The sequence below is a fragment of the Meriones unguiculatus genome, chromosome 1 (genome assembly GCF_030254825.1).
Source record: "Meriones unguiculatus strain TT.TT164.6M chromosome 1, Bangor_MerUng_6.1, whole genome shotgun sequence".
Taxonomy (NCBI): Eukaryota; Metazoa; Chordata; class Mammalia; order Rodentia; family Muridae; genus Meriones; species Meriones unguiculatus.
In genome coordinates, this window is record NC_083349.1 from 18,266,195 (window position 1) to 18,505,905 (window position 239,711).

Below are 239,711 nucleotides of genomic sequence, written 5' to 3' on the forward strand. Positions count from 1 at the left end.
ATAAGTTTTAGCGAATGAAATAAACTATGTTTACTCAAAATTTTTCCAGTTATTGAAAAATCTAGATGGCTTAAAATTTTGGATACAAAAGACCTATCTCCATAGACACCTGTATTGTTTTGAATTTTCGTCTCAGAACAGTTATAGGAAGCAAGGTTAGTGGGCACCACCAGGAACAGGGGTGAGGCTGGTGGCCAGTCTTGGGGATGTATGAAATCCAGGCTTAAGTTCTCTCCAGGTGGGGGTGCTAAAACCAGCCCTGGTTGTGCTCCCTTTCCTGACAGGGAACACTTGCATGAGCTAGGCAAGGCTGAGTGAGATCCTGTCTTTAAAACAAAATAACCAAAACTATGCTTTGGGGCATAAATTATTTTATTAGCATTTCATGCTCTAGTATGACAAACCTATTTTCCCAGACTTGCTCTACTCTTTGGCCTCTGCTCTCAGTGCAGCTGAGGTGGAAGTAGCATAGTCGTGGATGAGGCCTAGCCTCCCTCCTTTCTGTGCTGTGCTGCCCTGCCTTTCTAAGCAGAGAACTTTGGCCCACGCCACATGGGGCTCCGGCTGTTCCCTGTGGACAATGGACCTTTCCACTCCTTCCTTATTTCTCCAGTTACAAATCTTGGCAACTTCCAAGGGCCAAAGTGCATGAGAGGCAGCTGTTGCTAACTAGGGCCCAGGGGCCTCACTGTGGATCAGGATGATAAAGCCAACAACGGCTCCAGGAGCCAGTGAAACTCCACAGGCGGGAGTGACCACTACCTGCTCTTGCCCTAGGACCTCCAACCCTTCAGGAATGTGTCTCTCAATCCTGATGGCTTGGATATAATATACTCAGATGCTTTGACCAAGATGTCTCTGAGTGAGTGGAAGTGGGTGCCTCCGAGAACCTGCTTCCTACCTTCTCTCTGAGCTGGTTCTCAACCTTGTTCTATGCAGGAGGAGACCCAGCCATCTCTCAGGTTGCTTGCTATCAGGTCTCTCTTTCAGAAGCTGGCTGTGTATTTTTTGCACATGGGGTGGGGCCTCCCTACAGGGACTGCTTGGTTTTTCCGCTTTGCTCTCAGGTTGTCCAGCAGTGGTGGCTCTTACCTTTATTTCCAGCATTTGGGACTACAGAGCAAGTTCCAGACCAGCCCAGGTTACATAGAGAGACCCTGTCTCAAAAAAACAAAATAACAACAAAACAAAACAAATTTCCTAGCAGGTGTTTTAGGAATGAGCTTTCTATGATCTATTCAGCTTTATAGATTTGCCACACCAGCAGGAAAAAGTCATAGGTTCTCTACAGAGGCTTTCTCTCCTTTCCTTGCAGGTGTATTTTTAGAAAGCATTTCCGCCATTATTTCCCTCCATGAATGTGATTCCTTGTGCCTAAGAAAACCTTAGGCTCTGAAGCCAGGCCAGGCCAAGGCCTTGTGATCTTTAGCGCCCTCCTTCCCAGGGTAAGGCCGGAACTGGCCATTTCCTTTAAGCCTTGCCTGGCTCCTGAGCCTTGGGTCTCTGACAAGAGGCTTCACAGCTGAGAAAAGGCCACTCTGTGTCCCCACTCCCTAGGGAATGGGGTGAGAGCTTTTGCAGCCTGCAGACAAGATGGAGGTGAGACACAGGTGCGAACCTACAAGCAGAGGGAGCGCCTGTAGGGTCCTGAAGTCCAGGTAGAAGCTTCGAGAACCTGTGTAAGTGTTGGGAGTGGAGGTCATCAAACTTCCCGTGGCTCAGCAGCACCTCTGTTCCTAAACAACGTGCAAAAAAAATAAAACTCAAGAGTTGTGAAACTAAAAGCACTTGTAACGCGTTGGAAATCTGGGAGAACTCTCCACTTCAGTTGGCCAGGCCTCGGTAAAACAGACTTTAAACGTTTGAAGCTCAAAGCCTGACTCTCCCTCCTAGACCACGCCCTTGCCGAGGACTGCTCCACCTAAAGCTCACTGGCTCAGCTCCGCCCCCACCAGGCGCTCCTGGCCCGACTTTTTAGATTGTCCCCGCCCTCGAGCCGCCCACAACCAGTCGCCCAGAGCCTGGCCAGCTAGTGACCCCGCCTAAGAGCCTCAGTCCCGCCTTATCCGCCTCGCCCACAAGCCCGCAAGTCAGCCCACCCGAAACCACGCCTCTTGGCCCTAGTCGGGTCCCAAAGTGCCCTTCCAGAGTCCCGGGCCCTTAGGCCCGCCCCAGATCACAACTCCCCGAGTCGGCCAGTCTTTAGCTCCGCCCCTCGCCGATGCAGTCTCAGGTCAATGCTGCGCGTTTGCTCTCTGAAAAGGCTACCTACCGCACTCAACTATCTTTGGGAAGGAGGTGCCTTGTCTCCGCTAGGGAGGAACACCCAAATTTAGGGAAGCTACGTCATTCACCAAGGGAGCTCGGAAGGGAGTACAAGAAGGGAACACAAAGGATGGATGGCTAGGAGGCCGCCCTTGGGCGCTGCTACTGGATAAGCCGGTAGCCAGCCGACCAGCGCTGGAGTCTGCCTCTCCGCGTGCAATCACCTCGCCACGTGTTAGTACAGGCCGTCGTCTCGGCCCCAGACAATGCCAACCCCATCACGCTCGCAGCTGCTTCAAGGTCCCCTAGAGGGTGGAAACTGAGGCTCAGCCCTGCCCTCCTTTCTAGCCCTGTCCTGTCCAGTTAACTTAAGGCCAACAGGACGTGTGGGGCTATACCGGACCAGGGCAATGGGCGGCCGGGGGCCCAGAGGCCAGCGCTCAGCTTACCAGAAGACTCCCGCATTTGTGCATAGAGCAAGGTTCAGTATTCAGGTGTTGAGTAGTGTAACAAACTGTAAACGTTGCGGATTTTGAGGCAGGCTAGAAAGACAGGAAGGGAAAGGAGCCCCTCCTCAGCTGAAAGTCAAGAATTCCAGGCCAACTGACATTTGCTGTGAAGACTGGCTACAGAGAGGCAGTCTTTTCTTTTATACAGAAACACTTTCAAATAACAATGTTAAAATTGCAAGGAACCATGCTTAAGCCCCGAGTGTATATGACCTTAGAATATGGGCTTGCTTCTTTCCCAGGTGCATACCTGAAAATTTCTGAGAGTTTCACAAACAACAGTTTACAGTAAAACCTCCATGTGTAACTCTTGTGACCTCGGGTTTTACTTTATCAATTTCAGTCCTATCCAGTTGGCACCAGAAACGGTTCTATGACCACATTTAAATTCCTATTCAACCCTTTGAGCTGTAACTTCAGATGACACCAACATCTTGGCCTCAAACTCACAGAGATCCACTATCTCTGCCTCCCAAGTGCGGGGATTAAAAATGTGAGCCACCCCTGCCAGGCCTCCAACCTCTTTTTTTTTTTTTTTTTTTTTTTTTTTTCAGTTTTCCGAGAGAGAGTTTCTCTGCATAGGCTTTGCTGTCCTGGACTCAATTTGTAGATCAGGCTAGCCCAGAACTCAGAAGATTCGCCTGCCTCTGCTTTCCCAAATGCTGGGATTAAAGGCATGCAATCCCACACCCAACTGCCATCCAACATCTTCTACGATGATTACTGTAAGTCTTTAAGGGACACTCTCTTGAGAAACCCACATTCCCAGTTGGGTGTGTGCTACTGTATTCCTTATATGCTATTACCCAACCCCACCACGTATAATGCTGTGCTCAATTCTCCTCTTAATTAATTCCAACTTTATTTCATACTGACTCATCCAGAAATTTCCCCGGGTGAGGTCAAGAAGCCCAGTATGAAAAGCCTCAGCATGGAGCCGTGTCTTCAGCTGACATGCCACCACTGCTGACAGAACCCAAATAGAATCACTCTGTCAAAACCCCAATCAAATGAAGCCGAGTGTGATGATACATGCCGGGAATCTTAACATGTGGGAGCCTGAGGCTGGATGGCTGTAGGTTTCAGGCCATCCTGGTCTGCGTAGTGAATTGCAGGCCAGCTGGAAATACATAAAGAGACCCTGTCACAATGAAAACCTCCCCGTGACTGGGTGGCAGTGCTGTGCATTTTTAATCCCAGCACTTGGGAAGTAGAGGCAGGTGGATCTCTGTGAGTTCAAGGCTAGCCTGGTCTACAGAGCAGAGAGCAGTTCCAGGATAGCCAAGGCTACACACACACCACACACACACCAACCCTCTCTTAAAAACACAAAACAAAACAAAAATGCCAAACCTTTCCAGAGCCAGGGAGAAAGACCTTAGAATATGGGCTTGCTTCTACAGAAGGTAGAAGCACTAGCTGCACAAACCTGAAAACCCAACTTTTATACCTGGAACCCGTGTAAGATGCTGCATTCTGGGGGCTGGAGAGACAGCTCAGCAGTTAAGAGCACTGGCTGATCTTCCAAATAGACCTGGGTTCAAATCCCAGCACCCACATGGCAGTTCACAATCATCTGTAATTCCAGTTCCAGGGGATTTGACACCCTCACACAACATACATGAAGGCAGAACACCAATGTAGATGAAATGAAAATTATTTTGAAGAAGAAGCAGCAGCTGCAGAGACAGGAGAATGCTCCATCTGGAGAGCCAGCTTCTTTTCAAGAGCGAGGATAGCCTATAGTATGCAGTACAAAAGCAGTAATGAGAGATCTTGCCTCAACAATAAGTCAAAATAACAATAACCACCACTCCACATGAAATGTCTCTATAGGGGTAAACTTGAACCTCATTTGTGCTAGAAGGTAAACAACCAGAAATGCAAGTGGTAACTGTACTTTTTTACCTTATTGGCTGGAGTCTGACCTCTCAGTCTTTCAGATTATTTTCTCTCCCCCCACTTTATAAAAACCTTTATGTGAAGATTTTAATCCCCAACTCAGTAAAACTTTCCTTTACTAAAAGGCTTTATGCATCCCAGGAACTTGATAGCCTGAAACAGTGACGCTTTTCTCCTTTCCTTCCTTTATTTCCTTTGAAGCAGATGTTTTTTGTTTGTTTTGTTTTGTTTTGAGATAAGGTTTCTCCATGTAGCCTTGGCTGTCCTGGACTTGATTTGTAGACCAGGCTGTCCTCAAACTCACAGAGATGTGCCTGCCTCTGCCTCCTGAGTGCTGGGATTAAAGGTGTGGACCACCACTGCCCAACCCAGCTGAAGTTTGCCATCTTTAATATCTAATTCAGTAGGCTCTCTCTCCCTATCTATCTGCCTATCAGGGACTCTGTCTAACTCCTAGTCTCACACAAGGATGACCATCAACTTCCTGATCTAACCACCCCCCACCCCAAAGTTCTGGCATTTCAGGCCTGAGACACCGCATGCCAACACAACTGATAAAATGGAAAAAGAACCCACACCCTTATACAAGTTTAGATATCCCATTCTCTACCCTATGGCAAAAATGTTAGTACCTTCAGCAACTATCCATACTACTCTCAACTATCCAACTTGACTCGTCCAGTTAATTTAAAGTAGTAATTAATTAATTAATTAATTAAAAAAAATTGAGACACACTATCACTGTGTATGTTGCCTTAGGTGATCCGGAGCTTGCAATGTAGACCAGGCTGGCTTGGAACACATACAGAACTTCCTGCCTCTGCCTCCTGAGTTCTAGGATTAAAGGTCTATGGCATCACATCTGGTTAAAATTTATTTATTTTTATGTGTATAGGTGTTTTTGCCTGCATGTATATATCTGTGCTCCACCAGTGTGCAGTGCCCGAGAACCCAAAAGAGGGAGCTGGAGTGAAGTTAGAATAGATTGTGAGCTGCCATGTGCGTGTGGGAACTGAACTTGGTCCTCTAGAAGAGCAGCCAGTGATCTTAACTGCTAACCCCTTCTCTCTAGCACACCCTAGCACCGTAATAGCCCCCCTCTCCCTACTCTCTTGCTTTTTTTTTTTTTTTTAAGACAAGGTTTGTCTGCATAATTCAGGCTGTCCTAGAATTCATTCAATCCTCCTGCCTCAGCCCCCCGAGTGCTTAGTTTGCATGCTAGGACCACCACAACGGTTTGGCTGATTCTCTGCGTCTCCAGAGACCTGTGTTCGGAACTCTATCAACACCAGCCACTGCCAGCAGCTAGAACAGTCTCCCTGCTAGAAGGAGCGCAGGGCGGTTTCCTAGCAACCGGACCGCGTCCCTCCCAGCTGGCAGCTTAGGGCCTGGGCCGCCCGCGCCCAGCATGCCCTGCGGCCCGGCGCGCACTACGCATCCCACAATGCCTCACGGCCCCGCCCCACTCACTCGGAGACCCTGCCGGGCGGCACCAAGACCCCTGCCCGCCGCCCGCAGCCTGGGGGGCTGCGCAGGCCGGGCGCCATGCGGAGGGGTGAGCGCAGAGTCGCCGGGGGCTCAGGGTCCGGATCTCCGCTGTTCGAGGGCCGCCGCAGCACCGAGTCCGAGGTCTACGACGATGGCACCAACACCTTCTTTTGGTGAGGGTCTCCCCGCGTCGGGGTCCGTCCGGGCTTGGGACAGGCGGTTTAGGTTGGATCGGGGACCGTCAGGCCCCATATCAGTCGGGGGAGCGCCTCACCAGGGCTCAGCGGTCATGGAATCCCCCGTCTGCGTATGAGATGGCGAGTGTTTTTCGGGTCGGGGGAGCCCCGGGATGAGCTCTGGAAGGCCTTGTCACTACACATCAGTGACATTCAGGTTTCCTCTTCACTGGACATCTGGTGTACCCTGCTCCTCACCAGTGCCATTGCCCTGAATTGGCCTGGTGGGTATGGCATATCTGGGTGCTAGGTTTTGCTCATGCTCGTTGCTACCCTTTTCAGTGACCCTGGCCTGCACAACTCAACCCCTGACAAGTTCTGGGCAGGCTGTCCCCTCTGCCTTTCGAGTGGGTGCCTAAGAATTGCAGGTGTTTTGCTCCTTTGAAGGACCATGCCACTGCCCTGACTGACCAGTCGAAGATCTGACTCCATGACCTTGGGCAAAGCCTTCACCTTTTCTTCGTCTGTGAGAAAGACGAAACTCATGTACTAAAGAGCACACTTCATGGAAGAATCGGCTTTGCCTTTCTTTACTTCAGACGGCAGTTTCCACCCACATATGCCACCCTGGAGTCCCAGGGTGGGTCCTGCAGACATGAGGGACTCAAGTGCACAGAGACAAATGCATACCCAGTGGAGGCGATGCTAAAAAGTAGCTCTGAGAGAACAGAGCAGTGGCAGTGCTGAGAGCCCCCATCTAATGAGAGAACCCTGGGCTGGGAGTGATTGGCCAGTTCAGAAGGTGCTGTCACACAGATAGGATCCTTTGAGGGACTCTGTTGAATGCTGGCTTGTATCTCCGGCTTGCAGGTGGGAGTGGCAGCTGCGGCTCTGTTGAGATACAGTTGAAATAGCGGGAAAGTGGGTTGGGTGTGGGGGATTGCTTTGCCTCCGGACCTTAGATTATTAGCACCTTCCCCACGTTATGGACAGCTTCTGCAAGGGATCCAACCAGCACTGCTTTTCAGTAAGATACCTTCAGGTGACTGTGGAAACACTAGAAGGAAAGGAAGCAATCCCAGCACTCAGGAGGCAGAGGCAGGTGGATCTCTGTGAATTTGAAGCCAGGCTGGTCGACATAGTGAGTTCTGAAATGAGACTGTGGGAAAATTGAAAATGTGGGTTGGTTATGGTACCAGAGCTAGTGCCAATGGACTTGTCGGACCTTTGAGGTCTTTGGACATTGAAAAGGCCTAGAAAAAGTCAGGCTTTTGCTACCTGAACCCATAACTGCGCTCAAGACTAACCCCATAACTGACCTCACACCATCCCAATCACATCCTGCCTGACAAGACAAAGGGTACCTTTACCCTTGTAGGAAAATGATGCTTATAAAATCCTTGGTCCTTACCTAGTTTTTGTTTTTTATAAACCCTGTATTACCTTACTTCAGGGCCAAGAGTTCTTGGTGGCAGGAAGCTGCTCTTGGTCCTCTGCTTAAATAAAGGGCTGTAACTGGCCTCATATTCATGGTGGTCTGTAAATTACCCAAGTGGATATTCAACATCATTTTCTATCAGGCAGCCTCCACCAGGCCTCTTGGACAGGAGGGAGGTACCACCCCCTAATAACATTTCATGGCCGCTGGAGAGACAAGGTAGCTGGCTTACCTTTCTTGTTCTGTATTCATTTATTCATTCAGTCCCTCAGTGTATATTTTGGAGGCCTCTACTGAGTGCCATTACTATCTTAGGGGATATATCAGGAACTGAGCAGACTCCAGAACAGACTCCAGAACAATCCTGGAACTTTCATTTATTTAAACTTTATTTTGTGTGTGTTGAGGGTCTGCCTGTGTGTGTGTGTGTGTGTGTGTGTGTGTGTATGTAACATGTATGAAATGCCCCTGGAAGCCAGGAGAGGGTGTTGGGTACCTTGGCACTATAGTTTCAGACTGCTGAGCTGCAGTGTGGGCGCTAGGGTTCCAATTTGGGTCCTCTGGAAGAGAGGGCTGTATTCTTAACCTCTGAGCCATCTCTTCAGCCCCTCTCTCCCCTCAAGTATTACTTTCTAACTTATTCCCACAAGCATGGATTCTGTGACAATTTGAGAACTAATAGTCTGTGCTTAAAGCTTGGCGTCTCTGATGAGCCTTCTAAGTGAGTTGGGGCAGACGTCAGCATTAGATCCTCAGTAGTTCTTTATTTCTGCGGCGTCAGATTTAAGCAATCGGTCACTGTGGGCCATGACTTGTCTAGATTTGCCCACATCTAGCAAGCATGATTTGACAATTCATGCCTTTTTGACTATCAGATTAGCAGGCCAAGAAGGCCAATGTAACAACAGGCTAGGAGCCTCTTGAAGACCTGGGGCAGGCCTTGTTCCTTTCTTGGCAAATGCCTTCATGTTTCCCTGATTGGTTCTGGCAGGGTTCCTTCCTACCCACTCAGCATGAGGAGCATGGTCATCTCTAGGGAGGAACAACAACTGGTATTTTCCACTCACAGCAAGGAACCAGTTTGTCCCCATGCCTGTTCCAAAGCAGTGATTGAAGTCCCAAGGTTTACATAGGTCAGCTCTCATCCTGGGCCAGATCATGAGACCCAGACCATCCCAGTGTCTGTCCACAGTGTTGAGGAGTAGGAGGCACCAGTACACAAACCTGACTTTATGAGAGGGGAAAGATGACCTGCCTTTGGAATCTGGTGCGTGTGTGTGTGTGTGTGTGTGTGTGTGTGTATGTGTGTGTGTGTGTGTTTTGAGCTAGACAGGGAGCAATAAGGTAGAGCTCCCTTTTCATCAATCACTGACTGAAACACTATGAAGACTGCCTGCTGTACATTTGTTTGGCTGATGCCTTCTTCCTGGATCCTCCTTCCTGCTTCACCTTTCCCAGATCGGGAGAGGCTAAGTTTTGTGACTGTGTTAATGACAGGGTGAACATTTAACCTCAAGGGAAAGCTGTTATTTTCAGATATTCCTAGTATATTGAGGAGAAATAAAAGATCCCTTTCAAGATTGTAGATGGTCAAGGATGCCCTCAGCTTACTGGCTACTTCAAAAACTATGATAACAATAAAGTAACCAAGATCTGTGGAAAAGAGCTGTGGTCATACGATAGTGGTAGAACACTAGTCTAGCATAGGTAAGGCCTAGTCCTCATCACTGGAGGGGAAAGGGGGCAAGCCTTCCGCTTTTAACTTGTGCTAGTAATGTGACCATATCTTGTTTTCTTGTTTTGTTTTTGAAGACAGGGTTTCTCTGTGTAACAGAGCCCTGGCTGTCCTAGATTCACTTTGTAACCTGGCTAGCCTTGAACTCACAGAGATTCGCCTGCCTCTGCCTCCCCCGTGCTGGGATTAAAGGCGTGTGCCACCACAGCCCGGCTTAGTGTGACCATATCTACCTGTGCTGTAGGCAGTACCCTCCGACCTCTCTGGTACCCCTGGGAATGGTCAGTCAGCTTGGGAGTGCAGGCCAGGCCCTGTCCTACACTGGGTAACTCATGAGTGCTTGGTGATCCTGTCTCTGCTCTGACACTGCCTGTGTGTTTTTGGATTCAGGCGTGCCCACACCTTAACTGTGCTGTTCATCCTCACCTGTGCCCTGGGCTATGTGACTCTCCTAGAAGAAACACCTCAGGACACGGCCTACAACACTAAGAGGTAACTGCTAATGTTCAGACAGTGTGATGTTCTGTGGTGCTCTGGCCAGCCCAGGCTCTAAATTCTCCTGGTTTGTCTAAGACTGGCTTCCACACCTTCCCTTGGAGCTTTGCAGTATTTCTTGCCCAGGACCCAAGTAGTCATCACCTTTCAAGTGATAGGGACATTTTGCAGAAGCCTTCATGGTGGTCCCCTCACTGGCATGCTTCTACAGTGGTGTTGGTGCCAGCACTTTCTAAATATTTAAACAGACTATGTAAGGGGCCAGGTGGGCATTCGATGACCACCTGTGACCTTGCTTCTCGATCCTCCAGAGCAAGCAGGTCACTAGCACTGTCCTTGCTGCACTGCCAGCTTCTGAGGCCAGCCCCTGGCATACAGGGACAGGTCACTTCAGTGTACTGACAGACTTTCTGATGCCCCCCCTGGTTCTCTAGGCTGGGTATCTGCCCTGGAATGCTACGTGGCAAGGAAGGCCAATGACTGTTACTGTGACTGCGCAGGTCCTGCTTGCTCTGCGAGGGGGCAAAGGGAGATGTGAGAAGCCCATGGAGGTTTCAGGGACCCCCTGGTTGCTTGTCTCTCCGGCTTGTGGAACCTTCATGGTCTTGACACTTCTAGGCCAAAATTTTGTTTTTGAAAAATGGGGGTCTTAGTACTTTGGCTGCAAGAGTTGAATGGGGTAACAGTGAGCATGGTGTGAACATGAAGATGTAGTCACGCCACCACCCCACCCAATATCTGCGGGCCTTTGAGAGCAACCACATCACACCCGACAGCTCACCATCAGTGTGGTAGACCCCAGGACATGGGATTCCCAGATTGTCTGGGATGTAGGGCCACCAACAGTGAACCTTACAGTGGAGCTTATGTCCTTGAGTACAACTGGGTGCTTCTGCTGAGACATTGCAGTCAGCCTGCTGGACCTCCAGTCTGCCTTTCTTGCACCTTTTCCTGAAGGTACAGTGCAGGTACCTTCTCCCTGGCTCATTTCCCAGCTCTTCCTGACCCATTCTCTCTGTGATTTTTATTTTTTAACCACCTAGTGACTTCCAGCTCATAATCACCCTCTCAGGAGTTTCCTCTTTTCTTCTGAGCTTGGGATGGCTTGCCCACCAGTCCCTCTGTCATTGTCCATCATGTCTGGCCTGGCCTATACTAGCATTTTCTGCTCATTCTCACCTACAGGCTTGCCTGTTCCTCCTTCCACTTTTGGGAAGGCTTCCACCAGACTCCTAGGTCCTAGGCTAGGACACTAAGCTCAGCATGCTTTTAAGGAGATGGAGTTAACGCTGAGAGAGGACTTGTGCTTCCTGGGCCACTGGGTTGGGTCTGCTTTGTCCTTCCTGTCCTGGTGCTAACAGAGGGGTCATCTGCAGATCCTGGACCCTGGAGTATGGAGGCAGCAGAGTCTTGGTTGTACCTACATTTGCTCAGAGGAATTTTCAAGTGGAACTGAGTTTTAGTCAGATATGGTTGCTCACACGTATAAACCTAGTTGAGAAATTGAGGCATGAAGATCAGGAGTTCAAGGCCAGTCTTGGCTACATGGTGAGTTCAAGACCAGCCTGTGCTACATGAGACCCTGTCTCATAAAACAAAAAGGACATAGTGGTACACACCTTTCTAGCACTGGGAAGCAGAATACCCAGATCTCTATGAGTTTGAAGCTAGCCTGGTCTCCATAAAAGTTCCAGCTAGTTATGGCTGTGTACCATATCTCTGTGTATACCCCGGCATAGAGAGTCAGTAGCATCTGCGAGGTACAGTAAGAAGTCCAAAGAGATGGGACCTGGCTGTATCCCCAAAGGTGTTCTCTAGGGGCTAGATATATGGTTAAGGAGCCTAGGGTTTAATCCTTAGTGCCACATCCTGCACCCCAAAAAAGTTCCTCTGTATGAGAAGTTTAGCTAAAGATGCCCAGCTCTGATGTCCCTGGATAAGAGCTGTCTCAAGGAAGAGCGCAACCCTCCCTCTGAAGAGCCAAGAACATGCAAACGTGTCCTGGAGTAGTCACCGGTCAGCTGCCAGACAGAGCAGTTAGAGCTGTTGTCCACCTAAGGTGTTGGTCCTGTTGTCTATGCCAGGTGACCCAGACCCTGGGGAGTCCAGGAGCCCAGACCTCCGGGCTTAAGGATGGTGGCAGGGTGGACCTGTGTGGGCACGACCCCCCTGCACCCAGCTCTTCCCAGAGCTGCCTCACTCCTCACTGCTCCTCCAGGGGAGCGTTGGATATCTATCCTTCGTGCTCTCTGTCTCTTCCAGAGCATGAAGGAACTGACCTTTCTGGCCTGGAAGTCTTCTGGCAGAGCCTGGAACCTGCTATTTGCCCCTGCCTGGGAATATGTGGGAGGTTTCCTATGCGTTTGGGGTAGGCTTCCTGTGTAAAAAATAATTTTTGATTACATTTGTTTGATTTGTGTACATGTATATGTGCCTTCAAGCATGCACATTGCACACATATGGAAGTGTCAGAAAACAACCTGTGGGAGTTGATTTTTCTCCTTCTGCCATGCAGATCCTAGGGATGAACTCAACCTGTCAGGCTTAGAAACCAGCATGTTACCTGCTAAACCATCTCACCAGCCTTGTAGAAAATACCGTATAATTTTTGTAGTGTTGTGGATGGAACTTAGACCCTCACATATACCATGCAAACACTTTACCACAGAGACAACCCCAAGACTTACTTCTTTTTCTTTTCTTTTTTGAGACAGGGCTTCTTTATTCAGCCCTGGACTCACTCTGTAGACCAGGTTGGCCCCAAACTCACAGAGATCCTCCTGCCTCTGCCTCCCATAGTGCTGAGACTACAGGCGTGCATCACCCCACCCAACTGACTATTTTTCATTAAAAACTTATATTTTTACTTATGTGTAGCTATGTATTGGGATAGGTAAGTGAGTATCCTCAGATGCCAGAAGGGGATGTTGACTACCCTGGCACTACAAACAGTTGTGAGTTACAGTACGGGATCTGGAACCTGAATCCGGGTCCTCTGCAAGAACAGCAAACGCTCTTAACCACTAAGCCATCTCTCCAGCACCCCAAGATTTATTTTTAACACTTTAAGATGTATTTAATTTTTTATTTGTATATCTGTGTGCCTGTGTGAGTTGTGTGTGCTATTTGCACATAAGTGCCCACAGGTAGCAGAGGGCATTGGGCCCTCTGGAACTGGAGTTTCAGGCACCTTCTGAGGTAGGTGCTGGAAACTGAACCCAGGTCCTCTACAAGAGCAGCTAATGCTCTTAACTACTGTGCCATCTCCTCTGCCCCTTTTGTAGTCTTTAATTTCAACTTGTGTATCATTGCTTTTTGTTTTTGAGATTGAGTCGGGGGGGGGTTCACTGTATTGCCGTTCTGGTTATTGCTTTTTGGTTTTGTGGGTTGTTTCTGTTTTTTTGTTTTTGTTTTGTTTTGTTTTTGGCAGTGTGTGTGTGTTTGTGGGTAGGTGGGTAGGTGGATGTGGATAAGTATGTTTCAGACAGGGTCTCCAGCTGTCCTGGAATTCACTATGTGGACCGGGCTGGTCTAGAACTCACAGAGATCCACTCACCTCTGCCTCCCAAGTGTTGTGATTAAAGGCATACTCTACCGCACCCAACTGCCAGTCTGTTCTTGAACTCCAGGGCGCAAGTAATCCTTTTGCCTCAGCCTCCTGAATAGCCAGGACTTCAAACACTGTACAGCCTTGAGACTCACACTACGTGTTCTGGTTTCCCAGGAGTGACGTTGCTATGTTACTCTCCTGTGCCTGGCTTCTTCCTCTCACCAGGGGATGTATGTCTTTGTGGACTGTCAGTACTGTTGGTAAGCTGCACCACATACATGCTCATGACCTGTCATCTGGTGTCTTGACCTGGGAACACTTAGGTTCTCTCACCTTCTCAGTGAGCTGTCCATTCCATTTACAGCTTACAAATCTGAAAGCCAGACTTGATGGCACATACCTGTATTCTCAGCACTGAGGAGTTTGAAGCAGGAGAATCCTAGATTCAAGGCTAGTTTGGGCTGCAGAGCAAGATCCTGCCTCCTTTCTCAAAAATAAAACAAAAACCCACCCACATTTTTCAAACAGGCAAACACAATTTAACAAGAAGCAATATAATTAAAATCTGGTACAAGCCAGGCATGGTGGTGCACACCTTTAATCCCAGCACTCGGGAGGCAGAGGCAGACAGAGTTCTGTGAGTTCAGGGATAGCCAGGGCCATACACAGAGAACCCCGGTTTTGAAAAACAAATAAATCTGTACACACGTGTACGCACTCCAAGCTTCTCTGGAGGCTGAGGCAGGAGATTGCTTGAAGCCATGAATAGGAGACCAGCTTGGACAGCATAATAAAGAAAGTAAGGTTAAGTCTGACCCAAAGACCTGAACAGAGGGCTGGAGAGATGGCTAGCTCAGCTGTTAAGAATACTACTGTTCTTGCAGAGGAACCAAGTTCAGGTCTCAGCACTTATGGCTGGGAGCCATAATGGGCTGTAACTCCAGCTACAAGGCGTCTAACACCTTGCTGAAACCTGCACTTGGGTGTGAAAAGATACTTTACCGAGAAGGAAACAGAAGAGAGAAACAGCATATGAAATGTATACCACAGACGTCACAGGGTATCTCAGACCAAAACAGTGAGATCCCACCAAAAACTGATAAGGATTTGAGACCGCAGGAATTTACTCATTACTAATAGGGATGCAGAGTGGCATTACTCAATCTCCCTCTCTCTCTCTTTAAATTTTGTTTTTTAAAATGTGCATTGGTGTGTCTATATAAGGGTATCATATTTTCTAGAATTGGAGTTATAGACAGTTGTGAGCTGCTATGTGAGTGATGGGAATTGAACCTGGGTCCTCTAGAAGAGCAGCCAGTACTCTCTTTTTTTTTTTTTTTAAGATTTATTTATTTATTATGTATATGGTGCTCTATCTGCATGTATGCCTGCAGGCCAGAAGAGGACACCAGATCTCATTATAGATGGTTATGAGCCACCATGTGATTGCTGGGAATTGAACTCAAGACCTCTGGAAGAGCAGCCAGTGCTCTTAACCTCTTTGCCATCTCTCCAGCCCACCTTTCTATATCTCTATATCTGTCTCTTTCTCCCCCTCTTTCCCTTTTCCCTTCCTCCCTTTCTCCCTCCTCTCTCTCTCAGAATTTTATGTGAATAGGTGTTTTGTCTGAGTTTATATCCGTATACCATTTCTGTGTCTGGTGCTCATGACAGATCCCCTGGAACTGTAGAGATAGTTATAAGCTGTCTTGATAGTGCTGGAAATCAAACCCAGGTCCTCTAGATAAGCATCCGGCACTCTTGACCACTGAGCCCTCTCTCCAGCTCCATTAAACTCACATGTGGTCCAGGAGCATGATTCTGAGGTGAGGTCAGTGGTAGAGCATTTGCTTCGCACTATGTCTGGGTCCTGGGTTTCATTTCAAGTGCTACACACATGCACACAAACAAAAGAAACCTGTCTTTGACAGCTGCTGGGACGCTTAGAAAGAAGGCGTACTGACAAGAGAATCAGTTTATAGATGCACTGCGTCCTGAGGTGCCAGGAGATGGAGGCTGTAAGAACAGAGACAGAGGCTGCAAGAGCCCCTGTAGCAGCTGACAGCTGGGCCCATGGACAGCTGGACACTTGCTGCTGCTGTGTCTTTGATTATGTGACAGATGCCAGAACCAGTGAGGGTTTTGGGTCACCAGAGGACAGAGGTCAGAACTGTTCCCACTGGGAAACATCAGAAACAAACTCAGGTTTAGCTCAGTACAAATACAGGTAGTATATACAAATACAAATACAGAGAAATATATGTAATCTATAATACTTCAGCCTCCCATATCCTCCAGCTTCATCTCTTAGAGTTCAGTCAAACTTTGGAAACATTTGAAAGGGGCTGGAGAGATGGCTCAGTGAATAAGAGCCCTGGCTGCTCTTCCGAAAGGCCTAGGTTCTAGACTCGGCACCTACATGGCAACTCACAATTGTCTGTAACTGCAGTTCTAATTCCTTCTTCTGGGCTCCAAAGATACCGCATACATGTGGTGCAGACAGTCATGCAGGCCAAACAGCCACGCACACATAAATAAGTAAATAGTGAATAAAAAGTAAATAGGTAGGTAAGTATGTAAGTAAGTAACTAGAATTTTCTTTAGGAAAACATTTCAGGCCGGGTGGTGGTGGCACAGTTTTAATCCCAGCACTTGGGAGGTAGAGGCATGTGGATCTCTGTGAGTTCAAAGCCAGCCTGGTCTACAAACTGAGTTCCAGGACAGCCTGGGCTACACAGAAAACCATGTCTCGAAAAGAAAAGAAAAAGAATGAAAACATTCGAAGATGAACCACATCTACACTGAACATGTATGGACTTTTTCCTCGTCTGTTGTGAGCTAAGCCACATTCCGTATTAGCTAGTATATGCAGTGTAGAGATGATTTTGGCAAACGGGAGATATATGTGGTTATACACATAGCACTGGATGTAAAAGATTTGAATGTTCACCCATTTCATTATCCTTAGAGGATCCTGAAACCAACACTCTACAGATACCAGAGTAACTGTATAGGTGTGGACATAGGTTGGTGAAGGCAAGTGTTTGCCATTCTCTAAACTCAGAGACTAAAGCCAGCTTCACCCTAGTGGCAACAGGTACACTCAGCAACCAGATCTTCTGGTGTTCTTCGCTGAGAGACCCAGGCTTCTTGATGTCATTCTAAGGGCAAGACTAAGGCCAAAAAAAAAAAAAAAAAAAAAAAAAGGCCCAAAATGGGCCTAGAGGCCTAGAGGTTCCTGTTGTGTTTGTAACTACTCAGAAAAACTCAGGTCATATCCCAGCTATGGCCTAAGGCAAAGCTGAGCAGCAAAATCAGTAAAGTGGAAAGTGGTGTTGGAACATTATCCAAAACATGTAATCTCATATCCACAAGTCCACAGTAAGATAAGTGATTAAATCAAGAAACGGGCAACTGGCTTGGCTCCCATGCAGAGGAAATGCCATATGAATGGTAGACTCTGCCCAAAGAAACTTTAAGCCCTGCACCTTTCCTGCTCCTTCCTAGAGCTCATCAAGGGGATGGAGGATTTCTCTGTAGTAGAGAAGGGGCTGTGCTCAGGGGAGGCATCAGAGTCCTAAAAAACAGAGCAGGTTGACAGTGGAACTGATAGTTGGTGACTGAGGGGCATTTGCCCCCTGGGTCTTTCTCCTCAAGCCCACAGCCATAGTCTTGCTGTGAGGAAAGCAGCAGGGCATCTACGAACAGGCTGAGCAGTCCTGCTCACACCCACCTGGAGCATCAGAAACAGCCTCTGCCACCAACTGAGGAGACTACAGAGATGGGAGGGAAGACCTGTGAGCATGTGAGGCCCTACACAGACATCTGGGCAGAGGAGGATTTTAGAGGGAACTGAGGAAACAGGGTAAAGTGTGAACTTTATTTGGTTAAAAGTGTATTTCTTTAAAATGTAAGGCATTTGTTTTCCTTTTATGTCACCTCTGCTCAGCTGACATACTTTCAAGTACTTAGGTACTTCTTACAACTCATGCTTGTAAATCACAAGTTCCTTACCACCCAGCCTACATGGCTATATGTTGCCTTGCACCACAGCGTGACTGTGTAGTTGAGGCACACTGATGGCCACAGATGGGTGTGACACAGGCTTGTCTCAGGTAAGCAGAGCAGTGGCATCACTTTGCAGTGTAGCCCGGGCTCTGTGGGGTCCATACTTCCGTGCCCTGTTCTCAGTGTGCCCTGGTCTACATGTGTGTATTTTACTTACTCTTTTGTCTTGTTTCTCCAAGAGCACGTTGGTGTTGGAGGTGGTGACCCAACAGGACAGGAACTCTGGGAAGACCTGTTAGGCCTGTGCTGTTAGGTAGCCATTAGATCCTGACATTCTCCAAAGGCCTTACGAGGTCTAATCATCATGTGTTCAAGTGGGTCATTGGTGACACTGTAAATGACAAGAGAAACCTAACACAAGGACATCTGACTGGTGCTGCTTTTGGGCTGTTGAGGTGGAGTGCGCCATTGTAGATCAGCTCCTACCCAGTAGCTGCCAGACTGAGTTGAGGGCTACTTCCTTACACCTGCTTCTGCATGCCAGGGACTGGCAGAACATGGGCGTCAGCTGGGGTCCCTGCTACTCCCACCTCTGCCTGGAGGAAGCTTACGGACACTGAGGGGCTGTTTGTTCTTTATTTGCAGAGGTATTGTGGCCAGTATTTTGGTTTTCTTATGTTTTGGAGTCACACAAGCCAAAGATGGGCCATTTTCCAGACCTCATCCAGGTAACTCACAGTTTCTTTCTCCGTGTGTGCCACGTAGCCCTCCTGTTCCGAGCAGCTGCGGTCTGTGTGCTGCGGGACGTGACTGTCCTGTCCCCCTGTGCCAGCTCCTCCTGTGGCGCTACCCCACGGCACAGAGAGCTGACTATTCTTCCTGCGCTTGTTTCTCTCCTGTCCTGTGGCTCACCCTCCTCCTGCAGACCAGGATGCCCTGGGATCGTAGGGGGCTGGAGACCCAAGGGTAGCTGTTGAGTGCTGTCTTCGTCATCCCTACCCCACGTTCTAACAAATTGTATCATCAGAGTGCCCCCTGTGAACCCCAGCTGGAGGCCATACCCACCCACCTGACTGCCCAGAGCTCAGTGAGGAAGCCTTTGAGGCTGCAACGTGGTTGGTGTCATTTAAGGGCCTTGGCATATGTTTAGAAACATGTTTCTTTTCTGTCTCAATGGGATATAAACTGTGGAGCTACAGAAACTATTTTTAGGCGTTTAAAAAAATAAACACTTAAATTTGGATGTGTTGTGTATATTTATTTACTTATTTTTGAGGGTCTCACTATTGCTCAGGCTATTATCAAATTCTTCGTTTCAAGAAATTCCCTTGCCTCCCTTCTTGAATACTGGGGCCACAAGCAAGTGCCACAACACTGATGTTTTTTCCCTGGGTTTTGTTTTTGTATTGTTTTGTAAATTAGGCAGTCTTGAGGTTTTGCCACATGTATCAGTGTATTTACCTGATTGTTTAGTAAACCCCTGTAAGAGCAAGAGGTAGGGATTAGCCTTGAGTTTGTTAGCCTTCAAGAATGGGGAATGTCTGTCAAGGGGTGAGTTAGATCTGACGCTGTGAACACAGTTCCCCTGAGGTACAGAAGCTCTGAGCTGGGCCCTTTAGGGACCTGAGCAGGCTGTGTAGTCTGTGATTGCTGCTAGATTACTGAGTGGACTCATAACCTCAGTGGTCCTCTACCCTCTGACCCATCCAGCCTTCCCTCCCTAGGGTTTGGATTAGAGCCACAGAAAAGTGAAGTAATTACAAAGTGCCCAACTCACTTTAGCACCATGGTGTCTCCTTTGGCATGTTTAATTGTGGTTTTTGGTTTTGGTCTTTTTTGTTGTTGTTGTTTGTTTTTTTGTTTTGTTTTGTTTTTTTGAGACAGGGTTTCTTTTTGTGGCCTTAGATGTTCTAGAACTAGCTCTGTAGACCAAACTGGCCTTGAACTCATAGAGATCTGCCTGCCTCCGCCTCCCAAGTGCTGGGATTAAAGGCATGCACCACCACTGCCCAGCTTAACTGTTAATATTTTAAGATGTCATTTTAGAAATACTTTTCTCTCTAAAAGATGACTTGAGCTTCACCACACAGTAGAAAAATCAGAACCTGTAAAAATTTATTTGGAGTAGACATTCTCTATTTTGTAATTTAATCACACACACACATGTATATTTGGTTTCACTGGAAAGGAAAGATGAGCAGTTTTAGAGTTAAAGTTGTATGTACACTTTGCTTTGTTACAGTAAAAGTACGTTTGTACAGGTGGGGAGGGGTGGCTAATTGCTAAGTCCTTGTCCTGTGTTTAGAAGAAGAGGGCTGTAAGCCCATTCAGTAAGGCTTGCTTCCTCCCTCTTAGATGCCACGTCTCAGTGAGCTTGACAGATGGGACCACACTGGCCAACTGGCAGTAACTTGCTTCTGCACTGGACGCTGGAAGTGTCTATAAGACATGCAGGTTCTCTAGTCCAGGGGCACAAGCCCGATGCCCTGGCAAGCACAAGTCACCATGTCTGAAAGGTTTTAAAGCTTTCAGAGGCTCCCACAGGGCTCTGAGCTAAGTAACTACTGTTCTGGCTCCTAGTACTTAAATGTTATTCCTCTCCCTCTTTTTAAATAGGGTCTCATTGTGTAGCCCTGGCTGCTAGAACTCACTATGTAGACCAGGCTGTCTTCAACTCAGATATATGCCTGTCTCTGTCTCCCAAGTGCTGGGATTGAAGACGTGTTACCAAGCCCCAGGAGCCCACTCCCTCTTAACCTGCATCCTCACCTGAGTGAATTTGAGAGCTCTGCTCTGCCCTTCCTTCCAGTATAGTTGCTTTACATAGCTCCAGCTTCTGCACCATTCTGTAGAAAGTCTGTCCTGAGCTACCTCCCACCTCACTTTTTGTTCATATATTGAGCATGGAACCCTTGGGGCCTCCAGTCAAAAGGAGTGTGATGTAGCTTAACGAGAGGTCAACAAGTAGTACACGAGAGGGACAGCTCAAGGGGTGTTCCGCTCCAGGAGGAGGGGTTCTCTGCAGGGCCCTTTCCTCCACCCTACCTACTGGTCTACACTCAGGAAGACCAAGTCAGGCTGTCTCTACTGGGGCCATTATCTGCCTGGCCTCATTAGAGCAGCAAAATGAGGTTTCAGCTGACATGTCTGGGGAGTTACTTTATTTGGAAACTTTAATTGGCTATGATTCCAAGTGAACACCTTAAAATAGGCCGTGGTTCTTTGAAACCGCTTCCCTCCTTGGTTCAATTTTTGTTTTTGTTTTGTCTGTATGCTGTGCTAGGAGCTGAGCCCTGGGCCTCATGCATACTGTACAGGTGCGCTACCACAGAGCTACAGACCCAGCCCCTTCTCTAGTTCTTTCATCTGTGGCTGTCTCCAAAATCTGGGGCTCAGTGCCATCCCCAGCACAGCCAAGCTGTCTTTGATCCTTTCTCACATTTTATGTTTGGGTAGACAAGGGATGCTGACATCAATCAAACCCACCAACAGGAGAGGTCAGGGGAGTTTTTTAGGGGTGGGGTGTGAGGATGTAGAGGCAGCAGGATATGTAGGATGGGCCTAAAGGAGACAAAGATTCGGATGGTTCAGCTTCTGATTTGGGCCCTTTCTTGGAAAGAGTATGGGAAAGAAGGGAAACAGCAATAGCTGAAGAGATGATTTCAGGGTCAGAACTGATGACATAAGAGGTTCCTCCTGGGAATGTGGTGACTTCAAGTACCTGCCCCTTCTCTTAAGGGAGCCTCCCTGTATATAGAGACACACTCCAGTGGTATAGGTCATCTTACTACCCTCCACGGTGAAGACTTTCACACAGGCTCTTCCCCTGTTAAGGGGAAGAACATTCATAACCACCATCCGTATCTGAGAGTAACATGAGCAAATTCCATAAAGAGCTTCCCACATCATGTTTCCTATCTGTCAGGGTTGGTCATTCCCAACCAAGCAGATCAAGTCCCATACTCTGAATGCAGGGAGCCTCTCTGACTGTTCAGGTACCATGGTGTCGTCAGGGATGGAAAGATGTTTCAGTATCAGAAGTCTGCTGATATGGTTTGTGTTAAAACACCTTCCTAAATGCTGAAGAAAACTTCATGCTCATTCATGATAAAAGAAAAAAATTGGACACATTAGCATTAGAAGGTTTTTATCCCTGAAAAGGGTGTCCAGCAGAAAAGCTGGTGCAGGTCCAAAGCATAATTAGTACCTATAAGAGCAGGATACGGCCATCAGGCCATCACAACTTCTCCCAACACCATAGGCCTTCTGGACCTCTGCAGCAAGGCAAATGACATGAAAGGCCTCAGGACTCCAGGAAATGATTTCACATTTCAAAGGGCAGCGCTCTGTGTAATTTCATTTAGGCCTTGCTTATAAAGAGTCTACAAAGGACCCCTAAACACCCCCTTCTGTCTGTGATCAGAAGCCCCGTGAGGCTGGGTGGGGCCTAGAGCCCCAGGACAGAGCCCCTGACATTGCTGTTATTTTGTTGTAGCTTACTGGCGGTTTTGGCTGTGTGTTAGTGTGGTCTACGAGTTGTTTCTCATCTTCATCCTCTTCCAGGTAAGCAGCTTTTCTTGGTCGATAAAACAGGAATATTAATAGAGGAGGCCTTGAGTTCTCAGTCCCCAGAGCACTGGCAGGAAGCCAGGCTGGACCAGCACAGATAAGATGCAAACTGTCTCACCCCCAGGCGGGCCCTTATGGAGGGCTGTCAGTGTGGGTGCTGCACAGGTTGCGCCGTGTCTGTATGCAAGCAGGGACAGACACGGCAGACAGCTCATCTGATTACAAGGCAGGTAATGTGCAGTCAAACAGGTTTGCCCCTGGCCTGGAGCTGAGCAGCTGCAGCTTTAGGAACTTTGGCCTACCTGAAGCTGGTGGACTGGCAACTCAGCAGGGGGTGGGGAGGCGAAGATGGAGCGGCACACTGTGTGTTCACTAATGGTCCACTCTGCCTCAGTCACTGAACTCTGAGCTCTGTGAGTGAGGGGCCAGGCTTTTGTTGTGCTAAATCACCATCTGGGGCAGTTATTCAGGGCTGGGTCCGTGTTCGTGTACAGAACCTCTTAGCTGGAACAGTTCCAGCTCTAGAAAACTCATTCTCTCTGTTCTGCCCCCCACCCCCAGTTACCTGCCATCTGTCAAGACTTAGAACAGTCCGAGTGGACCATGTGAACCCTTGCTACCCCATATAGGACCTCTGCGGTCCGCCCAGCTGTATCACACAGTGCCTCTTCCTGTGGCTGAGAGACATTTCGGGACTACATCCCGCCCACTCAGCAGACCTGAGGCACTCGGTTTCCCATTTGGAGCGTTTGTGATTGAGCCGCCCTCAACACTCCTGTCAGGCCTTGTGTGGACACATTTCCATTTCTCTCTTGGACAGGCCGTAGTGCTCTCACTGGTCACACCGCACAGTGCCTTTCATGGTTTGAGGAGCTGCCAGGCTGCCTTTCAGCATGGCTCTGCCATCCTGAATCCCACCGGCGCTGACTTAGAATTCTGCTGCTTTATCTTGATAGCCTTTCTGTCAGTTCTGTTGTGTGAGTGCTCCGCGAAGGCATTGCTGGCAGTGACTATCCTAATGGGTATAAGGTGTCGTCTCTTGGTTGTCTTTTTTCCTGCCACAGAGTCATTGGAAAACACTGCAGCACACCTAGGTGTCCCATCTTCTGGGCTCCTCTGGGCTGTGTAGTTCTCAGGCTGACCCTGCTTCTAATAGGCTGGCAGCTCTGCAGAGGCTGGTGGTTGTCTGGTCGGTCAGCTAGCAATGCAGTTTTCCACACTTTGTTCTTCTCTTTCAAGATGCCCTGTGTCAGCTGATCTTCCGCATTTCCAAATGAATGCTAGAATCACTTTCTGGCTATGTAAAAGAGCCCATGAGATTTCTTTTTCTTTCTTTGCAGTGCTGGGAATGGAACCCAGGCCTCCTGCATGCTAGGCAAGTGCTCTACTACTGAGCCACACCCCAGCCCTAGCAGGTGAGATGTTGATTGACAGGGGTTGCATTGATCAGTTTAGAATGCTGCCATCTTAATGTTATTAAGTCTTGTGATTCGTGAACACGGGATGTCTATTTATAGTTTTCATAATATGTTTTATACTTCCTTTGTTAAATTATTGCCAAGTATTTTACTCATTTTGATGCTTTTATAAGTGGAATTACTTTCTCAGTTTTTAGATTTCTTGTTAATAGGGTGTAGAAAGAGTTTCTTTTCATGTTAATGCATGTCCGGTGACCCTGCTAAACTCACCAGCACCGGTACTTCTGTAGGATTTGCTGCTTTCTAGATCCCACCATCTGTGGGCGGATGATGCCACACTTCCTTGCAATGTGGCACCTTCTGTTTCCTGCTCTTGCCTGACTCCCCTAACTAGGCCTTCCAGAAATGTGTTGATCACAAGCATGCACCTCCTTAACTGGTTCTTGATCTTGTAGGAGTGTGCTGTGTAATGAGAGCTCTGACTTCCCAGAAGCCGTCACCAAGAGGAAGCAGTTTAGTCATATCTGGATGAGTGTTTTCATTATTAGATTTTAGGCTTTTAGTTTGCATCAAATACATTTTCCGTATTAAATGAGATGTAATGTAAGTTTTCCCTTTATTGATAATGGAGTTTACACTAGTTTTTAAAATGTGGTTTATTTGGGGTGTTCTGTTTTGCTTTGTTTTTGAGACAAGGTCTTGTTGTGTAGCCCAGGCTGGGCCTGAGCTTGCAGCTCATGTAAGTTCTGCTTATATTCCCCGAGCTGCAGCCATAGGTGTGCACTGCCGTGCCTGGCATGATTTCATTCCTGAGATGAAGTGGTGGCATACAACTGTCTGTCGTCTGGATTCAGCCTCCTAGTATTTTGCTGACAGTCTTTGCATTCATATTCACGAGACTCTTGTCTTTGATTTCCTGGAACTGTTTTGTTTTTTTTTTTTTCTGGCTTTGGCATCAGAGTTTGAATTTGTCTGATGTATTTGTTAGTATTTGACCGGATTTAAGGTATAAGCTGTCCGTCGATGGGGCGTCCCTGGGTAGGATTGACCTTGATTGTGGATATGCAGCACCTCCCAAGGTCTCCCATACAGCCCTTTTATTGCCTATTTCTGTCTACTCTCTAGCAGGAAGTTTCTGTGTGCTGTCTATGTAGAGGGAGGAGCCAAGACTTGGGCTCCACTAGCACAGGATTGTGTGTCCATTATTGGACTTCCTCTTAAGGAAAACCTCCCTTTTCCACCATGTGTTAAGTAGCTAATAATTTGTGTGATCAGCATGACTCAAAGTTATTTTGTTTCAGGTTGTGCTCCAATGCCTCTTTTACCTCTTTTACTGACGATCTTTAGGCCTTGGCCACTCTCACCTAGTTTCTACCTTGTTTGGCACACTCCTCTTTAAGGGTTCTTGGTTTTTGTTGGTTGAAGCCCTTCCTGACTTACACCATAAGATGCTCCAATTGTATACACTCCTGCCTGGGCCCTGGAGTCGGCCTTTTTCCCAAGGGCCCCCTTCCTGAAGGATAGAGGACAGTCTTAAGAGACTGCAGTCTGGGAACTGGTTTTGCTGGTCAGGTGTACAGAGAACAGCTCCACACGTGTGCACTCCACACTGCAATCATACCAGCTGAGGTGCTCTATCTTGAAGGTCCTCCTGCAGTCCACTTCCCTTCTGCCCACTCCGCCCTCTACAAGAGTCAGGGGGTCTCAGGGTTGATTATGTTGCACAGAAGCAGCACTTGTTGAGGAACAGGGACCCTTAGGGATCCTAAGGTTCTGTCAAGCCCAGAACTCACCTTTTCTGACTTCATTTGAGGCCTTGGGGCCTGAGCTGGAAGGTGGTTCAGGTACACTCCTGCCTCGACATGTCCTCAAGTCTTGCCAGTTTCTAGGAAACACAGCATTAACAAGATGGCCATCTGTCGAGTCTCCACACCAGGTACAGGTGAACCCCACTTTCAGATCAGGGACAAGACTCGAAGCTGGCCAGTCTGTTCCCACTTCCTCTCCTTGTCTGTATTTTCTCTCCTGCCTCCTCTGCTGGACCTCTGCTATCTCTCTTGCTCTCCAGGCCTTTGAGACTCCTTTTTGTCCTGCCTTGTGGTTTGCTCCAGGGGCCCCCCTCCTCTTTTGTGTCCAATGCTTCTTTCACTGAGGGGACAGAACTCTTATCAGCAGATACATATCGGGAAGATGGGCTTGTGTCCTTGGGCATGGCCCTGAACTGTGCGGGAAAGCAGCAGTGCAGTGCTGCTGCTTCTAGACAGCCATCTGGTCCAGCATCCCCTGGGAGAGAGTGCTGTAGACAGCTGGCATTTGTGCCTTGATGGCTCACTGGTACTCAAGGCACCTCCAGGTCTCCTAGCTGGGGTAGAAGGGCTGCTGTCCCTGTAACAACCTGACTAAGATATAGTCATATACACCACAAACGACTTGACTCTATTCAGGCTGCCCTGCTCAGCCTGACCACACTAATGGCTCTGCTTTGCAGACAGTCCAGGATGGCCGGCAGTTTCTGAAGTATGTGGATCCCAGGCTGGGAGTCCCATTGCCAGAGAGGGACTACGGGGGCAACTGCCTCATCTATGATGCTGACAACAAGACCGACCCCTTCCACAACATCTGGGTAGGGGTATTCTCAACAACGGGGCTTCGGCAGCCCAGGATTGCCCTTGGTTTTGTGAGATCAGGCTCCTGCTTTTCCTCTGGCTCCTGAAGGGCAGTGGTGTGGCTCTGCACATGCAGCCTAGGCCCATGGCCCTGTCATGTTAGATGAGGATCCTCAGAGGTACATCCTGCTCTCTGTTGACAGCATGGTCATCTGAAGGTGTCCACACAGCAGCACACTTACCAGACTCTGACTTGGCCTTAGCCTGGAGGGTTGTGAGGGGGAGGGGAACGCCCCTGGACCTCTGCACAACATGAGGTTGCGTGGTTCCTGGAGCCTTGCCCAAGATACTGCAGGAGAGGAGACTGCCTGGGGGAGGGGCTGTCTGAGGTGGGGGTGGTGCCTCAGGGCCACATCCTTCTTACCTACAGGACAAGCTGGATGGCTTTGTTCCTGCGCACTTCATTGGCTGGTATCTGAAGGTAGGCTGACTACCTGACTGACACCCTGGTTCTGTCTAGTTCCCTCTTCATCCAGGCCTGAGTGGTAGGCAGGTGAGCCCCAGGGGGGAAGCACTGTGCCATTCTGGATGTGTAATACATTCTGGTATGTGCGATACCAGAAACTTCCAGGTTTCTTGGTAGGATTCAAGTGCTGGTGCTGACCCTGCTGCTCAGATCTGTGTCCTGTTCCCAGCACTGCGGCCACTTGGGAAAAGGGAATGAGGGAAATGGCAGGACAGGAAGCCTAGGCCATCCAGGGATTCAGGTGCACCCCACAGCAATGCTGCCTGTCAGTCCCAACGCACGGCTTGAACCAGGCGTCCTGTTAGAGCTCAGTGCCAAATCCCCTCCACGTCGGCTGAAAATCTTCAAGTTAGAAAGGCATAGCCCATCTGTTCCACTTAACAGGGACCCACCAGATCTGGGGTCAGGAGGCAGGGATGGTTTGTTTGAGGCGTACGGTCTGCAGTAGGTGAGTGGCAAAGCCTGATGGGGTGCTTTCTGCGCCTCACAGACCCTCATGATACGTGACTGGTGGATGTGCATGATCATCAGTGTGATGTTCGAGTTCCTGGAGTATAGCCTGGAGCACCAGCTGCCCAACTTCAGCGAGTGCTGGTGGGACCACGTAGGTGCAGAGGGCAAGGCGTAGCCCGGGTGGGCCCGGGTCTGTCTCCTCAGGCCCTGAGCTTAATGCCTCTCCTTTCCTGCCCCAGTGGATCATGGACGTACTCATCTGCAACGGGCTGGGCATCTACTGTGGCATGAAGACCCTCGAGTGGCTGTCCTTGAAGACATATAAGTGGCAGGGCCTCTGGAACATTCCAACCTACAAGTACATCTTGGGAGTTGTGGAGGGAACCACGGAGCACTGGGCCCACAAGCACAAGGCTTTTCTACTTGGGAGGGTGGCAAGCAAGATGGGTCTTTGTTTCTCAGACATTACAGTGGTAGAGTGTTACCTAATATTCCTCCATATGGCTCCCTGGCCTGCTTCGCTCAAGAGGCTGTGAGCCTGTCCAATCCTCCTCTCATACAGCCCAGGTTGGCCTCAAAGTTGCTATGTAGTCTAGGATGACTCTTGCCCCTGCCTCCCAATTCCTGGGAGTACTAGTGTGCACCCCTATACCCAAGCTCTCTGCTACTTAGGAGATTTAAGAAATAACAGGAGTGGTGGCGTGCACCTACAGGTTCCACTGCTTGGGAAGCTGAGGCAGGAGAATTCCTTGAACAGAGAAGTTCAACACTAGTCTAGGCAGTCCAGTGAGAATTTGTGTCAAAACCCAAAAAAAGTGGGAGCTTCAAAGTCATTCTCAGGTATATAGTAAGTTTGAGGCTAGCTAGCCTCAGCTACATGAGACTTTGTTTCAAAAAATTAAAATTAAAAAATTAGCAAGGCATAGTGGCACACACCTGTAATCCCAAGTAGGCAGGCCAGCGTAGTCTACATACTAAGATCTTGTCCCAGTCAACAACAAAAAGCCAGGTTTATCCCAGCATTTGGGAGGCAAAGGCAGAGGCAGGTAGATAGGTAGATCTCTGAATTCAAGGAGAGCCAGAGCTACATAATAGAGAGACCCTGCCAAACAGAGCTGGAGAAGTTAGTCAAGATAGTCCTAGCACTGGAGAAGTAGAGGGCACGGTGATTGAGACCCTGGTCCCTAGCACCACAAAAGAGAAAAAAAAAAAACCTGGGGATAATAAGGAATGAGGCTCCCCTCCTGTCTGGGTGCCTCAGGCCTGTGAATAATAGTCCCCTCTCAGTAGCAATATGGGATTTTGAACAGGGTAGAGCCCTTGTGTCTTTTTTTTTTTTTCCAAGACAGTGTTTCTCTGCATAGAAACACTTGGATGTCCTGTTCTCACTTTGTAGACCAGGCTGGCCTCACAGTGATCTGCCTACCTCTACCTCCCTGAGTGCTAGGAGTAAAGGCATGGCCACCACTCCCACCTGTCCTTGTGGAAGGCGATACACACTAGCTCACAGGTTCTGGCCGTAGTTCTGTGATGTGAATTAAGCTGGTTGACTAACCATTGCCCTCAGGCTACTGGCTCTCTGGTTCCTAGGGGCAAGATGAAGAGGATTGCCTTTCAGTTCACGCCCTACAGCTGGGTACGCTTTGAATGGAAGCCAGCCTCCAGCCTGCACCGCTGGCTGGCCGTGTGTGGCATCATCTTGGTGGTAAGTCCCAGCAGCCTGGTGACTGTATTTGTGCACCACCAGTGGTTAGTTCTCAAACTGATGAACTGACCTTCTCCCATCCTCCAGTTCTTACTGGCAGAGCTGAACACCTTCTACCTGAAGTTTGTGCTATGGATGCCTCCTGAACACTACCTGGTCCTCCTGCGTCTGGTCTTCTTCGTGAACGTGGGTGGTGTGGCCATGCGTGAGATCTACGACTTCATGGATGAACTGTGAGGGCCTCCATAAGGCCTAGGGGGTGGGAGGCCGGAGCCTGGGAGCCCCAAGGGCATCTTGGGTGCTGAACAAGCCAGGCAGCTGCTGCCTCTCTGCAGGAAGCCCCACAGGAAGCTGGGCCAGCAGGCCTGGCTGGTGGCAGCCATCACAGTCACAGAGCTTCTCATCGTGGTGAAGTATGACCCGCACACACTCACTCTGTCACTGCCCTTCTACATCTCCCAGTGCTGGACTCTTGGCTCCATCCTGGTGCTTACATGGACTGTCTGGCGCTTCTTCCTGCGGTGAGTGGGGCCCCAGGCCATCAGGCTTCGCTGTCGTGGTGTCTGACCCCCCTCTTTGGTTGAATACAGAGAAGGCTCCATCCATTCCCCATCCTTGCCTTGTGGCTCTAGCTGCCTTGACCCCTGAACTCTCTGTGGGTCTCTGTGGCTCTGCCTGGTAGATCCAGGTCCCTGAGTTTCAAGGTGTCCTGCCCTGCCTTTAGCTGACGCTCTAGCTTGGCCTCTACTCAGCCATTCCTAGAATTGTAGCAGGTGTAGCCTCTTGCAGAACAAAGATGCCCAGGAGTCTCTGCGGCCTGTGCTGCGGGCTGCTGCAGGGACAGATAGTGAGGTAGCTCTGCTGCTCCGCAGGGACATCACCATGAGGTACAAGGAGACCCGGCGACAGAAGCAGCAGAGTCACCAGGGCAGAACCATCAACAATGGACACCCAGGGCCGGATGATGACCTGCCAGGGACTGGGACTACAGAGGAAGAGAGGCCCACCAGTGATGGTGTATCAGCTGAGGAGGGGTCCTCAGCTGCCTCATGAGCCTCTCTTCACTGGCCTTGTGCCATAGGGCTGTCCTGTTTCTCCCACCCTCATGCTCCCTGCTTCAGAGGAAGTGGGGGGCTCTCTCCACACTCCACCAAGGACACCCGGGTGTACACGATTGTGCGCAGGTAGGTGTGTGCACATACTGGCTCCTGACATTTCTCCAGGGCTGTGAGCTAACCAGTGAGCCTGGGACTTGCTCTAGAGCAAGGGTCCTGTCCTGTCCTACCTGGCCAGCCAAGGCCCTGACCCACACAGAGTCCCTTGTGCTCAGTCTCAGCGCAGGCCAGGAGAGGCATCTCAGTACTCTTTCCCTACCCTCTGTGGGACAGGCATGAGACCCTATGGCCTCACCCAACTTAAAGCAGCATAAGTGAAGGATGTCACAACACCAGGATGGCTGCTACAGCTATAAGCAAGATGACTGCTTATAGCTGCCTCTCTATGTGGTGGGTCTGGAGTCAGTACTGAGCCATTTCCTTTGGATCCTTCCTTTAACCAGGACTGTAAGCTGAGGGGTGGGAACATGAAGCTCACCAGGTTGGCCTCTTGAGGAGCATCAAGTCAGACGGTCCAACTTGGAGACCTGTACCCCAGGTGCTCGGGTTGTGTTGTCACCATGGCTCTCTGAGTTTATAGTCGTACCCTTGAGCAAGCAGAACAAATAAAAGTGATGATGGAGGTTCATAGCCTCTGGCTGCCTTCTCTGCCCCCTGCTCCCACAGACATTGCTGAGGAAGGAACTGCTGCATGTTTTTGGAGTTGGATGTGTGTGTGTGTGTGTGTGTGTGTGTGTGTGTGTGTGTGTGTGCGGGATAAAGTGCTCTCTGAGGGCAGGCATAGCTATTAACAGAACACATGTCCTGGGCAGCTACCTGCCACGCCTCTCACTGAGGGTGGGACTGGTGATCACAGAAGAATTACGATGGGAGATGACTATGAACCTAGCTTTACAGTTGCAACCATTGGGAATGCAATGACAGACAACTTGTCTTCTGACAAGTTCAGTTTTCCCACAAATGCAGATGTGCAAGTCATGACTTACTGAGGTAAGGTATTGTTTCTTTGGACTTTTGAGATGGTTTTGCTGCATAGCTCAGACTGGCACAGAACTCAGCCTAGGCTGAGCTCAAATTCTTGGCAGTCTTTCTGTTTCAACCTCCCAGTTTCTGGGGATTATGGGTTTGTGTCACTATGCCTAACTAAAATCTTTTTTAAAAATTTAAATTTTAGCTGGGTGTGGTGGTGTACACTTTTAATCCCAGCACTTGGGAGGCAGAGGCAGGCAGATCTCTGTGAGTTTGAGGTTCTCCTGGTCTACAAAGTGAGTCCAGGACAGCCAGGGCTATTTCACAGAGAAACTTTGTCTCAAAAAATAATAGTAACTTTTTTCTTGTTTTAAATTGTGTCTGTATGGGGAATTGCCTATGAGTGCAGGTGCCCGTGGAGGCTAGAAGAGAGTACCCGATCCCCTGGAGCTGGAGTTAGAGGCGGTTCTTAGCTCCCTGTCCAACCCCATGTACCATTTTGTTTTCTCCCACTTTCTGGCTGCTGTGACCACTGCTGTAGTTAGTGATCAAGGCAGTACAGATGTCTCTGACGTTTGTTTGTTTTCTATATGTGCAATCACAGGGTCATACCTTTAGCTCCATTTTGAAGGTTTTGAGGAATCCCCATACTGCTTTCCACCCCGTACTAATGTACATTCCCACCAACAGTAAGTGTGCCTATTTCTCCTTGTCCTCAAACTTGCAGCAGTCTTCCTGCCTCTGCTTCCCAAGTGGTGCAGTTACATGCTGAGCAAACGGTTTTAACTCTGACCAGCATTTGTTGTCTGGTTTTGTTTTCTTTCTTCAGACGGGGATTCTCTGTATAGTCCTGGCTATCCTGGAACTTGCTCTGTAGACCAGGCTGGCCTTGATCTCACAGAGATTTGCCTGCCTCTGTCTCCCGAGTGTTAGAATTAAAGGCGTGTTTTTAACTGTTTAAAGATTTACTTTATGAGTAAGGGCAGTGTTTTGCTTGCATGTGTATATGTGTACCGATGAGTGCCTGGAATCTCTTAACTTCTGGAACTGGAATTAAGAGATTTTTTGTAAGCTGACACAGGAGTGCTGGGAACTGAACCCAGATCCTCTGCAAGAGCAACAAGTGTCCTTAATCACTGAGCCGTCTCTACAGCCCGCAAGCACTTGCTAGCTCATCGTTTTCATAACAGCCATTCTCATGATGTACCATCTTACTGGTCCTGATGTACATTTCCCAGGTGACCAGTGGCAACGGGCGTTTTTCCTTCCTGCCTTTAAAAAAATTGTTAGATATATTGCTCCTTATTAATCAGGTTATTTATAAATCCTGATTAAAACTGCAAAATTTGGTGAGCATGGTAGCTCATGCCTGTAATCCCAAGTCTAGGGAACTTGGGCGGGACTGCCATAACTTCAAGGGCAGCCTGTGTTACAGTGGAACACCTGGCCTCTTAGTAGATATTCTGGGTGTTAGCCTGTGGGTTACACTTGACACACACATGACTGGCACATATGTACACATAAATATAATTTTAGCTGGGCCTGACAGCATATGCCTTTGGTTTCAATTTTCAGGATGCAGGAGGCTGATCTTTTTTAAGAGGCCAACCAGGCCTACATAGAGAACTTATCTTTAAAACAGTATCTTTTCTCTGGTAACTTTCTGCTGGAGAGATAATGCCCATGACTGAGTGTACCAATAAACATCGTTTCCTCTGCTGAAAAAAAGAAAGAAAAAATTTGGGGGCTGGAGAGATGACTCAGCAGTTAAGAGTACTTGCTTTTGCAGAGGACCTGTTTCTATTCCCCCACCCATTTGGCTGTAACTCAGTTCCAAGGGATCAGACACTCCTCCAGCTTCGGAGGGCAGGAACATGTTGCACAGACATACATGTTGGCCAAACACCCATAAAATAAAAATAAAAATAAATTTGCCATGTGTGGAGGCACACACCTTTAATCCTAGCACTTGAAAGACAAAAAGCAGGCAGATGTCTGTGGATTCAAGGCCAGCCTGGTGTACTTAGCAAGTCTGAGGTCAACTACAGCTACACAGTGAGACCCTGTCTCAAAAATGAGATAAAATAAAAATAAAATTTGAAAGTATAATTTTAAAAATAAATCTGAAGGTGAGAATGTTCTTGTTTTTTGTTTGTTTTGGCTTTTGAGACAGGGTTTCCCTGTGTAGCCTTGGCTGTCCTGGACTCACTTTGTTGACCCAGCTGGCCTCAAACTCACAGAGACCTGCCTCCCTGAGTGCTGGGATTAAAGGCATGTGTCACCACACATGGCAAATTTAGGTATTCAAGGCTGGCCAAGGCTATAGGTAGCAAGACCCTGGTTTTAAAAAGGCTGTCTTGGAGACTGAATCAGGACCCACTGCTAAGGTGAGCATATGTAAGAACTACCCCATACACAGATAGTAGTCATAGCATTGCGGGTCTGTAGCAAAGCTACACCAACCCACAAAAAAATGACAAGGACCTTTCTTGCCAACAAAGTGTTTTAATAGTTATAAAGTGTCTGAAGTTTTCTACTAAAATAAGATCACAATGCTTATCTCCAGTCAACACTAGGGCACCCAGAGCCAGAGATCCTGCTGGCTGCCCTTGGAGCTGGATTAATGTCCTATGTCCATGGAGGTGCACAGCTCAGGAGATGATCCTCAGGGATGGCCTTTCCTCCTCCAGGGCGCGAAGCTGGTCTTCCACCTCCTCCGCCCAGTAAATGTCATACATGCTGTACATAGGTGGGCAGAAAAAAGTGAGTTGGGGTGCCCCTAGTTACTCCTCCATGCCCACCTTCTTGCCTGAACCCTCTGAGGCCAGGCAGTCCCTGTTCCATCACCTTTACCGACTATATCCACTTACACTAGCTGCTGAAGGGTACAGCTGGGCTGTTTGAGGCTCTCTATCAGTTGCAGGACACCTGAGTCCCCCATGCAGTTGTTACTGAGGTCCAGTTCCCGCAGGCTGCGGTTGGCCAGCAGGACACTGGCAAGGCTGCTGCAAGCACTGTCATGCACGTCACAGTCCCCGAGCCTGGGATGAAGAGGGCAAAGCTGTTCCCCACATCTAGGCTTTGTTAGGAAGGCAGCCCCTCCACACCTCAGGTGCAGCTAAGCTTCCCTCAGCTGAATACAACAGACAGAACCCTAGCTTCCCCTGACAGAGGATGGGTACACAGCTCAGAGGGCATATCCATGTCTCCTAACACCAGGATCCTGACTAGGTCAGAACTGTGTGCACCAAGGCCAAGTACATCAGATGCCTACAGAAAGTAACAGGGTAGACAGGCTTCTGGACTGAGTGAGACTGGGATACAGGCCAAAGGAAGGGTAAGTGAGCAGGTCCAGTACCCATACCCATAAGAGGGAACCTGAAGAAGCCAGAGGTACTGGAGTATAATGTACAATAAATAGCCCAGCTGACAGCAAGAAGCTGCTATGGCTTGCCTCTCCAGTGTGGACCTGAAATCTGCAGAACCCCATCTGTAAGTGACTGTGGCAGGCCCCAAGTCCCCTGGAACAGTACCCATGCTCCATTCCTCCAGACTTCCTGAGTGTTCCGAAGTTCTGGCTACCAAGATGCTGGACAGGAGACTGCAGGGCTGTCATCTTTGTAGTGGCCTGTCTACCCTTTAACTACTGCCCAGCCCAGAGTGAGCAGCAATCAAGATGTGCCACCACAGAAGGCAAGGAGACTAAGGACTGGCTACAAAATGGGAAATCTCTAAAAGTGAGAACAAAAACTTGAGAAAGTAAATGAGAATAGGAATTGAATTGCCCTCCCTTAAAACCTAAGGACTGACTCCTGGACACTGCACAGAGAAATGAGAAAGATAAAGGAAGCACAGGACTTCTCAGGACCAAGACCCACATAAAGGTGAACCAATAGCCCTGAGCACAATGGGTAGAAAAAAATTAAAGCTTGCAGAGAGGCCTGGGCTCATTTGCTATCAAGCCAACAACCTGAATTCCATGCTTGGAACGAACCCCATAGCAGAAGGAGAGTCAACTGCAAGTTATCTTCTGCCTCCACATGCATGCATGGTGTATGAGCTGGGGGTATACACACATAGCAAAAACATAAAGTAACAATTTAAAAGTCTGCCAACAGCAGATAGATACATAGGAGATGTGGGACAGCAGAAACCTCCCTGGAACCAGAAAGAAACAGAAGAAATGAGTGACCCAGATTCTACATCAAAGTCAATGACCAGGATGCACTAGAGTATTAGAAACTCATCTATAGAACCCATCCTTGGAAACTGCTGGAATGTGACTAAGAAAATGAAGAAGCCCAGGCTTGGTGGTGCATACCTTCTCCCTGGCACTCAGGAGGCAGAGGCAAGCAAACCTGAGTGTGAGGCCAGCCTGCATAGTAAGTACCAGGGCCACACAGACCCATCTCAAAAAGTATGGGAGCCCTAGTATATCTCTACCTGGGGTTCCTCAAAGGAGGAAGGTGGCCAGAACTTAGAGCTATGCTTTCATCTCCAGCACATGGCCACCTGCACACACACACTTACCAAAGCACACGCAGCACAGTATCTGGCTGGCCCAGGGCTTTGCAAAGCTCCAGGACTCCCGAGTCTCCCAGTGGGTTGCTGCTCATTTGCAGCTCCAACAGAGAACGGTTCTTGGTCAGCACCGAGCAGAAGTGGGAACAACAGGCAGCTGTGAGACTACAGGTCTTTACCCTGTGGGAACAGAAAGGCTGGAGTCCACTGGAGCCAGTAGCTCCAGCTAGCCCTTCCCTTGGGGGTCCATAAGGGACCCAAGTGGCTCACCCACTCCCACATCCTTCAACCTTTGTGTACCTGCACCTCAGCCTAACACTGCCCTCTTTGTGCCACACCATCTTCCAGCGTCCACCAGCATCTCCCAAGTTCACTCCATCCCAGCACATTTTCTGCCCAGGCACCATTCTGTCGTGGAAGTACCTCAACCCCCTCCTCAGGCCCCCTCACCACAGTGACTCCAGCTGACAGCCAGGCTCCAGCAGGCTCTCACACAGCAGTCGGGCACCCTCATCCTTCAGCTCATTGCCAGCTAGGCTGAGTTCCTTCAAGCTCTGCTTTGCCTGGAGGACACGGCACAGGTCTTTGCAGCCCTCTGCAGTGATATCGCACTCCCAGAGCCTGTGGGATATCAATGTTCTCCAAGAATGTCCTTCACTCACCACTCTCCTCCTCCATCCCCATGGGAAGAGGCTGGAAACTGACTTACCACAGAGTCCTAAGCTTACAGCTAGGGAGCAGCAGTCCTGAGCACAATGCTGCAATGCCTGCATTACCCAGCTTGTTGCTGCCCAGGTCCAGTACCCGCAGTGAGGCTTTGGAGGCCACGACATCACACAGATCCTTGCAGTTGGCTGATGTGACTCCACAGTTCTCCAGCCTGGAGACATAGGACATGGTAAGAGGGGCACTGGTGCCTGACCCTACCCTCAGCGTCTGTGGCCTGGTACATACTTGAGTGACTCCAGTTGACAGGCAGAGTCCTTCAGGCCCCGGCACAGCATGTGGACACCAGCCTCATGGAGGTCATTGTTGCTCAACACAAGCTCCTTAAAGTCAGGTTTCACCCTGAGCACTGAAGCCAGGGGCTCACAGCTGGTGGCTGTGAGGTTACAGTATTCCAACCTGGGGGCAGGCAGGGGTCTCAGGCAACTCAAACGAATTTAGGATAGGCCTGGAAATGCAGTATCAGGGAAACATGGGATGCTGGTATCTTGTTTTCTATTGCCTTCTTAGGCCTCATCTGGTTGGTCAGGCACAGTGAGTACCTAGAGCCTCCAGGCTCGTGTGGACACCAACATTGCTCAGAAAACCTTTACAGTAAAGAGCCCTACCGAAATTCTGAGGTTCTCCCAGACCCAGCAGGAAGAAACAAGTTCTCACTGAAGAGTACCTTCAGATCATCTGGGATCACATTCTACAGAATCCAGCCAGACTCTACCAGCATCAATTCTACTCTCAGGCTAGGTCAGCTACCAGCCCCTAGCAAAGGGGAGCCCCTGGAATCTTAGGAGTCCCTTCTAAAGTTCTCATCCATGGGTGTTGATGTCAGGGTTACTGAGGGTGGCTGGGCTCTGGGTCAGGGGCAGCAAAGAGCTCAGGGACCCTGGCAAGGTATACACTCACTGAAGCTTTTCAAGATGGCACTGGGGGTCCCGAAGTCCTTCACAGAGCAGCTTCAGGCCTGCATCCCCCAGAGGGTTGTCATTGAGATGTAGCTCACGCAGGGTAGGCAAAGAGCGCAGCACGTCAGGCAGGACTCCACAGCCAGCCTCCGTCAAGCTGCAGTTCTGAAGGCTGAAGCACATGCCATCAGCAGCAGGCATGAAGAGACTCAGCCCCTACCTGCCCGAGCTCCCACCACACTGTGTAGGGTTAGTGCACTGCTTTTCCTCTAGACGGGGTTCCAGGCCTAAGGAGGACACCGGTGTGGCTCAGCCAAACTTTCACTTGGGGCTGGGACCTGGAACAAAGCCATTGTGTGGCCTGTCCTAGTACTGCATACGTCACCTGAGTTCTGGCTAGAGCTGGGAGTGCCTGTCACCACAACCTGTCCCTTCCTACTTCCCCAGCCTCTCAGTTAGCTTTCTACATCACAGCTGCCTATGTGTCCACTTGAAGTTCTGTCCTGAATAGGCAGGCTGAGCCCCTGGGCTTACCTCAGCTTCTGGATCTTACAAGTAGGATTCTGCAGGCCCTGGAGCACCAGGCTCACACCAGCATCACCCAACTCATTGGTGTGTAGGCTGAGCTCTGTCAGGGTAGGGTTGGCCTGGATGGCTGAGCTGATGTCTTTGCACCGCACCTCAGTGAGGCCACAGTCATCCAGCCTGCAAACAGGACCCCTGAGTCAGCAAGGTGCTGGCCTCAGACCCAACCACCATCCCACACAACAGCTGGCATGACCCACCCGGAGCCAAGAAATCCAGATGTGGGATTATAACTACAGTATTTAAACTTGAAACATTCCTGGTGACATGTGGATCACCAAGCTCCATGTCAGTCTGGGCTACACAGTGGAAGAAAGCCGTCTCAAAAAAAAAAAAAAAAAGACCAAGAGCTAGAACTGCCTGCCCAGCTTGTACAAAGTTCCAGTACTGAGAGGTAGGGTGGGAGCGTAGGAACGGATGTTGATAGCAGGCAGAGGAACTCAGACCTGGTCAGAGCTGCTGCAGCAAAAGTACATGATGAATCATACAGCAAGTTATGACTCCGTTAGGCCACTTGGGGTCACCGTGCACCCACAATGCAGTGTGAAAGGCCACACCCATAGTATGTCCACACTCCAAAAGTATGTCCACACCCATAGTATGTCCACACTCCACATGACCACCATGAAAAGCCCTTAAATTAGCCAAGGGAACAGGTACAGGATGTCTAGGCTCAAAACTCAGGTCGCTGGGACAAGAGGAAGAGGGAACCTACAGAAAGAGCTAATGAGATGATCAGTAAAAGTCATGGGATCCTAAGCAAACAGAAGGGGGAAAGTCACAGGGCAAAGCTGGGAACCCATACCTGACTAGAAGTGCCAGGCAACATGAGAATCTTGGGACATGGTCATGGGAAGGTAATAGAGGGCTAGGGTAGCCTGGATGACCTTCTGACTCTACTGCAAACCCAAGACTCTCTCAGGAAAGAAGAGGAAGAAGCAGCCACCTATCTCTTGCCTGCGAACCTGAGTCACCAAGAGCTATGAGAGCCTAGTGAGGAGAGCTCTTACCAATTCCCTTTCTCAGACAGAGATGGACAGACAGGGACAGGTGTGGAGAGGCACCACTGCCTGCTGAAATGCCCACTATCTCTAGAGGAAGAAAAACTAACAAGGGTCCAAACTGCCAAATGCAAGGTGTCCACCACCTGCGGCTGCCATCAGCCTCCACACCAAGCCTGCCCACCCTACCTGAGCCTGCAGTGGTTCACATAGGCTGCTCAAACATGATACATGCTAGTCAAGTTCTGCTACCTAGCTACATGAGCTACATGCCTACTTGTCAGCTGTTTTTAAATTCGTGTATCTCAGGCTAACTTCAAACTCACTATGTGGCTGAAAATGACCTTGGGCTTCTGATCCTCCTGCCTCCACCTCCCCAGTAGTGGGATTATAGGCTTGTACTTATATATTGTGTATATTGTGTTGGAAATCAATTGAACCCAAGACCTTGGGCATACTAGGCAAGTACTCAACTATTTAGCTATGCTCCCACAGCCTACTTCCAGGCCGGTATGGGCTACAGAGTAAGAACTTGTTTGAAAACACACTAAAACTCAATAGTAACATCTCATGAAGATTATGAAAAACATCTTCATGCCCATGAATAGTATGCCTTTAGAACATAGCAAGCTCCTGTCAGATGGCCACCAAGCTGCAAGTATCACCCACCTCCACAACAGAGTACTGCCCTCCCAACCAGACCCAACTGAACCCACAAGGGCCCCAAGGCTGCCTCTACCTGACCACTTGGTATTGCTGGATCAGAGGAAGGAGTTCTGTCCAGCGGGCATCACTCAGCTCCTCACACTGGATGTCAAGACTCATGGTGGATGCACAGTCTAATCTGGGCAGAAGAAAGAAGAGAACTCTTGAGAAAATTTCCGTAGTTTGGCAAGCTAGAATTTTTAAGAAGGTGAGTCCATCCAAGAGAGCAGATTATTTTCAGTAGGGGCCCAGTCTCTCCCCAGAAAGTATGTCTACATATTGAGTCCCAATGTATCAAACAAGGTATCAAAGCGAGGTACCCCCAGCAGATACCACTAAGAGCAGCAGTCTCCTAGCTTCCGAAGGAACCCAGCCACCCAGCACTTTCTTTCCACTGCAGACAGCACCAGGACACCAAATCTGACCTGGAAATCTGCTTCTTATTGCCTGAGCATGGCTATGGTCTGGAAACCCCAGCAGTGGGGCTTCCTGCTCGCTCAGCCCAGGACCTGCTCTGAGAACAAGTTGGGCTAGTAGGCACCACCACACTCTGCTGTTGCCAAGCCATCTGCAAGGTCAGATGCCAGGGAGCCTGGATCCTGAAGGGTGGGAAGGCACAGGATGCTGGGGAAAGGAGAGTATTCAGGGGCAGCCACTAAGGCACTTGCTTCCATGACTTTCTTTTGAGACTAGGGACTCATGTCAGGCCAGGACTATCTTCTGTGGAACCCTTAGGCAGCTTGGGCCCAACCCGCAAAGGATCCAGGCTGTCTATCAGGCTGAGAAAAATGAGACCTAAATCCTGGAAAGCTGGGACAAACAGGTCGTCACAGGGTCTGACAGGAATGGGCAGAGTCTGAATAAATAAGACAGGGATTGGCCGTGAAGGATATCCCTGACACCTGGGGGCAGACACCCATGTCTCCACATTCCTGATCATCTGTTAAGCAGGCTGGCCTGGACAGCATGCGAGTATCCTGGGGGGTTCTTTGGAAGAAGTGATCTGTGCTGGGTTCTGTTTGAGAGCAATAGAAATTCACTTCAGCTGCCCTCTCTGATGGTCATGACAATGACAGCAGCTCTGTGTGAAGTTACAGTGCCTGGCACAGCATGGTCTTACTAAAGGGCCTCCCCCTCCCTTCCCAGAGCTAGGAGGCTACCCCTAAGGCCAAACGAGGAAAACTCACTTTACACATCTTGACACAAGGGCTAGTGACAGGGGAAACTGAGACACGGCATGAATAACTCAGTGTGGTCATTCAGCCAAAGCATGGAAAAAAGTTATCCCCACCCCCAATGAGCCATTGAGTGAAACCTGCACTGCCTGGATCCCAGGGTGCGTCATCCAAACAGTCATCACTGGGGCACTTACAGAGGGGTGGGGCAGCTACAGCCCCAGGTCCACAAGTCCTGCTCTCATCTGCACTGCAGACCAGGGGATCCTACAGTATCTACCTTTGGGGAAAGCACAGGACTGGACTTGGCGGGAGGCAGGGTGCCAGCCAGTTCTGACTGATCACCTGAGGTCAGGGACAAGGGATGTGAGAGTAACCAGGCAGCTGGCTCTCCTCTCACGCTCCTCTCCTTGCTTGGCCTTGGGACAAGGCCCTGGGCCTCCCTGGACCTTGGATCCTTTGGAGTGTAAGCACTCAGAATGCACACAGGTGATCAGGCAGGAGACCCCACAAGGCCGGCTTAGAGACATTACTCAGACTTCCCTTTAGATGCAATTGGGGATTGCTAACTAGCTGCTCTTAGCTGTAGCCCCGTTGGGCTAAATCTGGGATCTGAAGACAGCCCCTTTGGGCCCTTAAGTGAGCAAAGACGCCGCAGGCGACGGGGACATGAGCTCAGCCTTCAAACACTGAGAAAGGCTTCTCTAGGGCACATGTGTGCCACTTTAAGAAGGAACAGGCCTCAGAGGCTCGCTGAGCCCGCGATCCCGCCCCCGCCCTACTTTGGTCCCTCGAACCTTCTGGTCCAGACGCTCTGCCACGTATTAAGAGGGCCAGGAAGGGACTCGAGACAAACTCTCAGAGCCAGCCGGGCGCCCCGAAACATGGCCCGAGCTCACCTGGAGGCGCAGCTAGAGGTCTCAGCCGCTCGCGTTTCTTCCGCCCAGGGCGGGGCCTCGAGATTCTCGCCGGTCCTCACTTTCTGGCCTCAACTAGCCTTTCACTTTGCCTTCTGGAGACCGCCCACCAGGTCCGCCCCTCCCACATGCAGGCTGCACTTTGGGCACAGACTCGACAAACCTGAGTCACTTCTTTGGGCCTGACTAAAAATATGTAAAATGATCCACAGCTGCAACGAAAGGGTGCGACTGTGATGAGAGATTCTGGTACGACAACAGCACACACCCACTTCTCCCACGAGCCAACGAGCTTTTCGTGGACAGAACAGTGTTCAAAACATCCTTTATGGTCCTGGGGATGTGGCTGGGGGTGCTAACAGACTGCTTCTTGTGCGTGAGGCTCCAAACACCCACAAAGGACAAGCATTGTCACTATTTAAGCACTTCGGCTATTTGTTTTACATTTTATTTATGTATGTGAATGCTTCATCTGCATACATGTCTATGCATTGGGCCAAGGGAGGACAGAGAGGGTATCAGATTCCTGGGGACTGGAGTTCTACGTGGTTGTGAGCCACCATTCAGGTGCTGGAAACTGAACCTGGGCGCTCTGGAGAGCAGCAGACAGTGCTCTTAAAGGCTAAGCACCCCTCACCCATGTTTAAACTTTGTAACATACTCCTCCTACTGGTTTTTGTATTTTTCAAACAAGCTGGCCCCGAACTTGCAGATTTGCCTTCTGGGTGCTGGGATTCTAGCACTTTGGAAAAAGTCGGCATGGGGAGTTCGAGTGTCACTCAGAAGCCCTGCTGTCCTGCACAGATGGCCACATTCTTGTCAAGGAACTGGCATTCATCCACCTATTTGTTGAACACCTATTGTGTGCGAGGTGCTGTTCCGAGCCCCAGACCTCCTGGGGCTTTCTTTAATAACACCAGGGGCTTCCAGCAGGCCAGCACAAGAGGTCAGGGGTTGTGTTCCCAAGAAGAACTGGGACCAGGATCCCTGAAGGGAGAAAGGGAGGCAAAGGGAGAAGCAAGAAGGTAGATTGGAATTCAGCTTCATAAACACTGCACAATGGTCACTACAGACCTAGCTTAATCTTCATGGCTGCAGGAGTCATGCGGACTCAAGACACCGGCAGCTGGCCTGTAAATTAGGGAATCAATTCTTTTGGGAAAGATAAAAGGTTGCCCAATTAGAAGGAAAGCTATGGGCAGGCCAGCCCTTACTTGTTGCTAATGTGAAGGAGAATTTCTGAAAAGATGTTGTATCTACAGAGACTGATTAACTTTCAGTGCTGAGGAGTGATTGGAATGGTGCAGGTCCAGAGGCTAATTACCTTATCTTGGGCTAGTTCTAGCCCTCTAGGACAGCCCTTTCTTGCCCACCTCTGTGTTGGAACTAACATCTTATGACTATAGATAGAAATATTTTAAGATGAGAGCTAAAGGTGGGTGCAGTGGCGCACACCTGTGATCACAGCACTTGGGAAGCAGAGGCAGGTGGACTCTGTGAGTTCTGTGAGTTCGAAGCCAGCCTGGTCGACAAAACGAGTCTATGACAGCCAAGACTACACCAAGAAACCCCGTCTGAAAAAATGAGAGAACCAGGCCTGATCACCCCTCCCCTTAAAAAAAAAAAAAAAAAAAAAAAAAAAGTCATCAGTCCCAGGAACTAGGCTATAGGTCACCAATTCCAGGAACAAGGTCATAAAATTCCCTATCCAAGGAAGAGCCTGAGGCTAACCACAGGAAAGGGAAGGTATCTCAGGGTGCAGCATCTGTGCTGGGCAGCCCACCCACCTTGTAGTAGAACATTCATGCCATAGATGATACCTAACATCCCTGAGGTCTATAGAGAGCTAGATCAGTGTTGGTTAGCCAATCACTTTGTAACAAGCTTATACTTGCTGATGTCACCCAATAGTGTAACTGTTAAGCTGGAAATTCCCGGTCCTTCCTCAAACCACAAAAAAACCCTGCTGTTCAGCTGCTGGGGCTCTCCTGTCTGATCTACTGCATTGGTGACTGTGGAAAGACTGAGCTTAAGCCTGAATAAAGCTCTTTGCTCTTACATATGTGGTCCAGCTCCTGGTGGTCTTTGAGGACCCTAAATGTGGGCATAACAAAACAAAACAACAAAAAAAGACAGCTGTGCTTTTTGCATGGACACCCTGTACCCACAGACAAAGGGCAGGAGTTAGCAACTTGGGGTCCTGGGTTCCAGGCAAGCCATGTGGCTGGCAAGCACAATGTGTTTCCAGTACTTCACCAGGACCTCGGGACAAACTGTGAAGACAGCACCTCTCTTCCTGCTGCATGCATGAAAATGAGGGTTTCTATAGAGACCAAGTACACTGAGGAAGGGTGAGAAAGGAGAGAGAGAGAGAGCAAGGGCCCCCAGGTATGCTGAGTTTCCACCAACTTTACTGGATGCTGTATGAGGAAACTAACATGGGAAGGTGGGCCCCCAGTGTAAACAGGATCTTCCTAAGGAAGTGGCAGAGATAATGGGTGCAAAGGGCAAAGACATATTTCTCTTTTGGAGCCTCCAGAAGGAACTACCTACAGACACTTGATTTTTAACTTCTCTCCAGGACTGTAAAGTGATAAAAGTAAAGTAACAAATAGATTTGCAATTTTGTTACAGCAGATATGACACTGGTACTTTTTACACAACTGCTACAATTTGTTTGTTTGTTTTCTTTCAAGATAAGGTCTCTGCATAGCTCTGGCTGTCCTGGAACTCACTGTAAACCAGGCTGGCCTCAAACTTTCGGAGAGCCAACTGACTCTGCCTCTCGAAAGTGAGAGTACTGAAGGTATGCACCACTGGACATGGCTCTGTTACTGTGGTCTTGCAGCAGGGCATGGGCTGCCTTTAATCCTAGCCCTCTACTCCAGAGGCCTAGGCAGGTGGAGCTCTGGGAGTTCAAGACCAGCCTGGTCTACATAGTGAGACCCTGTCTCACAAAAAAAAAAAAAAAAAAAAAAAAGAAATGGCTTTGCTACGTAGACCAGGCTCACCTCGAACCACGTACATAACCAAGGCTGGCCTCATCCTCCTCCACGCTGAAGCTGAGTTTGGAAGCACACAACCTACTTTATGTGTACAACCACAGAGGCTCAACCTTTACATTAATCTCGGCATTTCATCCAGAAGGCTCAGGACCCGTTCAAGACTAGTTTGTGCAACATGCTGAGTTTCAGGCTAAGCTGGGCTACAATGTAATATTGTGTCTTTAAAAAACAAAACACATACACATTGGCCAGAGTACTGAGCAAGACCCTGTCGCAAAAATACGTATTAAAAAATACGTATATACAATGATGCGACTTTCCTTTGTGCAGAATTATCGGTGTAGGTGACTGAATCAACCCATCTCCACGGTGGGCTGTTTTCAGATTTTTCACTATCCTGCAAAGACTAGTCGATTCTAAGGGACTTCCTACACACTGCCAAAATGACATAAATTCCATATCCAACAATGGAAGGCGACTGTCTCGAGGTGAGGTATCGGTTACGTGCCCTCCCCCGGTCGCGGCTTCCACTTCCCTTTAAGAGTCAGGGAGGCCTCGGGCTAGCCTGGCTGCCCGTTCGGGCCCCGTGGCGAGGCCGCAGTTCTCGGGGGACCTGGAGGACCGACCGACCCTCTGCTTCAGATCCCGCTCCACTGAGGCCCTCCGCCCACCTCTCCTCGAATCCCTAGGAGGTGCTCTGGGGGACGAAAACCAATCGCTACTTAGTTTGGGGAAAGCAATTCTGACTGGGTGGGTCCTTGCTTGGACAGCCTGAAGGAAGTACTACGCATGCGTAACCCGACGCGCCAGGACTCCTAGCCGACCGCGAAAGGTGCAAAACGTCATCCAAGTGCGCAGACACCGCCTCGTTCGCCCCTCCCGCCAGCACCGCCCCGCCCGGGAGCGCCCAGCTCGCCTCTTCCTCTTCACCGGCTAAGTGGGCCGGACGTCTGGGTGACCACGAGCTAACAGCACTGAAACTGACCTCAGGAAGACCGAGGCTTGGAAGACCCGGAGCAGGACGGCAGCCTTCTGACTGGAGTGCAGGAGGCGAAGCGAGGCCCTCCGAGGCGTGTCCGCATGGTGGGGGCGGGGCTTGCTGCGGGGGCGGGGCCTAGCGCGAGCTACTTTCGATGACTGAAGGGATGCTTGGAACCCGCCTGCCTACTGCCGGAAAGTCCCTCCCGGGTGGCTGTCCAGCCGGGAAATCCACCCGGCTCTGTAGTAGTGGTGCTCCGGGGTGGTTGACGCCTTCATTGCTGGATAATGATGGGTGGTGGTGGACTCGCTCTTGACCTACATGAGAAATGTGTTTCCGGAACCTCTACCAAAATGTATTGGAGGTGTTTGTTTTGTTGTGTTTCGGAGCCAAGGCCTCCTTGTAGAGCTCTTGATGATCTGAAACACTATGTAGCCCAGGCTGGTCTCGAAGTCAAGTCAATCCTGCCTCAGCTGCCCTAAATTTTGGAATTATTATGCCTTGCTTGCTTGATTTATTTATATTTGAACAAACCCTCAGTAAATGGCCACCACACCTGATCTCTGGGTTATATTTTTTATTTGTGTGTGTGGAGTATGTGGGAGGAAGACATCCAGGGTCCCGCTCTATTACATTCCTCCCTGTTCCCTTCAGACAGGGTCTCTCACTGTCTTTTCTAACTGCTGTGTGACACCATGTCCAAGGCAACTTATAAAAGAAATCTTAATTTTTTGTGTTCCAGAGGTGAGTTCCTAACCATCGTGGCTGGGAGCATGGCAACAGGGAGCCAGGCAGTCCCGATTCTGGAGCAGTAGCTGAGGGCTTATATCCTCATCTACACATGGGAGGCAGAGGCCTAACCGGAAACAGTGTGGTGGGGTTTAGAAACCCCACAGCCCATCCGTTCTTCAAGAAGGCCATACATCCTAATCTTCCCAGAGAATTCCAACTGGGGATCAAGGATTCAAACGTGGGAGTCTGTGGGGTCTGTTTTCATCCGAACTACAGCACAGAGTGAACCTGGTGCTAAAGTATAAATGAGCAAGACTCAACAACCTGCCTGTCTCTGCTCCTCATCGCTCTAGGGTTAGAAGTACAGAGGTGCTGAGTGACCAGGCAGCCCCTCAAGTCCACATTCCATCCCACATATCCCCAGCAAAATTAAGGCTTTCTGGTGCAATACTAGAAAGAACCTACCCACTTTGGAAGAGATAGAAATTGATTTTGTTTACATTGTCTTTGTCTTAGAAGTCCTTCATTATGGACAAATTGAAGGTACACAAACAAAATAGTATCAGCCTGAAGTCCCATGTCCTACATGAAAACACTGCATTCTGACTGCTGTTACTAGCACGTCCTGTAGACCAGGAAGCTCTTAAGAAATGCAGTGTACCCACAAACATGATGTTACAGGACCTAATGGCAGGAAATTTTATCAGGGAGGAAACAGGTAATGGCTCACTTGGCAAAGCACTTGTTGTCAGGCCTGACATATTAGTTCTTTGCTGGGAACCAATATGATGGAAGGAGAAAACTGCCTCTCCTGGTTTGTCTTCCGATGTCCCCTCACAGAGTATGGCATGCCCACATCCATACACAAATAAATAAATAAATGTCAAAAGGGAATTTAAAGGAAGCAGGTGAACCTGACCTTTAAGTCAGTATGTCCAAAATATCATTTCAGCATGTAATCAGTATTTTTAAATTGAACACAATTGTTCACATAGTTCCCATGCAGTACCTGAGGCCCTGTGGTTAGTTTGTTCATGGAACCATGGAACATCTTCGTTCAGGTGAGCCATATTTCCAGTGCTCAAAGTCTCATGAAACTTTTTTTTTTTTTTTTTTGGTGTGTGTGTATGCATGTGCATCTCACAAATAGAGAATGTTTATTTTTGAATTTTATGCCATGGAATCCAGAAGTGAAACCGGCTGCTGTTCCTGTGCTCTTTGGGATTAATGAAACCGCCTCACCAGCAGCAGGGCCAGCTGCTCAGGGCTCTGGCTCCCTCTAGTGGGCACAAGCTGGCAACATTCAAGGAAGCTATATCCTGAAGTTGAGGGTACTATCCTGGAGCAGCAATGGACAAGAACAGGTTGGGGTGCTTCTGTGTGTGGTGAATCTCTGAAAACCCACCTTGGCTGTCCAGGGAAGTGGGAATGCTAGAAAGATTTTATGAAGTTACCTCCCGGGATCCATGAGGATCCACAGCTGGCAGGTGAGTGATACTGAGGTCAAGGCAGCACTTAGCTGGCCTAAGGATGGCTGAGCCTGAGTGCTGTTTGCTGTAGTGGGAGTGTGGAATTCTGGAAAGGCTTTCCTTCAGAAAACCAGAACATACCTGCCCTCAGCACTGCGGAGCTATCACCCCCGGAACATCTTACAAAATGGCTTTTTTTTTTTTTCTCTTTTAAAGATTTATTTATTATGTATACAGTGCTCTGCATGAATTATGCCTGCTCACCTGATCTCACTATAGATGGTTGTGAGCCACTATGTGGTTGCTGGGAATTGAACTCAAGACCTTTGGAAGAGCAGCCTGTGCTCTTTACCTGTGAGCCATCTCTCCAGTCCTAGAACAGCTTTCTTTAAAAACTTTTTTTTTCCTCAGTTTTTTGAGACAGGGTTTCCCTGTGTAGTCTTGGCTGTATCGGAACTCACTCTGTAGACAAAGCTAGATTCAAACTCACAAAGATTTACCTGCCTATGCCTCTGCCTCCCGAGTGCTGGTGTTAAAGGTGTGCATCACCACCATCCCACTCCTTAAAAACTATATTAAAATTTTTTTCATATAGGAATGATACACATGTAAGAATAAATCTTAGAGAAAACACAGTACAATTAGTAAAAATAGGGGCTGGAGCGATAGCTCAGCTATTAAGAGCACTTCCTTCCGTGCACAGGACCCAACTTCAGTTCCCAGCACCCAGTGAAGCCTCATAACCATGTGTACCTCCAGCTCAGGTGTCCCATATCCTCTTCTGATTTCCAAGGACACATGCACACATGTGGCTTCCATTCACACACATACACACATATAAATAAAAGTAAGGGCCTACAGAGATGGCCCAGTGGTTAAAAGTGCTTACTGCTTTCCTAGAGAACTCAAGGTGGTTCACAGTACCCAGTCAGACAGCTTACAACTGCCTATAAGTCCAGCTCCAGGGAATCTGACACCTACACCCATACATACACACCCTGCCACACACACACACACACACACACACACACATATTTACAAATAATAGAAATACAAATCTTTACAAGTTAAAAAGTTAAGGGAGCTGGTTCAGTAGTTATGAGTATTTTTTGTTCTTCCAGAGGACCCAGGTTTGATGGTGGGTCACAACTATCTGTAGCTCCAGTCCCAGGGGATTGGATGCCCTCTTCTGACCTCAGGCACCAAGCATGCATGTGGTACACAGACATATATGACAAGCATGCAAAACACCTAAAATAATACACATAAAATAATAAATCTAAAATTATTTTAAAAATAAAGGTTTTAGGGTTTTTGTTTGTTTGTTTGGTTGGTTGGTTGGTTGGTTTTCTCAAGACAGAGTTTCTCTATAGCCTTGGCTATCTTGGGCTCACTTTGTAGACTAGACTGGCCTCAAATTCACAGAGATACGCTGGCCTTTGCCTCTCCAAGCCTTGGGATTACAGGTATGTGCCACCACACCCAGCTAAAAGTTAAATTTAAAAAAGAGAAAAATAAAAATAAAAGATCAACCATACTCTCATTATTCTATAGGACACCTCCTCCTTCTTTTTTCTCCCTCCTCCTTTTTTTTTTTTTTTTAAGATTTACTTATTATGTATACAGTATTCTGCCTGCATGCCAGAAGAGGGTACCAGATCTCATTATAGATGGTTAGGAATTGAACTTAGGACTCCTGGAAAAGGAGCCAGTGCTCTTAACCTCTGAGCCATCTTGCCAGCCTGCCTCCTTTCTTTTTGAGACTGAATCTCTCTACATACCCTGGCTGGGCTAGAACTTACTCTGTAGATCAGGCTGGCCTCCGACTCAGAGATCCACCTGCCTCTGCTCCTGAATGCTGTGATTGAAAGTGTTTACCACCATGCCCTGCCACACAGAATAGGTCCTTAAATTGGTGTATTAGGGCTAAACATGGTGGTGTTAATCTCAGCATTGGGAGCTCTGTGAGTTCAAGGGAAGCCAAAGCTACATAGGGAGATCCTGCCTCAAATTTATTTTTTTTAATTGGTGTGGGCAGGCATACACATGAGCTTTGTTGCATTGAAATATGCAACATAAACTTTTTGCATATTTCAAACAGAAAACTTATGTTTGTGTGAACATGTATGTTCATGTACATGTGAGCCTTGATGTCTTAGAACACCATTTCAATTCCAGTCCTTACTTTTTTTGTATCCTTGGCTGTCCTAGACTCACGTTGTAGACCAGCTGGCCTCGAACTCAGAGCAATCCACTTGCCTCTGCCTCCCTTAGTGCAGGGATTACAGGCCTATGCCGCCATGCCCTGCTCAGTCCTCACATTTATAAAACAAGTGCTGTACCAGCTGAGCCACCTCTGTGTGTGTGTGGTTTTTATTTATTTATTTTGTTTTTTTGGGGGGAGGGGGGAGCGGAGAGTCTAGAGAAAGACACACACACATATACAGATATATGTGTTTGTGTGGTTCTTTACGTAGCCCTATCATGGAACTTACTATTAGATTGGATGCCCTCTTCTGACCTCAGGCACCAAGCATGCATGTGGTACACAGACATATGCCACCACACCTGACTCAAACAAGTTTGTTTGTTGTTTTTGTTTTGTTTTATAATATTTATTATTTTATGTGCTCTATCTGCATGTACACCTGCAGACCAGAAGGGGGCATTAGACCCCACTATAGATGGTTGTCAGCCACCATGTGGTTGCTGAGAATCGAACTCAGGACCTCTGAAAGAGCAGACAGTGCTCTTAACTGCTGAGCCATCTCTCCAGCCCCCCTTTTTTAAATGAATGCTTCACAAATTTGTGTGTCATTGTTGTGCAGGAGCCATGCTAATTTTCTCTGTATCCTTCCAGTTTTAGTGCATGTGCTGCCAAAGTGAGCAAAGCTATGAACTCTTGATCCTTCTGCATAATATCTCCCAAGTACGGGGATTAAAAGTGTGTGCCACTATTCTCGCTTTTGAATCTAGGCCCTCATATATGCTAGGCAAGCACTCTAACAACTGGGCTATGTCCTCAAACATTTTTGCTAATTTTTACTGTCTTGATCAGAAAATTCCTACCTAAGGGAGCTCTCCCCATTTTCATGTAGCATGTATGAGTGAAATGTACATGGGTATGCATGTTTTTGCATGTGCAAGAGCCTATGTGTGTGTGGAGATACACACGTGTACTTGTGCATGTGGAGGCCTGAGGTTGCTGTCAGGAATTATCCTCCACTGCTCTTCCTCCTTCTTTACCAGAACCAGGATCTCTCAGCCAAGTCCAGTGGTCTTGGATGCAGCTGGTCTCCCTAGCCATCTTGCTCTGGGAATGCCCAGTCTCTACCTTCTGAGGCTGGAATAAAAGAAAGATGCCACACCCACCTAGAATTTAGGTGAGTTTCTGGAGATCCAAACTCCAGTCCTCACACTTGAGAAGCAAAAGCTTTAACTGATGAGCCGTCTCTGGCCCCAAAAAGATAGCTTATTCTAACTTTGAGATTTGTTAGAATAAATTTTTATTCTAAAATGAGATTTGTAGCCGGGTACAGTGGGGTACTCCTTTAATTCCAGCACTCCGGGAGACAGAGACAGGTAGATCTCTGTGAGTTCAAGGCCAACTTGGTCTATAAATTGAATCCAGGACAGCTAAGGCTACACAGAGAAACCCTGTACCCGCCTAGGAATTGTATTCTTGAATCTCTACTTCCAGACATTCTTTCCAAACTCAACTCTATGTGGCTTGAAAACCTGATTATACAAATCACTTATTTATTTGTTTGTTTAAAATTATTTATTATGTATACAGTGTTCTGCCTGCATGTACACCTGCATCGCAGAAGAGGCAGCAGATCTCATTATAGATGCTTGTGAGCCACCATGTAGTTGCTGGGAACTAATCTCAATACATCTGGAAGAGCAGCCAGTGATGTTAACCTCTGAGCCATCTCTCTAACCCAGAACAAGTGTTCTTAACTGCTGAGCCATCTCTCTAGCCTCGTAAGTTTTTTAAAGTTATGTGATAAAGATATAACTTTATGTCTATGGCTGTTTAGCCTGCACGTATATGTATGTGTGCCCTGTGCATGGAGGTCGGAGGAGGTGTTGGTTACCCTAGAGCTGGTGTTGAACTACCGTGCGATCATGGGACCTGGACTTGGGTCCTCTACAAGAAAAAGTGCTTTTTAGCACTCAGATATCTCTCTAGTCCCAAGGATATTATTCTTGATAGCCCCAAAGTAGGAAGATTCCAAAAAGCCACTAGGTAGCAAAATATGGAGCACAGTGACTTTACTAGTAAAAACTGCTGTGCCGGCTGCTGCTTGACAACATTTGGAGAGATAAAGGACAGACAGACCTCAGTATATGAGCAACCAGTGCTCTTAACCTCTGAACCATCTCTCTAGCCCACAAATCACATTTTATAAATAGATAGATAGATAGATAGATAGATAGATAGATAGATAGATAGATAGATAGATGTAATAAAAAGTCTTTTGTTTGTTTTTTTCCAGACAGGGTTTCTCTGTGTAGCCCTTGGTCCTGGAACTCACTCTGTAAACCAGCTGGCCTTGAACTCAGATTTCTGCTTGCCTCTGCCTCACAAGTGCTGGGACTAAAGGTGTATGCCACTATCGCCCAGCTAAAGCATTAAAAAAAATTTTTTAACAATATACAAAATGTTTCATATAACCCAAATAAAGGCAGGAAAGGGTATATGGATCCAGCTTATTTTGACTACAGGCATCTTCAATTATAACTACCACGATGCTCTGGATAACCCTGGTCCCCTTTCCCCACAGTTTCCCAGCAAACTATAAACACATAAACCCACTAAAGTGGTGTATGCTGTTTTTATCCTAGTCCCTGAACTAGCGATACACCTGACTTTGCTATTAATATAAGCCAGGAATATTCTAGCAAAACGAAGTCGCCTCTTTCTAACCAATATGCACACTTGGCTTTTGATCCTGATCACAGGAAGCCAATGGCCTTGCTACTTGCTGCCCAACACCACCCTTCTGTCAGTGAGTGCCGTATAGCATGACCCTGTGCAATTTTTGATCTGTCTTTGTTTCTGCAGCACCTTGGAATCTGTCTCTAGACCCTGGGAGCAGACTGTTACACAACAAAGGGAAAAAAGAGAAAATTAGAAACAGACAGCAGGAACAGAAAGCAGTAAAATTATAGAACTAAAGGCAAACATCTCAATAATTACATTAAATGAAAACAGACCCAGCACATTAATCAAAAGAAAGACTGGCAAGATGTTTTTTTCTTTTCTTTTTTCTTTCTTTCGTTCTTTCCTTCCTTCCTTCCTTCTTTCTTTCTTTTTAAAGATTTATTATTTATACAGTATTCTGCTTGCATGTGTGCAGGCCAGAAGATGGTACCAGTTCTTATCATAGATGGTTATGAACCACCATGTGGTTGCTGGGAATTGAACTTAAGATGTATTGGAAGAACAGCCAGTGTTCTTTTTTTCTTTTTTTCTTTTTTCTTTTATTTTTTCACAGCCAGTGTTCTTAATCTCTGAGCCATCTCTTCAGCAAAATGTTTTCAAAACTATATATATACTAGCTGAACATGATGGCACACACTTGCAATTTTAGCACTCAGTAGGCTCAGGCAGGATGACTGCAAGTTCAAGAGCATAGGTAGCAATTGGTGGGAGGGTCACTAAGCAGGACTCCATCCCTAGCAACTATTTGTGCAGCTCAGGACTTGCTGTGGCTGCCTTCTAAGACCCACCTGGATCTCAAGATTCTATGGCCTGAGGAAGGTCACATGCCATGAATTGAGGCTACCAGTATGACCTGGCCAGGGTCTGCACATTCCCTCCTTGGTGACCTCAGAGCTCTAAGCAAGAGGGCAATGCAGTGTCCTACAGCCACCCCAAGAAGGAACAATCCAGCCAATGTCATCATTTCTCATGTTCTAGCAAAACTGGCAGAAGTTCAGACACACAGGAAACAGCTAAGAACTAGAGTCGATGCAGGATGGCAAAGGGTGAAGTGCTGAGCTGAGATCCCCTCAGACTACCTGTTGCTGCCCGCGTGTGTATTACTTCTATGGCTCCTCAGAAAGGGAAGTACATTGTCTGGGCTCTGAGGATACAGGTCTTGGTTTCTAGGTTTCTACCATTCCTGCAAGGTTACCTTGCTGAGAAAGAACCTGATGCCAAAGATTGGGCCAACCCAGTTGAGGGGTAATGATGCCACCTGGTGGAAGGGAGGAACCGAAGGTTAAAACCTGAGCCCTTGTCCACTCTTTAACCATGGGAGGCAAAGTCCAGTTTCAGGAGGACTGACCTCTCCTGAGGGCCACGAGCCAATATGGTCTCCCTAATCCACACTCCGGTCCTCCCATGGCCACCCAAGGCCTGCCACTCAGGAGAATTATTATTCTCTCTACATACTTCTTCACAGCGTCCTGAGACAGGTATGGTTTCTTCTACTAGGGATGCAGAAACTACCTTTGCATCCCTGCCAGGAGCAGCATGAACAGACAGGTCCCACCCGGAGCACAGATCTCTCACTAACTGGGGAGGTAAACAAAAACATTGCCAATTACACATTCTAGACACCAGTCCTGCCCTAGTGGCAGCAATACCTACTACAGCTTTACCCGATGTCCCTCTCAGGCCCACATTTCTCATTTTGTGAAAGCTTTTCCCCAAGTTCATCCCACATTTGGGATAAGGAACTGAACCCCATCTTTACAAGGAAAAACATTTAGAATATTAAGTGTCGGGTTTGGAAAAGATCAGAAGCAGGGACAGCAGAATCCCAAGATGTGCCATGAACAAACCAGACCAGCCTGGCTTTCTCCTCCTAGGACCAGGCATAGAGTAGGCAATATCATTAGTACACACAGACAGGGATATAGTTCAAGGTAGCCCCAACCCTGGAGCTTCCCTGGGTATACAAAATTTTAGGAAGTTTACAAATAGAAAATGAAACCACACATACACACATATAAAAAAAAAAAAACCCACAAAACCAGACAAAATAAAAAACAGAAGAGGGAGAAATAAAGATTTTCTGGAAGGCCAACATTAAGACTGAGTCTCAGCCAGCTGTGGTGACACACACCTTTAATCCCAGCACTTGGGAGGCAGAGGCAGGTGGATCTCTGTGAGTTTAAGACCAGCCTGGTCTACATAGAGAGTCCCAGGCTAGCCAAAACTGCACAGTGAGACTGTCTCAATAAACAAACAAATAAATAAACGGCAGAGCTTCTCCCAGCCTCATTTAGAGAAAAGAAGGTACAATGCAGATTGTTGGGGGTGGGGGAGGACAACAGCAAGGCAAGCATTTTTTTTTTTTCCTCCAGTTTTCAAAACAGTTTCTCTGTGTGCTGTGTGTAGCCCTGGTTGTCCTGGAACTCACAGAGATCTGCCTGCCTCTACCTCCCATGTGCTGGGATTAAAGGCACACCACCACACCTGGCTTAGGCCAAGCAATCTTAGGAAGCATGGCAAAGGGACCCAGAACCACATCCTTTGTCAGGAGCCAAGAAATCTGGAGGCCTGGAGGGAAAGGTAGGGCAAGGACAGGAGCATGGGTCCCTAGGTGTATAGGGATTTCAGAAGGGATGGGAGCCCCAGGGGGGGGGGACTAGGGGGAGTCCAAAGCAAGATGTGGGGGCCCAGGAGGGCTAATACTACCAAGGGTCCTTTTCTTATAGAAAGTGGCTACACCTCCGTGCTGGGTACTACTAGGCATCAAGTCCTAAACAGGAGGGGCTAGGACCCAGGTGGCACCAAGGAGAATGATACTGGCAAACAAATAATGATGTATGGTGAAAAGCACACTCCATGACTTATGCCCTACCAGAACGAGGAACTTCTAGACCCCCATTTGCAAGTAAAGACCTATAAAGTGACACAGAGCTGGCCTGCCAGCGAAGGTGCAAGGCTAAAGGGCATGAACTGCCTGTTGTATGACAGTACTCCTGAGGGAAGGCTAGGAAGAGGTAGGGGGAAGCAGAGACTCCAGGAGTACGGAGCTAGGCGTACAGCCCCTCCATCGGACACCTATTAGGCCTCCTCCTTGGAAGACACTGGTTTCTTAGAGAACCAAACTGGTGACTTCCACCTGACTCAAAAGACTGTACACTCTGGTTCAAACCTGTGGGACTATATTCCAAAGACTGAAACCCTGCGCACAAACAACAAAATAAATCCGCCAGAATGAAAATCAGACTTCATCCACTGGATACCCGAGATGGTTTGCTCTCAAAACACAGAAACAGCGGTGCACTGAGAAGCTTGCTGTTTGCTTGGTGCATGGCCCCAACTTAACCGGGGTTTCCCTGCCAGGGACTGTCACAGTACCAGTGGGCAGTAGCCTTACTTGCTACTATAACCTCTCCTATGGCCATGCAGGGCCCTGTGACATGTGTATGACCATGGGTATGGGTGTCCCATCACCTGCTTCTAGGTTCTCTCAGCAGTACTTCTTTTCCTCTTACAGGAAGTGGCTCATCCCCTCCCTTAGTCCTGCACCTTCACCTCCAGGCCAGCTCTGTGTCACTGTGTAGGCAGGACACAGCACTGAGGATTAACTATGGTCACTGAGGTGCAGCTGGGAGCTGGGGCTTCTGGTCTAGGACAAGGATGGAAAGGGTATGAAGATCCTAGCTCCTGGTCTTCTCTGGACCTGATTCCTTCATGGGTTTACCCCAGAACCCCACAATCTTGGCAGTGCTGCAGCATTCCATCCCAGAAGAAGCACATGGCAGCCTACTGAAACACCAATAGACATTACTGGTCCTCAAGCCTGGATCCTAAAAGTACCACGTTACTACTCCAGCTTAGCAGAGAAAGGTTTTCATGTACCTGAACTCCATAAGAGAACAAAAGCAGCAGGCAGTTCCCAAGGTGGCTGCTCCTCTCCCCAGTCTACTTTCCAGACCTCCTTCCAGAGGCTGTCCACAGCAGGGGTCCCTGTCCTCTGGCTAGAACTCTGATATCAGGGGACAATGCAGAGGTTACACATTCAATTCCCCTGGGGCCTCTTGCAGCCCCCCTCCTCCCCCGGGATCTCAGCCCTCTTGGGTGATCTGATCTTATATTTTGATTCCTGAAAGCAGGGGCCACTGCCTAGGCATGGGCCAGGTTACCTCTGTCCTGACAATGGTCCTCAATAAGGAAGATGCCTTTTGGGCACTGTTCCAGCTGCCAACCCATTAATGAGTACCATATTCTCCACGTTAAGTAAACAGCTTCTCATGGCACCAAATAGCTAGGCTGGGTGACTGCCACACTGATTAGTGGTGACAGTTTACAGCCATAACACCTTCCCTGCCTTATTTGTTCTGAGCCACTGGACTGTGCTGAAGATGTCTCAGGACTCCCTCATGTCCCTATCGGTCAAGAACCCTCTGTGCACGAACAAACCCAGGTGATACATTGCTGCTGGTTAATCTGCAGCTCTCACTATTTGATGGCCCAAAACTAGGTGACAGCATCAGCCTATCCATGTCCTCTCCTGAGCACTAGAGGCAGCCACATCTATCCCTGTCTCTGTTCCCTGCAAGCTACATGGGCCCAACTGGTGCTCAAACCCTATCTGTCATAAGACTTCCTCTGCCTCAAAGGCTACCCTACTCTTCAGGAACCAGGACGTAGTAGGGCAGCAAGTCTAGCTGGGACTTATGTTGTTGTTCCTCCTGTCTTCTCTGAAGCTGTGGGTATATAATGGGGACTCCCAGTGGGGTGAGGGGAAGCCTCTGACCTCTAGGACACCTGCTACCATCCTCAAGCTGTGGCCACCTCCCCACCCCCAGAATAAGTTTACTTGTAGGCTATAGGCTCTTTAGATTCTAAAAATGGAGTTCCAGCCACCCCCTTTTAGCTTATTGTGAGAATGAAATAAAAAAGTATACAGTGAGTGAAGGGACCTGCCTCATCCCTGGCGGCACTGGGCTGGACCTAGAAAAAAGGTTTGGGGGTTACTGTGGATAGGATACCTCAAATAACTTTATTCCTCCATCAGGACAGTGAAGAGATACCAACTGTCAGGGGATCCTGCTGTGTTATAGCAAGGAAGTAAGGACAAGCAGGGACCTTCCTTGCTCCACAGTGCCAGTTGCCCAGCTCAGGAGTGTTACTGTCCTAGGAGTGCCCCCCGCCTCCCAAGAAGGCCCAAGAGAGCCCATATCCAACAGATGAGCTAAGCCCAGAGTGACCCTGCTGCCTTCCTGCCACCTAACCCACAGCACAGGCCAGAGTTTGAACAAGTGCCATTAGCAGACCGGGCAGAATAGGAGAACCAAGGAAACAATCTCGGCAAGCCATTTACCCTAAGATCATACCTGCTAAGTCCATCCCTGAGTAGCTACAAGCCTGATAACAGCCTCATGGAATCACCTCTCTACAGAGAATGCAGAGTTTGTGCTAAGGTGCTCAGGCCACTGGTCCATACCTGGACAGGTGATAGCCTCTCATGCCAGCTGTATTTGCAGATGTCCTCAAGTTCCCTTAAAGCTCTGGGACATCTACATCTTAGAAGATGAGGACATGGTTGTGACCACGGCAAAAAAGCAGCCCTCAAGGTACACAGAAATCACTCCTCAGGTATCCAGTACAGACCTTGGCTAGCCAAGGGCCACACTCAAACAACTACATTGTCTCTCCAGCTCTAAGTGAGCCAGCTGTGAAGAGTGGGCCAGGCCAAGTGTGGTCAGTTGGGAAGGAGGTATGTATTGTCCCAAGCACTAAGCCCATCCCCCATATCACAGATAAGAGTTGAGGGCGCTTTCCTGGCAGGATCTCTCTTTGGCTGTGGTCTTATGTCTACAAGACCACAGAGGTAGAGACAGAAGGGTACAGTAGCCTCAACAAGATGAACACAGGCAGGACATGGACAAAGACCTTTCCCAGGGCCCAGTCCAGAGTCCAACTGTGTATCCTTGAAAATCTCCTGAAGCAAGCTGGGCATGGTGGTGTACGACTGTAATCCCAGGACTCGGGGAGGCAGAGGCAGGCAAACTGCTGTGAGTTCAAAGCCAGCCTAGTCTACAAAGAGAGTCCTGGATAACCAGGACTACACAGAGAAACCCTGTCTTGAAGAAGAAAAAAAAAAAAAAGAAAATCTCCTGAAGTCTCTCTGTAGGACATGCTGCTTCAGGATGGACCACAAAATACTTTCAGACCTCCACTGTGGAGTGTTGAAGGGTAAAGTGTGACATGTTTCCCATATCAGCTCCAGTTTGTGGTCCCTTTCCAGGGCAGGTGTGTCTAGGCTTCACTAGCTCTGCCCCCATGTTTCCCACCCTATTGCTGCCAACGGGAACACTAAGATCCTATCTACCCTTACAATCACAGCCATGTACCCAGACAGCTAAAACCCCTAAACGCCAAAGACAAGCCCTGGCACAGCAGGTCCTGTTTCCAACCTGCCTTGAGTTCATGACCTACATGGCTCTAAAGGAGTCAGTGAAGCTTCAGATGATACTTCAAGAGCCTCAAATACATAGAGACAAGGAAGCAGAACATTTAGCTGCTGTGAAAGAGAGCCAGTGTGGTGTCCCACTGCCCAGTCACTCAGCAGCAGGCCTATTAACCTCTTTGCAAGTGTCTAGAAACAGAGGAGTTCTCCCAGTTCCACTTGAGTCTTGAGAGAGTAAAGGGAACCCACCATGGGGCCCAGCAGCCAGGATGAGGACCAGGATAAGGGAATGGGCCCTCCTGTAGCCATAACTAGTGCTAGAACGAAGGACTGGCATGTCCCATCCTTTGGGCGCAGTGAGCAGCGGACCTAGCCTATATGTGCCTCTCAAGACCATACAGGTGACTTGGAGACTGTCTGTACACCTCAGAGAGGTAGCGGTTTTCACCGTCTCAGGGAGTTGAGATTGCCAGGTTCTGGACACCAATGGGACCGAGGCCCATGGCTATACAGAAATACTGGGGCCCTATTTCCAGAGTCCTAGAATCCCCATCACAGGTCGGAGAGCTGCAGGATGCTGCAGGGCAGCTCTTACCCTCTGTGATCCTTGAGCCTGTATTTCACGGACCCCAGAATGCAGGAAATGTGTTTCCTGCTGGAGACAAGGGATGGTCCCTTGCTCTCAAGCCCTCCTCCTCCCATTAGCTAAAGGACAATAGGTCACTTTTCATATCACCTGACTATGCCTGTGCTGCCTATAGCTTTCTGCAGGAAACACAAGACCGCTGGGGCAGGCAGAAAGGAAGGACTGCACAGTCAGGGTCTCAGGCCAGCCTCCCTAGCCTCATCTGCAAACAGGAACAAGGCAGATGATGGATCCCAGGTGCCCAGTATCTTCTGGGAGGCCACAGGCTCCTACTTCCAGCCAGAGACAAGTCAAGACCATCAAATAATTTACTGTAATTCAACCTGTGCCCCACAGGCGCCCAGAGGGAACTCAGAGGGGTCGAGGACTGGGGTGCCCATGGCAATAGGGACAGTTCATAACAGTCTGTTCAAATTGTCCATGCGAAGGTCTTGGTCACATCTGTCCACCATCCCTGGATTGGCCCGGCTCCAGCATTGTTTCCTTCCTTCCCTCCTCTTTCCTTCCTTCCTTCCGTCTGCACCTCCTCCCTGCATCCGGCACCTCCACGTCCTAAGCCTGTGCCGGGACGAGCGCAAAGGACACATCTGACCGCAGGCAGGGGGATTGGCAGATTTGGGGGAGCAGGGACATCAGAGCGGATATGAAGTTCATCTGGCGAGCTGGAGCCACTGCCCCAGATGTCTGCTGGTCCCTGCCTCACCTGGTGTCAGGACAGTACACACTTGCAGCTCATGCACCCAGGGCCACTCTCATCAGGTGGGTTCAACTTCCTCAGTTTATGCTGCCGAATCTCACGTACTAGCGTGTAGAAAGCATCCTCCACACCCTGGGAACAGAGCGACTAGATCAGAGAGGAGTCTGAGGAAGGAGGGGGTGCTGTCTGGGTAAGAAACTCCCTGCCTGGACCAGGTAACACTCTAACCCTAAAGGTTCCCTTCCTCAGCCGCACAACCAACACAATCAGGGAGCTGAGCTCCCGCCACCTAAAAAGCAAAGGGCCGCTCTCCTTAAGCAGGCCGTCTCCTGCATATCCTTGAAAAGTCAGAGCCACTCAACTCAGTATTCTCCCAGACCCCCAGTATGGCTCAGGTATGGACACCCTAACAACACTAAGGGGCTCAAAGCTAGCAGGTACTCAAAACCACAGGACACCCTGGGGACAGGAAAGCCCTGGGTCACCGCTCCGGCCTGGCTCAGGGCAGCTCTCTCCATGGACCCCATCCTGCCCTGGAGCTGTGTCAACCCAGAACTGCAGGGCATAAGCCCAGACCTTGGCCCTTGCCTCCCTCTCACAGCCCTGCCGTCTGGGAGACTTACAGCATGGGGGCCGCTGGGTCACATGGGTCCCGGGGGGGTCCCAGAGGGTCCCGGAGCTGGAGCCAGAGCCAGAGCGGCTGCCCTGTGTTGAGGGAGAGGGGCGGTGAGCTCTGTTCCCTGGCTGGGGTGGGGCGGGGTGAATCCCTGACTAGCTGTGGAACGGGGAGCAGACTCACCTGCCGGGTCTTAGCTGATGTTTCAATGTAGGGGATACCATAGCTTCGAGCAAGGTCCTGGGCCTGCCTAGACTCAACTGTGCGAGCGGCCAGGTCACACTTGTTCCCCACCAGCACCATTGGCACATCGTCTGAGTCCTTCACCCGCTTGATCTGCTCCCTGGAAGGGGATGCGGTATGAGAGCCAGCCAACAGGCTGCAAGCATGGCTGTATCCAGGACACACATGAGAAGGCACAGAGCCTCAGTATGCACACAGAACCTTCCTCACATGTGCCAAGGGCTCATGGCCTAGCTCACCTGTACTGATGGATATCTTCAAAGGACTTGGTGTTGTTGATGGCAAACACACAGAGGAAGCCCTCCCCTGTGCGCATGTACTGGTCCCGCATGGCACTGTACTCTTCTTGACCTGCTGTGTCTAAGATGTCCAGCAGACATGTCTCCCCATCAATGACCACCTGTTTCCGATAGGAGTCCTGAAAAAGAACATAGGTTAGGGTTCTTGGACAGAGAAACCACAGAGCCAGCCTACCCTGGCACCTCTCATACCCTGATGGATCAGGTGGGAGCCACACCCATACCCCTCCCGGCTGTGTGGCCTGTCCTGACTGCCAGGGCCCAGGCAGGTAGCCAGAGCTCACCTCTATGGTGGGGTCATACTCGTCCACAAAATGGTTCTGGATCAGCTGGATAGTCAGGGCACTCTTTCCCACGCCTCCTGCGCCCACCACCACAAGCTTGTATTCTGTCATCGCTTCTCCAGGGGCTACCACTCCAGGAACTCCTGCCCCACCTGCCAAAGAGAACCAGACTTAGCCAGGCCCTAGCCACTTGAGACTTTTAATAGGTCTTCACCCAAAGGCCCTCTCCAGCACTGAGCAGGCAGACCAGGCAGGCAGACCGGCCAGTGGCCCGGTCACTCACCTGTGGCACCTCCAGCTGGGACAGTGAGGACCCCCGCCTCCCCCAACAGCACTTAATGGCTGTGTGAGGAAGCAAGGAGAGGCCCCCAAGGCAGGGCTGACAGCTGAGAGCTTCTCCCAACCACGCACCCAAATTAGAAGTCGCTAGGTAGGCAGAAAGCCTCAACTGGAGGCGCCCGAGGGCTGAGGCCACCCCCCAAAAACAGGTCCTGCCACGGCGGCCTCAGCGTGCCCAGGCAGGCCAATGCCAGCCTACAACCGGCTCCGGCCCGCCGGCATGTGGGTGCAACCGACAAGTATTTACTGAGCGCCTACTGCATGCCAGGCGCGGTCCCGGCAGCGGGGGAAGGGTAGGTGGGGAGGGAGCCTTCCCTTCACTAAGACAGCCCTTCCACAAGGGGCCAGGGAGTCTCCAGCAAGCAGGAAAAAAGGGCGGCTTGAGGGTGTGGGAAGCAGGTGACTGCGGGAAAGCCTCACAAGGGGCACGAGGGGTGGCCGGGAGCAGAAGGCCCCGGTTGGGGCCCGACGCGAGTGTCCTTGTGGCCCCGAGGCCAGAGCGTGATGGCCGCGGGGCGCAGAGTCTCCGGAGGCCCGGGCGGCGTCTCGCCGGGAGGGCGGCCACAGGCAGGGCGGGCCGGGCCGCAGAGGCGGGCAGCCGAGCTCTAGGCACGCTGCCGGGCCGAGAGGAGCGAGGAAGCACCGATCACCTGCGCCCCGCGCCCCACCCCGTGCCCGCACTCACCGCTTGCTGGCGCGACTGCCCCCGGGGCCGGGGCCGGGGCAGGGCGGGGGCGCGGACGGGCGCCGGCTGGGCCCGCGCATGGGCTCCGTCCGCGGCGGGTGCGGCTCGGGCTGCGGGCGCCGGGCGCGGACGGCGGGGACTCGGCCGGGCCCGCGCTCGCCCCGCCCCGCTCCGCCCCACGCCCGTCCGTCAACTCGAGACGGTCGGTGATTGGTCGAGCTCCGCCTCACCGCGACCTGTTGTGGTTGGCTGAGCAACCCATCCGTCAGGAGCCGCAGCTAAGCGGGGCTTCCTGGAGTGGCAGGGAGGGCGGTATCGCGACCCGGGTGCTACACTCAACGAGTGAAGCCCAGTTTCGAGGTGCACAAGAGTGAGGAAGGCGGTGCTTTCGAGCCCGGGATTCCTCTGGAGAGAAACTGGCGTGCGCTCCGGTTGCGTCGCAGGGCCTGCCACAGAGCCCCTACCCTGCAGCCTCAGCAGAGGCTCAAAGGCCCACGGAGCGGAAAGGTCGGTCAGTCGGGGACCTGGCGTCGAGGACAGTCAGCACCGCGGACGCTGCACACCAGAGGAAGACAGAGTCCGCCGGAACCGCAAGCTGCCTGTTCCCGTAGGCCGAGGTGGCGCGAAGGCCCCATCCCGGGCCAGCGACAGCCCGTCGTACCGCGCTCCTCGTGGTTTGGAGAAGACCCCTACCTCCCCCAAACTCGAGATCCCACAATCGTGCAGCAACTCAGACTGCGCCCCACTTGAAGAACGATCCCGGAAGTCAGAAAAGTTGGTATTGGGGCGAAATGAAGTGTACCACCCACTCAAGCAAGTAGGGTACATCAGTCAGACGCAAATGACATGTTTTCAGCACTTTTTGAATTTTCAAAGAAACGAGTAAGCACGTCCTCCTCAGAAAGTAGACAGGGCTTTACTCAGGTGGTGCAGGCTCGGGGCGCGCACTCACGTGCCGCCCGGGGTGCGCGCTCGGCTCCGCCGATGCTATCAGCAGGCAGATAAGCGAGAGCCGGCCAGAAGCTCCTCACGGGCGGCTCTCCGAACCACTGTGAGTGTCTTCCCTGCGTTCAGCGGTCCGGCTCTTCTCTCTTACTCTAGGGAGCCCTCGTACTGGATCTGCCGCGTGTCCCGGCAACCGTTGCTAGGGGGCGGGGCTCATCTTGCTTTAGCCCCGGATGCCCGGGCTCACGAATATTTGGGTATTCAAATTAGACCCCGCCCCCGTTGCCATGGCGCCAGGGCCTCAACCCCACCGCGGTGAGAGAAAAAAAAAAATAAAGCCCTCACTTTAGAGAGCGACCGCCGCGGTGGAGGGGCTCAGGGCTGCGCCCCAAATCTTGTGCAGCCTGGCCCACCACTCAGGTGAGAGCCTGGAACTGCCTCTTCATGTCCTTTGTGCTAGGGAGAACCTGGGCCGAGGAGTGGGGCCCACTTCTTGTGGGACAAGACACACTGGACTGAGTAAGCAATAAATTATAAAGTGCAGTGGAAAGGGATCACTCTTATTAGAAAAATGTATATGTGAAAGACAGGAAGTGCAGGAGTTAGGGGGTCGGCCAAACCTGGATGGAAGCCAGGGACGATGACCAAGAGGAAAGGATACTTAATGTTCTGGGCAGAGTTTTCACTCCAGCCCATAGACTCTTGAGAATAAAAGACCTGGCACTAAACATAGACCTCTGATCTTTAAGGAGAAACTCTATATGAGTCTGCTGCCAGAGATGTAGAGGCACCCGAAAAAAACTCCACCAAAGGTATGGGAAGAAGCTCAGGAGAGGTGGGCCTACAGAAGATAATTCAGAACAATACACCCAGGATCCCCTTTAGGAATGAAGTAGAATTTGGATGATGATTTGGATCATGTCTTTGTTTGCGCTGTGTGACCCAGAGGAAGCCTGGCTGTCTTTCTTATTACAGGAATCTTATCTCCCATTAGAATGGTCACAGGGAGTTCAGAACCACGCCCCCAACTAAGAGCCTCCCATTCTTGAACCTGGGTGCCTATGACCTTGGCCAGCTCAGCCCAAGTGTTATAGTGCACAGTACCTAGCCAGAAAGCTAATCTAACTCTCTCTTACAGGTGTTACATGTAGACACATGTGGCCCCCTTGCCCGGATGTTTGAACTACAGCAGGAGCCAGCTACCTGCAGGTGGGGCCTCATGCAGAGAAGTGGGTGGTTGGAGGGAATGTCTATTATCTTGATTCTGAACCTATACTCAAGAGACCGTTAATGAAGAAGGATCCACAGCCAGGGTCTGGGTCAGCTCAGGGAACTGTCAGTAACAGCTTGCTGCTGATCACTTCAGGCATCTTGCTCAGTATCCCTGGTCTCACAGCCTCAAAAAAAAAAAAAAAAATCTCTTATATGTGTCTCTGTGTGTGTTTGTGTAGCACAGAGCACTAGTGCCCTGTGACCAGAAGAGACCAGAAGAGGGCATCAGACCCCTTGGTTACAGGCATTTGTGAGCCACCCAGTGTGTGTGCTAGGAATTAAACAGCAGCAAATGGTCTTAACCACTGAGTTATCTTCCCAGCCCTAACTCAACAGCCTTTGTGAGGCTCCAGATGGCAAAGCTTGGAGCCAGTACTCACAGTTTGGACACTGTGGGAAACCAGTACAGAACAAGGGGCGAAGGAGATAGCTCAGACAATAAATGCTTGCTTTGTAAGCATGAAGACCTGAATTTGATCCCCAGAACTCACATATAAAATGCCAGGCATGGTAGTGTGAGCTTGTAATTCCAGCACTGGGGAGAAAAAGACAGGCATGTGCCTGCGACTTGCTGGCAAGCCACCTTAGCCTACTTAAGTGAGAGATATTATCTCAAAAAAAAAAAAAAAAAGGGTGAAATATGGCACCTGAGGAACAGTACCCAGAGTTGGCCTCTACATGCACATATATTCACACACATGTTAGCACACACACACACAAATTATAAAATAGATAGATTTTCTTTTTTCTGTATTTTTTTTTCCAAAATACAGAAGCAAAGGGAAGGTATCAGCACAAGCAGGAAGTTTGGGCTGGAACTAGGAGAAGGAATGTGTGCTGACCAGTTATCAGTACCATGGAGATTGCCCAGGGCCCCTCAGGCCAAATCAAGCTAGGAGGTGGGAAGATGTCAGAGTTGATCTAGTGGCTTTGTGGGCCATGGATGTGAACTAGAGCCTTGTAAACAAGGAGACTTGGCCTCTGCCTCTCCAAACAGGTTGGATGTGGATGGACCCAGCCTGGGATGGATCCCAGGGGCCTCGGCCAGGCACAGCTAGTATCCGGGTACGAGAGCTGAGCTGGCAGGGCCTAAACAACCCCTGCCCACAAAACAAGAGACTGGGCAGCCATGGGGATATCCACAGGGAACAGCGGGTGGACGAGCACCTAACCCCTGCTCGGCTGGTAAGTGATTGGGGCCTCAGGCTCCTGCATGGGTCTGCATGGGGTGACAACCTGGCACTCTTCCTGCTGATAGCTAGTTTTCCCTCCGCTAGGTACCCCTATTTTTCCACCCTTAGGGTCCCTGCCAGCAACCCCAAGTGATACAAGCATCCCCAGGCATTGAGATCACAGATGGCACTATTGGGCCAGGATTCCATAACTATTAGGTGAGGCCTGGGCTCAAGCAGATAAGAAGCCCCTTACTCATGAGCTAATGTGGCAGCAGGGAGGAGTAGGAGGTGGCATAGTGGGATGCTGGAAGGACAGCTGGTCATGGTCCATGGCACCCCCTCCCAAGGCTAGAGTTCCTTGGTCTCTTCTCAACCTGCCTGAGGTAGGGTCTATTCTTGCCTACATTAGCAGCAGGTAAAGACATTCCTCCAAATCTAGTGTGAGAGCCCATTGTTATACCCTATCCATGAGTCCTAAGGTTTTATAAAATTCACTTGGGCAACCCAAATGCTCCCAGTAGTTAGAGTTTGTAACATACTCATGTTTAGCCACAATGAAGGAGAGACTCTTGATGGATGGTATCACCCAGGACCTCCTCAGAATAACTAGTAAGCTGCTAGGCCAGAACCTACATGTGCTCCCCAAGGTGTCCACTGATGCCATAGCATGTGTGGCCCAGGGTCCTAAGAGACCTTGCTGGGCATTTCACACACAAGAAGGCTTTGTCTAGTCCATCTACAAGAACAAACAGAGCAGTAGGGCCCCTTGGCTTCCAGCATGAGTGTTTTTGTGTGTCCTCTGGTCCAGGTATGCTGTGGCTAGATGCTGCTCAGCAGGGCTCTGGGGTCCAACTGCACTGTTGGGTCTGTTCTGAAGGTCTCATCTGGAGAATGGCATCCCAAGTGCAGGCCCTTCCCTGGCAGACTCCTTCCCAGACAGGCAAACTGTTACAATCTCTGCTCCTGTCATGCCCACCAGCCAAACTGTTATTGGCAAGCCCAACCTGGATGAGGCAGGAGAACACTTGCCACCTGCTCCAGTAGGCACCTTTACAGAGTCCTCAGCCAAAAGCATGGAGAAAACTGGGAGTGACACCTGATGATTTCTGCAGCAGGCCCTGGCCCAGGTAGATGACCTCCAACTGGTGAGGGTGCTGGAGATGTGTGTGGACACCCGTAAGAACAGCCTGGGGAACTTCGGTGAGAACCACTGGTCACACCCATGCCCCTGTGACTGTCACAGCTAGACCTTTCAGTGAGCCAGTTTTATTTCCTGGTTGTAAATGAAAAGCTAGCAAAAACCTGGGCAGCATGTCTCTTTCCTTGAAACTGGACCTTAGAACGAAGAAGCTTAGACAGAAGTTTTAGCCCAGGGTCTATATTCCTAAAAGGCTTTTCAGAGGGACCACACCCAAATGCCAGTACCAGTAAGGCAAAATAGCAAAGGTACTATGTCCCCACTCGAGGTACTCCCAAAGCATGTTTGAAAATGATCTTGAATTTACAGGTACAGTGCACAAATGTTATATTGAGAGCCCTCGCGTACCCTTTCCCCAGAACCTCCTTCTGCCACAGAGATCTTAACTTTCTCTCTGTCTCTTTGTGTCTGTCTCCTCTCAGCTGCATGCACATGAGTGTGCACACACACCCACACACACTCACACACACCCTTGGAGTAACTTCCCTTAATCTGTTTAAGATATAGTTCCTCTTGTTCCTTACTGCTTTAGTGCCACTTCCTAAGGAGAACATTATCTTAAATACTCTCGGTGTAATGATCCAAGTCTGAAAAGGACACTGATAAAGCACTCTTATCTATGTCACAGACCTCGTTCAAATTTCACCAGCACTGTCCCAACAGGAAAGATTCTTGCTGTTAGGATAGTTTTGCATTTTGTTTGCTTTTCTCTGATTACATGTGAAGTTAAGCATTCCCCATCCTACTTAGCTTGGTTTTCAGTTTTGCATTTAAGTGTTTGATAGCTCAGTGTAGTATCTCTGTGGACCTGTGACATCAGGGGGCACCTGCTGTTCCTTGGGGACTTATAGGCCAGCCTACACCCTTTTTTTCATCATTCAGGGGTTCTGTCTCAGAAAGCCAGGATCTTACCCTAAGAGGCTTTGAAAGTGGGGGCCTTTACCTGGAGCTTTAGGCTTGTGCAGGACACTGGCAGGATATTGCTGAGACTTGTTACTTAATGTTGCATGCTGAAAAACCTGTGAGGGGAGATGTTCAGGGTTCATCTCACCCATGCCAGCCTGGCACCCCTTCTTTAAGCCAAGTCCTTGCCAGTGTGTGTACCTATTTTACCTGTGCTAGACAATAAATGGGTAAAAGGGCATGAAGATCCACATAGAGAGGAAGAGAAGGTCAGAATACCTGCAGAGGACCCACAGAGTCAGTGCCACTAGGAGCCAGAAGAGGGGCCTCAGATGTTGGCGCCTCTCAGGAGTGTGGGAAAGAGAAGACACTACAAAGAGGTGGGCAATGATATTGGGGCTTGGCCAACCTCTTCTTCCTGTGGCCCACAGGAATGCACCTCCCTAACCTGATCCAACTGAAGCTGAACCACAGCTGCCTGGGCTCCCTCAGGTGAGAGCCTGATCTAGGGCAAGCAGGGGCTGGGGTCTGAAATTGCAGCTGCTGCAGTCTGCCCCTACTCTCAAGACTCTGTTCCACCCTGTTGACCCTTAGCAGGTGAAGGCTGCCATCAAATGGTTTTAGAGACATATTTACTCATGTGTGGGCTCCATGAAAGGGGGAGGGGAGACTCCAGAAGTAAGAGCCTTTGGGGGTGCATTCCAGATGTCCTGCCTCTGGAATATCTTGGAGTTCATGGCTTCTATTTCTAATACCCTGTGGAGAAGCAAGTGCCTCTTTCTCACCCTCTTGGGAAAGCACCTGCTACATGTAAGTGATACTAAAACCAAAGCTGGGGTCCTAGTCAGTGTGGTCATACAGGTCTTAAGGCTAACAAACCAAAACTGTTCCCTGGCCTCCAGCAAAGTGAGAGTTTCTGGAAGACAGCCCCAAACAGTCTAGACTTTGAGGTTCCAGAACTCCCTTACCTGTCATTGCAACCCAGGCATTAACTACACCCTAAGGTCCAGGAGATAGAGGGGAGTGGCTAGTGTCCCTAGAAAAGAGAATAAGGCAGGAGCTGCCTCCAAGCTGACTCTCCACTTGAGGCTAGACCCAGCAGAGCATAGATCTCCTGAACAGGGACTCAAGTGTCAGGAAAGCTTGGTGTTCTCAGAGTCCTCAGGAACTAAGCTTAAAAAACAACATTCAAAATGCTAGGCCACCTTGTAGACTAGAAAGAACAAAGCCAAGAATACCAGCAGACTGGTAGTTTGGGCAGAGGTGTTTGTGAACATGCTGCTGGCCCAAAGCCTAGAAGTGTAAGAAAGGAAATTCCAGTCAACATTCTAGAAAGAGTGGTCGTGGCTCACGCCTTTAATCCCAGCACTTGGGAGGCAGAGGTAGGTAGATCTCTGTGAGTTCAAGGCCAGCCTGGTCTACAGAGTGATACTAGGACAACCAGGGCTACACAAAACAAAACAAAACAGATCAGGAGAATGCTCATCTTTCATACATGAAGTACTAGATTCAGCCCACAGCAGTAGATATACACAGATATACACACCCTCTTGTTCTCATTTTCTCTAAGTTCTTAACTATCTGAATTGGACTCCAAGTATAGCATCCAGTTATTTCCAGGTGATTTCTTACATTGATGTTTAACAAATAAAGCACCTAGACTCATCGGTGTTTACCAACCTGTACTAACTGAAAATGAACAAATATTTGAAACAAGAAACTGAGTGAAAAGCAGCATTCCATAAACTGCTATTGTAACTTAGATGACTGCAAAGATGAGTATTATATATTAAAATCTCAGGCAGTGTTAAAAGGGCTAGGAAATAATTTTAATGTAGTGTCTGTCATTTCACCCAAAGATGAGATAATTTAGCCCCTGAAAATAACTGTTGACACACATACAAATGTTCTAAATACATGGGCTAGAACTGCCAAAGAATGGCTTCATGCTGTCAGGGCTAGGACAAGCATCTTTTGCTCAGGTCCATTTTGTGTGAAACCCCACTTACATGCACTGATGTTCCATAGATAATTTGAAAACTGTGTAAAAATATATTTAGATGGCCAGGCAGTGGTAGCACATGCCTTTAATACCAGCATTCAGGAGATAGAGGCAGGCAGACCTTTTTGAGTTTGAGACCAGCCTGGTCTACAGGGCTAATTCCAGGAGAGTTAAGGCTATACAGAGGAACTCTGTATCAAGAAAAAAAAAAGTGTGTGTGTGTAGAGATGGCTCAATGTTTAGAAGTATTGTCTGCTCTTCCAAAGGTCCTGAGTTCAATTCCCAGCAACCACATGGTGGCTCACAACCATCTATAATGAGATCTAGTGCCTTCTTCTGGCATGCAGGTGTACATGTAGATAGAGAACTCACATACATTAAAAATAAATATTTTTTAAAAGAAGAAAGAAAAAAAAAAGAAACTGGATGCACCCATTTTACACACCTTCATCGATCATTGTTCTCTCCCTGCTGGAGATGCTGGGCCTCTTCTGTACCATGTGCTAATTAGGGATGGATTCTCTTTTCTTGTTGATTCCTAGGAATAATCTTTTACATTCTGGTGCAAAGTTGTCTGCAAAACAATGTCATTCCCAATAAACTATAGTCTGGTCTGTGTGTATGTTCAGAACTCTAAGCCATTAGCTGGTCTCCTCCCACCTGAGAACTGTGTTATCTGTGTAACTTCACAGTCTGTGCTACACTGGCCTCTGCTGTCCTTACTCCAGGCTGACCTTGACAGTCCTGAGTCATCGTGGCTCAGTTAGCTGGGATGATGTCATGTTGGAGCAGGGTGGGCCCTATAAGTGAAATGGGAAAAAGGCAACACACATACTCAAAATGTGCCATGGGAAGACAACAGGGACTTTTTCCTTTGGGGTGGTAGAAGCAATGTCCCCAGAACCCTTTTCCACATCCCCGGTAAGAACTGTACCGGCACAGTTTCTTCTACCAACTGTTATCTAAGAGATGGGAATTATAGTCACGGTGGGCCAACCAGCTTCCCCACCAGGCCGGTGGTTCCTAGAGTCAGCTCCCAGAGCAACATAAGCTACTTATACTGCAGTGGCTATGGTTGTTGCTCTTTTCTCATTTTTTAAAAAAATAATTATTGCAGATGTAAAGAAATACTATACTGCCAGGTATAGTGGTTCAAAGCTGTAATCTCAATACTTAGGAGGCAGAGGAAGGGGTATTTCAATGAGTTTGTTGCCAGACTGGGATACACAGTGCATTCTGGCCCAGCCTGATCTGAAGAATGAGACCCTATCCCAAAAATTGAAAGGAAGGATGGAAAAGAGGGAAGAAGGGAGCAAATATCAAAGCCTTCCTTCCTTCCTTCTTTCCTGCCTTCCTTCCTACCTGCCTTCCTTCACTCCTTCCTTCCTTCTTTTCTTTTTGTTTGTTTTTTCTGAGACAGGATTACTCTGTAGACCAGGCTAGCCTTGAAGTCATAAAGATCTGCCTGCCTCTACCTCCTGAGTGCTGGGATTAAAGGTATGTATCACCATATCCAGCTAGCAAAACTTTTTAATAATTGGCAGAAACTACTGGGTGGTGGTACTCATGCCTTTTAATCCCAGAATTTGGGAGGCAGAGGCTGGAGAATCACTGGGTTCCAGGCCAGCCTTGTCTACAGAGTTAATTTCAAGACAGCAAGGGCTACACAGAAAAACCCTATCTCGAAAAAAAAACTAAAAAAAATTGGCAGAAACTGGGCTGAAACTGTCGCTCAGTCAATAGAGTACCTTCCTAGTATATACAAGCCTCTGTTAGATCCCCAGCACTAGGGAAGCCAGGCATTGTGGCACATGCCCATAACCCCATGTGAGTGGTCATCCTCAGCTTATATATGGTGAAGATATGTGTCTTCTTTCTGGCAGCTAGGTTATACTTAGACTCATGGTGATCCTCTTGCCTCAGCCTCTTGAGTACTGGGATATGCCTCCATCCCCAGTTTTATGACATACTTTTAAACTTGGCTCAAACCAGCTGGGTGTGGTGGTGCATGCAGAGGCAGGTGGATCTCCATGAGTTTGATGAGTTCTGATGAGTTCCAGGACATTCAGGGCTACACAGAGAAACACTGTCTTAGAAACAAAACAAAACAACTACAACTTAACTCAAACCTGGAGAGCCTTTCTTTCAAATCAGGTTTTTGTTGTTCATTGTGGTAGTAGGTAGGGGTGGAGTGTGTGCGTTACGCGCACATGTATACACAGATGCCCTTGCCCCTGTATACACGTGTAGAGGCCAGAGGTCTACACTGAGTGTCTTCCTCTATCACTCTCCATGTTATTTTTCAAGACAGGGTCTGTCATTAAACCCAGAGCTTGCTCTTTCAACTAAGTAAGCTGGCCAATGAACCCCTTGGATCAACCTGACTCCTGCATTATATTTGCAGTATCTTTCTTTCTTTTAATCCTTCATCAGCCTTGCCAGGTAGAAAATCAACTCTGGGTTGTTAATATTCTCTGGTTGTTACAGGTTCATCCTTATCTTGACCTCATTCTTCTTGGCTTTTGTTATTGTTCCTTCTCCTTGAGGTGAGTGCTTGCCTCAGTTGTTCTAATCCTCCAGCATTTTTCTTTTTTCAGACAGAGTCTCAAGTAACCCAGCCTGACCTAAAATTTGCTATATAGCCAAGGCTGACCTAGAATTCTTTTATTATTATTATTATTTATTTCTATGTATGGTTATTTTGCATGCATGTATGTCAGTGCACCATATGCGTGCCTGGTGCTCTCAGAGGCCAAAGAGGGCATTGGATCCCCTGGGAATGGAGTTTTAGATGGCCATGAGCTGCCATGTAGGTGTTGGGAATTGAACCCCAGTCCACTGGAAGAGCAGCTAATGCTCTTAAACACACTGAGCCATCATCTCCCCAGCCCCTAGTCTTGAATTCTTCATCTTCCTGTCTCTGCTTCCACTTCTCAAATGCTGAGAATACAGGTGTGAGCCACAGTGCCTGGCTTGATTTGTTTGGGTTTTGGCTTTTTGAGATAGGGTTTCTTTGAGTATCCTGGCTATCCTGGAATTACCTCTCTCTGTAAGCCAGACTGGCCTTGAACTCAGAGATTCACCTGATTCTACATCCTTAGTATTGGGATTAAAGGCATGAGCCACCACACCCAGCTTGTTTTGTTTAAAGTGATGGGGTCTCATTAGGTTGTCCAGGCGAGCTTTGAACTAAGGTCATGATGTTGTCTCCTTTAGCTTCTTAAACTCAACACAGGTATACCACCACACCAGGCTATTCTAACTTTTTGGTAAGTGCATTTAAAAATCTAGACTCTTCTTTCTGTCTGTTACAAGACTCTGCAAATGGTATATGCTTTGCTTTTTGCCATCAACTGTAAGAATTTTAGAGTTTTCCTATTATTATGGCACAATCTATTTCTAATACTTATTTCTCTCTAACAAGGAGAATCCTTTTTTTTTTTTTTTCCTGGGTATGTGTTCCACCAAAAGAAATGGAAGTTGCTTAACTCCCTTGAAGTTGTGCCCAGTCATGAAACAATTCTGAGCTCCAGGTTGCAAGAAGAAATGGGCAAGTTCTGAAATGAATGTACCAAAACAACAAAACTGCCTCAGCTACAAACAAACTGAAGGCAACGCCTCAGGAAACCAATATGAGCTACAAAAGACAGGAGTGATAAAACTAAAACTATCTATGACAGTTTAAAAGAGAGATAGTGCTACACTTAAGAACACTTGCTGCTTTCCCAGAAAACCTGAATTTGGTTCCCAGCACTAATGTCAGGTGGCTAACAACCAGCTTTCATTCCAGCTCCGTGATCTCTTCACACACCTGGCGTACACTCAGATACACATACACATAAAGAAAAGTAAATATTGTTGTAAAAGGATCCCAAAGAAAGGACAGAACCAGTTCCAACATATTGTCCTCTAACCTCCATAAATGCCATATATACACATGAGTACATACAGAGAAAGAGAAAGAGGGCACGAGTGTGTGGGGGGAGACAGACAGAAACAATAAACAAATATGAAAAATAAAAGAATGGAGATGGAGGCAGATAAAGAAGGCCTAACTTATAGAATCTGGAATCTTGACAGAAGTAAACTGACATGATAGAACACACAAAAAGTAAAGATTAAAGGAAACTTGTCAGAAATTAAAGAGGCTTTAGATAGAAAAGAATTAAACATAACTGACTCCACAATAATCAAGAAAAAAAAGGGTTTTTTTTAAGATTTACTTACTATCTATACACCTTATCTTACTATAGAAGGCTATGAGCCACCATGCGGCTGCTGGGAATTGAACTCAGGACCTTTGGAAGAGCAGCAAGTGTTCTTAACCCATGAGCCATTTCTCCAGCCCTGCTTTGTTTTTTTAAACAGGGTTTCTTGATATAGTCCTGGTAATCCTGGAATTTACTATGTAGACCTGGGTAGCCTTGAACTCACAGAGATCTGTCTGCCTCTGTCTCCTGAGTGCTGAGATCAAAGGTGTGTACCAGCATCGCCACCCAGCCTCAAATTGATTTTAAGAAAGAGGGAGTGGGGAACCTGTCACAATGCACATGCCTGTAATCCCAGCACTCTGGGAGCAGAAGCAGGTAGATCTCTATGATTTCGTAGACCAGCTTCGTCTACCAAGTGGGTCCAGGACAGCCAAGACTACATAGAGAAACCCTAACTTGAAAAAAAAAAAAGTGTGGTGGGGAGGCAGGCTTTCCTCAAACTTCCACAAAACATTCAAAAGAAGAAAGTATGGAGCACTGCCCTCACCTGCAAGAAGACAGCATGGCCAAGACATAGGCCAAAGCAAGTGGCCATCCCAGCAGAAGCAGCAGGTGTCTGTGAGCACCAAGAGATGAAGCCTCTGTGAGCTGATCTGGAAAGAATCATTAGAAACAAATTCTATCCAAACGGTAATTAGTCATTTGATTGCTGGTATGGTGGTACACACCTGTATTAATAGGCTGAAACAGGAAAACTGCCTCAAGTTCCTGGCCAGTCTGGGTTACAGAGTGAGAACATCTCAAAGGGGACGGGGTCCTGCAGAGATGACTCAGTAGTTAAGAGCAGCGTGTACTGCTCTTCAGGGGACCTAGATTCAGTTCCAATACCCACATCAAGTGGCTTATCACCACCTGTTACTCTAACTCCAAGGGATCTGATATCCTCTTCTGGCCTCTGTGAGCACCTGCGCAAAAGTGCTGCATACTCACATACAGACACAAACACATACACACACTCACACATACACACACACGCACACGAATTTCAAAAAGAAAAAGAAAATGGTGACTTAAGGCAACTGACAGGGTAAATGCTGAATCTTTACAACTGAAGGACAAAGACTAAAGCATATGTACAGCCTAGAGCAACAGCAAAAAACAAGCTCCAGGAAACAAGCCCCAAGATGGTGGATAAGTCATCACCAAAAGGACTTAGGACCATGAGAAATAGTGATGGTTTATGAAGCCTGAGGTCAGGTGGCAATTGTACTATTAGGCAAAGGGCAGTTCAGTGCTACAGGAAGAGCATCACAGCAAGAGAGAGCAAGGACAGGTTCTCAGACACAGTATCCATGTACACTGCAGGGAAAAGAGGCCCTGTGTCTATAGTAGGCGGGCAAGCGAAGAGGTATAGCAACAGGTAGCAGGTAGGGCTGGGCCAAGGCAGCAGCTTGAAGGCAGCTCCTCAGGGTCAATTGGTATGTCTCAGGCTGGCCCCTGGTCCTTCCGACAATATATGGGTGCTGGACACCCAGTCAGCATGTTTGGGAAGGAGCCCCAACACTCCAGGGACCTCTGTGCCCAGAGACATAGGCTTTCCAGGAACACATTTTAACTATGCCCAGAATGCTACAGCAGGGAAAGATAAAGAGTAAGGATCTCTGGGGTCCATCTGCTGGAACCTACCACAAGCAAGTTGCACCTCTCCCTACACTTGTAGGCAGGCAGAGTGGGTGGCAGCATGCCATTGGCTTCTATTAGCTAGAGACAGAACGCTCAACCCCATGACAGCACTGATCACTTAGAGTAGTTACTTTTTATTGTTTCTGCTTGTGGCCAAATACCTGGAAAGAAGGCATGTAAGGAAGGAGAGGTTTATCTGGCTGATGATTTAGGGGGTATAGCATCATGGCAGGGAAGGCATGGCAGCAGGAGCAGCTCCTATCTGTGGGAGTGGAAGCTTGCTCACATCTGATCAGATTAAAAACACAGAGAAAAGGGAATGCCAGCAATCAGCTGGCTTTCTCCTTTCCCCATCTTATTTTCTTCAGGATCCCTGCCCATGAGAAGATGCCACCCACATTCAGGGTGCATCTCCCCTCCTCAGTTAAACCTTTCTGGAAATGCCTTCATAGACACATGCTCCAAATGTGTCTCCTAAGTGATTCTAAATCCAGTCAAGTTGGCATGGAAGATTAACCATCACACCACTCTGCCTGCCTTCTGCAGAGACCTGGGCACTTCTCTGGGCCACCTGCAGGTGCTGTGGCTAGCCCGCTGTGGCCTGACTGACTTGGATGGCATTGGCTCCTTCTTGGCACTGAAGGTAAGTCTGTAGTGCTTAGGGGCAAGGAACAGAGACCAGGACAGACCCCCAGATTCCCCCATATGGTCCTTAGGAACTTTATGTCTCCTACAACAACATCTCGGACCTGAGCCCACTGTGCCTGCTGGAGCAGCTGGAGGTGCTGGACCTTGAGGGCAACAATGTGGAGGACCTGGGGCAGATGCGGTACCTGCAGCTATGCCCACGGTTGGCCACGCTCACACTGGAGGGGAATCTGGTGTGCTTGAAGCCAGACGCTGGCCCTTCTAAGGTATGTGGCGGAACATCCAGTCAGCATATGTTTGGGAGGGTCCCCACAGAATAGAAACCTTTGTACCCACATGCACCTCTGCCTTGTTCTCTGTGAGCTTTATCTCTTCTGTCACTGGACACCTAAACAGCCTAATTCTGGAAATATCAAGGTCATTTATAGCAGGTGAATCCATATGCACCCGCAAAGGCCACACATGTTCCAAGCTCACTGTTCACCTCAATAGCTGCTTGTTGGTGTTGATCCATGATCAGCTCCATATACTAGAGAGCTTCCCTGAACCTTGGCTATGGGCTTGGAGAGTGAGGGCTCATATTCTAAGAGCATAAAAGCCTAGTCCCAAGTCTTCAGTATGATGAGGTAGTATCACTACCCTGTTTCCTCTGTCCTATACCATAGAAGTCTGGAAGAGGGAGCCCCAGGAAGTGGTTGGCCTTTAGGGCCCACTAGACCCAGATCTGCTGTGTTCCTCCCCCTTCTCTATAGGCACCCCAGGACTACAACTACAGGGAAGAGGTAAAGAAGCTCATCCCCCAGCTCCACATCCTAGATGAGATACCTACCACGTGCACCAACCTGCCTGCTTCCCAGAAGCTGAACCAGGACTGGCTGATGGTGAAGGAGGCTATCAAGGATGGCAGCGTGCTTGACATTCTGCTCCCTCGGCTGGGTAGGCCAGAGACTATGGATATCAATACTATGCCCCAGCCCCTGACTCTAGAAGAGACCTCCAGCAGCCCTCCAGGAAAGGCCTCTACTAGTACCCCAAGAGGACAGGCTTCCTTCAACCCCAGGATAAAAGACCTCCACTAGGTCCCCAGGCCTTTCAGAGATGGGTGACTGTATTTTGTTCCCTTTCCCATCCTTATCTCCTAGCTTATCTCCCTAGAACCATACACATTGGCCCTAGGTCAAGATATTCTCATAAGCAATAGCAGTTGGCAGCTTCCCCTTTCCTATGTTGAGGGAGAGCAGGGTCTGAGGCTGAGGGTCTTTCTGAAAGGAAAAGGAACCATCACAGGCCAACCCTAAGTCACACAGCTTCTTGAGTGACAGGGCTGTGCTCTGTAGTCTGAGTTTAGAACATGCTTGCTAGCATGAGCCCAGTTATCTCTGGTTCTGACCCTGGACAGATTGTCCCCATGGAGCCACCATTCGGAAACTTGACCCAACCTTGCCTATGCCTGAGACCAAGCCATGGGCCTTGTCCCTACTGGTTCCTGAGGGACCCTTGCCTGAAGGTCTGCTTTCTGAGAACCCAACTACAGAAGACCATGCCAGCAGCCTCACCCATGGTAACTGAATCTATATGACCCAGAGCTGACCCTGTAGTACCTTGGCCCCAAACCGGGCATAGCCACACCCTCTTCTTCAGGTCCAGGTCAAGTTCTCTGTGGGAACCCCACCAAAGGCCTGCGGGAACGTAGACACCAGTACCAGGTATGCCCTTTCCACACTCCAAAGTAGGCCAGAACTACAGCCCCCCTTCCCAAAGTAGACCATTACCTATTGCCCTTACCCCACAATAGACCATCACCCAGAGTCCTTCCCTTGAACTGGACCACCACCCAGAGCTTCCTCCACCATACATCAGTGTCCAGAACTACTGGCATGCCCAAGCTCTGGCCCTCCCATTCCAGGGTCAAGGTCCCTATACCAGTCCTTTCCCTTCCTAGGAATGGGCACCCCTGGAGCAGCTGCCCCCACATAAGCCAGATCTGACTATCAGCCCCTTCACCCCAAGGCCTGACCCTGCAGAAAGCTGTGAGCTGGCCATGACTGGGCTTCGGGCCTGGAGGGATCCTGGCCTGCGGTTGGTGCCCCTCTTCCTACCAGTCCTACCACCTTCTTTCCTGTCTGGTGTGGGGGTTATCTGGGCTGGAAGCTTTCTTGACTGAACAGTCACTGGTCCTCCAAGATGGCCAGAGGAGCCACTGGCCAGTGATCTATCCCAGTGTGATGACATTTGAGTCTGGGCCTATAACAGACATGATTAAGCTTTCCCTTCTTCCTACCTCAGTCCCCTCTTCCACAGACAGCTGGAGTTCCAGCCTGAAACACCCGCTCAGGTCACAGCCCAGGACCCACAGAAGGCTTCTGAAGAACAGGAAGACCAAACTGGGACCAAGACTTCGCTAACCTCCCCACGCCTGGCCTCAGGTACTACCCCAGAGCCTGATCCCTCATCTAGGTCTGGATATCCCCACCTTAGAGCAACATAATATAGTTCAGCCCCTTCCTTTGTCAGGCTCTGGGAGGAGCTGCATAAGACTTTTCTCTTCTTGGCAAAGTGGGAGTTAGGTGGGTTTCATAACCTAGGAAGGGTTCAGTCCCAACTCTTCCTCCACCCCATGATACCTCAAGGGTACCTGGGCTAATAAATGGGATGAGGGAGGCATGCCACAAAAGGAGGATACAGGGCAAGTTCAGAGACAAGCTTCTTTTGGGACCCTCATGGTGCTTAAGGTGCAGAAACAGACACCAGTTCTCAGAAGAAATTAGTGGGATTCTAGGAGTAGGAAATCGGCCAACAGAAGCACCAGGAGACCAAAGCAGAGAAAGTTAGGAACATTTGGTAACTTCAGCCTAGGCAGGACTGACCTGTGCTGGCATAGGGATGCAAAATTAAGCCAGACAGAACCCTTTCCAAGGGAGCCAGAGTGACTGCTGCTGAAGAGACAACTACTCAGCAATAGTGGGCAAGCCTTAGGAAGACACACTGTAGGCGTGGGCAAAAAAGTACAAAGGTTGCCAGTGAGCATCTCTGAAAGACCAAACAACCGTGCCTTTCCCCCTCTGTAGACTGGCTGGTGCTTGGGACAGTGGGCAGGAAGAGGGCCCTGAGAATAAAGCAGGATCAACAGCTGACCACCCCGTAGACAAGAACTGCACAGGTTAAAGGACAGGAGGAAGGTGACCTTCAGAAGGATTGACTGGAATGGTGCCTGGACCTCCTGCTACAGATGTCAGGCTTAGAAGGCACTGGGTGACCCTAGCCACCCACCTCACACAATTATGAAGCTTAAGAACTGGCTTGGAGCCACCAGGCCTTCAGGGAGCTCAGATGACCCAGAGCAAGAACCCAGGCCTCATGGCACTTTATTTGCCCTAGAGCAGTGGTTCCTAACCTTCCAAATACTGCAACCCTTTAGTGCAGTTCCCACAACCATAGAATTATTTTCATTGAAACTTCATTACTGTAATTTAGCTACTGTTATAAATAATAATGTAAATATACGATATGCAGAATATTTGGTGTGCAGCCCCTTGGGGGTTGTGACCCACAGGTTGAGAATCACTGCCCTGGAGATAACCATAGGACTGAAACTACATTTTCTTTGGGAAGCAGAAGAAGTAGTACAATGGGAAGTGACCTAGTGGAACAGGGATACTGCCACCTGTAGGTACCACAAAAGACACGGAAACCCTCTCTACCTATAGGTGCATTGCCCCTGGTCTGCCACCATTTCCAGGCTGCCTGATTATGGCTGGGCAGCAACCAACACTCCCCCACCTTGTCTGACAGGTCCTTTTGACATGCTCTTTTCTTCCTTGCTTTCTAGAATTTTCCTGGACATCAGGCTTTCACCTGATCCCTTCTCCCCCAAAGTACCCAATGCCACCTGAGTCAGGCGTCAGCTCCTCAGGGAGATCTGCAGACCTGCCCTTCAGAGGACGCAGGCTTAGAGTCCTGGGCAGCTTGGGGCCTAGCCTGGGTGAGGGCTCTGTCTTGGGTGAGAGGTTGGCTGCAGTGACTGCCCTGAGAGCCCTGGAGGTGTCCTCAGGCCCCAGCCATCGAGCCCAAGGATGTTCAGACCCAAAGCCAGCACTGGGTCCAGCAGCTTGCCCTCCAGGCCTCCCCTACCTTCATCACCTGAACCCTATTTCCCCTGCTCATTCTCTCCCTTAGTGTAAACCCTCCCTTGCTGAGATCTCTTGGCCTTGGTGGGGCCAAGGCTGAAGTGGCTAGAGATGGGCCTGGGTTCTTTAGATGTCCCAGGACTCTGGGTCACCTATGTGTCCCAAGTTCTGAGCCTGTTTATCCTAGGCCTCTGAAGGGCAAAACCATCCTGGGTAGATTTTCAGGTTTCCCCACGTGGAGCAGTTCCTTTCTCTTGGGACACCATATACCCTCTCTAAAAGCCAAGCAAATCACTTCGACTCTCAGGTGTGCTGAAATGTGCTTTACTTTTTAAGCAACCATTAGTTCAATAAATTATGCAGCTGGCACTGCCTGCCTGGCCTGGCTGCCCTACAACCGCCGGCACAATTCCTGGGTGATGGGAGGGTAGCAGAGGAAGCGGAAGCCATATCTGCTCTCGGCTGTGCTCTGTACTGACAGGGCCACCATGGGGCAAGTCAGGTCCACGCTTTTCCGGCACACCTGCAGAAAACACTGGGGCCTAAGAGCCAGTGGACTGGCAGACCAGAGAACCTGGGGCCACAGCATCACACTCACCTGAACCCTGTGCTCCTGCCTACCCAACGAATCTTCAAGACCCACTCTTGAGGCACACTCTGGGATCACAGGCAAGAGCTCCGATGTCTCAGTCTTCACGCCTTCCTGCTGTGCAGGAACTTCCCCTGGGGATATCTTTCGGGTACTGAGCAATGGCAAGATATCCCGGGTCTCTGTGGGGCGAAGAGATCCTGAGGTCCTCAGTCCACTAGTGCTGGAGAGCCGATGCTGGCGAACCGCTGGCCTGTAGATGTGGGAGGGACCTGAGGAGTAGCCTACTCAGTTCCTGGCAAAGGTGGGTATAATGCGAGATAGTATGGGCCAGGGTAGTATTCCTGTCTAAGGCAGCATCTAGTGAAATAAGGGATGGGTTTTTGTAAGGTAGAATCAGGAGCTTGTGCCTACCCTGGCTTCTTGCGCTTGGCCCCAGCATCCCTTGGCCGGCCTTTGTGTAAAGATGAAAGACGATGCTGCTGTTCACCGGGGTCAACACTGGGTTCCAACTCTGAGAGCGGGAAGCGGTCAATGGACCAGTCAGTGTTGTCTGTGAAGATCTTCGAGCCCAGGGTCACACAGGGTGCAGCTTGATGCTCACTGAGGACCTGGCAAGGCCATCAGGGTCTGCTGTTCAGTTCACTCTAACCTGGTGAGACCAGCTGCCTCCTCAGCTCCTTGGCTGGTGTCAACACTGACCTTGCCTTGAGGGTTGACTAGTACTGTCACGCAGCCTCGGCTGGTCTGGAATTGGAAGGGGTCCTGGCCCGAAGACCCTGGCAGCTGCTTCTTCATCCTGCTGGTTCCTTCGCCCCATACCTAGGGAAAGGCCAGGTACTACAAAAGGAACAGCGGGGGCTGGGGCAAGGTAATTGGGTCGGCAGGCAGTAGGGCTCACCGTGATGTGGTGCTGCGGGGCTAGCAGAGTACCAGGGGGGAAGCGGTACATGCGCACAGGGAAGTCCCTCACGAGCTGCTGCAGAACAAAGCCGCCCAGGTCGACTGTCTCTTCTTCTGACTGGTTGAGGATGCAAATGAACTTCTCTCGGTGGCTGACGGAAGCAATCTTCAAGCAGCAACCAAGTGGGCTGGAGCCAGAAGGGGATGCTGAGTAGGGAAGAGGGGACCCATCCACCCAGAAAACCACCCATCATGTAGCTCTTCCCACTTTGTCTGGTGTTCTCATGGCTGGGCAGCCCTCACTTCAACTGGGGCCTTGAATATTGGTGGTAAAGGTCTTCATAGGGCTCCAGAACAGTCTTGCTACTCGAAGGTGAGTGGCTTTTATGGAGATCTAGAAAAAGAAGTACTTTAGGGGAGGGAGAACACAAGAGTCCAGTGACTAGTTCCCCAGGAGGCCAGAGCAGGGGTCTGCATCTTAGGGAAGCAGGAGTAGGGTTCAGATCCTGGGCAGAAGCAGCTGGACCCTGGGAGCCGAAGGACTTTGGGCAGAGGTCAGAGGTTGCTGATGGGTGAAAGGGGGGTGTACTCAGCTTCACCTTCCGTGTGTCTGCTGCTGCTCCTAGGGCATTCCTGCATCCGCTCAGAAAAAGCTAAGTCTGTCCCCTGGGGTGGGTGGTCTGTCACCTTCTTTGCTCCAGAATGCAGAACAATCTGGTGGCTGCTGCTGTCAGAGTCGGCACCCTCCGTGTTGCTGGTGTCTGCCGAAGGCAAGGTGCTCCAGTCCAGGATCTTGCCAGGTTTCTCTGTGTGCTTGGTGACGGACTCTGTGTCCGAGCTATCCATTTCGGAGGAAAGGTGGGTTTGGGGCATCCTGGAACTATGATATGTTCACTGGCTCCTCTGGCTCCTAGACCCAGGGCCCATGTATGCCCCCAACCCCAGGTAGCCTCCCCAAGGCAATACACACCCTGGTTTGTGTTCTAGGAACTCAGAAGTCAGACCCAGCTTATAAATTAATGACCTTAGAGTTCCTCTCCTTGTCCTGAACCCATTCTACATACTACATCTCACAGATGAGGCTTGAAAAAGAGTTACATGACTTGGCTGGGGACACATAAGGGTACAATTAGAACTTGTCCACTTCTGTCAAGTCAAGTCCTCCCTTCCCCTGACCCCTGGGGACTCCCTGTTCAATTCAGTTACTTTTGATCCGAATGGAGACTCATGCTGGTGAAGAGGTTGGGATATCGGTGGGCAATGCTGTTCCAATCTACATCCTCTAACCGGAAACCCTGGCAGGAAATAAGAGGTTTGTGGCTTTCCCACCTGGCAGGGCTTCAGAGGCCTCACCATACATGAGGAATACCTTGCTCACCTCCCTAGCAGTGGGAGCCTCAGTACACTCAGAAGTGTCCTGGGGGTCACTTAGAACCTCGGCAGTGACCACCTGCAAGAAGGAACCACAAACCAGCTGGTGGGAAGCTTGAGAGAGGACACCCTTTCCCCACAGGGCCTCTCACTTTTGACCTCAACAGCACTTTGTGTACTAGATGAGGAGGACTGCTGGTCATAGGTTTCCTCCTTGAGGAGGAATCCCAAGCAGGTTTCTCAGGCAGGCCAAGAGCCCCATCTAAAGAGCACCTGCCCAAAGAAGCGTGCTGGCTGCCCAAGGAGTGTTGGGGAGGGATGCCTGAGAGGTATCAGGCCAGGAGCACAAACTCACCTCCACACTGCCAGTCTGAGACTTCAGCACACGTCCCACCCAAGAGGAACGGGCCAGCTGTAGAAGGCATGACTTCTGGAAGGCCTCCAGCTCAGCCTCCATCTGCTGCATTGTACAAAGGTTCTGCTGCAGTCTCTCCTCCAATTGCTCTTTTTCCTGATGAAGAGTGCCCACCAGTGAGAGAGGCCTCCAGCAGCCCCACCTTCCAGACCAGATAGCTACTGCCTGCCAAGGTATTGCCCTATTCCCCATCCCACCCCCTCACCAGCTGAGCTTGTCTCTTCTGTTCTTTCAGCTCCATGGTGAGCTTCTGGACCTGGTCCTGCAGGAATTTATCTTGAGCGTTCCTGGTAGGAGGGGCAATCTCAGCACTTCTGGGTCAGGCAAGGGTTCCTGAGAGTAGGTCAGCAGTGAAGTAGGCCTCAAGGCCATCAAACCCAGAAGGCACGTATTATAGCAGGCCAAGGCAGGGGTCTACATGCTCAGGGGTAGGGTTACATTTCCAGCACATTAGTTTATTCAAGGGCACTTGTGTCAAGTCACACTAGGACTAAAGTTAGAAGCAGTCAGGTAGAGGAGGGCTCAGTGGTTAAAGTTGGGGTGAGAGAGTAGGAGCGAGAGCAGGGTAGGACCTAGGTTGGCTTTTTACCACTGACCTCCCGGGAGTAATGCCTGCCACCTCCTGCAGGATTTGGCGTTGTCGGGCATCCTGGCCTTTCTGAAGAACCCATCGAAGTGCCTGGATCTCTAGTTCTCTCTGTTCCCACAGCAGCTTCAGGGTACGTGGGTCCAGGGTTTCAGGGGAAAACCTGCAATTCCAATCCCCTGTAGTTTGATCAGGCCAGCCCTTCGGCTTGCCCAGACCAGGAGGCTGCCCCACCCCCTGCCTCCTTACTGCTGCTTGACTGGTATGGATATGCTGTAGAACCTAGAGTCCCGGCAACATGAAGGAGCCGCTGTGTCTTTAGGTATGCTATCTGAGGACCCTAAGTCACTGCTGTCCGGCTTTACACCTGCTGGAGCTGGCAACACCTGCTCATCTTCACACTCCTGGAAAGACTTAGGGGCCATGGTCGATGTTGGTCAGGAGCTAGAAAGGAAGGAGGAAGGATAGAGTCTGTCCTGTGTCCCAGGTGTGGGTACCTCATGGGACCCTCTGTGTCAGGGAGGCCCAGACAGCAGTTGCCAGTTCTCTCTGAAGAGGCCTACACAAGTGTCTACCCTATAGAGCATAGGACCAACCACTGGTCATATGTGTCCATATGTATATGTTTCAGTCTAGGGTAGGAGGTCACTCTCCAGGCAGCATGTCCCCAGTATGTACATATGTTCCATGGTGTCTCCTCTTTGTTCACTTTGACCTCAGCCTAGAACTAAGATCAGAGGTGCTAACCTTTTGCCTATAACTCTTACTCATGTCCCTCCAGCCCAGGAACTTACCCCCACGCTCACCTGAGGCCTAAAACCACAGAAGGCCTAGGAAGGGAAGCATTCTATACTGTTGCCATGGATTTCTGCACCGGGGGGGGGGGGGGAGGGTGTCTGTTACTAGAAGCCTCCAGGGAGACGCAGCCCAGGGTCAAGAGTGCATTCTGTGTCAGTGTGGTATGGATAGGTGAGCAAGATTACTACCCACCCAGCTAAGCCCCTGCCCAGGGAACTCTACCTTGGAACCCATCCCTAGCCAGTGGTGACAGGCTGGGAAACAATGGTGTCCTAGGAGTGAATTCGATGAGTAGGTGTCTTGGGTGGGTAAATGGTCCTAGGGAGATGAGCTGATTAGGGGGGCTGATGAGGATGGTGATAAGAGCCTGAAGTGGCTGTGCTATCTCTAGCCAACGAGTGAGCCTGTGTCTGATAGCCATCTACCTAACCCTTGGAAGCCTTATCTTCCTGTGTCTATCTCCATACCTCTAGGCTCTCCCCAAAGGTGGTTCCAGCAGTGAACCCTGGGAGACATTGCTTCCATCTCAAAAAGGAAATGAGGCCCAAAAGGCTCCTTCTACCTTGTCTCTTCCACAGCCTCATGCTTCCAAATCTGCTTCCTTATGGCCACAAGGGCATGGGAACCCCCTTCTACAGCTCTCTGTGACTGGGGCAGGGCGCATGGAGGCGCTGGACTGGCTTGATTTAGCCCACCGGGACAACAGGGAAAACATTGAAGCAGGGGCCCACTTCAGGGAGAGACGGGCTGCTCTGGAGGACACTGGGCTCATTGGGGGAGGGGAGAGAATGGCGCTTCAAACAAAGACCCCAAGGTCTTTGTCCCAGGAATTCTCAGAGACGATACCCTCCCCCACCAAGGCTGCAGGATCAGTTGGCCCCTAAACTACTCCTTCTCGTAGCGGGCGGTGGCGATGGGGTCGTTCATGCGGCCTCTCTTCCCGGTGTCCTCAGCCGCAGACTCCTAAAGGAGCAGGGCTGAAGAGGCCTAGCCCACCGGTCTGGTTACGGGAAAAAGACTGTTGAATATGGGTGCATGTCAGGGTTGTAAGATTCCAGTAAGAAGCCCTCTCGGTGGGCGGAGATGAGTCGCACTGAAAGTCTACTAAGGAAGTCCTTTCTGGAGCTGGTAACACACCTCACCTGGGCAAACCAGCCCAGAGCTAACGCAGCTGCAGACGCGCTTCCGCGTTGACGACCAGCGGTGAGCATCCTAGGCGTCCGGGTCCTGCCCCAACCCACTCATGGCCCCGCCCACACCTGGATGCCTCTAGGGCGGGACCGAGTAACGAGCCAATGGGGCGTGGTGCAAGGAAGGCCGCCAATGGGAATGGATGTGGGGCGGAAGGCACACGCCTCCGAACTAATGGAGTGCCATGGGGCGGGACTTGAGGGCCCCAAGCCAATGAGACCGTGAGGTTGGGCGCGCCGCAGTGCTGGGACGGCAGGTTGAGGCGGCGCCGAAGCGCTCAAGTCCCGGAGGCCGGCGAGCGCCCAGGTGAGCTGTGCCGGGCTCTCGAGCCTCCTGAGCACTGGGCGCGGCACCGGGGAGCCGGCTCCCACCGAGTTGAAGCGGATCTGGGCGAAGGGGCGCGCGGTGGCTGGGCTGCACCTGCGTCTGCCCGCTGCGGAGTGGGACGTCTGGATCCCGCGCGGCCGGAGATCAGCAGTGAGGCGGGCTGTGCCCCCAGCGGGGCGGGACCACCGGAGCACTGGCTGGACGGGAGGGATTCTACAGGCGGACCGGGAACTGACGGGGGTCTGCTCAGGTCTGGGGTCGGTTTGGAGATGTCTGGGTTGTGACTCTGAGCTCCTCCCGGGCCCAAGACTGTTCTCTCCCTGGGGTCGTTCCCATGACTGTGGACGGCGTCGTACTTGCGTATGGTCCCTGTTAGGTGCCTGGGGACGGCTGCCTGCGTGAAAAAGGTAGTGGCCTTTGAGCCAAGCTACCAGGGGACAGGAAAACCTGGACCTAGTTAATGATTAGCCCTGTTCCTGGAGTGGAGTGGATGGGGAAAGAGGAGGTTGGTGAAGGAGGGGACGCCTGAAAATGCTCAAGAGAGCCAAACTAGTTCTCCAGCCACTCTAGGAATGTGTGGCCTGCGGGCGGGGCTGGGCACAGGGGGCAGGACTGAAGGGCCACAGTCCTGAGCCAGTTGTTTTGGCAAGCCAAGAGAAGAAGAAGGCTAGGCTATGGTGGAGGCAGTCCTGCCCTGATCTTATGGCCTGTCCCCTCCCCACAGGACAGGTATGGTCTTGGAGCTTGTGGCCATGGAGCTGAAAGTATGGGTGGATGGCATCCAGCGGGTGGTGTGTGGGGTCTCAGAACAGACCACCTGCCAAGAAGTGGTCATCGCGCTAGCCCAAGCTATAGGTGAGTTCTCTGGGGACAGAGAAGCCAAACTGGTGGGGCTGTACTCCAGCGGCATCTTCTCTCCCAAGAAGGGTGGTGTTGACTCCACCCTTTGACTGCTCTATTCCTGAAGCTAGGTAGATGGAGGGAAGGGGGACATAGGCTGACCCTGTCTTTCCTCCACAGGCCAGACAGGTCGCTTTGTCCTTGTGCAGCGTCTTAGAGAGAAGGAACGACAGCTGCTGCCACAGGAGTGTCCAGTGGGGGCCCAGGCCACCTGTGGACAGTTTGCCAGTGATGTCCAGTTTGTCCTGAGGCGGACAGGGCCCAGCCTGTCTGGGAGACCCTCCTCAGACAACTGTCCACCCCCAGAACGATGCCCAATTCGTGCCAGCCTTCCTCCAAAGCCATGGGCAAAACCAGGCCGTGAACCACGCAAAGCACTGACCTTCAACCTAGGATGTACCAAGCTGGTTCCCAGCCCCTCTTCCCCTGAGCCTGTAGCCCTAGTAGGACCCACACCAGAATGCCTTGCAGACCTGCAGGGCCTAGAACTCAGGGTACAGAGGAATGCTGAGGAGTTGGGCCATGAGGCCTTCTGGGAGCAGGAGCTGCAACGAGAACAAGCCAGGGAGCGTGAGGGACAGGCACGCCTACAAGCGCTGAGTGCAGCCACTGCCGAGCATGCTGCCCGGCTGGAGGCCCTAGATGCCCAGGCCTGTGCCCTGGAGGCAGAGCTTCGACTGGCTGCTGAAGCCCCTGGTCCTCCGTCAGCTACCGCCTCTGCTGCTGAGCGCCTGCGCCAGGACCTGGCCATCCAGGAGCGGCACAGTGTGGAGATGCAGGGTACCTTGGCCCTGGTGAGCCAGGCTCTAGAGGCTGCTGAGCATGCTCTCCAGGTGAGCCCAGATCTAGACCCCCCAACTCCCTACCCGCTACACAGCCAGTTGTCAACTCTTCACCTGCTGCACAGGCAGTTCAGGGGTCTGATATAGAATCAGACCGGGGAGCATGTTGTATGTGGGAAAGAAGGTCACGGCCCTGTTCCTGAAGGTCCTGTGTACCCCAGGCCCAGGCTCAGGAGCTGGAGGAGCTGAACAGGGAACTTCGTCAGTGCAACCTGCAACAGTTTATCCAGCAGACAGGGGCTGCATTGCCATCGCCTCCACAGCTGGACAGAACCAGCCCTAGCACCCAGGTCAGAGTAGTTCCGGGGAGAGGTGATGGTGGGGGCGCTACCCTAGTTCTCAGCTGACCTTCTTTCCCCACAGGACCTTCTGCCTCCAGCTAGAGAAGAGAACCTCCAGGGAGTCCCCCAGAGCCATATCCTAGTGGCCAGCCTGAGTCCTGAAGGTGTGTTTCTCTCCCTACTCCTACCCCTGATCCATGGGAAGAGCCCAGCTCTGGTCTCAGCCCATTCAACCTGTGTCTTTCTTGCAGTTCCCCCAGTGAGGCAGAGCTCCTGGAGGTAGCAGTTCCTACGCAAGTAGGGGTCACTGAGGACAGATGAGCAAGCACAGCTGGGATGAGCCACCTGGACAGTGGGGGAATGTAATCACAGGATTTTTTTTCCCTAAAGCTGGGAAAGCTATGGTGTCCTTGGGTTTCTGATTCAGGGCACAGGAGTGCTGGCAACATGTTATAGTTTTGTTTCCAAGTCTCCCAAGGTCCCTGAAGAAGCAAATGGGCACAGTTCAGAACTTAGCAGGCCCCAAAGGCCACTACTCCTTATTGGAGGAGAGAGAAGTGTGGACAGTATATTCATCCTGTGGGTGTGTGCCATGCGCTGCCTTCTTTGCCCTGACAAACCTCAATAAACTGCCTTTTAAAGGTACTTGAGTGTGTTCTGAAGCTATACTACTGAGCAGTGTCTGCAGTCCAGAGCTTGAAGCCCACATGGTGGCCACTGCTGGGTTTTTAAGAAAGCACTGTAGGCTCTCAGGACCCCATGTCATGACTGTTCCTAGGGTTATTTATTTGTAACCCCTAGCCTGGTGAGGCTTACCACCTCAGCCCTGGCCTGGATTTTTATCTGGACCCTTCTTCCCTGGCTTTCCTTGTTTGGCCTGTATGCCACCAGCAGCAGGAACTAAGGAAGCCAGGACAAGCTAGACCCGCCTGTCAGGTTTGCTGAGAACTTGTGGGGGCGAGTCCTGGACTCCTGGGTCAAGTCTGTGACTTCTGGGTTGGCCAGGCCCAGGGAGTTTTCCCTAGAAAACTCTGCCAGCCCCAGGGTAGAAATGGGCATTGAATGGGTAGGGCTGTCCCTCTCCTCCTAGAGTGAGTGGAAAGCCTGTTTGTGGGCCTCCAGCTCTGACACTGGGGCACGGATGCTTCCATAGTCCAGTTCAACTACTACTCTGGCTCTTGAGCAGATAGTGACCTCTTCCAAAATCCTAGTTACCCCAGCAGGCCACATGTTCTGAGCTCCTTGGGCTGGAGATTTTCATGAGGATCAGAACCATGGGTAGATTGGGTGTCAAGATGGGAACACCATAGATTATGAGTGTCTTTACACCCTATTAAAGAGGACGTTTGGGATGGGCTCGGCTTTCTTTCGAGCTGGCTCCTGAGCTAGGCTCATTGCTCTCCATTTCTTCTGGAGCAGACTGAAAGGGGACATGGGAATCCTGTGATGGATGAGCAAGGAAGCCATCCATGTGAGCTGCTCCATGACAGCTGCTCAGTGGCCAGGGCCACCAGGAGCTCACTCCTGTAAGGAGCAAGAAAGACAATATTCTTTTCTTTTTTTCGCTCTCAAGACAAGGTTTCTCTGTGTAGCCCAGGTTGTCCTGTAGCTCAGAGATCCAACTGCCTCTGTTTCCCCAGTGCTGGGCTTAAAGATGTCTACCACCATCGCCCAGCTTACCATATTCTTGCCTGAAGCAGGAAACAGGGAAGGGGAGAGGCCAGGCAGCAGAGGGAGGCTCCTGACCTGGTGTCAGCAAGCCAGAACTTCCAGCAGACTGTTCTTGTCTGCATTCCAGCCTGAGCCCGCTGTAGTCTAGACCTGCCTGACCTGTGGGTCCAGACAGCCAGGGGCAAGCAAAAGGTCACATGGAGTGGATCCTAGAGTGCAAAAGCCACTAGGGCTGCATTCTAGGTGGGAAGACAGGGGTCTGAGGAACCTGATCCTTCCCCCCCAACACACACACACCTGAAGCCCTACCCACACTGAGATTGGAGAATCTTGGCACTGGTCTTAAGCCCATTGTGGGTCATCTCCCCAAGCTAAGCACACAGACTAGTGGATGCAATGCTAGGTTCCACCCAGGGACCACCCCACACAGGGAGCTGGGTTGTGGCCTCCCCAGTTGAGTCTTTCACATGCTGTATCTAGAAAAGCATCTTTTCTCCTGAGGCCCCCGCCCAGGCCAGGTCCAGTCTGTAGTATGCTATCGCTGGTGGCACTGAAGAACCTAAGTCCTGTTCTTCGGGTGGCCACTGTGCTTTGAGGGGAAAAGCTGGTAGAGCTCTGCTCCTCAATAGCTGTTTCAAGTGGATAGACTCCCATAACTCCAAAGAGTTGTTAGACTGCTTTGAACCACCAGGCAAAACTTGATTTGAGTTAACGGAAAGTTTACTTTGGAATTTACAACTTTACATTGGAAACAAACAATGGTGTAAAACATGCTAAGGTGAGGAACAGACAAGCTGTTCACACGTCTGGTCCGTGGCAGGGCAGGACCTGGCTAAGTGAGCTACCCTACACAGGTGATGTTAGGACCTTGCCAGCTATCAGTATGGGGTGGGCAATCCATCCAGAGGTCAGGGCCAGGCTCTGCTAGGGCCCCTCCTAGTCTCAGTGGCTTTGTTCATTTCCAGCACAGAAGTGGAAGAAAGAACCCTAGTTCAAAGGATCTCCCCAGGAAGTAGCTGTCCAGCAATGAGAGTCAGCTTTGCAGTCTCGAAGAGACCACATAAGCCTTCCCATGTGCAGAACACTGAGTCTGATGCCACCATGGTGACAAAACAGGGTTTCCTTCGAAGACTAGTGTCAATCTAGAGAGGTCTGCACTAAGCCTGCCCTTCCATCTCCAGGACTGGACTGGCTACAGATGTCCTGGCCCGGTAGCCTACAGCTTCCCTGGGTACCCTTTTCCACTTTCAGGTGGGCTTGAGATATTTTGCTAGCATACCTAGCAGGAGTGTCCCTGGGAGAGGGCTGTCCCAGGAGCCCACAGAGATCCATGGCACTGACTCCCTCACTGAAAGTGGCAAAAACAGGCAAAAGCACTCAAGCTGCCGCTGCCTTCCTGGAGGAGGTTCCAGAGGTGGCCCTCAGGAGGTGGGTCCTGTAGGCTCTGGTCCTGTTGGCCGACGTTCACACCTCTGCCTGCCCAGAGATTCCCTGGGCTTGATGATTTCGACAGTGGCCGTTCCGGGGACCGCTTGCCTGGAGCCCTAATACACATAAGAAGAAAGTTCCCCTCAAGAGGGTATCTGGCCCAACCTCAGTTGCACAGGTGAAGGGCAAAGAAGCACCCAGTGTGCCCCCAGCTCAACGTGTCTCAGCTGGGCTCACACATGCAGGCTTGTCTGTAGGTGCAGTGTTCTAGTGGCCTGCTACCCTGCCTCTCTGAACCCAGGTGCCCTTCCTCCGCCCCAGAGTGGCCGCCTGCCCGCCTCCCAGACCCGGGTCCCTGAAGGGCCAGGGGTTCGCGCTGCCCAGAAACAGATCAGCCGCTGTCACACGCACAGTGGGTCCGGAGCAACGCAGTGTGCGGTGGGCAGTGGCTGTCCTGAGCCTGGAGGGACTGCCCCGGCGGGCGGGCAAGTGGAGGGTCGCCCTCTCCGTCCCCGCCCCCGTCCCCTCCAACTTAGGCAACAGAGCCACTCCTCTCTTGTCCCGCCCAATCCCCAAATCCCACTGGGAAGGGCAGCCTCGAAGGTGCTCCGCCATCCGCCAACCTCATAACCCTCCTGTTTCACCTGCGACCCCGGAGCAGAGCCATCGCCAGCTCTTGGACCAACTTCAGTGGCGGCGGCGGCCACTCTCACACCCAAGTCGGGCCCCAATCGGGTCCAGTTATCCCGCCCCATATGCAAATAATCTATCTCGCAGCCAATGGGCGGTCGAGTAGGGCCCACCCTGCAAGGCTGCAGCCACTGAGCACGAGGGGAGGCAGCACGCCCCGCCCACGGCCGCGCAGCCCTTCGCGGGCGAGGCCGGCGCGTTCCTTTCTGCACGTCGGCTTGGGGAGGGGCGGCCACCTGCTGGGCGGGGCTTTCGGGTCGGCCTCGCCGGACGGTGTCTCCCCTGGACTGGACGTTGGTACAGTCCAATGCGTGTCCTCCTTCTCCCGAGCGTTGGTACGGCCCGGGCTCACGGCATCTGGACCTGGAGCTGGGACCGCTCCCTTAACAGAAGAGTGCTTTACCAGCCCAGCGGGATGAGACAGCTAGACAAGGGGGCCCCTTTGAGGCAAAGAAGCCGCCCCGCCTCCTAGACCGACGTTAAGGCGGGCTGGTTTGTTCCCCCGCCCAGTCGAAGAACCGCCCCTCTTTGGAAACTCGCAACACTCCGGGCGCACGTAGTCCTGGCAGTGACCCAGGAGTGGCCTGGATGGCCAGGGACACCATTCCCTCAGGAGGCACGTACGCCACTGCCTTTCTCCAGGGCCTGTAGATCCTCAAAGATATGGGTCCATCTGGCTGGGGGTGGGGGGGTGGGGGGAACGTCTCAGTCTGACTTGCCTGGAGATCCTAAGGGTCTGCCCCAGGGGACTCCCGTCTCTACCGTGAGGTTTGCCTTTGCCGCTTAAGCGCTGGACTCTCAGAGGGCTTTGAAAAATAGGCGAAAGTGCCTACTGGGGGAACTGTCACCTTCCTTAGGATAAGCAGGGACAGTTACTGTACTCCTAGGAGAGCCAAAGGAGTGGGGTAGAAGTGCAGGCAGAAGAGGCTTGCTTCCCTCCCTACACACCTCCCTCACCCCAGGTTGTTCCTGTGGTGGAAGCATAGGGCGTTTAGCTCATAATTATCCACGAAGATGTGGCAGCTACTCTTGCTTCTGAGGCAGAATCCTTTTATTCTTTTCCCTTCCCTGTCTACCTCAACCAATCTTTCACACTATCCTCAGAAATATCCTCCCAGAACAACAACCTTTCCTTGCTCCAGGCAACTCCAAAACAGTCCCTTTGTCCACCACAGATACCTTGGTCCTTGGCTCAGGGGCCAGCCTCCTCAGCTTAGCTTCCTGCCCTTTAATCCTCTGACCTGCGGTTTTTTGTTTGTTTGTTTGTTTTCTCCCTGCTTCTTTGGCCTCTCTATATCCTTAATCTTATAAAGTCTAGGCAGGAGCCTGACAGCTGCCAGAAACCCAGCCTAGGCAGCTAAGTATGAAGGTCCTACCAGAGAGGTATCTGACCCAGCCGAGACCTCAAGGGTTTGGAGCCAGAATGTTGCGCATTGTGGCCATCCAGGGATGTAACACAGAGAATCCAGGAGCTGACTCAGTTTCCACAGAGGGTCAGAAATTGAAGGATCAGGCTGGATGTGGGGAGGCAGCCCTGCTAGCCAGCACAGAGATTACACCCCTGTAACCTTGATCACAGGCAGAAGCAGGAGGCTATAATGCAAGTTTCAGTCCATCCTTGGGGGAGGTAGGGGGCTCAGCAAGCTTGGATCATGTGGATCCTGAAGGAGTTGTTGGGAATCCTGAAAAGGTTCACATCTTGAGGGCAAGGCCTAGGTTCAGAGGAAAGATGTCAGGGATTAGGGAAAGATAGGGAGAAGCTTAATTCTTTCCTGGCTTTGCCAGGATGTGCCTCAGAAATGTCCCATCTGAAATGTAGTCCTTACTATCCTGTATGGTGGGTATATGGTACCACAGAAAATGCATGTCCAAACCCTATTATGGCCTATAACAGTGACTTACCAAAGAAGTATGGGTGGGTAGGGGTGTCTTTGTAGATGATTAAGAGAAACACTTTCCCTCTGATTTTATTATTAGTTTTAGACAGGGTCTCATTGTACCTGGCTGTCCTGGAACTCGCCCTGTAGACTAGCAGTCCTCAAACTCACAGAGATCCACTCTCAAGTTGTAGAATTAAATGTGTGTACTTGGGGCTCAGCGGTTGAGAGCACTTGCTGCTCTTAAGAGGACCTGGATTTAATTTCCAGCATTCACACAGTGACTCAGAATTGTAACTCCAATATTAGGGGGTTCAGTGCACTCTTCTGGCTTCTGTGGGTATCCTGCATGCACATGGTACACAGACAAACTTGAAGGCAAAATACATGCACACACACACACACACATATGTATACTCCAGCATGCTAGACAATAATGGAATTTTGCCACCATTATAAATTAACTTGGAGGCCCCAAATCTAAGGACTGTATCCTTAGGACAATAGAAGGAACACAGACATAGATGAAAACGTCCATGAGGAAGTATAATGCTGACAAAGCCAAGAGAAGCCTGGAGACCCCAAATGAGAAAGGCAGGAAAGATTTTCCCACACCTATGTAGAAAGCATGACCCTGTTGGCCTGTCTTGAACAGCTCTGACATCTTGCACCCAGAATAATGAAAGAATAAATTCTGCTCCTTTAACCTACCCAATTTGTAGTCAAAGAATACAACAAACAACTGTCTTGCCTGGTCTGAAGAGGAAACCCCTTGTTTCCACTCTGGGAGGTTGTTTTTGTTTTTGTCTTTGGTTTGGTTTTTGTTTGTTTGTTTTTTTTTTTTTTTTTTTTGGTTTTTGAGATAGGGTTTCTTGGGCTGGAGAGATGGCTCAGAGGTTAAGAGCACTGGCTGCTCTTTCAGAGGTCCAAAGTTCAATTCCCAGCAACCACATGGTGGCTCCCAACTGTCTACAATGAGATCTGATGCCCTTTTCTGGTGAGCAGAAACATACTAAAAAAAAAAAAAAAAAGATGGGGTTTCTTGGCTGTCTTGGACTAGCTTCATAGAGTAGACCAGGCTGCCCTCAAATTCACAGAGATCTGTCTTCCTCTGCCTCTGGGAATCTCTGGGAGTTTCAACTCCCTTGTTCTTATCCAAATCACCCTCATTACTGCCCTTGCTTCAGCCTCTTTTGGGAATCCCTTGACTGTTCTGCATTTTTTTTTTTTAAGATAGGGTTTCTCTGTGTAGCCCTGACTATACTGGAACTCACTCTGTAGACCAGGCTGGCCTCAAACTCACAAAGCTTTGCCTGCCTCTGCCTCCTGAGTGCTGGTGCTGTTCAGCATTCTTGTTGCTAGGCATCAGGGAGGGCAGAAGGCAAAGGACTAGGCTCAGTGTTCACCCGGCTCTGTATTGTTTGCTGTTCAGATGACAAGGGAGAGAACTAAACCCTCTGGGAGAGGCTGGAAGAAGAGGGAACACCCAGCCTACTTACACCCTTCCATGCTTGCCAAAAACATGCATGCCATTTCTATGTCTGCCTATTCGTGAGATAGGAGCATGAGATAGGAGCAGTGTATGCCAGCACACATTCTGAATCCAGTAGGCACCTTCCGGTGTAAGCCTATGTGAGCAGATTGCATTCATGTGTGGACACTAGGAGGACTATCTGAGAAGTGGCCAGTAGGCAACTCATTAGTATTCATGAGACGTTATAGCATTGATGTGAGGGTGGGGTGTGTATGATAGTTTTCTATGCTGCCCACCAATGTGTCTGGGGACAGGTTAGAAGTTGTTTCATATCACTAGTTGTTTGTTTTGTTTTGTTTTTTTTTGGGGGGGATGCATCAGCAGATGGGATGTAGAGATATGTGTCTATGTTTTCAAGAAGTACTGCTGCTAGACATGTTTAGTCCATACCTGTGTTACCAGCACTTTGCAAGGTGAGGAGTTCAAAGCTAGCCCTGGCTACATAGCATGTTTAAGGCCAGCTTGGACTACAAGAGACCATGCTTCAAAACAAACAAAAGAGGTTACTACCTATTCTGGGTTTGGCCTGGTTTGGCAATGGGCAGCTCCCTGCAGACACCTCACTTCCCAAATTTGATAAGCATAGGCTGGCATGGTTGTGTACTGCTCGAAGATGCTGAGGAAGAGTTCTTTATGTATCACTGTGGTTGCATTTGTTTATTATAACAGCTTTTCTTTTTTAGGAGCTTCCTCCCCCAATAAAGGCAGCTGCAGAGAAAGATAGGTAAAAGGGGCTGGCTCTTGTCTAAGGGGCCTTCAGGTTTTTCATAGGCTACCTGTCTCTTTCCTTCCTAGGAGAGTCAGTGGATGTTTACAGGTGCTCCTGAGTCCGATGGTCTTCACCAGGTAGGTAATGTTTGTACAGATGGACTAATATATGCAGAGATCCAAGCTGGGGGAGAGAAAGAGGTATTTGTTTCAGAGTCAGGGTGGTCTCCCAGACCCTTTTTTTTTTTTTAAAGATTTATTTATTTATTTTATGTACATGAGTGCTCTGTCTTCATGTACACCTGCATGCCAGAAGAGGGCATCAGATCCCAGTATAGATGGTTGTGAGCCACCATGTGGTTGCTGGGATTGAACTCAGGATCTCTGGAAGACCAGATAGTGCACTTAACCGCTGAGCCATCTCTCCAGCCCTCCCAGACCCTTTTTCAAGTAATGCTGGACCCCAAAAAATGCTTCCTCCCTGTATTTGCCCAACTAGTCCTCACAGTGGCCTCTGCAGCAAGTATGATCAATACCTTTCTTTTTCTTTTTCTTTTTTAAGACAGGGTTTCTCTGTATAGCCCTGGCTGTCCTGGACTCACTTTGTAGACCAGGCTGGCCTTGAACTCAGAGAGATCTGCTTGCCTCTACCTCTCAAGTTGTGGGGTTAAGGCTCCATCCATCTCTATCTTACAGCAAAGGACACTAAGACACAAACAGGGGGAAAAACTCACCTGAAGTTACACAACTGATAGTTAATAGTACCTGAGTCCATGTCTTCCTCCATCTGAATGCAACTGGATGGCCCACAGAAAGGAGAAGACATGTCCCAAAGTAACCCTCTCTGACACCATCCTTTCTCCCTTGCATCCAGCCAGTAGCAGCAACATCTTTAATTTATTATCTTTAGTTATTTATAGTTGTGTGTGTTTGTATGTGGGTATATACATGAGTCCAGGTGTCCTTCCAGGCTAGAGGCATTGAATCTCTTGGAGTTGGAATTGAAGGGGTTATGAGCCACCATGTGGTTGCTGGGGATTGAACTCTAGTCGTCTGGAAGAGCAGCAACCATTGAGCCATCCCTCTAGCCCCAGCCAGTAGCAATTTTGATATTTCTCCCATTTTAAACTCCTATGAATTACCTCTTCTAAATTACTTCTACATCTCTCCTGTCCCAGCAAATTTGCAAACAGTGACTATGCTGGCTTTGCCTGTTCAGTCTTCCTAGTTTCTCTATACTTTCTCCAGACAGCATCTGCCCCTTGACAGGGCTGATGCTATCAGAGCCTCAGTAGCCCCTACTTTACTTCCAGCACCATCTTTTCTGAGTTAGAATCTCATGTAGCCTAGGCCACTTTCGAACTCCCTCTGTATCCAAGTATGACCCTGGACTTGATCTTCTTGCTGATACTTCCCAAGTGTTGGTATCACAGGCACATACCACCACACCTAATTTATTTTGTGCTGGGGATTAACCTGTGACTCTGAGCATGCTAGTCCAGCACCTTACCAGCATAACCCCCTCCCCTATGTTCCTTTCTCTCTTGCTCTTTCTTAGAGGATTTTCTTTATAGCCGGGGCTGTCCTGGAACTTACTAGGTATACAGAGGTCCACCTTTCTCTGCCTGAGATTTATGCCATAATGCTTGGGCCCCCAGGTCCCTTCTTAATGTGCTTGCTTCTCCCTTTCTTGTTCTCTTTAGCCCCTCACCCTTGAATTCCTTTGCAGAATCTGGACTTCTTAGCACTGGAGGTTGGAGGTTCAGATGCTGGTCCCCACCACCACATCTTTATCTCCAAGGCACCCTTTTGTCCTTCTGCTGTGGAAAACCCGAGCTTTTCCCCTTCCAACTAGACTCCTACCTTCCCATCTTCGTATTTTTCCTTTCTCCTATCCCCTGCCCATTCCCATCCACCTTCTCAGAAAATCCAGTCTCTGTCTTCTATTTCTATTAAAGACCATCCTTCTGAGCCTCAGTGGTCCCTGGGCCACCAAATGGACAGTGGAGTCCAGTGAGCCAGTATTGCCACTTGGTCAGCACCCATTGCCTTATGAGCCCCTCAGCCTCTAGGTAAGTCTCATTTTTGTGGTCTGATTTTTCCCTTCAGCTCCATGGTCCTCCTTATCGATTTCTTGACACTCGCCAGTCCTCCCGTATTTCTGCCCCTAATCCTACTATACTCCATACTTTCTCCCCTCTCAAGAGGGCCTTATGCATGCTAGGCAAGAAAGTGTTCTACCACGGAGTGGCACCTCTAATACCATTACATCTATTAATTATCTGTACCATATAGTTAAGTTCTGTACAGTGTACACGATTTACTGTGACTCCCCTCACTGGGCCGAAGGCATCGGAGGGGACTGCATATACAGGCTCCCTCCTCCAAACTCCTGGAAGGGAACCGGAAGCCCCACGGTTCGTGCAGCTAAGCACTGCCGCCAAGAGGTGGCGCTCACGGGAGGGCGGGGACAATTGGGGGCGGAGACGGTCGGGGGCGTGGTCCTGGTGGCGCTCCTATTCATCCCGGCGGCTGATGGGTAGTCGGACTGTACCAACTGCACGGGGGTGGAGGCCACAGCCTGGTCCACTGTTGTGATGAGAGCTCGGACAGCACATGTCCTGTAAGACATCGCCATCCTCTGAAAGGACTCCTGGCCTAGTCACCGTTCTTATTGGAAAGACACGTTCCGATGTCTCGACATCCTCGGTCACGGGTTCCTCCCCGTTTTGGCTCCAGTAGTTTCCACCAACGGGCAGGGCAAAGAGTTCCGGAAGAGTGCGGGAGCACTTCCGGGTCGGGGAGCGCGCGGCGGCGGCGGCTGTCCGGCCTAGTTGCGGTCGCGTTCGGACAGAGGCGGGATCATCTAGGAGCGTCCGGGAGGCGCGAGGTTCCTGGGTACGTGCGGTAGCCGCTCCGGCCCGGTGTCTCCGTCGCGTCCGGCCGCGCGGGCCACCTAGGGTGGCCGTGCGCTTTTGTCTGCGGCCTTCGGGGCGGGCTAGGCCTACGTCGCGCTGGCCGTGGGTCGGTACGGAGGACGGGAGGGCAGCCGAGGCTTCGAGCCGAGCCCCAGGGACATCCGGCTGCGGCCGGAGGCCCCTGGGCGTGGAAGTGGCCACCACCTCCACGTCGTGCCGGGACTTGGCCTGGTGCATGAGAAAGGTGTGACCCCTAGCTACCTTGTTTTTTGTCTTGATGTCTCTCGCCCGGGTCGGCACGATCTGCACTTGTCCAAATTGTGGTTGGTGTCCGTGGTTATCATTTTCCTTCGTTCGAAGAGCCCTCGCTGCACTCTCAAGTCGGCACCGCTGTAGAGGTTTTACGGTCAGAGTTCAGAGACGTGAAGTCACTTGTCAGTGTTTCATCTCTGTAGAGTGGCAGAGCCCTCTGTTCTGCATTTGAGACGCTTGTTGTCCCGTCTTGTCTGCCATAATAGTACTCTGCAACAGAAAATAACATTGTCTGGTGAATGTCGTTTTGGCCACTGGCTGGAAGCGCAGCCTGTGATTTTGAAATTGGGCTTGGCTTGCAGCTCAGCATTCCTCCCTTCTCCCCCATCGACCACTCTGTTTTCATTCTTTTGGGAAAAATGTTGAGTGAAAACAACATGCGGCATCTCTCAGCACTGAGAGAAGCCAAGAGTTGTGTGACAGACCAGGAGGGTCACAGAGTTAGTTATGGGTCCTCTCTTCTGAGAACTGGGACCATGCTCTGTGTCATCCACAGGAGAATGGATGGGCCATTGCTCTTAATCTGTTTATCTCAGTCTGCTTTCTTGTGTCAGAGGTGGTGTTGTGGCCGGGACTTCTTTCCAATTTGCTGAATTCACCAAGCGTCAGGTAAAAGTAAGATAGGTTATCAGAACTCTCCTCCCTTTACTGTTCTCAGGCAGTAGCCTCGTGTGGCAACTGACATTCCTTAAGTTAGCATGCCCCCACTGCTTAGAGAGCATCAGCTCTTCTGCTGACCTTTGACCCCTTTGAGAAGGGTTGCACCCTTGTGGCTTTGAGCATATAGCCTATGTGTTGTCCTGAGGCTCATGGAGACAAGCAAGCTTATACCTGTAGGATCTAGGAGTGAGGCCTCCCCCCAATCCTGAGCCCTACCTTTCAGCTTCTTTTTGTTGTCGTTGTTGTTTGTTTTGTTCTAACTGTGAACACTAGGCTTGGTGGGAAGCATATGGTGCCACAGGCTTGACTGGTGAGTTCTTTTTTTTTTTTTTTTTTTTTTAAGATTTATTTATTTTATTTATATGAGTGTTCTATCTGCATTTACACCTGCCAGAAGAGGGAATCAGTTTACATTATAGATGGTTGTGAGCCACCATGTGGTTGCTGGGAATTGAACTCATGACCTTTGGAAGAGCAGACAGTGCTCTTAACCACTGAGCCATCTCGCCAGCCCCGACTGGTGAGTTCTTGAATGAATTTTTTGTGAGAGGTGCTCCCTGGAAGTAACTGGAAAAAGAGGTGCATGAAACTGATGAGTAAAGACCATGAATATGGATAGGTTCTTATTTGGGGAACTGACGTTTGAGAGCTTGGTACAGAAGGGAGGTCATGCCCAGTGACATTTATGAGTCTGTCTCTCTCCCTGTCTTTTCCAGTCAGGCTTTCTCTGTGTAGCCCTGGCTGTCCTGGAACTCACTCTATAGAGCAGGATGCCCTAGAACTCAGAGATCTGAACTCTTATTCCACATTCTTCTTACAGTGGCTTGCAAGGGAGGACTAGCAGGTGTCTGAGCTAACAAGTCAGGAGAGGGACGGCCCAGCATCTTCTGCCTTTCAGCCTGGTCCACAGGAATGCCATAGTCCCCAGGAAATTCATCTGAGCTTTATATTCTGATGGTAGCCAGCTGAGCAGAGGCCAGTAGGCCAGCATTGGCCAAGAGTGACATGCCTACTTAGTGGTTGCAGGCAAATGGGCTACTCATTACTGGAGTCCTTTTGATGACCGGCTCTCAGTTGAAAAGTGCTGCTCTGTCTCAGCTCAGATGTCCATTTGGTTCATCTCTGTATTAGGACTCTCTAGGAATTCTTGGGTGAAATTATTGCTATTCCTTAAGCTTTAAGACCCTGCTTTGCATATGGTTCTGGAAACAAGTCACTGTCTTTTAATGAAGATGTTAATATTTTATATTTGCACATGGCTTTATGGCTAGTATACTGTGCATTGTGTCTCATGGCTCAAATTCTACGTGTATAGCAATACTCATGTCACCAGTGAGGTTACCTATTGGGAATGGCACCTTGTAGAGGGGCCTCTGTATTTTGGTGTTATTTGGTTCTGGTCTCTTTCAGAGCTGAAGTCCAATGTGCAGCCATGGATGACGACAGTTTGGATGATCTTGTGTCTCACAGCCCTGGGCCAGATGGACCCCTACAAGTAGGCCCCTCAGACCTGGCCAGTGATGCTGGTAAGACACCCCAGACCCCACTGCTGCCAGGGTGTCTGCAAAGGAATAGCACCTGGTGCCTTCTCCAGGTTTCTAGCTCCCCTTGGGAGCTTGAATGTCAGCTTTCACTTTAAACCTTAAAAAAAAAAAAAAAAATAGTGTATTTTTTATGTTTTCTGTTTACTGTTTTTGTTTTGTCTTGTCTCACGTTTTGGTTCAGACTGTCTTTGAACTTCTAGGGTCTTGTGATCTGCCCATCTCAAGCTCCCAAATAGGTGGTAGCTAAGAATATAATCACATGTCATTATGTTTGGTCTTTTTTGTGGGGAGGGAGTATGAGGGATGGAACCTAAAGCCTTTGTACATGCTTGGTAAGACTCTACTGCTGAACTCTATTGTTTACTGTTTATTGAAACACGGTCTTGGTCTTTCTATGTAGCATAGGCTGGCCTTGAACTGTAGTCCTCCTGTCTAAACTTCCAGACTGAAAGGATTAGATGTTGCTCGTTCTTGACTGCATTTCACGTATCCCATGCTAGCCTTTAACTTGTGCAGCTGAGGATGATCTTAAGCATCTAATACTCCTGCCTTCACCTTTCAAATTGCTGGTATTACTGATGTGCACCACTATACCCAGTAAACTCAGTGTTTGCTCATGGTAGGTACACACACTCTACTAGCTGAGCTATATTTCAAGCCACTTTGTCTTTTTTTTTTTTTTTTTTAAGATTTATTTATTTATTTTACGTATGTGAGTGCTCTATCTACATGCCAGAAGAGGGTATCGGGTCCCAATATAGATGGTTGAGAGCCATTATATGGTTGCTGGGAATAGAACTCAGGACCTCTGGACGAGCAGATAGTTTTCTTACCCGCTGAGCCATCTCACCAGACCCCCACTTTGTCTTTTAATGCAAACAGCATAAATGCAGAGTAAGAAGATGGATTTCCCATCATATTCCTCTTTAGACCGCCCACACCAGCCCTGGTAGCCTGGTAGTATACATGTAGCTCCTCATGGATTCCCAGAACTGTTCTGTGACACTGCCCTCCCATGCTTTTCAATCTTGTGATCTAGAAGAAAGCAGCAGTGGCCACAGTGGAGACTCTGAAGATGATACAGGCAGTGAGCATGAAGATGGCACAGATGAGGAGGACGTAGAGGGGCTGTCTGAAGAGGAAGACCCAGAAGATCGATCTGGTAAGATTGTTGGCATTTGAGCCAGTTGCTTTGGATTTCTTAGTGAGTATACAGCCCCTGTTAGAACACCCATAACTGTTCGCAGTGGCTGTCAGCTGCCACTGGAACAACTGACTTTTGCTGTGGTTTTCCACTGTAAAGTTAAGTTTAGTGATACGATTCTGTGGGTACTATTCTGAGAGAGACAGAAGATGAAGTGTCCAAGAACACTGAGCAGCATAAGCTGTGGGAGAATGTGGGGAGACTGTAGTTCTAAGATGATGAGTAGGGAAGTCTTGGTAGCCCCTAGTCATCTCACAGGGGCCAACTGTTACATCATCCTGGTGCAGGACAGCTCAGCAGGCTCCAAGGGCCATGTGGCTTGCAACCTCCTTTAGAACATAGGGTATCATTCCCATCTTGTGCCTTGTTCTCTGCTTATTCAGCAAGCTCATTATGTGGGATTATTAAGAAAATCTTGGCGTCTACATACTGGGGAAAGTTTGTAACTTAGAGCTCCTGCAAAGAATAGTATTTGAATGACACACCTCTCTTCTGGAAAACCTTCATGGCCACCCCAGCCTATAGGCAGCTTATAAGGGCTCTATGTGGTTAGCTTGACCCCATGCAGCTGTGGCCACCTTTTCTTAAAGTGTCTTAAGTAAGGTTTCTATTACAGTGATAAAACACCATGACCAAAAGCAAGTTGGTGAGGAATTTGTTTCATCTTACTGATTATAGTCCATCATCTAAAAAAGTCAGGTCAGGAACTTAGGGTAGTAACTGATGCAAAGGACATTAAGGAGTGCTGCTTACTGGCTTGCTCCTTAGAGTTTATTCAGTCTAGTTTCTTATAGTACCTAGGACCACCAGTGCAGAGTGACACTCCCCACGATGAGCTGGGCCCTTCCACATCATCAGTCAATAGAATGCTCTACAGGCTTGTCCACAGAACAATGCAGGGGGGCATTTTCTCAATTGAGGTTCTCTTCCCAAATGAATCTAGCTTGTGTCAAATGGACACAGCTAGCCAGCACACAAACAAAGGGCTTAGTTGGACTGAGGGTTCTATTTACTTTGTTTCCTCTGACATGGTCCTCAAACTAGGAGGTTTCAGTCCCAAAGCACCTACTATCAACTGAATAGTAGCCTTTCATTATACACCTGTGACTGTCAGGGTTAGAGTGTTCCAGAAAGGTAGCCCTTAAGATTAGGACAGTACTAATCATGAAGGAATAGAACTGATTGTGAGTTACTAACTTTTCATTTGTACTGACTGCCCAGTTTTCCAAAGACAGGTAGCCTTGAATTCATTCTGTAGTCAAACCTGCCTCAGATTCCTGGAAATCCTGCTTCAGCCTCCCAAACAACTAGGATTAGAAGCATGTTACTACCATGCCTGGCCAGGTCTTTTTCTTATTCTGGGTGTGGATTAGAATGAATGAGTCTGTCCTAGGTTAAAGTCACAGACATGGCTCTCTCTTTCTCTTTGTTTTTCTGTGTAGCCTTGCCAGTCCTGGACTCACTTAGTAGACCAGGTTGGTCTTGAACTCAAAATGATCTGCCTGCCTCTGCCTCCCTGAGTGTTGGGATAACAGGCATGCACACCACGCCCAGCTAGACATGGCCATTTTGCCTGTTTCCAGCATTGAGGTAGGCTTGTCTTATCCTCAGCAGGCTTGACCAGTGCTGATGCTGCCAAAGCTAGGGGCAGATGTCAGGCACTGTTGGGTGACTCTGGCATCCTTTCCTGAAGTTTGTGGTGACAGCGATGCCAGAAATTGATTGTGAACCAGATTGAAGGTGGGAGCCACTCAGCCAGGATTCCTGGTATTCCAGACTTCACCATCTAAGTTAAGAGACCAACTGTGGAGCAGTTAGAGACAGATGCTCAAAGCCTGACATTGGGGCGGTGGCTAACAGTTGGACGTAAGACGCTTTTAGAGCAAGCTGCCATCAAACTCACAGAGATCCTCCTGCCTCTGCCTCTCTTGTGCCAGGATTAAAGACGTGTGTTACCACTGCCTGGCTAAAAATCTCTCTCTCTTTTTTTTTTTTTTCAAGAAAGGTTTTCTCTGTGTAGCCTTGGCTGTCCTGAAACTTGCTCTGTAGATCAGGCTGGCCTGCCAACTCACAAAGATCCACCTGACTCTGCTTCTGGAGTACTGAGATTAAAAGTGTGGGTCACCACACCCAACCAGATCTTTTATAGCCACTGAATATAGGAATCCGCTTTCTGAATCCACATGGAAGGAGAAAGAGATTCCCAAGAGATCTCATTTGTTAACACATTTGTTGTCACTGTGTTGAAAGACTTATACAGCAGTGCAAGAGTTGTTGTCTCAAGAGAACATTCATGGAGGCTTAATCATTATTTTGTCATGTGTGTCCTCCATCCTCCAGAGCTGAGGACCTAACTTAGGGCCTTGCACTTGCTAGGCAAATGCTCTATATCAAAGCTACATCCCCAGGCCCTGGTAGCCTGTCATTAGCTCCATTTTCTCTGAAGCCTGAAGCTACCATTTTCTCTGGTAGCTCCTGACACCTAACTTCTCAGATGCTCTGCTTTTACTTTGAGGTCAGTGTGAGGAGCTAGTGTATCACTTAGCTGGTATCCCTGTCCCTTTAGCTTGGAGCAGCTATGGTCAAAGAGGCTTCAGGTGAGGAGCCATGGTTAGCTTGTGAGTGTAAATGGGGGCTTGGAGGAAGCTGGGGAGGCATGTCCCAAGAGGAGCTGGGGCTCTGGCTAGAGGCTGGTTTCCTGAGTACATCTTGGGTCTGCTCAAGGCCAGCCCTGGAGCATGTACTCCTGCCCATGCACTCATTCATGTATTTATTAAAAGTTTAACATTTCCATTTACCCAAGGTTCTGAAGATTCAGAAGATGGAGAAGAAATGGCAACGGCAGCAGTGGAGACTCAAGGGAAGCTGGAAGCCAGCAGTGCACCCAATTCTGATGATGATGCAGAGAGCTGCCCCATTTGCCTCAATGCATTCAGAGGCCAGGCTGTGGGCACCCCAGAGACCTGTGCCCACTATTTCTGCCTGGACTGCATCATTGAGTGGTCCAGGGTGAGTTGGCTTTTCACTGGGATACTCCCACACTTAAGGACTGGGCTTGCTTCTCTGCAGCAAAGCTGAACTACAGGGCTGAGTCCTGAGTCTTGGACCCTCACTACTGTTGGAAAGGCTTCCTGTGGGGATGTGTCTGGGAGCTTCAGAGAGGAGGACTCTGGGTTTTCTGAGGATCAGGTCACAAATTCTAAAATTCCAAACAACCTCACATAGTGAGTGTGAAACAGCCTCTATAGATACTGAATACTGTAAGTGTGATTACTCACATTTTTATTTTATTTCATTTTTTTAGTTTAGGTTTGGTTTGGTTTGGTTTGGTTTTAAGACAGGGTTTCTCTGTGTAGCCTTGGCTGTCCTGGACTTGCTTTGTAGACCAGGCTGGCCTCGAACTCATAGCAGTCTTTGTGCCTGCTCTGTCCCTGAGTGTTGAGATTAAAGGCATGTGCCACCACGTCCAGCTCTTGTCCAAGTTTTTATGTGGATGGTGAGATCTGAGATTGGGTCTTTGTGCTTTCATAGCAAATGCACTTTCCATTGAGCTGTCTCCCAACCCTAAAAAAGAGTCTTTTTTATTGTTAGGGGAAAAAAAATCAAAATAAGAGTTGAAGCCTGGCTTCAACCAAGGTTACACAGAGAAACCCTGTCTCTAAAACAAAAAAAGAAAGAAAAGAAAAGAATGCTCATTCTCCTTGATTGCATTTCTCTCTGTCCCCAATGACACTGGTAGTGTGGTGACAGATCTCAGCAAGGTTATAGGAATTTTGCATCTCATACTCTTTTCCTTCTCAGAATAGCTTAGAGCGGTCTCTTTTGTTGGTTTGTTATAAGAGGCATGTAGATGGCAAATGTCTTTTGTTTGTTCATAACTCTTGTCAGGGTACTTCATTGTGAATTGTATCAGACTTTTCTGTATTTGTTCTCTTGTGAGTCTGGCCCGAATTAGTTCAGATTAAGTTATTTCATTATTTAAACTGAACAAGAGGCTGGGTATGATGACACATGCCTCTAATCCCATCATTTAAGAGGAAAAGATCTTTGAGTTGAAGATCAGCCTAGGTTACATAAAATGTTCCAGGCCAGCCAGGGCTACATAATTAGACCCTGTCTCATTAAACTAATTAATTAGTTGAAGAGCAAAGACAGGCTCTTTGTTGTGTATATGATGTTTATTGGTAAGAAGAGCATTTGGAAATCTAGATTTTTAGTAAAAATCTTTTTTTTTTTTTTTCCAAGACAGGTTTCTCTTATGTAGCCTTGGTTATCCTGGACTCAGGATATTTTGACCAGGCTGGCCTTGAATTCATAGATATCCTCTAGCTTCTGCCTCCCTGAGTACTGGGTTTATAGGCAAATGCCACCATGGCCAGTTATAAAATCTCTCTCTCTCTCTTTTTTAATAATTTAATTTTATTTTCTGTGCATTGGTATCAGAATCCGTGGAAATGGAGTATAGGAAGTTGTGAGTTGCCATGTGGGTGCTGGGACTTGAACCTGGGTCCTTTGGAAGAATCGACAGTGCTCTTAACCCCCGAGCCATCTCTCCGGCCATAAAATCTTATAAACAGTTTAGATGTTGAATTCTGTGAGATTGCTAGATTCTGGGTTAATAACGGTGAAAATCTAGACTTAAAAAATGAATCAGGGAGCTGGGCTGGTGGAGACACACACCTTTAGTCCCGGCACCTAGGAGGCAGAGGCTGGTGGATCTGTGAGTCTGAGGCCAGCCTGCTCTGCAGAGTGAGTTCCAGGACGGCCAGGGCTTCACAGAGAAACCCTGCCTTGAAAAACTAAAAATTAAAAAAAATAAAATCAGGGTCAGGGAGACAGCTCAGCGGTAAAAGCCTGCCACCAGACATGGCAACCTGAGTCTGATCCCTGGGAACCACATGATAGGAGAGCACTGCCTGGAACAAGTTGCCCTATGTTCTTTTTCCCAGTCAGTCAGGACGGGCCAGCAGGTAGATATTCGTAAATCCAGGCTTAAGGACGTGAGTTCCAGCCAGAACCCTGTGGTGGTAACAGAGAAGTGGTTCAGACGTGTTCTCTGATCTTTATACTTATGCCATGGCACACATCTCTCTTTCTCTCTCTCTCTCTCTCTCTCTCTCACACACACACACACACTAAATAAATAAATGTAAGAATGTATAAAATCTCGTTGCTAAGCATGTCCATGTGGTGTACAGCTGTAATTCCTAGCGTTTAGGAAGAGTGCCATGAATTTGAAACTAGCTTTTCTTACGTAGTAAGTTTCAGGCCAGTCTGGGCTACAGAATGACACCCTGTCTCACACTCTCTCCCACAAGAAGGAGGGAGAAGGCGGGGAGAGAGAGAACTTCATATTTATTCAACAAACCAAGGAAGAGCTAGCTCCTTTCTTCTCACACAACTGTAGCGGCAGGACACAAAAGGAAGGTGGCGGACCTGGGTGGCCCTTCAGTTTATACACTTATCATAACCTAGTGGAATGCACTTGCTAAAGAGGGCTTTTTTTTTTTTTTTTTTTTTTTGTATATGCTATACTTCAGGAAAGGCAACTTGAGCTGAACAGACAAGGGGAAAATATTTGTAGCATGCATCTGAATAGCATTCACACTGAAAACAAATGCAGAAAATGCACTAGAGACATTCAAGGTCCTATGGGTTCACAGAGGTTTGAGAGAAGATCTGGAACAACAGCTTGTTGATATTTCTCCCTCACTAGCATGGTGGTTTCAAGTTTTCTTCACCAAGTTCTAGCATCTTAGCATAGGACCTTAGTCAAGACCAAGGCTTTTGGTATAGAATTCAGTGTAAAAGAAATTTTTTTTGTTTGTCTGTTTTTTAAGCTCTGTAGCCCTGACTGTCGTGGAACTCTGTATACAAGACTGGCATCAACCTCAAAGAGATCCTCCTGCCTTTGCCTCCCAGGTGCTGGGATTAAAGTTGTTCACCACCATTATTAAGAATAATATTCATAGGGCTGGAGAGATGGCTCAGTGGTTAAGAAAAATATTCATTTATTTATTTAATTTTGAGGCCTATTCTGCAGAACAGGCTAGCTTCAAATTCATAATCCTCCTATCTGTCCTAAATCCTGGAATAATGGGTGGATGTCACCACACTCAGCTTTTAAAATTGTTGTTAAGTAAGTTCTTTATTTTGAAAACAGTAATGATAAGTGAGGGTGATTCTTCAGGATTCTGATACAGTCTTTATTTGTTACAGAATGCCAACTCCTGTCCAGTTGATCGAACAATATTTAAATGTATTTGTATTCGAGCCCAGTTTAATGGAAAAATCTTAAAGAAGGTAAGTGTAGATGCTGCCTACCCATTTGTATTTTGTAAGAAGCATGATCTTAAATGGTGACTTACTTTTCTCAATGAGGAGGTTGTCAGTTCAGGTCAGGTTAAAAAGAAGTGACTAAGGCACTGTTTTGGGCCCTGCACAAAGCTTGGGGCTAGGGCTGTCTATATTTTCTGGGGTACATAGTAGGAGTCATGGTAAAGATGTTAGCAGTTTCTGGGCTTCTATTCCTTACCTCTTCCTGCAGAGCTTCTTTCTGGCCTATCTCCTTCTGAACTGCGGTCATTGCAGGGGAAAGGTTGTACTAGGGTTGGACAAAAGGGCCGTGTGAACTGAAGTTTGAAAAGTACTGTTGGGGCTGGAAGGAAAGGTGTTTCCTCCTCTCTCATAGAACCTTTGCTTATTTGTTATTTACTGTCCCCTCTCTTTCTCCTTCCCCTGTCCCCCTTTCCCTTTATCCTTTCCTTCTTCATTCCTTCCTCCTTCCTTACCTCCTCTTTCTTTCTCTGTCTTTCCTATCTGTTCCCTCCTCTCCCTTTCTCTCTCTCTCCCTCTCTCTCTCTGTCCTTTCTTCCTTTCCATGGATCAAATTCCAGGCCTTGTTCATGCTAGGCAAGCTAAACAATCAAGAGCTACAACTTAAGCCATGATGTTTTGTTTTGTTTTGAGAGGGTCTCACTATGTGGACCAGGCTGGCTTTGAACTCACATAGATCACCTGCTTCTGCCTTCAGAGTGCTGGGATTAAAGGCATGAGCTACCACTGCCTACCTAGCCCTTGTTTTTGTTTTTGTTTTTTTGAGACAGAATCTTTTTTATTATTTATAGCATATTATTTATACTATATTCTGCGTGCATGTGTCTCTGCAGGCCAGAAGAGGGCAACCAGGTCGCATACATGGTTGTGAGCCACCATGTGGTTGCTGGGAATTGAACTCAGGACCTTTGGAAGAACAGCCAGTGTTCTTAACCTCTGAGCCATCTCTCCAGCCCCATGAGACAGATTCATACAGTGCATCAAAAGATAGGCCTTGCCATGGTTATGCTCGCCTTTAATCTCAGCACTTGGAGGTAGAGGCAGGTCGATCTCTCTGAGTTTGAGGGCAACAGGGATTATATAGTGAGAACCTGTCATTAAAAACATCAGCCTGGAGGTGGTGGCGAATGCCTTTAAACCTAGCACTCAGGAGACAGAGAAATAGGCAGATCTCTACAAAGTTCCAGGACAGCCAGGGCTGCACACAGAGAAATCCTGACTTGAAAAAAACAAACAACACCAACAAAATAACAGAACATTTAATTCTCTTGTTCTTCACCTTCTGATCCTTTTGCTGGTGAGTGAACCTAGGGCCTCACACATGCAGGGCAAGCACTTTGCCACTGAGCTACATGGCAGGAGTGTTGCTGAGCTTTCTCTGTGCAGCTCTTACAGCTTCTGCTCTAAAGTTGTCATGTGTTCGCCCCACCCACGTCTGGCACTTGCAACACTGGCTTGCAGAGCTTGTTGAATCGGCACCATGAAGTGTTTTTTACGTTACAGATCTCAGGTTCCTCATCACGTGTAAATCTTTTGTTGTTTGTTTTGTTTTTTGAGACAGGGTCTCTTTAACTCTGGCTGTCCTGAACTCACTATGTAGATCAGGTTGGCCTCATACTCAGAAATCTGCCTGGCTCTGCCTCTCAAATGCTGGGACTGAAGGTGTGCTTCACCACTTTTGGCCCCTGGTGTAGCTCTTGTGCTTACTTTTTCTTTAGTTAACCTGCCCTGCAGTGGAGAGAACATGAAGGTCACCATATGTCTTAGTTAGGGTCTCTGTTGCTGCAACAGAACACCATGACCAAAAAGCAAGTTGGTGAGGAAAATGTTTATTTGGTTTACACTTCTATATTGCTGTTCATTATTGAAGAAGATCAGGACAGGAACTAAAACAGGGTAAGAACCCGAAAGCAGGAATTGATGCAAAGGCTATTGAGGAGGCTGTGGAGGGGTGCTGCCTACAGGCTTGCTTCTTATGGCTTGTTCAGCCTACTTTTTTTTTTCCCCTAATTATTTATACAGTATTCTGCCTGCATGTACACCTGTGTACCAGAAGTGGGCACCAGATATCATTATAGATGGTTGTGAGCCACCATGTGGTTGCTGGGAGTTGAACTCAGGACCTTTGGAAGAACAACCAGCGCTCTTAACTTCTAAGCCATCTCTTCAGCCCCACTTTATTTCTTTTTTTGATTGTCTTGTTTTTTAGAAGGGTTTCTCTGTATAACAGCTCTAGCTGTCTTGGAACATACTTTGTAGACCAGGCTGGCCTCAAACCCACAGAGATCTGCCTGCTTCTTCCTCCACAGTGCTAGGACTAAAGTCATGCACTACCACATCCAGTCTTCAATCTGCTTTCTTATAGAACTCAGGACCACCAGCAAAGGGATGACACCACCCACTATGGGCTGGGCCCTCCCCCGCCAGTCATAAATTAAGAAAATGCCTTACAGCTAGATCTTAAGAATGTTTTCTCAGGTGATGTTTCCTTTGTTCAGATGACTCTAGCTTGTGTCAAGTTGACGTAAGACTAGCCAACACACCATATATTTGTTTATTCAGGTCTATGGAGTCTGTCTTAAGATTTCTGTTCTTATGATAACATCATGACCAAAAGCATCATGACCAAAAGCAACTTGGAGTGAAAAGAATTTATTTTGGTTAAACTTTTGTATCATAGTTGACCATCAAAGAAAGTAAGGGCAGTAATCTAGAAGCAGTAGCTGATGCAGAAGCCATGGAGGAGTGCTGGTGATTGCCTTTCTCCCTATGGCTTTCTTAGCCTGCTTATAATACCACAGGACCGCCCGCCCAAGGGTGGCCCTACCCATAGTGAGCTGGCACAAGACGCCACCCAGGCTTCCCCATAGGACAATCTGGTAGGCGTATTTTTTCAGTTGCGATTTTATCTTCTAAAATGATGCTGGCTTATGTCAAGTTGACATGTTAGCAAGCACAGAGCCCAAGTAGATCTCAGGCCAAAAGATTTACTCTAGATTAGATGATGTTGTCCTATAAATTGACCACTCAGATTCTGAGGGTACATTCATTGACCAGTAGTTCTGTCTTCAGATTCCAGTGGAAAATACTAGAGCTTGTGAGGATGAGGAGGCTGAGGAGGAAGACCCGACCTTTTGTGAGGTGTGTGGCAGGAGTGACCGTGAGGACCGGCTTCTCCTCTGTGATGGCTGCGATGCTGGGTAAGGGTAATGGTGCCTTCTACCTACCTTGTAGGATGTTAAGCTGGTCAGGGTAAGGAGAGGAGGATGGGTACCGAAGACTAGTAGGGTCCTGTGATTCATGGAGAGTGACACTGATACCTGTCCTACCTCATATCTGTACTTTCTTAAGGGTGCTCAATACCTTGCAGTATATCAAGACCAAGGAGGGAGAGAATGAGGAAGTGGGATACAGCAGTGATACAAAGTTAATAAACTATAACTAATATTAAAAAAATAAAAATTTAATAATAAAAAGACCAAGGAAAAAAGACAGGAGGGTAGGTTTGCCTTAGGAGAGAGGGCAGGCCGGCCAAAGGGTTGCTTTTCTGTTTGTATCATCTTTGCTACCCTGGATCCTTGCATCTTTTTGGGGGGTGGTGTTTATTTTGGTTTTGTTGTTTGTTTGTTTGTTTGTTTGTTTGTTTGTTTGAAACAGGGCTTCTCTATGTAGCTCTGGCTGTCCTGGAAATCACTTTGTAGACCAGGCTGGCCTTGAACTCAGAGATCTGCCTGCCTCTGCTTTCCAAGTGCTGGGATTAAAGGCATGCACCACCAGGCCAGCTATATCTGTTTTTTGTTTTGTTTTGTTTTTACTATTATTATACTTTCACTATGCGTGTGGTGTGTATGTGGTTTTATGTACATGTGAATGCAGGTGTTTGTGGCAGCCAGAGGCATTGGATCACCCTGGAGCTGGAAATTTAGATGGGTGTAAGTTGCCTGACCTTGTAGCCTGCAAGAACAATATGGTTTTAACTGCAAAGCTATCTCTCCAGCTCCCTTTTTTCACCTTTTGATATACTTGAAGTCACTCTGTCCTTGGGACCCTGTCTTCTGAGACCCTGCTGTTCTTTGCTTATTGGTTTCTTTAAGCTGAGGAACTGGCCTCTTCAGCTTCTTGCTCAGTCTTTGGCTATTGGTTAGAAAGATTTTCTGCTATAAAATTATGGCCAAAGAGTTACAGAAATATTCTTCCCCAGATGACAGTGTGGGTAAATCTGGAATATTTCCTAGGGCAGAAAAGAGCAATTTCAGTTATATAAGGGGTTTTTTACTATCCAGGCTAGAGATGGGGAGCTGTTTTCTGTGCTTGTGTTTTCTCCTGTCACTGGAGTTCTTCTGTATTGCTGTTTGTGCTGGCTCCTCTGGCTGTACTTTTGTGTGTGGTACAACTTAAGATGAATTCCATCACCTCAGGGCACATGGATCTCCTGTGCCCTCCCACGCCTGTGGAAATTCAGTTGTGTAGTGAATACCAGTTTGTCTTCCAGGCGCCAGCAGATCCTGCCTTGCCTGCTGCTGCCCTCCAATGTTTGGAACTAGCTTCCCCTCAGTGCTGATACTCTATGGACTTTGTCTCCCTCCTTCCTGAAATGTGATTGAATCCGTGTTTTGCCCCAATGTCTCTACCTCACTGCTTGTAACTCAAGAGTTCTACAAGCATCTCTTGCCTCTTAATTTGTGGATTGACTTATATTGAGATAGGGTCTGAGTATATAGCCCTGGCTAGCCTGGAATTGGCTAGACCAGGTTTGCCTGCTTCTGCCCCCTGAGTATTGTAATGCAAAGCGTCTACAACCTTGGCTGGCTTGTTTTATTTGTGAGATAGGGTCTTCTCTGTAGCCCATGTTAGCTTCCATCTTCTAGACTCAAGCATCCCTCCTACCCCAGCTCTTGAATGCTGAAATTACAAGTGTGCACCCCACACCTAGCTCTATTAATCTATTTGTTTTGTTTTGTTTTGTTGAGATAGGGATTCAAACTGGCCAGAAAACTATGTAAGCCCGGCTGGCCTTAACGGTGTAACAGTTCTCTATTGTAGGAACTACAGATGTGAGCTACTATGCCTGCCTTCAAAGCTGTAAATCAGTGTTTCGTTTCTAGTAGTAGTAACTTATCAGGAGTTTCTGGTGATTTTTCTGTCTTCATTAAGTTTTTTTTTTTTAAATCTAGAGTTACACTTGTAAATCTCATTCATTTATGTTTTTTCACTTAACAGATACAACAGTGCAAGCCTTAAAATCCTAATCTGAAATATTAACACGTATTAATGATTCTTGTACTTTTAAGCACCAATGACTGTTGGCTTTCATAGTTTTCTATATCTTTATAGTTATCTTTCAACTCACAAGTCTAAAATTTCTCATTCTGAAAGGCTTTTTGGGGCTGGAGAGGTGGCTCAGAGGTTAAGAGCACTGGTTGCTCTTCCAGAGATCCTGAGTTCAATTCCCAGCAACCACATGGTGGCTCACAACCATCTATAGTGAGATCTGGTGCCTTCTTCTAGCCTGCAGGTGTACATGCAGGCAGAATACTATATACATAATAAATCTTTAAAAAAAAAAAAAAAAGGTTTTCCGTAGATGTTTGGGGGGGTTGTCCTTGTGTCCGTCTGTACTTTATGATATTTTGTGAAATAAGGTAAAGATTGGGTTTTAAAAAATTATGAGTCAGACTAGAGAGATGGCTAAGAGATTAAGAACACTGGCTGTTCTTCCAAAGGTTCTGAGTTCAAGTCTCAGCAACTACATGAGCCCTCTTCTGGTGCACAGGCACAAATACAGGCAGAATGTGTAGAAATAATAAATCTTTAAAAAAAAATTATGGCTCACTTTAAAGGTTCATGTTCACAGGGGGACAGGAGAACATGAGAGAAGAGCTAAGGTGGAATTTACTTTGGTTTTTTATGGCTTTTCAAGCTTTGTGCTGGTACATGATGTGTTCTGGAGAAGTGGACCACCTTTATATGTGACATCCCAGTGAGGGTTACACGCCTGACTATTCCTTGTGGAGTAGAGTTTGTAGAGAAGTAGGTATTCTCTGTTTCAGTCCTATGGTTAGTATAGGGTAATTATTCACATTGAATCCAGGCTTAGAATTTCAGAAAAAAACAAAAAAAAAAAAAACAAAAAAAAAAAAAACACACCTTGTTTTGTGTATTTGTGCCAACCTCAGGGCCACTTGTGTATTCTACTACATAGAAAGGTAAAAGGTTAGGACTAGAGAGTTGACTTCATGCTTAAGAGAGATTATTCTTGCAGAGGACCTGGATTCGATTCCCAGCGCCTATGTGGTAGTTTACAGCCACTCTTAACTCCCAGGCAATCATGTGATATACATTTATATACTTTCTTCTTTTTTTTTTTTTTTTGACACAAGCTTTCTTTATGCCACCTTGGCTGCCCTGGAACTTGTTCTGTAGAACAGGCTGGTCTCAAACTCACTGAAGCTTCTGCCTCTACCTCTGCAGACTGGGATTAAAGGGGTGTGCCACTGTTACCTGGCTCATAATACAAACCTCAAATTTTATTTATTTATTTATTTATTTACTTGTTTGTTTATAAGAAAGAAAGTGAAAGGTCAAAGGTGCCAGCACAGCACTTCCCAAAGTTTATTCCTAGAAAGCTTGATGGGAAACATTTAAAAATAAGACCTGGGCATAGTGGCTCACACCTTTAATCCCAACATTCTATGAGTTCAAGGCCAGCCTATTCATAGTATGTTCCAGGCAGGCCAAGGCTGCATAGTGAGACCCTGTTTGAAAAACAAACAAAAAGGATATGGACAGAGAAAAGCCTAGGGTAAGGTAAGGACTAGATGTAGGGCTTCTTGGAGTATTGTCTTCAAGAACCTCTGTAGCTCTCAGCTCTTTTAAACTCTCCATACCAATCTTTGAGGGTCTTGAGGGAAACTTACAGCATGGTATGATTGAAGCATGGGCAGTTGGGCTGAAATCTGATTGGATAGACGAGGATAGCAGTGCCATCAGACCACAGGGCCTATGTTCAGAATCTGCATGATCTTCTTTGCAAGCATGGGGCAAGGCTTTTGCTAGACAAATGTTTTCTCCCCAGCCCCTTAGAACGGTCTCTATGAAGAAAGGGGTCTCAGCATCTACTGTCAGACACAATGGATCAAAGAGATCAGAGTTCCGGTGGACTGCCTTGGGAGTGAGGATTGGAGGCAGGGCTTGTGTTCAAGGGCCAGACTATACTGAGGACCCATGAAGTGGGGAAGAAGTTCATCCACTGGCAGGCTGCACTGCAGACTAGTTGTATTTAGATGCCATCTTTACAACTTAGTTTGTTGTGAGACTTGAGGTCCAAGGCACTGTCCCTTTTCTTCCCATAGGTACCACATGGAATGTTTGGACCCTCCTCTTCAGGAGGTGCCTGTGGATGAATGGTTCTGCCCAGAGTGTGCGGCCCCTGGGATTGCTCCCACTCATGGTAATGTGCTCTCCTTCCCTGCAGAGCACTTGGGTCTGTCTTATTGTCAGTTTTAGAGAAGGACCTCGGAGAAAATCGGGACTTATTGTGTGGGGAAAACCTTCATCAGGGAGAGGGCTTTCTGTGCACTCGTAGGTAGGAGCTGGAGGACTTTTACCTTTGGAGGCTATGAAAGGTTGTCAGTTTGGGGCTTTCAGTTTTTAAAGCCTGCTGGGGAAGACCTGTGATGTGTAAGGTACATGACCCAGCAGCCCGTGGCTCTCTTCCAAGATACAGCTCCTGTGAGTGATGAGGAGGTCTCCCTGCTACTGGCTGATGTAGTGCCTACTACCAGCAGGCTTCGGCCTCGAGTAGGCAGAACCCGGGCCATCGCTAGGACACGGCAGAGTGAGAGAGTGAGGGCAACTGTGAACCGGAACCGGATCTCCTCTGCCAGAAGGGTCCAGGTAAGTGGCTAGCACTAAGTTGGGTCTACACAGGGTGTTCTCAGGACTTGGGAATTGAACTAAAGAGGTACCACTGGTAGTAAAGGGCGATAGCATTCTCACATTGCAGGCCTAGCATGCATGCAGTCAGCCTGGCAAGAGAACAGGTGGGTCTATTGGCGGCACTGTGCTTCATCTGCGTGCCAGCAGGACCATTGGGACGGCCTTCTCAAACACTTTGATGGATGGGGTAATGATTTTGGGAAATTCCCTCTGTTGTGAAAAAGGCTACTTACTGCCTCTTCACTCCTTCCAGGCATAAGAGAGTATCTTCCTCATGCCTGGCTCCTGGTACTCCATGTTAGAGGCCTGTGGCCTCTCTTCTAGGTGCTGAGGAAGTGTAAAAATTCTTTCTATGAAGTCATATTCCTCTGGTCAGTATAGTGACATCATGGTCCAAGTTCCAAATGGGTTGGAGGACTGGAAACTCTCCTGTTTTACGGGTCTGTGTAATCTCCACTTTTGCACTTGAGTCTCGGCTCATGCTTTCCATTTCTCTTTCCTTTGTGCCCTGGATGCAGGATAGTGTTGGGAGCTGCTATTTCTTACTCACCTCTTTGTTTTTTATCTGCTAGCTCTTTCCCTATTCGCTACTAAGCACTCATCATCACCTACCTGCCTCTTTTGGGACTTTGCTTTTGGCTCCCACCTGCCCCTTCCTTTCTGCTTGGACTTCCATTTGCTCCTTGATAGCAGCTGAACCGCCTAGTCCATTCTTGGTGTTGACCATCCCTCCTGTCAGGAACCAGTCATTGTGATCATGTGGTCCACTCTTGGTAGGAGTGGAGGGAGGTGGTTCCAGTTCCAAACTTTTCTGGCTTCTCTGGTTAGTTTGCTGAGCCATATTCAGGGATCTGAAAGAGATTCTTCACTGACAGCATCTACTCACATGGCCTGGCTCAGTGTCCCATCTGTGGAGAGGGTGGTCACTCACTAAGTGGTGCTGTCCCTTGTATGCAGCATGTGCCAAGGTACCTCATGTCTTCTCTGCTGGATGAAACTATTGAGGCTGTCGCCACTGGTCTGAGCACTGCTGTATACCAGCGTCCCTTGACACCTCGTGTCCCTGCAAAACGGAAAAGGAAGGCAGGTAAGCTGGCATGATGGGCTTATCTCCCACTATGGGCTCTGTTCTGCAGTCTAGATATGTGATCGTTTCTGATTGCTCCTACAACTTTCTCAGCCAAAAGAGCAGCATATCCTTCACATCTGTGGACTTCACATTGACAAGCTCATCTAAACCTAGTTAGAGAATACTAGGGAGAAAGAAGCACATCTGGACTGTTTGTAGAGATCTATTGTCATTCCCTGATTGAGGCAATATTTGCTGTTAACATGACATGGCTGCTGCATTTTCCTAAGTGTGCAAATACCTGGAGCCAGAGTAAACTATAAGCAGATACTGTGACACATTATAGAAGGGACCTAGAGCCCTGAGGCCACGTCTGCATCCTAATCTCGCCTTACTGACCTGACACTCTCCTGATTACTGTTTGATGCTCTTAGTGGGCGCAGTTCAATGTGGCTTAGGGATTCCTGCCTCCCTAGTAAGTTATAATCTGTGGCCTCTTAAAAATATACTTTTTTGGGCTGGCCAAATGGCTTAGCAGGTAAGGTGCTTGCCACCCTGACCACCCAATAGGATTCCTATAATCAACCTGCTGGAGAAAACTGGCTTTTACAAGTTGTTCTTAATAGGCTGTGTGTGTGTGGTGTGCACACATACACAGACACACAATTTTTTTTTAAATTAAGTTTACTTTATTGTGCACAGTAAAGTGGACAGCATCCACTACAACTGCATCATTATAGGTTTGACAAATATTGACTTTGACTAGTGTATAGGGTCTCTATAAAAGGAAGTTCCCTCCTGCTCCACCCATTATTTTCATCATTATCTGTCAGTCTAGGTTCTCACGAGATCCAGTGGAAGTCTCTGATCGTGCTTTATTTGCTACCACAGAGCCTTAGAACATGGGCAGTGTGTGTATCTTTCCATTATCAAAAAATCTGTTAATGTGCTAGTTTGTTTAATTATTACTTGGTGGTCATTTGGGGTTATTTCCAGTTTGGATCTCCTAAGGAAAAAAACTACAGCTAGGTGTGGTGGCCTAAGCCTTTAATCCCAGTACAGGGGCAAGTGGGTCTCTAGGAATTTGAGGATAACCTGGTTTACATTGTGAGACCTTGACTCAACTCAAAACAAACAAAAAACTCCAGACAAAATGAATAAAACTACAGAGAAGTAAGTAATTCACAACCCCTGCCCTTAGCTTAGGAACTGTTGACAGTAGATGGCTTCTGGGGGAAGGAAAATGGGTTTCCTTTAAGATCAGCTGCTTCAGTGGATGGCCCCACACCAGTGCAAGACAAATTAGACTTGGTGGTTTATTTAAAGGAGAAGAAGAAATAAATTTGGGACAGGGTGGGAGATGGGGTTGGATCTGGGGGAGTGGTCAATTTTATGAAAATAAGTTATATGCATGCATGAAATTCTCAGAGAAAAAAAAGACATAAAGAAAAACTGCTGGAAACTACATACAGGTCATTTTGTGAGCAGATGATTATTTGTTTTTTAATGGGAATATGGAGGAATGAAGAGATTAGGTTATTAGCTTTAGAAAAAAAGTGCCAAACTTTCTAGCTCAAAATCCTATTACGTATATTCTGCATTCTCAGCAGCACTCACAGTAGTTGGATTTCAGTTTCTGCTCACTAGAAGGAGTCCGTGTTAGGAGTCTTAAGGTGATCTGCTAAAGCTCTAGGATGCAGATACTGAGGCCTTATACATGATGGGGCTATCATAGGTCAGGTGTGTGTGTGTGTGTGTGTGTGTGTGTGTCTTTGTGTCTTTAGAATCCTCTTTAGGAAGCCATTTCATCAAGAGCGAAGTTTAGAAGCCAGAGCTGGGGGCTCTTTGTTCTGAACAAGTAATTGGTCATTGACTAGGTCAGTGACATAGCCCTTCATAAGGTCTTACACCTGCCGCTGAGGTTTAAGGTCAAGCTTTTACTTCTTGTATTGCACATCTGTGTATCCTGCTCTTCATGTCACTTTCTGCTTCTTGGTGCTGATTGTTAACAACTCATTTGCTTCATCAAATTGTGTGGAAAATTGCTGACAACATTTGATCAGAAGTTGAAGTTTGTGTCTTTAATCCCAGTAAGGATATACAGTCAGCCCCCCACCTTGTTATTATTATCTTGTTATTTTACATGTATGAATGTTTTGCCTGCCTCAGATGTTTCTGTACCACATATGTGCCTAGTACCTACAGAGGCCAGAAGAAGATGTTAGGTTTCTTGGAACTGGAGTTACAGATAATTGTGAACCCTGTGTGGATGCTGGGAACCTAACATGGGTCCTCTCTAAGAGCAACCTGTGTTTTTTACTACTGAGCCCTCTCTCCAGCCTGGTTTAGTTTTGTTTCCATGAACTTGTTTCCTTCTTTCTCTCCTTTCCCTCCTTCCTTTCTCTTCTCTCCCTCCCCTACCCCCTGCTTTTTAAATTTTTAGTTTATGTACATTGATATTTTGCCTGCATGTGTGAGAGAGTTGGATCCCTTGGAACAGGAGTTAAGGACAGTTGTGAGCTGCCATGTGGGTACTAGAAATTAAAATTGGGACCTCAGGAAGAGCAGCCAGTGCTATTAACCTCTGAGCCATCTCTCCAGCCTCCCTCCCTCCCCCTTAATCTCTCTTTGTAACCCAGACTAGCCTTGAACTCACGTCCTAATCTTTCTTTCTCAGCTTCTAGGATAGTTTATTGGGAGCAAGTGATGCGTGCCTGTAATTCTAGTATTTAAGAGGTGTGGAGATGGGAGGATGAGGAGCTCAAAGTCATCTTCAGCTATATTGTGAGTTTGAGTCCAGCCTGGGCTACAAATGAAAACCTATCGCAAATTAAAAATGAAAATGCTTATTTGAATTAAGACCAAGTCAGATTTGTTTTAGTCTGTGTGTATTAGCCTCCTTCTCTTTGCTCTTCACTGGTATTTGGTCCTGTAGAAAAGCCAACCTGTTGGCCTGGGTATAAATTTAGTGTATTAGATTTTTGTGTTCTGGCAATGTGCCTTTAATCCCAGCATTTGGAGGCAGAAGCAGCCATATCTCTGTGAGTTTGAGGCCAGCCTGTTTTACACGATTCCAAACAAGTCAGAGCTATGTTTTAAACAGTCATAACAGCACCCTGTAATAAAAGCTAGAGGAGCTTATTTCAAGTGTCTTCTTGTACTATGCTCCCTCCTGCTATGATGCTGTGAGATAGTGCAATGCCTATGAGAAGTGAATGGCCCAGGTACCTAGGCTACTTCATAAGGGTCACATGAATGAAAGCATTGCAGTCCCATAGCCGTTTAATAACCAGAATCCCAGAATCACAAAGTGAGCAAATAGGGGTTGGCCTGTATGACATGTACATTCCAGAAAAAGGTTGATTCCTGGCTTGGATAGGGTGAGTTAGGATAGCTTGAATTTTCATCATATTACTCCAAGCAGGACAGTTTAAAATTTATGGGCTTTTTTTTCCCACTTGGTATTTTTAGTTATGGTTGAGCATGGGTTATGGGAGCCAAAGGGCAATCGGGGGAAAAGGGTTACTGTGCTGTTTACTGGGGCTTTCTGCAGAAGATCCCTACCCTGTCTGTGCTCGCACGTGTGGCAGTGTAGTTTGCAGGGGCAGCAGGAGAAAGCAGCCTTACTCCATTTACCAGCCGATAGTAAAGGGGCTACTAATTGCCTGGCATTCCCCTCACACCATGCCGCCTTCCACTGAATTCAGTCCTAGCTTATCGGAGTCCTAGAATGAAGAGTCATAGCAGTACTGCTGAGAGTGGGTTTAGACCTAAGGACAGGTCCTTTAGCACTTGACTTCTGTTTTTAGAGTGTGTCTCACAGTCTTTAGAGGAGCTCTTTAGTCATTGTCTTCAGTACTTGGTTATCATGTTTTGTTGTTGTTGTTTTGCTTTGTTTTGTTTTTTGAGATGTGGTTTCTCTGTGTAGCCTTGGTTGTCCTAGACTCGCTTTGTAGACCAGGCTGGCCTGGAACTCAGAGATCTGCCTGCTTCTGCCTCTTGAGTGCTGAGATTAAGGCTGTGAGCCACCACACCCAGCTTGTTTGGTTTTTTCTTTTTGATTTATGTAATTTATATCATTGTTCTTAACCACTGGGCCACATCTCCATTTCCTAAAATATATTTATCTATTTATTTAGTGTATTGGTGTTATATAATGGTTCTAAATATATAGTCTACTCAGAGTAGTGGAACCTGATCCTTCCTTGCTATTTGGATCCTCTTCCTCCTTCTCCTCCTCTTCTTCCTTTTTCCCTCAGGGACACATTACTTCAAGATGTTACAGGTTTATTTTTCTGGTTACAAAAATACAAACCAAGGTGATGCTTTTAGCCCAGGCTACAAACAAGCTAGCACATGACTGTAATCCCAGTGTTCTGCAGGTGAAGGAGGAAGATCAAAAGTTCAGGGTCATTTTTCACTACACAGTGAGAACTTGTCTCAGAAAACAGTGGGTGACGTCTTAGCAGATAGAGATGCTTGCTAACAAGCCTGATGACCTGATTCTAATCCCCAGATCACACATGGTAGAAGGAGAGAATCAGTTCCTGCAAGTTGCCCTCTGACTTCTCTAACACTCACACACACACACACTAAATAAATGTAATTTTAAAAAGTAAAAGGGGAAGCCAGGCAGTGGTGGCATGTGCTTTAATCCCAGCAGAGGCAGGCTATCCTTGTGAGTTCAAAGCCAACCTGGTCTACAGGGTGAGTTTCAGGACAGCCAAAACTACATAGAGAAACCTTGTCTCAAAAAGCTTAAAGCAAAAGGGGAATGATGGTAAGATGGCTGAGTAAGGTTAAGAATACTCGTTGCTCTTGCAGAGGACCTGGGATGGGTTCCCAGAACCCATATGGCAGCTCACAACTGTATGTAACTTTACTTTCAGGGAACCTAGCACCCTCACACATACATACATGTAAAACAACAATGTACATGAAATAAAAATCTTGAAATAAAGAAAAAAACAAGATGTTTTTTTTTAAAAAGTAAATAAATCTGATTTAAAAAGTGGCCTAAGCAGCCGGGCATTTAATCCCAGCACTTGGATAGCAGAGGCAGGAGGATCTCTGTGAGTTCCAGGTCACCCTGGTCTACAGAGGGGCCCTGTCTCAAAAAACTAGGGGGGAAAAAGCATCCCAGGCATATAGCAGTTGTAGGAAGATCAATAGTTCAGGGTCATCCAAAGCTGGATACTGAATTCTGTGTCATCCTAGATTACATAAGAACAGACTCTGTCTCAAAAAATGAAAGTAAAAAAAAGCCTGGGTGTGATGGTGCATGCCTGTAACCCCAGCACTTGGGGAGGCAGGGGCAGGTGACTCTCTGTGAGTTCAAGGCCAGCCTGGTCTACAAAGTCCAAGAAAGGCAAGGCAACAGATAAATCCTGTTTTCACAGAGAAACCCTGTCTTGAAAAACAAAACAATGAAAATAAAAATCAGAAGCTAAGAGACATTTCAGCTAAAGAGAAGTGCTTGCTGCTGTTCCAGGGAAACCTGAGTTTAATTTCCAGCAACCACATTAGGCAGCTCACAGCCACCTATAACTCCAGTTTTAGGGAATCTGATGCCTTACTTCTGTATTCCAACATCACTTCCAAATGTCACACATACACATAAAAACTTTTTGTGTGTGTGTATATATATAATTCAGGCATCACAGGGAGTCCTGAGGTGCCCAGACCCGCTCTCCCTAGCTTCCTGGGCTGTGCTCCAACAGAAAACTTGGAGGACCTACTCACCCTGGTCAGAAAGAGCCTTGGAGGACTATAGAGATGGCTCAGCTGTTAAGAGCACTTATCTGCTCTTTCAGAGGTGCTGAATTCAATTCCCAGCAACGACATGGTGGCTCATAACCATCTATACTGGGATCTAATGCACCCTTTTGACATGCAGGTGTACACATAGAGAGAGTACTCATATACATATATAAATCTTTAAAAAAAGAAAAAGGGCCCTGCAAATATGAAATCACAGACATTCAGTATTGTCTTTTTAGGGAGACGGAAGAAAGTGCTGGGCAGAAAGAAAACCCGGTCCTGGTCATCTGTGAAAAGTGGGGGTACCAGAGCCAAGAGACGGCAGCACCGTGTGAGAAGGACAAAAGGGAGGAAGCTGAAGGTGAGGCTGTAGCTGTAGTGTCCAACCTAGCCAGCCTTGCTCCCCTGGAGCAGAAAGCGACAAAGTGGCAGTCCTTCTGCTGCTCTCTGGTGCAATTCAGAGGTGGGTGGGTATGTTTCAAGGTGCTTTAGAGCCAAATATATTAAGAATTATGTATGATGGCCCATGAAATAGGTAGAGAAAGAGGGCCAGCAGGGCTCAGAGGGCTTTTACAGTCACTGGCTATAAGACTCACAAATCAGAAGGCTCTCCTATACTAGGAACAAGTGTGTGTAGGCTGAGTTGAAGTCTTGAGGGCAGATCGTCTGGGACCTGGGGTGGTACATAGAGTAAACTGGGCATAGTCACTGCCTCTGTTCTGGGTGTGAGAAGCTTGTGTCCCGTGTAGCCATCTCAGGGGCCGTGTCCTCACTCAGCCCTGCTGCCATTAGACAGTTGGTACTTAAAGACACAGGATGCTGGGACCAAAAAGAACCTGACCATGAAGACTTAACTATTCAGTAGTTCTGAACAATCAGAAGAGATTCTTGTGGCTGTGACTAAATATGAGAAAGTTAGGTAGATGATGATCTTCTCTCGTTCAGTGGTCACTAGCACTCAGAGGCCTGAGGGCCTAACAATGTCAGTGTCTCCTTCCCAGCTTCTAGAAAGTTGTAGAATAAATCTGAGCTGACTTTCTTCATCTGTAGTTACTGTGATTCCTTCGTAGACCATCTGGGGCCATGGCCCCTGGTGGAAGTATGGAGAGATTCCCTCCTTGGGGAGAGGTCCCAGCTGAGGGTGCCTTGTTCTACCCATACTCAGAATCTAGAGGAAGTGGCCTGTGGCCCCTTGATTTTAGTATCTTGGAAATAAATTTATGATGGTAAAAGTCCACAACCGTTCATGTGGCTGTTCGTGTGCAGTATGCAAATCAGTAATTGAATTTTTTCTGTCACTTTCATTCAGAATGAAGTCACAGCTCGTTCTCGCATTGCACGAACACTAGGCCTCCGTAGGCCTGTCCACGGCACGAGCATGCCATCAGTGTACAAGCCAGGAGACCCCTCTCTGGGGCTGATGAGGGCAGATATTGGGGCAGCTTCTCTGTCGCTGTTTGGAGATCCCTATGAGCTGGACCCTTTTGACAGGTAATTGTCCCAGTGCCCTAGCTCACCCTCTGACTTGGTTAAGCTGTATGTGGCACTTGTACAGTAGTCTGCTTTGTCAATGTCCTCTTGGCATGTGTCCTCTTCAGCAACGAGGAACAGTCTGCAGATCCACCTTCCCCTCTGAGTGCCAAGAGGAGAGTGCTCTCCCGCTCGGCCCTGCAGTCTCACCAGCCTGTGGCCAGACCTGTTGCCATGGGGCTATCTAGGTATGTAGCAGCAGGGTAATCTGGGGTGAGTAAGGACGCTGGACTGAAATGTTTATCCTTCCTGTGTGGCCCTTAGTGATGTGATTGAGCAACTCCTCTTGGTGTAAAGTGCTTGAGGTTGGCTCTGAGTGCCACATCAAAGCTAGTGTCTCGGGGTCAAGTAGCGTAGCTGCTGGCCACGCTGGCCTTAGTTTCTGAGAGAAAAGAGGACCTTGGGCAGGGCAGCAGTCCTCGTCCACAGTGACCAACAGGTGCAGATACTCTCCTGCCAGTCCTTGCCTAGTGGTGGAATGCGGCAGACATACATTATAGGTGACCTCCCCACACACTTGGTCTTCATGTTAGGGCTGGTGGGTGGGGGTGCAGGCCTGAGGAGTGCAGAGGAACCAAGCTAGCAAAAGTGCTCTCTGGTTCATCTACAGGAGGCAGCTCCCTGCTGTGGCCCCAGAGCCCAGTGTGGAGGAGGCCCCCGTTCCTGACCTGTTGGGGAGCATTCTGTCTGGCCAGAGCCTCCTGATGATGAGCAGTGCTGATGTTGTCATACACCGGGATGGCTCTCTCAGTGCCAAGAGGGCAGGTGAGCACCTATGGGGTTGTTGTCGATGGATTAGTTGGACAGGCTTCTCAGGCTTGTCCTGAGTGTGACATTTTCAGGACAGTTCATAGTGCTTAGTGCACAGTGCCCCATGAACCATCTTGGTCAAGAGTGGGCGGTACCTCCATCTGCAGCTTCTTGTCTGTGTTATGCTGGATCGGATACATTTGAATCATAGTCATGTCTGAAAAGAGAATAGATGGCAGGGAGGGCATTTATGATCCCACAGGGTAGGCAGTGGTACAGTTGTGGCGTGACAGGAAGTATCTGCTTTGGAAACAGTATAGTGTCAGTGTCAATTCTGATCATACGTCACAAATAATTGAACAACTTAAAGGAGGTGGGAAGGGTTGCTATCTGACTTTTGTCTTTTAGCTCCTGTTTCTCTTCAGCGAAATTCTGTGACTCAATCCAGAGAAGAGTCCAGGCCCAGAGACAGCCTGCAGCCGGGGACACTACCCTCAGGGAGCGCATCCAGTGGACTCGTGGGAGACAGGCGTCAAAGCTCAGGGCTGAGCAGTGGGAACAGAGCAGCTCTCCGCTGTATCCCTGCCTGCACAGTGGACACCCCTGTAAGGCTGGACTCATCAGTGGTCCCTCGTTCAAGTCAAGCTGGGAACTTGCCAAATGAGAGCAGGCCTAGCTTGAAACAAAATAACAGCCCCCGAGTTAATGGCTCCAGCATACGGGTTGGTTCCGCCTCATGTAAGATTACTGCTCATTCTAACTTTCCATCTAAAACTATAGTTCTTGGGCATCCTCAGAAAACAGATCCCAAGAGACCTGATTTCTCAAAGCTACCCAGGATACCAAAGATCCACAGGGACAGCAGTAATAGCACACAGGACCAGGCCCCAGCCAGTGGGCAGACTGTCGAGCTCCCCAGCACTTGCATCAGCCGCCTAACTGGCAGGGAAGGCCCGGGGCAGCCCGGGCGAGGCCGGGCTGAGAATGAGCCCAGCAGCAGAGGTCCTCAGGAGACTGGCTCACACACGAGTGGTTCTCGTCCTCCTGCCCCCAGTTCCCAAAGCAGCCTGGCCCCCATAGGACCCTCAAGAGGAAAAGGCATTGGGTCTAGCTTTGAAAGCTTCAGGATCAACATCCCTGGGAACACTGCACACTGCAGCCAGCTGTCCAGTCCTGGCTTCTGTAACACATTCCGGCCAGTAGATAGCAAGGTGCAGAGGAAGGAAAACCCTTCGCCCCTCTTCTCCATCAAGAAACCAAAACAACTGAAGAGCGAAATCTATGACCCCTTTGACCCCACTGGCTCTGACTCCAGCCCTCCTAGCAGCAGCCCAGAGAGTCTTGGCTCAGGCCTCCTGCCCTCTGAGATCACGAGAACTATCTCCATCAACAGCCCAAAGGCCCCAGCCTTGCAGACTGTGCGTTGTGTTACCTCCTACAGGGTAGAAAACATCTTTGGGACCGAGACGGAACCTGAGTCCCAGCCTCCTGGTGAGCCTGTGTCTGGCATGCTGGAGTTCCTGGGCAAGGGATCTGCTGAGGGAGCCTCTGATTTGGAGCAAGAAGGACTGGGGGAGATAGAGTCCACAGAGACTCAGGGCTCCATAGCCCGGACACAGAGACCATCCCCACCAGACCCTTGGGACGATGAGGATGAGGTGTCCTGTACACCTTTCTTTGGCTCTGAGGAACGGACAGTGACATGTGTGACTGTCATGGAGCCAGGTGTCCCACCAAGCCCAGATGCTCCACAGATAACCACCCACAGGATTGTGGAGCTCAGGGCCCCATCCCGTTCCCGGTCCACCTCCAGCTCCCGCAGCAGGAAGAAAACGAAGAAGAAAAAGGTTTCCAGAGAGCACCAGAGGACACGCTCTAGCACTCGCTCTGGCTCCCGGGACAGGACTTCACGCTCAGTATCACCAGTCACTGAGGAACACACTAAGAGGCACAGAGCTAAGGCTAAAAGTCGGAGGTCTTCCAGTGACCGTGCTAGCAGCCAGGACAGAGCAAAGAGGAGGAGGGACAGGGAGCACAGGCGGAGTGCCTGGGGTCATGGCAGGGCCTGGAGGAAGTCCAGGTCCCGCTCAGGGAGTCCTGGCAGTTCTTCTTGTGAGCGCCATGAGAGTAGGAGACGGAAGAGACGGCATTCAGGGTCCCGGTCTCGAGGCAGGGACTGCTCACCCCACAGCAGCCTAGAAAGGGACCGGAGACACAAGCATCGGGAGAGGAGCCGGGAGCGGGTGGGCAAGAAGGAGAGTGTGACTCGGTCACGGGAGAGAAGGAAGTGGCGGTCTCGGTCTCCCAGCTTGGAGCATAGGCCACGGAGGCCACGCTCCCGTGAGAAGCGGCCCCATTCCCCAGAGAAGAAGGAGGAGGCTGTAAGGGAGATTTCTCCAACCCCTGCTCCACAGGAGGAGCCAAGGCAGGATGGAGACCACCCTCCCAGTCGTCCAGTCTCAGAAGTAAGTGTCCTGCCAGAGGTGGTTGTGGCTGACCTGAACCCTCCAGAAGTCCCTCCTGTCCCGACAGAGCCAGTGGAGTGTGTGCCTGAGGACCTAGACTATGGTGATTCTGTGGAGGCAGGCCACGTCTTTGAGGATTTTGCAAATGAAGCCATCTTTATCCAGCTTGATGACATGAGCTCACCTCCTTCCCCTGAGAGTACAGACTCCTCCTCCCCTGAGCGAAACTTCCCACCAAATCCCACACTGCCCCCAGCCAGCCTTCCACAGGATACTACTGTACCTGTCATGAAGAGGGAAGTGGTACCGATCCACAGGGAAGATGTCACAAAGCCTACGCCCCAGGCATTGGCCCCTTCAGGCCAGTGCCTGCTCAGGCAGGACACTGTGGAGACCACCACTACAACTCTTAGCACCATGGGTGTGGTGCCCATGGGAAAGGACAGTCCTTTGGAGAGTGGGAGAGGATGTGAAGCAGTCAGGCCCAGGGATGCTGTGGCCCAGGCCCCGCTGCTGCGGTCCAGAACCCTGGTGAAGAGAGTCACCTGGAACCTGCAGGAAGCCAAGGACAGTACCCCAGCCCTGGATAGAGTTCCAAGTGAGTTTGTCCTGCCTGTGTCTGGGCCCCTGGTGGTGGTTGTCCTTGTGGGTCAGGGGTATAGAGCAGGTATGAGGCAGGGAAGACGCCACCCTAAGAGCCTCTCCTGAAGCTTTGGACCCACCCCAGTCCAGCTTCTTACAGACAGATCTTCAGGTTGGCCTTGGCTCCCACTGCTGGTTCTATGGAAATGCTTTGGCCAGGGTTGACCACAAGGCATCCACCTTCCCTGTCTGTTGGGTCCTCAGGGACACCACTTCAGAGGCCACAGAAGCCCCAGGAAGGAGACTGGGATGCAGAGGACAGGGCCCTCATAGGAGTTCAGCAGGCACCATTCTCCGAGCTGCCCCCTCCCATCCACGTTCTCCAGGAGTCTGGGTTACTTGATGCAGATCCCTCTCAGGTGGGTGCTGGGCTAGAGGGGCATGGTCCTTGTGCTGGGCTTTTTGGGATGCCCTGGCTAGGCCTTAGACCTCATGGCACTACTTCCTTTCTATACAGCCCCCTGGTGCTTCTAGGGCAGAAGGGCTGCCAGCTGTTGGGAATCTACACTCAGCAGGGGGTATTCTTGCCCAGGTTTACAGCCCCAACATGCCACCACCCCTGGCTCAGCCCTCAAGCATCATGCCCTATGCACTGGTCAGCCAGCCCTCAGTCCAGCTGATCCTGCAGGGGACCCTTCCCCTAGCAGGCTGCGGTGCAGCACAGAGCCTAGCCCCAGTGCCCACTCTGCCAGCTACAACCTCAGAGCTAGCTGTTCCAACCACCACCAACAACTCAGAGGAAAAGACCGCTGCTCCCAAGTCTGCTGCTGAGAAGACCAAAAAGGAGGAGGTGAGTGCTGCCTATCCTATAGCCCTGTCATATTTGGGCCTGATTTTAGGGATAGTAACCAGACCGGGGGGCTTGTTCAGGGTGGTAAGAGACCAGCCAGCCATGGCCTTTAGTGTTCATGGGTAAACAGACATCCCAAAACTGCTGGCTTTCCACCAACCGGCCCACAGGCCAGTTTGGGGCCATGTTGCCACAGGGTCACTCATGTCCTCACTCCTAGTACATGAAGAAGCTGCACATGCAGGAGCGGGCTGTGGAGGAGGTGAAGCTGGCCATTAAGCCCTTCTACCAGAAGAGAGAAGTGACCAAGGAGGAGTACAAGGACATCCTGCGCAAAGCCGTGCAGAAGGTAGGCTGCAAGCAGGCAAACATGCCTTTTTTTGGCAAGCCTGAGGTTAGATCGTGTGTGACAGATAGGTGCCCTTTCTTGTTTGCATGGGTGCCAGGCTCTGTAAGTGTGGAGTAGGCCAGCTGGGCCATATTCGTACATCCTAGGAAGTGCCCCTCAACAATGCTCATTAACGCTGAAATAGTGGATGAGGAATTTCAGAGTCCCCAGCCCACTTCATTTCTCTGGAGGAGCTAAGTCCCTAAGAGATGGGCAATTCTTTCTATGGGAACAAGTCTCTAGCTTCTGCTGACCTTCAGCAAACATAGAGAAGCCTCAACAGCTCTGTTAAGTTTGATTGCGGGGGGGGGGGGGGATACATGTACCCAGACAAGACCAAGGGGCCTACTTGGAGATGGCCAGGGAAGTGGCTGGGTTGGTCTCCGTGACAGGATGAGAGAGCATTCAGAGTGATGTGTTCCTCCTCCAGATCTGCCACAGCAAGAGTGGTGAAATCAACCCTGTGAAGGTGGCCAACCTGGTGAAGGCCTATGTGGACAAATACAGACACATGCGCAGGCACAAGAAGGCTGAAGCCGGAGAGGAGCCACCCTCTCAGAGTGCTGAGACCTAAGGCCAGCCACTGTGTGGGGAGGCGTCCCCAGTAGGAAAAAAACGGGGCCACCAGCACTCCTGCCTCTGAGGTTCTCATGACACCTGGCTGCACCTGTCTTGCTTACAATTGAAAACTGGACTTTTTTTATATGTATATTATAGATACACTGTTTCCATTGTGCTCTAATTTATCAAAAATGGCTTATCTTTAGAAACATTGCTATGGACTCCGTGCTTGGAAGGCAAAGCTTTTTTGGGTTCAGAAAGCCGGATGGCCCAGTGGGAAAGTTGCCAGCATTTACTCATGAACTTCGCTGCTGTACCAGTTTTCTTCCTGTGGTTGTTTTGTGCTCCTGTCAGGAGACACACATCTCCCCTTCCCACAGCCACCAAAAGCATGCTCCCAATGCCTGTCTCAGAGCATTCAGAACCAGAGGGCCTCTGTGGTGACATGCCAGTCCTTCATTGTGAAGATGGTAATGTGCAGGGAGCGGGGGTCACCTTTCATGGGACTCCACCAGGGCAGTAAACAGGTAGCATACAGCCAGGGCATAAACCGGCTTCAGGACAACACTGCTTCTGACCTCTCTTTATTGGGAGTTGGGATTCTGGGCTAATACCACTGACCCAGATCCATGAGGAAGTGCTCGATGTCATCATAGAGACTGTTGGTGCTAGACAGGCACAGGCCAAGACTGCTGCTGTCCAGGGAGGATGCACCCTCGCGCTGCACCCCTTCCAGGCGGGCCTTGCATAGCCATGGCTCCAGCTGTGGGAAGGACATCCGTTAGGGCTCCTGCCCAGCAGCCCACACATCCTTACTTGCTAACCCAGGCTCTACCTTCACCAGGATCAAGCTCTTCTCCTTGGGCCTCCCTGCTGACAAATCTTGTCCAAAACCCAGGTAGATGGTGTAGTGTGGTGATCTTTGCCGCCTCCGGGCCCGAAACTCCTCCAACTCTGTCGGGAAGTAGCTCTGCTGAGCCTTTCCGGTGAAAGGCCTCAGGGCCCCCAAGGACAGGACCCCAGACAGGCAACCTACTGACCTTGGAAGAAGGTGCTGAAGTTGAAGATGGGGGTCTGGCAGTTGCGCTCCAACAGCTGGGCTTGGGTGGAGGGGTTCGTGGAGCCCATGGGGCTGCCCACCTCCCAGTACACCTTGCACTTGCCCATGCGCAGGGCCCACAGTGAAGGCCCACGCAGCTCCAGCTGGAGGCCTGGAGACACGTGCTGCAGAATCATCTCAGTGTAGTGCAGCTGCTTCTGATCTGGGAGTTCAGCGGGGCTGGGGAAAATCACCGGCTGGGGCACTGAGGTTATCGCTGAGCCCATGGGGCTATACAGGAACACGCAGCTGGGGTGCCCCACTGTTTCCTGGTGCACTGTGCGGCCCTTGTACATGATGGTTACATTCAGGAAAGCTAGGTTGCGCTCTGTACAGAACAAACTATCATGAGTGGTAGGCATGGGTGGGCCCTTTGTCCCACACCCCCTGCAGCACCCACCCACCTCCCACTGAGGTACAGATGTGAGGGATGAGTGGTACAGTGTTCTACTCGGTAGTCTGCGTATGTACTGGGGAGGACCCGTGCTAGCACAGCCCACACCACAGGGCCCTGGGTCCTCACCGGTCATCAGGGCTGGCTGTTGAAACCTGGGGACAGGAGCAGCTTCCACCTGCCATGCTGCATGGGGCTCCTCCGAAGCATGTTCTTGCTCCCAGCCTGGGGACAAGTTGGAGCTGCCTGTCCATCTTGCCCTAGCTTCCCACCCCTGTCATCTTAGCATCGTCTTTCCTCCTCACTCCAAGGACTCAGTTGTTCTCCCTCTCATGCAGCCTCAGGCAAGTGGGGTCGGCCCCAGCTCAGTCACAGTTCCTCCTGTCTCTTACCGTGAGCTTGTGGTGGGACTGAATCTGCCCCAGACTCAGATTCCAGTAGGTGGTCCTCCAGGAAGCTGTATTGCAGAACCTGAAGCAAGAGGTCCCCAGTATCACCAGAGAGCGGAGGGCTTGCTTGGGGTTTGGAGCCCGGCATTCCCCTTGCTAAGAATGGTCCTAGGGAAAGCTTAGTGGTAGGCAGCCACCCATCCCCCACACATGGTAGGAGTGAACCAAACTGTACCTGGGTGTGTAGGGCATTGCTGAGGGTCACCTCTGCCCTATTTTCCATGGCGGGGCCTTCTGAAGGAGAGGGGAGGGGGTATTTGAATCTGAGGCCAATATGCAACTTGGTTATGATGCCTGAGTAGTTTCAAAGGTTCTCTGTCTGCCCCCCCCCCCCCCATACCCTATGGCCTCAAGCCACCAGGCACCTCATTCAGCCCAAGGCTCTCTGACTGGGAAGAAATGTGGTCCCCACTCCCCAACACACACCTTGGAAGAAGAGGAACTGGGCCTACACTCAGCCTTTTACCAACCAGTTTCAAAAATCACAAACTGAACCATAAAGCCACCAAAGCAGCTGAGTCCATGTATGCCCCCCCCCCCCCCGCCGCCATCCCTATTTGTGGCAGTCCTCACCAGCAGATCCAGACTCCAGGCTCAGCTTGTACACCTTGTGCGGATCCGCAGGGTCTCCTGAATTGTCCTTGTGCAAGATAAAGCGCTTCGTGCTGTTGAGTGCGCATCGGAAGTTGGTTTTCCAGCCTGCTCGCTCGGCGGCCTCAGCCTCTGGGGGTGGCAAGTTATATCCACTAGGTGGCCACCTCCCTCGGGCCACAGCCCAGGCCTGAAGGAGAGGACAGAGAACGTGGGTTGAGGATGAATGAATTCCCCAGGAGTTCCGGCAGATTATCCAGAGGGCAGGATTGGGTACCACCTTGAAGATGCGTGCATCGGCTTCATCCAGATCCTTGCGCCCGAAATGCTTCCAGGGCACACGGAAGACCGTGTGAGCCTCGTTCAGCCACTGCAGCCCCTCATACTGGCCGCTGCTGACCTCACCCAGCAGCCACTCGCTGAACAGCACACGCTGGGGACCCCTGCAGGCAGGGCAACCATGCTAGGATCAGAGTCAGGGCAAGGCACACAGGACCCAACACAACCAGGGTGGGCATGTTCTCACCTCTCTACGGCCATTGCTGTTCCTACAAGGGCCGTCTGGGAGAATCAAAATAGATGCTACTCTGGTGGCTAGTCACTGGAGCAGTCAGGTGTTACAAATAAGGTAAGACTCCCTTGAGTGTCACTGTGGTTTCCGGTTGTAGCCACAGATGGTGTGGCCAAGTTTTACAAATGTGATCTAAGTGTTCCGTGTGTCGGTCACAGGTAGGAATTTAAGTGTCACAAGTGTGACCCAGGTGTTAGGGTGTTGAGGGTCACAGATGAGGTTTGAGAACTTGTAGCCACCTAGGTTGCGAACCGAAGTGTGGATTCCTCGGCCAAGGTGGCTGTGGATGTGACTACAGATGTAGCGGGAGCGCACACGTGAAGTCACAGGTGTTGATCCAGCGTCCGGGCCTGGACGGGCTGCCACAGGCTGGACCCTGCAAAGACAGGAGGCGAGAAAGGGGTGGGCCCAGGCGAGTAAAGCGAAACTGCATCTCAGGAAAATGAAACCTAAACAGTCTAAACAGCCCGCTGGTAGCTATCGGCTTCCCACCATCTCCGTGTCTACGGGTGCAGTTCTCGACCTCTACCCGACCCTTACGCAGACCCCCAACCCCTACAGCTCTTCTGATGGCAGATCCTACCGGGCCCGCCTCCCTCCAGTTCCCCCCCCCGCCCCGGCCCTCTCTGCACTGCCTTTCCCCGGTCGCTCACTACTCGGTGGAGGGGGACAAGAATTTCCCCAGTGGCACCAGCTCGCCTCCCTGCCCGCGTGGGCCGGGGGTCCCGCATACCTGGTACCGGAGCCGCCGGGACGGTTTTATCTCCGTGAGAAGCAGGCAGCCAGTGCTTTTATAGTACCTCGGTCAGGGGCGGGGCGGAGTGCAAAGGGGTGTGGCCTAAGGGCTCCGGATGGCGCCAGGGTGTCACGTGCTCGCAGCACTACGCTCTGGAATTCTCAGTCACCCGGGCACTTTGTAGAATCAATGAGGGAGGCTGACCCTGCTCTGGACAGAACCTCCAAATCTCGAGGTGGAGTCGGGCACAGTAGGAGTGGCAGGTGGGGGTCTCCCTGCCAGCTCCAGCCCCTCAGAAAAGCGCAGCGGGTTATGGCACAGATACCCAAAAGGATCCCAGACAAAGTCAGCAGTTTTTATTTGTTTTGTTTAGCTCACAGAAAAGTATTAGGAAGTGGAGTCTTAAGAGAAGCTGTGGTACAGTTTGGCTCTACATTGAGAACGACGCAGATGAAAATATTCCAAAGCCACTCATGATCCCTCCACTTGTAAGACCATCACGGGAAAGGCTGACACGGAAGGACTGGGGCCACCTGGGTTAAAGAGTCAAGACCCTGGCCAGGGGCGGAGGCGCACACCTGTAATCCCAGCCCTCAGAGAGGCAGAGGCAGGCGAAACTCTGTGAGTTCGAGGCCAGACTGGTCTACAAAGGAAGTCCAGGATACACAGAGAAAGGCTCTACAGAGAAACCCTGTCTCAAAAAACAAAAACCGAAAAAAAAACAAAAACCTTGTCTCAAAATTTAAAATAGAACCACAGACCCGTGTTGTGCCCAGCCTTTGTTAGAGAAGCTTATTGCAGTGCTTAAAATCCGTAACTGGCCCACGAACACAGAGTGACAGCAGAGATATGCAGAAAAAAAAAAAAAAAGTCTTCTGAGGTGATACAGCCATTGAACGCTCACTGCAGCTGTGGTCATCTGCAGATGTCCTCAAGAATAGTCCCCGGTAACATTTCCTCCTGGCGGCTGACGGGAGCCCAGTGCCCCTCCCCCACCATCACTTTCCCTTTGGGGAAGGGGGTGTCATTTATTCAGTGGTAAGTTGTCCTTGTTCAACTGGGCCAAGAAACTAATTAACCGGGACTAGACTCAGCGATTACAGGCACTGACTGCTCTTCCTAGAGGAGCCAGGTTCAAATCCCAGCACCCACATGGCTACTGTCTGTAACTCCAAGATCTGACACCTTCACACACACATGTAGGCAAATCACCAATGCACATAAAAATTTTTTTAAGTAAATTTTAAAAAACAGCAAAACAAAACAATAAAAAAGAAAGAAACTAAGTTCATAGGGCTACTGAGGAGGCATGAAAGAAGGAAGGAGGCTTGTTGAGAAGGGTTCCAACAAAAGCACAAGGAGGATGAGAGGGGAGAATGGGGATGAAAAATCACCAGTTGAAACGAAACCAAAACCACATTATATAAACGATAAAACTGTCAATGAGAAAAGTATTCAGATACTGGAAGGAAATTAAAACTCTTGGAAAGGAATTTGGTGTCCCTTTTCTAGAAAGCATGCTGTGGTTCCTGTTGTGCAAGAAGCCCAGAGAGTGGGGCACCCCCAGGAAGCAGACCCAGAGAGCTGTGTGTAACCTCCTTGGCCCTGGTTTCCCTCCACCCGCTGACATGACCTGTAGGTCCCTGTTTCTTGTATCTAAGGTTTCTGTGTGGGGCAGAGTGCAGTGTTCATTGGCAGAACAGCTGGATTTGTTTGTTTGTTTGTATTTTTGTGTTTGTTTGTTTGTTTCCTCTGAGAAAGGGTGGCTGCCCTGGAACTCCCTACGTAGACCAGGCTGGCCTCAAACTCATAGAGATCCACCTGCCTCTGCCTCCCACACTCTGCGGTGAGCCACCACTCCCGGCCAGACCAGTTGTTACCCTCAGGAAGTTCCTAGAGACCAGTTTCCCAAAAGACTGTGCTCATGGAGTAGGCGGAGCTGCCTCCTTCACCTCCCCCAAGAGAAGCTGTCCACATTGGGCAAAGGGCTGGAGATCTATAGCAAGGAGTCCTGTGTCTCTCCTCCGGTCCTCGCCCTGTCCCCACTACCCGCCCCCCCCGCCCCCCACCCCAGGCATTGGACCATCCCCAACCCCCACCCCACCCCGCTACAGAAGGAGCTCGCGCGGCTAGCCATCTGGAAGCCCTCATTTGTGCCCTCACAGCAGGTGCTTTACTCCCAGCGCTGCGCTCTCCTCGGTGGAGTGCAGGGCTGTGGGGGTGAAGTCGGCGGGAGTCGGGTGAGCCCCACCGCAACCCGAAAGAGGAAGCCTGTGCGACTGGCCTCTGTTGAAGGACCTTCCCTGGCACTGCTCCCTGGCACCCGCATCAGGACTCGAGAATTCGAAAGTGCTACTTTAATTAATTAGCAGAGGAAAAGGGAGTGGCTTGGGTTGGAGAGTGGGGGTGCCGTCCTAGATGTAAGTGTTTTCGTGGCCAAAGTGAGGATTCTTATTCCGGTCAAGGTCGTCGTCGTCGTCGCTGCCCTCGCTTCCCGAGGCGCTGTCTGCGGTAGGCTCGGTAGGCTCGTTGACGACTACCACATCAGCGTCCGCCCCAATGTCCTTGCCGAACCATACGGCCTTGTAGCCGCCCTCCCCCTCCGGCCGCCGCTCCTTAGTCAGGATGGACCGCACGGCTGAAGGACCGTCTCCAGCCTGCACTGTCTTAGGAGACCCTGGGGCTCGGGGCTCTGGGCTCGGGGGCGGGGAGCTGGAGGGCGGCGTGGGGCTGGGGGACATGGGGCTCTGGGACCCAGGGGACTGCTGGGTGGGCTCAGGGCCTGGCTCTGGCTGAGGGTTGGAAGCGGTTGACCAACTGGTCTTGTCATCTGGGAGGAAGGTCAGGTTGTCATAACCACTCGGCTTTGGCTCCTAAGGGTTCAGCGAGGGCAAAGGCCTCAGAAGCTGTGCTGTTACTCCCACTGGTGCCTTCCGAACCTCCTCCCACCATCGCTGGCTCCCACTGTTCCCCTGCCCCCCTACCACGTGACATCAGCACACCCACCCCAGCCCACCTCTGTTTTCCCCCCCTGGGAAGCTGTTTCCCCCAGTTGTTTCTCTTCAGCCCTCCATGTCCCTTTTCTGTGCTCCCTTAGCCCCTTTCTACTCTATACCTAGCCCAGGACCCTTACCGCAGCCTTGCCAGAGCAGCATTTGAGCCGGTGACGGTAGTGCTTATGGATGAGGATGACCAGGCCGATGAGGGCCAGCAACAGCAGCGCACCTAGCACGCCGCCCAGAACTGCCATGTCCACCGTGGAAAACCTCTGGCCGTCACCCAGCTCACCTCCTCCTGCTCCTCCTCCTCCTGGTGGCTCTGTTCAAGACATCAAGACCACTTACTGTTGAAACACTCCCAAAAGCACTTTCCTTTCAACCTGGGCCGGGCTGAGATACCGTGAAAACAAGACAGGACTCGCCTGGCCCAACACCTCCAGCTGAGGTTCCGAGAATGGGTGCGCTGCTGCTAACTCTACCAAGAGCCTGCCTGGGGATACCGAGGCTCCTGGTGTCATGGCTGCCAGCTTCTGACATACCAGGACGTCGCTTAGGGGCACACAGTGAACCTGGCTGTAGTGAGCTTTGTCTTATGTGGCTTCAACTCCAGTTTTGAATACATGTAGCACCTAGACCGTACGCAGGTCTCAGTGACACTTGACACAATTTCTAGAGAGCACCCATCAGTGGGGCTGGAGAGATGGCTCAGCGGTTAGGAGCACTGACTGCCTTCACAGAGGACCCAGCACCCACATGGCAGCTCACAGCTGTCTGTAACTCCTATTCCAGGGGATCTAACACCCTCACATAGACATACATACAAACACTAATGTACATAAGATAAAAATAAATACATTTTTTAAAAATGTATTTAAAAAGAACAGTCATCAGAAGTTGGCCATGTACAACTGCCTCTGGTGATCATTCCTGTGGGACAACTAGCCATGCCTGGCCCTTTGTGAGCCTGTACCTTGAAGGAATTTGTGGGTACAGCTTAATGACCAGTACACAGACCTATCAGTGGGAATCTCCTCTCTCTCTCTCTCTGTGTGTGTGTGTGTGTGTGTGTGTGTGTGTGTGTGTGTGTGTGTTGGTTTGGTTTTGTTTTGCTTTGTATTTTTCGAGACAGGGTTTCTCTGTGTAACCTCAGCTGTCCTGGACTTGCTTCATAGACCAGGCTGTCCTCAAACTCACAGAGATCCACCTGCCTCTGCCTCTCCAAGTGCACTACTTCCCCAGCTGTGCAGTGTGTTTTAAGTTTATATATGTAGTGTGTATATCTGTGTTGCATGGCACGGTGCATGTTGTGGTCAGAGGACACCTGCAGGCGTCAGTTTTCTTTCACTACGTATGTAGGACTCAGGGATCCAACTCAGATCCAAGCTCAGCATCTTGCCTGTCCCCATCTTATTTTGTAAGGTAGAGTCTCTCACTGGCCTAGAGCTGGCCTTGGGCTATGTGACCAGTGATCCCAGGGTTCTTCCTGTCTCTGACTTCTCAACACTGGGCTGTAAGTGCACCCCTCCCCCAATGCCTAGCTGTTTAATGTGGGTTCTGGGGACCAAATTCATGCTTAGAAGGCCCAAGTGTGTCATCTCCCAGCTGTGGGTTTTTCGTTTTTGTTTCCGTACCACTGCCTCCGTACGCTGCTCAGGCTAGCCTTGAATTCCTAGGCTCAAGCGAACCTCCTACCTAAGTCTCGCTAGTAGCTGGCATCACAGGCATGCACCCCTACATCCAGCCATAATTTTTTTATAGGCATGTTCTCTCTGTGTAGCTGTGGCTGGACTGAAACTCATTATATAGACCAGGCTGGACTCACAGAGGTCTGCCTTTCACTACCTCGCTAGTACTGGGATTAAAGGAATATGTTAGCACACTCAGCCATAAAACCTTAATTTTTATCTTGTACCCCCCTAGGTACTGGAGTAGAGCTCCCACCTGAAGACCCTAAATGCAGATTGTCCTGAGAGTTAGGGGATTCACTGGCTCCAAGACCTGCTTCTGTGTCCCCACACCTTCCACCTTCACCCCGTTATAATCCCCTGGGGCCGTCTGTCTGGAACTAGACAAGACTCCTTGGAGGTAGTCAATGTGGTTAGGCCAGGCTAGCCTGGGTGGACCCTTCCTACAGCACATCCCTGGAACCCCTGTCTGAGTTAAGAAGAGTGATGGGGACTCCAGAACAAACAGTATGTTGGACTACCTGAAGGTGAGGGACTCCTGATGGGCCCAGTGGCTGTCGGCTGAGAGGTTCCTGGCTTGGGGGGCTGTGTTGAGCCCCCACTGGGTGTGGCTGGCTGAGAGGAGGTGCTGGCCCCTGTAATGGGGGCCACTGGCTGAGAGGTTCCTGGCTTGGGGGGCTGTATTGAGCCCCCACTGGGTGTGGCTGGCTGAGAGGAGGTGCTGGCCCCTGTAATGGGGGCCACTGGCTGAGAGGTTCCTGGCTTGGGGGGCTGTGTTGAGCCCCCACTGGGTGTGGCTGGCTGAGAGGAGGTGCTGGCCCCTGTAATGGGGGCCACTGGCTGAGAGGTTCCTGGCTTGGGGGGCCTTGTTGAGCTCCCATCAGCAGTGACTGTCTGGGGAGAAGTGCTGATTCCAAGAGTAGGGACCCCCCCAGGTATGGACGAGGAGGCAGGTGGATTTAGAGTTGTGCCTGAGGGTGGGAATGGGCCAGCACTTCCCCCGGAGCTGGTTGTGGTAGGTCCTTGAGAGGTCCCAGAGGTCATGGGGGTTTCCAAAGTGCTGTTACTCGAAGGCCCAGTTGTTCCTCCAGCTCCTGTGGGCTTGGGGGACTCTGGGGGTAGCATGTACAGAACTTGGGTTTGCCTCCATCCCCAAATATACCTGTCCCAGAGGAGGAGCCACCCTGCTTGGGGGCCCCCAGAACTCACCTGTGGAGGGCACCTCTGACACTCGGATCTCAACAACAGTGGTGGCTGTGTCCTTAGTCACCGTATTGGTAGCTTCTACCTGGGTCAGGAAAGGGGCTTGTTCCTCTTGGGTCCCTCTCTACCCCACACCTCTGGTCCCCTTATCCCCACTCCACCTCCACATAGAAGACTCCTGTTTGCTTCATCTCCACGTTGGTCAGCATGGTATCATCCTGCATCTTGAACTCTGAGGAGTTGGTGACTTGGTATGTGAAGGCCGAGTTGAGACCCTAGGTGAGAGTGCAGTGAGGCCTGGGCTTGGGTGCCCCACTGTCTATCCCAAGAGGTCCACACAGAGAGGTGGCTGGAAAGACTAGGTAGGCATAAGGGGCTGCATACCGGGAAGCCTAGGTAGCGAGCCTGGATCTTCAGGATCTCCGAAGGGGAGGCCATGTTCTTCACTGTTGTGCCAGGCCCAGAATAAAGCGCCACTGTGCCATGATACAGGCTCTGAGAGAACTGGACTGGGCTCTCAGTGACGTTACGAGCCACCACAATTGCCTGAGTCACTGAGTAGCGGCCCATGTCAGCCTGATCAGCCTGGGGAGTCAGGGGAAGCAGGAATGAGGGAGAGGACTTAACGGATCTGGGGACAGCAGCTGGGGCTCGAGGGAACACAGGAGACCCAGCAGTCATCCAGTACGGTACCCACCCTGACTATCAGGGTGAAGCTCATGGGGCTGGGGATACTTTTGGTCATCGTGAGGTTGCCAGAGTCTGCGTTGATGATAAATGTGTCATCCGTGTTTCCTGGGAGAATTCAGGGTAGAGTTCGGTGTCTGGTCCCTCTGTTGTAGGGTCCAGCGTCAGTGGGGCTAGCCCTCACTCACCTGTCACAATGCTGTAGATGATAGGCTGGTTGATGGCCTGATCTCCATCCACAGCATAGATGGGACCAGGACTGAAGGTGACAGGGGATGGCTGTGGGGATAAAGATATCTTGAGGTTGAGTGGCCCCAGTTCTTACCCTCTTGTTGTCCCTCAAGATCTGTAACATGAGTTGGAGCATGGGGGTAGAGGCGGTGCCTGCTTGGGATGAGCTGCAGCCGCAGCAGGCCTCAGTGGCAGCAAGTACTTAAGAAGGAAGACTTGCAGCCCCGATGTTCGCCTCTGCACAGTGGAGGCTGTAGTAGCCTTGGCTGGATCCCGCCTTCCCAGTAGCCCTGCGGGCCTCAGAGGAGACTGTCAGTGGGCAAGGACACAGCAGTCCCTTATTAGCACTGGCCCAGCCCCTGCAGTCCTCACCCTCCAGCTCACATCATGGGATCCACACTCCTCACTGAATTTTGTTTGCATGCCCCACCCACCTGAGGCTGGGAAGGGTAGTCAGTGAATAACTGATTGTTCATTTACATGTGTTTGAAATATCACAGATTTGTCCCTAAGCCTCTCAGGGAGTACAGGACATTGCTGGATCTCCACCCTGAACCTCTTTTGTCTCAGCTCTGGATTCAAGTCTGACCCTGGGCTTCCTTACTCCCCATTACCAGTATGTGTCCCGTGGGGACAACCCCATAATACTGGGCCTGGACGCAGTAGTAGTCATCCAAATAGGAGCACGGCAGGAACCAGGGTGGTCGCTGGTCAGCTGGCAGCACAGTCAGGACCAGGGTGGCAGTAGCTGTGTGGCTGGGGATTGCAGTCTCATTCCAGGTATCCTGTAGTAACAGCCAGCCCCTGGCAGATCAGGCCCAGCTTGGCCAAGGCCCAGAACAGCCAGGACTCAGCCAGAACAGGTGGGTGCCCTCTGCTTACCCGTACCACCAGCTTGAAGGTCATGTTTTGATTCCTGTAGAAATTCAGGGTCCGGTCCAGCCTCAGAGAAGGATAGTTTACACTCACCAGGGAGAAGAAGGTGCTGGCATCCTGAGGGGGGGGAGGAGGTGAGACTCCAGAAGGTGGAAGAACTGAGGCCTGGAGGCATCAGAAGGGAGGGGTCAATAGTGAGTGGGGATGGGGGAGCACTGACAGGGGTCACTTCTTGGAGTGTGTAGAACAGGACGTCATCTTTGTCGGCATCTGTGGCCTCCAGCTCTGTCCCAGGAATGACGGTTGTACCCACTTTGGTATCCTGGGGATGGAGAGGAGGTTGGTTCAGCCATTCTGTGGCTTCTCCCTGATGGTTCCCTGGATAGCCCATTCTCCTCCTGCCTCCTCCTTACTCAGAAGGCACCATCTCTGGCTCCACTAGACTCACCTCTGTTACATTATAGTTCTTGACTGTAAAGGGGAATATTGGAGGGTTGTCGTTGACATCCAGGACAGCCACAAACACACTGCTCTGTGACACCTGCAGGAAAGTCACCAAAATCACCCCCGGCTGAGTGATGCTCTGATGCCCCCCAGCATTCATTCCTTTCTTCTCTTATCAGTTCATTCAGTCAGTCACTGTGTCCCTCTCACATTCAGCAGACATAGGTGACAATGTAGTTAGCCTGTGGGCTCCTGTACTAGGAGGAACTCAGAGTATAAACACTAAACAATTAAGTTTTAGAGTGTGGCAACATGTGTGTGGTGAGTGTGCCGAGGAGAAATTATGGCAATCCTGGGGACACAACCAGCTAAATATCAAAAGAAGAAAAACGTAAACAGCCTCACAGCCTCACAAACAGGTTCACAAGAGAACAGCAGAGAAAGGAGGCTTCAGGTTAAAATCAACCAGCTATAGCACCTTCCTGGGACCCAGGAGAAGGGAACACAGCCAGGAGCCAGAGGACAGAAAGGAAAAGCTGCTCTTGTCAGGTGGGCGGATGTCAAGGCCAAGGTTCTCTCTGTGTGTCTCTGTCTCAGTCTCTCCATCTCTCTGTCTTTCTGTGTGTGTGTGAGATGTGTATTTGTTTACTTGTGTGTTGATGGTGGAGCCCATGGTCTCAATCATACTAGGCAGGTACTCCGAGATCACTAAACTATACCTAAAAAGATCGTTATTATTATTATTATTATTATTATTATTATTATTATTATTATCTACTTGAGATACGTGCGGTAACATGTCATGGTACAGGGCAACAGTGCAGGATGTCAGAGTTCCCATGGTGGAGCAAAAAGTGTGTGGGGCCTGTTATTCCTGTGAGCTTCCTTTAGTAAAAGGCTAAAAAGGAGTCAGGTGCGGTGGCACACCCCTGTAATCCCAGCACTTGGGGAGGCAGAGACAGGCAGATCTCTGTGAGTTTGAGGCCAGCTTGGTCTACAAAGTGAGTCCAGGAAAGTCAAGGCTAAACAGAGAAACCCTGTCAAGAAAGAAAGAAAGAAACAAAGAAAGAAAGAAACAAAGAAAGAAAGAAACAAAGGAAGGAAGGAAGGAAGGAAGGAAGGAAGGAAGGAAGGAAGGAAGGAAGGAAGGAAGGAAGGGCTGAAAATGTGTGGGCTGAAGGCTCAGATGTATAGGGTAGGGTAGGGAGACTGTAGAATATAAGGGTTAGTCATCTCCCTAAGGAGACAACATTTCCATGCTAATCTGAGCAGGCAAAAGAAATGTGCACACTGGGGCCAGGGTCTGCATACCCCAGCCTTGCCTGCCCAGCTATGAATTTAGCTTTGACTTCCAGTAAGAACATGTGGAAGTTTCTGTGTTGGTTGTGCAGGCTTCTCGTTATGACCCTAGGAATTCACTGCGTGGTGAAGGGATAGAGGAGGGGCACAGGGACGAAAGCAGCAAGGGGATCTGCTGGAAGGATCATAAAGAAGGGCTATTGACCAAGGCCCCATGGGACTGGAGAGGGGGAGAGTAGGTCTGACTCTAACTGGGGCACAGCCAACAGTGCCACCAGTATACCCTGGGTGGGGTGACAGCAGGAGTGGCCTAGGCGGCTGGTAGTGAAGGTGTCTCCCAGGCGAGAAGTGAGGGGCAGACTTAGGGTCTCAGGGTATTGATGTGATACATGGCTCTAAGTGAGCTGAGTTGGAGTCTGGATTTCAGGGCAGGGTCTGGGCTGAAATAAGTGTGGGAGTGGTCAGGAAAGATTCCCTGGGGTGACCTCATGGAGGAGTGGTCTTGGGGTACTCTGACAGAAAGCAAGGGTGGTCAGGCAATGGGGTTGACTTACCACAGTGTTTCCTCTCCTACATTCCAGAACTGCCTCCAGTAGTGAGTTCTCCTGAGGATGAAGTCAGGGGCCTTATGAATCACCTGCCACTGCCCTAGGCTTGGAGAGTGTGGCTAGGAAGGCAGGTTTTCCTCCAGGGCCCTGGGCATCAGTGGAGAACACTGGGTAGAGGGGGCACCTGGCAACATTGTCCCCTAATGGCCCTACCCCTCAGTACCAACCAACCAAACCCTGGGCCTGAAGGGCTTCTTACTACCTGGGGAATAGAGATTCCTTAGTCCCTGCCCTGAATCTTCTCCAGGATAGAGGAGTGGGTGCTAATGAATGTTCCCGAAGAGGGCACATTCTGTCCAGCCTACAGCCTGTACCTCGTACCTCATAATCTGGAATCACGGTGAGAAACAGCTGATTCTCCACGATCTTGAAGGTGGAAGGAGTGGATGAGGATCCCAGGATCACCTGCTGGCCTTCTGGGACGAAAATGCTTGCCAGCGGCCCAGTAACATTCGTGTTCTCCTCAATTTGAAAAAAGGTCTGGTTCGCCTCACAGGCTAGAAAGTTGCAAAGGAAAAGTTGATGCTTTCCACCCCAGCTCTCCCACCTACCCATTCTTCCCCTGCCCAGCACATACCCTGGGCCTGGGCCAAGGTCCCCGGAGATTGTTCAAACAGCACTACGAGAGATGGCAACAGCAGGGAAAGCCACAGGAGGGCCGGAGCCCCCATGGTGGCAGCTGTCACCTGGGAGAAGGGTCCAGGCTACTTGGTTCCAGGGCTGGTACAGTTCCTGCCTTGGCGACCTTCGCCCTGGCCAGGCACCGCCTCATTTTATGATCCTTTAGAATGGCCTCCACTAAGGGGACTCCCGCTGGCCGGCGCTAAGAGGGGATATGAGGTCATATTTCAGCCTGGAATTTCCGGGAAGATGACTGGGAATGCAACCCAACCCAACCCATAGTCGCTATACATAAGGTGTAAAAAAAAAAACAAAAACAAACAGACAAAACAAAAAAACTTGAGAAGCACTGGGAGAGGGGAATAGGCCTGGTGAAGCTAGGGCAAGGCTGGGTCTAAGGAGGCTGAGTCAGAGCTGGGGGCTGGGGAGAGTGAACGGATTAAGGTGGGCCTAGGGAAGAGCTGGGAGGGAACCATTGCAGGGCTGGAGTACTGGAGCACGGGGCAGGGTCGGATGAGCTGGAATAGGGCTAGAGGAACTGGGAGAGGAACGGAAGGAGCTGGAGCATGACTGGGGATCTGGGGGCAGGAACAGGGGTGTGGGCTGGGCCATTAGCCAGGTCTGCTATAACCCATGTCAGGATGACCCTCATCTTGTCTCTCTCTTCAATGTCCTTTAGCAAAATTCCTGAAGCCACATTATGTTGCTGCCTTTCCCCCGTTCCCAAAGGAAAAGGCTGTGTCTCCGTGTGTTCCTGCCTGTCTGGGAAACACACAACAGTTCCCCCAGGGTAGCGCCTGGCAGGGCCTCTGTGTGTGATAGGATGCCAGTGGAACCTTTGAACCACAACTGGGAGCTGGGGTTGGGGGAGCCACTGTCTGTAGGAAGACAGGAATTCTGGTGAGGACACAGTCCAGGCCTCTATTGGACCTGCCCCCGTCTTTCTTATTTCTGCCTCCAAGCCCTCAGAGCTGGGAAGGGGCCACTAGGTGGGGTCAGGATGGTGGTGGTGGGGGTATTGTGAAAGGGCCTGCTGAGCCCTCACCACTCTGGACCCTTGTGTGGCTGCTTTAAATGCCTGAAAACCTTCCTGAGGCTCTAGGCTTCTGTCAGGCCTGAGCACTTTGTCTCATGACCCTTCAGTGGTCCCACGGCTGCCTCCTGGGAGATGACATCACTGTCCAGGCTTCAGGGCTGGACCAAGACCAAGCAGACATATTGAGCCAGGATGTACGCAGTACCTCCCACTCATGAGTAACCCCTATAGGCCTGGTGAGAGCCTCCTCACCGAACCATACACTCTGACCTCGTGGCTGGACAAGTGGACCACAGGGCAGGGTGGGACACTAGGGAGTTCAGCCGGGGAACAGAGGAGTTCAGTTGATGCCAGAGATAAGGAAGAAATGTCCTAGCTGGCCTTCCAGTTCAAAGAGCAACTGGGTGTGGTCCTAGCCATTCAATGAGGTGGATGGATCTGACCACACCTGGCAGGCTGGCAGAGCCGGGGCAGCCTGGATTTTATCAGACATCACACACCACGAGCTCGAGGACCAGGGTCTAAATTCCTTCTTTATTCATGCCAAGAACAACCAAATTATTCCAGCCAGGCTCCTGGAGACTCCCCTTCCTCCCTTATCTGGGCTGTCTGGTTGCTTCAGTCCACTCTGAAACTTCGACAGCGGGTCTTGGTCCAGGAGGCAGCCAGAGAGACCTGAGCCCCTCCAGGGCGAACCTGGGGAGCAGCCTGTGGAGGAAAAGTGCTGGTTAGGGAACTAAGGACTGCCCATCAGAGTGCACGCGCCCTCACGGCTAGGGAACAGGAAGGGTACTTTAGGAGTCCAGCTGGGGGTGGAGGGCTCACCAATCCTGTAGGGCCTGAGGGTTCGACCACAGCAAGCAGAACTGATCTTCTGAGGGCCTGGACCGGGCCAGGCTGTTCTCTGGGCTATTTTCTGGGTCCTGCTCGCTGCTCCCACCCACCCCCAAGCCCAAATAACAATTAGTGGCTTACTAGGATGTGGCAGGCTGCTGATAGGGGACCGTGTCAGGCCTGTCCCCTATCAGCAAGTCGAGAATTCTACCCGCCCTGGCTCACCTGCGCTTCCCCACCAGACCCTGCAGCAGGCGCTGCAGCCTGGCGCTGTCCTGCAGGCGGCTCAGCTCGCTGGTGAAAGTCCCGTCGGAGTGTCTTGGGGTCCTGGGGAAGGGGCGGAGTCAGGAGGGTCAGAGTGCCGCGGTGTGGGTGTGGCTAGGGTGAAGCGGATTTTCGACCTAGCTTACCTGGGAGGCGCGGGGAGCGCGGCGGAGCCTGCGAGCAGCAACAGCAGTAGCAGTAGCGGCGGTGGGGGCAGAGGAGGCTTCATGGTCGGGCTCTGGCTGTGATGAACGCTGCAGCTGCAGCCTGAGCCCCGCGCCGCCGCTTTATAGCTGCCCGGACAGCATGCAGGGGGCTCCGGCACCGCCCCGGCTCCGCGCGGCCGGCCGCGCCCCATCGATTGCTGGAAGGTCAGAGCCGCCCCCCCAGCTGTCGTCCGGCCACCTCCTGTCCCCACCGCCGCGTTGGCGCCCCTCAGCTGGCTGGGCGGGGGTGGGGTAGTAGAGGGGTAGTGCTACCAGGTAGCGAAATGGACACCTCCATCTGGTACCAGGGACAAGAACGGGATGGCGGTTCAGGACAGGCAGAGGGAACCGCACTGCGAGGCCTCAGCTTATACTGAAACCTAGCCTAGATCAAGACCCTGGCGCGCTCTTCTCTGGAAGGGGCTTTAGGTGTCTTGAGGATCCTAGGAGAGACGGGTGGACGACTGAGTGGAAAGGGAACCACAGACCTAGCGCTACCGGAAAAGCCAGGGAAGGGAGGACGGATGTCTGTAAGGGCAGCCCATCTCCCGAAGCAAAAATGGGAATTCTCTTAGGCCTGTGGTTGCATTTTTGCACGGGAGAAAGCAGCCTAGCCTGCTAGCAGGAGATGGAAATGGGTTCCAACAAGAGAAAAGCAGGCAGGTAGAGGTTGTAGGTAAGTGGGGAGGAGGAGCTCTGGATGGAGATTGATGTCAAATAGGCTTGCAAAACACCTTCACACCTAGAGTCCCGCACCTTAGTGGTAGAACACTTGTCTCGCAGGCACCAGGACCTGAGTCCAACCCAGCACTGAAACTCAAACCCAAAAGACAATCTTTGGGATCAAATTACAAAGCTATTGAACTGTTGGAGCTAGCTCTCAGGTTAAAAAAAAAAAAAAGAAAAAGAAAAAAATCCCACTTTTTTGTTTGTTTGTTTGTTTGTTTTTTAATTGGGAATGGTTTGCTTTAGTTTTTGGAGACAGAATATTCAATTCAGGCTGCCTTTGAACTCACTGTATAGCCGGAGTTGGCCTGGAACCCTCAACAATCTTCTTCCTTTAGCCTCTCAAAAGCAGAGATTGCAAGCATAAGCCACCAAGTCCAGCTCTCCTTGCACTGGGAGTAGGGGGAGGCTAGGTGTTGAGCTTGCAAATTCTTTGTTTTGAAATTTTTGAGAAAAGGTCTCATGAACAGCAGGCTGGCCTCAGATTTGTTACCTAGTGTAGGGTAACCTTGAGCTTCAGCTCTTCCTGCCGGTACCTCTGGAGTACTGGCCTTATAGGAGTGTGTCAACATTCCTGGTTTTACATGGAGCTAGGAATGGAACTTGGGGCTTCACACATGCTAGCTTAGCACTCTATCAAATGAGTTCCCGGTTCCTGACCCTCCACATGACCTGAGGCTTTAAAAACAATAGACTTCACGTTTTAGAGCAGTTTTCAGTTTACAGAAAAACTGAACTGAAAGCATAGCAATTAGTTCCCTTATGCCCCTCACATAACTCCCTCCCCTAGAATTTTCTCTCCCCCCCTCCCCTTAAGACAGGGTTTCTCTGTGTGGCCCTGGCTGTCCTAGAACTTGCTCTGTATCCCAGGATGGCCTCAAACTCACAGAGATCCACCTGCCTCTGCCTCCCGAGTGCTGGGATTAAAGACATGTTCCACTATACGGGCTTGAACCATGGTCAACACAGCAGTGTCATCAAGGCCTGCAATTGTTACCAGGAGCCACTTGGTGGTTGCCATTCTATCAGTTTGGACAATGTAAACCGGCGTGAATCCAGTTCCACATGGTGTCACAGCCCTGAAAATTCCCTCCTGCCCTTGTCCTCCTGCCCTCTTCCCTGACGCTGGCAGTGCTGGCTTTTCCAGAGCCTCAGAGTTGGAAGCACAGGCTGCATCCTTTTCTCAGTGGCTTCCAAGTTTCAAAGTTCACATTTACTTATTTATGTGTGTGGAAGTCAGAGGACAGCTCTCCTCCTCCTCCTCTTCCTCCTCCTCCTCCTCCTCCTCCTCCTCCTCCTCCTCCTCTTCTTCTTCTTCTTCTTCTTCTTCTTCTTCCTTGTGGGTTCAGGGATCAAACTCAAGCGGGCAGCCTTGACAGCAAGGGCCTTTACTCAGGGGGCCATCTTGCTAGTACCACGCTGGCTTCTTTCACTTGGCAATAATCATTTACATCTGCTTTGAATCTTTTCATGGCTCAGTAGCTCAATTCTTTCTAGGGCTTTAGCAATGTTCCACTGTTTGAATGGACCAGTGTGTTTATCCGCTCACCCAGTGAAGGACATTTGCGTTGTTTCCAAGTTCAGGCAACTATAAATAAAGCTGCTATAAAAGTGTCTGTGTGTGTGTGTGTGTGTGTGTGTGTGTGTATTAGAGCCATAGACACAGCTCAGTGGTAGGGTGCTTGCCTAGTATGCATGATGTCTAGGTTCAATACTCAGGACCACAGGGGGGGAGAAAAAAGCATATGTCAGTCCTGACCAATGGAATCATAGAAGTGACACTAAAACCAAATCCCTGAGTAAATAAGCAGAAGGGAGAAGACAGGTGGTTAGTGAGCAGTGACCTACAAGAATAGGGGTAGGCAGGAGGCAGTCCTCCGCCAGCCAGGCATCCTGACGTGCACAGGGCCTCATCGGGAAGGCCGGGGGAGGTGGTAGGGCAATGGCCACCACTCTGCAGGGGCCAGCATACACTGAGGTCAGAAGAGGATAGCGTAGCTGGTTGAGGCTGTGTTTGGGAAGGGCTTAAGAAAGACCCTGAGAGCTGGTGTTACATGCTTCTAATCCCAGCACTTGGGAGGCAGAGGCAGGAGGGTCTCTGTGAGTATGAGACCAGCCTGGTCTATATAGAGAATTCCAGGACCAGCTTTTTTATTTGTTTGAGACAGGGCTACAAAAAGTGACCCTGTCTCAAACAAATAAAAAAGCTGGTCCCTGAGAGATTGCTTTGTCAATGCACATGGGAGGCTAGGAGCAAAGCAAAATCTCCTGCGTTCTCAAAAAAAAAAAAAAAAAACAAAACAAAACAAAACATTAACATCACAAGAAAGAAAACTCTTTAAAAAAAAAATCCCCTATTGGGGGAGGTGGCAGAGTCAGGCAGATCTCTGTGAGTTGAGGCTGGCTTGATCTACAAAGAGAGTTCCAGGACAGCACTACGCTACACATCGCTGTCTTAAAAAACTGAAAAAGGGGGGGGGCTGCAGAGATAGTTCAGCAGTTAAGAGCCCTTGCCCCTCTTCTGGAGGACCCCAGTTCAATTCCTAGCAAGCATATGGTGGCTCCCAACCATCTGTAATAGGATCCAGTGTCCTCTTCTGGTGTGCATGAAGACAGTGTACTCACATACAGAAAACAAACAAATAAATCTTAAAACAGACCAAAACATTGTATTTTGTCTGGCGGTGGTGGTGCATGCTTTTAATCCCAGCACTTGGGAGACAGAGGCAGGTAGATCTCTGTGAGCATGAGGCCAGCCAGGTCTACAGAGTTCCAAGACACTCAAAGCTACACACAGAGAAACCATATCTCAAAAAAACAATAAAACAATAAATAAATAAATTAATTAATTAACACACACACACCCTCATTGAAAAGCTGAGTGTGGTGACACATGACTTTAATCCCAGACTCTCCTACAGATAAAGATGGTCATCCCTTATGTGAGCTTGTGTAGAATTTAGAAGATAATTTTTCTGTCATAGATTCTGGGGAGTAAATTCAGGTCCTATGTTGTGACACTGGTGTCAAGAGCTTCTACTGAAGGCTTCAGCAGAGAGGATAAGACTATCCCTGTCTCTTACGATAAATCTGCCAAGGATGTGTTAAAAGGATTTAGGTGCCCTAGTCAGGGCATATTCAGATGCCTATTAGCTTGAACATCTGTATGTGGGCTGGCCCAATTTCCCTGAAAATAATATTTTTTTTTTTGAGACAGGGTTTCTCTGTGTACCCTTGGCTGTCCTGGAAGTCATTCTGTAGATCAGGCTGACTTCTAACTCACAGAGATCCACCTGCCTCAGCCTCCCTGAGTGCTGGGATTAAAGAGGACACCACCACTGCCCAGCTCCAGTGAAATAATTTGAATTCGGTTCCTTCTGTCCTGAAAGTCCCCTCTGTGGTATGCCATATAGGCCCAGGAGCTCTTTGCCCTCCTGCCAGAAAGCAAGGTGAGAAGAGAGGAGTGCTTTAGGCCATGCCCACTTGAAGGATAGCCCTTTAGTCATGGATTCCAGGAAATATCTCTCAGCCTTATTAAGCCCATATACAAAAATTCTTTCACGAACACAGTACCCGTGTACTTTCACTGCACGAACTTACAATCTTCCAGAGACGTTCCTTGCTGCTGTCTCTTCTCATGTTATGATTCTATCGTGCCATCTCTACCTGTGCTGCCTAGGTTCCTGGAGTCCAGCGTTGGCCCAGGGTGACAAGTGTGACCTCCAGATGTGGTCTGGAGGAGAGAGCCCCCGTGTGAGAGCTCGGACATTCCTATCACCGGTAGCCAGTGGTCCACACAATCTCAAAGGCAAGCAGGAAGGAGGGCAACCACTCAGCTGCCCACTGAGGATGGTTGAGGGTTAAGGATGGCTGAGCCAGTCCATCCTCTTTAATCTGAGCACCCTGGAGGCAGAAGCCGAGGACAGAAGATCGCTGCTAGCCTGGTCTACAGAGTGAGTTCTAGGACAGACAAGGCTACACAGGGAAACCCTGCCACGAAAATCCAAAAATAAAGACGAAAAAAGAAAAGAAAAAGAAAATTTAAGGCGGGGCCTGGGAGGTGGCCCAAGTATCATTTCACCACCGTCTGGTTCAGCAATGACCAATGGAGATGGCAGCACCAGACACTTGGGAAGAGGGATGGTAAGAAATGTAGGGCCAGCCAGGGCCTGGATCTGAAGCATTGCTGCCCTTCTGCCCATGTGCGGCTGTCCGATGGAGAGTGAGCTCAGTGTGCCAGATCCTGCCATCCCCAGGGCAAGGAGCAGCCTCAGAACCATCAGAGAAAGAGGCGAGGCGCCCTTAACCTGTTGCAGAACCAGAGCTGGTGTTTTCCTACGTGGGAAAGACAGTGTTCCAATGCAGGAGTATAGGTTCGGCCACGTCCTCCAATGCTTCTTGGACGGGCGCTCCCGACACGTAATTGTAATTTGTTAGCCTAAAAGGTCCCATGTGTCTCCTGGCCGGGATAGCATTGCTCTGACGAATCTGGTCCAGACGACCCATTCTCCTCATAGGTTTCTGGGAGCACAAACCAGCCCCGATCACGCGAAACACCAGCCCGACTTCTTTATGTCAGACATTTCGCTCAATTCTCATCTCTTGAATTGAAGCATTTTTTCCCCCCTAGAGTGCAGTTTCCTAGAGTGCAGAAATTCAAGCGAGGCGAGGCGGGGCGGGGCGGGGCGGGCGTGCTGGGGGCGGGGCTTCGCGCAGCCCCTGCCTGCAAAACTCAATGCTCTGCACCCAGCGGGGCGCGTTCAGCGGGCGCGCCATGGGGAACGGCAGCGCCGCTGACCACGGTGGGCTGTTGCCTGGGCGTGGGCCAGAGTCCCTGGGGACCAGCGCCGGGCTCGGGGGCGCGGGCGTGGCGGCGCTGGTGGGGGGCGTGCTGCTCATCGGCATGGTGCTGGCCGGGAACTCTCTGGTGTGCGTGAGCGTGGCCTCCGAGCGCACCCTGCAGACTCCCACCAACTACTTCATCGTGAGCCTGGCCGCCGCCGACCTCCTCCTCGCGGTGCTGGTGCTGCCCCTGTTTGTCTACTCCGAGGTGAGCCTCGGTGACCGCTTTCCCGGTCTCCGCAGCCCCTCGCCACCTCCCGGCCCCAGCAACCCGAGCCAGGCCTCCTGACCGCCCTTCTCTCTCCTGCCCTTCAGAACCCTCTGCCGACATTGCCTCTGTTGCTCACCCTACCACCCTCTGAATCCTTTCCTACCCTCTGTCTGGGATCTGCCCACTCAGCGAGGAATTCCGCCTTTCGGAACCAAGGATCACAGAACTTTGGCTTTTTTGTTTAAGCCCTCGCTCCCACTCCAGAAATACTGCACCCCCTGCAACTCCCGCCAGAAATCAGGTAGACAGACAGGCGAATGTGCAGACACACACACCACCGCTGACGACCACTGCCTTTTGGGTACACACACACACACACACACACACTTGCCACCCTGTGCCAGCTCGCCGTGTGGAAAAAGCCCAAAGCCCGCAACACCCAGCTGCCAGAAGCTTGGAGCAGTGAAGGGTGTGGGCATAGAGGCCGTGAACCTGAAGGGTCACGAAAGAGAGTGGGTTCCGAGCCTTTTGGAGACTCCTGGCACAGACTCAGCAAAGACAGGGTCTGGTGCTTAGTTGGGTCTGCCGTGGTTTTTGGCAATTCTTCTCTCTGCCAGAGAAAAGCTGTTTAGGGCAGGAATGGGGACATAGTGGCCCGGACTATGGGTGTGTGTGTGTTAAGATTCAAGGAATTTCTAAGGAAGACACAGTGAGTTCTAGAGCTAGGGCAGAGGCCAGCGGCCACGCTTGACCCCAGATCCTCCCCAGAGGGACAGACGTCACTGTGACGATTCTTAAGCTCCTAATCGTCCCAAATCAGTGTGAAGGGATTTGGAGGTGTGTGGGCTGAGATGGCTGTACGCTCGTTTGCCCTTGAGGAAGGGCACTCCACGCAGATCCACAGAGCCCTATGCGGTCCTTCTCTGTCATTTTAGAACACATCTGTCCTCAGGACAATTGTCATGTGGACACTGTCCGGCACGTGACAGGACCCATCCAAAGTCCCACAGCGGTGACAGGTCAAGCAGGAAGGGTAACCCTTAGCTGAGTCTTGGAGGTGGGCAGGGTTTGTGTTTAGGGCATAGAGGATCAGGTCTAAACATCTAACGGCTCCCCTCTCCCTAGACGGTATCCATCCCAAGATTCTCTTTTCCCTACGCAAAGGATACCAGAATCAAGAGGCAGTCTCTTTTAACTGCCTCGGGCTCACAGAGCTGGGGGTCAGAAATTCTGCGACCCCCAGAACGGTCAGGTCTTGTGTTCCTTTCCTGCAACCTCTGTGTGGCCAGGTCCAGGGTGGCGTGTGGCTGCTGAGCTCCCGTCTCTGCGACACCCTCATGGCCATGGACGTCATGCTGTGCACAGCCTCCATCTTCAACCTGTGCGCCATCAGCGTGGACAGGTGGGTGGGTACCCTGGGGGCCCCTCTCCAACCCCCATCCACCTCCCAGTCCGCCTCTCCACTCGGCGGGCGGCCTCACCACGCCTGTGAACACCCCCCCCCCCGCCAGGTTCGTGGCTGTGACTGTGCCGCTGCGTTACAACAGTCAGGGCCAGCGCCAGCTGCTGCTCATCGCCGCCACGTGGCTGCTGTCGGCCGCGGTGGCCGCCCCGGTGCTGTGCGGCCTCAACGACGTGCCGGGCCGCGACCCAACCGTGTGCCGCCTGGAGGACCGCGACTACGTGGTCTACTCGTCCGTGTGCTCCTTCTTCCTGCCCTGTCCGCTCATGCTGCTGCTTTACTGGGCCACTTTCCGTGGCCTGCGGCGCTGGGAGGCAGCCCGGCACGCCAAGCTTCACAGCCGCGCGCCGCGCCGACCCAGCGGCCCGGGCCCCCCGGGGTCAGACCCTGCTCAGGGCCCGTTCTTGCCACACTGCCCACCCCCATCACCCAGCCTCCTGCCGGGTCCCAGCGGCTCCGGCGTGCGGGAGCCAGACCCCTCCGGGAGCCCCTGCAGCGCCGAGCTTCCGCTCCCCGAGGCACCCGCGCCGCCCGCGCCGTCTTGCCGCGGAAGAAGAGGCGCCAAGATCACCGGAAGGGAGCGCAAGGCGATGAGGGTCCTGCCGGTTGTAGTCGGTGGGTTTTTGCCCTGGGGCAAGAGCTGATAGCGGAGAGGGGCACCACGTGGAGGGGTCCCGGGCGCCCAGGTGGGAGCGGGAAGGGTCCAGCTGGGAAGGGTGAAAGGTGGGGAGTCCCAGGTGAGGGACCCCGAGTGCAGACGTACAGGCTCACGCCGCCCACCCCCAGGGGCCTTCCTGATGTGTTGGACGCCTTTCTTCGTGGTGCACATCACGCGGGCGCTGTGTCCGGCTTGTTTCGTGCCTCCAAGCCTGGTCAGTGCGGTCACCTGGCTAGGCTATGTCAACAGTGCCCTCAACCCCGTCATCTACACCGTCTTCAACGCGGAGTTTCGCAGCGTCTTCCGCAAGATTCTCCGTCTCCGCTGCTGAAAGGGCAGCTGCTGTCCTGAGGTCAAGGAGATCCGAGCCTGTGTGCGGAGTGCGCGGGCGCACATTGGTCTGATTGAATGAAATCATCTATGAAGGCTGAGGGTTGGAGGAGAGCAAGGGAAAGATTGCCTGACCGATGGGGCCTGCCTGCCTCCTTCCGCCTTGCTGACTCAGCTCCAGGAGGTTGCTGAAGTCTCCCCTGCCCCGGAGAGTTAGGTAAAGGACTACAGCAGGCTGTTTCCCCTCGAGAGGAAAAGTGAACAAGTGTCCTCCTCGGAGAGGAGCGAGAGGAGTTCTCTGGGACTGCTGGGTCACCAGGACCCTGTCCAGGGTAGCTTTTGCTCCTTGGAGAACTAGGTAGGGAAGGCTCCGCTGTCACTGAGGGGGCGGGCCCCCATTTTGGAAGTTTTCTGAGTACAATACAAATAAATAGTTTTTCGCCAGCCTCTCTCCGAAAAATACCACGAACTTGGCACTGACCAAGTTCCACTAAGGTGCCCTCTGGAAGAGAAGCCCATCCAGGTCATCTTTACCTCATGTTTGTCCAGCATCTGGGTGTCTATGTGACCAGGCAGCAGCGTTCAAAGCTGGACTGAGGGGCCCAAGCAGGCCCTGTGCTGGGGCTCCTTGGCCAGGGACCAGCCCTCCAAGAGGCGGTGGTGACTTCTGGCCTGGGGATAGCTCACCCTAACACTTTCCCTCTCCCATCCTGTCAGGAAAGAGATGTTAAGTCAGGAAGGCTGGAGGAGGTTTGCTAGTTGGGGGTTCCTCATCAACAGCAGGTGACAAAGAGTCACACTCTGTTCTCCATACGGAGAAACAATGAACTGTGAGTTCTACAGCACTAAGCGAACACTGTTGATACAGTCCTGGATAAGGGGGAATTCCCTACCATGGAGGGCACTATGGCCTCACTGGGCTCTAGATGCTTATGCCTGCCGGGGCCTCTGTTGACCTCCTAGCATGCTCCCAGGGGGCCAAAGGGGTCATGGGTTCGTGAGTGGAACTGGGGCTCCCTTAAGTTTTACCTCTGGAGATGCTAGGATACCAAATGTGTCTAATCTTTGCCCACTTCCACCGAAAAGCTCTTCAGATACAAACGTAAGGCTGAAACTCAGGAGTGGGACTAAGTCACTGGAAGCTTGATGCATCTTGGGGAACTGAGCCCTAAATGTTGGCGCTTCCAGACTCCTTGAGTTCCTTCCTTAGAGGAAAGGGAAAGAATAAATTGGATCAATTCCAATTTGTCATCCACTGCTCTTGGATGGACCATTACCCCAAAACTCATCTTGTTGTTCTGCAGCCCTCACATAGTGCCACTCTTTTGGGGTAGACACCCTGGATGGCCCCTGCAGGCTCCCTGTGGTTAGCAGTGACCCTGCATTTTCCTGTTGGAGAAACTCTTGGGTCTAGATGGCTTTGCCATATACTTTGGTCTTGTTTCTACTACTCTCATTGGGCAAACTGATCTGGGCTGTGTAACCTCTGCTGACCTGAATGGCCTGGTGGCTGGTTCGAGCTCAGGGTTACTCAGCCACCAGAAAGCGCTTCTGGGAAGAATTGCAAGGCTCCTGCTCAAAGGGTTATGGAGGCCCCAGGTTTGATTCCAGCCGAGGTAAACACAGTGAGGTAAACAGAGCGGTCATGGAGACCTTATTCGGTGGAAAGGCCTCAGGTGCCTGACTCCAGGTTAAGCCTTGGGGAGAAGGCAGGGATCCCACAGAATTGGGATCTCTTTACTCACATGCATGCCCCTCTCTCAATTGCTCCTGTGATTCACCTTGAGGGATCTCAGGGATATGCTGGGTGCAGAAGGACCTTCTGACAGAACCATTCCTGTTGCGTGTGGGTATAGGGATGATCTTCTTACACATACCAAAGTGCGTTCATATCACAGGAACAGTTTTAGAAGTATGTGTCAGAATGGATAAGTTCATCCTAAACTTGAAGGCATTCCCCCAGACCCTGGCTAAGTCTGCATGTCCCCTACATAGTGAGGGAGACTCAGGACCCTGACTGTTAGGAGTTGGGGTCCTAACCGAGAGAAACATTCTGAAATTTTAGAAGCTTCCAGAATGTGTTCCTCTCCAGTGTTGTCAGTAGGAGTAACAGGTTTCACCCCAAGATCAGTCCAGTACCTAATTTGAGTCTCCCCCAAAGTTCTCTGCCCCTTGCCCTGCTCCCAGGCAGTGGCTGGGGTGGTCCTGTGTGATGAGAAGGGAGAGTGAAGAAAAACAAAGACAACAGGACTTTGCACGCAGAAGTCCTGGTCACAGGCCAAACACATCTCAACATGCATCAAACAGGCTGCCCTGGAAACTCATCAGAGTCCTTCAGCTGCTCATGACACAAGCAGAGCTGGGAGAATATGAAGCCAGACCTTGCTAAGCAGCCTCAGGCTCTCCTGAAGCCACCTCCACCAGAGAAAGACAGGGTAAACCACTTGTTGGGGGCCGCAGGCAGGTCCTCACTGAGTGCTGGCTACAGGCAGTGAAAGTAGGCCAACAAGAGGATCCCTGCAGGCCTATATCCCCACAGTAGGATAGATGGAAGCATACAGCCTGTACTCACACAATCAGGACACAGCAGAAACCCTCTGGCCATATAAATATAAAGTGGGCTTTGTAACTGCAACATCCAGGTCGGGAGTGGGGGCTTTATTTACAACCTTATTAACAGATACAACAGATATGTACACGTGGCATAGGGCACCCCCATGGGTAACAGGACACTCATGATCCAGGGATGAAAGAGCACCGTGATAGGTCGAGGGCCCTGGGCTGCGACAGAGTGCCCCATTCTGAAAGCCACCAGCATTCCTTGGTCTCTGGCAGGAGTTCATTTCCAAGGGCATAGTCAATTTGTTAGTAACTTGTCCGGCAAGTTTCCCATGGCCCCTCTCCTCAGCAGCCCCCATAGTCAACAGAGGGCCTAAGCCTGCGATGGCCTCACAGTAGAGCAGGGAGAAGCTTGGCTCAAACAGCAACTTTTTCTATTACACTTTCTTCAACATGGACTTCATCAGCCTGGACAGTGACAGATGTTGACTGGCCACATACGTGCTGATGGTCTTTCCAGTCCTGGAAGAAGAGACACCCATGTCAGCAGGAATGACAGTGGAGACCCACTATGGTACAGAGCAAACATTGCTTTGGATGGACCGAGGGGGGTGGGTACTTAGATGGGCTGTTGGTGAGCCATCAGAGTCAAGGAATGGCCCTGTCAGGGCCTGTGTGTCAACCACAGAGACCAGGTAACAAAAGGCATGAGCATAACAAGACTGTAGCTCTGGCTGTCCTGGAACTCACTATTAGACCAGGCTAGCTTCAACTCACAGAGATCTGCCTGCCTCTGCCTCCTGAGTGCTGAGATTAAAGGTGCATGTCACCATGCTGTTATAATTTAAATGAAAAGTTGGACACGGTGGGTCATGCCTGTAATCCCAGCATGTGGGAAGCTGAAACATGAGAATTGCCATGAGTTTGAGACCAGACTAGGCTAACAGTAAAAACAAATAAATACATGATTATGTGATATTACCACCCACAGTAGTTGGTAATCAAAACTATGGGAATGACCCTATCTGTAAACAGAGAGACACATGCACACAGGCCTAATAAAAAATTGTCCCAGCTGGGTGGTAGTGGCACTATTAACCCCAGCACTTGGGAGGCAGGCAGATGGATTTCTGTAAGTTGAAGGCCAGCCTGGTCTACAGAATGAGTTCCAGGACAGCCAGGACTACACAGAGAAACCCTGTCTCAAATAAACAACCCCACCCCCAAACATTATGAAATCCACATAGCTATAGCAACGTGGACCAGTAAACTGTGTGCCTCAGGCCCAGACAACAACCAGACCCTGCAGCCACTTACAGTTAGACTCGTCCCTTGTAACTGGCATGAACTGGCATGAGGCTTTGGAACTGTGGACCCTGGGGAACTCTAGATGTTTTCTTCTGTAAGGTGAATGAATAGAGCATGCATGGAAGAGGAAGCTCAAGGGACAGACCAGTGTCTACCCCAAGCAACAAGCAGGTATACATCCAGATCTTTGAGTAAAAATGCAAATATCCAAGACTGATTCTTGAAACCTCACATTCTGGGACTGGAGAGATGGCTCAGCAGGTAAGAGCACTGGCTGCTCTTTCAAAGGTCCTGAGTTCAATTTCCAGCAACTACATGGTGGTTAACAGGCATCTATAATAGGATCTAATGCCCTCTTCTGGTGAGCAGACATACATGCAGATAGAGTACTCATAAACAAAATCTTAAAAAGAAAATAATTTAAAAAACCCTTAAATTCTGACTCAAAAACAAAACCCAAATAAACAAACAAAAACTATTCTGTCTTAAACTTCATTGTTTGAAAAGCCAGAACTGAAAATCAGTCTTGGTACCAGAAAAATGGCTTAGTGGTTAAGAGCACTTGCTGCCCTTACAGAGGGACCTAGATTCAGTTTCCAGAACCTACATGGTGGCTCACAATTTCTTGTCACCTCAGTTTCAGGGAATCTGGCACCCTCTCCTAGCCAGCAAGGACACTGCACACGGTAAGGCACATACATAAAGATAAACCACCCTACACATAAAATAAATAAAAACAAATAAAGCTTGAGGCTGGAGAGATGCCTAAATGGTTAAGAGTACTTAATCATGGATGCAAACTATTTTTCCAGAGGACCCAAGTTCAATTTCAAGTACCATACTGGGGCAGCTCATTTTTGGGGGATTCTGACCTCTGTGGGTACCACCTACACATACACACACACACACACACACTCCAACACTCCAGCACTCTGAAGGTAGAGGCAGGCTGATATATGAGTTTGAGGTCCATTTGATCTACAGAGTGAGTTCAAGGCCAGTGAGGGAAAATGAGTTGGAGAAATGGTTAGGGTGGTGGTGGCTCTTGTGAAATCACAAGGAGCAGAGTTTGGATCATAGCATCTATGTAAGAAGCCAGGCATTCTGTATATGCCTGCAACCCCAGCTTCAAGGGAAGCAGTGATAGGAGGAGGGGACAGCTGGGCTTGCTGGCTTCCAGCTAACCAAAGAAAACTTCAGGAAGAGACTGTCTCAAAGGAATAGGGAGAGACTAAAGGAAGACACCTGATGCCCTATCCTGTCTCTCAGTAGGCACCAGTACACACACGTGTACACTCAGAAATACACATACACACACATACACACAAATAAACTTTGTTGCTTTTTTTTTTCTTTTTTTTTTTTCCCTTGAGACAGGTTCTATGTAGACTTAGATGGCTTGGGATTTGCTATGTGGACCAGGTCAAACTCATAGAGATCTGCTTCCTAAGCGTTGGGATTAAAGGTGTGGGCCACATCACCTGGCACCAACACCATATACTTTTAAAACAGCGATTAAAAAAAAAAAAATCCCTATCTGACAATGATCCTGGCTCAAGGATGCAAACTGTGATGTCTTTGGTTTGTTTGAAAATATTTAGCCCTGACCAAGAAATCAGGTGCTATGTGTGACAAGAGTTTCTCAGAGAAGCCTACCATTACGGACATTTCAGATTCTCCACAGCAGCGAAGCAAAAAGGCCTGGCAGTATGATGGGAAATAGACACAGCCATTCTAGAGTCCCTGGCAGGAGACAGGTCCTGTTATGTGGTTGAGCATGCAAGCTGTTCCTAACCCTCCCAGGGTTAGGTGTGTCAGGTGCACGCTGAGGCTCCTCCAAGTGCCTGCACAGCTCATGTGCATAGTCTGCAGCTTTAGACATGTTCTTTCCTGTGTATGCTAATCTAGTATAATTAGAAGTTTAAATTAACATTGCTTTTCAGAAGCTGTGGGTCTGGGAATGGTGGTGAAAGCCTATACCCTCAGCACTGGAATGCAGTGGCAAGAAGAGACACAAGTTAAAGGCCAGCCTGGGACACACAGTCAGTCCTGTATCAAAAAAGAAAAGGCAGGAGGGGCCATTGAGATGACTTAGCAGAAAACGTCACTTGCTGTCAGCCTGATGATTTGAATTCAATCTCCAGGACCCACATGTGGAAGGGGAGAACCAACTCCTTCAGGCCAGCCTGGTCTACAAAGTACAGCCAAGGCTACATAGAGAAACCCTGTCTCAAAAAACCAATCCAAACCAAACCAACCAACCAAACAAAGGACTGGTAGAGCACTTGCTTGGCGTACACAAGGCCTGAGTTCAGCCCCCCAGCACAACAACAAAACAACAGTGAGCCAAAGCAGCTGGCTGCAACAGGCCATGTGCTGGGTGATTCCTTCACCATGGAGTGTCTAGAACAAGCAAACGCACATACGGAAAGCTGATTATCCCCACCACAGCCTGGGGGAAATGAGGGCCATGGGGGTGGGGGAGGGCTCCAGGGATTCTTTTGAGGGATGCTTCAAAATGCACTAGATTATTGTGCCCCTCCAAAGTTACTAAACTTCACTGATTATATGAATACAAATCAGGTGAACTTTATGGCATATAAGTCAGAACCAACTGAGCTTTTCCGAGAGCAGGGAAGGACATTGGTGTAGAGGACATGCACTACCAGTCCCAGTCATTAACCAAAACTTCAGATGCATGGTCTTCTGGCCAAGCGTCCGCAGGTCCATATTTTTGGCACATTCACTGTGGCCCTGGGAGTTGCCGCTTCCTGTAAGTTTGGCATGGCTGAATGAAAAAAGAAGGCATATGTAGATCTCTACAGAAATTATGATTCCATGAAAGATTTTGAAGAGATGAGGATGGCTGTTTTCTTTCAGAGTGCGAAGTGATTTCAGAATGCAAAGAATTCCTTGGATTGCCATCCATAGAAGTTCCTCCCCGACCTGTGTTCTTGAACTATAAAATACAAATATGTGGGCTAAGGAGTAGTTTATCTCAATAAATAATTGTATGGACAAATAATAATAATAATAATAATAATAATAATAATAATCAGAACCAACTTAACATGTTCTGACACATGGCTCACATGGGGTTTGAAGGAAATAAACACTGTGCAAACTAAAAGCAAAAATAGGCTATGACTGCTACCTAGCCCATAAGGAGGCAAAAAAACAGCCACCTCTTGGGCTGGAGAGATGGCTCAGCAGTTAAGAGCACTGTCTGCTCTTCCAGAGGTCCTGAGTTCAATTCCCAGCAACCACATGGTGGCTCACAACCATCTATACTGGAATCTAATGCCCTCTTCTGGGATGCAGGTATCCATGAAGATAGAGCATATACATAAAAATAAATAAATAAAGTCTTAAAAAAATAGCCACCACCTCTTCAGGTGGTTCATTAACACAGGCGAGGAAAGTACCCTCTTCATGAGTTATCAGTTGTTTACCACATTTGGAGCAGATCACAGCTAGTGTTCCCTTTGAAGCCAACATGAGAATTATGGATTGCGACATTCACTTTTTTGTTTGTTTTTTGAGACAGGGTTTCTGTGCATTGCTTTGGCTGTCCTGGAACTTACTCCAGAGACCAGGCTGGCCTCGAACTCAGAGATCCGCCTGCTTCTGCCTCCCAAGCACTGGGATTAAAGGCGTGTGCCCCCACCGCCTGGCTGATAGTCACTTAAAAAAAGATCTATTATTCTTCTTTTATGTACGTGGGTGTTTTGCCTGCACGAATGTCTGTGTGCCTGTGTACCATGTCTGTGCCCGGTGTTCATGGAAGGCAGAAGAGGGCATCAGACCCCCTGGAACTCAAGTAAGGGTGACTGTGAGCCATCGTGTGGGTGCTGGGATCTGAACCCAAGTCATCTGCAGGAACAACAGTGCTCTTAACCACTGAGCCATCTCTCCAGTCCCCTACACTCATTTTATATCAATTCAAATGAAGTAGCACACGCCTTTATCCCAGTGCTTGGGAGGCAGAATCAGGCAGATCTCTGAGTTGGAGGCCAGCCTGGTCTAAAGAATGAGTTCAACAGAGAACAACCAGGGGCCACACAGAGAAAAGCTATCCCTCTAAAACAAAAAAGAAAGCTATGATATTAGTCTTTATTGATGTAGGTCATCAAAAGAGGGCTGACATAGCACAGTGCCTCCATGAAACAGAATCTCTCACCCAGATCATTCTTAGCATCAAAGCTCCCAGAACATAAAGTGAGGGGTGAGACAGAAGCCTGCATTGTGACAAGGTTCCTCTCAAGCCTGTGCCAGCACTTCAGGAAGCTCCAGACTAAGAATGAGGCTCCTTGGTTACCTGTGGCCCTAGCTCAGGTTGCGGGACCCCCAAAAACCAGTGGAACAACTTGGCTGAACTTTTCTTAGTGCAAAATGAACTTCTGATGTTGTTCCCCAAAATCTTTGGGACCCTGGACATAAGCACAGCTGCAGAGATGTCCAGGGAACACAGGCCACAGCACCCTTCTGAACTCTAAGGGCAATGGCACCTGTGCACTCACCGTGGCCAGACAGGAGCCCATCAGGGTAAAACCATCACACTTTCTTTGTGCCATGTGGAGCTCTGAAATACCTAGAGACACATGTCCACTTCATGACCTGTCCTCATGGCTACCTTCCCACAGCCACACTTTTGTTAGCTAGCCATGATTCATCAAGCCACCAGGCCATAGGTCCTTGCGGGAGGTCTTGTCAGCAGACAAAGCTTGAACCTGCAAATGCTGCTGAGCATCTCTGCGATAAGCCTGCTTCCCTATTCACACACCTAGATGTGAGGGCCCAAGGCTACCACTCAGCATCCCCAGAACAAGTATCATGAACTCTAGGTGGTCAATGACACACCCTCCTCATCCCCTCAAACAAGATGGCTTCTTCTGTTTATGTCCCAGGCTAGTAAACTGAGGGCCCTAGCTTCCTGCCATTCTGAACCTTGGCATCAGAATGTGTACCAGCCAGGCATCTCATCCTTCCTCACAGCAGTCCCAGAAAGTAAAAACAAAAGTGGACCAAAGAACACACACTGTTGAAGCATGGGCATTCGTTAGAAAAACATTCTATGAAGAACAAGAACAGCTGCACAGGAAGGACAGCAGAGGCTCAAGTCTTTCAGGACACCCAGGTCCACTCTAACAGGTCTCTACTTGGCTGGTACTGCTGAATACCATGGACAAGATCCTCTTGTTCTACAGAGGAAATGAAGGTTCCTGTATCTTCAAAAATTGCACTGGGCAAAAAAGAAGCACCCATGTGAGTAGAGCACAAAAATCACCAGGTGGAGAGGGTTTTGAGAACGGAGCGGCTGCCACAACCCAGACCAGGGTGCCACATGCTTGATGCCACTTCCCAGGATAACCATGGGCTGATGGATTTGGAAAAAAATAAAAACAATGAGGTTACTGACTGCTCCAAAGTACTCTTGGTAAGGGTAGAAGTGTTAGGCATATGATGCTCAGCTGACAGCCCATTAACTACTAGTGCCTTACGACAGCTATGAATGCAGCCCAACACCATAAACTTATTTAAAACATCACGAGATTATTTTTTTTATCCCTGTTGGAACTTGATTATATAGTTCTTGAGTGTGCACTTTGTAAATGACAATGTTACAATATCAAAAGGTTAGACAGGCAAAAAGCCCTCTTTCATGTTAGGAATGGTAGCATGCCTAAAATCTAAGCACCAGAAAAAAGGAGGCAACAGGATCAGGATCAGTTCAAGGGCATCCTGGGCTACATAAAACACTGTCTCAAAAAACAAAAATAAAAACAAGAGATGTGGGGGCTGGAGCTGTAGATAGGGTGGTGGAGGGCCTGCCTAATTTAAGGGTATTCTTGAGCATAGATGGAGTTCTACACCAGCCTGGGATACACGAAACCCTGTCTCAAAGAAAAACCCCCTTTGATGTTCTAGGAGCCAATGGTTAAACAATATAGACAATGACACTGTAGATGACCGTTCTTACAATACTCTGTGAAGCTAGACCAGGACATGGTGAGAGCATGGAGAACATGGAGTCTCCGCCAGTGGACCGCGCCAGTGCAGGTCTTACCAGGGGCACACATCTCACAGATAGAGCTGGGAGCCTGCAGAAACAGGAAGGTAGAGCCCAGACCCAGCAAGGTGTGTGCGTGGGTGAGGGAGGGTGATGGGATTCTGAGGGGACTCTCTCGTTTTGTAGAAGACCCAGCAGGCACCTCCAGGAAGTACTGCTCTGGATACTCTACCCAGACCACCGCAACCCTGAAGTCGGCATTCTGGCCCGAAGGTGCTTGGAGCGAGTCCACCTGTCTAGGCACATCAGACCTCAGGAAAAGGCTGAGTTAACGCAGGCGTGTAAGGTACGCTACCTTGCGCTGGCAGAACGTGGAGCAGTAGTTAACCTTGTGGCAGCCGGTACACTCGCTCATGGCCTCCCGGCCACAGTTGACACATGATTGCTGCAGGAAGGACAAACAAGCATCAGTGTCACTGCAGGTGCTAGGCTCCATGGCAGCTACCCACGACTAAAAGAAACACTGTACAGCTTATGGAATGTGTCCGTTCCTAGTGTTGTTCAGGAGAACAGAACTGGCCTCCTCCCTTTATCTGAGTAACCTGTAACAGAACATCAGTGCCCGAACTCCAAAGAGATTCCCTTTCAGCCATGGAGATAGAGAGCCTGCTTGGTAACAGATTTCAACCCTTGGGCATACTTCCTGAGTGCTTGAGGGCCCAGCCTGGGTCTCAGTACCCCAGAGGTGGCCAAGGCTTCTCCCATACAGCTCTTCAGAGTCACTTCACTGAAGCAGCACCAGTCACCAGACCTTCTGTGTACTTTTTTTTTCCAAGACAAGGTTTCTCTGGTAGCCTTGGCTGTCCTTTGTAGACCAGCTGTCCTCAAACTCGCAGAGATCCACCAGCCACTGCCTCGCTGAGTGCTGGAATTTCAGGTGTGCATCACCAAACCCAGCTCTCGAATACTTTTTCTTTAAGCTACATTAGTGGGGATGGTTAATACACTGAGGTGCTGAACACAACCTCTCAATGACTCACTAATAATGGCTTGCTGTTAACAAACACTTTCCAGGATGGAGGGAATCAGAAAACCTGAGACTGGGCTACAATGTTGGGAAGGGCATCCATTTGGGGACTAAAGGAATCCATGGTGATAGGGCAATGAGCAGCAGCCAACAGACACAATACATAAATGAGACTGTTGGGCTCACAATGCCACTCAGCCAAGCTCGACCACTGGTTTTTGCAGGTCTGATGGAAACAACACCTACGTGCAGGCTCTTGTTTTGAATCCAGCTTCTTTCTGTGATCTTCACTGCGACCACCATCTTCCTACCTATGAAGCATCAGCTATCTCATTTCCTTTAGAAAGCATGAACTGGGAGTGGACCATGGCTACTGAGTTAGCTGCCTGTCCTCTAGCACTGAACCAAGACCTCAGACTCTGCCTCCACCTTAAATGACTAAATACTGGGGGAAAAAAAATCCATAACCACGTAGACAGAGTTGGCAGACCAGAGTTGGGGAAGGCATCATCGGGGAGGGGTTAGGTCCAGACACGGGAGCTAGGAGGCCAGCACTGGCAAAACAAGAGATCTCAAAACGTCAGTGTATTCACCCTGTGAGAAACATGTGACCAGACAGACAGGCCATAGGGTGGGAGACAAATTAGTCAGTGACCAGGTGTGCAGGGAGAGAGGGCAGACAATGGCAGACAGCCTAGTCCAGACCGCAAGGACTGCCACTGAATACAGGGATGTGGTAAGCTAGGACGTGTTCTTCCTGCAGAAGCCTCCTGTCAGCCCCACTGTGAGAAGAGCCAGCCTGAGCATGGCCCACAGATGACCTGCCAAACTCTTCAGAGTTGTAAAGAAGGGAGTAGGTAGGCCTACGTAGCTGAGGAAATACCCCTCCTTTACTGTGCTGGGCTAGCATGTGTGCCCCAGACAAAAATGGTAGTGACAATGCAACTCACTATGGAGCTGGCAGTTGTGTTCAGAGGCACGACAAGAGAGCTATGATTGACACGCTCATGATGAACAGTCTATGATGGTCACAGGGACCCTCTGTGCTAACTCTGCAGCTTTTCTGGAAAAAAAAAAAAAAAAGGAAGATGACCCCAAGATCAGTTTGTTTTTTCAGAAACAACTTTCCACCATGCCAACAGAGGTACCAGTGACACCCATCTGTGCTGTTAGAGTGACCTTTGAACTTTCTAGAAACCCATAGAAAGCCTCAGAACCAATGAGCAGCTTTCTATGAATGGGCCTCAGCAGAATGGGATCGTCATAAAGAGGCCACAGGACTGCCTGTGGACCAAAGAGCAGGCCCTGATGTGAACCTAGAGCACCGTTGCCCTAGCAGCATGAATAACAACTGCCAACAGGCTGGGAGTTCTTGGACCCTGCCTCAGAAAGAATGGGTAAGGAGGCCCTGTGCCTCAGAGGAAGGGCCGGTGAACTTTCCATTGGCATAGCACACAGACCAGTTTCAATGTCAACTTACAGTGTAGCAGGAGTATGAACAACAAGCAGTGGAGCCACCCATTGCTCTAGGCATCACTCATGTCTAAATTATACAAATTGTGTATCACAGGTTACTGAACAATTTCTCACAAAAGATCCAAACAATGTGATTAAAAGATTACCTACAAAGTGCTCACTAATCTCGAATGGCTTGAGAGTTAATCTCAGTAACGTATTTGTCATTGGTTCTGCAAATGCCCTTTAAGTCTAACTTAAACTTGGGACCTGCTAGCGCTGGAGGTGGTTCATGCCTTGTCCCTAGATAACTAGCTGTAACTAACATGAAACTCACCTGGTAGGCCAGGCTTGCCTTGAACTCGGGAATCCTACCCGCCCCTTTGCTCCTGACTTCTTTGAAGGCTGTCAGTTTTTTATTACACTTACTTAAGTGTGCATGTTTGAGCATGTATGACACGGTGCACATGTGGAGGTCAGAGAACAACTTGTAGGAGAGGGTTCTCCCCTTCCACGACGTGGGTCCTAGGGATCAAACTCAGGTCATCAAGCTTGGCAGCAAGCGCCTTCACATACTGAACCATCTCACAGGCCTTCTTCATCTCTTTTAAGAAATTTCCATCTATTTTCAGTGTGAGATGTACCCGGAACTCACCAGAGAGTGACAAAGAAACAGGAGGCACTAGGCCCCCGTCTTCCCTAGCTGGCACTCTCCATTCATCCTAAGGTTGAAAAGTCACACTGCTTTGTCACTGAGTCCACAGATCAAAACGGTGGGAATCTTGAGTCCCAGAACATATTTACATAAGGCTCTGTATCCTGAACCAACAGGATAAAAAAATTAAGGGAGAGAGCAACACTAGACACTAGGGTATACCTCCCTGAAGGACCTGGCCAAGGGAAGTTCAGGGAGCAGGGAGAGACAGCCAAGATTAGAATAAATGCCATTTTGCACCAAATCTGCACACCAGCCATTTTTGCTTTGTTGCCCAGGCTGAGGCCTGACTTTGCAAGACGGAAAAATAAAGTGTTTCTCTCTGCTACCCCGAGTCTCCTGTACTCTCATTATGAAATAAGGGTCTTTTTGTTTGTTTTACAGGCGTGTACCCCCATGCCTGGCTTAAAGTAAGGGTCTTTGTTTCTCACATCCTGACCCCAAATCTTACAACTGAGCACTATGCCCAATCATGGCCCAGAGAAAGTAAAGCCACTTCCCTCCAGTACAAGTCTTTGAGAACATCAGGCCCCTTGGATCTTTGGGCAGCCCTGCTTCTGCTTAAATACATCTGTTCACAGCACCCCTACTCTACCTGGCCTCTCCTGTCTCTGAAGAACTCTTCTCCCTGAGGTAAAAGAAGCAAAGATCCTACAAAGTAAGGCAACCTTGACTCCACCCAATCCTCTTCTCACTGGCAGTTTATACAGTGTCTGCTGGGTCTAATCCATCGTCAGCATATCAAAAGCTTGTGGTCTTTCTGTGTGGATGCTTGCTGGTGAGGTTGCAAGTGAAATGGGAAGAAGACAGACATGTAGCTGCTGCCACAGCCTCATTTTTCTAGTCTATTAAAAGCACATGAGGGAGGTGGAGAGATGGCGCAGAGGTTAAGAGCACTAGCTGTTTTTTTAAAGGTCCTGAGTTCAATTCCCAATAACCACATGGTGGCTCACAACCATCTATAATGAGATCTGGTACATCTTCTGGCATGAAGGCATACATGCCAGCAGAACACTGTATATATAACAAATAAATAAATCTTTTTTAAAAAAAAATAAAAGCACATGAGGATAGCCAGGCACATGCCTTTCATCCTTTGTGTGTGTAACAGCTCCAATATCACCAAACGGGAGTGAATTGTGAATGAGACAGTAAGGACCAGCCTTCATGGTGCTTGGTCACAAGGCCTAGAAAGAAATGTGTGGAGATTGCCTCAGAGGTCACGGAAGGGAAGGGATGCTACAACCCCCCACCCAAGCACCTGCTTCAGAAGTGAAGTATGGGGTCAGACTGGGGTAGAGGACATTCTTCCTTTCACACCCATCCAGGCAGAATTCTGGGGCTCCTTTTCCAGCACTGTGGCCTGCTCCTTTAAAGCAGCAGCTCTACTTCTACAGGTTACATCTTCAATGCTGGACAAATGAGCCAGGCAGCGTAGATGAGGCAAAGGTGAGTGTTCAGTGCCTGGAGTCCAGGATCTGTGCATCAATTCTCAGGGTGGAATTGTCAGACAGTGTCTATTTGTCAGAAACACAACACCCCTCTTACCTTGAACTCATTCCCTGTTGGAATTAAAGGTGTGCACCAACACCATGCCTAGCCTTTTCTCTGTGCCTTTCTATCCCCTGAGCAGGTGTTTTCCTGTGAATGAATTCATTCCTGTAAACTGTCTTATTATCCAGCGCCTGGGGACAGCTCCTTCCTGAGGCTATGAGGCCAGCATTTCCAGGTTGCCCCACTGTTGTATACACAGGTCCCCTCAAGGAGCCTCCTAGGGCCTCAGGGATGAGCAGTGACATCTTTGGTCAGCACCCAAGAAAGACAACAGCTGAGGGCCACGTTCCTGCTCTGGTACTGTCTTACTCAAGTGGAGGTTAAGTTCTTTCTGGAGAAGGCAAGAACAGCTCTTTCTTGTTAGAGTCTGAGCAGTACCTTTGAACTGCTCGGCAAGTGGGCAAGGGCTCTTCCATGCAACAGCTGATATAAGACCCTGCGGCTACTCAGCCAGCTTGGTTTCTGTTGAACACAGTACCCTTGACAGGCAAGGGCGTCTGCTTTTCTGCCCTGTTTATCTAATCACACACACACACACACACACACATACACACACACACACACACACACACACCCCTCATTGTTAAAACTGGCATAAATACACACAAAAGCCTATGACGACTTTTTTCCGCTATGCTAAATTTGATCTCTTTTAAAATTGCAAATAACATGTGAAACCTGGCAGACTCAGGACTCCTCCAGCTGTGTTAACTCCTGCACTCTCTTCTTTATAGCCCCTCAGTGAGGCTAGTCCACACACCCCAAGTGGAAAGGATCCAGCATGATCTTTCTACTCAAACACAAGCATCGTTTGCCCTCTGAATCTCCACTTCCTATCCTGTGATCAAGCAGAACTACTTTGATGGCATGGGAATGTTTTCTCAGAGAGTACCGGCTCAGGGAATGCAAACTCACTTTAATAACAGTAGGCATGTTTAGGTGTTAATGTTTCAGCTAATCTCTCAAGAAAATCCACACTTTCTAAAGGTAAACCTGAGTTGCTGGCCTCCCTCTCACTTTATACATTCAGAGACCCTACAGGATTCTGAGTCCATGTCTACTGAGTTGCCAGTAGGGTTGGTCCTCAAAGGATTTGAATTCTAGCTTAGAACCCACCATTTCACATGGGCTCAGGGAACAGCTGCTGTGGCCTGCACATTTATCAAAGCCAACATCATGTATGCTGGGCTGTGTACGCAGGAGCCAGATGGTGACACAGCTCTTTACTTCCCTCTGGTCTGTTCCCACCAGTCATGTGACTCTGGCCACCCACCAGCAGTCAAGGCCTGATCCTAATGTCACCAGGTTCAACACATGACCAGCCACCTTGGCCAACTGATGGCTAGTGAGTTCTTTTTGTTAATATTCATTGTTTGTGTTTTCAAGACAGGGTCTCACTATACAGCTCTGGCTTTCCATCACTATGTAAAGTAGACTAGACTCACAGAGCTCCACCTGCCTCTGCCTCCCGAGAGCTAGAAATAAAAGCATGCATCACTATATCTGGCATGCATATGTAATATGTATGTGTGTGTATATATATATATACATATATATATATATATATATATATATTTTTTTTTTTTTGCTTTTTTGAGATAGACTTTTTTTGTATATCAGAGCACTGGCTGGACTGGACTCACTTTGTAGACCAGGCTGGCCTCCAGCTCACAGAGATTTGTCTGCCTCTGCCTCCAAAAGTGTGCACTACCACGCCCGGTTTTCTTTTTAAAATTCTATGTGTATGAGTATTTTAATTGCATGTATGTATCTGATTGTTCACCAAATGTATGCAGTTCCCATGGAGCTCTTCTGGCTGAAGGAAAGCCTGAAGATTTAAATAGTGTCAAGTTATTGTGACCTAACGATGTTGCAGAATACTGAACTAACCAATGGAAGTAAGCCATTCTCAAGCATGCAGCAATGCTCACTGAAACAGAGCCCACACTGCAGCACGAAACAAATCCTGATGAATTTAAACAGAAGAAGGTGGAAACCAACACCGACGAGACTGAGGCAGGAAGATCAGGAGACGGCCAGTCTGAGCTAAATAGGGATCGCTTCAAAAACAAAGAAACCAGGCATGGTAGCTTATGCTTATGCTACCCAATACTTGAAGTTAGAAGGAGGAGTATTCAAAGTTTTTAAGGCCAGCCTCATAGTAAGTTGAACAGAGCAAGTTCAAGGCTAGCCTGGGCTACATGAGACCCTGTCTCAAAATACCAACGTGGGTGTGGTGGTGCATGCCTTAATCTCAGCACTCAGGAGGCAGAGGCAGAGGCAGATGGATCTCTGTGAGTTCCAGGCCAGCCAGGGCCATACAGAGAGACTCAGTATCAAATACAGAACAAACAAAAAAATCCACATAAACCAAACTAAACTAACAACATCACTAAAATCCCACAAAGAACATTCTCCACAGCCATACTGAAAGGAAGCCAACTGCCATAAGAACAGAAAACCCTCAGCTCTCTGAGAATCACACACGCTTTTGAGCGATCTAAATGAAGTGTAAACGCTGACCTACATCAAGCCATCAGCTGGTCTTCAGCAGATCTCTGAGTGGGAAAAGGACAGTCTTTTCCACAATTGCTGCTGGAATAACTGAAGAAAAATGAACCTCAAAATCCCCAAGTGTCGTGCTGGATAAGACGAGATACACTGCTAAGGGGGCACACTGCTAGGCCTCTGCACTGGTGTGGAGCTGCACAGGTCGGTCCCTGACAACAGCTATCAGGATGGGTGGAAGGGGTGGGCATGCACTGGGAGCCGCTGGGGTGGCCACCCTCAGTGTGGCTGATGACCCCATAATAGGATAGAGGCATTTCACTGTGCTTCAATTTTGCCTTGTTTAAAAAAAAAAAAAAAAGAAAAGAAAAAGTTCAAAGAACACAGAAAATGTTACTAGTCATTTGTCTTTGGGAAACTATGCTAGGGATGCATCAGGCCCTGGTAAAGGAGAAGCTACAGGAAAACATGGTGGTCACAAGGTCATACCACCCCCCCACAGCCCACAGCAGGTAGGGCATTGAAACAACAAATGGAAAAGTGTGTGTTTATGTATCAGACCCACATCAAGTAACACTTTCCCAAAGTTCAAATATGAGACAAGTTTTACTACATAAAGATTGCCTGAATTGTAATAAATAAAAAATTATAAAAAAAAAAAAAAGCCTGAATGAACTGGGCACAGTGTCACACACCTGTGATCCCAGCATTCGAGAGGCAGAGACAGGTAGATCTCGGAGTTTGAGGCCAGCCTGATCTACAAAAGTGAGTCCAGGTCAGCCAGGGCTAGAGAGAGAAACCCTTTCTTCAAACAAACAAAGATGGCTTGAATGTAAAAACATCTATGAAGACCATACACTCAAAAATAATGGTTGGTACATATAAAAATATCTTCCCTGCTGAAACATGCCATCTTACACAAAATGTTTTATCGGTGTCTGCCACTCTCATCTGTATTGTTTTCCAGATCTCCCTTCTCAGGGACAGTGGGACAGTGATCTCCATGTGCCAGCGCAGGAATCACAGGCTCTCCCAGGGGCAGGGCAGACTGATGGGTGCGGCTACAGGTCCGAGCTCACGTTACCTCTTTCCTCTCTGCATCAACCTGCATTCTCGCCTGGGTCACGGCAGCCTCCCTGCAGGAGCTCGCCTGCTTGGCTTGTTCAAACAGCGTCTTCAGCTGCTGGGCTGTGCTGAGCAAGGAGTTGACCATCTCTTCCAGGTAGAGCCAGCTGCGCTGTTCTGACATCTCCAGCCCACCGACTACGGTGGGAGAGACAGCTTTGGTGGGGGTGGAGGGCGGCACGGCCAGGGCGGGCAGGGAAGTCAGGACTGGAATGTAGAATGTGGGATAAACAAGAGGTTAGTGACTTCCAAGCTTCATTCAGCCTCAGGTGAGGCTGGGCAAGGGGTGAGAAGCACTGGAGATGAAAAAATTCTGTCCCCCGCTCTTTGTTCATTCCTGCATGCCTAATGCCATCAACCAAAAGCCTTCCCCAAGGGGCTGATCACTTCCTTCATGAGACTAGACCGAAGCTCACAGAAGACGAGAGAAATGGCAAGCAAGCAAGACACTCACCCAGAGAAGGGGTAGTCATGAAACATGGAAGGAAACAGCCACAGAACAAGCACACTGAGGGCAGTACAAGGAGAGACTCAGCCAGCACCATACACAGGAAAACCAAGGCTTATCTGGAAAGTTTTTCTGGGGTCTGCAGTCCATAAGGACACTTAGTAGCTTATAAGTTACTAAGGGCAGTGGGAGTCATGATACCCACAAGACAGACAGAGGGAATCAGAACACACTGTGATTTCAGATTCGTTAGACACTGTGAACTCCTGCTGTAGGTGGGTCTATAATAGAGTCAAGTGTGTGCACATGCGTGCATGCGTGCGCGCATATGTGTGTGCGTGTGCGCAAATCGCTCTCTACCTTAGTCTACTGGAAAGACTGGGAATAGACACACCCAATAGGCATGAATACCCAACATGACAGGGCTTCTGAGGATGCTGTTTCTCCTGCACAAAGCCCCTTCCCACTGTGAAGTGGATAAGGCACCCAGTCATTACAAAAGCCAACACTCAACAGTCCAGGCTTCTCTGACATCGGCCACATACACCACTGGCTTCTGAAAGGCGTAGGGAATGCAAAGCTTGGGATGAAGGCTGCTAAGATAGCTCCAGCACAAAAACCTGAGTTCAAACTCCAGGAACTCATGAAAAAGCTAGATGTGATAGTGCACATCTGCAATCCCAGCAGGCCTCTGACTCTGAATACCAGCTAGCCTGGTATAGGCAGTGGGAAAACAAGAGGCCTGTGTCAAACAAGGTGGAAGATGAAGACTGATACCCAAGATCAGTCTCTGACCTCCACATGCACATGCTAGTGAACCAGGGCATCATAATTCCACACTAACACACACACAAGCTGGTATGATGGTGCATGCCTTTAACTCCAGCATTCAGAAGACAGAGACAGGTGGATCTCTGTGAATTTGAAGTCAGCCTCCATTGCTAGTTCTAGACCACGCCAGCCAGAACTATATGGTGATACCACATCTCAAAACAACAAAAAGGAACACACAAACACACACACACACACACACATACAGACAGAGAGAGAGATATGAAAAGAAAACTTGAAGCTCAAGTGTCTGGTTAAGGCAGAAATAAGGTCCCTGCAGCAAGGGCCAGGTCACACAGAGACCACCTATGGGGCTCCTGCTGTCTCTTACAGGGCTCCAAGTCTGGGGGTATGAACAGAAATCAGAAAATAAATCACCATTTCCCACTGACTAAAACAGGAAGCTCTAAGTACAACCTAGGGGAAAGTGATGAGGTACTATAGACCTCTGTGGCCTCAGGAACCTCCCATGAGAACTCCCCACCTTCCCTCAAGTGTCAGGGTTACCCTCAGACAGGGCTCAGAGGACACAGGATCCCAAGCAGCCTCTATCGCAGATCTGCACCATCACTGAGAAAGACTTAACCACCCACACCACAGGAGCCAGCGTCACAGTACCAGGGAAAGTGGCATGCTACACAATAGCTGCTCGTAACCCCCAAGGAGGTAGGGAAAGACCAAGTATCAAGGGGACAGAGCTCAGGAAGCAATCGCTGGCTCACTCTGCCACTAGGGACCATCAGTCACTGACTCACAGTGACCAGTTAACGCTTACTTAATTACTGAGTTTCATAACATCTTTTTTAGTTGTAGGAAACAAAACAAAACACTGAAGCATGTTAGGTGATGTCTGCAATACTCCTGAATAGTTTTTTGTATTGTATATGTCCAACTTAAAAAAAAAAATTATGTAGTGGTATATGCCCGTAATCCCAGCACTCAAGGAGGCAGAGGCAAGCAGATCTCTGAGTTCTGGACCAGCTTGGTCTACAAAGAGAGTCCAGGACAGTCAAGGTTACACAGAAAAAAACTGTCTCAAAAAACAAAACAAAACCAAAAGATATTAAAATAGCTGTCGTCTCCTGCAAGCCGAGTATAAGATGAACAGTAAAGAATACAGTCCAAAGCAGAGACAAGGGAAGGAGCCTGAAGCCGGTTGGAAGAAGTGGAGTCTGCATGAGCCTTCAGGATGGAAGAGTTCAGAGAGATAAAAGAGAAGATAATGCAAGTGATGAGAAGGGATTTTATTTTATTTAAACTTTTAGCTATTATAGACAAGTTTCTTAATGCTAAAGAATAGGACAAGTATAAAAACAAATGTCCATCAGCAGGGGAAGGTTCAGGTTTTATCTATATGTTTTATCTATAATATGCACCTTTAAAAAGTATATTGATGCCAGGTGTGATGGCGCAAGCCTTTAATCCCAGGCAGAGGCAGAGGCAGGTGAATCTCTGCGAGTTTGAGGCCAGCCTGGTCTACATAGAAGGTTCCAGGACAGCCAGGGCTACAAGAGAAACCCTGTCTCGAAAAAACCAAAAAAGTACACTGACACAAAAATTTGCCCAAAATGTGCTAAGTGAAAACCCAAAGTCAAGGTGCCCAGAGAGAATCTGCTCAGCTCTCAGCTACTGGGACACAAACATTGGCACAGTCCCTCACATCAGACACAGCTTGATCTAATTCCATGGTTTGTGAAGGCTGGGGTAGACCTGACAATACCAACATTAGCTCATTCCAGTCTCTATGAAAGCAGCCTGAGACAAACAAAAGAAGACTTAAGCGAGTGAACAGCATGGTTGTGTCTAATAAAACTTTATTTACAAATACAGGCAGAAGGCTGAACCTTGCCAGCCCTAACCCAGCACTTCAAGAGAAAACAAAACAAAACAAAACAAAAAACAAACACATCAGCACAAGCCCTATTTCACTCACAAGAAGCAATTCTGAGGCTGGGGCATGGGTCAGAGGTAGAAACTCACCTAACATGTAAGACACCTTGGCTTCCATCCCCAACACTGCAAAGAATAAAAATCAAGCAAAACCACAATTCTGAGGACAACAGCTTACACGCACATAAAATCTTTAATAACTCACCAATTTTGGGATGTGATGTTGGCAATGCAGCTTCTGGAAAGGGGGCAATCTGGCAGCTGTCCTGGTAGCCAGGGTAGTGGGGTTCAGGGTGGCCAACCCTGCAGGGGGGCTGCACACCTGCCTCTTGCACTGTGAGAGAGAGACAGACAGCCTCAGCAAAGCAGATTTAATTCCAGGTGCCTACAGCTGCACACTCAAGCCAAAGATACTGGCCCTGGGCTGCCACTGAGTGACCTGAGTGTAGGCTTTGAGTTGAAACAATGGGATTTGGGTCATTGATGAAATAACATTACAAAAGATGGTATCACGTGCTTTGCTAACATAACTCTTACAATATTTGAGATTACTCATGCCTGGGATTGTTCCTAGTGCCTGGTGTCAGCTCTAAAGCAACATCAGCAAATGCTACCTATCTCCAGCTCTGTGCATTGGTCACAGTGCTGTTTTGCAATACCATCAGGTTCCTATCAAAATATAGTGCCACTCAAGGCCCCTGCTGAGAAGCCATGCAAAAGAGACTGCCATAGGCACTGGGAATGTATCAGACAGATAGTAAGACAACTTACCTGTGGCTCCTGCAAAGACATCACCTTGGGCTGGGCTCTCGGAGATGACAGCAGTGGCCTCTACAGTGGATGCTCGGTCAAAGGTTAGTGCTCCAGAGGTAGTGATCTGTCCTGAGGGTGTCACAGTGACTGGAAAGGCAAAAGGGCATTTTTTTTTCATGACCAGGCACTGGGCCTGAAGAATGCATTGTTCTTTGCAAAGTTGCAGACTTCTGAGAGATCCTAGGAGTTGGGCCAAACTGGACATACCTGACACATGGCATGACACCAGGAAGCCTATGAGCTTGGCCCCCAGCAGAAAGGGCCAGACAGGGCAGGACTCAGGCCTCTATCCACACCACCGACCTTGACTATGGGGCCAGAGAACTGTGCATTCCAGCCAGAAAATAAAATGTAAATGAACTTTAAAGTACTTTGCAGCTTGAATCAAAAGATAATTTTCTTTTTTTTTTCTTCCTTTCCTTCCTTCTTTCTTCCTTTTTTTCTTTTCTTCCCCCCTGCCCCAAAACAGGGTTTCTCTGAGTAGCCCCGGCTGTCCTTGACTCACTTTGTAGCCCCGGCTGGCCTCAAACTCACAGAGCTCCACCTGCCTCTGCCTCCCTGAGTTCTGGGAATGAACATGCGGGCCACAGAACCCAGTTAGGAAAAGATTTTCATCATCACATTGTGTCAAAATGAGAATCCCTCAGTTGGGCTAAAGTAGAGAGACAGCAATCAGCAAAGCACTGCTCCTCAGTTAGCACTCACAGGTGGTGGCCGCTGTCGCAGGAAGCAGCGTGATGTTCTTGGGGGAATCCTTCTTAACTGGAGTTGTGGGCAGCTCATTTTCTTTCTTGCGCCTTTTGTAAGGGACGAAGAGCCTGACAGGGCCACTCTGGGGGGAGAAAAGTAAAGCTGAAAAAAGCAACATTTGAAGGGCAGTGGCTGCTTCCTACTCCTTACCAAATTAGTGAGTCTATTAGTATTTCAGAGAACAGAAGCCCACAGGAGCCCTCAAAATGGCAGACATTTTCAGAAGAAATATATGAGCAACACAGCTGCCAGGAAAGAACACATCTTGACATCTGGAGCTTTAAATTCTTAGAAGAAAGGAAGTGGGTCCAAGTAAAGGAGAACAAGGAAAACCACAGCCTGAAATGAAAATCATGAGCAGTGAGAAGAGACACCCAGAGCCGTCTGTAGATGCAAGAAAGAAGCTCTGGAAAGTTGGCATGGTGCAGTCCTATAATCTCAACAACCAACAGGCAGGGGCAGGATGACTGCCATGAATTCAAGTCCAGCCTGGGTTACAGTGAGAGACCCCACCTCAAAATTAAAAGCTCAGGGACCAGGCATAGTGGTACACACTTTAATACCAGCACTTGGGAGGCAGAGACAGCCTCTCTGAGATCAAGACCAGCCTCATCTACATAATAAGACCCTGAAAATAAGAAGAAAATTCCCTTCAGACATGCCCACAACACAATCTGGTAGAAGTAATTCCTCAGTTGAGATTCCCTCTTCTAAGGTTTGTTAACAAAAAATATCCAGCACAACTGGTGTGCACTGAGATCGTACATGTCGGTAATTTATGTGCAAGGGTTTGAACCCGGTGGCTTTGTCCGTGCCAGTCAAACATTCTTCCAACTGAGCTATATTCCCAGCTTTTCCCTTCTTCACACGGTTCTTTGGCATCTGCACCTGCATCTCTCCTGCTGTTCGCTGTTTTGCTCTGTGCTTTATACCTCTTGCTCATGTCCATGTCTTAGATGAGAATCAGAACTGACAGGCGACACACAGTGGCAGGAGCGGGCATTGACACCCACTATCCCTGGTTTTTTGCTCTCCTGTTTGTTGGAGCCCACGTTATCTGCTGCAGGGTGCAATGGCCTGAGTGTGCAGTGCAAGTAGGCTTGCAGTAAAAGCTGGCTCTGTCCTTGGCTGCTCCACTAAGCACGTGCCTATTGGTAGAGGTATTTGGTAGGGCTCCAGAGTTCCTGACAGCTTTCTGGCAGGTAAATTGCCATTGTCTTAGCAAGTTAATCTACGGCTCTTCAAGGGCAAACCGCTGGAATCTGCTGCTTTTCTTGATTCTTTCTAACTGATGCAAGGTAGCATCTTGCTCTGGCATCTTCCCACTATTCCCAGAATATTCTTGGCTTTGGACATCCCTACAGTCTCTAACACAAAGTCAGTTCATTAGAGGAGTCATAGCAGCCCTTCGGTGTCAACAGGAATTAAGGCGGGACCGTCACAAGTTGGAAACTAGCCCTAGGGACATTCTTAGCTGGAGGTACCAAGCAATAGGCTCAGGCAGCCTGATACAGAGGGACTGAGGTAAGGGGTCTTAACATAGCACATGGGAAGTCACTGTAACCCATAGCTGTTAGGTGAGCCAACCTCCCACTATGGGGAAGCCTATCTCTTCCAGGAAGCTGAGTGAGGAGGACCAACCTGGAATGGAGCCTCTTTCAACCTGAGCTGGAGAAGTATACCTGGCCTCACCTCTTTCCTTTGGACCTGGTACACTTTTTAGGTGTTTAGTGACCTGTGGGGTCCCTGGGGACAGTCTCCAGAGACATCAAAGAGTTGTCTTCCATAGTTTTCACCATTTACTTCTTTAGGGACAGACTAATGGAGCACCTCACATCTAGTGCACCGCCTAGCACAATGGTTCTCAACCTTCCTGACGCTGTGACCCTTTAATACACTTCCTCGTACTGTGGTGACCAACCATGAAATTATTCCATTGTTGCTTCATTACTGTAATTTTGCTACTATTATGAGTCGTAAATATCTGATATGTGACCTCTGTGAAAGGGTCAGTGGTTCCACCCACAAGGGGATTGTGACCCACAGGTTAAGGACTCTGCCTTAGTACAAGCCAAAGTTTAAAATCTGACAGAGTCCAGCCTGCTAAGCGGTATTTAAAGACTTTGGTTCCATGATTTGAAAACCCGGGGTCTAACCCTGGGTCACAAAGAGAGCCCCATGTGTTTCCTTCTAAGATGTCACAGCTTTCCCTCTCATGTTTAGATCTTTGCTACAATTTAAATTCACTTTTATCCACAGTGTAGTTTGGGTCAAAGTTCATTCCTTGCCTAGGAACATCCGTTCAGTACATGTTGGAAACTTGGGGTTGGCAGCTGGACTCTGCTCAGTTCTCATCCTCCCTGCTGACACACTACTGACTACCACAGCAATACAGAATCCCTGCAAGGCCTTGGTGTGAGCTTGGCAATTTTAGACCTTGTTTATTTTTTATTTTTTTCCTTGATAGGGTCTCATTATGTAGCCCTGGTTGTCCTGGAAATCACTACATAGACTGGACTGGCCTCTAATCCACAGAAATGCCTCCTAAATACCGAGACAGGAGGTGTGTGCTATCACACCTGGCTTTGAGACTTTTCAAAACTGCTTTGGCTATTTTACTCCCTTTATACTCTCATATAAACTAGACTCTTTCTCTCTGAACCTAGAGAATCCAGTTAAAATGTTGACCCCACTGGACCTGTCCATCACTTTGGGAACTTAGGCCCCTCACTATGCTGAGAATTTGATCCATAGAGGCGGTATGAGCTCTTGTCTCAGTTTTCACTGAGTCCTTTTATCAGCACTTTCTAGATTCCACGACACAAAGCCCACCATGTTTTAGGAGATTATATAAGGACTTGTGTTTGGCAGTGACCGTCAATGATCCTCTGGCATGTCCCTTAGCCCTTGAAAGACAAATCCCCTTGTGCTGCTCTGTGTGGCCTCAGGACCTCATTTCTGGTGGGGTTTTTTGGTTTTTGTTTAAGACAGAGTTTCTCTGTATGTCCCTGGCCATCCTGGATCTCACTTTGTAGACCAGGCTGGCCTCCAACTCACAGAGATCCATCTGCCTCTGCCTCCCAAGTGCTGGATTAAATGTGTGCACCACCACTGCACCCATTTTTTTCCCCCAATAATGTTTAAAATTATATGTGTGTGTGTGCGTGTTAGTTTTTTGAGACAAAGTTTCTCTGTGTAGCCTTGGTTGTCCTAGACTTGCTTTGTAAACCAGGCTAGCTTCCAACTCTCAAAGATCTGCCTGCCTCTGCCTCCCTGAGTGCTGGGATTATAGGCGGGAGCCACCATGTCTGGCCAAGAATTATATTATTTTCATGAAACTTTCTTATAGTAGAATATATTAAAATTAAATAAGTTGGGTGTAATGGCAAACCATTTAATTCCAGCATTGAGGAAACACAGGCAGGTCGATTTCTGAGTTTAAGGATAGCCTGGTCTACACACTGAGTTCCAGGACAGCCAGGGATAGAAAGAAAAAGTCTGTCTCAAAAACAAACAAACAAACAAACAAATTTAAATATACTTGGTATTTAAAGCCAAGAACATAGTATTTTTCTCTAATTGTGATTTCTTTCTGGCCCACACCCACATCCATGTGGGCAGACTAACTGGGCTCGGTGAGTGAGGAAAGAGAAAATAACAAGGACATAAAGGTGAAAGGGAAACATGCTGAGGAGGGCCCAGGGGCGTGGGCCAAGGAGTCAGCGTGTACAAGATCAAGACACATTGTCTAAAAGGATGAAATATCACATAGCCTAAAAGATTCTGAAAAAATTCTCTCGGGAGCTGGACAGATAGATGGCTCTGGGGTTTAGAGCACTGGTTGTTTTTGCAGAGGACCTGTGTTTCATCCTAGCACCCACACTGTGGCTCACAACCACAGTGTTCCAGTTCAACAGGATCCAATGCTCTTTTCTGCTCATAAACATAACAATAAAATAAATAAGTATTTCTAAAAATTCTCTTTCATTCTCTCTCTAATTTTTTGGGATAAGATCTCATTAAAAAAGCCTTGGCTGGCCTGAAATTTGTTATGTAACCCAGGCTGGTTTCCATCATGTAACAATTTACCTAACTCTGTGTAGTGGTCTGAATGAAAATGGCTCCCCTAGGCCCATAGGGAGAGGCACACAGCCTTGTTAGAGAAAGGTGCAACTGGAGGTTTTCTTTGAAGTTTCCGGTGCTCAAGTCAGGCCCACTGTCACTCTTTTCCTGTTGCCCGCCTATCCAAATGTAGAATGCTCAGCTACCTCTCCAGCACCAGGTCTGCCTGCACAGTGCCATGTGTCCTGCCATGAGGATAATGGACTAAACCTCTGAACTATAAGCCAGCCTCAAGTAAATGTTTTCCTTTGTAAGAGTTGCTGTGGGCATGATGGATCTTCACAGCAATAAAACCCTAACTAAGCCACTCCAGCTCCTAAGTGTTGGGATTCCAGACATATAGTACCATGCCTGGCCTAAATTTTTATTTTTATCAGCAGTAATTTACCAGATTAGTAATGAAACTAAAGCAAGGAAATCATAATTATATAGCTTCTATCTTATGTTTAAGACATTTAAAAATGGGCTGGAGAGATTGATTCAGGGGTTAAGAACACTGGCTGTTCTTCCAAAAGGTCCTGAGTTCAATTCCCAGCAACCACATGGTGGCTCACAACCATCTATAGTAAGATCTGGTGCCCTCTTCTGGTGTATAGGCACACATGCAGGCAGAACACTGTACAACAGTAATAGTAATAGTAATAATAATAATAATAACATTTAAAAATAAAGGGCATGGTAGTATACATCTTTAATATTAGCACTCAGGAGGCAGAGGCAGGAGGATCACTGTGAGTTTGAGGCCAGCCTGCTCTACAAAGTGAGTCCAAGACAGCCAAGGCTACACAGAGAAACCCTGTCTCAAAAAAAAAAAAATAAAAAAAAAAACAAAACAAGGGCTGGAGAGATGGCTCAGTGGTTAAGAACACTGGCTGCTCTTCCAAAGGTCCTGAGTTCAATTCCCAGCAACCACATGGTGGCTCACAACTATCTATAATGAGATCTGGTGCCCTCTTCTGGCCTGTAGGCACACATGCAGGCAGAACACTGTATAAATAAATAAATCTTACAAATAAACAGATAAATAATTGATTTGTAATACTAAGGGAAGTGGATAAAAAGTAATGTTCATGTTAGCAATATTTAGCAAAATCAGAAAGATCATGCTTCTTTTTGAATCAGTTAAGACTTTAGAACAAGGGGCTATTCCAAGGACATTAAGCTCTATCCATTGTAAGTAGTGAGGGATTTTGTTTCCTGGGGTTGAGGACTGAATCTAGGCCCCTCACATGCAGGTAAGTGCTACACTGAGCACTTTTGAGATGCTCTTTTGTGCACTGTGTAAAGATTGTCTTTGAATTACCCAATGCTGACCTCTGTACCAGCAGAGAGCCGAGTACAAGCCAGACTTTGGTACTGATATTCTTTGGCTGCATCATATTTTATAAACACTCCCTCCAACACCTTCTGATTGGTTTAATAAAGAGCTGAAAGGGCAATAACTGAGGCAGGAGAGGACAGGCGGGACATCTGGGCATAAAGAGGAACTTTGGGAAGAAATCTGAGGCAGAAAAGATTTACCCTCCTGAAGAAACAGGATGCCAGAATTAGGATATCTTAAGATATTAAGATAAGATATTAAGATATTGAGGCAAGGTAATAAGCCACGTGGCAGAAGAATAAAGGGACTAATTAAAGCTAAGAGCTAGCTGGGGAACAAGCCTTTAATAAATAAAGGCCAAGCTTTAATAAATAATAAAATATCTCAAAAAAAAAAAAGTAAAAAGATCTCTGTGTCATTATTGGTAGCTGGCTGTCCAAGAAAGTCCTGTTAAAACTGTTTCCCAAGGTTATACTCTACCCTCTTTTACTTTTCTTTCTTAATTTCTTTCTTTCTCTCTCTCTTCTTTTCTGTAAACAGGCTTTCTCTGTCCCGGCTGTTCTGGAACTCGCTCTGAGGACCAGGCTGGTCTTGAACTCACAGAGATCTACGTTCCTCTGCTTCCTGAGAGCCGGGACTAAAGGTGTTCACTACTGCTGCACAACAACTCTTTTACTTTTCCTTCAAAGAGTTTCACTAAGTTGCCCAGGCTGGCTTTGAACTCACTCTGTAACCCAGTTGGGTCTTGAACTATCAATCTTCTTGCTTCAGCCTCCCCAGTAGCTGGAATGATAAGTTTATGGCACCAGGCCTGGCTGGTGTGATACTGTGACACGATGTTGGAAGCACAGAACAAGAGACAGCACGTGCATGTTTACTGGAACCACTTTGAAAGGAGGCATTGCATTGGGCTCACTTAGCTCCATACAGCCTTCCCATTTCAGCACCCTGGACTTCCCTACAGCCACCTTCCACCCCCTGAAGAGAAAGGCGGGACAGCGCCTCTGTGGGCAGAAGGTACACAACACCTCATAACTTACTAGACTCATGTCATCACAACAGGCAGCACAGGTACAGGAGGCAGCATGAGGGTTCAGAATACCATCCTGAAATACAGAAGGTGCTATAGATATTATATAGGCACAAATATAGAATTATAGAGACATACAGGTAGAAATACAGAAATTAGGGAGTCTGCCCCTCCCAGGAGTTGTTGGTGCTACACTGTATCCACCATCAAGGCACAAATCTGAGCATAAAATACAATCACTTCTGGAAACTTCCTGTCTGCACAATGCCCCACTGGCAGCAGGCTTGAGTCTCTCTCCCTAGGCATGAGACTCTGTAGACATTGGCCAGCCATAGCCAGGAGCTGACCTGGAGCAAGAATCAGAACTCCTTTGCCTTTGCCGGAGACGGGGTGTAGGGGTTACAAGCACTTATTACTCTTAGAGAGGACCAAAGTTCAATTCCAAGAACCCACATGGCTCCTCACAGGTGTCTGTAATTCCAGTCCCAAGGAATCTGACATCACAGGTATCATGCACATGGTTCACATGCACACGTGCAGGCAAAACGCACGTACACATAAAATAATAAACCTAAAGAAAAAAAGGGTTTCTTCCTTATAAGGAAAAGGGAGCAAAAGGAAGGCAAGCGTGGCTGGGCACCATCACTCTGACTCCCTCTACCTTTACTCTCATGTGTCTGACGTTTCCCCTTTTTGTGCCTACTGCTACTCCATCTGGTCCCCACAGCAATTCTCTGAGTCAATGCCAGTACACATCCAGGACAAGAATATCAATCAGGATATAAAGTGAATAAATTATAAAAATAAATTTTAAAAAAGAGGGCAGGTAAATGGCTCCACTCATACGCTGAGTACTTGTCATCACACGCTGCCTGGTGCCATGTTCTGAGCACTCCCCACTGATCGTTCTAAGGCTGGCTGCTCTCCGCACATACCTGGATGAGGCACTGCAACGGTCTACCTGCATAGCGGATGCTTCTCTTCCAGTCCTTGCTGCTGGCTCTTCCTGCCATGGCTTCAAACTCAGTTGGGCTGTACCAGTTTTCTCCCTGCTTGATACATCTACCCCGGCCACCTGGAATGAAGGAAGCTGGTCTTTAGAAGTCATCAAGTTCTGCTGCTGCCTTGTCTTGCTGACACTGGTTTCTTTCACTGTCTTTTTTTCTCTGCTCTACGTGGCCTCTAATCTCACCTACCCTATCGTCACCCAGTAGGCTGCCTGGCAAGTCATCTCAAATCCACTGTCTATGGTCACTGCAAGCTGTACTGGGTCTCCAGTCAACATCAGCCTACTTCAGGGATCCTCTGTCATCTGAGTTGTCTGAGCTGGCTGGGGAATATGGGTAAGCTCTGCCTCTCTCCTAACCCCTTCTCCCTTTCAGGGTCAACCATGAGGCTGAACTTGCCCTTAGGTCTGTTCCTGCCTTATGTCCTCCATGGCCTAGGCTCCAGAGACCAGGTCTGAAAGTCACTCATCTATCCATCTCTTCTAACATATTTACAATATGACAGGCTTCCTCCACCCAGGGTACTACAAAAGAACAAAGTCTTAACATGGAACCGTTGTAGCCAAGGGCTGCCTCACCTGAGCCAAGCCTGCTCTTGTAGAGTGTGCCACTGATGTTCCGACAGCGCACGGGCAACTCGCTGTCATAAACCGAGGGGTCCCAGTTGTACTTGGTACCACCTTTCTCCTGGCCAGTTGCCAGTGGGGTAGGAGGAGACTGAGGACCTGGGCAAAGAGAGGCTATGAGAAGGAGAGCGCAGAGTGACCCAAACAGCCCAGGATGCTCCATCCAAGCAACCCCCCCCCCGTACATAAAGATAACCTTGAAGGGTAGTGCCATACCTTCAATGGGCAGCACTCCCTCTCCTCCTGAAAGAGTTTGCCTTTTCTATTGGTATCCATTTAGTTTTCACATTTCACACACACACACACACACACACACACACACACACCTGGGATAAGGTGCTGCAGGTACCTGGGGTGAGAGGTGTTGCTGGGCCCTTCAGGCCAGTGGTCTCCACAATGCTCCCGTCTGTGTGTACAACTATTAGTGTGGCTTTCTCAGTGTTCAGACTGTCCCCGATCTGCAGGGCTGTCCTACCAGACTAGAAGGAAAGACGCTCGTCAGCTCTAGGATAGCCAGAGGCACATTACTTGACCCAGTGGAATGTGGTCCTGCTGCAAGACTCTAATCACACAGCAGCAAGAGAGGATGTTCACCTAGGCCCACACATCCTCTCCACAGACAGCCCCAAGGCACAGAAGGACAGAGACAAGAAGACACAAAGGCTACAAAGTGTCTGCACACCTATCAACGCTGCTGCAGGGAACTATGTTCATATGCACAGCTGATTTCTGCACAGTGAGCCGGGATGCCTTGTCTAAAAAGACAGTTTTGAAGGCTTCACATAGAAGGCACGACGGTGTGACAGACAAAACGTCTCTGATTTTAAACACCCTGGGTGTTGATGTCTGCTCCTGCAGGTAAGGACTAATGAGAAAAGGACTAACGGACTGTAAGCCTCGGAGAAAGGGAGAGGGAGGTCGGATACAGTGATTCTTGGTGTGTTGATAAAGCTCAACAGAAAGCAAGCAAAGCCAGGCACTGAGAAGCTCTATCTGGGCTGAGAGCAGCCTGAGCTTGGTGAAACACAGGCTGCAAGGCCAGCTGGCATGGAGCATGGCCTGACCACAGCCTAAGGGCTCCTCATAAATAGCTCTCGGCCTTTCTAGATTTCTATTGCACTTTTCCTGTTGGTGAACTAAGGCGAGGATCAAGCCCTAGCTTAATTCAGGTCTCCTGACTTGCCTAGCCCAGCCCTGAGCTGCTGAGAGCACAGGGGAGTCTCCATGGCTCCCAGAACAGAGGGTGCTCACTCCTATCTAAATCCTGAGAGGATCTTGAGAATGAGGAGCACCCTTGGGGACTGCGTGGAGAAGTCAAAGACTCTGAGGACAGCTGGGGGGGACCCTGAACTGTACCCAAGCGCAGCAGCTTACCAGGACATGTCCTGATATGGATGCCGCGTTTGCCACTGATGTTGTGAAGACGTTATCTGCAGAGGAGCCCACGTTGGCCACGGTCACTGTGGTCACTTCTACAACAGAATGGAACAGAACGGAATTTCACACACCATGAAGGAAGAGCACGAAAGGCAAAGGTCTTACTTATGAGCCTTAAAATGCCCATGTCCACCCAGACTTCTTAACTGTCAATGCTCAGCTGACATCTCTAGTCCAATCTAAAGAACTTGCTTCTCCCAGAAAAGGGGGCATCTACCCTTCCCCACCAAAACCTTTCACATGCAGCAAAAATATCCACCATAGCCTCCCATTCCCACTCCACCACTGGCCTTTCTTTCTCCCTTTGCAAAGAAGTTGCAAGTCCCATAGGGCTGGGACACCTCCTTGTCGATCAAGACATGGCAGACTCCAGTCCAGCCTCATCCCTCTCCACTGCCATAGCTCAGGCCAGCCTACAGTCTTGTGTCCACTGTCTGAGGTCTCCATGCCATCCTTCCCCAGAAATTCTTCCTCCTGAAAAACACGTCAACCTACCACAGCCACTCCTGCAACATGAACTTGACTTGGGGCAGACATGTCTACCATCAGTAACCTCAGAGCAGCGCCACAAAGATGTTATCATGTCCCCGAGGCTTCCTGCCACACGTGCTGCTAGGTTCTTCTGTACCCTGCTGCCTGTCACAATGCATCCTTTGCAGCTGGCCTTCCCAATCTCTACAACAGGTTCTGTCTGCCACCTAGCATTCTAAAATGCCCAACACCCAGGAAAGCCTCTGGCATAAAATGACAACTGGAGCCCTGCCAGCCCATTAATCCAGCCTTGACCAACCTGCACCCTTGTACTTGTCTAGCTCATATTCATTACTAATTCATACATGGGCACACCTAATTCATCCTTGACTCAGCTGGACATTTTCTGACATCAGAAACTCACAACAAAAAATTAGAAACGTCTATACATAAATATACAACTAAAATTCTAAAACAGACACACACACACACACACACACCATAAAGATAATTCTCTGTTGTCACCACAGACATCATATTTCTTTCCTGAACTCAAAAAATATATATGTGTGTGTGTGTGTGTGTGTGTGTGTGTGTGTGCATGCGTGCGTGCGTGCGTGCGCGCAAAAATCCAAAAACTTCATGGTCCCAAATCCCAATATCAACCCAGAATTCATAGATGAAAAAGGAGCACTAAAAGCTCCAGGAAAAGCCAGGTAGTGGGAATACACAACTTTAACCCCAGCACTCAGGAGGCAGAGGCAGGCAGATCTCTGAGTTTCAGCCCAGCCTGGTCTACAAAGCAAGGCCAAGACAGCCAAGGCTACAGAGAAACCCTGTCTAAAAAAACAAAAACAAAAACTACCCCCCACAAAAAGAGTCCTTCCAAGGGACCTGGGTTCCACTCCCAGCAGCCACATGGTGGCTTACAACTGTCTGTAACTCCAGTTCTAGAGAACTAGAAGCCTTCCTCTGACTTCAAAAAGCATTAAGCAAATATATGGTATACAAATATATGTGCAGGCAAAGCAGCCACACACATTAAATGAATTAACTTAATTTAAACAAACAAAAAAGAACCCCAGGAAGGGACCAGAGAGATGGCTCAGAAGTTTGAGTGCATACTGTTCTTACAGCGGACACAAGTTCAATTCCCAGCACCCATAACAACATAACTCGAGCTCCATGAGGAACCTAATAACTCTACAGGCGTCTGCAATCACAATCACATACACACACACAAAAACACATAAATAAATAAATAAATAAATAAATAAATAAATAAATAAATAAGATTAAAAAGCTCCAGGAAGCCTCCCTCACTTCTGTGACTGGATCTAGACTTCAGGTAGCCAGGGAAGAAAACAAGGAGAACCAAGGCTTGCTTCTCCACCAGTGCTCACAGTCCTGATGGTCTGAACAAACACCCAGCTGATAAGCTCAGCTCTAATGCACCCTGAACAGAACCCCAATGCCAAATCGGTAGAGTTTCATATTAGAAAATACACCTGACAGCACAAAGCGCATGGCAAAATGATGGAGTCCGAGGGTTCCAACCTACAAGCATAAAACATTCAGGGGCTCCACATGAGCTCAGAGCTCAGGAAGGCCAAAGGGCGGGGGGGATGTGGTGGCACTGTAGGAAGCAGTGTGGTATGGCATCACTTGTGCAGCGTGATGCAGTTCAGCTCCGTTTGTCATAAAAACATGAGAATCAGGGTGTTCTGTGTGTCAAAAGGTCAGAAGGAAAAAAATGGAGAACTAGGTAATGGAGAAGGAGAGCATATCTGCCTAGGAAAAGGCCGACTTAGAAGATCTAGCACAGGAGACTCCCACCTCACAAAGCAAGGCTGATCTCTGCATCATCACCTCTGAAAGGCTGCCTGCCTTGAAGCACTCTCCTGCTCCTCTTTCAGGACACACCTTTAGGCTAAACAGGTCTGCCAACAGTAATGCTAGCAGCATTACCATACCTGGAGCACCCCCAGAACAGAATTCACATCTGATCCATCTGTGCTATCAGCTCCCAGGAAGCAGCAGGAGAGGACAAGGCAGGTAGGTAGTAGGTATTCAGAAAGTTCCAAAGGATAAACAAGACAAAGAGTAGAGAGGCAGAGGCACACAAGGGAGCAAGTTATACAGTGCAGGGCCAGGCTAGTGGAGTAGAGTGGTGTGCGTGCGTGTGTGTGCGCGCGTTCTCGCGCGCAGGACACTGAGAGGTGCGGGGCAAGAACACGGTAAGTGTGCAAGGCATGTGACATGCATGAGCAGGTGCAGAGTTGGTGTTCAGGACATTGTGAGGTGCACGGGCAGGTGTGAGGTGCACAGGCAGGTGCAGCGCACGTGTACAAGTGTGAGGTGCACGGACAGGGGCAGGGCAGATGTGCAGTAAGGTGCACTGGCAGGGAAGGTGCTGAGCAGATGTGCAGGACAGGTGGAAGAGAGCCTCTCTTGTGAGACAGATGTGCATGACAGATGCAAAAAGCATATGGGAAGCGGCCTGTGCGTGGTGCATGTGTTCAGGGACTGTACGCGGGAACCCAGTGAGGCGCGAGGCCGGCGGGCGCACTTGCCTGCGAAAGCGGCGGCGGCGGCAGCGGCGGCCTCATCGGGGCTGGGCAGAGCCTCGGTACCCATATCCATGTGCCCAGATTCGGCCGCCATCACCGCCACAGCCGTGACCCGCCGCGTCTCGCGCTCTGCCTCAGAGTCCGCGTCCTCCTCCGAGTCCTCGTCTCTGCTTAACACCGGCTCCTCCGCCTCGCTTTCCGCTGCGGCCGCGGCCGCCGCCGCCACAGCGGCCGCGGCCGCCACCGCTGCCGCCTCGGCCAAGCCCAGCTGTTTTGCCGCCGAGTCCGAGTCCTCCATACGGACTCCACCGAGTCCGCCCGAAGGCTCTGTCCGGGACCGCCCGAAGCGCCAGGCGCCGAGCCCGAAGCGGGGCCCGAAGAGGCCGCCCGAGTTGGGCCGAGGCCGCCCGAAGCCACCGCCCGAGCAGCGACCGAAGAGGCCGTCTGACGCCCGCCGAGCCGAGCCGAAGCCGCCCTCAAGCCGAGCTGATGTCCCGAGTGTAGAACCGACACGATCCGAAATTTCCCGAAGTGAAGAGTCGAGTCAGTACGAATGGTTCCGAAGCCTCACGAAAGCTTACGAAGGTTTCTTCCCCACTGCCTTGGAAGCTGATCTGATTGTAGTCACCGACTGATAGGCTGGCCGGGTCTGGAGAGTTTCTCGCTGGCTTCCAACGAAGCCGACAGATCCTGGGGACACTGGCTTTTTCCAACCCCCTCTGGCGGCGGCGGAAGCCGAGCCCACACGAGGCCTAGCCGAACTCCGCCGAATGTCTCCGAGCAGAGTTCTCCCGAGCCTCAGTGCCCGCCTCCTCCAGTCCGAAAGCTCCCGAGTGTTGACGGACGAGAATCCGTCCTCGGCCGCGGTCGGACGCCCGCTGTGGCGCGCGGCGGGAGGAGCGAAGATGGCGGGAGGGTGCGGCCAAGAGGCTGATGGGATTGTGGCGGACCCAGCGGCAAAATGGCGGCCGTGCGGCCAGGTGAGGCGGGCGGGGCCATATGGGCGCCGGCACAAAGTGGTCGTGCTGTCGCGATGAGAGGCCTTTTGGGCTGGCTCCGCAACTCCTCTGATTGCCATCTCGCCATTCCGGGCCATGGTGGCTAAAGGCCATTAGTCCGGACTTCTGCGCTGGAGTTGTGGGTTGGGGGAAGCGATGTTTTCCGGGTGGGCGTGGGTCGCTTGGGGCGGGGGTCCCGGCGGCTCTCCTGAAGCTCCAGTTACATACCTGAGGCACATCTTGGGAGACCCCTGTATACCATCGTACCACACCTTCTGTGCGCCCGGACCCACCTGCGGATTACCCAGAGTACACTACGGTGGCATACCGAGAACACAACCAGAGTTCACCAAAGCTGGCATCCGTAGCACAGCTGCGGCTCATCCTGAGCACACCCATGGCACACTAGCTGCTCACCCGGTGTACACCCTTGACACACCTGTTTTCTCATCCTGCTTTACACCTGTTTTACATCCTTGGCACACAGAACTAGCACACCGAAGATACCTGCGACACAATAACTCGTCTTCAGCTCACCCCTGGCATACCTGCACCTCATCCAGGTACACCTGTGTACACCTGCTGCTCGCCCCAGGTCTAAGGATAAGAAAGCATTAAATTTGTAGGAAGAGATAAAAGATGATTTAGGCGACCTCAAATAGGTAAAGTAGGCTTGTGCCACAGACACGGCTATATGGTGTCTGTGTGATCAGGGCACAGGATCCAGTCACGAAGTGACCAGAATTCAAGACAATTACATGCTTTAGCCTGGATTTTCTGTAGCTACGGGTAGGGAAGGTGCATAATAGGTAGGTTAGTTGTTTCCCTTAGACAAAGTAGTTTTGGAACGTCAGGGTCTTTTATCTCTTTTTGCAACCATGAAATGTCTGGAGTAGGGGTCAGCTGCCTTTTTTTATTTTTCCTTCAATCCCCAAAAAGCTGGCTTCCTAAAACTTTTGAGCTAAGTTTCAGGGCCTTGGCTTTTGAAAGGATTCTTTTACCAGGTAGAGCTGAAACACACCTGATGTTCCCCCTAGGGTGCACCCTGGCATCCTGGCAGCTCACCACACATAGCAGCTCATCATTCATAGCATGCCTCTGGCATGTGCTGGACACACTCAGGATATTTATAGCATACATTCTACTCAAGCTTGCCTATAGTTCTCTCCAGTACATCCATGGCATATCTGAGGTACACCTTGGATATACGCAGGCATACTGGTACACACCAGACACAATTAAGGCATAATGTTAACTTACCCTTGTTGAGTACACACACACACACACACCTGTGGCTTACTTGAGTTCTGGGCAACCGGAAGGTGCTATAGCCAACATTTCTGGGCCCAAATGATATGGGCAGGCAGGGCCAGGTGCCAGCAGTGTGGGTCAGAAGCTGGTCATAGCCAATTCAGACCTGTGCTTGTCCATCTATCCATACATTCATTCTCCCAAATGTTCCTGTACTACACATGCAGCCTGGCCGCCTGGCACTTACTACCATACTGTTTTGCTTAATATCTACCAAAAATGTGGGAGTGCTATTGTATGTGCATGTTTATAATAAGAAGGGAATCCTGGGTGAGAGAGTGGTCCTGGAATTAAGTCATATAAAATACCCAGTTTCCAGTCTGGGCTTTGGCCTTCTGTACAAATCCAGCAGTAGAGAGGCTGAGTCAGGAAGATGGTTGAGAGTTCCAGGCCAGACAGGTCAGAACTAAGTAGTGAGCCCTGTCTCATTCAAAACAAAATAGTATAATCCCAACATTTGGGAGACTGAGGCAGGATTATATATTCAAGGTCACCTGGGTGACATAGGAGACTCTTGTCCCCACTCTTGTCCCTGGTAGAACAAAAAGAGTTCTACCAGATGCAGCCTTTGTCATATCAAGAAAACGTTTATTCTTTATTTTATTTTCTGGAGCAGAGATCCTTTTTTAATATTTATTTTTACCTTATGTACATTGGTGTTTTGTCTGCATGTGTGAGGGGGTTGATCCCCTGGAACAAGAGTTATAGACAGTTGTGAGCTGCTCATGTAGTTGCTGGGAATTGAACTGAGATCCTCTAGGAAGAGGAGTCAGTGCTCTTGACAGCTGAGCCATCTCTCCAGCCCACATTTGTTCTTTTAATTCCACAGTGAACTTCTGCCTTGAATTTGCCACATAGTATTACCAAAAATCACTGATAAGAAAAGTATTAAATCCCAGAAGTTAGAAGTTCAGCCAGAATGAACTCCTATAGATTTTTAAATGTTAGAATCATTTTAATTAATTAAATCAGTTATTTAAATATACCACTTAAGCCTGGTATAGTGGAGCACACCTTAAATTCCAGCAAGAAGCAAAGGCAGACAGATCTCTATGAGTCTGAGGCCAACCTAGTCTATACAGCGTGTTCCAGCCAAAGTTACATAGTGAGACCCTGTCTCAGAAAACAAACAAATATTATGTCATTTGAAGGTTTTATATAATATCTTAAATACCTTTTTATTGTGTTTATATGGAAGTGAGCACTAGAGTGCCAGGTGCCACAGAAGCCCTTATAAAGCATAGATTTCTTAGAGCTGGAGTTACAGACATTTGTGGCAGCCTGATATGGGTGCTGGAGCCAAGCGCAGATCTTCCCTAAGAACAGTATGTGCTTTTACCAGCTGAACCATCTCTCCAGCTATACAGTATTTTTTCCCCCAAGTCTCACAATTTTGATCTTCAATAATAAGCCAGCAGATACAGTTTAAATGCTTCTTTTTTTTGGGGGGGGGGAGTGTTGAGGATTGAACCTGGGATCTTTGCATGCTAGACAAGTGTTTTGTCTTTTATGTGCATCTCAGGTATTATTAAAAGAATCCAAAGGGAGGCCGGAGAGATGGCTCAGCTGTTAAGAGCACTGGCTGCTCTTCCAGAGGACTCAAGTTTGATTCCCAGCACCCATGTGGCAACTCACACCCATCCGTAACTCCACTCCCAGGGGGTCTGACACCCTATTCAGGCCGCTGCTGGCACTTTGTGCATGAGATGCACAAACATACATGCAGGCAGAAACACCCATACACATAAAACTAAAGGGGGAAGTTGTTTTTTTTTTTTTTTAAGTTAAAAAAGGATTCAAAAGGATGAAAACTCCAATTAATGTAAAACCAACCCAAATATTGACAGGTATCTGGGTAGCCTCGTTTAGCTGGGGCCTGGAAAAGAACAGATCAGGTTTACTGGAGCACCCTGTGGAAACATGATGCCTCTCCAGCCGCGCTCACTTGGCTTCCTGCTCCTACACATGTGCCTACTAGGAGGCTGTCCAAAGGCTGTTACTAATGACCTGTGTTTACCAGTGTATGACTCGCCCACACAAGAGTCCACAACTGCGGAGTAGGCAGCTTCAGGCTGGCCTTCAGAGTCAAGCGACCATGGAAACTCACCATGGCATACCCTGGTTCCTTTTCTGCTTCAACCATAGGGAGCACAGGGAGTAGAGCCGAGGACATGCACATGCTCTGTCTCTGCTCAGAAGTCAGCCTCTTTTATAGGAGGTTTGGCCAAATTCTGAGGCCTTTTTGTTTTTTTTATGATGTGCATACACATGTAGAGACGTGCACAGCATGAATGTGCAGCTGGTGTGAGCCTCCAGACAGGCAGTCTGACCCAGGTCACATTCCATCCAGGGATGGGCCAGGCAGATTGTCAAATACAAAACTTCAGACTCAGAGACAAAAGGGAGTCCCCATTACACCCTAGGGCTGACTTTCACAAGGTGAGGAGAGTAACACAATCATCGAAGAGGCTGCATAGCTACATGGCTGCTTTACAGAGTACTCCCCCCACCCCCCAGACAGTTGTTTGGGAAACTGAATAAAATTCCAGCAAAAAGAAAAGTCCTAGAAGGGATGGTTCGTAGAGGTAAGACCAGAGCCTAGCTGCAGCCATTGGTCACTTCTGTTTTCAAATATGGAGTCAGAAAATTAAACATCTGCTGTGTTGCTCTTGATGTCTTACTGGCAATCCTTTGTCTTCCAGGGAGAGGCTCCTTCAAGGTGGTATCCTGCTCCTGCTTCTCAAGGCCTTGATGAAGCACAGTTCCCTCAGGGCAGCACCACACTAAACCACTGGCCTGGCACAGCCTGCTTTCTACCTTTCTGTGCTCTTCATGCCCCTTCCCCCATTTTTTTTTTCTTAAATTCTGACTAGTAACTTGTAAGAGAAAGAGGTGTTCCCTCGCGTAATAGCTCTGTCACCCACCAGCTCAGCCCTGTTCCCTTCACAGGCCTTGCACATTAGAAGGATTGCCACTTGCCTGCCACCAAGCAAACCAATGTGGTAGAATGTGAAAATCCCCCTTACTTTGAATGACCGTGTAATATGTTTTCTCTAAAGAAAATGTAAAGGATCCTCTTTGTAACCCCCTCTGTCCTGTCTGCATCTGCTGAGGACTGGAACACTTAGGTCGTGCCTTGCAGAGGTGGGAGGCTCCCAGCATCACTCTTGTGACCACTAGGTGCCCTCAGGTGAGCACTCCGGCAGCCCATGTAGCAGTAAAAGCCCCAGGTAGGCAGGAGCAAATAGCTGGGTTCCATGACCATCTGTAGGTGCCCTTCTGTTTGAGTCTACCCAGACCTGCTGATTTTCAGCTCTGAGCGGCAAAACAGGCCCTGCTGCTTGGCCACCTGGGTAAGTGTACCCCACCAGTGAGTCCGAGGATCCTTGACTTCTCACCAGCTCTCCTCAGTTCCTCTTCAGATGCTGTTTCACCTCAGTGGGCTGTACTATGCCCTGTACTTCCTAGCTACACTCCTGATGATTGCATATAAAAGTAAGTTATGAGTGCCAGGCCCATCAAAGGAATTGTGCCCCTAATAAGCTTATCTGAGTTCCAGCTCTGTGTGTATGTTCCTAGGTCAGGTTTTCAGCTATCCTCGTAACTATCTGATCCTGGATCTGGTCCTTTTGCTTCTGATGGGAGTTCTCGAAGTAGCTCGGCTATACCTAGGTAAGTTGGCTGTGAAACCATGAAATGCTTGTGGTCCCACAGGTGTTCTTTCCAACTTTCTGAGCCTTTAAATATTAATCTTTTCTAGTGTGGGTCTTGGAGCCATTTTCACTCAGGCAGCTTTACCAGGTGTTTTGCAGCATCGCCTTATGTTGTCATTAAGTATTAACCATTTGTTCAGAAGCTTTACTCCAGGAACAACACTGGTGACATCCTCCTGTCTGGAAGGATGTGTATACCACTCAGACCAGAGGCCCAGCCTGAAGCTAGAGATCCAGAACACTCCCCTGAGCTCCTCTCTTCCCTGTTGGCTTCAGCCCTCAGGGAGTTGTGGAGTGCTTGCCAGGTCTCTTGCAAGGACTGGGGACCCTGCCACCCCAAGTCCACTCACTGTCTCATCAGTTTTCACCTTAGAGGCCACTCTTAGCCAGTTGCCTCTTCATTTATTTACTTGTTTGTTTTGAGACAGAGTCTCATGTAACTAAGGCTAGTCTTGAACTCCTGATCCTTCTGCCTCTTCCTCCTGAGTGCTGGAATTGTAGGCATGCATCATCATGTCCAGCTTTTATGCATTGGTAAGATCAAACCCAAGGCTCATGCATGCTAGGCCAACACTGTAACAACTGAACTACATCCCCACCCTACCCCCCCCATTTAAAAAAAATTTCCTAAGTCACAGAGTTCATTTAGATCAGAGTTAGGGTCAGAATAGATAGGTTTTTTTTTTTTTTAATTTATTTAGTTTTATCTTATTGGTGTTTGACTGCATGTATGTCTGTGTGTGTGTGAGCTGCCATGTGGGTGCTGGGAATTGAGCTCGGGTCCTCTGGAAGAGCAGTCAGTGCTCTTAACCGCCGAGCCATCTCTCCAGCCCCTAGATAGGTTCTTCTAATAAACAAGGAGTGTAAAAGTAAAACATGGAAGTCCTCCTCCCAGAGCTGGCTACAGGGACGAGCACAGGTCTAGGTCTCTAGCTCTGCCCCTACTTTTTTCCTATACTCAGTCACAGACATGTATAAAGGAGGTTCTGCAGGTACAGTGCCCTCTCAGGCTCTGATCCGTCTCTTTTGATTGGATTTGGTGCCTCCCTCCCCCCTAGCCCCTCCCTCCCCTCTTCCCTGAGGCTGGGAGTAGCAATTTCCTCCCTGTTCATCCTAGACAGAGCCCCAGTGTCTGCTGCCATAGACTGTGCTGGAGCTTGTACGGCTTGCTCAGTAGGCAGTGCTCCCATGGGGTGCAGAGACTGTGGCTGCGCGGATGAAGAGTCAGGCCAGTGCTTTGTAGTGCCCTGTCCAGGGCTGGCAGCATTGGACCTCTCTAAGCACTTGGCACTCAGCAGGCCCTTGAGCACCTCCCATCCAATAGAGTCGGCCTAATCAGATACGCAGGGCTAGGGTCAGCAGAGCTTCAGGTATCCCTAGCATCTGGGGTCACCAGACCCTTGGGCACCCCTGGCAGCTGGCCATCTACTGGCAGCTTCCAAGTTGGCATTTTCCATGACTGACCCATTTGTTTGTAAAATGGGCAGTTTTATTTTTCATAAGTATTCATGAAATTTTCCAGAACCAGGCTGCCTTAGCACTGAGTGAAATATTTTTAGATATTTTAAACAAAATGCCTTTGATCGCACTTGGAGTTGGGAAAAGGTGGCAAATGCCCACAGTTTTAAAACCAAACTGTGCCTCAAGAGTATACAATCTGAGATTTGCCTGTTGGTACTGTCTGACATGCAGTGGCCCCAGGGGTTAGTTTTCCCAAATCCAATGAATTCATTGACCCGTAGCAAGCACAAAGCCTGGAGCTGGGCAGTCAGTGGGTGTCCTATAGCCCCTGCCTCACTGGAGCTGGGCAGTTGGTGGGGTCTGCAGCCCCCTGCCTCACTCTCTTGTTTGCTCTCTTCTTCAGGCACAAAAGGGAACCTGACAGAGACCGAAGTGCCACTGGCTGCCAGCCTTGCATTCACAGCAATCAGTGGCCTCCTTTCCGTTCACTTCTTGCTCTGGCAGACCTTGGTACTGTGGCTGGACACAGTTCTCAACACCATTCTCTTGGTGCTGCATGGGCTGGAGATTGGCCTACAGGTGGTGGTCATTGCCAACTTCATCAGGTAGATGGTCCAGGGTAACCTGCACAGCAGGGCTCCTCAGCCTCCAGCCAACTTTTTTGCCAAGACAAGGAGGGTACCTTTTTTTTAATTGATTGTCTATAGATAGATTTATATGGTTTCTAATATTTTTTTAGTGAGGGGGGTACAGAAACCAAAGAGGGACAAACTTTCAGAAACTTGAAGATGGCCATCATGGACAGAAGTCTACTGAATCCCAGAGATGTCTGCTCATATCCTGTGGCTGGGGTTCTGGCTGTAACAGCAGAACCACCAGTGACTGACAGGCCAGTGGAAGGTAAAGCCTTTCAGGAAGTCAACACCTGGGGGCAGCTCAGCAGCTCCACCTTGTCTCAGCACCAGAAACGCAGCATCCTGGCAGGAGGACTTGGCTGTGTTGGTCTGTCACCATGTGTTTTCTCACACAGGAATTACTGCCTTCGGTGCATCCCACACTGGTACTGGTTCTTTCTGGGAGCCTGCTGTACTCTTCTTGTCAGACCTTGGTCCAGGCCTGGGATCAGCCTGGAGCTGCAGAATTGCAGGCCTTGTATTCCAGTGTTCCCCCAATTTGGCTCCCTGTCAGGCCGGCCTTGAATGAAACTGCTTGGTTTCCAAAAGGAAATAAAAGCAAATGTATGCCAAGTGTGGTGGCATACAAACACCTTTAATCCCAGCACCCAGAGGCAAAGACAGGCATATCTTTGTAAGTTCAAAACCAGCCTGGTCTACATAGTTGCAGATCAGCCAGGGTTACATAGTTAGACCTTGTCTCCTTGTCTAAAAAAAAAAAAAAAAGCCAGACAGCTGGGTATTATGATGTTCATCTCAGCTGTTTTGGGGGGTGGAGATAGAAGCCTGGGGAGTTATAGGGAGCAAAAGACAGAATAAAAGAACAGTCTAGGATTCTGGGAGTCACAGTCCACTAAACTGGCACCTTTGTAGAGTACCAAGGGACTTCCTCTCTTGTTTTTCCATTCCTAGCCCATTTTTTTTCTTAAAAAAATACTTAATCAGTTTATAGTTTCTTTTGTTTGTTTCTGTTATGTGTTTTCTGTTTGTGATGCAGGCCTCAAATATCTAGTATCTCTTTTTAAAAAATAAATAATGATACTGTCATGATTTTGTCTTAATTACAATCACCTGCCTTCCCCCAGGGTCCAGCATGGAAGAGCCCATCCTGTTACCCCTTCTCAACCCTGTCCTAGGACTTGCCCTGTAGCCTCTACCTGGCTTTTCTCTACCCTGGTAACTAGCCAGAAGCCTCCCTGTGAAATTTGTTATGGGGCTATGCAGAGTCTTCCCTGGGACCAGGGAACCTTCTATACCCATGGGTCCTTGGCTGGTTTCCTTTAACCCATGTCTCCGGGAGACCATGGTGAGTACCAGGATGGCCTGGAGACGTGTTCTGCCTGTCCTACAGGCAGGCTTGTAAAGGACCAGTGATCTAGAAAGCCTATGGGCAACCCCCTCCCCACCGTCCCTCTGCCTTGAGCAAGTATAGCTTGGGTATGCAGAACAGGTTAAGACCAGTAGGTCCGGAGGGCTCAGCCACTCCCTGCACATCAAGTCAGGACCTCTGCTGGAAAGGAAGTTTGTCACTTGCACATGCAGTAAGCCAGAGTTTCAGGCCTTTAACACCCCTGTTCTTACTGGCTACATGGCTTCAGGCAGCCCCAAGTGGACATGAGCTGCTACCACTAGCTTGGGCTGTCTCACAGCAAAGTTTGTGAACACTGGTAGCAGCGCTGGGTTGCCCCACTCTTTCTCCATCCCCAGCACTGCCCAGGAATGTCAGGGCACACACGTGCACCTGCCCCTCCCATTACACAGCCGAGCACTTGACCCCTGCTTGCTGGGCCAGGGTGAGGTCACAGGCAGAGCAAGATTGGGCCAGTTCTGTGAGATCCCCAGTAAGGGCTGTGAACCAGGAAGCCTCTCCGGGGTTCATCAGGAGCTCGACCTCTAAGGTCAAGTCCACTTCAGCCATCCCTCTGTCCAGCTCACCTGTGGTGTCTCATGTGTCAGGTGGGCACAAACCAGGTCAGACAGGGTTGCTGACCCTCGGGCAGAGCACCCAGTGCCCTAGGAAGGACTGATGGCCTGCCCAGGGTAAACATGCCAGGGCCCTGCCCTTCTGGGACTGTAGCCTGGGACCCTGACTTCCTGGCAGCACCCATTTCCTGTGCCCCAACTCCAGGAACAATACCCGGGGCCTTAGGGCCCTTGTTCACATAAGGGCAGTACCCTTTGCTAGCGGGTCATAACTCCCTTTATTTCCTCCTAGGCAGCTAGTTGGCTGTTCTAAATTCCTCCAACCCTGCTCTGAGCTGTCAAATAGCAGGGTGGGCAGGGTAACCCCAGGGTCAACGTAGTGGAGACAGGTAGCCCAACTCCATGATAGCCCAACTCTTAGGGGATGATGCTCAAGCTGGACTTCAGGAGCTCCTCCATGTGCAGAAGGGAGGGGACCCCACCGGGGAGCTTAAAGCTCGGAAACCCAAAAAGCTTTGAACCCAAAGTCCCAGGCCCCAGGACTGAACCACAAAAGAGCTCTGTCCCGGTGCAACTGGGAGGGGGGGTGGGAGGGCACCGGATAGCGGCTTGATTGAGACTTCCCTACGGCTTCAGCCCATACTGTCTCTGCAAGCAGGCCCATGTCCCTACCTGCTACTGCAGCTTGGCCAGTCAGAGCAGCTGGGGCCGCACCCTGCACTCTAGGGCCAGCTACGGAGGGGCCCCAGGTGCTTTGGGGACCGCTGGGAGGGCACAAGGAGGCGAGGGAGGCGGAACTGTGTTGTGGGAGTGGGGGTTGTCCCAGGCCCGCCCCCACTCCCGGGTGACTCCGTAACCTGTCGCTCAGGTTCCTCCTCTCACAGCCCCGCCCCGGCCTATCCGGCCCAGCAGAGGTCCCGCCTGTCGGGGGAGAGGGAGCTTCACTGCTGCTGAGGCTCTGACAGACGGGCCGGCGGACAAACTGACCTAGGGGACTAGGCAAACGCAGGCGCTGACTGACGGAGAGCAGGTGAGCGCTTCAGCCAGGGAGGTTGCCCAACTGGGCCTCAGTTTCCCAGAGTGGCCATGGGATGTGGAGCTCTGGCCCGAGACTCTGGGTCGGGCGCTTGGTTTGGAGGGCAACCCAGCACCGGGAGCTGAGAGCACCTGAGTGTGAGGTTTGGGATGGCCGGGATCGCCGGACTCTGGGGACAGCTAAACCTGGGTTTGGGGGCTCTGAGTGGGGAGTGGGGCGTAGGAACTTGGGGGAGAGGCTGGGCCTGAGCCTTTCTTGGGCTTTTAGTCTAAGAACCGCTCGGCTGAGGCCCCATCGGTCCAGCGGGCGGCGGCCAGTGGTTCAGTGATATTTTTAAGCCAGTGGTGTGTGACTCACTCGCCCTGGTCCCGGACCCCTCCCAGCCCTGGGGCGGATGAGGGGAACCTGGCAGTTGACAAGAGAGGTGGTGAGGAAGGGAGGGCCTTCATTCCATCCAGCAGGCTGGACCTCCTTCAGACTCTCACCCTGGCATGGGCATACCACCCATACCACCCAGTGCCTGAAGGTTGGCCTTTCCTTGCTGTCTGAGCCCCAAAGAAACCAAGAGCCGGGGAAACATCAGGCTTAGCCGGTCTTCAGGTCAAAGTTAGGATGTGTAGTCTCAGGGGATGGGGGTAGGGGCTGGGAGTAGATCCCGGCAGGGAGCCATCGGCTGGTGGGAGGACTTATGGCTATCCACAGCTTGGCTCTCTAAGGTCCCCGGGACTGACAAGTCTGTACTACTAACTACAATGAGGGTATCTCTAGAGGTAGGGAGGGGGGAGGCGTGTCCACAGACCACCTCCGCTGTTGCCGCCTGGCAGCCTCCTTTACCTATTGAGGAGGCAGGGCACTGCTGGGGGCCCTCCCACCCCTAGACCTGTGCATTGACCTCTCCTAGCCCTGTCTGTTATCTAGAGCTGGGTGGCCCATCGCTCCCAGCCAGACTTCCTGGGTCTCTTCAGGTGCATCCATCCCCTCCCACCAAGAGCTTTCCAGTTATCTCAGCCTCTATCGCTCCCACCTGACGATTTCTGAACTTTGTTCCCAGACTAGGACCCAGCTAACACCTAAGGGACTCCCCCATCCCTTTCCAGGGCCACACCCTGCTCCCACAAGGACAGCCAAGAGCCCAGGTGACTAAACTGACCCCTCCCCAAGGTCACTCAGCATGTAGAGCTGGAATTTGAACTTGGAGCCAGTTCTTCCGCCCTCCTTGCCCTGCCAGGGCCTCCTCCCCTTCCACTGCTGAACCTACCAAACACTCTAGCATGCTGGGCCTCCCTTCAAACCGGAAAATGGCTACAGTAAAACCGAAGTCCAGCCTGGGCCTGGGTGTTTCATCTTCACCAGCAATGGATTCTATGGGTTTTCTGCCTCCCACCCCTCTTCAGCTGTAGCAGCCTCCTGGGAGTGAGCCTTTTGCAGGCTAGAGGCAGCCCCAGTGTCATCCCTCTTCCCTAGGCCAAAGGTCCTGGCCTATATTCCCCCAAGGGCAGGGCTGCGTGTCCAAGCCTGTCCCGAGTCTAGGTGCCTTCAGGCCTGGGTCTCCAGAAGTTTGTTTTGTCCTGGTTGTGTACTCCTGGCCCCACGTGCCTGGCGCCCTTGGCTGAGCTAGCCAGGAATCCCATTAAGCAAACACTAGGGCTTACCCTCTGAGGTCAGGAGCATTCCGGACATTCTCCATGGATAGGTGGACCTAGAAATCTGGCCCAGCCTCTTCTCATAAGCTAGGACCTGGAGTGGGGGCAGGAGTGCTGCAGGAGAGCCGGTACAGGTAAGAGCTAAGGCCTCCCTTCCTGGCAGCCCACCCCTCAAGACCTGGTCAAACCAGAAAATACTAGAATACTAAAGGCCTTCTCCTGAGCCCTTGTACCAGCACCCTGACTGGTGGCCCTACCAGTCAAATGCTTTAGCTAGGAGAGATGGTGGCTTTGCTGGTAATAGCAGACAGAGGTAGTCTGTGTATCTGGACCCAGAACATTAGGAAGAATTGGCTGTAAAGCCCCAGCAGGACAGTTAGAAACATAGAAACACTGTTTACCTGTTTCTCCGGTGGCCTGAAGGCAGCCTATCACTGAAGGTACCCGGAGTCATCATTTGATGTAAGGCTGGCCCAGGCCACCAGCTTCTGTTGTGTCTAGAGAAGAACCCAGGACTAGTTTATAAGAAAAGCTTGCTCACATTCATAGCTATGTCTCAGTTTCCCCAAAAATGTAGCCAAGAGGAGGGCAGGGCTGGGAATCCTGCTCATGGACAGGCTTTGCATATCTACGATCATCTGAATTTGTACTGGGGAGACCAGTCACCCCCAAAACTTCTCTCTCCCCCCACCCTCTCAAGGGTCTCCCAAGAGGGAGCCAAGGGCTGGTCTGTTTGCCGGATCTGGAGGAGCTGGTCACTGTGGGCATGTTCACATGTATATACCGGGGTCCCTTGGAATAGTGGGGTTCCTCTGTACTTGTGCCCTTCTAGGTCTCTAGCCTTCCCCTCACCTGCCTCAGCTTCTGAAGGAGCTGTCCTCTCTCCTCAGTGTGCTCCCCACCCAGCCCCTCCATCAGAGCCTCCCTGACAGCTTCTTGGGAGCACCTCTGCACAGAACCAAGAGTCTGAGGCCAGATAGGTCTCCATCGCCACCAGCAATGGCATGAGTCTGGAGGACTCTGCTACCTGGCGTGTCTGGCCAGGCACTGAGGGTTCCAGGCTGTGAAGCAGAAATGAGAAAGGAGACCCAGGCATAGCCTGGCCGGGAGAAAGTGTCAGCTGAGCTCCTCTGTCCTTAGGTGGAGGCCAGGCACTAGGCCCTAGACACCAGCCAGACTAAGGTCTGCCCTCGACGCTGGCCGCCACTGGAACACCATGAGCCAGTCAGGGTCCATGAGCTGCTGCCCAGGAGCTGCCAAGTAAGTGTTGTCCTGCCGCCCCCCAAGTCCCCAGGGAGGGGTGTGACATGAGCCCTGCCCTCACCTGCCTCTCCCCCTGCAGTGGCAGTCTGGGCCGGTCTTATGGTGTGCCCAAGATGAGTGCAAAGGACCTGTTTGGTGAGTGAAGTTTAAGGACGGTATGGACTTAAGGAGGATGAGTGTGACCATAGTGGTCTCATCCTTGCTTGCCCCAAGCCTGGGTGGTTCTAAGTGCCCAGGGGAAGCCTTTGGATCCTAATTCACTGAGAACTTTGGATATCTCTCTACAAGGCCCCTGGCTACTAAATGCTCTCCACTACACTGTAAGGGGAGAGGCCTTTACGAATAATTCAGGGAGCATTAATATTGATTCTACCGCGCAGCCTTGCAATCCGATCGAGTAGGTGGGGTCAGAGGGGACCTGGCTGCCAGCTATCTGCTCCAAAGCTACTTCTGCTCCATTGTGCCCCTCCCCAACCATGCTCTTCATTTGTGCCTCTGGATGCTGACTACTAGATGCTGGAAGTTGGAGGCCTGGACAGCAAGAGCTCCAGAGAAAGGTGGTAGCTTGGTAGGATAGGGGAGCCTTGGCCTGGACTCCTTCCCTAGGAAACTGGGCAGACTCCATTAGAGAAGACTGAGTTTCCTGCCCCTCACCCAAACAAACTCTCAGTGAGAGGCTGCCCCCTCCCATTCTGAATAAGTCCCTGTCTCCTGGAGCTTCAGGTCCCCAGTGGGGCCCATCATGGGGCCAAGCCAGAGGGCCTCCTGTGGATCCTCCTTGTCCCCACAGGAGCTTCAATGCCACTCCCCAGCCTGCAGTCCTTCCTGATGGCTGTGAGGAGTTCAAAGAACAGCACCTCTCATCTCAGCTCTATTCTCCCCTGTCACCCCTGGGGGTCCAGTCTCACTAGACTGGGTCTAACTCTTTGGGGTGCATGACATCTGTCTCTCCATCCAGAGCAGAGGAAGAAGTACTCCAACTCCAATGTCATCATGCATGAGACTTCACAGTATCATGTCCAGGTGAGGACCAGGAAATACCCCGTTCCCTTTGTTCCTGGGAAAGGTTGGAGAAACAGAGGTTCAGGGAGATGTGGGAAGGGAGAGCAAAGGACTGCCCTGTGGATCCAGCCATCGTGGTGAAACAGCTTCCTCCAGGTGGAGGGAGTTCATAGTGGGGCCTGCGTGGAGTTGGTACCCGTGGCCCACACCACCCAGGGTGCTGAGACATCACCTATGTTACTGTGCAGCTCAGAAAAGACCATGGAAGGAAGTTGTCATCTTGGCCCCAAAACAAGGAACTGCACTGGCAGGAACATGATGGAACAAAGACACTCTTTATTGAGTGCCACAGGGAGCCTGGATGGCACTGCTGAGTCTAGACATGACCTGTGCCCTTTGACCAGCTGCCAACTTGAGTGGCCCTTCTCCCAGTCGCTTTGAATTTGCACGGAGAATTCAAGAACTGTCTTTTAAAATGGTTTTCCTGGGACTGGGAGCTGACTGGGTTCCTAGCTGTAGATCGAGCTTGTAAGATAATAATGAGGAATGACAGAGAAGTAGAGAGAGGAGCCCCAGAGTAGCCAGCACTGGCGGTGGATTCCATGTATCGCTGGTTCTCCGCTGTCCCCCCATACCACACAGGACCCCTACCCCCAAAGTAAGGCAGGCTGCTGTCCTCAGAACCTTGCCTCCTTGTCTGTAGAATGGACCAGAAGAGCCATCAGGTATCCCCATGGCTCCTCAACCCTGCCATCTTGGGTAATCAAGGTTCTGACCACCCACCTGGGCCAATGGGTCATGATAAGGTAACCACAGCAACTCAAGTGTCCAAGGACAGGGCATGGAGGCACAGACAGGTCGGCTCTGACCTCTTCCTTTACAATGTACCACTCTTCTCAGAAGGGGAACTTTGTCCTCCTTGGTGAGGAACTACGTGGGGCGTCCAGCCTGGCTTCTGGACTTTGGTCCATACTGCTTGACTCTGCCCAGCTGCTTCGGGGACCTTTTCTTCCTGCTCAGGAGCCAGCAGGGCAGGGGTTTCTTTAAGGTTTTTCTGCCTCTCTCTGATGAAAAGACTGAGGCCCAGGGAAAGAGGCTGAGAAGCAGTAGAGGTCACTGAGGCCATGCTTGCTTCTTTTGACTTTTTCCTGACTTTTTATACAACAAATTAATAGGGTTAATTAATAGGTTCTGTTACCATCAGAGTGGAACATAAAACAGTTCCATCATTCCTGGGTGTCTTTCAGACCTTGAGTTCAAAGCCATCCCCCCCTCCACCCCCATCCCTAACAATTCCATCTGTCTTGCATCCCCAACACGTATCTTTTTGGGAATATTACCCTATAAGGGAGGTCCTATAGTTACAGCCACCTCTGTTTTGCTTCAGGAGCTCTTAAGAAAAAAAACAAAGAACAAAAAACATGAGCTGGGGTACGGTAGCCTGTAACCCAAGCATTTAGGGAAGCAGAGGATCCAGGACAGCCAAGGCTATGTGGAGAAACTCTGTGTGCGTGTGGAGGGGGGGCTTGTGGGGGGATCCATGTACAGAGGATGGAAGAAAGTTCCAGCACCCTCACCTCTTCTGTAGCCCAATCCAGGCTTTCCTGCAGTACTACCCCGACTCAAGTGTGCAGCGATGCCCTGAGTTTATGGAAGTATTTTGAGCATATGGTTAGACACGAGGATTAGAAATAGCTCCCTCTGTGCTGAGCCTAGTAGAACATGCCTTTAATCTCAGCACTCAGGAGGTGGAGGCAGAAGCAGCCAAATTTCTGTGAGTTTGAGAGTTTGAGACCAGCCTGGTCTACACAGAGAGTTCCAGGACAGCCAGGCTTACATACAGAGACTGTATAGATAGATAGATAGATAGATAGATAGATAGATAGATAGATAGATAGATAGATAGATAGATAGGCAAGCTGATATTGGTGGCCCACACCTTTACTCCACCAGAACTCAGGAGACAGAAGCAGGCAGATTTCTGTGAGTTCAAGGCCAGCCTGGTCCACACAGTGAGTTCCATGACAGCCAGGGCTACAAACCTATAGCCCTGTCTCAAAAACAAATAGACAAAAATCTTCTTCCAGTTGGCAATCCATTAACTAATGTGTGTCATTGTCTTTTGATAAGCAGACATGTTTTATTTTGGAGACATCTAGTAATGTAACTATTTTTTCTTTTCTGGTTTTGGTTTGGTTTGGTTTGGTTCTGGTTTTTTGAGACAGGCTTTCTCTGTGCAATAGGCCTGGCTGTCCTGGACTCTCTCTCTCTCTGTAGACCAGGATAGCCTCAAACTCAGGAAGCAGAGGCAGGCGGATGTGTGAATTCAAGGCCAGCCTGGTCTACAAAGCCAAATCCAGGACACCTGCCTCTGCTTCCTGAGTGCTGGGATTAAAGGCATGGACCGTCTTACTGGCTCTGTTGTTGTTGTTGTTGTTGTTTTTAATCTCCAAGGAGTTCTTGCCTAACACTGACAGTTTCTGTGTTTTCATGGTACTGTAGTCTTTTGCATCTAGGCCCATGATTAGCTTTATCTTATTTTATTTTTTGAGACCCTGTTTCTAATTAAATGAATAAGCACATTGCTAGCATTTGATTGGCATTGAGTCAAATCTATTACCTGTTTAGGAAGAACTGTCATCTTAATATTTTGTGTTCCCATCCACAAACATGGGATGTTTCTCCATTTATTAACTTTCTTTAATTTTTTTTAAACAATGTTTTCTGGCTTTCATTGTGGAGGTCGTATTTATATCTGAATTATTCTTTGGTTACAAATGTTACTATGGGAGGTTTCCCTAGTACAATGGTTATCACATCATGTTCACCACATAAATAGTGTGGTTTTATTGTGGCTTTGGTTTTGGTTTTGGTTTGGGACAGGGTTTCACTACGGAGCCGTGAGTGACCTGGAACTTGCTATTTAGACTAAGATGGTTTCCATAGAGCTTCACCGCCTTCCTCTGCTTTCCCAGTACTGAATAGAAGGCTTGTACCACCACACCCGGCACCAATGGTATTGTTTTTGTTTTTTCCTTTTGGTGTTGTTTTAATTTTTTAATATTTATTTACTTTTTAGTATGTATGAGTGTTTTGCCTGTATGTATGTGTGTGTGTATGTATGTATGTATGTATGTATGTGCAGCATATGTGTGTCTGGTACCCATGGAGGACATTAAATTCCCTAGAACTAAAGTTACAAACAGTTGTGAGCTGGTGTGTGGGTGCTGGGAACTGAACCAGGGTCTTCTGCAAGAACAAAAGGTACTCAAACCACGGAGTCATCTCTCCAGCCCCTTTTTATTTTTTGAAATTATAGTATAATTACATCATTTACCCCTTCCCTTTCCTTCCTCCAAATTCTCCTATATACCCTTCTGACTCTCTTTCAATTTCATGGCCTCGTTTTTCATTAATTGTTGTTTTATATATATACATATACATGTATATACATATATATTTCTAAACATACAATTTGCTCAGTCTGTACGATGTTACGCATGTGTATGTATGTTTTCAGGGCTGACCATTTGGTATAGGACAGTGAGTAGATGTGCTCTGCCCTAGGGAAGCCTATTTCTCCCGTTCTCAGCCTTACTCAGTTGCCTGCAGTTCTTTGCCTACAGGATTGAGATTGAGGCCCTGTGGGCTTTTCCCCATCCACTCTGGCATGTCTACCGTTGTTACCCGTGTTCAGCTCCTGCTTAGGCAGCCATGTTAGTGAAACTTTATGAGTCTAGGAGACGCAATCTCACAGCAAACTCCCTGCTCCTCTTGCTCTTACACAATCTTTCTACTCTTTCTTCTGCAATGTTACCTGAGCTTTAGGTGTGGGAACGGCTTGGTAGGTTTATCTTTGGGACTGGGCTCCACAGCTCTACATTTTGATTGGTTGTGGTTTTCTGTAATGGTCTCCCTTTGTTGCAAAGAGACGTTTCCTTGTTGAAGGGTGAGGACTACATTTATCCGTGAGCATAAGGACAAATATTTAAAATGTAATTAGGGATTATGCTGGTGTAATGAAGTGGCAGTTGCAGTTTCTCCTCTAAGATCTATAACTTCATAAGTCTTGGGTGGTTGGCTGTGTTTTCATTACTAGACATGATTTCCTCTTGCTAATAGAATATTTGTTTTTTTTTTAAGAAGATTTTTTTATGTATATAAGTGTTTTATCTGCATTTACATCTGCCAGAAGAGGGAATCAGTTGACATTATAGATGGTTGTGAGCCACCATGTGGTTGCTGGGAATTGAACTCAGGACCTTTGGAAGAGCAGACAGTACTCTTAACCACTGAGCCATCTCTCCAGCCCCTGCTAATAGAATCTTAAGCCCAAATAGAGAGCTGTGATATCCACCAAGGTTACAGCACCATAGCACTATATTTTTAAACTTCACCTTCTAATTATCTTCTGCTTACATATAGCTAAACAATTAAACTTTAGTATGGTTGTCACGTGTCCTAAGACTTTGGTAAATTTAATGATTTCCCTATAGTTCAGACTGTCTTCATAGATAATGAAATTGTATTCTATATTTTATCTGTCACATGCTTTTGGAGACAGTTCTTTCAATTCTTTAGCATAAAAGGTATTAAATTCTGTCAAATGTTTTTTCCTAAAGCTATTGAGATTTGTTCACTGCTATTAATATAAAAAAAACATACTGAGGCATGCGGTAAGGATGCATGCCTCTGATTCCCATACTCCAGAGGCAATGGCAGGTAGATCTCTGTGAGCTCAAGACTAGCCAAGGCTACACAGAGAAACCATGTCTCATAAAAACAAAAAGAACAAAATTATGAATTGGTTTTGAATGCTGAATAAACTTTGGTGTTTATGCTATGTTCATTCATTCAAGATGTCTTCCAGGTATATTGGCACATAATTATAATCCAGCATTCAGAGGTAGAGCCAGAAGAATCACCACAAATGCAAGGCTATCTGCTTGGCAAGTTCCAAGCAGCCTAAACTACAGAGCAAGACCCTGTATCAAAAGTGAAGCAAACAGCTGGGCATGGTGACACACTCCTTTAATCCCAGCACTTGGGAGAAAGAAGTAGGAAACTCTGAGTTCCAGGCCAGCCTGACCCACATAGTGAGTTCCAGGACAGTCAGGGCTACGTAGAAAATGTAGAAAGAGACCTTGTCTCAAAAGAAAAAGAATGAACCAGGTACTGTGGCACACTCCTGTATTCCCAGCACTCTGAGAGGCAGAGGCAGGCAGATTGCTGTGAGGCCAGCCTGGTCTACAAAGTGAATGCAGGACAACCAAGGCTACACAGAGAAACCCTGTCTCAAAAAAAAAAAAATAAAATAAAATAAAAATAAAAAACCAAAAACTAAACAACACAAAAAAGCACCTGCTGCTCTTGTAGAGACATGGGTTCAATTCCCAGGACCCACATGGCAGATCATAACTATCTTCGGTTTCAGTTCCAAGACTTCTAATGCCCCCTTCTGGCTTCCATGGGTTGCTGGATGCACATTTGAACTACAAGCACACACACATGCACACACATGCACAGGAAAATACACAAACAAATGGATGGAGGGGATAGATACATACATACATACATACATACATACATACATAGCATTTTGGGTTTTTGTTGTTGTTGTTTAGATAGGCCTAGGCTGTCCCAAACCTTGCTGTGTATGCTAGGTTAGCCTCAAACATTCAGAGATCTGCCTGCCTCTGCCTCCTGAGTGCACCACCACACCCAGCCCTGAAATAAATAATAATTGTTAACGGAGCCAGGGATATGGTTCAGTAGTAAAGTACCTGCCTAGCATACATGAGCTAGGCAAAAACAAGAAAGATACTTTGTATGTGCTCATAGGCTGATTTGCTAACATTTCATTGAAGACGTTTAAAGTTATTTATGATTTATTTATGTGTATGTACTGTCTGCATATGTGCCCTAGGAGGTCAGAGAGGAAGCTAGAGTTCCAGACAGTTGAGAGCTACCTGATGTGGATGCTGGGAACTGAATTTGGTTGCTCTGTGAGAACTTGGTTCCTGTGCTCCTAAGCACTGAATTAGTTCTCTAGCCCTGAAGACTTTTTTTTTAAAAGATTTATTTGAATATTTTATCTGCATGTACACCTGTATGCCAGAAGAGGGCATCAGATGCCAGTATAGATAGTTGTGAGCCACCTTGGGCTTGCTGGGGATTGAACTCAGGACCTCTGAAGAGCAGACTCTTAACCACTCTTGGCCACTGAGTCATCGCTCCAGCCCAGCCCTCTGAAGACTTGTTTTGTTTTGTTGTTTTGTTTTTGTTTTTAAATAAATGTCCGGGGGCTGGAGAGGTAGCTCAGAGGTTAAGAGCACGGGTTGCTCTTCCAGACATCCTGAGTTCAATTCCCAGCAACTACATGGTGGCTCACAACCATCTATAATGAGATCTGGTGCCCTCTTCTGGCATGCAGGTATACATACAAGCAGAACGCTGTATACATAAAAATAAAAAATAAATCTTTTTTTTAAAAAGTCCATTAGAGATATTGATCTCAATCTTCTACATAATAGCCGTGGCAGGTTTGCATACCAGGGCTACGTTGACCTAACAGAGTGGGGAAGTCCTCCTGTCACCTTTATTTTCAGAAAAAGTTTGTGCAGCATATTGTTTCTTACTTAAATATTTTTTTAGGATTTACCAGAGGTCTTCTGAGTGCACGATTTCCTTTTTGAGGGGTAGGGCGGGTTGGTTTTTGGTTTTGGGCTTTTGTTGTTGTTGTAGTTTGGGGTTTTTTTGGGAGGGGGTCTTTTTGAGTCAAGGTTTCTCTGTAATGTTGGCTGTTCTGGAACTCGGTCTATAAACCATACAGAGATCTGCCTGCCTCTTTCTCCTGAATGCTAGGATAAAGGTGTGATAATGCTAGGATAAAGCCACCATGCCTGGCCTGCAAGATTTCCTTCATACAGAAGTTTTATTCTCATGTTTGTGTAATTTTTTGTAATGTTCCTCCTTTCCTTTTGTTTTTGAAAATCAGCAGGGTATTTTCCTTTGTCCGTTTGTTTATTTGGCTAGGTTTTCTTTTTTTTTATTGTCGTTGTAGTTGTTTTTGTTTGTTTGTTTGTTTGTTTGTTTTGTACTAGGGTCTTTCAAGTTAGCCCTAGCTAGCCTAGAACCTGTTGTGTAGACCTGGCAGGCTTTGAATTTAAGGGACCTTCCTCCCTCTGCGTCCGAGAGTGATGTGATTGTAGGCAAACTCCACCCTCCATATTAGTGTTGCCTCTAATCACACTTGCTAAGGAGTTAACTGTGGGCTTTATTTGATTTTTAAATGTAATTTTCTATGTTGATTGTTTACTAGTTTGTAGATTGTTTGTTTAGTTTTCTAGACAGGCTTTCTCTGTGTAGCCTTGGCTGTCCCGGACTCACTTTGTAGACCAGGCTGGCCTGGAACTCAGAGATCCACCTGCCTCTGCTTCCCAGAGGGCTGGGATTAGAGGTGTGCACCACCACAGCCAGCTTAGTTTATGGATTTTTCTTCTTAATTTTTGTTCCTTCCATTTACTTTGGGTCTTGTTTTATTGTGTTCTGCTTGCTTTGCTTGTTTAGTTTTAGTGCCAGTGATGGAACCCAGGGCCTTGTGCTAGCTAGACAAGCTCCTACCACTAAACCACACTGTCAACAAGGTTTTCTAGCTTGTTAAGGTAAAAGCGTAGATAACTGATCTTAAGCGCTTTTTCTAAAGCCTAATATATTTATTGAAAGCTATAGATTTCAGTGAAACATTAATGACATGTAAAATTTTTATTCGGCTCCAAATATTTTTTGATCCTTTCACATTTTCCTTATGACTTCATTTTTTTTTAAACTGAGAGGGAATTTTTAAAGATTTATTTATTATTTATACAGCATTCTGCCTATGCACCAGATCTTATATAGATGGCTATGAACCACCATGTGGTTGCTGGGAAGTGAACTCAGGACCCTTGGAAGAACAAGTGTTCTTACCCTCTGAGCCATCTCTCCAGCCCCCGTGACTTCATTTTTTGTTTTGTTTTTTATTTGGTTTGGTTTGGTTTTGATTTTTCAAGACAGTTTAAACTCTCTGTGTAGACTTGGCTGTTTCTTTTCTTTTTGAGATAAGGTGTTACTATGTACTCCTGTCTGACCTGTATCTCATAGCCAGGCTGGCCTAGAATTTATAGAGATCCACTTCTTTCTGTCTACAGAGTCCTGAGACTAAAGGCATTTGCCTGGCAGTGACTTCATTTTTGACCCATAAGTTATTTTTATTCTATGTCATTCCTTCATTCATTTATTCATTTTTTGGAGGCAAGGTTTCACTCTGTAGCCCAGGCTGACCTGGAACTCCTGGTCCAGTCTGAAAGTACTGGGATTATAAGCATTCATGACCATGCCCAGCTTTGAGAATTTTTTTGAGACCGGGCCCCAACCTTGAACCCTACGTAGTTGACGAGGACCTTGAACTCCCGGTTGCTCTCTTGTACTTCCCAAGTGCTGAGATTACAGTCTTGGACCGCCACACCCTGCTGAAGTTTTTAGTATTGATCTCTGCTCTAATTCCACTAAGGTCAAAAGCCTCTGTGCTTTCAGTCTCCTGGCGTTGCCTGAGACTTGTTTGGTCACCTAGCAGCATGGTTTTGTTTGGTCACTTGTGTGGCATTTTGTTTCAGTGTTTATCCTGCCTGACTTGCCTCCTATCCCACTGTGTTTCTGCCTACTCCCTACTGTACCTGTTTGCAGCCATCGCCCCTGTACTAAATCTTGTATCTTTGTGGGTTACCTGCAGTAGTTTTGAGAGGGGAAAAGGCATACTCCCCCCCCCCCTTTTTTTTTTGACAGGGTTTCTCTGTGTAGCAGCTCTGGCTGACTTGCTTTGTAGACCCCCACGATGACCTTGAACTCACAAATATCCCCCTGCCTCTGCCTTCTGAGTGCTGGGATTAAAGGCATGTGCCACCATGCCTGACTTTAAAAAAAAAAAAAGATTTATTTATTTTATGTATATGAGTGTTCTATCTGCATTTACACCTGCCAAAAGAGGGAATCAGTTCACATTATAGATGGTTATGAGCCACCATGTGGTTGCCAGCAATTGAACTCATGACCTTTGGAAGAGCAGACAGTGCTTTTAACCACTGAACCATCACTCCAGCCTCCATGCCTGTCTTGATATAACAATCTCTTTTAAAAGTGCAGTTTTTAAAATTCAGTCAGACTTCACGTAATTCACTTTGTTAAAGAGTTACATTAGGGGTGATAGATTAGTTACAAACACTGGCTGCTCTTGCAAAGGACTCAGGTTTGATTCCCAGCACCCACATGGCAAACCAGTTCCGGGGGATCAGATGCCCTCCTCTGAACTCTGCAGACACTGAACAACCCAGTGCACACACACACACACACATATATATATATGCGGGCAAAACACTCTCACCATAATTTTTTTCAAGTTACATTAGGGACTGGAGAGACTGCTCAGAGTTAAGAGTGCTTGCTCTTGCAGAGGACTTGTGTCACGGGCCTGTAATCCCACTAAGATAGAGAAAAAAGGATCACTACAAGTTCAAAGCTGGGGGCTGGAGAGATGGCTCAGCGGTTGAGAGCACTGGCTGCTCTTCCAGAGGTCCTGAGTTCAATTCCCAGCAACCACATGGTGGCTTGCAACCATCTGCAATGGAATCTGATTTCCTCTTCTGGTGTGCATGAAAACAGTGTCTATATACATAAATTAAATAAATAGGTCTTAAAAAAAAAAAAAAAACAAAACAAGTTCAAAGCTAGCCCAGGCTGACCTGGAACTCCTGATCCCCCTGCCTCCAGTTCCCGAGTGCTGGGATTACAAGCATTCATCACTATGCCCAGCTTTGAAAATTTTTAAGTTTTTGGTTTGTTTGTTTGTTTGTTTTGCTTTGGGTTTTTTGAAATAGGGTTTCTCTGTGCAGCCTTGGCTGTCCTGGACTCGCTCTGTAGACAAGGCTGGCCTCCAGCTCACAAAGATCCTCCTGCCTTTTCATACTGAGTGCCCTGGGATTAAAGATGTAGCACCACCACCCAGACTAGCTGGTCTTGTCAAGTTCCAAGCGAGCCAGAGCTACATAGCAACAACACCCTTTTAAAATAAACAAAACAAAAAAGACATTATTTCCTCTTTGGAACCAAGATATTTTTTTCTCATTTCATCTTAATAAAGCTCTTCTAAACAAACAAACAAAAAAACAAGAAAAAAAAACAAAAACAAAACCCAGCCCTGGCATGGTGGCACACATATTTAACCCCAGCAGAGATCGGTGGATCTCAGAGTTCAGTTGCAGTTCCTCCTCTACAGACCAGTTCCAGAACAGTCGGAGCTGCAAGCTAAGACCTTGTCTTCAAAACCAAATAAAACAAAATAACAGAGCCAGGCAGTGGTGGCACATCCCCTTTAATCCCAGCACTTGGGAGGCAGAAGGTTGCCAAGTTTACAGAGCAAGTTCCAGGACAGCCAGAGATAAACAGAGAAACACTGTCTCATAAACAAACAAACAAACAAACAAAGAAATAGAATAAAAAAAGATAAAATAGTGTGCCTTTCATTCTAGCTCTTAGGAGGCAGAGACAGGTGGAGATCTGTGAGTTGAGTTCCAGGCTAGCCAGGGCAACAATGAGTCCCTGTCTCAAAATAAATAAATAAAATAATAAAAAAATAAAAAGTTATTTAAAACAGTGTGGTGGCCCACGCTTGTAATCTCAGCATGAGGAGGTGTGGGCAAGAGAGTTCCAAGTTCAAGGGCCTGGGCCATATAGCAAGACACTGTCCCAAAACCTATAACAGGGCTGGTGAAATGGCTCAGTGGTTAAGGTCCAGATTCAATTCCCAGCAAGCACTCAGTAGCTCACAGCCGTCTATATGGGATCTGATGCTCTCTTCTGTCATGCAGCCATGCATGCAAATAGAGTGCTCAAATACATAAATAAAACTTTTTTTTAATGGCTTTTCTCCCATTCCCCCTTCCTGCTCTCTCTCTCTCTCTCTCTCCCATTACCCAACCTTCCCCTCCCCACAGCAAGTATCCCCCCTCTCCCTCTTCCTCCCTAGCTGCTCCTAATAAGCCTGCACTTATAGAATATATATTTTAAAAAATGTGGGCTGGAGAGATGGCTCAGTGGTTAGGAGCACTATGTGCTCTTCCAAAGGACCTGGGTTCAATCCCCACCCTCCACATGACAGCCTACAACTTTCAGTAACTCTAGTTTCCAGAGAGCTGACACCTGCATACCAATGCACATAAAATAAAACTTAAAAAAAAAAAAAAACTAAACTAAAAATTGCTTATTCTTCTGTAGACTTAATGTTTCTGTTCTTCAGGTTTTGTTGTTCGGTGTTATCTTTTAATAATATTTTTTATGTATTTATTTATTTATTTTGTTTTTTCAAGACAGGGTTTTTCTATGTGGCCCTGGCTGTTGTTGAAAATTAAATGGTGTTGGGTTATATGTTGTTTATTATTTGCCCTATAATTCTTGTGCTGATATTATTTAACCCACTATCACAATCAATAAGACACAGACACCTGTTAGATTTTATAAACGCCTTAAAGCGCGTTGGGCTGGACAGATAATTCCACCTTCATTATCTCAATAACCTCACCATCCACCTCCCAGCCCCCATCACTGCCATCTGCCCTAAACATTCTTATCTGGGCTACCTTCCATCCATAATCTTATAAATACTTGCTTAGCCTTCATCCTGATCAATCCTTTCCACGCCACCTTCGGAGTCCTTCCTCTCTGCCCACGTGGTTCCTTTTCCACACTAACCTGTCGTGGCTTTCCTCCTCTCTCCTCTCTTCCCATCTGTGTCTGCCTGTCCCCTTCCTGTGATTCTCCTGTCCCCAAAGGCAGGGAAACTTAACCACACCTACCTCCTCCTGCCCTGCCCAGGTACAGGCGTTTTTTATTAAACAATCGGGAATAATGTCTTAGGTTTACACAACAAGGTTAGTGCAGTACTCAGATCTTGAGGGCCAGTGTTTAGCACCAGACCAAGCCCCAACACCTGGCTGTCCTGGAACTCACTCTGTAGACCTTGCTGGCCTCTAATTCACAGAGATCTGCCTGTCTCTGCCTCTGGAATGCTGGGACTAAAGGGGTGCACCACCCCCACCCAAATGCATGTCACTCTTTATGTACATAAACAAAACTAGGCAGGGGCTTTGGAGAGGGCCCAAGTGGGCTGGAGAGATAGCTCAGAGGTTAAGAGCACTGACTGTTCTTCCAGAAGTCCTGAGTTCAATTCCCAGCAACTACCAACTACGTGGTGGCTCACAACCATCTATAATGAGATGTAGGCAGAATACTGTATAAATAATAAGTCTTTTTTAAAAGAGGGTTACTGGAAGTTTGAAGACATTCAAGGTCATCCTCAGCTACACAGCAAGTTTCAGTTAGAGATAAATGAGACCCTGTCGCAATAAGACAGAAAGAAAGAAATAAAAACAAAATCAGCATGGAAGGTAACATCTGTGAAGGAAGGGAGACCAGGGGCAGTGAGGGCAAAGGCTAAGCCTCCTAAATGCCATTGTCCCTGCATCACAGTATCAAAATGGAGAGACACACAGAGGTTTATCTGCCTCTGCCTCATGAGAATTTAAAGCATGTACCACCATCTCCAGCCAGTCTGGAAAATGGTTTGATTTTATTATTTCAGATGTATGGGTGTTTGCCTGCATGTATATGTCTGTATGCTACATGTGTGACTTGTGGCTGTAGAGGTCCGAAGAGGGCATCAGAGCCCCTGGAACTGGGCTTACAGAGGGTTGTGAGCAGCCATGTGGATGCTGAGACTTGAACCCTGGTCTTCTGAAAGAGCAGCTACTGTTCTTTCACTGAGCCATCCCTTGCCCCAATGTGAAAGTTTCTGAAGACTTTAGTCAGCAATCATGACCCACAAAGACACACACTATAGCAGAAAGATGACTCTTCCCACCTGAGGCATAGCTGTGACCACTGAGGATCCCCAGTTGTCTGAGGCTCCCAGACTGCCTTCTCCCATGCCCATGGTTTAAGCAGTAGAAGATCTGTGGCCATCCGTGACCTCTGACCTTTCCCTTAGCACCTGGCCACATTCATCATGGACAAGAGTGAGGCTATTGCCTCAGTGGATGATGCCATCCGGAAGCTGGTGCAGCTGAGCTCCAAGGAGAAGGTCTGGGCCCAGGAAGTGCTGCTGCAGGTGAATGACAAGTCACTGCGACTGCTGGACGTTGAGTCTCAGGTACTGGCTGACAACAGCAGGTGCTGGGAGCTGATGGGCAGAGGCAGGGCCAGATGTCCAGTTCATCCAGATGTGTGTGGCCATGTGGAAGGGAATGGGGCTGAGGATGGTTAGGGAGAACTGGACCCAGCTGAGAGTCTGGGCCACTTTGGGCAACCTAGACTGGCTTAGCTCAGAACCTGCTGGGTTGCTGACCAATCAGGGCATCACCGTTCTCTGCAAGAGCCTTGCTGGCTATAGAGAGCATGAGCTGGCTGTGTCCCAGAGGCCTATGCTCTGGGGCATCGCCATTTGATGTGTTTTGCACCTGCGAGTTACACATGTGTTCCTCTGCGTGTAGCACATTCCACATACCATGGCCAGGAGTATCCATTCATTCCTGGGGTGGCAGTCACATAGGTAGTGTGCTCGCAATGGCAGCCTACATCCATATCCGGGGCTGGTCAGGCATGGCTTGACCCATCACATTCCTCCCCCAGGAGGAGCTGGAGAACTTCCCGCTGCCCACTGTGCAGCACAGCCAGACAGTGCTAAACCAGTTGCGCTACCCCTCCGTGCTGCTGCTGGTGTGCCAGGACTCAGACCAGAACAAGCCCGACATCCACTTTTTTCACTGTGATGAGGTGGAGGTAAGGCAGGACAGCCAGGGGTGGGCACCGTGCCAGTCGGCCAAGCTGATTCGACACCCGTGTTCCCCCAGGCGGAACTGGTGCAGGAGGACATTGAGAGCGCCCTGGCTGACCACCGGCTGGGGAAGAAGATGCGGCCGCAGACCCTAAAGTACGGCCCTGGGGTGTAGAAAGTGAGGGATCTTGCCCTTTTGCTTGGGGCACAGTAGCCTGGGGAGTGAGGGCAGCAGGGTGGCAGCACCCAGCAGGAGGACCATGGCCAGGCTGAACTGTGTCTTGTTCTCCCCTCTAGGGGACACCAGGAGAAAATCCGGCAGCGGCAGTCTATCTTGCCCCCTCCACAGAGCCCGGCCCCCATTCCCTTCCAGCGACAGGCCGGAGATTCCCCTCAGGCCAAGAATCGTGTAGGCCTGCCATTGCCAGTGCCATTCAGTGAACCAGGTAGGCTGGGGGGTAGGTGGGGACTCCCCTTGGAGTTAATGGAGAGCCTTCAGCAACTACTCCCCCCCCCCATGAACAGGTTATCGCCGGAGGGAATCCCAGGACGAGGAGCCACGGGCCGTGCTGGCCCAGAGAATAGAAAAGGAAACGGTGGGTGCCCAGCCTCCCAGGACTCCTTTCCATCCTTCCTGTTAGCACTGGGCCTGGCTCATTCTGTTGCCAAAGTGTCCCCACAGGTGGGGATGACAATGGCTGACCCCTGGTTCCTCTTCTAACCTCAGCAAATCCTCAACTCTGCCCTGGATGACATTGAATGGTTTGTGGCCCGGCTCCAGAAGGCAGCTGAGGCTTTCAAGCAGTTGAACCAGCGGAAAAAGGGGAAGAAGAAGAGCAAGAAGGGGCCAGCAGGTACTGACCACAGTAACAGGGCAGGACTGGACAAACCTGGGGCAGGAAATGGTGGGCATACACTGAGCTGGAGGGAAGTCAAGTCCGGATGGGACCAGTATCTAACAACAGGCAGGAACCATCAGGCACTCAGTGGGGGCCGAGGCTCACAACCCCCACATCTTGCCAGAGGGCGTCCTCACACTTCGAGCACGGCCCCCCTTGGAAGGAGAGTTTGTCGACTGTTTCCAGAAAACCAAGCTGGCCATCAACCTGCTGGTGAGTCAGCCCCGCCCTGTGCTGGTAGTGAGGGTGGGGCGTCACACGGGCCCACACACGCACATGCCATCTGTCACCTGCTTGCTCTTCCCGCCCCCAGGCAAAGCTTCAGAAGCACATCCAAAACCCTAGTGCAGCTGAGCTGGTGCACTTCCTCTTCGGGCCTCTGGATCTGGTGACTGGGGTTGGGGCAGGATGGGATTGGGGCACCAGAGTGATAGACTCTGATGGGTTTGGGGTGGAGGAAACAAGTGCTCACCTTAGCATAGTCAGACTCTGTCTAAGTTCCCAGGAGGCCGCGGTCCCTCCCAGAGGGCCAGCCTATAGAGCCGTGGTAGGTGGGTAGTAGGCTGGATCTAGTGGATTTGGTGGGCTGGGCCCCCAACTGAAACTCACTATGTCCAGATCGTCAACACCTGTGGCGGCCCAGACATTGCGCGCTCTGTCTCCAGCCCTTTGCTGTCCACTGATGCTGTGAGCTTCCTGCGTGGCCACCTGGTCCCCAAAGAGATGGCGCTGTGGGAATCATTGGGGGAGACCTGGATGAGGCCTCGGTATGGAGAAGGGGCAACATATGAAGGGAGATGGAGGCCCCTGGTGGGTTGGTGCTGGCAGGGCATGTTACTGACCTGGACTGCCAACCACAGCTCTGAGTGGCCCCGGGAGCCGCAGGTGCCACTCTATGTGCCCAAGTTCCAGAGCGGCTGGGAACCACCCCTGGATGTCCTACAGGAGGCTCCCTGGGAAGTAGAGGGGCTGGCATCTGTGCCCAGCGATCAGGTCAGGACTCCAGCCCAGCCCATGCCCACCCCTCACCTCCCCAGCCCGCCAGCTTCTACCCCCAAGGCTCCTAAAGCACCAGTGCAGGCTGCCCCAACCCCTGTAATGCCAGGCCACCTTTAGCTCACCACCTGCCTGGGCCCTTGGCCTTTTGTCCTCACTGATGCTAGGTCGCAGCACATTCATCAAGCTTCCCCCTGTGTCCCTTGACCTGAGACTCATCGTGACGTAGTCACTCTGACTCAGCCTGTACCCCACATCAAGCCCGGGCTCCCTGCTTTCCCCACAGTTGACTCCCAAGAGCCGACTATCTGTCCGACACTCCCCAAAGCACAGCCTCTCTTCTGAACCCCAAGTCCCAGAGGACATTGCACCACCGGGCAGCTCCCCACACACTAACAGGTAAGTCCATGCAGAGCGAGAGCCGGGCACTGTTTCAAGTGCGCTGCCACCACACGGTGCCAAATGCCTTGTTCTGGCGTAAAGCATTTCTTTTCCAAGTGAGAATCCAATTTTCTTCTTTTTTTTTTTTCTTTATAATTTTAATTCCTATTGAAAGCAGTTTTTTCATACAATATATTCTGATCATGGTTTTCCCTCCCCTAACTCCTCCCAGATCCTCCCCACCCATGCAAATCCACACCCTTTATTTTTCTCTCTCATAACAGCAACAACAATGAGCAAGAATAGGATGAAACAAACAAGCAGAAAAAAAAAGAGAGAGCAAAAAAAAAAAAAAGCACAAGAAACATGTGCGAAAAAATCCTATAAAAACACAAAATCGGAAACCATAATACATAAGCAAAAGTCCTGCAGGGTAAAAACAATGTGCAGGCAAAATACGATGTGACAAAAACCCTCTAAAAATACCAGAGTATGTTCTGTGTTAGCCACCAATTTTCTTCTTAACTTTGTAAACATACAATTGAAGGAAACTCTTCAAGCCACACATGCTTTCACAACCTTAACTCACATCAGTTCTTCTGTATTTCTTAACTTTTTTTTGGGGGGGGGAGCGGGGGTTGAGACAGGGTTTTTCTGTATAGCCCTGGCTGTCCTAGAACTCACTCTGTAGACCAGAGAGGCCTGGAATTCAGAGATCTGCCTGGCTCTCCCTCCGGAGTGCTGGGACTAAAGGTGTGCTCCTTTACATCAGCCTGGCTACATCTACTTTCTTTTTCACAATCCGTGTTAGAAAGAGATGGAAGCTGGACGTGGTGACACACACCTTTAATCCCCGCACTCAGGAGGCAGAGGCAGGCAGAGCTCTGAGTCTACACAGTACGCTCCAGATCAAGTTTCCGAGGTTACTTAGTGAGACCCTATCTCAAATAACCAAAAAGCCAGGTGTGATGGCTCGTGCCTGTAAATCCTAGCACTCGGGAGACTGAAGCAAAAGCATTGCACAGACTCCAAGAACAACCAACGTGGACCACATAGGCTACATGAAGTTACAAGCTAGCCTGGGCTACAGAGTGAGACCCTGTTCTTCCTTTCCCTGAAAGACCAGGGTTTGATAGTGCATACCTTTAATCGTAGCACTCAGAGGCAAAGGCATGCAAATCTCTGTCTCAGGCAGCCAACCATCGCATAGGGAGATCCTGTCTCAAAAAATTAATTAATTACAATCAAGGTTAGAAACTCACTGAACCAAAAGAGGAAAGAAAGAAACACACAACAGCTGTACCAAGCCCTGCCCACTATGGTGCTGCTGGAGGACACAGATTGAGGGTCCCAGGTTATCCCCTTCTCCTGCTGTGCATCCTATATCTCACAGTGAATAAGACAGAAGCCCAAGAAATGGGGCTACCCTTTTTATCTCCCCTGCCTCTGGTTCTTCCTCCTACCCAGTAGTCCCAGGGTTCCCTTTCAAGGGCTAGAAACAATTTCCAACAAAAGAGTCCCTTTCCTGGGCCTTCTTGAGCTTGGTATGCAGCATGCCTACTAGGACCACGTGTGTGGAACATTCTCAGCCTGTCTATACACAGACCTGAACCCCCATTCCTCCTCCCTGTCCGGTGCACCAGGGTCATGACCTGGCTGGGGGTATACCAGTAGCCAGAGCTCACCCCTGCTGCAGCAGTACCGGGAGGCTTCCAGAGAGAACACCTAGTTGCCTCTAGGGGGTTATGACTGAAAATCACCCTAGCCCTGTGGTCAGCTGGGAAGGTGTGCCCCTGTCACTCCCTAGGCACACCTCTTGTTCTAGTCCCTCAGAGGAGCAGGGCAAGAGACTCCCTAAGACAGTCTGGGCTGGGCCAGTCTCGTGAAGCCTGTTCTGCCCCCTCCTGCCTGCTGGGGTGTCACAGTTTCCATTCCCGGCTGATGAGCACAGCTTCTCTGCACTGCAACCTGGGCTGCAGAACGGCAGGCAGCTGCCGCTGGGAAGCAGGAAGAGACCCCAGTCCGGCCCTGGGCCTCAACCCTTCCTGGTCCTGCAGGGGCTACCAGACGACACCAGCCATGACGAAGTATGTGAAGATCCTCTATGACTTCACAGCACGCAACGCCAACGAGCTCTCGGTGCTCAAGGATGAGGTCCTGGAGGTGAGGGCTTGGGCTCTACAGGGGGAGTGGGGCGTGGCCTGGGACCTTCCCAGGTGCTTGACCTGGGCTTCCTACTGGGCATCCAGTGGCCTCTCTGACCCCCACCACAGTCTGGCCGAGCCACTGAGCTGCCTTCTGATGTCTGGGGCAATCCCTGAATGAAGGTCTACCGTGGTGGGTAGCCTTTCAATGGAAGCCAGCAGGGGGCTTGTCACTCATGCCCACCCAAGAGTACTACCCTGGACCAGCTTCTTTGTGCCAGACCTGAATCCAGGTCACCCACTCTGGGACAGAAAGTGGAGCAGAATGGGGGAAGCTCTACATTCAGAATCAGGTTAAGAGGTACCCTGTCCCCAGTCCTGGGGTGGGCAGGCAGGTACTGGGTAGCCGGTTAGACCGAGATGGTGCCCAGAGGATGGAGAGCTGGGCTTTATACACCTGGACGACTCTGCTCTGTGAAGGGTTTGGCAAGCGGCCCCAGCATCTGACTCTAGGAGTGCTTGAGGTCTGCACAAGGGTGTTGGTGAGTGTCACAGACATTATGACACCTTGGCAGGTGCTGGAGGATGGCCGGCAGTGGTGGAAGCTCCGGAATCGCAGCGGCCAGGCAGGCTACGTGCCCTCCAACATCCTGGCGGAGGCTCGGCAGGAGGACGTGGCTGCCCCCTTGGAACAGGTGACCGCCTGCCACGGCTCCATTCTGTCTACAGCACAGTCAGAGCCCCTAAGGTCAGGGGTGCGGCTGGTCTCAATGTGACATTTGAACCTGAGCCCTGGACACACCTGCTGCCCCCCCAGCTGGGCCCAGGGCTGTGTGGGTTCCTGGGGTCTTACTCAAGGGAAGGAAGGGCTGGCCCACACACATGGGGTCCCGGGTAAGTCCTAATAGCCCCTCACCTCTTCCTCACCCCTTGCAGTCTGGCCAGAAATACTGGGGTCCTGCAAGCCCCACCCACAAAGTGCCCCCAATTTTCGCAGGGAACAAAGAAGGTGAGTAGAGCCATTTTGGGGTCAGAAGTGCAGGGGGGAGTGGGGCAGGGGGGTTAAGGGAGAGACAAAGAACCAGTCCGGGTGGATGGGCTGAGAGCGTGCGCCCCACAGAGCTAATCCACCATATGGACGAAGTCAATGACGAGCTCATGAAAAAGATCAGCCACATCAAGGCACAGCCGCAGCGCCACTTCCGCGTGGAACGCAGCCAGCCAGTGCACCTGCCGCTTACCTTCGAGTCAGGTCCCGACGAGGTCCGCGCCTGGCTGGAAGCCAAAGGCTTCAGTGGCCGGTAAGCCCTGTGTGCACAGCCGGTGGGGCGGGGCCAGGAGGACACCACCCCGCCCACGGCCCCGCCCTCACCCCCACCTGCCCCTAGGACCGTGGAGAACTTGGGCATCTTGACCGGGCCCCAGCTCTTCTCCCTCAACAAGGAGGAGCTGAAGAAGGTGTGCGGGGAAGAGGGCAGTCGCGTGTACAGCCAGCTTACGGTTCAGAAAGCCTTCCTGGAGGTGAGCAGCTCCTGCCTGTTTCTGAGTTCCTTTCTTGGCACAAGCACCTGCTCCTGGGGTCACTGGGAAAACAAAACAAAAAAAATCTGCAGGGCCCTGACCTGTACACCCTATTCTCCAAACTCCCGGCTGAGGTCCAGTCTCTCTTTTCTAGAAAAAGCAAAGCGGGTCAGAGCTGGAGGAGCTTATGCACAAGTTCAGAAGAGCGGAGGACAGCTAAACCACCCTGCGGACTTCACCAGAGACAGGGGAGGCCGCACCTGTAGTGGGCCCAACCCTAATGCATGGAGTATTATTTTTATATGTGTATTATTTTATACCAAGGACACAGTTGGGCTGGGTGTAACTGGCCTCCAGACAGAGCCCTGTGCATGAGCCTAGCTACACCTGTGGGTGGCTCGTTTGACACCCCAACCCCAGCCCCAACCCATATTCTCCTCCCCAAACCAAGGCCAGCCTCAGCCAAACCTGTACCTGGCAGTGCCAGTCCCTCCTCAACCTGCTGCCAAGGCCCCAGGACTCTCCAGGTGGGCAAGGCCTCTTCCCCTGGCCTTCCCTGTGCACACGGAGCCTCCTGTCCCTTATGAGGCTGGGCCCCAACTCCACCCATCTCCCTTGGATTACTTGCTTCTCCATTCACCTGCCCCCATGTCTGCTGGGCCCTAACTGCAGGATGGGCCTATGCATCCAGCTGGCCAGCTTGATGACCTTGCCTTCAGATCTGCCCACACTCCCCTTCACGCTGCTAGCACCCCAAGAACAACCTGGTCTCAGGGCTCCAGGACAGGAGGTCTTGGATGCCCTGCTGGAATCGAGTATGCTGTATTCTTTCTTCTTTCAAGATCTAAGAATGGACCTAACTGCAGATGCCCCGTTGTACCCAGAGAGCCTGGGACAACAGCTGTCTCTGGCTAGTTCCACCAGCCTTTGTGCTGGTGGCTGGTGAGTTTCCCAGCTCTGGATGAAGCCTCAGACCCAGAGAGGAGAGCGGGGACTCCATCGCTATGTCAATAAACCATTTGTCGCCTATCAACTTACATGTCTGTCTCTTGGGGTAAAAGTGCTGTGCCCCAATTCCCAAACTTCCTCTTCTCCTGGGATAGTTCATTGGCCTAGAACTCTGAATCATCCTTCCACGTTCTCCTGTGCTGGGGTCCCATATGTATATCACCAAGCCTGGCCATACCTCTCCAAAGATCTGCCCAGCAGAGAGCAGCCCACTGGCAGGTGGTGCTTTGGCCTCTCCACACCCAACCAAAGTGGCCCTGGAGACATTTCTGGGAGGGAGTGCAGAGGTCGTCTACATAGCCCAAAGCCTTGCATCCAGCTGGCTTTCCAGGAGCCCATTCTGAGTAGAAGTGTTCAGCAGGCCCATGAACACGAACCAGAGGGGAAATAGAAGACTTTGTTCCAAGATGAGGGAAATGTCAGAAAGAGGGCTTGGGCCTGAAAGACACCCCCTGACAAGGTAGCAGTGGGCACCAAGGCTGCTCAGGCATCTGCTCTTTGGGGGCACCTGCCTGACCGGCCGGAGACTCTCCTTTGGAGCAAGCCTTTGGTGCCATCTGCTGGCAGCTCTTTGTGCATCTTTGGGTGACTGCTAGCTACGTTCCACCTGGTGTGGGGACTGGCCTGTATTCCAAAATGCAGGTGAACCAAATCCCGGCAAGGATCACCTGAGTCCTCAATGTAACTGGGCACAGACTGAGCGGCAGAGACAATGTTCTTCAGCTACTCCACCCCCCTGCCAGGCCTGAACCCAGGTCTCAGAGGCTCCAGCCCCTCAGCTCAGACAAACCCCCAACTGGACCTCGTCTTTCCAGCAGTCTTGCCTCCATTATGGTTGGCGCCATCCTTGGGGTTCTCCAGAACCTGTACCTGCTTCCTACTAGCCCTTCCTTGTTATCCTGCACTTAATGCTGCTTCCAGAAACCTGAAGAGGCTCCAGACCTCTAAGCCCAAGCACCCCTCCCCCCAGGAGCTCCCAACTCCCCACTCCCCCTCCCACGTGCTCTGGCCTCTGGGTTCTAGGAAGTTGTCCCTGCTTCTCTCCAGAGCTTTTCACCACCCCTAGGTCATTTTGAAAAGCAGGAAGCTGAGTGTGGATTAGGAAGCAGAGGGAGGAGAAGCTATGTGAACTGGGAGTCAGATTGGGCCACACAGCAAGTTCCAGGCCAGCCAGGGTTACATAGTTTTAGAAGAAAAGAAAAGAAAGCAAAGCAAAAATCTTCACTTTTAAATATTTTTTAGACAGGGTTTCTCTGTGTAGCCTTGGCTATCCTGGACTCGCTCTGTAGACCAGGCTGGCCTCAAACTCAGAGATCTACTTGCTTTTGCCTCCTGAGTGCTGGGAGGATTAAAGGCATGGGCCACATCTGCCCAGCTAGATTTTTTTTTATGTGCATTTACGTTTGCCTGTACATGTATGTGTTTACGCAGTACAGGTCACGTGTGCTTGGTGCCCACCAAGGCCAGACAGGGTATCAGAGTTCCAGGTATTGGAGTTATGGATAGTTGTGGGTACCAGGAACCCAACAAAGGTCCTATGCAGTAAAAGTGCTCCTAAAGGCCGAGATGGTTCTCCTTTAATTGTTTTGAAGCACAGCCTCATGTGGTATGGGCTGGCTTCAGATTTTGATGTGCCCGAGGATGGCCTGGAATTCCTAATGCCTCTGCCTCTCAAGGGCTGGGGCTACAGGCATGCACCCAGTTTTATGGGAATAAAGGAAACTCTGCCAACAGAGATGCATCCTGAACCCTCAGTACCTTTTAAAAAGAATAGCAGAGGAGCACCAAACCCCAGTGTCTAGTGACGAGATGGAAGTATTACCGCCTCAGGGCAAGTCAGCCTGGACCCTTCCTTAGCCATCTATTCTCCCCTCTGTTGGATGTCACTGACTGTCCATGGCCTGCAGATGAGGGGTAACAAATTAGAACCGTGCACCAAGTGCTCTCCTCGGCACTGGGTGGCCTCAGTCAAGCTTTAACATGCAGGCCCGGACCAAGAATGAGACCCAAAGAAGCCAGGTCACCTGAGCTCGGGTTCGAGTGCAGCTTTTTTAATTGCAACACGCCTCACCCGGATCCCTACCCAACAAGTCAGCAGGTGATAGGGAAAGGTTGCCACTATCTAAGGGTCTGGCCATAGGTTAGACAGACTATCCCTGGACAAGAAGGGAGAATGAATTTAAAACCCCCAATCCTAGGGACTGTTTCCAGACTGCTACGCCAATTAGCTCTCTGTGTCTGGGACTGCTGTGGCTGCTGCTCTGTGCCTAGCTCCACCACCAGCAAATATTTCCATGAACAAGGCCCATCACTGTCTGGGGACAAGCATGTCTTTGTGATCTGCCAACCCCCCTCATCGCCCACAGCAGGCCATTGGACGCCTGTGGCCACTCAAGACATTCAAGACACTGGGCTTCCCACAGCACTCAGAAAGGGCTTTCCCTTCTTTCTTAGGAAATGATACAAAATAGCTGCCCAAGATATTTGGGAGAATGACAGATGGTAAGATGCCTCTCTTACCTGGATTCCCCAGGACAAGATGCACTGAGGACTATGATGCTTAGCCAAAGTGGCCCTACAAGTCCTACTACGGAGGGACCCTTGGTGGTGGTGGGGAATGGTGCTGAGAAAATGCTTGGGGTGTGGCAAAGCAGAAGGGATATACCCTGCCCCCTAAGAGTGAATGTGCCCCTAAAAATATTGGATGTAACATGACAGGTAAAACTGTCAAGTGTCTGGGAGAAAGCATGGTGAAGGAAGATCCATGACAATGTGGTCAAATAACTTGTGCTCAAACAAGACGCGATGGGGGGCTGGAGGGATTAGTGGTTAAGAATCTCTCCCAAAGGACGGGGGTCCAATTCCCAGCACCCACATGGCCGTCACAGCTGTCTGTAACTCCAGGACCCAGGGATCTGAGACCTTCACACTAATGCACGTAAAATAAAATTTTTTAAAAAGAGATGAATTTTATTTCAAAGAGATAGTGTGGACTGCTCCAGGGCACAGACCAGAGGGGGTGTGGATGGCCCAGCTGTACAGCTCTGAGGATGCAAAAAGTAGAGAAAGTCCTTTGCCAGGTATGGTCACTGATGCCTGTAACTTTAGCATCTGGAATGCTGAAGCAGGAGGATTACTATGAGTTTGAGGCCAGCATGGGCTTATAGTGATACCCTGTCTCAAAGAACAACCAAACCCAAACTTCTCTGGTTAATCACTACTCCCCAAAGCACAGTCGAGAGATGTGTTACTCATTGAGCAGGTCTTAAAGGCGCACTTCACTGTGGATGGTATTTGGGGACACAGCTGCCTAAAGACATTTTTCAGGGTTTAAGGTAAAGAGAAATAGTGGGGGGTGGGGAGAAGTTTGGGGTCTAGTTCAAGGAGGACTTTGGATGCTTGGTTAGGACTAAACATATAGAAGGCACAATTCATTCACGAGCAATGAGCGAATAACTAAAGTGAGTTTGAAAACTCAGAGAGCCCTGCTCTGCTGTCCACCTACAGGTCCTGAACGAAAACTTTCTGAGGGGCTAGAGAAGGCTCAGCGGTTAAGGCTGCTCTTCTAGAGGACCTGAGGCTCAGTTTCCAGCACTCACATGGCAGCTCACAACTGCCTCAAAATAAAATAAAATAAACAAAAAACATTCTTTAACTTTCCAAACAAGGCATTTGAAACCTCATCTTCCTGCTATGAGTCTCTTCCATGAGGGCAACAGAGATGTGTGTGTGTGTGTGTGTGTGTGTGTTTGTGTGTGTGCGCGCGTAGGTCAGAGGTCAACAATGATTTTCTTCTATCTCTATATTTGGGGGGAGGTGGCAATGGAGATTGAACCTAGGCCCTGGAACATGCTAAGTGTCCTGCTTAGTCTTTTTGTCAGCTTGACGTGGGCTAGGGTCATTTGGGAAGAGAAAACATCAGTTGAGAAAGTGCCGCATCAGATTTGCCTGTGGGACAAGTTCTTAATCAGTAATTGATGTGGGAGGTGCCACCTCTACACAGGTGGTCCTGAATTGTACAAGAAACTGAGAGCACTTGGGAGGCACATCTCTCTTAGTTTGAGGCTAGCCTGTTCTACACAGAGAGTTCCAGGACAGCCAGAGCTGTATAGACAGATCCTGTCTCAAAAGAGGGGGAGGGTGCTGGAGAGATGGCTCAGTGGTTAAGAACACTTGTTGCTCTTAGACAACCCAGGTTTGATTCCCAGCACCCACATGGTGGCTTACAACTATCTGTAACCCCAGTTTCAAGGAATCTATCAGGCATAGATGTGGTGTAGATACATGCATTCAGGCAAAACGTTCACATACAAAGTAAAATAAATAAATCTTAAAAAAATAAAAGAAAGAAAGAAAGGCTGAGCAAGCCATGAGGAACAAGCCATTAAGCAACACTCCTCCTTTTGTTCTTCTTTAGTTCTTCCATAGGGAGTGGCACTCTGAGGAGGTGTGGCCTTGTTGGAGTAGGTGTGGCTTTGTTGAAGGCAGTGTGTCACTAAGGGTTTTGAGGTATTAGATGCTCAAGCCTGGCCAGTGTGCCACTGTCACTTCCTGTTGCCTGTGGGATCCAAATGTAGCACTCTCGGTTACTTCTCCAGCAATATGTCTGGCTGCACGCCACCAAGCTTCCCACCATGATGACAATGGACTAAACCTCTGAAACAGTAAACCAGCCCCAATTAAGTGTTCTCCTTTATAAAAATTGCTGTGGTCATGGTGTCTCTTCACAGCAATAGAAACCCTAAGACACTCATCTACCCTGATCATGGACTGTAACCTGGAAGCCAAATGAGCCCTTTCCCCCGAGAGTTGCTTTTAGTCATTGTGGTGATTTGAATAGGAATGACCGCCATAGACTCATGTGCTTGAATGCTTGGCCCGTAGGGAGTGGCACCATTAGGTGTGGCCTTATTGGAGGAAGTGTGGCCTTGTTGGAGGAAGTGTGTCAATGTGGAGGTGGGCTTGGAGGTCATATATGATCAGGTTACACCTTCTGCTACCTGAGGATCAAGATGTAGGTCTTTCAGCTCCTTTTCCAGCTCTGTGCTGCCATGCTCCCCACCATGATGATAATGGACTAATCCTCTGAAACTGTAAGCCAGCCCCAATGAAATGCTTTCTTTTACAAGAGTTGCTGTGGCCGAGGTCCTACTGTCTCTTTGCAGCAATAAAAGCCCAAAGAAGACAGTTAATGGTGTTTTATCACAGCAACTGGAAACCTAAGGCATGTTAAAGCTGGGCGTGGTGGTGCTGCACGCCTTTAATCCCAGCACTTGGAGAGATACAGGCAGAGGGATTGATGTGAGTTCCAGGCCAACCTGGTCTACGAAGCAGGTCCAGAACAGCCGGGGCTGATACACATAGAAACCCTGTCTCAAAAAAACCTAAATTTAAAAAAAAAAAAAAAATAGAAGCTGGGAAGTGGTGGTGTACACCTTTAATTCCAGGATTTGGGAGGCAGAGGCAGTAGGATTTCTGAGTTCGAGGCCAGCCTGGTCTACAGAGTAAGTTACGGAACAGCCAAGGCTATGCAGAGAAACCCTGTCTTGAAAAACCAAAAAGAAAAGGGAGTGGGAGAGGAAGAAACCTAAGACACTAATTCAGCACTCTACCACTGAGCTAGATCCCTGGACCTGTCCACCACATCTTTTGAGATAGTATCTCTCACTAAAACTGGACCACATCTCTTCGGCTATTGGCTGGGAATTAAGCCTTTGGGATCCACCTGTCTTTGCATCCCCATTGCCGTAGTTACAGGTATGTCATGGTTACAGATGCCTCACCCAGTTTTTTTATGTGGATGCTGAGGATCCAAACTCTGGTCCTCTATTCTGAAGGTCAAACCCAAGGCATCCTGCATGCTAAGCAAGCACTCAGCTGAGTCACATCCTCAATCCAGTCCTTGTTTACCTTCCCTTTCTCTTCTATGTCAAACCTTCTCTTGCCTCGGGACAGGGGGTGGAGGGAGGTGCATGCCTGAAGGTACACAACACCATGGGCTCTTGAGGCTGGATCCCCTCCCTTCACTGACAGGGCAGTCCTTTCACCTGCTGACCCTGCTCACCCCTTATGTGACCTCTGAGCTGACCTGTATGATAAGGTCCCAGCTATTCAACTAACTAGCAGTCAGGATTCAAGTTCAAGGTGCCCTGGAGGAGAGAGCAGACCGAGCAGGACATATTGCAGCAACAAGCCCTCAGTTCTCCCTGCCCTCCACCTTCCTCCCTAACTAACTCCCCTGCTTCCTACTGAAAGAATCAGACCAGCCTTTTATAACCTGACCGCACCTCTTCCTCCTAGTAAATACAAATTAGAAGAGGGCAGTAATGCGGACGGATTCCTACACTGAGCGCCAGAGATCAAGCTCAATACTCAAACGGGCCCATTCTGCGCCCATTCTGCTAAAGTTTACGTTGGGCCTGTGGGGAACTAACTCACTTGCAGCACCCATCAGGCCAGCTCTGTGGCAGGAAGAGGAAGGTGGTCTTGCACAAAAGAAACCAGAAGCCTCCAGTTTCTCTGCATGCTTGCAAGGAATGTAACTTATTTAACTCTTCCATCTGTTTTACTTCCTCATGACTGGAGTTTTTAGGGTCAGTGCCTGGACCATGGCCCCAGCAAGCTGGGCTTGGCCACTGGGCCTACATACACCAAACAAAGAGACAGTACTAGTTTAAAAAGCAGAGAAAGATTTAATTGGATATGGCTACATTAAGAATCATAGGGGCAGCCAGGCTGTGGTGGCACAAGGCTGTAATTCTAGCACTGAGGGAGGCAGAGGCATGAGGATCTCTGTGAGTTCAAAGGGAGTCCAGGACAGCCAAGGCGACACAAAAAGACCCCTATCTTGAAAAAAAAAATCATAGAAGCTGGAGAGATGGCTCAGTGGTTAAGAACATTAGCTCCTTTTCCAGAGGACCTGAGTTCAGGTCCCAGTACAGCTCACAGCTGTCTGTAACACCAGTTCTAGGGGATCTCACACAGACATACAGGCAGACAAAACACCAATGCACATTTAAAAAGAAAGAAGGAATCACAAGTGATCAGGGTGGTAGTACATGCCTTTAACCCCAGGCAGATCTCTTGTAAGATTGAGGTCTACAAAATGAGTCCAGGACAGCCAAGGCTACACAGACAAACCCTGTTTCAGAAAAAGAAATTGTAAGTAAAGCAGACCAGTGACTCCTATGTCCTTCTTAATCTTCAGGGAATTTGTAATGCCCAAAGCTAACTATTAGCCCCACCTGCCCAAGGACCAGGTAGCTTCCTGAAATGCTGGGAGTTGTAGTTCTTGGGAAAGTACGGCGGCCTATAGGTTTACCTTCTAATACCACTGCAAATGTGTAACTTGCCATTTAGTTGGGAAATCCCAGGGAGTAGTTCTGACCAGAGTTCAATATTTATTAATAAAGATTGCTATAAATTTGGTCCAAAATGGTGGAATTTTTTTCTCTGGTGAATCTCCCAGAATAACAAACTGACCTGAGGTTTAGGTTCAAACTGCAGTCTGAGGAAGTGTCAGAACTGTGTGAAATCTCTTACTGGAGGGCAAAGAGCCTCCTTTCCTCTGGCTAAGACCAGGGCTTCAGGGGTTCCCTTAGGTTCCCTTATGCCATGTGCTGGCCAGTTTGTCTGTCAACTTGACCCAAGGTATAGCCAAGTTAAGAGGAGGGAGCCTCCGCTGAGAAAATGCCTCCATTAAACGGGGTTGTAGCCAAGCCTGTAGGGAGCGTTTTCTTAATTAGTGATTGATGGGGGAGGGTAGGAGACCAAAACAGGAACAATATACCTTGCAGGTTAAGGGTTCTGTTTACACTTGAAACAGTTGACAGTAAGTTCCTGTTTGTCCTGTGTTAAGTCCTTGCAAGTTAAGATTTCTATTTGTAATTAAGAATAAGTTCCTGTTTTTAGATCTGCTGTAAACTGCTCACAACCTCATTCACAGGATGGGCATCCTTAACCCTTGCTCTTTCCCTTTCATTGTATCTTTCTAAGAGTATATACCTTATCTCTCCTATAAAAGGGGCTTCAAGAGGCCAGCAGGGGCTGCTCTCTCAAACCCTGACTTAGCGTGAGACAACCAGATGGCCAGTCCCAGGAGGCACTCCCAAATACAGCTCGCTATAATTGGACAGTCATGGATTTGGTCTTTTCTCCTTGTGATTCTCAGGTTTAAGATGGGCTCAGCTCATTGTGGGTGTTGCCACCCCTGGGCTTGTTGGTGGTCCTGGGTTCTATAGGATAGCAGGCTGAGCAAGCCATGAGGAGTGATCCAGTAAGCAGCACCCTTCCATGGCTCTGCATGGAAGGCTGCATCAGCTGCTGCCTCCTTGTTCTTTCCCTGTTTGAGTTCCTGTTCCGACTTCAGCGATGAACAGTGCTGTGGAATGTAAAGCGAATAAACCCTTTCTTCCTCAGCTTGCTTTTGGTCATGGTGTTTCATTACAGCAATAGTAACTGTGACTGCGTCTAAGACTCCCCAACATGGGATTCCTCCAGAATTGTTTAAGTTTTGATTTTTTTGTTTGTTTTGTTTTGTTGTTTTGAAATAAGGTCTATCTGTGTAGCCTGTGCTGTCCTGAAATTCTCTAGACCAGGCTGGCCTGGGACTCCAAGATGTACCTGCCTCTGCCTCTTGAGTTCTGGGCCCAAAGGCTGTGGTACCATGTCCTAGCTGGAATTCTTAGTTCTTTGAGGCACATTGTTTCAATAATAATACAAGTGCTTGTCTCTCCTTGTAGTGTCTTCTGTCCTGCCAACATAGTTACACCCTTCTTTCTTCTAACGGGCCCATCTCAGCCTACTCTGGCTTACAGAAAGGAATGCTGTTGGGTTTGGGATAGAAGCCACATCCCTGCATCCTGGAAGGGGGATTGTACAAAGTTTTTAAAGGATGGGAACACAAAGCAAGGGGGAGCAGGCTGGGTTGTTGCACTTAGCATTTATATTTTGGCACAAGGGGTTGAGCAAGGAAGTTAAATGTTGGTGACTGGGCCTTATCCGGGCCACCTGATTCCAGGGCCCTTTTCAGCTTTTGCAGTCAGGTCCCCTCTTGGACTTTGGCCCAAAATTTAGAATGATAAGAGAACAAAGGAGTGGGCAAGCTGCACGTAGTCAACTAAGTCAAGACAGGCGACACATTTACAACTTGTATGCCTTAGCTTAGATAACAGGATAACAGCACCTTCCCTTTTGTATCCTTTATGGTTTAACAGCCAAACCTGGAACATCTGAAGAAGCAGAGTGGAGTTGGTTCTGGAGCCTAGGGACATGGACTCAGTTTTGTCCCTGTCAGCAAGCTAGAGGATGTTTCTGAGATGGCAGGACTCAGGCAACTGTCTCCTAACAATACTGCCTTGTCTCAAGGTAGCCTTGGGGACTCCACAGATGACATAAGAACTTGTGCATATATGTGATTATATGCAGAAAGGATCATGGGATGGTGCATGTATAGTAAGCATCACCATCATGTGACCCTGAGATTTGCTACGGAAAAAAAAAAATAGAGTTCTTCTTATCTCTGGCAAAAGGAACCTGTGGCTCCCATTAGCATATGACTGCGGAGCCTATCAACTTGTCAAGGGCTCTAGGTTCCCCTAGGCCCTGTTCAGAAGCCCCAAGGGACCTCCAAGCCCCCTCTCTCCCATTCCTATTTAGCCCTGGAAATATTTCCCCTGTAGCTTCTCCTTGCTTTCCCAGGAAACAGCCTTGGCAGTCTGGAAAAAGCTTTTCTCTTTTCACCCACAGAACAGCTATTTTGGTTTCTTTACTGTGCCCATTTTCATTCAGCAAGATTGTTCAGTGGTTAAGAGCACTGGCTGCTCTTTCATATGGTGGTTCACAATGAGAGACCAAAAAGATTAAAAATTAGCAGCTATTATTAAGGGCTGAACTATGTGGGTGGAGAAGTCTGTTGATGCCCTGAGGGGAAGGACTGCCTTACTGCATTCTTTCCCTACCTACTAGAGATAACAGTTGCTAGGAAACTGGCCCATCCTCCTAGGGAGGAACACCAGGTCCTTATGGTCTGGGGACCTTCCTATAGCCAATCAATTCAAAATGTAGCATTTTGACCAATAGATGCTTGCCAGGCAGGAATTGCCCTGCCTTGGGCATGCTGGGAGGGACCAAAATCTATAAATCACCCAACTAACCTGGGGCGGCGCGCTCAGCTCCCACCGCTTCGGCGGTGGGGCTGTGTAGGCCCGAGCTGCAGCTTGTAATTTTCAATAAAAAAAGACCCTCATGTGTTTTGCAACAGAGTCCATTCCTGGAGATCTTTTGGGGGCTCGAGAACTGGGTATAACAACAACTGTCTGTAACTCCAGTCTCAAAGGATCTGACACCCTTTTCTGGCCTCCCTGGGAACCAGGCCTGCATGTGGTACACAGACATACCTGCAGGTAAAACATCCATACATGTGAAAATAAAAATAAACCAGGTGTAATGGTGCACGCCTGTAATCCCAGCACTCAGGAGGCACAGACAGGTGGACCTCTGAGTTTGAGGCAAGTCTGGTCCATGGAGTTCCAGGATAGCCAAAACAAAGTAAAGAAATACCTTGTTTTAAAAGACTCATATTTATTATTTCTTACATATGCTGGAAAGAAACTTCATAATTCTCACTTGTCAAACCACCTTGCAGAGGAGACTGAAACCAAAGCAATGATGGGCAAGCCACAAGGAGAGTAGGACTGCTTAGTCAGACATACCTCTGATCCACTATTTACACCTACACTTCCTGTCAGGACCCTAAAGATGGATCTGGGAGGTCACTGGACCTCTGTGTTCCTCTTGCCCACATAACCACACTGAATCAATCTTTTTTCTTTTCCTAGTTAAACTTTTTAAAAAGATGTTTAAAAATTTATTATGTATATCATGTTCTGCCTGCAGGTACACATGTACACCAGAAGAGGGCACCAGATGTCATTACAGATGGTTGGGAAGCCACCATGTGATTGCTAGGAATTGAATTCAGGAACTTTGGAAGACCAGCCAGTGCTCTTAACCTCTGAACCATCTCTCCAGCCCCTTTTTTTTCCTGCTTTTTACTATCTTTTAATTTCTTTAATTGACCTTTTGTGGATCAATATGACCCTTTTGGTGGCTGGGCCTAGCTTGTTAGAGTTACCATGGCCCAGGCTCTGACCCTATCAATTTAGTAACAAGCAGATGCCTCTATCTGTTCCTCCCAAAGTGGCTACACGGATGAAGTCTCTTCCTGCTTCTCACCATTTCCTCTCTCTTTAATTGGCACTG

General features: G+C 49.3%; 14 protein-coding genes, 1 long non-coding RNA gene and 2 other non-coding genes across 52 annotated transcripts; 7 read left to right on the plus strand and 10 right to left on the minus strand.

The window, feature by feature from the left end:
- The first annotated feature begins 6,094 nt into the window (after positions 1 to 6,094).
- Positions 6,095 to 30,588, plus strand: Ptdss2 (phosphatidylserine synthase 2). 6 transcript variants are annotated; one of them, XM_021646205.2, is made up of 12 exons: positions 6,098 to 6,337; positions 9,904 to 10,005; positions 18,212 to 18,294; positions 22,062 to 22,129; positions 26,042 to 26,176; positions 26,590 to 26,640; positions 27,176 to 27,289; positions 27,378 to 27,496; positions 28,729 to 28,843; positions 28,931 to 29,076; positions 29,179 to 29,364; positions 29,716 to 30,588. In XM_021646205.2, exons 1-12 carry the CDS (start codon positions 6,222 to 6,224, stop codon positions 29,894 to 29,896), a joined length of 1,416 nt encoding a protein of 471 aa, XP_021501880.1. In that variant the 5' UTR covers positions 6,098 to 6,221; the 3' UTR covers positions 29,897 to 30,588. The 6 variants fall into 6 exon arrangements, with proteins under 6 accessions (XP_060238445.1, XP_021501880.1, XP_060238450.1 ...); XM_060382448.1 differs by lacking the exon at positions 18,212 to 18,294 and having other exon boundaries at positions 6,319 to 6,337; XM_060382457.1 differs by lacking the exons at positions 6,098 to 6,337; positions 18,212 to 18,294; positions 22,062 to 22,129.
- On the minus strand, positions 23,470 to 23,540 carry Trnaa-agc (transfer RNA alanine (anticodon AGC)). Its single transcript has one exon. It is a non-coding gene; the product is annotated as a tRNA-Ala (tRNA).
- Positions 30,589 to 33,412: 2,824 nt separating the features above from the next.
- Rnh1 (ribonuclease/angiogenin inhibitor 1) lies at positions 33,413 to 45,589 on the minus strand. Of its 6 annotated transcripts, none has more exons than XM_021646219.2 (10): positions 45,447 to 45,589; positions 39,399 to 39,503; positions 37,608 to 37,778; positions 37,075 to 37,245; positions 36,403 to 36,573; positions 36,158 to 36,328; positions 35,899 to 36,069; positions 35,458 to 35,628; positions 33,798 to 33,968; positions 33,413 to 33,666 (listed from the first exon to the last, which is right to left on the minus strand). In XM_021646219.2, the coding sequence occupies exons 2-10, from the start codon at positions 39,482 to 39,484 to the stop codon at positions 33,579 to 33,581; spliced, it is 1,371 nt and encodes a 456-aa protein (XP_021501894.1). In that variant the 5' UTR covers positions 39,485 to 39,503; positions 45,447 to 45,589; the 3' UTR covers positions 33,413 to 33,578. The 6 variants fall into 6 exon arrangements, with proteins under 6 accessions (XP_021501894.1, XP_021501893.1, XP_021501889.1 ...); XM_021646218.2 differs by having other exon boundaries at positions 39,399 to 39,498; positions 45,447 to 45,555; XM_021646214.2 differs by lacking the exon at positions 45,447 to 45,589 and adding an exon at positions 41,337 to 41,680.
- Positions 45,590 to 50,429: 4,840 nt separating this feature from the next.
- On the minus strand, positions 50,430 to 50,531 carry LOC132651153 (U6 spliceosomal RNA). The gene has a single exon (XR_009589006.1). It is a non-coding gene; the product is annotated as a U6 spliceosomal RNA (small nuclear RNA).
- A 9,430-nt stretch (positions 50,532 to 59,961) lies between these two features.
- On the minus strand, positions 59,962 to 62,987 carry Hras (HRas proto-oncogene, GTPase). Of its 3 annotated transcripts, XR_009591506.1 has the most exons (7): positions 62,835 to 62,987; positions 61,811 to 61,962; positions 61,467 to 61,645; positions 61,168 to 61,327; positions 60,992 to 61,073; positions 60,375 to 60,500; positions 59,962 to 60,229 (listed from the first exon to the last, which is right to left on the minus strand). XR_009591506.1 is itself a non-coding variant. In XM_021646251.1 (6 exons), the coding sequence occupies exons 2-6, from the start codon at positions 61,919 to 61,921 to the stop codon at positions 60,466 to 60,468; spliced, it is 567 nt and encodes a 188-aa protein (XP_021501926.1). In that variant the 5' UTR covers positions 61,922 to 61,962; positions 62,835 to 62,987; the 3' UTR covers positions 59,962 to 60,465. The 3 variants fall into 3 exon arrangements, 2 of the variants coding, with proteins under 2 accessions (XP_021501926.1, XP_021501925.1); XM_021646251.1 differs by having other exon boundaries at positions 59,962 to 60,500; XM_021646250.2 differs by lacking the exon at positions 60,992 to 61,073 and having other exon boundaries at positions 62,835 to 62,986.
- A 107-nt stretch (positions 62,988 to 63,094) lies between these two features.
- Positions 63,095 to 81,598, plus strand: Lrrc56 (leucine rich repeat containing 56). 9 transcript variants are annotated; one of them, XM_060382521.1, is made up of 13 exons: positions 63,095 to 63,608; positions 64,918 to 64,988; positions 66,049 to 66,236; positions 67,339 to 67,426; positions 68,759 to 68,819; positions 76,770 to 76,866; positions 76,940 to 77,137; positions 77,624 to 77,807; positions 78,271 to 78,432; positions 78,513 to 78,577; positions 78,814 to 78,950; positions 79,158 to 79,297; positions 81,480 to 81,598. In XM_060382521.1, the coding sequence occupies exons 3-13, from the start codon at positions 66,054 to 66,056 to the stop codon at positions 81,542 to 81,544; spliced, it is 1,380 nt and encodes a 459-aa protein (XP_060238504.1). In that variant the 5' UTR covers positions 63,095 to 63,608; positions 64,918 to 64,988; positions 66,049 to 66,053; the 3' UTR covers positions 81,545 to 81,598. The 9 variants fall into 9 exon arrangements, with proteins under 9 accessions (XP_060238504.1, XP_060238491.1, XP_060238471.1 ...); XM_060382508.1 differs by lacking the exon at positions 81,480 to 81,598 and adding an exon at positions 80,701 to 81,372 and having other exon boundaries at positions 63,097 to 63,608; positions 67,342 to 67,426; XM_060382488.1 differs by lacking the exon at positions 81,480 to 81,598 and adding an exon at positions 80,701 to 81,372 and having other exon boundaries at positions 63,098 to 63,716.
- Lmntd2 (lamin tail domain containing 2) lies at positions 81,316 to 85,433 on the minus strand. The gene is made up of 13 exons (XM_021646155.2): positions 85,112 to 85,433; positions 84,873 to 85,025; positions 84,482 to 84,563; positions 84,217 to 84,372; positions 83,869 to 83,940; positions 83,697 to 83,785; positions 83,090 to 83,370; positions 82,794 to 82,884; positions 82,489 to 82,678; positions 82,290 to 82,409; positions 82,002 to 82,198; positions 81,597 to 81,840; positions 81,316 to 81,521 (listed from the first exon to the last, which is right to left on the minus strand). Exons 1-13 carry the CDS (start codon positions 85,285 to 85,287, stop codon positions 81,390 to 81,392), a joined length of 1,983 nt encoding a protein of 660 aa, XP_021501830.1. The 5' UTR covers positions 85,288 to 85,433; the 3' UTR covers positions 81,316 to 81,389.
- Positions 85,434 to 87,039: 1,606 nt separating this feature from the next.
- On the plus strand, positions 87,040 to 89,846 carry Rassf7 (Ras association domain family member 7). 5 transcript variants are annotated; one of them, XM_021646142.2, is made up of 6 exons: positions 87,040 to 87,157; positions 87,903 to 88,033; positions 88,199 to 88,911; positions 89,082 to 89,210; positions 89,284 to 89,365; positions 89,453 to 89,846. In XM_021646142.2, exons 2-6 carry the CDS (start codon positions 87,910 to 87,912, stop codon positions 89,482 to 89,484), a joined length of 1,080 nt encoding a protein of 359 aa, XP_021501817.1. In that variant the 5' UTR covers positions 87,040 to 87,157; positions 87,903 to 87,909; the 3' UTR covers positions 89,485 to 89,846. The 5 variants fall into 5 exon arrangements, with proteins under 5 accessions (XP_021501817.1, XP_021501814.1, XP_021501815.1 ...); XM_021646139.2 differs by lacking the exon at positions 87,040 to 87,157 and adding an exon at positions 87,164 to 87,585; XM_021646140.2 differs by lacking the exon at positions 87,040 to 87,157 and adding an exon at positions 87,164 to 87,428.
- A 1,728-nt stretch (positions 89,847 to 91,574) lies between these two features.
- LOC132653705 (uncharacterized) lies at positions 91,575 to 93,081 on the minus strand. The gene is made up of 2 exons (XR_009591508.1): positions 92,945 to 93,081; positions 91,575 to 92,416 (listed from the first exon to the last, which is right to left on the minus strand). It is a non-coding gene; the product is annotated as an uncharacterized LOC132653705 (long non-coding RNA).
- A 6,795-nt stretch (positions 93,082 to 99,876) lies between these two features.
- Phrf1 (PHD and ring finger domains 1) lies at positions 99,877 to 132,292 on the plus strand. 6 transcript variants are annotated; one of them, XM_021646191.2, is made up of 18 exons: positions 99,877 to 100,007; positions 102,410 to 102,525; positions 103,583 to 103,705; positions 106,551 to 106,756; positions 109,967 to 110,050; positions 113,156 to 113,283; positions 117,436 to 117,533; positions 117,804 to 117,979; positions 118,979 to 119,108; positions 125,090 to 125,211; positions 126,160 to 126,341; positions 126,449 to 126,568; positions 126,991 to 127,145; positions 127,539 to 130,193; positions 130,442 to 130,596; positions 130,695 to 131,027; positions 131,248 to 131,376; positions 131,846 to 132,292. In XM_021646191.2, exons 2-18 carry the CDS (start codon positions 102,432 to 102,434, stop codon positions 131,987 to 131,989), a joined length of 5,034 nt encoding a protein of 1,677 aa, XP_021501866.1. In that variant the 5' UTR covers positions 99,877 to 100,007; positions 102,410 to 102,431; the 3' UTR covers positions 131,990 to 132,292. The 6 variants fall into 6 exon arrangements, with proteins under 6 accessions (XP_021501866.1, XP_021501869.1, XP_021501868.1 ...); XM_021646194.2 differs by having other exon boundaries at positions 130,770 to 131,027; XM_021646193.2 differs by having other exon boundaries at positions 103,586 to 103,705.
- A 252-nt stretch (positions 132,293 to 132,544) lies between these two features.
- On the minus strand, positions 132,545 to 135,895 carry Irf7 (interferon regulatory factor 7). Of its 2 annotated transcripts, none has more exons than XM_060382585.1 (10): positions 135,814 to 135,895; positions 135,036 to 135,456; positions 134,790 to 134,952; positions 134,492 to 134,699; positions 134,094 to 134,149; positions 133,862 to 133,940; positions 133,599 to 133,694; positions 133,017 to 133,403; positions 132,812 to 132,930; positions 132,545 to 132,739 (listed from the first exon to the last, which is right to left on the minus strand). In XM_060382585.1, the coding sequence occupies exons 2-10, from the start codon at positions 135,047 to 135,049 to the stop codon at positions 132,584 to 132,586; spliced, it is 1,278 nt and encodes a 425-aa protein (XP_060238568.1). In that variant the 5' UTR covers positions 135,050 to 135,456; positions 135,814 to 135,895; the 3' UTR covers positions 132,545 to 132,583. The 2 variants fall into 2 exon arrangements, with proteins under 2 accessions (XP_060238568.1, XP_021501900.1); XM_021646225.2 differs by having other exon boundaries at positions 134,094 to 134,152.
- Positions 135,896 to 138,158: 2,263 nt separating this feature from the next.
- On the minus strand, positions 138,159 to 146,599 carry Cdhr5 (cadherin related family member 5). Of its 2 annotated transcripts, XM_021646158.2 has the most exons (15): positions 146,426 to 146,599; positions 146,170 to 146,345; positions 145,795 to 145,845; positions 143,946 to 144,038; positions 143,718 to 143,819; positions 143,504 to 143,614; positions 143,236 to 143,406; positions 142,579 to 142,669; positions 142,401 to 142,498; positions 142,088 to 142,288; positions 141,865 to 141,978; positions 141,710 to 141,788; positions 141,022 to 141,612; positions 138,950 to 139,134; positions 138,159 to 138,689 (listed from the first exon to the last, which is right to left on the minus strand). In XM_021646158.2, the coding sequence occupies exons 1-15, from the start codon at positions 146,517 to 146,519 to the stop codon at positions 138,231 to 138,233; spliced, it is 2,616 nt and encodes an 871-aa protein (XP_021501833.2). In that variant the 5' UTR covers positions 146,520 to 146,599; the 3' UTR covers positions 138,159 to 138,230. The 2 variants fall into 2 exon arrangements, with proteins under 2 accessions (XP_021501833.2, XP_021501834.1); XM_021646159.2 differs by lacking the exon at positions 141,022 to 141,612 and having other exon boundaries at positions 146,426 to 146,597.
- Positions 146,600 to 148,020: 1,421 nt separating this feature from the next.
- Sct (secretin) lies at positions 148,021 to 149,617 on the minus strand. 2 transcript variants are annotated; one of them, XM_021646256.2, is made up of 4 exons: positions 148,750 to 149,558; positions 148,565 to 148,666; positions 148,331 to 148,435; positions 148,021 to 148,213 (listed from the first exon to the last, which is right to left on the minus strand). In XM_021646256.2, the coding sequence occupies exons 1-4, from the start codon at positions 148,959 to 148,961 to the stop codon at positions 148,102 to 148,104; spliced, it is 531 nt and encodes a 176-aa protein (XP_021501931.2). In that variant the 5' UTR covers positions 148,962 to 149,558; the 3' UTR covers positions 148,021 to 148,101. The 2 variants fall into 2 exon arrangements, with proteins under 2 accessions (XP_021501931.2, XP_060246706.1); XM_060390723.1 differs by lacking the exon at positions 148,331 to 148,435 and having other exon boundaries at positions 148,750 to 149,617.
- A 4,672-nt stretch (positions 149,618 to 154,289) lies between these two features.
- Drd4 (dopamine receptor D4) lies at positions 154,290 to 157,474 on the plus strand. The gene is made up of 4 exons (XM_021646157.2): positions 154,290 to 154,585; positions 155,878 to 155,990; positions 156,100 to 156,665; positions 156,837 to 157,474. Exons 1-4 carry the CDS (start codon positions 154,310 to 154,312, stop codon positions 157,037 to 157,039), a joined length of 1,158 nt encoding a protein of 385 aa, XP_021501832.1. The 5' UTR covers positions 154,290 to 154,309; the 3' UTR covers positions 157,040 to 157,474.
- Positions 157,475 to 159,675: 2,201 nt separating this feature from the next.
- On the minus strand, positions 159,676 to 193,069 carry Deaf1 (DEAF1 transcription factor). Of its 4 annotated transcripts, none has more exons than XM_021646172.2 (13): positions 192,619 to 193,065; positions 189,512 to 189,609; positions 188,487 to 188,616; positions 188,354 to 188,380; positions 188,090 to 188,236; positions 187,440 to 187,579; positions 186,515 to 186,580; positions 179,987 to 180,113; positions 179,240 to 179,368; positions 178,674 to 178,802; positions 175,259 to 175,506; positions 167,271 to 167,360; positions 159,676 to 160,119 (listed from the first exon to the last, which is right to left on the minus strand). In XM_021646172.2, the coding sequence occupies exons 1-13, from the start codon at positions 192,911 to 192,913 to the stop codon at positions 160,015 to 160,017; spliced, it is 1,731 nt and encodes a 576-aa protein (XP_021501847.1). In that variant the 5' UTR covers positions 192,914 to 193,065; the 3' UTR covers positions 159,676 to 160,014. The 4 variants fall into 4 exon arrangements, with proteins under 4 accessions (XP_021501847.1, XP_021501850.1, XP_021501849.1 ...); XM_021646175.2 differs by lacking the exon at positions 192,619 to 193,065 and adding an exon at positions 189,865 to 190,512; XM_021646174.2 differs by lacking the exon at positions 188,354 to 188,380 and having other exon boundaries at positions 192,619 to 193,069.
- A 380-nt stretch (positions 193,070 to 193,449) lies between these two features.
- Tmem80 (transmembrane protein 80) lies at positions 193,450 to 201,819 on the plus strand. Its single transcript, XM_021646176.2, has 5 exons — positions 193,450 to 193,595; positions 197,627 to 197,646; positions 198,326 to 198,419; positions 198,504 to 198,596; positions 200,502 to 201,819. Exons 1-5 carry the CDS (start codon positions 193,577 to 193,579, stop codon positions 200,705 to 200,707), a joined length of 432 nt encoding a protein of 143 aa, XP_021501851.1. The 5' UTR covers positions 193,450 to 193,576; the 3' UTR covers positions 200,708 to 201,819.
- Positions 201,820 to 203,578: 1,759 nt separating this feature from the next.
- Eps8l2 (EPS8 like 2) lies at positions 203,579 to 228,474 on the plus strand. Its single transcript, XM_021646223.2, has 21 exons — positions 203,579 to 203,725; positions 206,515 to 206,634; positions 206,717 to 206,772; positions 207,596 to 207,660; positions 220,715 to 220,876; positions 221,356 to 221,505; positions 221,577 to 221,656; positions 221,798 to 221,946; positions 222,026 to 222,096; positions 222,228 to 222,354; positions 222,524 to 222,612; positions 222,713 to 222,787; positions 223,018 to 223,166; positions 223,260 to 223,392; positions 223,682 to 223,794; positions 225,834 to 225,939; positions 226,496 to 226,615; positions 226,857 to 226,929; positions 227,041 to 227,221; positions 227,309 to 227,441; positions 227,596 to 228,474. The coding sequence occupies exons 2-21, from the start codon at positions 206,591 to 206,593 to the stop codon at positions 227,659 to 227,661; spliced, it is 2,142 nt and encodes a 713-aa protein (XP_021501898.1). The 5' UTR covers positions 203,579 to 203,725; positions 206,515 to 206,590; the 3' UTR covers positions 227,662 to 228,474.
- The last annotated feature ends 11,237 nt before the right edge of the window (positions 228,475 to 239,711 follow it).

Excerpts from the sequence above, each read along its gene's own strand:
- Ptdss2 (XM_021646205.2), top strand. The coding sequence starts at position 6,222 with ATGCGGAGGGGTGAGCGCAGAGTCGCCGGGGGCTCAGGGTCCGGATCT. Across the intron at positions 27,290-27,377 it reads GCGAGTGCTGGTGGGACCAC|TGGATCATGGACGTACTCAT; the intron begins GTAGGTGCAGAG and ends TTCCTGCCCCAG. Across the intron at positions 28,844-28,930 it reads TGTGTGGCATCATCTTGGTG|TTCTTACTGGCAGAGCTGAA; the intron begins GTAAGTCCCAGC and ends CCCATCCTCCAG.
- Rnh1 (XM_021646214.2), bottom strand. The coding sequence starts at position 41,425 with ATGTTTCGGGGCGCCCGGCTGGCTCTGAGAGTTTGTCTCGAGTCCCTT. Across the intron at positions 36,574-37,074 it reads TGCCATCTTGAAAAGCTTCA|GTTGGAATACTGTAACCTCA; the intron begins GTGAGTGTATAC and ends GCCTGCCCCCAG. Across the intron at positions 36,329-36,402 it reads TGTCAACTGGAGTCACTCAA|GCTGGAGAACTGTGGAGTCA; the intron begins GTATGTACCAGG and ends CTATGTCTCCAG.
- Hras (XM_021646250.2), bottom strand. The coding sequence starts at position 61,921 with ATGACAGAATACAAGCTTGTGGTGGTGGGCGCAGGAGGCGTGGGAAAG. Across the intron at positions 61,646-61,810 it reads AGTATGACCCCACCATAGAG|GACTCCTATCGGAAACAGGT; the intron begins GTGAGCTCTGGC and ends GTTCTTTTTCAG. Across the intron at positions 60,501-61,167 it reads CATCAGCTAAGACCCGGCAG|GGTGTGGAGGATGCTTTCTA; the intron begins GTGAGTCTGCTC and ends CTCTGTTCCCAG.
- Lrrc56 (XM_060382488.1), top strand. The coding sequence starts at position 66,054 with ATGTGGATGGACCCAGCCTGGGATGGATCCCAGGGGCCTCGGCCAGGC. Across the intron at positions 68,820-76,769 it reads AGCTGCCTGGGCTCCCTCAG|AGACCTGGGCACTTCTCTGG; the intron begins GTGAGAGCCTGA and ends TGCCTTCTGCAG. Across the intron at positions 78,578-78,813 it reads AACGTAGACACCAGTACCAG|GAATGGGCACCCCTGGAGCA; the intron begins GTATGCCCTTTC and ends TTCCCTTCCTAG.
- Lmntd2 (XM_021646155.2), bottom strand. The coding sequence starts at position 85,287 with ATGGCCCCTAAGTCTTTCCAGGAGTGTGAAGATGAGCAGGTGTTGCCA. Across the intron at positions 85,026-85,111 it reads TCCATACCAGTCAAGCAGCA|GTTTTCCCCTGAAACCCTGG; the intron begins GTAAGGAGGCAG and ends TTGGAATTGCAG. Across the intron at positions 83,941-84,216 it reads CTCAGACTGGCAGTGTGGAG|GTGGTCACTGCCGAGGTTCT; the intron begins GTGAGTTTGTGC and ends TCCTTCTTGCAG.
- Rassf7 (XM_021646142.2), top strand. The coding sequence starts at position 87,910 with ATGGTCTTGGAGCTTGTGGCCATGGAGCTGAAAGTATGGGTGGATGGC. Across the intron at positions 88,034-88,198 it reads CGCGCTAGCCCAAGCTATAG|GCCAGACAGGTCGCTTTGTC; the intron begins GTGAGTTCTCTG and ends TTTCCTCCACAG. Across the intron at positions 88,912-89,081 it reads CTGCTGAGCATGCTCTCCAG|GCCCAGGCTCAGGAGCTGGA; the intron begins GTGAGCCCAGAT and ends TGTGTACCCCAG.
- Phrf1 (XM_021646191.2), top strand. The coding sequence starts at position 102,432 with ATGGATGACGACAGTTTGGATGATCTTGTGTCTCACAGCCCTGGGCCA. Across the intron at positions 125,212-126,159 it reads CAAAAGGGAGGAAGCTGAAG|AATGAAGTCACAGCTCGTTC; the intron begins GTGAGGCTGTAG and ends ACTTTCATTCAG. Across the intron at positions 130,194-130,441 it reads AGCCCTGGATAGAGTTCCAA|GGACACCACTTCAGAGGCCA; the intron begins GTGAGTTTGTCC and ends TTGGGTCCTCAG.
- Irf7 (XM_021646225.2), bottom strand. Across the intron at positions 133,941-134,093 it reads GCAATGCCCTACACACCCAG|GTTCTGCAATACAGCTTCCT; the intron begins GTACAGTTTGGT and ends CTCTTGCTTCAG. Across the intron at positions 133,404-133,598 it reads ACAGCCAGCCCTGATGACCG|AGCGCAACCTAGCTTTCCTG; the intron begins GTGAGGACCCAG and ends TGTTCTGTACAG.
- Cdhr5 (XM_021646158.2), bottom strand. The coding sequence starts at position 146,519 with ATGGGGGCTCCGGCCCTCCTGTGGCTTTCCCTGCTGTTGCCATCTCTC. Across the intron at positions 142,499-142,578 it reads CATCTACAGCATTGTGACAG|GAAACACGGATGACACATTT; the intron begins GTGAGTGAGGGC and ends GAATTCTCCCAG. Across the intron at positions 141,979-142,087 it reads CTCGCTACCTAGGCTTCCCG|GGTCTCAACTCGGCCTTCAC; the intron begins GTATGCAGCCCC and ends ACTCTCACCTAG.
- Sct (XM_021646256.2), bottom strand. The coding sequence starts at position 148,961 with ATGGGGCGCGGCCGGCCGCGCGGAGCCGGGGCGGTGCCGGAGCCCCCT. Across the intron at positions 148,436-148,564 it reads GGTCTGGTGGGGAAGCGCAG|CGAGCAGGACCCAGAAAATA; the intron begins GTGAGCCAGGGC and ends GGGTGGGAGCAG. Across the intron at positions 148,214-148,330 it reads CCTCAGGCCCTACAGGATTG|GCTGCTCCCCAGGTTCGCCC; the intron begins GTGAGCCCTCCA and ends TTTCCTCCACAG.
- Drd4 (XM_021646157.2), top strand. The coding sequence starts at position 154,310 with ATGGGGAACGGCAGCGCCGCTGACCACGGTGGGCTGTTGCCTGGGCGT. Across the intron at positions 154,586-155,877 it reads CCCTGTTTGTCTACTCCGAG|GTCCAGGGTGGCGTGTGGCT; the intron begins GTGAGCCTCGGT and ends CTGTGTGGCCAG. Across the intron at positions 156,666-156,836 it reads GGTCCTGCCGGTTGTAGTCG|GGGCCTTCCTGATGTGTTGG; the intron begins GTGGGTTTTTGC and ends GCCCACCCCCAG.
- Deaf1 (XM_021646172.2), bottom strand. The coding sequence starts at position 192,913 with ATGGAGGACTCGGACTCGGCGGCAAAACAGCTGGGCTTGGCCGAGGCG. Across the intron at positions 179,369-179,986 it reads TGCGACAGCGGCCACCACCT|TCACTGTGACACCCTCAGGA; the intron begins GTGAGTGCTAAC and ends TTGCCTTTCCAG. Across the intron at positions 175,507-178,673 it reads AACATCACATCCCAAAATTG|TCCTGACTTCCCTGCCCGCC; the intron begins GTGAGTTATTAA and ends TCTACATTCCAG.
- Tmem80 (XM_021646176.2), top strand. Across the intron at positions 197,647-198,325 it reads GGAGAGGCTCCTTCAAGGTG|CTCTCCTCAGTTCCTCTTCA; the intron begins GTATCCTGCTCC and ends ACTTCTCACCAG. Across the intron at positions 198,420-198,503 it reads CCTGATGATTGCATATAAAA|GTCAGGTTTTCAGCTATCCT; the intron begins GTAAGTTATGAG and ends GTATGTTCCTAG.
- Eps8l2 (XM_021646223.2), top strand. The coding sequence starts at position 206,591 with ATGAGCCAGTCAGGGTCCATGAGCTGCTGCCCAGGAGCTGCCAA. Across the intron at positions 223,167-223,259 it reads GAGACCTGGATGAGGCCTCG|CTCTGAGTGGCCCCGGGAGC; the intron begins GTATGGAGAAGG and ends TGCCAACCACAG. Across the intron at positions 226,930-227,040 it reads TTTCGCAGGGAACAAAGAAG|AGCTAATCCACCATATGGAC; the intron begins GTGAGTAGAGCC and ends TGCGCCCCACAG.